The following is a 218,514-nucleotide window of genomic DNA, read 5'->3' as shown; positions in this document are numbered from 1 at the left end:
TGTCCTTACATGTATGGGTCGGATGACAATGATGATGACTCTGAAATAGCTGCAGCCGAATGGGTAAGGAGTAAAAAGGTTATACCGTGCCAATGGGTAAAGAATTCTGAAAAAGAGGAGAGGTATGATTTTGATATTACCAAAGCTGACAAGATTTTTGATCTGTTACTTCGAGAGAAGCAAATTTAGCTCCCCGTAGGTCATACAATTCCATCGGCTGAGGAATTAGGCAAAAAGAGGTATTGCAAATGGCATAATTCTGGATCTCATTCTACTAAAGATTGCAAAGTTTTCAGACAGCAGATTCAGGTGGCCATTGAGGGAGGTAAGATCAAATTTGATGATTCCAAGCGGCCGATGAAGGTTGATGGTAATCCTTTTCCAGTTAACATGGTGTACACAGCTGGCCGAACAGCCGATACAGGATGTATGAGAGGTTTTCAGGTGAATTTGGCTAAAGTTATAAATAAATATCAGAGGAAATATGACAAGCAACAGGAGAGGCGTTATGAAGAAGATAATGGTGGTTTCGATCCTCATTGGGGTTGTGAGTTCTTTAGGTTCTGCTGGAATGAAGGTATGAGGTTACCATCTATCGAGGAATGTCCTGGGTGTGGTGAATTCGGCTAAAGTTATAAATAAATATCAGAGGAAATATGACAAGCAACAAGATAGGCTTTATGAAGAAGATAATGGTGGTTTCGATCCTCATTGGGGTTGTGAGTTCTTTAGGTTCTGCTGGAATGAAGGTATGAGGTTACCATCTATCGAGGAATGTCCTGGGTGTGGTGATATTGCAGAGATTTCCAGCCGATCGTACAATGGAGGCAATCGGCCAAAGCAAGCAAGAGTTCCTGTTCATCAAAGATTGGGCCCGGTGAATCAACATGGTTACTTGGAGGATGACGAGCATAGGAAGACTCAGTGGTGTCCTTCTGGCATTTTTACAAAGAATCAGAAAAGAAGGGTTCAAAGGTTGAGGAATGGGGAACGCTTCTAGGAGGTTGAGCAAGAAATTAGTCATCGGCTGAGGAAGGCAAAACCAAGGCGGGAGTGGCGCATTAAAAATCCAGCTCCTGAAGCCGATGATGTTGCAGTCGATGAGGCAAAGAGGTTGGCAAAAGGGAAGAGTGTTGTAACGGCATCAGTTAACATGGTTTTTACTTTGCCAGTCGAGTTTGGGATCGACCAAGCCGATGTTGATGAGGTGAAAGAGGAATCGGCTAAGTTGGATTTATCGCCAGAACATGCAGTCTTTGAAAAGCCTGAGGGGACAGAGAATCGGCACCTCAAGCCGTTATACATAAATGGCTATGTCAATGGGTAGCCGATGTCTAAGATGATGGTCGATGGTGGGGCTGCGGTAAATTTGATGCCTTATACTACGTTCAGAAAGTTGGGTAGAAATGCCGAGGATCTCATCAAGACAAACATGGTGCTCAAGGATTTTGGTGGCAATCCATCGGTAACAAAGGGTGTTCTAAATGTGGAACTGACAGTCGGTAGTAAAACTATTCCTACCACGTTTTTTGTCATCGATGGGAAAGGTTCTTACAGCTTGTTGCTTGGAAGGGATTGGATTCATGCCAATTGTTGTATTCCTTCGACCATGCATCAATGCTTGATTCAGTGGCAAGGCGACAAGATTGAGATTGTGCCAGCCGATAGGTTAGTTAATGTTGCCAGTGCCGATTTAGCTCTTTGGGAGATGGATGGCCTTGATTGTTTATCCGGGAATGTTTGGGATGGAGATTTTCTAAAAGTGTCCGATTCTGATATACAGCCAAATTGAAGATGGAGAACCCAAACTATTACTTTGAGGGCGTCGTGGAGGGTTCAAGCGTCTACACCAAGGACATAGTAGATGATCTCGATGACAAGCAAGGTCAAGGTTTCATGTCGGCTGATGATTTAGAAGAAATAGATATAGGTCCAGGTGATCGACCAAGGCCGACATTTATTAGCAAGAATTTATCTTCAGAGTTTAGAACCAAGCTGATAGAACTTTTGAAAGAATTTAGAGATTGCTTCGCTTGGGAGTATTATGAGATGCCAGGACTTAGCCGATCGATCGTTGAACATCGGCTACCTCTGAAACCAGGGATTAGACTGCACCAGCAGCCTCCGAGGAGATGCAAAGCCGATATGCTTGAACCTGTCAAGGCTGAAATCAAACGTTTGTATGATGCTGGTTTTATTTATCCTTGCCGATATGCTGAATGGGTTTCTAGTATAGTTCCTGTTATCAAGAAGAACGGCAAGGTGAGGGTATGCATTGATTTTAGAGATTTGAATAAAGCTACCCCAAAGGACGAATATCCAATGCCAGTGGCCGCTCAGTTGGTTGATGCTGCTGCAGGGCATAAGATATTAAGTTTTATGGATGGAAACACGGGATATAATCAAATCTTTATGGCCGAAGAAGATATCCATAAGACGGCTTTCAGGTGTCCTGGTGCAATTGGCTTGTTTGAATGGGTTGTAATGACTTTCGGCTTGAAGAGCGCTGGAGTATATCATGACTTAATCGGTTGGTTGGTTGAAGTCTATATTGATGATGTGGTTGTTAAATCAAAAGAAATAGAGGACCACATAGCCGATTTGAGAAAGGTTTTCGAGAAGACCAGGAAATATGGTTTGAAGATGAAGCCGACAAAATGTACTTTTGGTGTATCGGCTGGCCAGTTCTTGGGATTTCTTGTTCACGAGAGGGGGATTGAAATAACTCAGAGAAATATCAATGCGATCAAGAGAATTAAGCCTCCGGAAGATAAAACAGAGTTGCAGGAGATGATCGGCAAAATTAATTTTGTTCGAAGGTTTATTTCTAATCTGTCCGGAAAGTTAGAACCTTTTACACCATTATTGAGATTGAAGGCCGATCAGCAATTTACTTGGGGGGCAGAACAACAGAAGGCTTTGGATAATATTAAGGAATATTTGAGTTCTCCTCCAGTGTTGATTCCTCCGCAAAAAGGTATTCCTTTCTGGTTATATTTGTCGGCTGGTGATAAGTCAATCGGCTCGGTCTTGATTCAGGAGCTAGAAGGAAAAGAGAGGGTTGTGTTCTATTTAAGCCATCGGCTCTTGGATGCAGAGACTAGATAGTCTCCTGTGGAGAAATTATGCTTGTGTTTATATTTTTCATGTACAAGGTTAAGGCATTATTTACTCTCCAATGAATGCACTGTTATATGCAAAGCCGATGTTGTCAAGTATATGTTGTCGGCTCCTATTTTGAAGGGAAGGATTGGAAAGTGGATATTTTCATTGACTGAGTTTGATCTTCGGTATGAGTCGTCAAAGGCGATCAAAGGACAAGCTATAGCCGATTTTATTGTTGATCATCGTGATGATTCCATCGGCTCGGTTGAGGTTGTGCCATGGACTTTATTCTTCGATGGGTCAGTCTGTACTCATGGTTGTGGTATCGGCTTGATTATAATTTCCCCTCGGGGGGCGTGCTTTGAGTTTGCCTATACTATTAAACCTTATGCAACTAATAATCAAGCAGAATATGAGGCAGTTACTCAAGGAAGTTGAAGCCGATACTATTGAAATCGTGGGGGATTCTTTGTTAGTAATCAGTCAATTGGCAGGAGAATATGAATGCAAGAATGATACGTGATCGTTTATAATGAGAAGTGCCAAGAACTGATGAAGGAGTTTAGGTTGGTAACTTTGAAGCACGTATCTCGAGAGCAGAATATTGAAGCTAATGATTTAGCCCAAGGGGCATCGGGATATAAGCCGATGATCAAAGATGTTCAGATTGAAGTTGCTGCCATAACAGCCGATGATTGGAGATATGATGTCCATCGGTATTTACGGGATCCATCTCAGTCGGCTTCTAGGAAGTTAAGATATAAAGCGTTGAAGTATACATTGTTGGATGATAAGCTTTATTATCGGATGATTGATGGGGTATTGCTTAAGTGTTTGAGTATTGATCAAGCAAAAGTTGCAATCGGTGAGGTTCATGAAGGGATATGTGGCACTCATCAGTCCGCTCATAAAATGAAGTGGTTGCTTCGACGTGCCGGGTTTTTTTGGCCGACGATGCTGGAGGATTGTTTCAGATATTATAGAGGTTGTCAAGATTGTCAGAAGTTTGGAGCGATCCAGAGAGCGCCAGCATCGGCTATGAATCCTATTATTAAACCATGGCCTTTTAGAGGTTGGGGAATTGATATGATCGGCATGATTAATCTACCCTCGAGTAAAGGACATAAGTTTATATTGGTGGCAACTGATTATTTTACCAAGTAGGTCGAGGCGATTCCTTTAAAGAAAGTTGATTCTGGGGATTCTATACAGTTTGTTCAGAAGCATATAATCTATCGATTTGGTATCCCTCAAACCATTACGACCGACTAAGGTTCAATTTTCGTATCCGATGAGTTTGTTCAGTTTGCCGATAGCATGGGAATTAAATTGTTGAATTCTTCACCGTATTATGCACAAGCTAATGGGTAGGCCGAGGCATCTAATAAGAGCTTGATTAAATTGATTAAGAGGAAAATTTCTGATTATCCTCGGCAATGGCATACTCGGTTAGCTGAAGCATTGTGGTCTTATCGGATGGCTTGTCATGGATCGATACAGGTTCCTCCTTATAAACTTGTTTATGGTCATGAGGCTGTTTTGCCGTGAGAAGTTAGAATCGGCTCGAGAAGAACGGAGTTGCAAAATACTTTAACAGCCGATGAGTATTATAACCTTATGGCCGATGAAAGGGAGGATTTGGTTCAATCGCGGTTACGAGCCCTTGCAAAGGTTATTAAAGATAAGGAGCGAGTTGCCCGGTATTATAATAAGAAAGTAGTGCCCAAAGATTTTTCGGAAGGTGAACTTGTATGGAAGTTGGTTCTGCCAATTGGGACTCGGGATAGCAAATTCGGCAAGTGGTCGCTGAATTGGGAAGGACCGTTCCAAATTCATAAGGAGGTATCTAAGGGAGCTTACATATTGCAAGGACTTGATAGAATAGTTTATGGCAGAGCACTAAATGGCAAATACTTGAAGAAATATTACCCCAGTGTTTGGGTTAACGCATGATCGGCTAGTGTTGCCGATACATGATAGCCGATGTGTTTGCATCGCCTTAAGATGGCCGATATTGTTATATCGCCCTTAGTTGTTTTTCAATATTGTAATCGGTTGTGATTTGCCGATGTACAATGGCCGATATGGTTATATCACCCTTAGTCCAAATTATAATTTTTTTTCAATGTCTTCGTCATTACAAAATTAGGGGGGCACATATATATGTATGCATGAGATGCAGATTACAAAAATTTAGAAGCTCGATTATGTTCAGGATAAACATTGCGAGTATTTTAGCCGATTACAAAAAAATTTCTAAGGTCTATTACACGGAAAGTCATTGAGACAAATAGCGCTGGATAGCCGATATAGCTCTCTGCCTAATCTGTTCTACTTCTTCTATGGCTTGGGCATCTTGAGCATCGGTTCCAGGAATGACTTTCAAAGACTTGGTCATATCAGCAACATTCTTGATAGCTGATTTTAACCTTGCTTTTTGTTCTTTGATAGACTGTGGGAGATCGGCTAACTTCTTATGCTCTAGATCCAGCTCGGCATTGCATTCTTGAAGTTGTGCCAAGAGTTCAATCTTGCGAGCTTCAAGCCGATCAATATTGGATTTGATCGGACCTTCAGATAACCGATCATTCTTGGCTTTCTCTTCATGAACAAGCTGCCGATTGGCCTGGATTGTGGCTTCAATGTCTTTGCACTCTTGACGCTCGGCTAATCTCAACTTGGCCTTTTCTAGCTTAAATTGATGCTGCTCAAGATAAACAACTAGAGTAAGGATGTCGGCTAACTCATCTGGGATTTGAGCTTGGACCTCATGAAGCCGAGTCCTAATTGATCCACAGTCGACTACCAGGCTATCTAGTGACGATGCCTCTAGCCGATGAGAGATATCTTCAAGAGTTTTCTTCACGTCATCGGACAAAGGAGATAGAGTTTTGCTAGTGGTGTCAGCTTCTGTCTCTTTATCGAGATAATCTCTGATATCAAAAGAGAAAAGATCGGCTAAGACCTGCAGTGATGATTTAAAGAGAGTTAGAGATCAAATAGGCATAGCCGATCTGCATATGTTGGTCATAAGAAACCTACTGGGATAGCAAGAGCAGTTGGTTGAACTTCTTCTTCTATATGATGACTCCCTGCAGCCGATGGGGTCCGATCACTTGATGATTGCTGAACAGGAGGAGAAGGAGGGGAAGGAGGCTGAAAATAGACAAGTGTTATACAAAATCAGATGAGATTAACTGATGAAAGAATTAAGACTATTTTACTGGTGGAGCTGGTTTAGATGTCATTGCAGCCGATTTCTTCTTCACAGCAGTCTTCTTTTTCTGCAGTTACCAAGTATGTGAGTAATCGGCCATAAAGTGAAATGATTACAAAAGTGGTCAGAGAAAGCTGCTTACTCTTGAAAAGTGAGCTAGAGCAGAAGGAGTTGGAGGGGCCTGCTTAGGCGAAGCCGATGGTGTTCTTTCAGTATCACTCACTTCGGCTGCGGTTTGGTTGTGGACCCCCGTTTTTATAACAGGAATCAATCGTGTAAACAGTACCATTTCCCTGGATCAAGTAGTCTAGTACACACGAATTCATAGCTGAAATACCAAATGCTCATACACGAGAGTCTTGTGCGAATTATTACAACATAAGCCCGCAGGCATTGTCTTAAATCATCGGACCGAGCGGTCCGGAATACAACCAAAAGCAGAATTAGATGAGGCAGCGGATTTTAGGCAGCGGCATGCCATTGCCACAGGCAACGACCGTACTAAGACCTACTGGGCGCCTTCGTCTTCCTCACCCTCCTGGTAGTACGCGTAGGGATCCTCCGAAGCTTCATCTCCGGCCTCTGATTAAGTTTGTATATTGCAAGGGTGAGTACCAACCGTACTCACCAAGCCATCACAACAACAATGCACATGATAGAGGTATTCCAAGGATGGCTATGGTTCTTTTGCATAAAGCCAGTTTTGTAATTCTTTTCACAAGCCTAAGACCTAGCATTGACTGATCAAATTTTAGTACCATTGTTCATATTTAAACAACGACGGTTCTGTCCACCATCCATTGTGTTCCCAAGGATAGCTTCCCGCCATTGAGTCGTCATGGTTTTCTGAGGACGTCCACATTCCCCCTTCTCAGGAAGTGGCTCCCACAGCATAAAAATTCGTCATGCAACAACCCATCCCACACAAGTTAAGAATTTAGAAACTAGCCAAGTGTAATACATGTCCCGGTGCTCAATAACCGCGAGCACGGCTATTCGAATAGATTTAGTTTACTCACACTGCAGTGGATGTACACTTTACCCGCACTCCGCGACTGCTCAACACATGAGCCTCGTCCCAACACATGAGACGCATCACGGCAAAGCTTTTTGATAACCTCGCATTGGCAGTACCCGCTCCATGAACCTTATATCCTCATGCACTCTAGGCGTACACGGTTTCTAGCAGTGAGAGGAGTTCTGGCGCACCCGGGAAGAAAGGACTCACACATGCATTAAGTTATAATTATGTTTAAATTCTCACATGACAGTCCTACCGATGGCGGCACCACTGTAGACACCCGCCTCACGGTTCTACCAATGGCTGCCCCACCGTAGAGCCCCTGCCTCACACATCAAGAAACCACTATGCATGGATACTGCCTCCGCTCATCTATCTACTCCGCTAGGTCTATACCCATACGAGAAGTGCGGTTGTACGGGGGTCGTTTCATGCTTAACTTTATGGCTTGGTCCTTAATTGACCGGGGACGGTACTAGCCTTTTCCGGATACCACCCAAATCCTCCGTCCGCCCCAGTCGAAAACAGTTGTTTAATTTTATTTCTCCTTTCACAAATCATGTCATCAACATCATGGCAATGTGGCGCTCATGTCTCCACATGCCGCATCTCAATTACCTTCCCAAAGGTAATTGCCCAAGCATATAGCATTTGATAAATATGAGTATGCATGATTCTAGAGTGGCATCTCTAAGCATTTGTCATAGTTGACTAGGGACTCATACGTAATCATGGTTACAAGGGAATAAGGGTAAACAATAATCACGGTATGGCATATTCACAAATAGGATGTTCATCATTGCATGCAATTTTATTTGTAAACAAAATAATTTCGCAATTGGGATCAACATGTTCAAAGAATAGTGATGACTTGCCTTGCTCGAGGTCTTGCGGGTCTTGGCCTTCACCCGGATCCGCGGCTCCCTCGGTCTCTATAGTTACGTGCGTAAGAACAATTTGAATTCGATTAGAATTCAAACAAAATCCAAATAATGACCGAATTGAAAAACGAGCGCGGGAGGTGAATTCTATATAGGCTACTTTATTTGCGTAGTGGAATTATTCTTCTCCCTAAGATATTTTGTAATTTATAGTCATGTCCTAAGACTCATCGAATTGTTGAGTTCTTAATCACATGTAAATTATTACCGCGAAATTGATTTCTTAGGGAGATTACTAAAAACAATCTATAATCTATAGGAGTTCATCCAATTATAATTTCATTAATCCTATATTTAAATGCTAGTACTTTAGGTATTTAATTAGTAAGAATTCATCTAACTATATTTTCATTAATCCTATAATTAAATTCTAATATTTGTAAATATTTTGAATTTCCCCCTAAATTTTTCCTTTCTTTTCTTTCTCTCTCTCTTTTCTTTTCTTCTCTTCTCTCTCTTTTCTTTTCTTTTCTTTTCTTTTCTCTCTCTCTCTTTTCTTTTCTTCTCTTCTCTCTCTCTTTTCTTTTCTTTTCTTTTCTCTCTCTCTCTTTTCTTCTTCCCCCTCCCGGCTCCTCCCTTCCTCTTCCTTTCTCGGCTCTTGCTCCACCGGCGGCGACGGTAATGGACGCGAGGGGGGGGCGGCGGCTTACCGACGGCGGCGCTGGCGATGGCGGCGACGGCGACGATGGCGACGGCGGCGCAAGGCGCGGCGCGGCGCGGCGGTTTTGTGGCGGCGGCGTGGCGGCTCTAAGGTGGTGTAACACTCTGAACATTCGACCGACAAAAATCTAAAAATGCGGACCTTCAAAAACTTTTTGAATAAATTGCATCATGCCGATTTTATTCGATTATTTTATTGGATTTTGATTTCGGAGTTTATAAATCGCGAATAATGGATAATTAACTAGGAATAAACCCTAAAAATCGAATTAACTAAATAAATAAAAATAAATATAATTTAAAATGAAGATTAGGTGGATAGAGATAAACAAAATGTTATCGCGACCATATTTGTACCAATTAAACTTAAATGCGATGGGAAAAGTAATTAACTCTAATTAAAAATTCAAAATAAATTATATAAATACAATATGAGTAAATTAATCTAGGGTGGATTCATTAGTTAAAATAACACAAATATTGATTAAACTTCATATATACAAAAATTAGGAATTATGGAATCAAATTCAAATAGAAAATGGGCTAAAATCGGGAAAAATAGGAAAAATCACTATTCATCGACCGCCAGGTGTTCGATCGCGTTCCCTAGCCCTAGCCCCTCCGCTGCCTCGCACCCCGCGCGCCGCGCGCCACTCCGTCTCCCCTCTGCCGTCGCCGTCGTCATCACCGCTCGTGCCGCCGTCGCCTCGCCGCCCGCCTGTCGCCATCGCCGCCTGCCGCGTGCGCCGCGTCGCCCGCCCGTCGCTCGCGCCGCCGCCGCTGTCGCGCCATCACCGTCGCATCGTCGTCGGCCTCGCGCCTTGAGCCGCCGCGCGCCCGTCCCCTCGCGCTTGCGCCCCGCCGCGCGGCCGTCCCCTCGATGCCGCCCCGAGCCTCGTGCCGCCCGCCGTCGCGTCGCCGCTGCCGCCCGTCGCGTCATCCCGAGCCCCGTGCCGCCGCCTCACGCCCCGCGCCCGTGCCGTCGCGCGTCGCTCGCCGCCATCCCGTCGCGCCGTCCCATCGCCGCTGCTGCCGCCCGCCGTCGCGTCGCCGCTGCCGAGCCGTCGCCGTCGCTGCTCCGCGCCCCGCGCCGCGCCGCGCGCCGTTCCGTCACTGCGCGCCGTCGCCACCGCTGTCACATCACGTGTCGCCGCAGCCGTCGCGTCGCCTCGCGCCGCGCGCCCCCACCTCGCGCCCCGCGCCGCCGTCGCGTCTCCCCTCTCCCCTTATCTCTTCCCCTCCCCCTCTCCTCCTCCCCTCTCTACAAATACCCCTATCTCTCCATTTTCCCCCACCCCATCTCACCCTTCCTCCCCTCTTCCCTCTCCACCGCGCCGCCATTCCCGTGCCGCTGCGCCGCCGCTCTCGTGCCACCGCGCCGCCATTCCTGTGCTGCCGCGCCACCGTTCCCGTATCGCCGCGCTGCCGTTCCCGTGCCGCCGCTCCCGCGCCACCGTGCGCCACCGTCACCGCTGCCGCCGCCGGTGAGCCGCCCTCCTTTCCCCTCGCGTCCACCGCCGCCACCGCTCGGGTGGGAGAGAGCCGAGAGAGAGAGGGAGAGGAAAAGAGAGGCCGGCAGAGAGAAAAAGGAGAGGAAGAGAGAAAATAAAGAAAAAGAGAAAGAGAAAAAAGAAAGAAAAAGAGAAAGAGAGAAAAGAAAGAAAAAAAAACAAAAGAAAAGAAAAGAGAAAAGGGAAAAAAAGGAAAAGGAAAAAAAATAAATAGAAAATTTGGAAGAAAATTAGGGAGGTTAATAATTTAGAAAATTTAAAATAATTAGAATTTAATTATAGAATAATTATGGTCGTCTTGCAAAATTTAATTATTCTTGGTAATTTCTAAAAGAAATCAATTCGCAGTAGTGATTTAGATATAATTAACAATTAGATGAATCTTTATGGACTATTATAGATCATTTTTGGATAATCTCTATAAGTAATCGATTCACGGTAGAAATTCGGATTTAATCGCTAGGAATTTTAGACGTATATTATATTTAATCGTTTAGTCATAGACTAAATTAAAACGTATAATATTATCAGATAATTTTAGGATTCCGTCCGACATTTAGCTCGCGATAGAAATTTCTAACCTATTATATGGATATAATGCTCGGGTAGATTAAATTAAAAACTTACGATAACAAAATATTTATACCGCAAAATAGTTTAGGATATTAAAAATCGAAATTGGGTTTGCCCTAGTTTGCGAATAGTAGAGTTAATATAAAAGAATCAACTTTCGCATTCGACTTCCATTTGGATTTATTTGGATTTTTATTTGAATTCTAACCGAATTCAAATCGTTTCTTCGCACGTAATTTTAGAGCCCGAGGGAGTTGCGGATCCAAGCGAGGACCAAGACCCGCAAGACTTTGAGCAAGGCAAGTCATCACTATTCCTTGAACATGTTGATCCCAATTGCGAAATTGTTTTGTTTACAAATAAAATTGCATACAATGATGAACATCCCACTTGCGATTATGCCATGCCTTGATTATTGTTTACCCTTAAATGTTTGTAACCATGTTTACGTATGAGTCCCTAGTCAACTATGACAATTGCTTAGAAATGCTATTCTAGAATCATGCATACTCATATTTATCAAATGCTATATGCTTGGGCAATTACCTTTGGGAAGGTAATTGAGATGCGGCATGTGGAGACATGAGCGCCACATTGCCATGATGTTGATGACATGATTTGTGAAAGAAGAAATAAAATTAAACAACTGTTTTCGACTGGGGCGGACGGAGGATTTGGGTGGTATCTGGAAAAGGCTAGTACCGTCCCCGTCAATTAAGGACCGAGCCATGAAGTTAAGCATGAAACGACCCCCGTACAACCGCACTTCTCGTATGGGTATAGACCTAGCGGATTAGATAGCCGAGCGGAGGCAGTATCCCTGCATAGATGGTTCACCCCTGAGTGAGGCAGGTGCGCTACGGTGGGACAGCCGTTGAGGTAGGGCCGAGAGGCGTGCCCTACATCGGTGTCGCCATTGGTAGGACTGCCATGAGTGTGTATGAGAGAGAACTTAACTTGAACCATAATTTAATATGTGTGTGAGACTTCTCTTTCCCGGGAGCGCCAGAACTCCTCTCACTGCTAGAAACATGGACGCCTAGAGTGCATGAGGATTTAAGTTCGTGGAGCGGGTACTGCCAATGCGAGGTTATCGAAAAGCTTTGCCGTGACGCGTCTCATGTGTTGGGACGAGGCTCATGTGTTGGGCAGTCGCGGAGTGCGGGTAAAGTGTACATCCACTGCAGTGTGAGTAAACCAAATCTATTCGAATAGCCGTGCTCGCGGTTATTGAGCACCGGGACATGTATTACACTTGGCTAGACTCTAAATTCTTTAACTTGTGTGGGATGGGATATTGCATGATGATTTTTATGCTGATGGAGTCACTTCCTGAGAGGCGGGAATGTGGGCGTCCCCAAAAAACCATGACGACTCAATGGCGGGAAGCTATCCTTGGGAACACAATGGATGGTTGACAGAACCGTTGTTGTTTAAATATAAATACTGATACTAAAATTTGATCAGTCAATGCTAGGTCTTAGGCTTGTGAAAAGAATTACAAAACTTGCTTTGCGCAAAAGAACCATAGCCATTCTTTGAATTCCCCTGTCATGTGCATCATTGTTGTGGTGGCTTGCTGAGTACGGTTGGTACTCACCCTTGCAAATATAAAATTAATCAGAAGCGGGAGATGAAGCTTCGGAGGATCCCTATGCCTACTACCAGGAGGGAGATGAAGACGATGGCGCTCAGTAGGTCTTAGTTACGGTCGTTGCCTGTGGCAATGGCGTGCCGCTGCCTTAACTCCGCTGCCTTACCTACTTCTATTTTTGGAATGTATTCCGGACCGCTTGGTCCGATGATTTAAGACTGTGCCTGCGGGCTTATGATGTAATAATTCGTACTAGACTCTCGTGTATGTGCACTTGATATTTCAGCCATGAGTTCGTGTGTACCAGACTACTTGATCCAGGGAAATGGTACTGTTTACATGATTGATTCCTGTTATAAAAACGGGGGTCCACAGGTGGCGGCGCGGCAATCACGACGACGGCGGCGCGTGGGGAGAGGGAAGGGGAGGAGAGATGGGGTGGCCGGGGTGGAGAAGAGGAGGGGGGGGGGGGTGGCCGGCTTTATAGGGCGCGGGGAGGGGAAGAGAGAAGGGAAGAGGGGAGGGGTGGTGACGTGACATTGGCACGGCGGCGCGGGGCGCGAGAGGGGGGGGCGCGGCGCGAGGCACGGCAGCGGCGTGACGCGGCAGCGGCGGAGGCGACGGGCGACAGCGACGGGACGGGCGCGCGGCGCGGCGACGCGACGGGCGACAGCGATGGCGACGGCGCGGCGACGTTGGCGCGGCGCGGCAGGGGCGGCACGGGGCTCGGGGGCACGGCGCGGCAGGGGCGGCATGCGGCGCGGCGCGATGGCGACGGCCGGCAGCGGTGGCACGGGGCTCGGGGCGGTTGCGGCGCGGCAGCGGGGCAGGGTTAGGGCTAGGGGACCTCGTCGAACACTTTAGGTGCAATGAACAGTGCCGTTTTCTAATTAACCCGATTTTGGCCCATTTATTATTTAAATTTGATTCTTTAATTCCCAAATTTTGCATAAATGAAGTATACTCAATATTTGTGCCATTCCAATCCATGGATTCATTCTAGATTAATTTATTCCATGTTTTATATATTATTATTGTAATTTACTTGAATTTAATTAGAGTTAATTCTCATTCCATTGCTTTTAAATTTGATGGATATAAATATGGTCGTAATAATATTTTACTCATTTCTATCCTCACCAAATCTTATTTTAAATTGCACTTTAATTATTTACTTTGTCAATTTACTTTTTAGGGTTTATTCCTAACTAATTATCCATTATTCGCGATTTATAAACTCCGAAATCAAAATCCAATAAAATAATCGAATAAAATCGGCATGATGCAATTTATTTAAAAAGTTTTTGCAGGCCCATATTTTTGGAATTTTGATTTTTGTTGGTCGAATTTTCAGGGTGTTACATTGGTCAACGTCTTCCTCGATTTCCTCTTCATCCAGAGCTTGTTCAATGGATGGATCTAGGGCAGGCAGATCATCAGCTGGTTTAGCTTTCTTTGTCTTAGTCTTCTTCTTTGGAGCCGGGGCTAAAATATCTACAGCCGATGATCTGGTTTTCCTCTTCTTGCCGGCATCGGCTGGTTCTCTGGTGAGCCCTTGAAGGAGAGCTGAAGTCTTGGGGGCATCGTAGCCGATGACAGGGAGAGATGGCCCACCTCCATTAGGAATCAAGCCTGGGGCATACGCAATGTCTTTACCACTATTGCTTTGACGAGGAGGGGAGGATTCTGTTGTCTACAAATCAAAAAGAAGATTAGTTAAGATTAGTCGGCTAAGCAGTTATTCAAATGAAATCAAGTGAGTTGAGACTTACTTGAGGGACAACATCTGGGAAGAGGTCTGTCATGTACATTGAAGCATGTTGATGAAACAGATGCAACTTCCATTCACCCCACCATCTGTCGAAGTTTCTACTTATGAATTTTGCCAACTCTATGCTTTCAATGCTGCCCAATGGAGGTCCCTGAAGGTTGAGCAGCCGATCCATCATTAAGGTTGATGAAATCTCTCCTCGGCATTGGATCTTATCGGCAAAGAATAAGCCGATTGGGAGTTGGCCCATTCCAAGTTGTCTAGCTGAACTCATTGGGTGATAGAATTCGTAAGAGGCTTGGATGTTTCTTCCCTGATGGATGCCGACCGAAAGAATGCATGGGCTGATTACAGCTGTGAAGACTTCCCTGGATTTTTGGTATCTTCCATGATTAATATCTTCGAATCTGAAATCTGATGGGAGCTCGAGGTCTGCCGAGTCTTCATAAGGGAACCAAACTCGAGCATCTTTTTGAAAACCTTCATAAAAGCTGCAGAACCAGTCTTTGAGTAGTTCGGCTGATAATTTTGCTCCAGCATTGGCCGGTGTGGATGCGTATTCTCCATATGACATACATCGGTGATGAGTGCATTCTTCGTCATCTGCTATGATCGGCTCTAGTCTTGGGAATTCGGCTTCTATTACGGATGGCTGATTGACAACTTTCATGACTACCAGATTCAGCCAAGTCTGCAGTAGCCACCATGGTCCACCTGCTCCAACTACTGAGCGACAGCCAACTTAGCCGATGCATTGTTTAGCATTTGGTACAAGTAGCCGAGTAGGATCTTTCCTAAAGGGAATTGTTTCTTTGTCTCCAGGGCTTCGGCTATAAACTGCCAGTTGATTGTAGGGCCACAGCTTGATCCACAGAAGAGGAATTTCTCTAGCCACATTAATAAGAAAGCTACATGTTCTCGGGGGTAACCGAACCTTGGCCCATGTATGCTGCGATATAACCTGACCAACCTCCTATGCTCTTGGTCTTGAAGTCATATTGGTTCTTTATGTTCAGACTCATGGGATTAGCCGATGAAGTGACATCTAGACCCGTGATCATAATGATGTCTATGAGAGTTGGGGTCATCGGCCCTTGGTTAAATAAGAAGGCATTGATAGTGTTGGACCAGAAATAGGAGGCAGCTGCCATTAGGGGTTCATCTTTGGCTGAGTTTGCTATGGTTAGGTCAATTGCTTGGCCGATTCTGATTTCATCCCAGTGAACTCTTTTGCTAGCTGACATGCGCCTGAACCATGTAATCCAACTTTTCTCGGGTGAAGTTTTTTCTAGAGACGGCCAAGATTTGAAGGTATTCTTCTAGTGACCTAGATCTGGGTTAGTTAATCTGAAGGGAATCCTATTGGTTTCACCAATGATGAACTCGGTGGGATCAGGGTTGCCGACTGGGCCGAGAAAGTACTGATTATCATGCGACAGGCTAGGAATTGCAACTAGATTGGAGAGATGCTACAAATTCAAAGTAACCGAGAAGAGGAAAGCAATGTGAAGCGAGAGAAAACCGATCTGATGACGAAAAAGGGGATCTAGCCGATGGGAACTTACCTTAGCGTATTCGGCTGATGGTGCGGCAGATGGACTGGCGGAGGTCGACATCGTCGCAGGCGGAGATCTAGCCGGAGATGAAGTCGCCTAGGGATCGCCTTGTGCGTCGGAGGAATCACTGGAGAGAGAGAGGGAAAAGTTTTGCTTAAGTGGTGGAAACGGAAGTCACGGTATGAGATTTCTCGGGGATAACGGTTAGTATTTGAAGCGCTAGAATAACGGTCGGAAAACGGCAAAATGCGAAACTTGCTCGGAGTCGGTATTCGGCAAATCCGGAACATTATCCAATATTCCGGACTTAGGGGGCATGTGTTAACGACCAAATTTGGTAATATCGGCATCGGAGATGAAGATGGGATCGAAGCGGAATCGAAGATAAGGGTTGTTGCGGAAACAGAGCAAGAGTCGGCTGCAATCCAAATCGGCTACGGTCAGGATCGACAGAGTTTGAGTCGGACAGGGCTAGCCGATACAGCCGATTCCGACAATGCGACTCGGTGTACGTCATCGGGTTGAGTTAATGTACTTCATGGTGATTGCCGCACAAGGATAGAGTCTTGAGGAGGTAACTGTATCTATTAATTAGGATATTCTATGTAATTTCCTTAGAGATATATTTGGGCAAAAGTCTGCCGTAAAGACTTATGATATCTTAGAGTTTGTTAGAGATAATAGTCGTGTCCGGTATGGACATATCTTGTAATTCTCGGGTATAAATAGACCCCGAGCCCTATGTAAAAACAACACATGTTCAATACAATCTCGGCGCATCGCCACCCTTTTTGCTTTAGTTTTATTTCGACGAGTTCTTGCTTTCGGGTTGAGCTGCATCGATTTCGATCTTCAACAAGAGGTAAAACTTGTTATGGCGGTTTGTGTTCTCGGGATTAGTGCTTCCATCTTTATGATACTCTAATCTTGTTTATGTAATTCGTCGAGTTATCATATATCTTACATAATCTCTAGCAATACCGTTATCTAACCTGCAATCGGCTAACATCTGTCGGTAGAGGGCAGCCGATTAGGTTAGATATCGATGTTGATTTAGATTATATAGGATATCTACCACTCTAAGAAACTTCCAGCGGCTTGATTGTCTAGATATTGTTCTTCTTTTCATACTTAATGCTGCATCAGTTGAGTTTGATCTATTAAGTCGTACTTAGAATATCAATTTCTAGCCTGCCTTTTGGTTGCCGATTAGGGTAGCATCGGAGTTTCAGCCGATCTTACCTGATTTAACTACTTTTATCCCATATGCTTGATTGATATGTTAAATCCGCCCTTTATATTAAGATCTTATTGCATTTAAGTATATTAAGCTCCTGTTTGGTATATTATGCTTGATTTAATATCTTAATATAGAGTGGTATTGGAGTATTAGCCGATACACGCTAGATCTATCTGATCGGCTATGCTATGAATATATATAATCTCACTATTAATATATATTTCGATCTAAGTGATTTATACTGTCTCGGCAAGGCGACCGATCTATCCCAATCACTTGATTTAAGTATATATTGATATAAGAATTGTATATCATCAATATCTACAACCGATCGAGTAGATTTAGTTCTAATTTGCTTATTAATACTTGCTGATCGACGTACATATGACATCGGCCTAAAATAAATGATATGTCATCGGCACCTAGCCGATCGGCTATCATTTATGGATTTAACCACGGATTACAGGATCAAATCAACTGGCACGCTCACACATCCGAAGACGAGTTTTGGACCTGCACTGGAGTTAAGCAGATCTCCCAGACCTCATGTTTTCTGTCAACTTGCAACCACAGCCCGCTGTCCTCATACAGCCCCCATCTGACTACCAACAGCTAAGCAAAACTAGATTATTATGATTTTTGTGAGGTAGTGATGTAAATAAAATGCGATTAGACAAATACTCAGGCTTTCATGGCTCTTTTCTTCTTTCTTGAGAATAGCATATCTCGATCGTCTTTCTTTGACTGACTTGCCATAAAGTGGTTTCCAAAGTGACATTTCCACACCAGCTTTCTGTATTTAAACTGCAATTGGTGGATATTCGAGTTATATTATATGATGTGGGCATGCGTTTCCAACTCACCCAGCACTACACCAACCCAACTTGGTGGATACTAATGACATTTTAAGGTGACAAGGAAGCTCTACTGACTCTGAGTGAGCTGCCAGATCCAGCACCATTCTGCAACTAAATCCCAAGAAGTGTTATTTGTGTTGCTTGGGAGAGTGAGGAGGGATACTGCAGGATAGAGTCAGACGACCTGAGATCAGGTATTCAATTACCTCGGTTTTTATATCCTTCAAAACTAAATTTCTCTTGCTTTTATGTTAAGACAATGTTTTCTCCAAAATCTACTCCACCACTAATATGAATCTTTTGCAAATGGTTTGTCTTCTGTTCAGCTTTTCTCAGGGGATTGTTCTGCCTCTTCTCAGGGAGTTAGTACTCTACTACAGTGCTACTAGGTACGGATATTTACAATTCAATACAAACACAATTTATTGATGGTTCTTGTGTGCTAGAAGCTTTCATGGGCATCTATCTTCCGTTATTTACTAGTTTGCTTTCTTGTATATACATCAGAACCTGTCCTCAATATATCACATACATGTACCTCTTGGTTCATCATGATGTTATGAACAATTGAACAAAACAAGTGCATCTGCAAAGAGATCGAAGAAGCACTTCAACGAAGAGAAGGAAAAGGCCAAACACCTATTTTTCCATATCAGGTACCATTAACCGGGCGTCATCTGTTACGCTTTTATATGTCTATCTTGCTCTGCACGTGTAAAACATGGTTGAACTTAGAAAGAAAATAACAATCAGGCATACAAACATATACTAGCGTTAGTTTTCATTGCATAAAAAATAATTACGAATATTGCACCTGAATCATTTGAAATTCAGTATGTAGCATCTCATTCTGAAATTTAATATGTAGGATTTGGGCCAAAGAGAAGCTTCCAAGTTTCAAACATATGGGCATGGAAGCTGCTGTAGTATCTGGATTATTTAAGATTGTGGGAGACAAGTTAGCACCACTTGTAATAAGAGAGTATAGTTCTCTTATGGGTGTTACGAAAGATCTCCAGGAGCTTCAAGATTTAGTTGAGGAGATCAAAAGCGGGCTACAGGTAGCAGGTGATAATGCAATTGGTAATAAACCACCATCTAATTGGCTAAAAAAATTGAAAGATTTTGCTTACGATCTTGAAGATTTGGTACATGAATTTCATCTTCAGTCTGAGAAACATGACACAGATAATGATCGTGACAAGTATGCTGTGCTCAAATACATGCGCACAAAACCGAAACTAGTCATGTTTCAACTCAAAATGGTCAACAAGATAAAGACAATCAAAAAACGATTTGCTGCAATTGTCGAGCAAAGAGGCGATGTCAATACTATATTGAATGCTATGCCAATTGATCATAATGTTCACACAAACAAGATTATCAGGGAGCCATCCTTATTGGGCAATGTTGATGACTCAAAAATACATGTGAGAGATGAGCAGAAGCACAAGATCATATGTAAGTTAATAGATGACCAACAGAAAATCTCAATTGTTTCAATTATTGGACTTGGTGGAACCGGTAAAACTACTATGGCCACACACATCTGTCATGACAACAAAATAAAAGAGCATTTTGAAGGCTCAATATTTTGGGTTCACGTGTCACAAGAATTTGATAATAACAAACTCGTCGGCAAGCTGTATGAAGCCATTTTTAAGGAAACATCATATCTTCGTACTGACCAACACATGGTTGAAGCAATTTCAAACAAGTTGAATGGGAATAAGTTTCTACTTGTCTTGGATGATGCTTGGCACAAGAATCAATATGACTGGGAACGATTCATGCTATATCTTAAGCGTGGATCACCTGGAAGCCGGATTTTGCTCACAACTCGTGATCAGGAAGTTGCGGAGGCAGTGGAATCTATATGTACATATAAGTTGGCTTTCTTGTCAGATGAGGACAGCTGGAATTTGTTTCAACAAAGTTTAAGGTTAGCTGCAAAAGGTCTGCCCTCTGAATTTATAGAAGTTGGAAGAGAGATTATTAAAAAATGTGGTGGGGTGCCACTGGCAATTAAAACTCTTGCAGGTGTCCTCCGTAACAAGAAAACAATAGATGCATGGTGTGCCTTACGTGATAGTAACATGTGGAATGTTGATGATATAGAAGATAGAGTGTTTGCGTCATTAAGGCTGAGCTATTTTCATCTGCCTGATCACCTGAAGCAATGTTTTGTATATTGCTCTATATTTCCTAAAGGCTACGAGATCTACAAACACCAGTTGATCGGAGAGTGGATAGCAAATGGCTTCATCAATCCAATGAATGAGATTGAACAAGTAGAGGATGTTGCAAATGACTGCTTTGATTCTCTACTGAAAGTGCACTTTCTCCAAGATCTAGAGGTAGATGAGTATAATGAAATGGAAATATGCAAGATGCACGACCTGGTTCATGACCTTACTCGGCAAATTTTACAGGGTGAAATGGTGTCTCATTCTCAGAATGCAACTATTGGTAATTCCCAAAAATGCAGATATTTATCTTTGGCTTCGTGCAATGAGAATATTGAAGTGAAGTTATTTAGCAAGGTCCATGCTGTCTATATTTCTGGTGATAACTTCGCACCCAACAAGCCAATCAAGAAAAGGTGCCATGTTCGTTCTGTTAATTTGGAGAATATGGACGCTACTAATCTGTTGCTTTCATGGATATCAAAGTTCGAATATCTTAGCTATCTTCGGATCTCACATGTTAGGTGTCGAGCCCTTCCAGAAGAAATCTCACGTTGCTGGAACTTGCAGGCCCTTCATGTTACACATTGCAAGGCACTTACAACATTACCTGAGTCTATTGGTAAGCTTAGGAAGCTGAGAACCCTAGAGTTATCACATGTTTGGGATCTTGAAAGTTTGCCTCAGTCCATTGGTGACTGTCATAATCTTCAAAGCTTTCTCCTGCGTTACAGTAATATCAGGGAGATACCAAACTCCATATGTAAAATTAAAAAACTAAGAGTACTTAACATTATGTATTGTCTCTGTTTGAGGCAGCAATGGTCAGAATTCTTTGGGACATTTTGCAACTTACAGTCCATCAACTTAGCACGTATTGACGGTACCCACAACTTGTTCAGTTCATTTGCTTGTCATAAACTGCGCACTTTGACACTTTGTGAAACCGAAATTACCAGACTACCGCAATGCCTCACAGTGGTGAGCACCCTGGAATACATAGACCTTCAAAACTGCCGGGGGCTGCTAGAGTTGTCTGAGGGCATAGGGAACCTAGAGAGGCTTGAAGTTTTGAACCTAAAAGGATGCTCGAAGTTGGGTGGCCTGCCAGTAGGGATTGGACAGCTAACTCATCTTCAAAGGCTGCATTTGTTTGTTATAGGCGGTAGTTGTGAGCATGCAAGAATAACAGAGCTTCGAAATCTCAACTTGTTAACCGACAATGATCTGGAAATAAAAAATATTAAATATGTAGAGGATCCAGATGATGCAGAAAAGACCTCCCTGAAGGAAAGGAGTTGTATACTCAATTTGACATTGGATTGGTCTTCAAATGGTGCAGAAGGGTGCTCGGATAGTATGGAAGACGAGCCATTATTAGATATGGAAAAGGAGCTGCGTGTGCTCAATGGTCTTGAACCACCATCACAAATTAAGAAGCTGAATATCTATAATTACAAAGGTAAGCATTTCTCACGTTGGATGATGAAGCAAAGGGAATCCTCTTGTTCAGATAGCTTGTTAGAGCAAATTGATCCACCTCATTTCACTCAACTGACTGAACTTGTATTGGAACAATTTCCTAACTTGGAGAATCTGCAAGGACTTGCACGGTTGCCTTCATTGAAGACTTTTGTATTGAAAGGAATGCCTAATTTGGTGGAGTTGTGGACAATCTCACCTGCATTAGTTAGTGGGGAGGAAGGAAAGCTCTATCGTATTGATCATGAACAAGTTGAGCATTGCTTCCCTTTCCTATCCACTCTAATCATAAGTGATTGTCCTAAGCTGAAGGTATGCCCATGTTTCCCACCATATTTGGATAGCTTGACACTGGAACGAAGCAACGAGCAGCTGCTGTCTCAAGTTAGCTTCTCTCGTCCGCTCCATCCTCTTGACAAGGAATCCTCATCCATCTGCTTCAGTGTGGATCCCCCTCACCTCAAGAAACTAAAACTAGGAGGAATGTCTGGATCATCGTCAGGTTGGGAAGTGCTGCAGAACCTCACCGGGCTTGAATCCTTGTCAATTTATTCCAGTGACGTAAGGCAATTAGGGGAGAGCATCCGGAGCCTCACCTCCCTCCAGTATCTTTGTATCTCGGGTTGCCCGGTTCTTGCCATGCTGCCAGAGTGGCTGGGGTGTCTCCGCTCTCTGCAAACTCTAGTTCTGGAAGAAATCCCACTATTGGCCAGCCTCCCCAAGTCGATCATGCTCCTTACATCCCTGGAGAAGCTGATTATTTTTGAATGCGACAATCTAAAGGAGTTGCCTGAGGTGGTACATCATCCCACCTCCCTCAAGAAATTGATCATTTCTAGTTGCAGAAATCTGAGCCAGTTGCCTGAGGGAATTCAGCATCTTACCAACCTTGAATACCTAAATATACAGTACTGTCTTGCCCTCCACAAGCTGCCAGAAGGACTGGGGATGTTAGGCTCTCTAGAGCACCTTACAATCGAGTTCTTGCCTGGCCTTACGACCCTTCCGGAGTCCATGCAGGGGCTCACCTCACTCCAGCACATCAACTTGTTGAGGTGCCCTATGCTCACCGTGCTGCCAGAGTCACTCGGACAACTCTCCGCGCTGCAATCGCTTTTTATCCAAAACTGCCCTGGTCTTCAATCCTTGCCCAGCTCCATACAACACCTTACTTCTCTTCAGCATTTGCTGATTAGTTACAACCCTACCTTGAGTAGGCATTACAAAAATAAGGTCGGGAAGGACTGGCACATCATCTCCCATATTCCTGATGTGGAGATAAAAGATTAGGGAGCATGCTGGGCACTAACGACATATAAACAAGCATGGCAAGGTGGTGACATACTACTTCTATGGCTCTGTGTGACTATGCCTTATTATTACGCCTCTCTTTTGTATCCTCGATACTTGTTACTAATTTCCTAACTCACCTTTTTTCTATAAATATTCCAGACCCCCTGCTGGTGGAGTCGTGGAGCAGAGCATGTGTTCATGAACCAGCTTTGGAAATGATCACTCTCAAGTTTTGACTCTTGACATGCAAAGAAAGATGGATAAGCTACACACTCTTTTGGGATGCAAAATAATAGATGAGGACTTACTCTAGACATTAATCATTTGCAGGGTCAGGGCATTTGAATTAGCCTGACGATCAACATAAGAAAATCTTCATGAGATGAAAAGAATGTACTCGACAAAGAACTGGGCTCTTCCTGGGAATACATCTGTTTTGTTATTTTGATATTAACACTAGCCTGGAGTTTGTACTTGTGAAGAGAAGCCAGGGAGTTGATATACGAACTTATCATTTAAAGATGCACTGTTCAATTGGTCCTTGTTTACCGAACATTCTGCAGTAAGCTTCTTTTACCAGGGACTTGATTGATTTGCTCGAGAAAATCAACCAAGAATTGCTATGCGTACAAAACCATGAATTTGATTGTTCGACAAACTCAAGTGTTTTACGAGTGCCAGGCACATCTTTGGTCGAAGAATACAACTCGGAAAATTGATTTGCAGTCGGCATATCGTTCAATTCAACATGCGTTCTCGCAGTTGGCATGCTACATTTTTGTACTTGTCATATTGACATCTTTGGTACTTGATAAATGCATTTTCAGTTGATCACTGGGCTACCATTATGTGCGCTCCCTCTATTAATTACTAATATCCAGAGTTGTTGCTCTGTGAGTTTTCTTAGTGACATTCCTATCATACAACATATGTATGCGCTTATTTGCAAGAAAGACTGCCGATCGTAACATATGCACTTCATGTCAGGCTTTGGAAGCACTGATAAGCTAGTTCTTCTTGAGCTGTCTTGATGCATCAAGCAGCACATGGAGGTCGCTAATTAATTGGTCTGTTGGGCTGCAGCTGATACTTGAGCCGTCTCAGCTGCTTCCTGCACATCTCCACTGGCGTCACTGGGCACATCCACGACCATCTTGGAGACACGGAACATGGCCAGGTGGATGTCACCTGCAATGCAAAAGAGGAACAAGCACGGTCTGAATGTCTGATCACAACGAAGAAGAACATGCAAGAGATCAGAGATGCTGCGAGTTGTATGCAGTATGAAGAGAGTGAGGTGAGGTAATTTATAGCAGTAGTAAGCGTAGTAGTACCGAAGATGAGGAGACTGCCGGGGTCGATGGGAGTGGGGAAGCCCGGGGTGAGGCGCCTCTCGTTGATGTAGGTGCCATTCGTGCTGTCCAGGTCAGTTACCAACAAGCTCCCCTCTTTCTTCTCCAGCCGTGCGTGCGTCCCAGAAACTGCATTTTTCATGCCATTCCATTCCATTTCAGTTCACTGGCAGCAACTTATATATAGTTAGCTACATCTACACATGTCTGATGGATTATGGACAGAGCAATCAAGTGAATGAATGAGCTTCTGAATATATGCTACTACCTGTTGCGACAGACAGGACGATGTCCGCCTGTTCAGGAACACGACCCACCGTCACCGCCGCCTCCTGCACACATTCATGGGATCATCCAAAGTTCCAAACAGCTCGGCTGCAGTTAGCATGGTTACATGGCAGCATGCATGGATATCCAGAGAATTTTGGTAAGGAACAAACAAAACATACTGAGGCTATCTGGAAGCCGCCAGGGCGTGCGACGCGGTATCCGATATGACGCCAATCGCCGTCTCCTGAAATTTATCAACGCCAGTTTCTGTTGTTCAGGTGGACAATAAGAAACTGAATATTGGTGTGTTCTGTGTTGCAATTTTTTGTTCAGATCAGCTTAAACTTGCTAATATGACGATGCTTCACAAGTATCGAAGCAGACTAACCTGCAGGCTCGAGAACCCATCTTTCTGAAGTAGTGGAAGAAGACGCATTATCAGTGCCACTGGAAGAGCACCTCAGGGACAAGATGCTTCTGCCACTCCCGTTGCTGTTTCTGCTGGTTAGCTGACTGACGAACTGCAGCCGCGGCTGCTGCAGCTTCGCACCATTGGAGGCGTAGCTGCTGCTGCTGCTGCTGCTGCAAGGAGGCGGCAGTGACAAGCAGGAGGAAGGCCTCCTGGGGGTTGGGCTAGAGAAGAGCAAGGAAGGAGTAGCCACTGCTGCTTCCATTTGTGTCTGCGATTTCTGCTCAGCAGTGGCAAGGGAATGCAATGGATGGCCTTGCTTTTTTGTTTCTTTGCTTCTTGATTTCTTTCTTTTCTGGATCAGTCGAGATAGAATTGAGGTTGTTTGTCCTGTGTTCAATGCTATCTCTGGACTATTGGCCAATCAGTTGCTCTTCACCCTCATCTCTTGGTGGCTGAGGTTTACTGCTGAGTCATTATCGCCTTGTCGAATTCTCCTGTTTTTCCTATGGTCCCACTCTGCTAGTCTGCTTGTGCTGTACTGTACATAAATGTTTTTCAAGAGTATTTTTTTTCTCAAACACATTTTAAGAGTAATTTTAGAGTAAACAATATCACTCCTCCAAATAAAACGAGATTTGGAGGGAGACACATCAATCCAAACATTTTTTAAGAAAAAAATTATGAACATGTTGGGGATTGAACACGAAATATGGAGGTTAACACCACACACCTTTTACCACTGCATTATCAAGGGCATCTCATATCACTCTAATCTATCTATCTATTATATTATTAAAGGAATAGAAAAAGGAGCCTCCACGTTCGCTCTCATGGCCTAGAAATTCTCACATTAATCAGAGAAAAAGAAAAGACAGAGTCCATATAGAAATATAATTTAGAAATAGCTGAAATTCGGAATTAAAAAAAAAAGAATATTAGAAGATGAGACTACAGTCCATATAGAAGTATAATTTAGAAATAGTTAAAATTCGGAATTAAAAAATAAGGAATATTAGAAGAGGAGACTAGAGTTCATATAGAAATACAATTAGGAAATAACTGAAATTCGGAATTAAAAAATAAGGAATATTAGAAGAGGAGACTAGAGTCCATATAGAAATACAATTAGGAAATAACTGAAATTCGGAATTAAAAATAAGGAATATTAGAAGTAGAGTATAGAGTCCATATAGAAATACAATTAGGAAATAACTTAAATTCGGAATTAAAAATAAGTAATATTAGAAGTAGAGTATACAGTCCATATAGAAATACAATTAAGAAACAAATAGAAATTTGGAATTAAAAAATAAGAAATATTAGAAGTAGAGTATAGAGTCCGTATAGGAATTTAAAACTAATTAAAATTTGGAATAAGCATAATAAAATTTAAAGTAGAGTTTAGAGTCCGTATAAAAATACAATTTACAAATAACTAAAATTCGAAATTAAGAAAAACATAGGGAGAAGAGTTTAAGGTCAATATAGGAATACAATTTAGAAGTAACTGAAATTCGTAAGTAAAAATTAAAGAATATTGAAAGATGAGTTTAGAGTCCACATAGAAATACAATTAGAAATAATAAAAATTCAGAAATAAAAAAATAATATTGGAAGAAGAGCATAGAGTTTATATAGAAATACAATTTACAGAAAATTTGGAATTAATAAAAATATTAAAAGACGAGTCTACAGTCCATATAGGAATATATATAATTTACAAATAACTAAAATTTCATATTAAAAATAATTAATAACTAACACGTATACAAGATATAATATGAAAATTCAGAAATAAAAATAAATAATATTAGAAGAAGAGCATAGAGTCTATATAGAAATATATTCTATATAATTTACAGAAAATTCAGAATTAAAAAAAAGAAATATTAAAAGACGAGCCTAGAGTCATATAGGAATATATATAATTTACAAATAACTAAAATTTGATATTAAAAATAATTAATAACTAACATGTATATAAAATATAATATGAATATTAAACATTAGTAGTTTTGTAAAGTTATTGCAAAATTTAAAATTATGTTGTCATTTTAATATATTTGAATAATATAATGAGAAAACATATATGCTATTATATGAGAGAAAATATAATGATGCTAGCCGCGCAATCTGCGCGGGCCACCATGCTAGTTATATCTATAAAGTAATAGAAAAGGAGCCTCCACGTTCGCTCTCATAGCCTAGAAATTCTCACATTAATCCAAAAAATAAGAAAAAAGAAAAATAGAACCAGATTAAGATTAGTTAAAATCTGAAAAAAGGAAAAAAAAAGGGGGGCATATTAAGAAAGTTGAAACGGACAATATATTGAAATGAGATTAGGATCAGTGAAACGGACAAGGCAAACGGATAAGGATATATTAATCGGATAAAAACAGGATAAGAAAAAAAAAAGCAAACGGACATGGATGCATGAAATTGTCAAACGTTAATGAGAAAGGTACTCTCTGGTCATAGTGTATTCCTGTGGAAACGGACAAGAGTTTAGACTCCAAGTCAAAATAATACAATTTAAAATACATGAAATTCAAAATAAAAACTAAAAATTAGAAGAGGAGTCAAGGTAGAAATACAATTTAGATTATTCTGAATTTTTTATTGAAAAAAATAAAAAATACTAATATTGAGACAAGAGTTATATGGAATTTACTTAAAAAGAGTTCATATAGAAATACTACAATTTAGGAGAAAAACATATGAATTTTGAAGTGAAATTAAAAATAGTTAATATTGAGAGAAGAGCACATGTAAAAATAAAATTTAGAAACATCTAAGATTTGGATTAAAGATAAATATTATGGAGAAAGAGTTCAAGTAGGAGAAAAATGTAGAAATATTTTAAATTCATATTACAAACACATAGTATGAATAGAAAAAATTCAAGTAGAAATATAATTTCAAATATCTTAAATTCAGTTTAAAAGCAAATATTATGAGAAAAGAGTTCACGTACGAGTAAAATTAAGAAAAAATATGGTCTATTTAAAAATAAATTTTAAAATATCTATAATTAGGGGAAAATAAAGAAAATTAAAAAGGAGATTCCATGTAAGAAATACAATTAACAAAATTCAGAATTTAGGATTAACAATTACAAAAAAAATAATATTTTTGTTAGGAGTCCATGTAGAAATACAATTTAGAAACATCCAAAAGTTCAGATTGAAAATAATAAAACTAACATAAAGATTCCACATAGGAAAATCGGATTGAAGATAAATATTATAGCGAAAAGAGTTTTGGGAAGAGTGCAGTTTAGAAATATTTTAAAATCGTATTAAAAATAAATAATATTGAGGGAAAGAATCCAAATAGAAATAAAATTTACAAATATCTTAAATTCAGTTTGAAAATAAATATTAGTCTGAAAATATTTTATGTAGAAGTTGATTTAGAACTATTTTAAATGTGAATTAAAATAAATAATATTGATAGAAGAGTCCACATTTTACAATTGAAGGCTAGCTCTTCTATTAGCTCTATATTAATACTATCAGATAAAAATTAGCTAAAAATCTCACGTAAATTAGCTAAAAAACTACCTGATGAGGTTGGATCTTAACCCTATATCTATGTGACAGGAGTTCGTATAGTCCAAACTGTGAGCAACATTAACAAAAGAAAATATAAAAATATCCAGCAACATAGTAATGTTGACAACGATAGACCATTTCTAATTTAAGGTTATAAATTATTATGAATATACAATACAATATGCCATCTTTAGTAGGTGGAAGAATGTCATTCGAGGTAGTGGAAAGATGCAACTATAGATACAGATGTAGGGAAATAAGACAAACAAATATACATAGGATTTATGTATCTTTGATTTGGTGTATTGCTATGAGAGTACTAAAAATTCCATCGTGTTTGTTCTATGGACATGGGAATTACTATATTAATCATTTGTCATTTTAAATACTTTTTCACAATAGTTTGGTCAAGTTAGGTCAAAGCTCAAAATCATTTGTCATTTTAAATATTTTTTCATAATAGGATGTGAAGTATATATGTTGTTGTACGTGAATATTTTATAGCGATGCTAGCCGCGCAATCTGCGCGAGCCACTTTGCTAGTTTTTACATAAAAAAAAGATTACTGCAGTGTTAATCCCTAGATTACTACTTTTTTTAATCCTAATTTTACATTAAAAAAGTAGCATTTCAGGGATTAACAATGCAGTAATCTTTTAGCAGTGCATAAATAGGAAAAATACATAATTAATATCATAGCTTGTTCGAGTCTCAAGAGAAGTAAAAACACATGATGAATATTGTATCTGGTTGAGGATCTCAAGACTCTAGAGAAATTTAGCTCCATTAGTCTTTCTCCAAAGAGGGTTTGTTTGGATGACTCACCTGCATAGAGAACAACTTGAGAATAAAGGTTAGTTAATCAGTGAGAGAGCGAAGGTGTATTCGAACTCTTCAAGCAAAATATACACCCATTGGCTTGATGTGATGTAATGTAAGCTTCATCCATAGTATCAGTATATTCTTTTAGCGGTTTTACACTTTTTTCTTACAATATTTGTTTGTTTCTCTAAACGTGCAATGTAACACAGTATACAGCATACAAGCGTTAGTATATTTCCATATTATTACTCCAGTAGAAAAATATTCAATACAACCCACATCTGATTAAACAGTTAAGCAACCTATAAATTTCAAAAACAAAAATAAATATCCTCTAAATTTCAATTTCAAAAAGAAAAATTAAACATCCTACATCAGGCCAGGTCAGCAAAAAGCCCAACACGCTTGGGGCCTAATGCTGTCTGGGCTTGGGCCGGCCCACTCAGGTCCACTTCCGGACCCACACGCCAGACTCTCTCGCGAAAAAAAAAAGGTAATCGTGGTTAGCAACTTGCCCTTCTTCCACAACGACGAACAACATCTCGCCACGAAGAGGAGGGCGAGAGCCTCTGCACGAGTCCGAAATCCCCAATCCGGGATCCCTGCTTCTCTTCGCGCCAAGGTAAGATCTCTCACGGATCTCTGTGCTTGGCAGCGCGGATCGAATTTTTGTCATTACTTGTCCTAATTTGTGTTCCGGGGTGTCTAATTTGGGCCCGATCCGATCAGATGGCAGCTGCCTGGGCGGCGGTGGTGGCTGTGATGCTCCTCCTTGCGCAGGTGTCAGCCGCGGCTCCGGTGACGGGGCCTGCCTTCCTTTGGGCGCCCAAGAACTACGGGTAACTTGTTGCCGCGCTTCTCTTTTTCATCGTTTCAAGCCTTAGATCCCTTTTGTTAGATACGTATGTATGAATGTATTATTAATGTTAACGATTTTTAGTGAACTCTGCTGCTTCACTTAGAAAAGCGAGTATTGACATAACACATAACTCTTCATGAGGTGCATGCGATTTACTGCTCTTCTTTTCTTGAACGAATAATGCATATGCAGTTCGTTCCTCATGAAACAGGAGGCTTCATGATCGGATAATTAGTTTCCTTTGTATCTAAGGTCACACCCTTGACTCTATCCCTGTGTGTCGTAGATGATAGAATCTTCTTGGGCATTCCCAGGAGTGATCCTCGCGTTGTCTCATGGGGTCCAGATCAACCACATTCCTTTGAAACTGCATCCTCATCCATCATTCAGTACAAACAATCAATATGGAGGTTTTAAATCTAGAACAACCATAGATTCCATAGTTGGAGGATTTTGGAGTTCTCAACTTATACTGATCAAGCAGTTACTTTGCACAGTTGCACATTTCCTGCTACTACTTCGCATCACGCTCCATTTTGCTGCAGAGAGTAAATGTATAATTTCTTTCGTCAAATTCCAATTCATATGGTGGAGGGTGGAGTAGGGTGGTTGAGAGAAATCTCAGTTGGAAGTGGGATACTGGAAGGTTGATGACAGGAAAGGATGAAACCCATACCCATTTAGCACCCTTTCATTTTTGGTCATATGATCTGGTATATACATAACAAAACCTTCTAGTTAGAACGAAGAACAGAGATTGTCTTGCTGCTTAGGTTTTGTGTTACAGATTTGTTCAGCTTTTGTAACATGCTCACTCCTATTTGTGTTGATATTAGGAAAGTAAAGTAGGGTATCAGTTAAGACAGGCCTCCATTTTGTATTTGATTTTGCACAATGCACACTGGAATATCATGGCTTGCTTCAAAAAACATTACCTGCTTAGATTTTTTCAGCTCAGCTAGGAGCATTTTTATGTTCTTTTTTCCATGGGGCTTGTAGTAATGCTGCACACTTATGTCTTAAGCATGCTTTCCTTAGTACACAGAGGTGCATCCGTGCATGTGGCCGTTAGATATGCTGTCTTTCTTGCATGGAAACTTGCAATCCAATTGAAATCCTGCTAAAAATTAGTAATAGAGCTCCATGGGGCTGGCTCTAAAAAAATGATTTTGTGTTTGCTTCAACTCTTATTTTATATGGACAATCTTTGGCCTCTAATTGAAAAAGATCTTGAAACTATGAGTTCCATTAAATAGGCTATGGCGAGTTCCTGAGCAATATGTTATCCTTATCTGAGATAATAAGAACATTAAAGCAATGGAGTAATGCAACTTCATCACTAATTCTTGCCTAGAGCATATGTTGCACCTGGTCTGTACGGTAGATGACAATGTCATGCATATGAGGGTCACCCATTTTTGTTGGTGCCTCACATTTTCAGTTACTTGCTGGCTAGATTGAAATTACCAGTTCATATAGAAAATATTTGTTGACCTTCTTGTGGTTATTTTAATCAAAGTTTAGTTGTTTAAATTACATTTTATTTATTTACCTTGCTCTCCAGATTCTCTTCTGATGAGGCTAAAGAAATGGTCCACTATCAGACAGTATCCCCAAAGAGCTTAGTGAAATCTGTTCTTGAGGAAGGTGGTTGGTCAAACTTGGTGGTGAGTTGAGTTCCCCCCACGTCCTAGTTGATGCACCTCAATTCACAAACAACTGACCAATTTCAATTGCAGTATCTGCTCTTATTGTGCACAAACTCAAACAATTCATAACATTGTGATTTTATTTTAGTGTTCAAGGGAGGATCATGCAAAGAGTGTTGATGTTGCAGTTCTTTTTCTTGGCTCGAAGGTACTTACTGTGAACTAGTGTTTAGGTCTTCACTGGTTGCAATGTTTACATAATTATTGATTCAGTCCACATTGATCAAAAAATTGGAATACATTTTCTTCATACTGTTTCTGATAGATGATAATAATCAATACTAAGAGGCCATAACAATGCCAAATTCTCTTGTTTGAATCTGTATGTTAAAATTATTGCTAGATCAAGTAATTTATATTATGATGCTGTTTCAATTTTTCAATGCTTCAGTTGAAACTGACTGATAACTTATTGTTCCTGTAGCTACAATCATCAGACATTTCTAAAGATAAGCAAGCTGATTCAACTTTAGTAGACATGCTGAAGGTATTCATAATCACTCTTCTTTTGCCCATCCCCCTTATTTGTATTTCCCCTAGTTGTTATATAACTGAAAAATTAAAGATTTTTATGCTCTTTACTAGAACTCCTTTGCAAGCTCCGAGTTTTCCATGGCATTCCCCTATGTTGCCATGTCAGATGATGACAAATTGGAGAAGTCATTGCTATCTGGATTTGCTGAGAATTGCAACAATTGTCTCGGAAATAATCATATCACCTACACAGACACCTGTTCTGTAAGTGAAGATCTGAAGAAACATCATGACATGGATTCCATTCATGTAAGTTTTTATAGTTCTTTTGGTACTTCTTGCAATTTCTCTTTTCCATTTATTGACCACATGTACATTCCAGGGATTGGTGGCATCACAAACTAAAAAGAACCCAAGTGGACAGACTGATCTGGTTGTCTTCTGTGATGGTGGTTTCAAGGATAACACAAAATCAGAAGGTTAGGTCAAAGATACTAGGTTGGTCCTTTCACCTCAAATATACAACTGTACCTTAATGTTATGCTGTTTTTTCTGTAGGGGAGTTACTTTCTGAGCTGGTTACTCTGCTGAAGAAGTCTGGAGCTAAATATACAATTCTTTATGCTTCTCAGCCCTATGGTTTGCTAGAGAGCCCTTCAAACCTGCTGTTAGGCAGGTACCTCGCAGAGAAGTCTAATACTACTAAACCCGGCCGTGGAAAATGTGATGGGGAGTGCTTAGTAAAATCAACTCTGCTGGAAGGAAGCTTTGTTGTAAGTTGTCCCATGGACTGTTTTTTTTATTGGTTACTTTCATTCTGTCATGTAGACTTAAGCCTATAATGTTTTCCAACAAAAACAGTATAATTTTAGAGGTAGTTGACTTCTCTTATTGACTTTACTGCAAAATTTTATTTCTATATCACTATTTGTTATCCTAGAATTATTTTCTCACAATAGTTCGTTTATGATATGCAGGGAATAGTGCTGCTAATCATCTTGATATCAGGACTAAAATGTATGATGGGAATTGATACCCCATCAAAGTTCGATGCTCCCCCGGAATCGTAAACCTATTTTAAAGCAGATGTGAATGGAAACTCAAGGCAAACACGAGGGGAAAATTGAATAGCTGATGTAGCAGGTCTGTACTGTTAATATAGTTAGTTTGCTACTTATTGCCTTATGTATTTTAATGAGCCAACTGCAATTTGCAGTCAATTTTTGGTGGGATATTACATTTCAAAACGTACACGTGCAAGGCCTGATTTGTACCATATAACACTGCCTCTAGTGTTTGCTGTGTGAATAAGCTGGAATTAAAACCTGTTTTGGAATAAGATGTCACAGTTCATCGAATAAAACCTTGCGATATATTTCATTATTTTCATATATACTGTGTTATTGCAATTGAACAAGTCCCTCAGGAATATCTTTTCTGGAATTGCATTGCATTTGATTCTCTGTAGGTTAAATACAGTCTCTTGTACTCTTTTGCCAGGTGAAGATGTTTGGTTATTAACGGTCGTCGCTTATTCTGTAGGTTATTACTATTCGATCGAGACTCTGGTGCTAGTCTAGCACCCTATCATTTATCATTGCTTGAATCAATCGCGTAATATTTCAATCATATTTCGCGATCCATTACTAGCGTGATTGGGACACTGATTAAGGTACTTTACGCCGGAGGGCTTTTCTGCCTTTCGCTGTTGATGTTACTGTCAGGGAAACCTTATTGCTCAAGTGATCACATTACTGAGATAGATACTTATTGCTATGTTAGGACAAAACAAGAAAATTGATGTACTACACGACTATGCACTCCCTTTCTCCCTCTGGGGTCTTTGTATATATCTTGGCTTAGCACTGAAGTATACCTGGAAATTGATGGCACCTACTCCGTACATAATTTGCAGGAAAGTGATCACGAAATTGCATGGCGATGTCTTCTTCATGTTGTCCCGGCCAGTATAGAAGGAAAAGAGTGAATCGCAAGATAAATATTAGCCCTATTATTTTACTTATTTGTATCACATAGCAAATAAAAAATAATTTAAGGATAATGATTTTATATATATGTGTTCTAAGTTCTAACCACGATAAAAAATCACAAAAACAATTTCAAAATTAAGTTTTAAGATTCAATTTTTCGCTTATAAGTATAATCATAAGCGAAACAATTAATAAGGTCTCTGTTTGCGGAATTGGGAGCTAGTATATAAATAGGCGGAAAATTAACTTCTAAAGCTGTTCCTTTTAACCAAATCATCTATAAAATCATGCCAATCATTGTCAAATTAACAAGTCAGTAAGATTGCAATATGCTACGGATCGTACTATAGGCATTACGTCAATAGTACCACATGCAGCACTGATGAGAATAAGATGAAGGCATGCAATCCAAAAGCAATTCTTCTTTAGTTTGCGTGCTCTGACGAAACTGTTTCCGGTTACCAACATCCTCAACATATGCTGCCACTTGTTCAGATTTTTTTAATAGAAAATGGGTAAAATCTGGCCTCTCATTCAACCGGATGTACGCAGCCAAACCACTTGTTCAGATACATTGTCGAACTACAAAATTCTAGAAACACTCTTCAGTTTGTTAAATACAAACGGCAATGAGATCTCCTTGCTACTATACTGTTCATTACAGTCTATTACTACTCTTTAGCTAGCTGAAACCGACCTTTTGCTGAAAGTAATTTTGGTCAAGCTAGCAACGCTTGAGATTTCCAATTGTCGGCAACAACGACATCATGTTGGCCCATAGATAGGTTGCCACATATATAAGTGCTTGTTTGGCTCTTGGGGACGATGACCTGCAACTCTTAGCTGCAACCTAGAAAGATACTTGATCGAGTTGCAAAGTTGCAATTAATGGACAGTTTTAGCTTTAATTTCAAATGGAACTGAAGGTTTGTAGCGAGCGCTTGGGAGTAAAGAAACTCCATCTTGTGATGTGATGCTGAAAAGATCATGCATGCATGCATGATATTTAGGATAAGAAAAAAATGATGCATAATTTATATGCATGCATTGTTCTGTGTGTTGGATGGTTCCTGCAAGGCTGCAAGTCCAAAAACTGCAATATAGCAAAGCAGAAACCTTGCTTGCACCCGATTTTTATGCATGAAAGATGCCCAGATGCAGGTTGAAACGTATCTCTTTAAATATAATTCATATATAGTTTCTAATCTTACTTTCTTTTTGCATTTTGCAGTGCATGCATGCAAGCTGGCATTCCAAACCCATGGCTGGCCTGATCAGTTATCACTTACTGCTGCTTTATTGGTTACATCTCTCAACTGGCAGATGGTAATTAACTGCATCTCAATCTTCAGGTTTATTAATTTATCGAGGCACTATTATACTAAGTGTCTAAGTTATATATATACATGAGTTCTATAATGTATACATATTGGGCACAACTTTTTCTTACTGAAGAGGGAACAGAATGTCAAAGCTGAGTAAGCAGTAATAGCTGTTTTCTAATTCATCAGAGCTGCCATTACAGATCCAAGAATTAAACATGAGTAACAATAAACTCAGAGCAGCTATATATAGCTAGATACAAAAGATTAATGTTGCGCTATACATGCTGGCATTTGCTACAAACTACAGCTGGCTTGTGTAATTTTTCTTAGCAAGTATGTACGTAGATATATACTACGTACGCGCATTTTTGTGGTTAATTTCCTTCTTTTTTCTTAAAACTTTTTTTTAGCAAAACCGTTAATTAATCCAACGCCAACTAGCTTATTAGTGTATATCACATGACAATATGACATCACCACATGGCCTTGCATGCGCCGTCCAACTAGCTTTGCATATACCGGCCTGGCTGCACGTGATTATCTGACAGTGTCAATACAATTTCTGACAGTAGTTATCTAGCTTGCACCAACCTGTAGTGCTGTGCTTGCTAGCTGTGTGTTAACCTCAAGCCCACTCCTAACTTGTGTAGCAAGCTTACATATACAAGACAAGATTAGAAAAGGAGTAATAAATTGATTGTGCTTTGCACCTGATAGAGATACTGATCTCTGATCTCATTTGTTTTCCGGCCTGCATGCAGTGCACCATTTCTTTTGATTGGCATCAGTCTAATCCAATCAATGTTGCAATTTGCTCCGTGAAATAATTAGTAAGTGACAGTACAATATATAATGATGCAAAGTGCAACATTCGCACAAAAGAAAAAAAATATGATCACAATATGTATAAAGAACTAACAGGAGAAGTCTCATAAATAAATGGCTCCCAAACATATATGTGCCACACCATATCAACAATCAGTAGTAGCTAGCACCAACAAATTAATTAACAAAACAAACACGACCTTAATTTGTATATACAAAAGACACCTATTAAGCAAACGGAATATATAGACGAATGATCTCGCTAGCTACCTAGGAAGAACTAAATAATGAAGCAATCAACAAAAATTAAATTGCACACGCACTTATATTCCTAAATCTCGATGATAATGTCCATGTTCAGTACGTAATTCAGTAGTGCAGTAGCCGAGCACAAAAAATTCTCAGAACGCAGCAGCAGCATGCAGTATATGTATATGTGATTACTCTCGTGATATGTAATGATCCCCATAATTCTCTATCTTGTACTGCGGCACGCCAAGGGGATTCTGCTGCGTAACCCCAGCCATCGCCAACCTCGATAAACCCATCAGCTTGTTGCTGCTCGGCAGTACAGTACTAAAATTCGGGACAGCGATGACATTTTCTAGGGCTTTCACCATTGCTGCCTGCTGCTGCTGCAAGTTGTAGCTGTTTCCAATTCCATGGGCTCCTCCAGGCGTATTATTCCAAGAGGAGACGTGCTGCTGCTGCAGAGGCGCACTATAGTTGCTGCTGCTGCTGCTTTTGTTGATCAAGCTGTAGTAGTTTGGCTGCTGCTGGAAGCTACCGGCAGTAGTAGTATTAGTCGTCGTCGTACTTGCAGAAACGGAATAAACCGCGTTGTTGTTGGGCGGCGCCGAAAAAATGTTGGAAGAGTTGGTGAAGTAGATGCTGGGGTCAATGATGTCGTCTAGCTGAAAGAAGTCATCGCCGCCGCCGACATCGTCGTCGCCGGCTTGAACGACGGAGCTGCTGCTGTTGGGTGTTCCGGCAGAGTACTGATCAACGGCAGGCTGTGGCTGCTGCTGCTGGTTGTTGATGGCTTCGTCTCCCTGCTTCTTGTGGAACACCTTGCACACAACCCATTCGTCCTTGGGATTCAGACGAAGGTTTGGGTGGTGGTTGTGGAGGTTGCCGTGGAGACGGAACTCGTGCATCACCCAGTTGGTCTTGGTGCCCTTGGGAGCTCTCCCCATGTAGAACACCAGCGTCTTCTTCATCCCAACCAGCTGCTTATTATTCTTGCTGCTAATTCCTTCGCAGATGGCAAGCTGCTTGAAGATCTCCCTGTCCTTGCCGGTGGCCTTCCAATATCCCTCCTTGGTGGCCCGGTTGGTTCGCATGCCAGTTGGGTATTTCATGTCCTTGTGGCAGAAGAAGTACCATTCTTTTTCCCCCATCTTCGCCTTGCCTTCATCAAATTAATATGAAAAACAAGCATATTAACATCAAGATCTAATTAATACTTGTGCATCTAAATATAAGCTTTTGGATCGAAGAAGAAAAGAAAAACAAATTTGACTTACTTGGAAGATCCCATGGCTCGCACTTGTTGAGGTCGACCTCGCCGATGGGCAAGGAGGTGAAGCTAGGGTTGAGCAACTTCTGCAGGAGGTAGCTTAAGATTACCTCAGCATCCGTCGGGTGAAACCTGAAGCCTGGAGGCAAGAACAAGCCTCCATCTTGCTCTAATTTCACAAGGGATGTAGTAGACTCCACCATGCTAGCTAGCTAGCTTGCTCCCTAGCTTGAATTGAAGCTAGACTGAAGATGGAGGAAGCACTAGCTCTAGCTAGAGGAGAAGGAGAGGAGGAGATAGCTTGGTGGCACAAGCAAGAAAGGTGGAGACGACGCGCGATGAATGGGAAATGGAACAGAAATGAAGGGGACAAAGCCAGCAAGTTTTATAATGCTTTGAGACCTTTTCCATGGTTTTGAGGGGAAGGCCACAAAAATCTTGGTTAGCAAGGAAGACAAGTCCTCACTCGGTTTCATTATGATAAAGAATTAATATATGTACTATATATAAAGTGTGGCTCTTGCCAAACTAAGTATTTTGTGGCCGTCAAATTAATCAGATTTATATATACTACATGTTGTGCTTAATTAGATCCCCATCTATCTATATTATTATTATATTCTTCTTCTATAATCTTATAATCCGTTTTGCCAGCTAATGCTGGTGACAGCTACGGCTAGGAACCGACCTAAAAGAAACTAACTGTCCGGCTGGAAGGCTTGTGTGGTACGATTGAGGACTACTTAATTAATTTCCATGTATAGTGCTCAGAAAGATACAAATCACTGTTCTCATCTGCTCATGGTATAATAGCATGCCGAAATTTGTTACAGATGTTCAAATTAAATTTATGGCCTTGTTTAGTTACAAACTTTTTCTTCAAACTTCTAGCTTTTTCATCACATCAAAACTTTCCTACACATATAGGCTGTGTTTAGTTCACACAAAAATTAGAAGTTTGGTTGAAATTGGAACGATGTGACGAAAAAGTTGGAAGTTTATGTGTGAAGAAAAGTTTTGATGTGATGGAAAAGTTGGAAGTTTGAAGAATTATTTTGGACTAAACACGGTCATAAACTTCCAACTTTTCCATTACATCGTTCCAATTTTAGCGTGAACTAAACACATCCTATCTAATTTGCCGGTGAACATCGTAAAACTATTACAACGATAGAACTTCCTAAAGCTGGTTATTTGTTTTTATAGGAAATAGTGAGGGAGGTCCACAGTAATTTTTTCTTTATTTAAGATTGAAATTCGCTTCCTGGAAAATTCAACCTATATATAGGACCTAGAGAGGTGCTACTTGAGCATTGTAACCGTTAGGACAACCCCTTTCACAAGCTGGTTATTTTTTTGAGCACCTTAACCATTATTTTATTATTTATGATCTAATTGGAAAGAGAAACTACGTTGAAATAACGGTTTTGACTCTCGAACCCGCACATATTACTTGGCTTAAGGCCGAGTTTAGTTTCCAATTTTTTCTTCAAACTTATAACTTTTCCATCACATCAAAACTTTTCTACACACACAAATTTCCAACTTTTCCGTCACATCGTTTCAATTTTAACCAAACATCCAATTTTGCCGTGAACTAAACACACCCTTAGTTTGCTCGAATGAGGCATCTCTTCTCCCATTCCCTCCAAATGTACTCATGTCCATGAGTACATTTTTGTCTTCCAAAATTTTCATTCTCCCCCGCCCCACAATTTTCAAACTCTTAACATGTCATCAGTCAAGTACATTGATACCATATGTCATATCCTTTTTCACTCCAGCATCGGTTTAGAAACTTGTCTGTCTATCATTCTTTTTTTTAAAAAAATATTCTCTCTAATTGAGCCAAAAATAATATAATAATAGTTATAGACTTGTGGTGTCCTCTCATAAATTATCAGTTTTTAAAGATGTTCTACAGGCTATAGATATGATACATTTTTTTAATGTTCATTAGTAAATACTCCCTCCTTCCAAAAGTCTAAGTCATATTTCTTTTTACACCAAGATGAAGGTGTAGTTAATTCATTCATCATGTGACAAAATCAATAAACATGCAACCCATAAGCACTAAAATGACTTTTTGGGTTCTGATCAAGAATTTAATATAGCACATAGTGACTACAAATAGAACTTAGACTTTTGGAAAAAACCAAAGAATTAAATAGGACTTATACTTTTACACTTTTGGAAGGAGGGAGTAGATAAATTTTAAGTGTCTTATAGCAAAATTTGACTAATATAATTGTTTTTGTCTTTTTCTTTTTCAGAAAGAGTTTGTGCAGGTCTAGTAAGTTGCAAGAAGTTTTTAGATGATTAGCTAGTAAGTCGCAATTGCCATCAGCTCCAATGCACAGGTTAGCTGGCCTTTCCGGACGGGTGGTGTACTGTCTTTCTTCTTGTGTGTGTGTGTGTAATTTCCATGCATTTATATCTTGATCTCTTTTTGACATTAATTAATTGCTAGTATTAGAGCGCCGAGTCAGATCCTACTATGTTTTATACGTAGAGTATGTACAGCTAGCGTCGAGGAAGGGTCGTCGTCATGGGGGAGTCAATAATCACATGCATGCATGCATGGTCAAAGAAAGAATCTGCATGCAATCAAATGAATGACGGCTGTTCATACTTGATACCTGCACTGCAGCCTGCAGGCCATATATAAGCTAGCAGCTGTAGTATCCAAGTTGGTCAGCTCTTAGATCATGAGAGAGTTTCACTTCTAGGTTCCTCTAAGTGGTTTGTGCTTATGCAGTTAGCACGTAGTTCTTTTTTTTTTAAAGAATTACACAGTACAACGCAAACACTCACAACACACGCGTACTCACCCATATGAACATACGCACGTAAACCCTATCCCTATGAGTATCTTCGAAAACTGGACCGGCAAATTCTGGAGAGATTGATGAAGTCACCACAGACGCCTCACTGTCGACGGGTACGTCACCTACCACTGAAAGCACAACGCCAATTTGGTGCACTTCCAATAACGTCGACAGCTTCTGTTGATATTTTCTTATACTTCCTCCGTTTCACAATGTAAGTCATTCTAACATTTTCCATATTCATATTGATGTTAATGAATCTAGATAGATATATGTGTCTAGATTCATTAACAACAATATAAATTTAGAAAATGCTAGAATGACTTACATTGTGAAACGGATGGAGTAACTTTTATTTCTTCTTAATATATTTTGATGGCCTCGATTTCCAAGGAAAAAATAAGTTTCACTTCTCATAAGCTGCAAGCCCTACAGTTAATTATACGGACGGCTAGCGGCCTAGCGCGCACGTGCTAATATATGAAATGCACGTGCAAATGCCCTCGATCATTTTCAGAGCACACAAATGTGCGGTCCATTTTATCTGTTAGGCGCGCAAGTTGCATTTTGGAGGCTGGATGATCAAGTCGAAACCTGACATATATAATTTCTTGACCGCTGACTTATATAATTAGGTAAACAACTCATATGCTCCAACTTAACGTGCGTACGGTTCGTCCAAAAGATAGTACAATACCCCTAGATTATTTGACAAAAATGTTTATTACTAATTGGTTTATCCAAATATTAGTAAGTTTCTTGTTTACTGATATTTCAGTAATGCAACTTAGTTGACCAGTTGTTAACCTCTGTCTTAAGGAGCTACTTCCTCTATTTCATATTATAAAATTTTCTAGCATTGCCCACATTCATATATATGCTAATAAATCTAGACAAATATACATATATAATATATATGAATGTGGGCAATACTAGAAAGTCTTATAATATGAAACAGAGAGTACCTATTTTTATTTATACTAAAAATATACTAAAAGTGATTCTTTTCATGATGTATATGTTAATTCTGAAATTCATAATTAATAAATAACAAGTTGTACTCAATTTGTAATCTTAGTTTTGTATCTTTTCCATATACATTTTTTAGTAAGTTCGAAATTTTAGAATCTATACAAACATAAAGATAGGTTTTTAACATGGCACACAATGTTAATATATAATAGTAATAATGGGGATGTTCAGATTGTAACCAAAATAAACCTTACCAATGCCAAAATTTGGTAAATTGGTAATATTACCAAAATTTTGGCAGGATTATTTCTTATGCATTTACCAAAATTTGGCAAGAAACTAAATGTATACACATTTTTGGAAACTTAAAAAAAAACTATGATTTAAAATGGCATCAATCGGAACAACTCCAATATGATCATCTAATCAACAACTAGATCTTCTTATTAATGTGAAGCTATAGAGTGCCCAACAAAATAGATTCTTAATACTCAACGGATAATTGAAACACGGAGTATATACGATGTATTTGACATAGTAATCCGTATGTGAACCGGACAGCTGGCTCATGCGAGATCTAACACGTCATCAGCTGCTAGATGTATGACCTTTGGATAGATGCAAGAAAAGTATTCCATGCCTAGCTAGCTGTACCACACTAGTTAATGAAGAACCCCATGCATGCATTTATCTTCTTTTCTTTAGAATCAGATCTAAACAAAAAGAATCTGCTCGTCTCGTCTCAAGAAAGCTAAATACTATAATTTATGCTACATGATTCTAGTATCTGCTAATACTAGCAAACAGCTAAACTGCTAAAGAATACTAGAAAGAAGGGGTCTCCGAAATGTGGTTAATTAGTTAATTTCTGGCCCAGCCCAGGAAGCCAGGAGTACGTACAAACTGTCCAGAAGCCAAGAAAATCTGGGACCTTGGGCATTACGGCCCATGTAATTTCTGGCCCAGTTCGCTAAAAAAGGCCAGTACTCTAGATCAGAGTATTGGGAGTTCACAATGGTTATTAACTACACTAGCCACTAGGCAACAAATTATTAATGTCTAGCTAGTGGATTAATTACTGTTAGTTACTTCCAGAAACAGAATCAACCGTACGTCAATGTCACGGATAAACTTGTGACGTGGTGCCACACGAAGATCCTAATAAGCTCAAGCCCCATACATATTTCAATTAGCTTTTCGTAAGCATGCATGCTTATAGATAATCTATCATATGCGTAAGGCATGATGACTTTTGAAAACCTGATTTTGGACGCACATACCCTTCCTTCTTATCTACTCTGATCTGATCGTCAGCACCTTTTAGGCACTACTGCATGAATTGTTATCCTATCCTAATCCTTCACCTAAACTAGTGCACAAGCACCAATTATAAGCAGCCTCTCTAACATGCATGTGTGAGCGTGACTTAATCATCATGCTTTAGCTAGCTGTTTCTTGGTGATTGCTTACTAATTAATCCAATCTGTGGGAGAGATTAGAGGTTGTTGCTAGCTAGCTAGAGCCGTAGAGGTAGACCAGGACACACGATGAATTGAAAGGGTCAGAAGCATAAACAAATCGCTGTCTCCAATAGGGAGACGTGGTTAAAGCAAGTGGAGAGAATCAACTTAGTTTAATTTGGGCTTATCTAGGGGGAAGATGTCATGCTATTTGCACGCTTGATCAACCACTCCGTTGAGCAACGTGCTCTGCCGCCGTCTTTCCGTTGTCCTTGAACGACATAAACAATGCTGTTTTGATTGTTTAATTAGGTCGCTGATGACGCGTGTTAATTAAGTAGGCGCCATTGCGTTTTCGGATATTGGTCTAGCAATCTGAAGCACAGTTCTTCCTCAGTACTGAACTGTGGACAAGACGACCATTAATTTGTCATTTTGGTTGGAGTCGTAGAGATTAGTTGATGAAGCAGCTGGTTTGTCCTGAAGTATTTGACAAATTGAGCAAGAATTTAGTCAGTATTGTTGTTTGAAAGTACAATTGATCAGCGTACTATATGTACAAGTGGTGTTATGCAAGCTACTCCTAGCTGCAGGGCACTCGTTTGGCGCCGATGATCAGAGCCATCTCAATCGGGGATGATTCTAATAGCTCGAGTGGACGTCCACCCGTTTATTGCATGTCAACTAAATGGCTACAAAAAATTTTCAAAAAAATTGGCAAGATAGATCAATATGTAATATATCACTCCACAAACATGCAAGTTAAAATTCAACTTCTACAAGTTGTAACAAAAATAACAAATTTAACTGTAAATATACATATAGTAATTTGAGTTTTGTTTGTTATTTTTGTTACAGTCTGTAGAAGTTGAATTTTAACTTGCATGTTTGTGGATTGATACATTACATATTGATTTATCTTATTCATATATTTTTAATTTTTTTCATAACCATTTAGATGACATGCAATAAACGGGTGGACATCCACTCGAGCTGTTAAAATAGTTTCCCCATCTCAATCTACTCGAAAGGAATCTTGAGCAGGCAAAGGTATATTCCGACCTCAACTGTAAAGTTTATCTAATCCTTTCAAAATGGATAAGGATTGAAACTTTGAAGATGCAAATGCTAGCTAGCCCACCAACTAGTCCTTTGCATAGTACAAGACCAATTATATATCAGCACATTCAGACAAGAACAAATTGTTTAATTTGTAAGGTCCAATGAATCAACGACAAAGTAGCATGTTTCTTTCGTGTGCTTGATACCAGAATAATTAAGAAACATGCATAAAGATTATCATATAAATTGGCTTGAGTACTAGCTTGCACGATATTACCATTTATAATTTACATTCTTGTACATGAAAATGAAAACAAAAAAAAACTCATAAATTAATGCCATAGGAAGAAATCTGAATCTTTCCTTGCATGGGTTACATCAAGAATTCCGTCTGTTTGTCTATCTGTCATGCAACTCCTCAAAATAAATCCAAATGGAACAATCAGTATCTTCCTCTCTGAATCTGTAATTTCATTCGTTGAAATTAATTCACCTCTCTTCAGATCGATCGGTAAACGGATCTAGACGCCTACTAGCTACTGCATCTGCAGATGATTGTTCAGCAGTAGCTGCTGGTTCAGAGGAAATGGATGGCTCAACATATTGCCGTTCTGAAACTGAAAACCAGTCGCAGTCTCTGAAAGCTGCTGGTTGCAGTACCCTCCTCCAAAACCACTGCCCCTTGAATCACTTGGCAGCAGCAGCGGTTTCTTGGCAACATGCAAAAAGTCACTGCTGCTGCTGCTGCCATCATCAAAAGAAGTTGCACTACACGCCATCATTCTCTTCCTCCTCAGGCCATTAACATTATAATTGTTAACGTAACCATCGTGATGATCTAGGCGTGACTCGAAGGCGTGTGGCATGTTGTTGTTGATGTTATAGTTTAGTGTTTGGTTTGGATATATTAGAGGGCTGGGAGGAGCAGGAAGCTCAGCGATGGCGTCGGATGAGCCGTCGAGGAGAAACTGCGAGAGCGCGGCGCAGTCGAGGTTGTTGAGGAGATCGGTGAGGGAGCATGACTTGCTCATGCTCATCGCCGTCATGGGCTGGAAATCTGACTGTTGGTTGTTCATGTCAGGTGGAGCAGGAGGTTGTTGAGAGGAAGAGTTGTTGTCATGGATGTCTTCAAGCTGTTCATCGACGGTTGATCCCTCGGGTTCTTGGTCGTGTTGGTCAGAGGAATTGAAGTCGTTGCTCTTCTTGTGGATTCTGCACAGCACCCAGTCGTCCAGCTGATGAACAATATCACAAATGCAGTAAACAATAATTAGAAGTGTGCAAACTTGCTTTATTTATTTTTAAAATAAAGAATAAAACACAAGCTCAATCAACATCAACAAATTTGACTTTGTAGAGTGAGTTAACTAAGAGCAACATGCACGTTTGCTTCCTTCAATATGCCAATTCAAACAACGACGTAGCTTTCAAAGAAGACGTACGACGAAGAGAAAAACAAATTAATAATGAACTAAAATTAAGTAATTAAATGAATCTCACCCTCATGGTCATGGATGATGCTCTACGCTGCTTTGTGGTGGTGGTGTTGTTAGCTGATGTGCCTGTGAGGCGATACTCGTGCATGATCCAGTCGGTCTTGACGCCCTTGGGGGGCTTGCCCTTGTAGAAGACGAGGGCCTTCTTGACGCCGATGTTGTCGCTCGTCGGAGTTGACAAGATGGACTTGTCGGTGCCGGTGGCCTTCCAGTACCCCGAGCCGGCGGCGCGGTTGGGGCGTGCGCCGTTGGGGTACTTGCGGTCCCTCGGGCTGAAGAAGTACCATTCGTTCTCGCCGAACAGCGCCTTACCTGCAACATCCCATATCCATTTTCAAAGCACAAAACTAAATTTGGTCAGTTTGAAGGCATTAATTTGATCGAGTTTAATTGATACATGGATAGTTTATATATGTATGGTGATTAGTTAGTTAGTTACCAGGAAGGTCCCATGGGTTGCACTTGTAGATGTTGACCTCGGCGATGATTGGCACGGGGCACTTGACGGAGGCGGCCTGGTTCATGAGGTAGTGAACGATGAGCTCCTCGTCGGTGGGGTGGAAGCGGAAGCCTGGTGGAAGGGCAGGCATGGCGCCGCCGCTGCTCGGCATGCTCAGCTCCTTCAATCGGCTCGCCTAGCTAGATTTTTTTTTCTTTTTTTTAAAAAAACAAACAAACAGAATAACAGATGGTGTTTGGTCAGCGTGAGCTGAAGGAAGAAGATGACGACCTGGCTAGATAGCTTAGATTAGGTAGGAAAATTGGCACTAGTTAGGAAGGAAGCTAATAAGCTAAGGAAGAGGAAGGATTGAAATTTTTGAGATGGAGGGGGTAGGGCTCTCTTTTATAGACGCCATGGGCATGGCTCATCTTGATCTTGCTGTTCGGGAGAAAGAGAGGTGGGTGCGTGGTGGGTGCATGGATGGATTACTACAAAGCAATTGATTAATGAGAGCTAATTAACTAGGGGCACAATAGACAATTAACTAGTTATTAGTAGGTGGCGTGGATGTGAGTACCAAAGACTGGACCACATTTGACACTTAACCATGCATGTCAGATTAAATAACTTGAAATTTCAGCGTCCAAGCGATTTAGTCGTAAGTTCAGTTTGACATAGGGTTGTACTACTTGCTACCTCCTTTGATCGTTGCATTTTTTGTCACCGGATTACTATTTATTTGCAAAAGTTTCACTATTTATCTTTTTTCAAAAAAGAATGACATTGTTCTTAGTACTCTCTATGGCTTCATATGTTATTGAAGTTAGTAGCAAATAATTCAAAAAGTCAAATCTAACTCTTGTAAAATTAATTAGTGGCAAATGAAGGTAATACAATGAGAGAGCCATACAAATATATATTTCAATCGTCTTCTATCTTCATTCCAAAATAAATTTATTTTATAATATGAATATAGATACATTCAAAATAAATTTATTATAAGGCGAAGATAAGATACCATGAGAAGAGGATATCGTCAAACCATTAACCATGGCATGATATACTAAAACAAATATTACTCCGCGTACGTAGTAGTACCACCCAAGGACAATTGGTAATGCAAGAAGCTAATGACCTGTCCTTGGCGCATGCATATATAGACAGTAATTATAATTGTACGTACGTGGCTCCACGTCAGCTAGCTACCAGTGGGCAGGGGGGACGAACAACGTACGTGTGGTGTGGATAAACTCATGCATATGGAAGCAAAACAAATGGATCGATCGGCTTTAATTTGTTCTTCACAACTAAAGATGATGACGACACATGCATCTAGTAGTACATGGATTTATGTTGAGCCGTCCAGGTGTCAACTACGCATTGCCGCCAATGATATGTGCACCGATATGATGGTTCCGTCTTGGCAGCTTGTGCGCGTGGCACGCTTTCGACTCTTTCTTCTTTTGTTAGGCCGACCGGTGGGCCCCACCTACCTCGTGGAAACCACCTGCATCGTCCCTCCATTGGCTCTACCCTCGCTTACACTAGACGACAATTTGGTTGACGATTAATTAAAGGGTTAATTGGATCCATGCTACTTTAATTTTGTCCATTCATTAGATCTATGCTATTGTCATCATGTTTGATATTATCATATAGACCAAAATATCTCTAGACGTGAGATCCACATGTCAGTCATATCTTCTTTCTCCATCCTCCTATTTTTTCTCTTATCTGCCGGACGACACAACGCCTCTCTCTGCATCTCGTCCTCCTCCTCTCGATCTCCCCACGCACCATCCGCTAGAGACCAAGGCCTCGCCCTCTCTCTCCATCTCATGTCCTCCTCCTCCCGATCTCATCGTGCTCCGCTCACTTGCTAGAGACCAAGGCCTCGGCCTCGGCCTCAACCTTCAGGACCTCGGATCTAGAGGATGAAAGGCGGAAGCATGCTGGCCGTCAAAGCTCTGGTGCCCCTTGTAACAAGCATCAGGATGACGACGTTGATCAGGGAGCCGCGAGCAAGGAGAAGGGCGGAGCTCCGGTGCCTCTTCAGACGAGTAGCAGGATGGCCGGCTAGGGAGCGATGAGCAAGGAGAAGTGCACCGGGGAGGGGGGATAGTAGTGGTGGTGGATTGTCATGGCCAAAGCTCCTCCATGCGGTTTGCGGCACCTGGCGCACCAAAGAATTTACTATTTGCCATCTTTTCAAAATGTACATGCCCAACTCTCCCAAATGTTCACTTGATTTGCCATCCGGTCCCATATGTCAGCCTCCTTCCACGTTTGGACAAATGAGATGTGGGATCGGGTGATGAAGGAGGCTGACATGTGAGACCGGGTGGAAAATGTGAATGAAAATTATGGAGAGTGGCATTTGGGCTTATGCATTTTGGGAGGATGGCAAATAGTAAATTCTCCCCCTGACGCGCCGATGCCAAGCGACAGGACGGCGGTGTCACCCAGGGAGCACACACGCCTAATCCGAGTGCTAGGAGCACGAATATTTCCATGCGACACATCGTCTTGGCCTAAAAGGAACATCGTCTTGGCGACGAGTGCGATGACGGCTTCCGTAACGAATGTTACCGCCGGCTGCATCCATGCCAGCATGCTCGTGTCCTCTACTCACTGTTGCGCTCTCTTGCCGGTTGAGGAATGGGGATGGGACAGTGTGGTAGAGAAGATGAGAGAAATTATGGAGTGACATGGTTCAAATTTTATAAAATTCCAGTGACACTCAACCAATATCTCGAATTGTAATAGCACTTTTTTGAATTAGCAAAATTGTAATGGCATAGATCAAATTAACCATTAATTAAAGCGCATGCATGTATCATATCATGATGTGTAGTACTCCATCCGGCCCATTAACTTAATCTAGGATAGAATGTGATATATCCTGGAATAACAAATTTGGACAAGTGTTATCGAGATTCGTTATCCTTAAATATGTCGTATTTTATCCAAGATTGAGTTATTTTTTTTTGGATGTAGGGTGTACTCTCTTCATAAGGTACCCTGCACTAAAGCCAAAACAAACAGATGAAGTATGCCTTGACTTTGGTGTGTTTAGTTCACGCTAAAATTAGAAATTTGGTTGAAATTGGAACGATGTGATGGAAAACTTGAAAGTTTGTATGTGTAGAAAAGCTTTGTTGTGATGGAAAAGTTAAAAGTTTAAAGAAAAATTTTGGGGCTAAACTCGGCCTAAGACGACGACGAATGCTCCAAATTGACAAGATCATGATCGATCGACCGATATGGATGATCCTGCTGTGCACATGCATGCAGCAAATTAATGCGGCATGTGCCATGGATATATAGAGTATAGACCAGCCGCCTGAAAAATGCACGTGAGTAACGTTGATAAAGTATCTCCCACGCGGCCGGAGCTAACTAACTAGATGAGGTACACGTACGCGCGATGGACAACTTCAATACCAATACTGGTACTTTGCAATTTTTTATATATATGAAAATAAATTTATTTTTCATTCACCTAATACATACTCCCTCCTTCCCAGTATAGTGGACGTTTTTGACTTTGTACTTTCAACGTTTGACTATTCGTTTTATTTGAAAAATTAGTGTAAATATAAAAAAAGATAAGTCATATGTAAAGTACTTTTGATAATAAAGCAATTGACAAACAAAATAAATAATAATTCTAAAATTTTTTGAATAAGACGAATGATAAAAAATAATAAACAAAAACTCAAAAAGACAAGTAATATGGGACGGAGGTAATATGAGACGGAGGTAGTACCAATATATTTTTGAAAAAACTCAAGTTTAAAACATATCGATCAATTAGGAGGAGACAGAAAGTACAGCGTGTGGCTGCTCAAATGGACCGGTCATAAATCTAAATCTAACAGCTAGAAAGGAGTCAAAGAATTCGGCCCACGTGTGAGTGTGTACATTGCTGGCTGACGGCCCAAGTGACGAAATGTGTGAAAGGGACGTAGTCCTACATACATACGTCGTAGTACCAAATTAATTAATAACGCATCTAATAATTTTACCGAGTGAATACTACTCCTACGTACCAGTATAATTCTTCCTTGTTTCATATTCACCACTGATGGCTATGTTCTACCAGTACAATTGACATTCTACCACTGGTGGCTGCCGATATATATAAAAACAGGCTAGCGAGTTGGGATGAAAAAGGTTCGAAAATTTTTCTACTCTAGATGTTCACATTTGTACTTAGTATTGAGGTGGTTAGTTAAATGAACGTTTTTTTTTTCAGTCAAGTGTTTTAGATCATTTTTCTTTTGCCTAATCGCTATTTTTTTGTTTTGGTACTACTTATAGTTACCAATTAAATAATTGTTGATTATTGTAGTTCTATCGAAGAGTAAAGTATACAATTATTTGTATTATTACCAATTGATGACAATCGATGAAAAGGTTCTATATGCAGATTGGAATATTTGGAAGCATCGAAATGGTTATATTAATTTTTGATAATGTTGCACCCTCGGTTTTCTCTTGAATGACATTCTTTAAGAATGACTTATCCCATCTTGTTTTTTTTTTAAGTTTAGATTAAATATCAGCGTCTATCTCCTGGATAAGTCAGTTGTAGTACCTTTTATTTTAACCTCCTTTTTATAATATATTTACTATGGGGGCTTCCTCATAGTGCTTTCATAAAAAAAAAGATGATAGATTTATTATTTTTAAAAATAATAAGCTACATCTCTTTGTTGATTTGAGAAGGCCAGTTAGAATTGTTTTTATATTCCGATAAACATTGTTACTGTATTCGCTCCGATCTATATTCACTCTATTTTAGTATTCAATAATATTCGATTCCGTTTTTATAACCGTGGTTTTCAATTCTGAGAAGAAGTGGAAATGAAAATGGTAGAGCTAGTTTTCTAGCTGTTTTCATTCCTACCAGTGATTATATATATATAATCTTAATTAATTTACTTACAAAATAATTACTAGTCGCAGGCACATCGGGGGACGTATGACGTGCAAGGGCTCTAGGCGTCAAAGGGCTGGTACCTTTCTTCCTTGCCCGTGCGGATGGAACGGATTATCTACTACCGGAGTACTTAACTAAAACAAACATCAGATCCATATAGCTTTATAGTTGGCCTTATTACACGTCACGATCTTGACACCCAGTTCAACAATCCTCTACTCATTTCTACCAAGAAATTCTAGCTTGTGATAAGTACCTATACCAATCCAGTTTGCATGCGTCCATATTAGACTCTCCTGCAGTCAAAAGATGTTCGTTCATATAGATCGATAGCTATGTCAACTGTATATTATATACTAGTATATCATTAGCAAAAGTCGTACACAAAGCAAGTAAAGTCATACTGTAGGGCTTTTTTTGTCAGGCGCTATACAAATTAATTGAAATTAATGTTGAAGGGTCTTAAAATGCAACTGTACCGTTTTCAGATATGCGCGTATATCCGTTCATGCAAATATATCTATGTTGACGTCTTAAAATCACACGTATAATAAGTTATTTATGATATCCATCCACGTACGGCCCGCCGTGACGCCGCCGCCGCATGCCGCAGCAACGCACGCCGCCGCCCGCGCAACCGGCTGTCTCCAAACAAATTTAGGGTTAGTGTCTTAGGGAATTGGGGATTTTTGGAGGAGGGGATTTTTGTTTGGAAATGGGCTCAGTTGCGGCCCAAGTGGAATGCGGGCCGAGTGGAAAGGGGGAGGGGAGTGGAAAATTTAGGCCCAATACAACAGAAATGGTAAAACAAGGCCCAAATAAGTAGCTTCTTTATCTTTTTGCATACATATATGAATTATAGAGTATATATACCTATTTTTTGTCCAAAAATCTTGGGTATACATCTGAATACCCTTGAATTATAGCTGGGCCTGCCCCTGCACGTACCTATTAATCATGTGACTCATTTTTGCACAAAAGTACTACGATTCAAAAGTACTACATGGGTGCAAAGCGGTCGGTTTAATAAGAAACCTCTTTCTCGTTAAAAAAGAAAAACCTCTTTCTTAACCTACTATACCAACTTAAATTTCTAGGCCTACTAAGCCTACTTAGATTCGTTGTGCTATCAACTTATTGGGCCATTCTTTTCAGGATACCTATTTAGTTATTGGGCCTTAACGTTGAGCCTACCTTTTGTCATTGGCATTACACAACATTGGGCTGCCGGCCTCTTCTCTTTGTCGCTCCCAAGGTCGTGCCGTGTTTTGTCTTGTTCGATGTATCAATCATCCATATAGTATCCATGCAATGCAAAGCTCTCCCATCGATATATCATGCATGCCTCTCTTTAGATGTTAGGATCTTGACGTGTTTATGCGCATAAATATGTACGTATATACTTACGATCGATGTATGGGACGGCTTATATATATAGTGGATTAATAGTTACTTCATTTTAACTAGTTGATATGGATTCTTTCATTTGATCATTTCTCACGATTGGCAAACAATATCGTCATACATATATATATATATGGCCACTGGCCTCCATGTAAATTAATATAAGCTACCTCCATTATATTATTACTTAGCAACGGATATGCATGCATGTGTAAAATAAAATAAATCGGCACAACACATGCATCACACAACATAATATTAGTACATCATATCCTAGCTATCTCAATGGAAACTCATGTCTCTTGGTGCTTCTTTTTAGGTGAGACAGTCTCAATGGCAGTGCCCAATGGCCACGCAGCTTCGATGTAGGACTCTCCATGCTTCACCTTCACCAACGTCATCTCCTTCGTTGCCTCCAAACCTGAATATGTCATATATTTGGTCAACTCATATAATTTCTCCATCAAATATTCAAATATGAATATATACATTATTTATAGATATGAGTTCAATTTGTTTAATTATATATACATACCAAAGCCATCAACAAGCAAGGTGTATTGGTAAACGAGGTCCATGCATAGATATGCATGGTCCCGAGCTCTGGGGTATGCTGCTTTCGCTTCTTCAACACTCAGCCTGCAAACCTTTTTTGCAGCAATCTTGTATGCTGCTAGTGTGGACTTAGCACTAGGAGCCTCGCTATTGATGAACCCAATCTTTTTCCCCATCAACATATACATTGGACAAAACAATATCATCAGGTCGTAATATTCATATATAGAATTTAAATACAGCCAATATCTGCTGTAATCGACCCTGCTCATGCTGTTATGCAGATAAATTAATTAGCTGCTTAATTAATCACTTACATCCGAGGCCATGTAGTAGAAACTGGTCGCAACGTAGAGCTCGTCCTGCCCAGCGCCACCGCCGCCGTTCCAAACTCCGTTGAAGCTGCAGTTGTTGGTTTCGCAGGGCGCGTCCAGGTTGAGTGCCTTCACCACGTCATCTCTGCACTTGTGGTAGTTTGCTCCTTGTGGCGCGGCCGTTGCATCATACTGCTCCCCGTTATAAATGTACTTACCTTTAATATTCCAAGGATTGGCACAATTAAACCACTTGATTAATTATAATTAGGAATGTAGTAAACAATGGATTAATTACATACTCCCTCTATTTATTATAAATCACTTTGATTTTTTTAGTCAAATTTTTTAAAAGTTCGATCAAATTTATATACAAATACAATAATATTTATAGCACCAAATCAATTTTATTAAATCTAAAATTGAATATATTTTGATAGTTTACTTATTTTATGTTAAAAATATTATTATATTTTTTTATAAATTTAGTAAAAACTAAAGAAATTTGACTTAGAAAAAAATAAAACGACTTATAATATAAAAGAGATGTATTTCGTAAAACGGAGGTATTATATATGATGCATCTTGAAGAAAAAGATGTGTAAACAAATCTCAAGGAACAAGCTAGTACCGCTAAATGCGCGCAGCATGCAGTTGCTAAATGTCCCATTCTTCCTTTTTAGGATCTCCACGCGAGAAGCCCGAGCACCATAGTGCAGGTAACTGCAGATTGATGATTATTGATCTTAGCTAGTAACTACAGTGATAAAAAGTATGCATAATTCCTTCCCATAGCTTCAGTTATATATTCACTAGAGAACTGTTCAACAACGTAGCAGACTGAGGATTGATCTTAGTTAACTGAACGTTACACTCTTGAAAACCTTATTATTCAGCTGCTGGTAGTAGAGATTGAGATGTAAAATGAGATCGATCTGATAAAAAAAAATAAAAACTAATTAAGTTACTGATCTGTGCACATAAACATTGTAATCTCTTTCTTTGAGATACTCCTTTGTAATGTAAGGATCCTGCCCATCGGGCACTTCTGGAGCATTAGCAGCTGTGCCTGATGAGATGGCATAGGCCATTTGCACGGATCCGCCTCTGAGATCAATCACACCCACAGTTTTGGAGTAGTCACCTCCTAATCTATCCAACAAATAGTTAAGTGCAACCCACATGTAAGATCCTTCTTGAGATCCACTAAGAACATTAATCCAGTTTGGATTGTATTGGAACTTGGTCTTGGTGTGGACAACATCTCTAACCTGTATTATGAGTCAAATTGCTGCTAGTGATATGAAGGTGTTTAATTTGTATGGTACGATTATTCTGAAAGTATACTTACCGCTTCAAGAATCTGGTTTGCCTCGTCATCTCCAATAAGTCTGAGTCCAGCAGTTGCCTACATATTCGATTGGCAAGTTAAAAGGTTTTTTTGTGAGTAATATTTGTTTCAATTTTTCTATTTTAATTTGTTCAAGGAGGAAACATATTTTTACAACGTTACGGTAGGAAAATGGTTTCAACTCGAGTGATACTCCCTCCGTTCGCTCTTACAAGGCATATTCTAACTCTACAAATGACTTTAAGACTAAATTTGACCATTAATTTCTGATAATATATATTCATGATAAGCATGAAACCAATATTATAGTAGTATATGAAAAGCTCTTTGAAATCCAGATCTAGTCTTATAAAACTGAACGGTGGAAGTATTCTAACTTATGGGTAAAGGATATAAGCAGGTTCATAATCCTAATAAATCAAATCTGCTCACGAGCGACATCATCGGATTTCATGTAATCCGTAAAAAAACTGATAGAAACCAATGAAATCTGGATAAATTTTATCAACAAAATAAAATTCAATTTAAACTTTTTAAAAAATTGATCAAAAAATCAAGTGGTTTGTGTTTATGACCTGGTCAAAAAGTTCGGATTTCGCGAGATCTAAACCAGATTTAATTGAAATTGGGAACCCTGGATACAAGAGACTACTTCGTCACATGGTCCAATATTTTTTTCTTGTCTGTATTGATGTTGTTCTCAAGTAGTTGCACCAATCTCAAAACCAGGGGCCAACTTAAATATTTGATTAAAGTCATAAACGTCTACTATATCTATCGTTTTAGAAAAGCAAATTAGATGAAAAGCAAATTAAATTTTGTTAAGTACGGTACCCCCAAGTTCAAGGGGAGTTTTGTTCATAAGCCAGATAGGGATAGCGTGGTTGGCCTTGTCAAGCAGAGGCATTATGGATTTTGCTGCCTCTTGCGGCCGCCCAGCGTACGAGCTCAGCCCAGGATCCACCTGCAACCAACACAAAAATTATGTTTTTATATCTTTATTAGTAGTAGTAGTAATTAAGTAGTAGGAGGATAATAATTATCTTTAGCAGTTAATAAGTACTCTCACCAATTGATAATACTTGTTATTTTGAACAAACATGATGTCAAACTTTAAAATCTTTAATTACGAATAATTTTTAAACACTGGTGGAGAAACCATCTTTCGTCGGTCGGCCGAATTCCACAATAGTCCCGGATGCAATACAAACCGGGGCTAAAGATGATCTTTAGTCCCGGTTAAAAAGGGTAACGGGCATATTTGATCTTTAGCCCCGGTTGGTAACACACCAAATCTTTAGTCCCGGTTCAAATGCTGTCAGGGCCTGTCAGCCCCCCGGGATAACACCAACCGGGGCTAAAGATCGTAACTTTAGTCCCGATTGGTACGGGACTAAAGATCTCGGGGATCTTTAGCCCCGGTTGGTAACACCAATTGGGACTAAAGTCCCACCCCTATATATATGTTTTCTTCCTCCTCCAGCTGCCCAAGCAAGCTTCAAAATTTCTTCAAGAAAGAGGGGAGGTCATGCCAAAATTTCTAGTGAATTTATTTTGGTGATTACATACAAATCGGAGGTGCTTAAAAGGTTTGCAACTTCATCCTCCATCCTCCAAGGATTAATTTCAAGGGTATCTACGAACTATACCAGTTGGACACCCTCGACGTCTCTATTATGAGTTGTTGGATTTTGTAAGTATCGTTCAGTTAGATTTCTTATTACGTTTCCTTTAATTAATTAGGTCCTTGTATATAAGTAGACTATATATAATATATACTCCCTTTTATCGTTGTAGAATGGAGATTCAAAGGGCCCGACGGCGGGGGGTTTTCGATACTGGATTCATCGACTCTCGGAAAGTAAACATTGCAATGCTCGACCAGTATCCGCAAGCCATAGAGGACAATCTCGTCCATCTCCTGAAGGCGCAACATTACAAGACGTTCATACTGTTGCCGTACAACACAGAGTTAGTTTAATTTTACTGTCTTCCTATACCAAATTTCATTCCCGTACGAACATACTAAGTGTTTCATATGTAATGCATCCCATGCACATTGCAGATTCCACTGGGTGCTTTTACTCTTCGACCTGGAGGCCTGCACCGTCAACGTATATGACTCAATGGATAAAAAAGAGTCTACGTTTGACAAGGTTTTCGAACTTATAGACAGGTACTGTCATAAGTTTCTATGTTAATTAAGAATCTTGTTATAGTTAATTGCTACTACGAATTATAGCTTTAAACTCCATGTAGGGCTTGGTATTGGTTCCGTCATTTGGTCCGCGGCAAATGGAGAGAAAGACTTAGGCGGAAGTTCAATTTTCCAATGAGTACACATGCTCTACATTTATATTTCTCCGATTCAAATACATACAAGTGTATATTAATTAGATCTCTCGTCGTTTGTCATTTATTTATAGTGCGCAAAGCAAAAGCAGGGAACTAACTTGTGCGGCTACTACGTGTGTGAGTATTGCCATTGCCTTGCAGACCAAATCATCACCACAAGAGAGCTCAATGTACGTACAAATAAATTCAAAATTTCATTACGTATCGATTTGTTGTTTAATTACTAATTAATTTCATACATTCATATAGTTTATTCGCATGAGGGATAACCTGATCACACACAAGAAATTTATCGCGGCGGTTCAAGAACAACTCATGGGATTCATCAACGAACAAATCCTTGATCCCAAGGGTGAATTCTACTACGACGGAAATAAAATTCATAGGTCTTTAGCTTCTGAGATAGCGACTACTACTACGTCGAAATCGTAGCTAGCTAGGACATATAATGGATTGTAATTAATACATGTCTATGTTTCTATATGCATGTGTACACATTTTCTATAATTTAAATATATATTTTGGTCATATATATATACATATGCATTTGCATAACATATATATGTATAAATACATATATATTATGCATGTACATATGTATTGAAACATATATAAATATAATATAATATATATATATATATATTATATGTATATATATATATGTATTGAAACATATATATGCATGGTTTTTATATATATATATATATATATAAACCATGCAGCAACAGGGCAATGAAAAAAAAAAAAGTCAGCTCGATCTTTAGATCGATCTTTAGTCCCAGTTATTTCACCTGAAACTAAAGATAGCGATCTTTAGTCCCGGATTGGTAGTCCCGGTTTGAAAACCGGGACTAAAGGGGGTTACGAACCGGGACTACAAATGCTTTCTCCACCAGTGAAAATATTTATCTTATAAATATGAAAACCATATATATAGATTACTTTAAAACAATGATTAAAGTTGTTTTTTAAGATATGTGTTCTTGTTCAAAATAATAATTATTATCAACTCGAATGGACTAAATTAACCATGATTAGAGTATAGTAGATTAGAGTGTGATTATTACCTTGGCAAAGACCTCGATGTCGTCGCCGATCTTGAGGAGTTCTATCTTCTTGTCGAACCTGAAGACGTGCACTTGTGTGCCCGTGCTTCCGGCGTCCAATATCACGGCGTACCTCCCCGGCCCCGTCGCCTCTCCTTCTACGGCATCGTCGTCAGTCGTGGCGCTGCCCTTCCGGCCGAGCACCGCCCTGTCGGCGACGGCCGGCGACGACGCCATCGGGAAAAGCATGGCTGCTAATACAATGCCCATGACGTGATGAAACGCCATTGCTAGCAATAATTCTTACCTAGCTTACCTAGCTAGCTGCCTAAGTGCAAAGTGCAAGGAGCCCGATCAAGAGAGGATGGGTTTTAAAGGGGCGGATCAATTAATGGCCGGGTTTATCAAATGACACCTGACAAAGAGTTTACTATGCAATTTAGTCCCTGTAATAGTTAATGGATCGAGTGGACCCTAATATTATTTATTTGTGTCTGTCATGGAGTGGGAGTTCCTATCAATGTGAAACTGCTGTCACATAAAATACTCCATAAATGGTCATATCATATAATTTCATTTCATAGTCAGTATTACATTTTTTTCTAAAATCAGTATGAACACAGACATTGATAACACGTGTATATTCACTCTTATAAAAACAAACATAAACACCTTACTCTTAATATATACATGACTACCTTGAAAAAATTATTAGTCGTACATACGAGTATTCTTGTCAAGACTAGAACTTGAACCATGTGGGTTGGTTTTATCACAAGAAATTTAATTAAACGGTTAATCTATGCTCACTTCACTTAGCAGGACATTTTTTTTCACGCTTTAATTATATATCGTTCGATTAGCAAATTGATTCTTTAGTGAAAAAATTGGGTGCCAAGCGTGAAACGCGCGCGATGTAGACGTTTAGCTTATAATAATATTGCAATTAATTTGGACTGACTGACTGCGTCTTTAATTAGTAATTAATTAGTCTCTTACCATGGATGATTAGAGTGGAACAATCGTACGTGTTTATAATGCTGCAGCCCAAATGCCGAATCCTTTTGATGTGGTCGCCTGACGTATGCGATCAGCAAGCATTTTCACTCTTCCATGACCGGAGAGGGACAGTGTAGAAACTGCAAACCTAGCGGACGTTTTCTTTTCCTTTTAATAATGGAAGAAATGCACTGATTTATAAGCTAAAAAATATACACGTTCCATGTAAACTGTTAAATTCAATTAATTAATTATGTTCATTTTTCGCTTTATTCAGTGTCTGAACTCTAATTAAAAACCTAGCTACTAATTAGAACTTTGACTAACAATAAATTTTAAAATATTTAGTTTGAGGACATTATAACACAAATGTATAAATTAGTATTAAAGAGTACTCTATTCGTTCTAAAATATAGCAACATACTATTGGATTGGATTAGACACAATCTAAACACCTAATACCGGATTAGACACAACCTAGCTACTAGGTTATGTCTAATCAAATACTAGGTTGTTATATTTTGTGGCAAAGAAAATGTTTCAACAGAATTAAATATTTTCTTTTTTTTGATATATTAAATATAAAATAATAATCAAATATATGTTTCGGAGACCATGAGTCATTGTCTAAAACGTCGCGAATTATGAAACCGGTGTGAGAAACCACTTTCACTGATTGTTGATCAAGTTCACAAAGTAACCCTCAAAAGAGCAAAATTAAAGATAGAACAGTTGTGCACATAGATACTCTAGAAAGGGATATATCATATCATATTTTCTTTCACGTGATGTATGCTTTATGGATCGATAGCCAATTGATTCTTTGGTGCAAGTTTTGATGCCAAGCGTGAAACGTGATGATTCGCTTTATGTCAACACGTTTAGCTTGTAGTAATTAATAGGGGTGTATGTCAACGAGTCTTTTACTTTTACATACAAGAGATGCGTGCTCATGAGTCATGACACAGGATCAAAACTGATGACATCTGAGATAGTAAGAGCGATTATATATATACCAAGCTGCTATATATTCAAACGTACACAACTTGGAATATATCTTGGACAAAGAGCATGGCCGCCTCGATGTATTCTGCTAGCTAGCTCCACTATTAACATCGTGTATGTTACTCTGTTACTATAATAACCATCACATAAACATCGATCATACAACGTTAGATATCCTAACTTTCTAAGTAAGTACTATACCCATCCTAAAATATAGAAATCTGAGATCTACTAACATCAGATCAGATGATATGTATTTTAGTACTATGAATTTAGATAAAAGATCTGTTTAGATTCGTTGTACTATAATGTGTTCCATTTAGTATTCGATTACCATATTATCGGACAAAGGGAGTAGTAGATCTTAAAATCGTTCATATAAATCTATTGAAGCCCTTTTTTGGGTGATACAGCTTCAATAGCTGTACCCAATGGCCAAGCCGCGTCAATGTAGTACTCCCCATGCTTTACCTTGTTTACCAGCATTATCTTCTTATTTGGATCCAGACCTGATCGCCAAAAATATATATTAGTGCACTCATGTCAATTATATTATCGGACATTTATGTCCTATATAAACATTTTTATGTTCTCAAGCCATCAACGAGCAAAGAGTATTCATAGATGAGATCCATGCAAAAGTAGGCATGACCACTAACTTTAGGGTATATTGCTTTTGCTTCTTGGATGCTCTGTCACACCCTAAAAATCCTAAATATGTAAATTGTTGTTTAATTGGAATTATTAGAATTGATTTTAAAAGCCTTGAAAAGAAGATCTAATTTTAAATAATAAATTCCAATATAAAATGGGGCCAGATAAAATTTCATTAAATACTTTGCTTGATTCTATAATTCCTAGATTTTTCTGGGATTTATTTGAGCCAAGGAAGTATTTTTAATAAATGGAATTGCATTTCATGAATAATTTAAATGGAAAAAGGTTTTTAAAAGTCTCTTTTGGCTTTGGGCCGAAAGTCGGCCCAATCCATCTCTCTCTCTCCCTCGGCCCAAGCCGGCCCGCAGCTGCCGCTCGCGCGTGCGTCCGCCCGCTGACAGGTGGGGCCCGCCTGTCAGGGTCGTCGTCTTCCTCCTGACGAAACCCTAGCCGCGCTGTGCCGCCGCCGCCATTCCAAATCCGGCCGTCCCTTTCCGTTCCGGTGAAATTGATTGAGAGGAAAGGATCCCCGTGATCCACTCTACCTTTTCCCTTTTGGAATCATCGTCTAAATCGCTTTGGAAATTCGCGGATTCGATCTCGAATCGGATTCGTCTCTCTCTCGAACCCTAATCTTTCCTTCGCGTCGCCGGTCGCCGTGGGCCTTCGCCGCCATGCCTTAGCCCCTATATAAGCACCCCAGGTCCTCCGCTACCCGTCGCCACCCTCGCCTCCGTCTCTCGTCGCCCGTAGAGCCCTAGCACTGTGAGCCCTCGCGCCGCCGTCGTCGCCGCCGCTCCAGCCGTTCGACGCCCTCGCTCCAGTCGTTGTCGTTGCTCGGGGAGGTCACCGTCGTGGTCGCCGTCTCGTCGCCGTCCTCGTCCGCCCCTCCGCCGTCGCTGTCGACCGCCGGAACTCCGTCGCCGTCGTCAAGCCGAAGTTCGCCGCTGCTTCTTCTTCGACGCCGTCGCCGTCCGTTGCTCCTCCGCTGCTACTTTGGTCACCGGTGAGTTCGTCGTGCCGTCCGCTACCCGTAGGTGCCCTCCGTTCACGTCGTCGCGCCATCGTTCGCCGGCGAGCTTGCACGCCCGAGCCGCCGCCGGTGGTGACGTCATCGCCGACGTCATCGTTGCCGTCCGCCATAGACCGGTCGTGGACCATTGGATCTTGGCCGTCCGTTTTAAATGGATCGATCTCGGCCGTTCGTTTCCGTGAGCCACCGCCGTGCGCCCGGTCCACCGCGAACCCTAGCCGCTGACGCAATAATTCCCTTTTTCCTTTTAAAAATAATTCATTATTGCGTCATAATTCAATTAAAATCCATATAAGTGTTTTAATCCGATTTAATCTTTAAAAATTCATAACTAATTCATCTTAGCTCAGATTTAGTTGGTTCAAGTCTCTAAATTTTTCTAAAATTGAGATCTACATGTTAAAAATATCCACATGTACTGTTCATGCATGTTTATATGCTGTTTTGGTGTTTTTGCTCTTTTCTGTTTAGATTCCGACGTTTTCGGAGAGTTCGTTTTCGCAGGAGAAGAATTTGAAGAGTTCCAAGGCCAGCAAGGCAAGTCACACAGATCCCAAACAACCCTTTGAGTATGTTGATCCCGTTTAAAGCTATTGTTTCTATTCAACTATTGCATTTATTTTCGAATGTCATTGGGTGGAATTAACCTATTGTTTGTTATAGCCATTTTGTTCTTGATTACTTTATTCCTTGATACCTTGGGTTATTATAACTTGACTAGTTGGGCTATATATATTGGTTCAACTAGATATTAGATATGATTGCTTAGCCATGCTTAGAAACATTAGCACACTATTGGGATAACTTATGATTCACTATTATTTAATGATGGCTTAATGATAGCTCATGATGGTTAATCATGATTGGTTAATTAATTAATTTGCCAACTAAAACTTGATAATGGTGGGTTGTGAGCACATGGTTTTGATGGTCGTGCTCATGACAATTAAGGACCGGTTCACGATTTTCGGTTGTGAAACATTAACCGTGCCAACCACAAGCCAGCGTGGGCAACGGCTTTACCTTTTGTATAACATGGTTCATTGCGGGGCACCAGACTGAGAAGTGGCGGAGATAAGCCCACGGGGGTCGCTGGGGAGTCCATGCCTTGTTTATAAGGGGGTGATTATGATCTAGGAACAGTGCGCTGTGGTGGATTGTGTTCTGCGAGGGGTACTGTCACAGCTCCTTTCCGAGGTACCGTGGTGGTATCGAGGCACATGGTGACATGTCGTGGGGCTGTGTCTTGTTTGTACAGTGGTACACCTCTGGCCAGAGTAAAACTATTCGAATAGCCGTGCCCGCGGTTAAGGGTGGGTCTAACAATGTCTTTCGTGATTAGTTTCACACTTCTCACCATAATCAAAGATGCTATAATTGGTAATAATTTGATTAGCTCCTGGTTTGGAATGGTATATTCCTGGTTTGGAGATAGAACTGTGCAGCCGGGATGGTTGTTCAGAATGGTTAGGCCTATGCAACAGGGTATGTTGTATAGAGTTGGATTAATATTGTTTAATTATTACTTAACTGTTTTATTAAATTCTGAAATGTTTATTAAATGCTGTTTATGCAAATGAAACCCTACTATGCCATCCTTTGTTATCCTATGCATTTGCATATTTGCTGCTTGGCTTGCTGAGTATGTCATATACTCACCTTGCAATCATTCATCAGAGGAGGAGTTCTACAGTGATGCTGATGGTGTGGAGGATTAGGTGTAGCCCTGGTCAAGCTGCCTGTGGAGTGGAGTCGTCTGCGCCGTTTATCTTATTTTCCGCTGCTTAGATCTTTATTGATTGAGAGGAACTATCTACCTCTGTAATGACATTTTATTCGCTTATTAATTAGAGTAATAATTGTACTCTATTATCAATTTGTTATTGTGTGCCTCGGCTGATTCCTGGACAAGGGTTCACACATATGTAAGCGTTTGGAATTTTGGATAGAAATTCCGGGCGTGACATGCTCATTCTGCAAACCTTTTCTGCAACAACCTTAAACGTTGCAGGGGTCGACTTCGCACTGGGAGACTCGCTATCTATGAACCCAACCTTTTTCCCGTTCCCACCAAAAATATATGCATTGGAGAGAAAATTATCAAGTAATTAAATGTACATATTTAGGAGTATTTACATAACTGTTCAGCTAAGCTGTTGCGTTGTACTGCTTCTCGTCGTAGGTGAAGTTACCTTTTCTTTTGCCAAATGAGCAAACACAAATTAAATCACTTGGTTCATTAAGCACAAAACGTTAATTGATTATATGAATCCTGAAGGATTAATGGATCGATGCATAGTAAACATAACAAGTAATAAGCATACCATTGAATCCACGCAGCATGCAATTGCTAAATGGTCCATTCTTTCTCTTCAGGATCTGCATGCGAGATGCAAAACCGCCATAGTGCATATAGCTGCAAATTGCTGATTGATCTTAATAAACTACGGTTCAAAAAGATTATATATGCATTCTTTCCCATATTTTCTACAGTAAGTTCAGATATTAACAGGCTACAACCTACATGCTTCAATAGTTCAGTTTATTCAGTATTCACCAGTACTTTGTGTGCAACGAATGAATTAATGTTGCACTTTCTAAGTAGTATATTATTCACTAGCTTGTAGTGGACTGAGATGTAAAACATGATCAAATTATACTTAACAAGAGGGTGAACTTATTAATTGACATGTGCACATAAATGTTGTAATCTTTTCCCTTGAGATACTCCTTCACAACATAGGGATCTTTTCCTTTGGGCACCTTTGGAGCCTTAGCAGTGGTGTTTGATGAGATGGCGTATGCCATTTGTACGGATCCACCTCCAATATCAACCACCCCTACAGTTTTAGAGTAGTCTCCTCCCAATTTATCCAGCAGATAACTCAGAGCAGCCCACATGTATGATCCTTGCTGGGATCCCTCAAGAACATTGATCCAGTTCGGGTTATGCTGATACTTGCTCTTGGTGTGGACTACATCCCTAACCTGTATTAAGACCCAGAGTACTAAAGGGATTATTAAGAATAAAGATTTATTAGAATCGAAGCAAGAAATGGTTTTGAGTTAAAATTTTGTATGATATGATGTATATCATTCTGGAATTATACGTACTGCTTCTAGAATCTGGTTTGCCTTTTCATCTCTGTCACACCCTAAAAATCCCAAATGTATAAATTGTTGTTTAATTGGAATTATTAGAAATGATTTTAAAAGTCTAGAAGAAAAGATCTAATTTTTAAATAATAAATTCCAATATAAAAGTGGGCTAGATAAAATTTTATTAAATACTTCACTTGATTCTATAGTTCCTAAATTTTTCTGGGATTTATTTGAGTCAAGGAAGTATTTTTAATAAATGGAATTGCATTTCATGAATAATTTAAAATGAAAAAGGTTTTAAAAGTCCTCTTTTGGCTTTGGGCCGAAAGTCGGCCCAAAACCCCTCTCTCTCTCCTCGGCCTGCTGCGCCCCGGCCCAGTCAGCCCGCCGAGCCTAGCCGCCGCTCTCCCTCTCTCTCTCCCGCTGACAGGTGGGGCCCACCTGTCAGGGTCGTCGTCCTCCTCGCGCCAGCCGCGCCCTAGCCCCGCCGCGCGCAAGCCGCCGCCGCCTTCTTCCAAATTCGGCCGCGTCGTTCCCGATCCGATCAAATTGGTAGAGGGGAAATGATCCCCTTGATCTCCTCTATCTTTTCTCCTATAGAAACTTCATCTAGTTTCGTTTGGAAATCGTGGGATTCGAGCTCGATTCGGATTCGTTTTTCCTCCCGAACCCTAAACTTTCCATCGCCGTAGCCGGTCGCCGTGGGCCTCCGTCGCCGCTCCTAGCCCCTATATAAGGACCCCCGGGACCTCCTCTATCTGCCGCCACCCTCGCTTTAGCTCGCCGTCGCTCGTAGCGCCCTAGCTACTAGAGCCCGTGCTCTGCCGCCGCCGAAGGGAGTCCAGCCGTGCGCCGCCGCCGCTTCGGTCGTCGTCGTCGCTCGGGAAGGCCGCCATCAGGATCACCAAGTCGCCGCCGTCCTCGTCCCGTCCTCCGTTTCCGCCGAAGACCGCTGGAGCACCGCCGTCATCGTCGACCCGAACGCCGCCGCCGCTTCGACCTCGCCGCCATCGCCGTTCGTTGCCTTTCGCCGTCGTCTAAGCCCTCGGTGAGTTCACTGCGTCGCCCGCTACCCGTTGGTGCCCTCCGTTTGCGCCGCCGCGCCGTCGTTCGCCAGCGAGCACGTGGTCCCGAGCCGCCGCCGGTGATGACGTCATCGTTGATGTCAGCGCCGCGTCACCCGTAGGACCACGGTAGACCGATTAGATCTCGGCCGTTCGTTTTGGATTAGATTAGAACTCGGCCGTCCGTTCCGTAGACCGTCCCCGTGCACCCGGTCCACTGTAAACCTGAGCCCGCTGACGCAATAAATCCTTTTTCCTTTTTAAAAATAATTCTTTATTGCGTCATAATTCAATTAAAATCTATATAAATGATTTAATCCGATTTAATCTTTAAAAATTCATAACTAATTCATCTTAGCTCGGATTTAGTTGGTTCAAGTCTCAAAATTTTTCTAAAATTGAGATCTACATGTTAAAAATATCCACATGTACTGTTCATGATTGTTTATATGCTGTTTTGGTGATTTTTCTCTTTTCTGCTTAGATTCCGAAGTTGCCGGAGAGTCCGAATTTGCAGGAGAAGACTTTGAAGAGTTCCAAGGCCAGCAAGGCAAGTCAGACAGATCCCAAACAATCTTTTGAGCATGTTGATCCCGTTTAAAGCTATTGTTTCTATTCAACTATTGTATTTATTTTTGAATGTCATTGAGTTGGAATAACCTATTGCCTTTGTTATAGCCCTTTGTTATTGCTTACCTATACTTTGTCACCTGGTTAATAATTGGATTAGCTAGAACATTATATGGTTTTAGCTAAAGTAATTAGGATGCTTAGCGTTGCCTAGAGACATTAGCTCATATAAATGGGATAATTTATGATTCACTATTATTAAATGATGACTTAATGATAGCACACGATGGTTAATCGTGACTGGTTAATTAATTTGACAACTAAAACTTGATAATGGTGGGTTGTGAGCACATGGTTTTGATGGTCGTGCTCATGACAATTAAGGACCGGTTCACGATTTTCGGTTGTGAAACATTAACTGTGCCAACCACAAGCCAGCGTGGGCAACGGCTTTACTTTCTGTATAGTATGGTTCATTGTAGAGCGCCAGACTGTGAAGTGGTGGAGATAAGCCTACGGGGGTCGCTGGGGAGTCCATGCCTTGTTTTTAAGGGGGTGATTATGATCCAGGAACGGTGCACTGCTTTGAATTGTGTTATGCAGAGGGTATTGTCACAATCTCTATTCGAGTACTTGTTAAGTATCGTGACGCATGGTTGACATGATGTTGAGGTTGTGTCTTGTGGGTACAGTGGTACACCTCTGGCCAGAGTAAAATTATTCGAATAGCCGTGCCCGCGGTTATAGGCGGGTCTAACAATGTCTTTCGTGATTAGTTTCACACTTCTCACCGTAATAAATGATGCTGTAATTGGTAATAACTTGTTTAGCTCCTGGTTTGGAATGGTATATTCCTGGTTTGGAGATAGAACTGTGCAGCTGGGATTGGTTGTTCAGGATGGTTGGGCCTATGCAATGGGTATGTTGTATAGCGATGGATTAATATTGATTAATTAAATACTTTACTGTTTTATTAAATTCTGAAGTATTTATTAAATGCCATTTATGCAAATGAGACTATATTATGCCATCCTTTGTTATCTCTTGTACCTGCATATTTGCCGCGTGGCTTGCTAAGTATATCATATACTCACCTTGCAATCATTCATCAGAGGAGGAGTTCTACAGTGATGCTGAAGGTGTGGAGGATTAGGCGTAGTCTTGGTCAAGCTGCTTGTGGAATGGTGTCGCCTGCGCCGTTTATCTTATTTTCCGCTGCTTAGAACTTTATTATTTGAGAGGAACTATCTACCTCTGTAATGACTTTATATTCGCGTATTAATTAGAGTAATAATTGTACTCTATTATCAATTTGTTATTATGTGCATCGGCTGATTCCTGGACGAGGGTTTACACACATGTAAGCGTTTGGAATTTTGGATAGAAATTCCGGGCGTGACAATCTCCAATAAGTCTGGGTCCAGTATTTGCCTACGTATTTGATTGAATTAACAAAGAACAAAATTATTTATAGAGTGCAAGAAGTCAGGCCATATTGTTCGAGAGGAAACATTATCATCATTAACATGAAAATAGTATTTTAAGAAACTATTTCGTCAGATAAAACATCATACAGAAACATCAGTACGTATCAATAATTTTTGGATTAAGTTCTTGATGCAGGTTTTGTTTGATAATTAGATGAAGAGTAAATCAATTTAGTGGTATACGTACCCCATGTTTAAGGGGAGTTTTGTTCATAAGCTTAGCAGGGACAATGGTGTTGGCCTTGTCAAGCAGAGGCAGTATGGAATTTGCTGCAGCCTGGGGACGTCTAGCATAATCATGTGTGTCTCATTTTTGCACAAAATGATATTAATACTACTACCTCCATTTCAAAATGTAGCAATCTAATAAGTAGTAGACAAGATACAAACTAGAATTTGTAGTACTAAAATATGTCTTATCCTGTATGTACTAGATTATTATATTTTGAGATAAAGGTAATTGATACTAGTCTAGAACCGTAGATTCAAATCAGCAAAATGCAGAGGCATACATATGCATATATCTCTCGAACGTCGAACGTTCACGGAGGGGATCAAATTGGGGCTACAGCTTCGAGCCATCAATTTAATAAGGATTGCTAGCTGCAGCGGCGGAGGACGAGGTTGAACAACAAGGTTCTTTCTCAGCATACTAGGCCTACTTGGCCCACTTAGATTCGTATCTGACCAATTTATTGGGCCATTTTTCTGTGGGGAACAATTTTTCTTTGGGGCCTTGACCTTGGACCTACTTTTGTCATTGCATAATATAATATTATTGGGTTGCCCGCCTCTGCTCTCCATCACCCGTCGTCTTGTTCGATCGATCAATCATCCGTTCAAGGAATGTAAATTAAGCTAAGCTCCATTATTACTTAGCAACAAATATACATGCAAGTTATAATAAATTGGAAACACACGCAACACACAACAATAGTACATTAATTCATATCCTAGCTACTCTGGCCAGGCTCTTGATGCTTCTTTTTGGGCGAGACAACCTCAATGGCTGTGCCCAATGGCCACGCTGCTTCTATGTAGTACTCTCCATGCTTCACCTTCTCTACCAGAGTAATCTCCTTCGTTACTTCCAAACCTGCATATATCATGCATTGCATATATTCATGTCATTTCTCAAGAATATATACATCTATATATACACATGGCACATAGTACAAGTTCTTCAGTGATAGTTTAATTTGTCCATATGTACATACCGAAGCCATCGACAAGCAAGGTGTATTGATAGATGAGATCCATGCATAAGTAGGCGTGATCACGAGCTATTGGGTATGCTGCTTTCGCTTCTTCGACGCTCAGTATACAAACCTTCTCTGATGCAGCATTATATGCTGCTGGTGTAGACTTTGCACTGGGCGCCTCACTGTTGATGAACCCAATCTATTTTTCCCATTATTGGAGAGAACAATATATCATTATGTTGATCACAATATTCATAATTTACACAGAATTAAATCTGAATAGGAGTTATTATATATATGCTCATGTACTCATGTAAATAGCCAACTTTATACGCTGCCTGATAAATTGATTACTCCACTATAAACCGGTTAGTTAATGAGACGTACATCGGAGGCTATGTAGTAGAAGCTGGATGTGACGTAGATCTCGTCCTGCCCAACACCGCCGCCGCCATTCCACACCCCGTTGAAGCTGCAGTTTTTGGTTTCGCAGGGCGAGTCTAGGTTCAGTGCCTTCACCACATCTTGTCTGCATTTGTGGTAGTCCGCACCTTGTGGTGCTGCTGTTGCTTCGTACTGCTCCCCGTAGTAGGTGAATTTGCCTTTTATTTGTCCCATGATAAAATAAACATCACTTGATTAATTATTAAGCATTGGCCAAACATTTGATTTGTCTATATTTGCATCTTGAACTAAATAAGGAAAACTAGCTTGACACGTTTGAATCCACGCAACATGCAGTTGCTAAATGGCCCATTCTTTCTCTTCAGTATCTCTACACGAGAAGCCTGAGCGCCATAATGCAAGTAACTGCAGGTTATTGCTGATTGATCTTAGTAAAAGAGTAAATGCTTAAGGAGATACCATATTTTCTAGTGTAAAATTTGGTAGCTCTAGATACAGGTACTTCGAGGTACTAAAATTTTCAGTGAAAAATCTTGATATCTCTAGGTACTTTCTCAAAAATCGTAAAATTTCTCTAATAAAAACTATGAATCAAATTAAGTAAATGGTCTGAAGGCGTTTCATTTATGTAGTATATTTTTTCTGAAAGTATACGCACCGCTTCAAGAATCTGGTTTGACTTTTCATCTCCAATAAGTCTGAGTCCAGCAGTTGCCTGCAGGTTTAAATATTTGATTAGCAAGTTAGAAACATTTTACAATATTTTAGTAGGAAAATGGTTTGAGCTTGAATGATCGATACTCCCTCCGTTCAGTTCTATAAGGTGTATTTCGAATAAAAAAGCTCTTCGGGACTAAACTTTGACCATCAATTTCTCATAATATATATTCTTAATGGGCATGAAACCAATATTATATATGTGAAAGCTCTTTGAAATACAAATCTATAGGCATAACTTTTATAAACTAAATTTATTTGTACACTTACTAATCTTTGGTCAAAATCTTCAAAGTTTGACTTTTTAAAAAATCAAATATGCCTTATAAATTGAACGGATGGAGTATTCAACTTTTGGGTAAAGGATCCAAGAAAACTACTTCATCACAGAGCCCAAAATATCATTGCTTTTTCTTGTGTATATATTATATTGTTGTTGTTTTCAACTAGTTGCACAGATCTCAGAACGAGGGGCCAAATCAAATATTTAATTGAATCCTGTTCTTTTAGAAAACTTAAATTTTGTTATAATAATTGTATGGTAGTGGTGCATGTTTTGTTAAATTAGATGAAGAGCAATATTAAAATTTGTTAGTTAACTAGTACCCTGAGTTCAATGGGAGTTTTCTTCATAAGCCAGGTAGGGACAGCGTGATTGGCCTTGTCAAGCAGAGGCTGTATGGAGTAGGCTGCCTCCCGCGGCCGTCCAGCGTACGAGCTCAGCCCAGGATCCACCTGCAACAATAAAAAAAACTTTTTTATTTATCTTTACAAGTACTCTCTCTATAAAAAAAATAAAAATATATATGACTTATTTTAGTTGGTTAGGACGAAACTTCCACCGACAGCCGTTACTATACTACACATAAATGTGTAATTAAAATTAAGTATTTTCGAATATACTCACATTAATTTTTACCACAAAATAATATCCTAATAGAATACAGTATTTGTTTATTAGTGTCTTATTCTAACGAAATAAAATTAATACGTTTTATATTTTTCTACGAAGAGATTATGTTTTTTTTCTTAAAAAAAATTCACCCAGGGAGTAATCAATAGAGAGGTAGATTAATTATAGTAGTAGTAGATTAGTTAATTACCTTGGCGAAGACCTCGATGTTGTCGCCGATCTTGAGAAGATCCATCTTCTTGTCGAACCTGAAGACGTGCACCCTCGTCCCCGTGCTGCCGGCGTCCAATATCACGGCGTACTTCCCCGGCCCTGTCGCCGCCTGCTCTCCCACAACATTGTCGTCAGTCATGGCGCCGCCCTTCCGGCCGAGCACCGCCGTGCCGGCGACGGCCGGCGACGATGCCATCAGGAGAAGCATGGCTACTGCTGCTGCGGCGATACTTATGACATGATGAGCCGCCATTGCAAGCTATTATTGCGCAATTCCTGAGTGCAAAGACTGATGAAAGAGGGTGGATTTTAAAGAGATGGATGGAGTGGAACTTTCACATGCATGGCACTTGACAAAAGAGTTTACTCTGTAATTTTGCCTATAATTAATAAAGTAGCTTAACAAACAGTCCAAAGCCAACTATTGTGTTTGTCATGGAGTGGGAGTGCTATCAATGTGAAGCTAGCTAGCTGCATGTTGTCACATAAATACTTTGTTTTTGACGGAAAAAGGTAGGATCAGTCTACGTAAAAAAAGAAGAGAAAAGGTAGAGCAAGCAACATATATATATATATATATATATATATATATATATATATATATATATATTGTCATATAAATACTTCTTTTTGACAAAAAAAGATAGAGCCAGTCTACGAAAAAGACATGGATTGGTTGGGCCAAAATTTTCAAAAGCCATAAAAGATATACAATGAAAGAGAGAAAAGTGAGTTTGTGTATCTTGTGGATCATAGTTAACCTTGAAAACTCTATGGAGCAATCAAATAACATATTGGTAAAGAATCATTCGAAGAACTTACGAAGCACTCTACAATATGCATCGACACACCGTGCAGTATAGCTAAATCCAATGTATAAATTGAACTCTAAGAAGCTAGCATTCATAGAGAATTATCTGTAAGGAGTTTTTACAAACTATGATGATGTTCTCTAAATCCACTGACATGAGAAACCGAATGTATGGACATGAATGAATTTGTGTCAAGAAAAAGAGAAGTCCACTATGCTCACCAGATTCATCAATGCATACACAATCATAATTAGGAAACTATGTACAAACATACCTTATTTCCTTTTGCTAGCTCTAACTCCTCAAATTTTATAGCAGCATAAACTGATCTGTAAACCCGTGCACCCTAGAAACTTGATAAATTCTCAGTCAAGCACCTGTAGCAAGCCTCATTTGCCCTGATAACCACTCAATTTATATTAGCCCACTGCTCACTGAAGCACTGAATGTACGTACATTGTCTCATCTTTCTACCAGAAATTAGTGCCGATCAAAATAATTAGTTACTCTCTCCGTTTCTAAATATTTGACACCGTTAACTTTTTAGCACATGTTTGACCGTTCGTCTTATTGAAAAACTTTTGTGAAATATGTAAAACTATATGTATACATATAAGTATATTTAACAATGAATCAAATGATAGGAAAAGAATTAATAATTACTTAAATTTTTTGAATAAGACGAACGGTCAAACATATTTTAAAAAGTCAACGGCGTCAAATATTTAGAAACAGAGGGAGTATATTGTTAACGACCAAATTTCGTAAATTCTATCATTATTGGCATCGGAGATGAAGATCAGATCGAAGTGGAATCCAAGATGAAGATCGTTGTGGAAACAGAGTAAGAATCGGCTGCAGTCCAAATTGGCTAAGGTCAGGTCGACAGAGTTCGAGTCGGACGAGGCTAGCCGATACAGCCGATTCCGATAATATGACTCGGTGTACGTCATCGGGTTCAAGTTGATGTGTTTCAAGATGATTGCCACGCATGGATAGAGTCCTGGGAAGGCAATTGTATCTATTAATTAGGGTATTCTATGTAATTTCTTTAGAGATATGTTTGGGCAAAAGTCTGCCGTAAAGACTTATGGTATCTTAGAGTTTGTTAGAGATAATAGTCGTGTCTGTTATAGACGTATCTTGTAATTCTCGGGTATAAATAGACCCGAGCCCTATGTAAAAAAGAACAACACATCCAATACAATCTCGGCGCATCGCCACCCTTTATGCTTTACTTTTATTTCGACGAGTTCGTGCTCTCGGGTTGAGCTGCATCGGTTTCGATCTTCAACAAGAGGTAAAACTTGTCATGACGACTTATGTTCTCAAGATTAGTGCTTCCATCTTTATGACACTCTAATCTTGTCTATATAATTCGTCGAGTTATCATATATTTCACATAATCTTTGATAATATCTTCATCTAACCTATAATCGGCTAACATCTGTTAATGGAAGGCAGCCGATTAGGTTAGATAATGATGTTAACTTAGACTATGTGATATATCTACCACTCTATGAAACTTTCAGCGGCTTGATTGTCTAGATATTGTTTTTCTTTTCATACTTAATGCTGCATCAGTTGAGTTTGATCTATTAAGTCGTGCTTAGAATTGCAATCTCTAGCCTGCTTTCTGATTGCTGATTAGGGTAGTATCGGAGTTTCAGCCGATCTTATCTGATTTAACTACTTTTATTCTATATGCTTGATTGACATGTTAAATCTGCCCTTTATGTTAAGATCTTGCCGCATCTAAGTATATTAAGCTTATGTTTAGTATATTCTACTTGCTTTAAAATCTTAGTATAGAGTAGTATCGGAGTATTAGCCGATATATGCTAGATCTACCTGATCGGCTATGCTATGAATGTATATAATCCTACTATTAATATATATTTCGATCTAAGTGATTTATACTGTCTCGGCAAGGCGACCGATCTATCTCAATCATTTGATTTAAGTATATATTGATATAAGGATTATATATCATTAACATCTACAGCCGATCGAGTAGATTTAGTTCTGGTTAGCTTATCGATATTTGTTGGTCGATGTACACATGACACCGGCTTGAAATAAATGATATGTCATCGGCACCTAGCCGATCGGCTATCATTTATAGGATTAATTGCGGTTTCTTTGTTCTATTTCTTGTTGATTGCAGGATCAAATCAACTGGCACGCTCATACATCCGAAGGCGAGCTTTGGACCTGCACTGGAGTTAAGCAGATCTCCCAGGCCTCGTGTTTTCTGTCAACATATATTTACTGAGCATAGTGATTGCAGAAGCATTATATTGAAGTCGCTAAATTTTGCACGTACTTAACAGTCTTATGCCACACATATATATCATTTGGTTACTGCTAGCTTGCTGCCTGTCATATGGGCAACACTGTGTTTCATTTTTAAGGGAAAATTGCAAAAGCCACCCTCAAATATCACTCTGGGTTTGAGATGTCCCCTCATAAGAAGATTTGTTGCAAATCCCCACCTCCTAATTCACCTTGGTTTGATTTAGGCACCTTTTCTCTATACATGCGTGTTTCCTAGAGAATCTCATGGTGAAATCAATCGAGTCCCACTCGGCAGGAACAAGAGGTTATGTTATTTGTTCTGTATAAGACGATCTTTGTGCAGTACCAAGAAATCAACAACACCCTAAAACAAAATTTCCATTGATTACATTGCCAAAACCAAAAAAATAACCACTTGCTACCATGAATTTCTACCCTAACGAGGATGTAATCTGATAGTGCTACATATGAAAAACCAACTCTCTGTAAATTGTAATGCCAACGAAATCTCAAATTTTACCAACACCCAAGAACTTACTGTATGTCCGTTCCGCGATCGTCGAAGTGGAACCCTTTCTAGTCGCTTGGACAAGAGAAAGCATCACAATCGGCGGCGATCTTCGCAGCTGTTCCGCCCGCTACCGCCGCCTCAATCTCCACTCCCGACTCAAACTGACTCGGAGGGAACGGTGTGATTAACTAGGTCTCGGCGTCTCTCGCTCCCATCAAGCGGGACTTGGCTAATTTCGCCACGAGATGCTCCAGGAAAAATGCATGTGTAGAGAGAAGGTGTCCAAATCAAACCAAGGTGAATTAGGAGGTGGGGATTTGCAACAAATCTTCTTATAGGGGGGCATCTCAAACTTAGAGTGATATTTGGAGTGGTTTTTGCAACTTTCCCTATTTTTAAGGAAGTCGGCTGCAGTGCCCAATTTTTCATTAATATCGCATACGGCCATCGCTCCCATAAGCTAACAAGACCTATTTTTTCAGACCAATCAGTTCAATGAATCAGAGAATGATGAACTCCCCAACATGGTCATATCTCTGAATGCAGTGCACCCTCTTTTCAGCATGCTCATATGTGAAACATGCTCATATGTGAAACCACCTAACTGTATTATTAATGGCCCTGTTATATCATACACTAGCAATATGTATGACACCTTCAAAGAGCAAGCTATAAAAATGAGTGCAAAAAATTTTATGGCTGGAGGTACGTAGACAGACTACATAATCATGAAATTAAATTGCATCTAGCAATTGTTAATTGCATCCTCACCAGTAAGAGTGAACAATCGAAATCGTAATATGGTGATTTATGATTTTTTTTTTTGGATGAAATACTGCCTGACATTTGCCGAGCAGTGTTGTATGGTGATTTATGACTGAAGCAGTCTAATTCCACAGTTAATAAATTTAAATGTACTGATAATGCAATAGAAATGTAAAACCAAATAACCATAAACAACATCCAGTCATTCAGTATTCATCAGCACTGCTGTGCTTAACATTACGTTAAATTGTCTATGCAGAAACTGTATACATTTCTTTGTGTCAATATGCTTTTTATCGCGTCCAATTTGATGCATAGTACACTTTAGTTTTGACTGTGCTAATCCAGGTCATTGAGTAATTAGTCCCTAATCTATCCATCTCCTACTTATTCTTCCTGTGATCATTGCCACCCCAAACTCTGAGGTCCTCATCGATGAAAATGAGGAATGAGCACAGGAAGGATAAGGGGAGCCGGGAACGAGATAGATTTAGAGTTGATAAAATGTACAAGGACCATCAATAAATTAGGGAACATAGATAGATTCAGAGTTTGGGGTGATTCATGCAGATGCAGAGATGACAAAAGGTACAACATAGATAGATGCAGAGATGACAAAATGTACAAGGACCATCAATAATTTCGCTACTGACATCCCGTCAAGCCAAAAGGTACAACATAGATAGATGCAGAGGTGACAAAATGTACAACGACCATCAATAATTTCACTACTGACATCCCGTCGAGTTGCTTAACAGAAGATAGAGTAGAGGGGATAATATGGTCACCTGGTGGAGTTCATGGTTGGTGTCTTTAATGAGGATGTGGCAGCGAAGCAGGAATCCAAGCCCAGTTTCAGTAGGCCAACATGCAGCTGGAGCAAGACTGCAAGAGGCGGCATCCCGGTCGGGTGGCCTGAGATGGATCAGATGGCGTCGCATAGGCACTGTACTGCCGATGATGGCGCCGGCGGGCTAGGGCACATGGTGGTGGCAACGAATTGCATTCGGCGGAGCGATGGTTGCTGGGAGAAGTCAGGGAGAGGAGAAGCGCTATTTCGGGGGGGGCGCAGCGTGGGAGGTTGGTAACGATCGCTATTTTTGTTTTTAATCGGTGGTTACGTGTTGCAGAGCAGGAGATTGCTAATTGTAGGGACGGATTTAACTCGCCACATAAGCCATTGGATGAAAATATCTAATGGTTAAAAGAGAATTATGTACAATTTGTGGATAAAACTGTTACATTTTATATCAGTATATCTCTACTATATTATAAGAATTGAAGATGTTTCCGCTGAAATTTTGATACGTCATTCATGTTGGTTTTTCAGTTTGTTGTACATCGTCTATACACAATTCTATGTAAGTATAGAATAGCTATTATACACTCTCCTCCTATCTCAACCACTCCTCCTCCCAGCCCATCCCAACTGGCCCACACCATCCTATCAGCCCATCCTGCGTGCCTCCACTCAGAGCCGCAGGTGCAACTCCCCATATCAGTGTCTTTTTTCTCTTGATCATCCTGATCCTCTCCCTATCCTTTCAATCTCCTCTCTTTTCTCTCCATGTTCTCTTCTTTCCTCTTAGTTTTCTCTTTCAAATTTCTGTTATCATAAATATTTTTGTTTTGATATTATGAATATTTAAGGTATATGTGGCAAGTTTGTTACTTTAGAAATGTTTTTCATCTATATTAAAAAAAACTTTCACTGATTGAATAATCAAAATTTCAAACTTTGGTCAATGAGGTATAGAGAAATACGCATGTGTCAACTTATGGAATAGCCACCCAACGATTTGTGAGGCTATGGAAATGTGTACAAAAGAGATTCTTTGTGTGATGCATGAAGCGAGCGCAACTAGGTTCAATGCTATATATGATTCCTGATTTTGTTTTGTTTGTCTTATTTCGGTTTGTCGTTTAAATTAGTGGAGTTTTTATCAATCATGAAAATTATCTTCACCTGTTGCAGTATTTTTTGCTAGTATACATATAGATATAAAACTGATTCTTTGGTGCAAGGTTTTGTGCCAAGCGTGAAACGCTATGATTCGCTTTGTCTCTTAACTCTGAACGCGCAATACATTTAGCTTGTAGTAATATATGCTTCTTTTATTCTACTTTCTACACTATCTGAACTCTTAGAAAAAAATGATTATGATACGATTGTGTCAGGTCGAATACTCAAATGTGCACCAGATGTTCAGTCTTTTACATACAAGATATGCGTGCTCATGACACACGAACACAACCGATGATTTCTGTGATAGTACGTAATTATATATAGAAAGCTGCTATATATTCAAACATACACAACTTGGAGTCTAGGACAAAGAGCATGGCTGCCTCGATCTATTGATAGCTCGACCCGTTATTAACATACTACTTTTATATCATGATACTCAGTTATACTGTAATAACCAGCACACAGACATCGATCATACAACAATCGATATCCTAACTTCCAAAGTAGCTAGTACATCGATCTCAAGATCATTTGTATATTTCTCGAAGCCGTTTTTTGGGTGACACAGCTTCAATAGCTGTACCCAATGGCCAAGCCGCGTCAATGTAGTACTCCCCATGCTTCACCTTGTCTACCAGCGTTATCTCCTTACTTGGATGTAGACCTGACATCCAATTATATATATATTAATTAGTAAACTGCATGTTAGATAAATTGTTCAACAATTTACACACCTATATATGAGTTCTTTTTCTTTAGAGTTAATTTCTTATCCATGGATATATATTGTATCTCCATTATTAGAAGCTAGTGTACGTACCGAAGCCGTCAACGAGCAAGGAGTATTCGTAGATAAGATCCATGCATAAGTAGGCATGATCACGAACGTTGGGGTATTCTACTTTTGCTTCTTTGACACTCAGTTTACAAACCTTTTCTGCAACAGCCTTAAACGTTGCAGGGGTTGACTTCGCACTGGGTGCATCGCTGTCGATGAACCCAACCTTTATCCCGGTCCGATCAAAATGTATGCATTGGAGATAAAATTATCAGGTAAAAGTATTAATTTGTATATGTAACATAATTACACAAACAATTAAATGCACATATTTAGGGGTATATATTTACATAACTAGTTAGCTAGTAGCCAGTCTGAAGCATGCCTGAGAAGTTAAATAATTTAGTTGGCTAATTAATTAAGTAATCACGACGTACATGGGAGGCTATGTAGTAGAAGGCGGACGCAACGTAGAGGTCATCCTGCCCTGCTCCGCCACCACCGTTCCAGACGCCGTTGAAGCTGCAGTTCTTGGTTTCGCAGGGCGCATTCACCTTCAGTAACTTCACTACTTCTTCTCTGCACTTGTGGTAGTCTGCACCTTGTGGTGCGGCCGTTGCATCGTACTGCTTGCCGTTGTAGGTGAAGTTACCTTGTTTTTGCCAAATCAACAAAACAAATTAAATCTCACTTGGTTCATTAAGCACTAAACGTTAATTGATTATATGAATCTTAAAGGATTAAAGGGTCGATGCGTATAGTAAACAGAACAAGTAATAAGCTAGTATCTAGGTACCACTGAATCCGCGCAGCATGCAGTTGCTAAATGGTCCATCCTTTCTCTCTAGGATGTGCGCGCGAGAAGCAAAACCGCCATAGTGCAAATAGCTGCAAATTGTTGATTGATCTTAGTAAACTACGGTTCAAAAGACTATATATGCATTATTTTTCATATTTTCTACAGTAAGTTCAGATATTAACAGGCTAAAGCCTACAGGCTTCAATAGTTCAGTTTATTCAGTATTCACTGGTACAGTGTGTGCAACAAATGAATTAATGTTGCACTTTCTAAGTAGTATATTATTCACCAGCTTGCAGTGGATCCAGATATAAAATTAAACAAAGATCAAATTGTACTTAACAAGAGCGTGAACTTATTAATTGACCTGTGCACATAAATGTTATAATCTTTTCCCTTGAGATACTCCTTCACAACGTAGGGATCTTTTCCTTCGGGCACCTTTGGAGCGTTAGCAGCGGTGTTTGATGAGATGGCGTATGCCATTTGTACGGATCCACCTCCAAGATCAACCACCCCTACGGTTTTAGAGTAGTCTCCTCCCAATTTATCCAGGAGATAATTCAGAGCAACCCATATGTATGACCCTTCCTGGGATCCCTCAAGAACGTTGATCCAGTTCGGGTTATACTGATATTTGCTCTTGGTGTGGACTACATCCCTAACCTGTATTAAGACCCAGAGTACTAATTAAAGGGATTATTAAGAATAAAAAGTTATTAAGAATCAAAGCAAGAAATGGTTTTGAGTTAAAAATTTTGTATGATATGATGTATATCATTGTGGAATTGCACGTACCGCTTCAAGAATCTGGTTCGCCTTTTCATCTCCAATAAGTCTGAGTCCGGCAGTTGCCTAGTACATGTTTGATTGAATTAACAAAGAACAAAATTATAGAGTACAAGAAGTCAGGCCATTTTGTTTCAGAGGAAACATATCATCATTAACATTTTATCAGTAGTTTTAAGAAACTATTTCGTCAGATAAACCATCATACGGAAACATCCGTACGTATTAGTAATTTTAAATTAAGTTCCCGATACAGGTTTCATTTAATAATTAGATAAAGAGCAAATCAATTTAGTTGTGTACGTACCCCAAGTTTAAGGGGAGTTTTGTTCATAAGTCTGGCAGGAACAACAGTGTTGGCCTTGTCAAGCAGAGGCAATATGGAGTTTGCGGCATCCTGAGGACGTCCAGCGTAGGAGCTCAGCCCAGGATCCACCTACAACAACACACAAATTAATTAGTCAGTCAGTAGTAGGATTAAAATAGCTCAATTAAGTGGGTAGTAACGAATCATCATATTAATAAGTACTTCCTCCGTTTCATATTATAAAACTTTCTAGCATTGCCCACATTCATATATATGTTAATGAATCTAGACTTATATGTGTGCCTAGATTCATTAACATCTATATGAATGTGGACAATGCTAGAAAGTCTTATAACCTGAAACGGAGGTAGTAGATTAGATTAATGTGGTTACCTTAGCAAAGAGCTCGATGTCGTCGCCGACCTTGAGGAGGTCCAGCTTGTTGTCGAACCTGAAGACGTGCACCCGTGTGCCGGTGCTGCCGGCGTCCAATATCACGGCGTACCTCCCTGGCCCCGCCGCCTGCCCTTCCACGACGCCGCCTTTCCGGCCGAGCACCGCCGTGTCGTCAGCAACGGCCGGCGGCGACAAAGCCAGCAGGAGAAGCATGGCCACGACAAGGTGATCAGCCGCCATTGCTAACTAGACAAGGTGAGGCGCAGGTGCTCATCAACAGAATGCAAGGGGCAGGTTTTAAAGGGAGAGGGGAATTAATGGATTACTAACGTAGAGTTTACTCTGCATAATTCAGTCCCTAATCACAGTGTCCACCCATTAGCACAGTACAATACTCAATCCGTATTAATTGTATTTACTGTAATAAACAGCTTTTAGACGGGGCCGTGTTGCAAAGGTTTCACTGTGGATTCACGTGTGTAATCCTAGTGCGCTAGCTTTATTGATTTTGATTGATCAGAAGAACTGATTCTTGGTGCCCAGCGTGAAACACGATGATTCTATCTGTCTCCAACTCTCCTTACATAACAAGTTTAAATCATAAGTATTTTCTTGGAAAGAAAATCAGTTGATTGTAAAAGAAAGAAAATCAGTTAATTGTAAAATATAGGATTCCATTTCCGTCACCGTCAGATTAGACCCCTAACATCTTAGCTTCCTCTCACACGGTTGGGTCCATCCGTCCATGACATCAAGGGGGCCCTTTTGATGCAGGCGCTGCACTTGTGGGATCGGCTTGAGGCAATTCAGCTACAACCGGATTCCCGGGACAGCTTTGTGTGGAAGCTTTCGGCCGACGGAAACTACTACTCCTCAGCTTACTCCATGTTTTTCATGGGGAAAACAAAGGTGGTATGGGTGGAGTTAGTCTGGGGGGTTAAGGTCACTCCTCACTGTAAAATGTTCATGTACCTGACGGCTCGGGGCAGCTGCTTGACCTCCGACAACTTGGACAAACGCAGGTGGCCTTCCTGCCCTCTCTGTTCGTCTGGGCCAGAAACCGGGAACCACCTGTTTGTCAATTGCCCTTTCTCCAAACAGGTTTGGGCGCAACTGCGACTCCGCCTCCGCCTTCAGCCGCAAACACCAAATATCCCCCGGTATGGTTTCCTGGTGGCTGCATGAACACGAGCTTCATAACAAACAAGGGAAGAAGGTGTTTGACGCTAGACTCTTCCTCTTCTATTGGCTGATTTGGAAAGAAAGAAATGGGAGGGTCTTCGAAGGCGTTTCCAACTTCCAAGACAGCAACCGAGGTGGCAGAAGCCATGACAGAGGAGTGGTGGACTTGGAGAGATGCTGGTTTAGGTGCTAGGATCGAGTCTGTATAGTCCTCCTGTGGTATTAGACTTGGCAGTGGCATGTGTATAGCTATGTTGTGGGTCTTCTTCCCTGTGGTGCTTAGCTCAGTCTCCGCTCTGGGCTTGGCGATGGCCCGACTCTCTGCTCCCTAGGGGAGCGTTAGTCTTCTCCGTCAAGAACCGTTATTGTTGTAACTGATAATCTTTTCTCTCATTTTAATACAATTTGGTCGGCTTCCGCTGGCCCAGCGAAAAATCTTGCTTCCTCTCCAGAAGTTCACTTTATCTTAGTAATGGTTGCCCCTTGTTCTCTAATTGATCAGACAAACCAACAAAAAGTTAACTATCCTAACTCTCTTCCTTTCAAATATATTCCATTATACTTGAACGCATGTATTGGCGCTCAAATCTTTTACATGTTCGCTTGGATCAAATATCAATCATAAAGGGTTAGAAATAACTAGTTGTTGTTAGTGCTATCTATATTCAAATTTTAATTGTTTGTCAAATATGTTGATTATTTTCCAAATTATAGCAACATAGATTAAAAGAAGAGTCTATCCACATTAGTATTTCTTGAATTGTTACGACTTGTACCTAACAAAACAGTCCATATCAGTTACAATGTGCTACTCCCTCCGTTTCACAATGTAAATCATTTTAGCATTTCCCACATTTATATAGGTATTAATGAATCTAGATATATATATATATATATATGTTTAGATTCATTAACATCTATATGAATGTGGGAAATGCTAGAATGACTTACATTGTGGAACGGAGGGAGTAATTATTAATTTTCAAGTTTGGAACTAAATGAATACGATATAAAATTGAGGGTCCAGAACACATTCAACTTCGTATTATTAATTTTAAATTTCCAATTTCTGTGAAAACTATAGCTAAAAACATCCATGGTATTTTCAATGGCATGTTTTATTTAATATAAATTCTTATTAAGATCTTCAATCATGATAATATGACCCATCTAATTATTAATGGCAAAATCTTTCTAGCATACAGGATCATATATATGAGGAGACAAAGATAAATGCATGTTATATCAGCATGAGTTTGTCTATGATGCATGTTCATCCATTTTAGCTTTTATGAGTGCTCCAAGAATATTAGGTCTTTTGACCACTCCAACTAAAAGGAAGCCATAGGCAGGACACCAGCACTCCAATGCAATAGACGTAGACATATAGTGATGACTATATTATTCTGCAAAGGTTTTCACTCTTTCATCAAATTGGATGGATATGAAGAATTAAGAAAAGGAAAAAGTACGAATTACCCCCCCTGAACTATCGTGGTCGAACGAATTACCGCCATAAACTCAAATACCAGATATTTTACACCCTCAATTATTCATACCGGACGAATTTACCCCCTAACACTGTTTTAAGCTGTTTTGACCAGGAGTTTGCACATGTGGCATCAACGTGTCAATCCAGTCCGCAAAAATAATAACAAAAAAAATTGTAGGGCCCACCTGTCATCTATTTCTTCTCTCCCTCAATCTCTCCTCTCCCCATCTGTTTCCCACTCTATTCAGCTCGGATGGGCGGCGGCCGGACGGAGGAAGCGGGAGAGGTGGGGCTCAGGATGGGGGCGGTGGCCAGTGGCGGAGGCAAAGAGGCGGCACTCGGGATCGGGGCGGCGATCGATGGCGGAGGCAGAGCTCGGGATGAGGGTGGCGGCTAGTGGCAGAGGCGGGCGGAGGCAGCTAGAGGTGGGACTCGGGATGGGGGTGGAGGCGGTAGGAGGTGGGATGGGGGCGGGCGGTGGGGCTCGTGTCCCTCTCTTTCCTCTCGGTTCAACCCCCTCTCTTCGGCGGTTGGAAAAGGGGCGACGGCCGGTGGTGGAGGCGGGTATCGGGATGAGAGCGGCGGCTGGGGTGAGGCTAGGAACGGGGTGGCTTCGAACTCGCTATGGAGGCGGCGAGGTCAACGGCGAGCTCCATGACCTAAGCTCCGCCGCCCCTACTGTCCCCGCCTTGCCGAGCCGAGCAACGCGAGGCGCGAGTAAGAAGAGGAGCGAGAGGGAGATTGAAGAAGAAGAGGTGCGAGGACCTCCGCCGCCGGCTACCCAAGCGAGCTCCGTCTGCCTCTGTCTGAGCTTCTCGCGAAAGGCCAAAGGGGAGAAGAAGGCATCAGCGACCGGATTTGAGGGAAGCGGCTCGCTCCGCCTCCGCCTCCACCGCCAGCCACCCGAGCTCCTCTCTCCTGCTCTCTCATCCTTCTCTCCTCAAGGTATGAAGACGCCCTCCCATCATCGACAACAGTGGAGCAGCGCCCTCCCAGCGACTCCGCCGCCTCCAGCGTCATTCTCGGTGCACTCCTCCGCCAACCGCAGACACCGCCGCCAGTCGGCCGCCCGAGCTCTTTCCTCCTCCGCTTCCACCGTCGGCCGCCCGAGTTCTCTCCCGTCTCCACCGCCAGCTGCCCAAGCAAGCTCTACCTTTGCTGTCGGCCGCTCAAGCGAGAGAGAGAGAGAGAGAGAGAGAGAGAGAGCAGGGGGATTGGGGAGGGATTTGGTTGAGGGAGAGGGATGGCAGGTGGGTCTAGGGAGTTTTTTTATTTTCTTTGCTGACTGGATTGCCACGTTGGCGCCACGTGTGCAAGCTCAAGTTAAAAACCACTTAAAACAGTGCTAGGGGGGTTATTTGTTCGGTTTGCATAATTGGGGGTGAAGGATGTCTGGTTTTATAGTTCAGGGGGGTAATTCGATCGACCACGATAGTCCGGGGGGGGGGGAGGGGTAATTCATACCTTTTCCTTAATGTGTTCACGTGTTTTTTCCTTGATGACAAGATCTATTCATTTAGAAGCCAACAACTACATCGACTCTAGATTGTTACTTTGAATTTCATTGTTTGTTTACTTTCTACGTTGTCTAAACCTAACAAGGATCAGTTCATTATAACATATGCTTGCATAACATTAGATAAGTCAGATGGACCATTGGATCTTTTCATCTTAACCTTGTTGTTCGCTTGCAATGATCAGTCAGGTTTCCTACAATGTTAAAACAAAATAGTTCAACACTTGTTCTTGCTATGTTCAAAATTATGAGGTAGAGTCTACTGATCACAGATATAAACATTACTTTGCGTCAATTTCAGTCTATTACTCAAGATGCACAAGCATGTCTAAACAAACTCTCTTTGTACCATAATTTTCAAAATCAACTGGAACAAAAAGCGAGAGGTGAGAGCATGCATAGCTTAGGAGAGAGGGTGGTAAAGGTTGAAGATCTCATCCATGCACGTCCATCCATTTTACCTTTGGTGGCCGCTCCAAGAAACTTCGGGCAGCATGCAACACACCATGCTTACCATCTCTATGCAATAGGTGTAGGTAGTAGTCAACACAACTTAATTTGGCAGATACTATATCTACGATACGGTTCATCTACCTTGTTCTCACCTGAATATGATTGATGACATATTTTTTTTTTTTGCCAAGCTTTTGAAAGTCTAGTGACACACTACACGCGTGACTTGGTCGATACTAATAATAACTGAGGTACGCAATCATGCATATATATATATATATATATATATATATATATATATATATATATTTCTTGGTTTGGAACTAAAAACAAGTGGAGTACTAGAGACAAGCCTTTAGTGGCCTCATCATCTATCGTTTAGTGATTGAAGTGGTCTCTTTATCACTGTACATAATGGCAGCAAGCTTAAGCATATATATACTCTCGTAACCATGGTGCCCATGAAAGAAAATGGCTTAAAGAAAGAATGGAAGAAAAATGGCTCCTAGATGGCTAGCCATTTCAAGCGAACAATTGAACATACACAAAGCCAACACAACAAGCTTTTTAAATTTCAAGTTTTGAATGCATGACTTCCATATTGTGTTGGACTTATGAGTGATCAGTGCAACCTGCTCGTGTGGAAGCATCTTTATTGAATGTTGATCCTTAATGAAGTTTAGGTTCAAATTAGAACGAAAAACACTTACGAGTTGTGTATTCTTAGGTTCATTATGGGACTCTATGCAGATAAGTATTTAGGGAGTAGACACATACTCACATCACAAAATAGTAAGCACGTTACTAGATGCATACACACCATCATACTCTAGTTATGTGAAGCAAGCAATCAAACGTTCATAAACCAAAGTAATCAAGGCTCGAATTTAGATGTCATATGTGCCATTGGGTTGTATTCTTTTCTTAAGGGTTCAAATTTGGAAACACGTATGTTCAATGCATATGCGTTGTTTCGATTTTAGTTCAAATTGCAGGGAAACAAAATGTGTGCCAACTGTCTTCTTGGTTGATTATGTTATGCCACTCTTTTCTTGGTTGTGCATGGACAACTAAGCAATTACTTAAATCAAACTATATGTGTCATACTTTTGTTGTTATGTAATTAATGAGCAAATATATTATTTTAATTATTCAATTCCAAGCATCACACCTATAAATGTCCATTCTTAATTCAAAATCCAGACTCATAAATAATGATGGAAGACACTAATACTTTAACGAGTAGAATGCACTGCTCTATGTGGAAACCTTAGGTGTAATCAATAAATCACTAAACAATACTAACGCATTGTTTTTTTACACACAACTAAACTCCCAATTCATGTTGAATAGTCCACTAACTTTGTGTAGAAAAGTCTAAAAATATAGGGAAATAACAAAAGTCAAATCCCACATGAAAGTAACGCACAGAGCAATAAAACTAAAACTTGGGTCAAGCATTGAAGAGGGAGCCAAAAAAAGGGGAAACCGTCCACTTTCCCTCTTCCCAAAGCCAAGCGAACCATGCTATTTAATCCACTACACTATTTGTGAGCCTTTTACAACTGTGCTCCCACTCCGCTCCACTCCACTGGTTTTTTCCATTCCCTTTGTCCCCTTTTCAGATCTCCCTTTCCCTCTCCAAGAAAAGAAACCATCAAAGAAGACACAACGAGATAGGGGGGAGTGGCTACTATCAATCTCCATGGGCGCCTATGAGGCCACCAAGGTGGTTTTTGCCCGGTTGCAAGCGCTTGAGCCCAGTCTTGCTCCAAACATCATTGGCATGCTCCTCACCAAGGATAACAATGAGATGGACATGATTCGTCTCGCATGTGGCCCTGACAACCTCCTCCAATCTATCATTGCCAAGGTGCGCACCGACCTCACAAACAAGCCTTCCCCTCCTATGGCCTCCTGGGGCTTCCCGTCCGATATAGGTGAGGAAGCATCTTTCTCCGTTGACAAGGTGGGGTGTGATGGAGGTGAAGAGTTCTCCTCTAAGGAGTATGATTGGAGGTTACCCATCGGTGGCAATCACCATCGGAGCTTTTTGTCAAGCACCGTCGACACCCCTGGGTGGAAGCCATGTCTATACTCCCAAAGGTTCCATCTTCAACCCTATAATATCACATTTCTTAGATCCACACACTAATCTCTATTGTACCAGCGGAGTGACCACCCATCTTGGTAGCGACGACATGCAAGAGTACTCTTCTCGACCACCTCAGATAGACCAAAGTGACCTAACCAACAACTGCAGTGCACGACAGATCTACTTGACCTTCCCGCCTGATTCCATTTTTAGCAAAGAGGACGTCTGCAACTACTTTAGGTATCACATGTTCCACCATAGTGCCCCTATTGATGTGTCTTGTTTCAATATTGGAGCATTTCATAATTTAATGAATGCAATCTGTTTTGGCTTGTTTGTGTCATGTGGGGACAACCAGCATGTATGGGATGGTGCAAGATGTGCGTATCCCATACCAGGAGAAGTGCATGTTTGGTTTCGTCACCTTCGTCTACCAAAAGACAGTGAAGCTAATTCTTGCCAAGGGCAACCCACATTACATCTGTGATGCACGTGTTCTTGTCAAGCCATACAAGGAGAAGGACAAGGTCCCCAACAAGTTCAGGCATGTTAATCATTGCCTAATTCCACTTTGTATTTTTGCACATATATTACCTTTTGTGAGTACTTCTATTGATTTTCTTAAAAATTGCATAAAGTCTATTGATTTTATTAAAATTGCAGAAAGTTTCAGCAAAGTGACTCTTCTAGCTACATGAATCACAATAGATTGCTTTATTCTAGGGGGGCCTTTGACCTGCGACGACACCAAATAGGTGAACAGTGATATCTATGTGGTGCTTGTGTTTTGATCTCTTTTTTTTAACAATTTACAAGGAGTGTTACATTGTGTTAGGGCCGAGAATTTTGTATAGGGACATTGCTAGTCATGAGGCATCTTTTAGGATGAAGCAAGATGAACAACAACATGCGACCGAGCTGCAACGCTGTTGCTTAATGAGGCTTCCGCTTCTCAATCTTCAGGATTGGGGCCATCATCTCAGCTCTCCCATGGGTTCACATGTGCTTCTAGGACAAGTTGATAACAAATATAATATTAATGAGAATGACAATCCCACTCATTTGGAGGATGTCACATTTCGAGGTCTAGTTCTTGGTCGTTGTAATGTCTTGTCTATTAATTATGTTTTTTCGGAAAGTTTATTAATTATGTTGTACTAAGGTTGTGACTTCTTGTTTTATTTATAGACAATAAGCTGAAGAATGAGTTTGCTATGAGGGAAATTGCCTCTACTGCAATCTCCACAGCAGCCAAGCGCACGGTCATCTCTACGGAAGAGGGGAAGAGAGAATATGGTCCCAAGGCAGCAACACCTAATGATGCTTGTGGATTCCTAGAAAGGTAAGATGATGATAGAAAAAGGTTTGCTAGATGGACACTAAAACGTAGGATATTTATTTTGGAAAAAGGACAGAATATACCATTAAACTTGTTACCTCTTTTATTTGCTATGTTTTTCCTTTTTTTTCACATGTATGTTATATAATTCTCTCTGACTTAAACAATTCTTGCTTTAGAAGCAAATACAAAAGAAGATAAGGAGTAGACAATTAATAATGTTGATCAAATGTTTTTCTTGATTAGAAGGAACCAATGGGAAAAGAAATGCAAAGGCGAGGATAGGATAAAGCAGTTAAGAAACTAATTAGCACAATAAATGCCTATTATTAAGTAGTTTTTGTGCAAGTCATGCTAGTTGCCGAAGGACTTTCTGGTATTGATATGTTTGTTGATGTTTGTTTTTCTGGTATTGACATGTTTGTTGATCTTTGTTTTGTAGTGGAATGGAGTACAATTTGCCTCATAGCCCCTTCTCATCTCCCACCAAGGCTTCCAATGTTGCAGCAACAGCTCACACTAGTAACATCAGCAGCAGTAGTAGCCCTCATAAGGTGGCCTCATCTCTATTCCCCCCAACATGCACCCTTGAGCTGCCCCCTACAACTCATGCTTCCTTCAAGCGCCAAGGTAAAATCCCAAACCAAATCTCTTCCCTAAATCACTGTACATTTGCAATTCCATGTTAGCATGTAATTCCATGTTGCATTTGCAATTACTGCAGTTATATAAGATAGACTATTTTGTTGTATGTCTTCAGATTCTCCCCTTGCTGAGGAGTAGTTGGTCTATGAGACTACACATAGTAAAGGAGAGGGGGCTTCATCTTTACTGAGTAAGTATCAGTAATTCCAACCTTTTTGGAGTGAAACAGGAATCAACTAGTCAATATTATGTACTATATATAATCTGCCTCCTGTCAAGTCTTGATGATCGTGTTATTGGTTTCTTTGTGTTGTGTACAGGGAAAGCATTAACAGATCATACATAACGAGAGGAATGCCGACAAAGAAAGGAAATAAATTTAGCTTGTTTTAGCTCTAGTTCTTGGGTATATGGTATTACTATAGTACCAGTCTTTTAGCTCAGTGTCAAGACAAAGTATCAACTTGTATGCTCTTTTAAAGTATGAGTCAATATAATAAAAATATATCGTAGCTCATGTAGTAGTAACAAATACTAGCAGTCTAGCAGTGTGAAGTGGAACTGCTACATATACAAACATTGAAGAGAGCAGTATATCAGCATCTGCTACTAACCAACTGCTTCTATTTAGATAAAAATGCTTCGCGAATTGCTTGATACCTGGGCCGTAGCTTGTCCAGAGGCAGCAGATGTTCCTTCACGAGTGGCAAGCCCAGAAAACCCTCCATCCATGCAGACAGCCAAGGGAACTTGTCGCTGGTGATCAGCCTGACACCGGTGATGTCCTCATATATCGGAATCACATACGACAGGGAGCCCAGAGACAAGTCGACGAACCCGATCCTCTCTCCACCAAAGAATTTCTTCTCATCGAGCACCTTTTCCAGAACCAGCAGCTGCTCCATGGCAGCTTCGTATGCATCCTCCTGCTCCTTGCCTTGTGTGGTGAACCACTTCCAAATTGGAGGTGACAGCTGCAATTGTGGATAAATGATTACTTAAAAGTTTAGACTTGAGAAAATAAACAAAAAAAATTGCTGACCTTGTCCAGCCCAAATTTGGACCAGAAACGTGCCATGGCACATTCATAGGGATCTTCAGGCAAGATACGGTATCTCAAATCCTTCAAGACATCATCGATGAACTCCAGTATGACGTCTGATTCAGCAATCGGCTTGCCTTGATAGATCAGCACGGGGACCTTCTTATGCACAGGGTTGCACTCCAGAAGCAAGTTGCTCTTGCTCCTCAGATCCTCCTCGATGTAGTCATACTCCACGCCTTTGATCCTTAGTGCCCACATCACTTTGATACCTTAAGGGCTTGACCATATGCCTAACAGCTTCACCTTCTCAGCTCCATCTTCTAGTTCTTGGTGATCCATGGTTGGGACTGCAGAGCAATGTTGTGAGGGAGGGTTTCAGTTTGAACAATTTGGTACTAGATACCTTCAGTGGTAGTTTGGTACTAGTGGTTTTCTTGTGGAGGAGATCTGATTAGTTTCAGAGTGTAGCAATCAGTCAACTTTGGTGGCTTGACTTACTCTGTCTGCATCCTGTTTAGTTCCATTCCATCAAAACCTGAATAAGACAATAGGTGTAAATTCCATCACAACCTTGAGATATTTATTTAGAAATCTAGAATGAATAAACTTCAGTTCTTTACAGGGAGCAGTGATATAGTGCACTTCGAAGTGGATGTTCAGTTCAGTTCGTTGCTTTCCCCACATGAATATGATGTCGTCAATCCAACCATCTAGTTGAGATTTCCAACCTTTCAATCGATCAAAGCTCCACTCAATTACTAGTACATCTCAACAAATTGGATTTATGGACCAAGAACATTACATAAAAAGTCATATACATGAATGCTCCAGCGAAATGCTAAATTCCCATGTGCACAGTAATAATGCCTAATAAAATTACACACTACACCGAACAAGAGGTTACTACTCGTGTGCGCTGATGCGAGGCAGATTAGCTGCAAGTAAGCACAGGCACAGCTGCGAAATTAATTTATGCAAGCTAATCGATTGGTTTGGTTTTCTACTAATTACCTCGAGCGAGCTCGAGGTGGAAGATGTCGTCGTCGCGCGCGCGCGTGCTTGCCCACGCTGGCGGCCTAGCTCCCTGGACTCCTTCGGTTGAGCGCAGCGTCGCCTCCCTTCCCCCAGTCGTGCGCCGCCGCCGCCGTCTCCGCAACCACCACCAGGCGCCGGCGCCGATGCCGATGGATATCTTGGGCCAATCAATCCCGACCATCGCCTCCCTCTTTGGGCTTACTTTACATGGGCTTTGTGATGGGCCTGGCCCACAAAATTACCCCCATCACTATCAGTCTCTCCTTCCCCTTCCTCACACGAATCGAATCGGACTCGGGAGCCCTTCCGCCGCCGCCGCCGCGCCGATGTTGGGACACCTCCGGCGATCCTCCCAACGACTGCCCGTAGCCAACCTCGCCGTATACTCGTAAGAGCTATCCTTTGCCCAAACCACTTTCTCTTTTTTATACCCCCTCTTTCTCCTTCCAACTCAAGTCACCCTTGCTACTACTGGACTGCTGCTTGATTGCTTGTGTTCTTGCGCCATTTACCAACCCAGATAATGTCAGGATGCAGCCTTGTTTTGACTGTAGGCACACCCCAAGTCGGCTCAACATTCTATTCGTTTTAGTGTTGTGCACTAGCAGTGAGCAATATTTAGCCTTTTGTTTTTAATTTTGTCTTTCCATGTAATTCTTGAAGCTGTGTGAAGACTTTAAGCAACCAACCTACTGATTGGAGATTGCTAGCACTAGTTTAAAAGTGTATGATAGATAACAAAACTTGTTATTGATCCAACATGCATTCTTAAATCAGGAGCTTTTAGCGTTGTTGTTCTTGTTACCGAGAGTAGTTTTTAACGAGGTTGCTTCTTGCTAGTCAAAAGTGACTAATGTTACTTATGTTACTGTTCTCTACATTGTGCAGGATCCAGAGTTCACATATTGAGGTACTCTCCTTTGTCCTTTCCTTCACCACAACATTTTACACCCCTTTTACAAATTCACCGTTCCATTCATGCCCCTGCTTTTAGTTCATAGCCGGCTGGTGTAGAAACCATTCTACCAGGAATTTCTCTGTAGATACAAGTAATAAAGTTTCCAACGATCGGGGGTATCAATCAAGGGAGTTGAAACCAAGCCTTGTGAAGGTACGTACACAAAGCTTAAACTGTATACTTATCTTTGTGTCTTTCATTTTTCAAGCCACAAGGTTTGAACCTTAAAGTTGTTCCCTTAGTATCTTAGACTAGTGTGCCAAATTAGTGTAGTTACCTATTCCAGTCATACTTATAGGAGGATTATCTATTTCTTCACAGTTAATCTATATCCCTGTTACCATGGCACTGTCCCTTGTTTATGTTTCCGGTTACTCCCCGAAGGCTTAAGATTCAACCCATTTCATTTTTCTAATCCAACCAGTTTCACTAAATTTTCTGTTGTAGGATGGTTTTGTTTTTGCCTGTGTTGTGACTCTTATCTTTTGAGACTGCTGGATGTTTACCTTCACAGTCCTAGAGTTATAGAAGATTGGTGATTGATTATTAAAGAAATTGGCTTTGCATTGCAGGATGATGTTGCAATCATCAAACACATACAAAACAGTACAAAGGAATTGAAACAAGGGCCAGTTGGGAAAAATCTATCATCGGCAGAGAAAAGGAAATTTCTTGTCAACACTGTATGCACAGCTAGTTTTCGTATTGTCTAGTTTACTATTTGACAGCATGAAATCTCTATGATAATTAGGTTTTGTTTATAATCGGCAGAGAAAAGGAAATATCTTGTCAACACTGTATGCACAGCTAGTTTTCGTATTGTCTAGTTTACTATTTGACAGCATGAAGTCTCTATGATAATTAGGTTTTGTTTATAATTGCTTCCTGGTAGAGACCAATCAATAATTTTTATAACTTGTAGCTGCTTGACCTGGAAGATTCAAAAGAAGGTGTTTACAGCACTCTGGATGCTTGGGTTGCCTTTGAACAGGAGTTTCCTGTGGCCTCGTTAAAGCAAGCACTTGTAGCTCTTGAAAAGGAGGAACAGTGGCATAGAATCGTCCAGGTTTTGGATATTATAATTTACTTGATTTTAATTGTGTTTTATCGTTTGTAAACCCAAAATTAAATAATTGGCTAACTACATGGTTAGGTGATAAAATGGATGCTGAGTAAAGGACAAGGGAAGACTATCAGAACATATGAGCAATTAGTGTGTGCGCTTGAGAAGGACAACAGAGCGGATGAAGCTTGCAGAATCTGGGAGTTGAAGATAGCCCATGATCTACAATCAGTTCCATGGCGGTTTTGCCATCTTATGTTGGGTATTTACTACAGAAATAATAGGCTAGATACGCTTGTCAAGGTATGGATCTTAAGTCTTTGTCCATCAAGTACTGTTTTTCTTATATTTTAAGCTAATGATCCTCAGTAGAAGTTGATGGGTCTTGAGTGATCAGTGATGCCGCTTAGTCTCTTACAGATTCTATATTATGATAAAACCCACTTATGTGTATTTCATTTCCCTGTTTTTGCTTATGATTTCAGCTCTTCAAGAATCTTGAAGCATGTGGTCGTAAACCTCCAAGCAAAGATATTGTACGGAAAGTTGAAGACACATATGAAATGCTTGGTCTAGTAGAGGAGAAAAAGGAATTGCTTGAGAAATACAAGGAATTGTTTGACAAGCCATCAAGTAATGATAGAAAGAAAGGGCGGCAGTTCAAAAAGGCTGAGAAGAACACGAAAACCGGCTAGACATGTAGTGATGCCTGCACCTCTAAAATCTACAGCATCGAGCTTCCAGGATGGCATAAGCTTAGAGCTTCACAGTGCAGGTTGGAAACATCTGAATATCTGCCAGTCTCTTGCCCTTGAGTTTCACAATGCAAGTATGTATCCCCCGGAAAAAAAAATAGAGTATGTACGGTAGTACAGTTGTTGGAATATAAAGCTGTGATCATTGTTTCCTACAACTGTCGCTTCAAGCATTGTTGTCATTCCTTTTGCCTCCGTCCAGATTTGTTTCTGACAGTGTATCCATACTCAGATCAGAGCCTGATGTGATGCAGCAAGCAATGGTATTTGCTATGCCCTCTGAATGTTAATACATCCCGTATTTTTTAACTGATGCTTCCAACAAAACACTGCTCTGAATGTTAATACATCCCGTGTTTTTTAACTGATGCTTCCAACAAAACACTGCTCGTGTTCAATCCTTGGCACATTTGTTATTCCGTCTTCCTCTGTCCAGATGTGTTACTGAGCGAGCATCCAGAATTACATGAGAACCTGATGTGATGAAGCGAGCAAATTGTTGGTATTTGGCGTGCCGTCTGAACATGTTCTCTTGTTATTTGATGCAACCATTGGCACATCGGTTAATGGGCCAACCCAAAAAAAATATATACTACTCTCTCCGTTTCAAAATGTTTAACACTGTTGACTTTATAGCACGTGTTTGACCATTCATCTTATTCATATCGTTTGATTCATTGTTAAATATACTTTGATGTACACATATAGTTTTACATATTTCACAATTTTTTTTAATAAGACGAACAGTCAAATATGTGCTAAAAAGTCAATGGTGTCAAACATTTTGAAACGGAGAGAGTAGCTCGCTGAGCCAGCCGATTGATCTGTCAATCTCTATGACAGGATTAATTGAGATGGAATCGTATTCGCTGTTGTCTCCTATTTCCTTTGTGTACAAGTTGTGCAATCTACGGTGTATATAATCCGATTCAGGAGGTGTGCGGCTAATATAATCCGATACGATTTCGAATTCACGACCCAAGAGTTTGTATATAATCGGATCGAGGTGTGTACATCTGATTTGTGTTGAAGATCCAAGAGTGGCTAGCAACCTGATCCAGAGGAAGACGAAGAACATGGCGATGACGGAGGAGGAGATGCCGGCGGCGAAGAAGATGAAGATGACAAAGGAGGAGGTGTTGCTGGCGTATCTGTCGCGCGAGGAGGAGGATGGGAAGAAGGTGGTGAGGAGGCTGGGGAAGGAGGAGGTGGAGAGGCTGCTGTCGGTGACGGTGACCGTGCCGACCCTCAGCGAGGAGGCGATGGAGGAGGACGATGAGGACGACGAGGAGGATGTGCGGGAGAGGGAGATGCTGCTCCGAGCCGACCGGACGCTGAGGGAGGCCGTCATGAGCATGCGCAAGGACCAGGAACTCATCCGCTCCCTGTTCGAGGCCAAGGGCTACGTCGACGTCCTGGACGAGGTCTCCGACGACGACGACGACATGGAGATGGAGCCGTTGTAACATAACTTCACCTGTAATCTGAAATATACCGGAATAAAACACATACCAGCTATTTCTTTTGATTACAGATTTAATTTTTAAGTAGTTAATATGATATTGATTTACTAGACCGTCATATCAGTGTCACGTAGGACGACGGAGCCATCATGTAAACTGCTAAGGGATTCGATTTACACTAGTTTTAATAGTCGATGGATACTCTTCTATGGTTGAGGGATGAAAATGAAAGTTAAGTTTTTCCTAACGCAAACAGCGCCGATTTTTTTTATGTAAGCACATGCATGCAACCTAGTAATCCTATCTTTCTATAAACTTAAGGCCCTCTACATCCTAAAGCTCAACATGCAAAGATGCTACGTCATCCGCTAACATTTACTACATCTCAAGTCTCATGCAAGCATGCTAATTTATTAAGTTTTAGAGCTTTAAAATGCAAGCATGTTAATTAAATTATCATCCCACATAATTCACATAATATTTCAATATATCTCTCCATCACTTTTTATAATATCCTATATGCCTATATAGTTCATCTCACTTAAATTTTAGAGCTTTAAAAAATTCAAGCATGTTAAATCATCATTCCACATAATTCTCAAAATATTTCAATCTCTCTCCAAGTCTCCATTTTGTATAATATCTATGTACCTATGCAATTCATTCTCACTTAGTTAGTGTTATTTCTCTCTTCTGTCATTAAGCTATATCATCTCAATTGTTTTTAGCCCTCAAATGATTAATCTATGGTTGGAATTATCTCTCTTATTTTCTTCTCTCATAAAACCACATCATATTACTTTTAAAATTAGGTCATTATTCTATATACCATTTAAATTATGATAAACCACATCAACTTATGCAAGTTTCTATCATCTAACTATATTACACATTATTTATATTTCTTAACATCATACCAAACTCCCACAACAGCGCGCGGGGTTTCACCTAGTTACAAAAATGAGCATGCAACAACCACATATATAGGCAAGACGCTCAATGAAGCACGGTGCATCCATTGATCCAGTTGATCAACAAACTATTGGCCCGCTGAAAGCGTTAGCGCAACGAACCGCGTCCAATTGGTTAATTAGATGCATCATTACGCGAGCAAACATGTTTAAGCATGGTTTGATTGTGTTGTTTTCGTTTTACAACTTATTGTAGCATATGTATTTCTTACATTATTTTCTAAAACAGAAAACATTATTTCTTAATGTAAACGAAAACATTATTTCTTAATGTAATCCGAGTATTGCTATTGGCTGAAAGAGAAAAGGAGAATTAATACTATCAGGCTGCTCGCACTTTAAAAACCACAAAACACCCCGCAAAAAAACCGCAAAACAAATAGCTCATGAACTTTTGTTAGAACCGGATATTGACAGTGGTCACGTGGGTAGGTTGGTTAGAATTAGAATTCCAAACAATACGTGCTGTAATTACTGGGCTGCGCGCATGTGTCAGCGAGACACGGACCGGTTTGCAGGAGGACCCAGGCCGAGTCCGAGTCCGATCCATTCGTGGTGGGCTGGACCGAGTCGGAGGCCGGGATGCGAAAGGCATTAAAGGCGGAGGGTGTCGAACTCGAACCCAAGGCCCAAGATACAAAGAAGAAGAAGAAGAGAGCGAGAGGAGAAGTAAACCCAATATGTAGCTCCAAGGATGGCGTGTAGGATCGAATCACAAGAACTAAACCAACCAGATGGGGGTGAATGGTTGGTATACCCAAAAAACGAAAACTTTTAGCGGAAATAAAAGTTACCCTCGAAATCGACGGAAGTCGGTCTGACCGCTCGTATGTCGCTGGTCTGACCGCCGGTAGATCGCCGGTCTGACCGCCGGTAGATCGCCGGTCTGACCGCCGAAACCCGGTAAACACAAATCGAAGAACTTTTAAAGTGGATGACGACTTTATTGATTCTCTCTGTGTTTACAAAGTGCACCAACAGCACTCCTTACAAAAATTTCGACTAAACTCGAAACCCTAACTCAAAACTCAACTCAATTGCTCTCAAAAACGATACCGGGAAGCCTCACGCTCCCCCTCTATTTATACATAAGAGGCCTAAACAACTTAGGAAACCCTCTAGTACAAGAAAGAAACTTTACATAACCAATCGTACCAAATTTGAACTCCTTCCAAATTCGACTCCGCATCCCATACGCACACAATAACTCCATCGTATGCCATATGAAATCTCCATCAACCACGTGCATCAACTCTAGCCTAAGTATCCCGCATGATCTCTGACCACCACGGACGTCGTCTTATCCCCAAGCCGACTCCCTGTCAATCACCGCAAATACTCTCCCAAGGCATCGAGTCACCTACGCATGAAATAAATAAAGAAACCATATTCCGAGACCAAGCTATCTCCAACTTGACTCATTAGTAGCAAACAACAGTATTACATACGTATAGTATTCATCTAGAAGTCATAATCATGAAATAATCACAGATATCCAAACAAACAACCCGAAACCGAAACCGACACAGTGTCGGCCGGTCAGACCGCGGGCTGGCCGGTCCGACCGCTCGATCACCGCCGGTCTGACCAGCATACACAGCCCGGTCTGACCGGTCACATGAAATAATAAAATCCTGCGATTACCTGTGAATCCAATCATCTCCAAAACCACTTCGTGAATAAATTCCAAATAACAAAACCAATAATCTCCAATGCCCAATTGTTCATCACAGAATAATAATAAAAAATACCTTTGATTTTATATGGCGATGATGAGGGGGTGCGCCGATGGGGAGAAGCGGCGGCCCCATTTCGAGCTGGTGTCGGCGGCGAAGAAGAAGAAGACGACGACGACAGAGGATGATCATGAGGAGGTGTTGCTGGCGTATCGGCCACGCGAGAAGGAGGACGGGAAGAAGAGGAAGAAGGTGGTGAGGAGGCTGGGGAAGGAGGAGGTGGAGAGGCTGCTGTCGTTGAAGCTGGCCGTGCCGACCCTCAGCGAGGAGGTGGTGAAGCCTATGCCTGACGACGACGAGGATGATGTGTGGCAGAAGGAGGTGCTGCTCCGAGCCAACCGGTTGCTGAGGGAGAGCGCAATCAGGATGCGCAAGAACCAGGAGCTTATCCGCTCCCTCTTCGAGGCCAAGGGCTATGTCGACGTAGAGGATGAGGTCTCCGACGACGAGATGGACATGGACATGCAGCTTGTCTAACATAACTTCACTTCACCTGTAATAATCTGAAATATATATATACTGCAATCTGGAATACATACGGGAAAGTTCTCTTAATTGTTGTGTTGGGCCCTCTAGTGCAATAAGAATCATGATGTGGTCGACTTTTGTACCCATGAAGGCTCTTGAAGATGCAAGTTTCTGCTTTCGAAACCCCGAAAGATGACGATCAAACACTATATGTACCGTGCATGTCTGCCCGGGACCGGGAGGCTAAAGTGTGTAAACTACTCCTAGCTAGCTAGCTAGACGCGTTTAACTGGAGTTCCTTGAAATATCATCTCTGATTTAATTTGTTCGTACAGAGAATTGCCAAATTCTTAACCAAGTGATCTGCTCATTTCTCACTGCCAATTGATCTGCTTTGCAAGTTTGAGTTTTCTTAGGTGTGATGTGTGAAGAGGATCTGCTTACTGTATACAGTTTTTTTTCTCTTTTTCACGGAGAGTTAATAGGTCCCTTAAAGGCGGAAGAGGATCCTCTCATTTACTTCCCTATGACTTTTAAGTGACACAAGTTAGTGGAAAGTAAGTTAGAGAATCTCAATCCCTTAACAGCCATGACCTCGAAAGAGACCATTAATTAATTGAGTCCCACTACAATACTCTCTACTAGTATTACGGTACTCTCTACTGGTATTACGAAGCAATCTAAACCGTTTGTCCCATTTGATTAAAGGGTTCAGATTTATTTATACTATCACCTTAGGTAATGGTAAACCAGTAGTAGAAACGTGAAGAAGCATTATTGAAAAAAAAAACGGAGAGATGCAATCGTCATTTTAGCAGTGACTAAATCTTTTTTTTCTTCTTTAGCTTTTTTGATGAATATGGGCAATGCCAATGTAATGGATGGCCACATATTAATCTAGACGGGAAAAAACATACGACAAAGCTATCCCTAATTATTATATTAATAATTATTGATTTACCCTTAATAATAAGGCAAAATTGATTATATGCCTAATAATATTGATAGTATTATACCACTAGGAGAGAGTATAGGAGCGCTCTAATTAATTATCATGTTCCATGTAGTACGTCAATACAATTAGCTAGACTGGTAGAGAATTACTACAGTTGTTTCAATTCAGTAACACGTACTTGAGGACAGCACAAATTAATTAATTTCGATCGCTGCAGTTCACTGTTGAAAAGTTAAGAATGTACTGACCATGGCCATGAGCAGAACAAATAATAGTCTCTTTGGCCTAACAATTACTACCAATCTCTAATCTCTCTTTTAGTACTACTAGTAGCACAGTCTACACAGAGGAAGTGAGATTCAGAAGAGCAGGAGTAAATGTACTAAGTATTTACTCCATCCATCCATCCGTCCCAAAATATAAGACTTATAATTAATTTTCTTATATAGTCTTATATAATATACTTTAACCATTAATACATTTCATGTTAGGTTTCTGACAAATATGAAATTAGCCTCGTATGAAAAATCTTCAAAATATAAATATAGTGATATAACGTACATATATAATACTTAACATAAATAAATATAGCCTAATTTTATTTTTTTTAAGAAAAGGGAGCGCTCTGTAATTTGAGAGGAGTATTTATTTAGACAAAGGAGGAAGTAGTACATCACATCAATTAAGCAATAGAGCAGGGAGATAAAATAGTTAGTATGTTTGATTAACAATGGGGAATAAATTTATTTGAGGTCCCTTAATTTTACACTTAATCCGATTTTCATCCTTGAACTTCAAAACCAGATTTAAAAACCAGATATAACCAGTCCTTGAACTTTCAAAACCAGTGCAAACGAGATCCCTCGGTGGTTTTAGCTTACGTGGCTGGTTTGACTAGGTCTTCGTTCCACGTGGTATTGATGTAGTGCTTGCGTGCCAATTCCATCCTAGAAAAGTAATAAAAACCGTGGTCCCACATATCAATTAAACACAAAAATTAATAAAAAAATGGTGGAGCCCACGTGGATCCTACATGTCATTCCCTCTCCCTCTTCTTCCTCATCCTCACTCCTCTTTTCTTCCCAGCCATGGAACTAGCTCACCTTCCTCCCCATTCTCGCGTGCCCGCGGCGGGCGGCCCGACAACATGAAGGTTGTGGCCGTCTTCGGGTGCTTCTCCTCGCGCCGTGGCACCGCCTCACGGTCGTCGCCGCTGCCGTTGTCGTCGTCCCCCTAGTCCCCGCCGCCACTGAGGACGACGACGACGCCACCACTGACAACGACGCGGGGTCATCTGGGATGACGCAGCCACATGGACCAGCACGAAGTTAACGAGGTCTCCATCTCCTCCCTTTGGACGCATGGCAACAAGAGGAGAGGGGAGAGGGGAGAAGGAGGCGTCGTCGTCCTTGGGCTGGCCACCGATTGCTCAGCGTCGTCCGCGCCGCCAACGTTGTTGTCGTTGTCCTCAGCCGCCTTGCCTCTCGCCTGTGCTCTGCCTGCCGCCCGCCCTAGCCTTTGCCTGCTCCGGCCCTCTTCTTGCAGGAGAGAGAAAGGGGATAGGGAGAGAACACCGCGGCGCGGGCCTGGGCGCTGGAGGTGCACGCGCTGTGGAAAGGACCTGACGTGACGCTGTGGGTGGCGCCGGCCGTTGCGGCCGCCCCGCCTCCTCCCTCCCTTCCCTAACCCCACACACTGTCCTCCTCGCCTCATCCCTCTCCGGCCGCCGCTCGCCCTACCTTGCCCGATCCGCCCCGCCCATAGCCCGCTCTAGCCACCGCTCGCCCATGCTCTGCCAGCCGGCCACAAGCAGGGGGAGAAAGAGGATAGAGAGATACTAAGAGAGAGACGAGGGGAGAGGGAAGAAGGGAGTTTTGAGGCTGACATGTGGGTCCACGGTTTTTATTATTTTTCCAGGATCGAATGCCATGTAAGCGCCACGTCAATGTCACGTGGGACAAAGACCTAGTTAAAGGAGCCACATATGCGCCACGTTAGCCCAAACTGCCTGGGGATCTCGTTTGCACCGGTTTTGACAGTTCAGGGACCTGGTTGTATCTGATTTTTGGGTTGAAGAACGAAAAATCGGATTCGGTGTAAAGTTAAGGGACCTCAAATGAACTTATTTCCAACAAATGGTGAGGGTGTGGGATTGCAGAAGTAGAAGTAGGAAGATCCATCCGGGTATGGTCTAGTGGGCTGGACTTGTCCGAGTTAGAGGATTCCAAAAATTAAGCCCAACCCAGAGGTGGTGATAGAGTCAAGTCGAACCAACCAAAAGAAAGAAGAAGAAGCAAAGCCCCAAAATCGCTAGCAATGGAGATGGAGTTAGATGGGGAGAGTACATGCGCTGCTCCATGCGAGAAGAAGCGGCTGATTAATTCCAAGCTATTTCGAGTGGGGTACGGTCTCAGCGACGAAGAAGATGAAGACGGATGAGGTGTTGCTGCCTTGCTGGCCTATACATCGCTCGGCGAAGGGAAGAAGAAGAAGAAGAAGAAGAAGAAGAAGAAGAAGAAGAAGAAGAAGGTGGTGAAGAGGCTGGGGAAGGAGGAGGTGGAGAGGCTGCTTTCGTACACGGTGGTCGTGCCGACCGTGAGCAATAAGGTACTGGGCAGCGAGACGGTGCCTGCACGACACAAGGAGATCCTGCTCCAAGCCGTCGACTCCATCAAGAACTCTGCTGTCACCATACTAGGGATGGACAAAAAGCTCAGGCTCATGAGCTCGGCTCGGGCTTGGCTCGAGCTCGTGAAGCTCGACTCGGCTCGAAGACTAAACGAACCGAGCCCGAGCTTCCTCCACAGCTCGTTTGCAAATCGAGCCAAGCCTGAGCTAGCTCGCAAGCCGCTCGGTAGGCTCGTCAAGTCTGTGGAAAACATGAGTACATGACCTGACCTGGCCCATTAACAAGTTGTATCAGTCTGGCTCATGAGAAACAGAGAACCCTACCCTACCCTAACCGCTCGCCGACCCTCCCCATTCTCCATCCCACGCAGGTGCAGGCACGCCGCCGCTCGCGCGCACGACTGGCATCTGGTGGCGACTAGCGAGAGGAGTTGCCGGCCACCGCCTCCGGCTCCCTCCCCTGCGCCACCGACCCGCTGTCTCCCTCCCCAGTCCCTAGTCGTCCCTCGGTGCCGCCGGCCCGCCGCCTCCCTCCCCTGCGCCACCGGCCCGCCGCATCCCTCCCCTGTGTGGCTGCGCTGGCTCCGGCCTCCCTCCCCAGCGACGCTTGATGATCGACGGCTCGACGCTCTGTGCCGCCGCGGTGCCGCCTCCCTCCCCTGCGCTGCCTCCGGCCTCCCTCCCCGGTGCCGCTCGAGCTCGACGCCCCCTGCGCCGCCAACCCTACTTGCTGCTTACATCACAAGCCGGCTCGAGCTTTTATACGAGCCAAGCCGAGCTGCACCTTTTGCTCGTTCCATTTATCAAGCCGAGCCGAGCCAAAGCCTGTTTTTGACCAAGCTTTCTCGCTTGGCTCATTTCCACCCCTACACCTAGGGATGGGCAAAAAAAGACCGAACTGAAAAACCGAACCGAACTAACCGAGACCGAAAAATTCGGTCACAAATTCGGTCATCAGTTGTAACTAACCGAATTTTACACGGTCTTTTCGGTCATCTCGTTCAGTTAACCGAATTGACCGAATCACTATGAAAGCCCAATACAGCCCAATAGCCCATTAGCTACAGAAAACCTTAACATTCCATCCCGTCCCCACCTCCTTCCCACTCTGCCCGGTCCTCCCACAACCCCACTTGCGCGTTGCGCCGCCTCTTCCTCGCGTTTCTCCTCCTCCTCTCCGCCTCTTCGATCTCCGCTTTCTCCTCCTCGCACCACGCCTCTCCGCGTTCCCCACCCACCGCGCCGCCTTCACCGCGCCTCCGCCTTCTCCTCGCGCCACGCCTCTCCGCCTTCTCTTCGCGCCGCGCAGCACCGCCGCCTTCTCCCCACGCGTCTGCGCGCCCGCTCCTTCTGCTCTTCCGCCACTTCCTTCGAGGCTGATGGGAGACGTGAGATGGATGGGATCTAGACTTTCTGGTGGAGTGGTTAAGATCGACGGGATCCATGGCCGGATTGATTTGCTTGATTTGATTTTTTTTCCATGAATCATGCTCTACTTGCTACTTGTTGGTGGCATCATCATATTTTACTCATTCATCCCAGTTGCTTTCTCATCGATCTTGTACAGAGGACTCAAAAAAATTTTTGCAATTAATTTTTGTGCTAAGTTTGGTCTATGACTGAGACCGAACCGAACTAGCCGAAGACCAAAATGCTCGGTCTTGAGTTTTCTTGAAGACCGATCGGTTTTGTGATCCTAAAGACCAAATTTTTTAAACACCAAATAACCGAACCGAATTTTTGGGTTAGACTGAATGACCACCCGTACCACCATACGCCAGAGGCATGATGTCATCCGCGCCCAATTCGAGGCCAAGGGCTACGTCGACGTCCTGGCCGAGGCCTCCGACGACTCTGACACTGACCAGGAGATGCATCCGCTGTAATTACTATAGACGCTGACAAACTTCACTTTACCTGAGCAAGTTTAATAGTATAGCCAACTACTAGCTCTAAATCATATATAGCCAATTTATACAATAGTTGCTTACTATATTATTAATACCTGACCCTGTCTATCATACACACATTATGTCTTGGAGTTCGTGCTGCAGCTGGCTATAGATCTGTAGCCCGTTGCTTTTCTCTCTTTTCCTTTATTTTTTTAAAATATATTTATAGCTGGCTTATAGTCTTATTGTACCTGTTCAAATTCACTAGTATATTACTATAGACGCTCTTGACGATGCTGGTTACATAATGTCTCGTTGATCTGCATGTACATTTGACTGGATTACTGAATCAACTTGTTAAGTGGAATTAAAAAAGTTACGAGGCCTGGTTTAGGTAGCAATTGAAAGGTGACGAGCTAAAGCAGCGGCATACTATTATATGTGCTTTCATGATGCTCTTCTCTTCTTTTCTTCCTTTCTTTCTTTTTTCCCCATCCATGACAAAGTGCGGCCATCTCAAATCCTGGAATAAAACATATCCTGGAAATCATGGAAACAAGGCTTTTAAGTTGTTGTGTTGGGCCCTGCAGGGCAACAAGAACCATATGGATATGTTGGTCGACTAGTTGATTTTGTACCCAGGAAGGCTCTTGAAGCTGCAAATTTCTGCTTTTGAAACCCTGCAGAAAGATGATGATCAGACACTGTTTGCAAAGCCGCAATATAGGAACCTTAATTTAACACCTTTTGCACTGTGGCCGCTCGGGAGGCTAAAGAGTGAGGTCCTAGCTGCCTAAACTAGGAACATTCCATATCTGCATAATTGAAGCTTGGTGATTTTCCTTCCTAGCCAAAAGTGATTCCCTCTCAGCCTGTCGAGTTCGTGGGCATCGCATCGCATCGATCTCCCTCTGGATCTGGGACGTGTTTGTTTCGACTGCCTCCAGATCATATCTCTTGTTTGTTCGTACAGAGAATATATTTTGCCTGATTCTTACACCAACTAGGCACTAGTTTCCCTTTGGTAGTTTAAGCTGAATGTTTTTGCAAATTTGACGCTGCTCAAGTGTGAAAGAGGCCCCTGGTTGCTGTAAGCAGGTCAATTTTTAACTGCTATATATCGCCATGAAAGAGGCGAGGTAGTGCAGCAATAGGTAGCTAGCAAATTACGACTAAATCAATAAAGTAGATTAGCACATGATTAATTAAAAATCAGCTGCTTGTTTGCTTCAGACTAAAAAATAGATTTTTTAAAATATATATATATATATATAGTTTTCATTAAAAAACCACAGTTTAATGATTTGGAAAGCTTGTAAATGAAAAATGAGAAAGTAACTTTTTCTATAAGCTGAAAAAACGGTGCCCTGAGCCGATATTGGTTTCAGTCCTGTAATATGCAGTGCAAAACAGATTAATTAAGAATTTAAGATCTATCACTGCAGTGCATTTTTTTTAAACGCAAGGAATATGTCATGGCCATGATCAAAACAAATTCTAGTCTCTTTGATCTCTCTATTGGTACCAAAGCGCAATGAGATCCAGAAGAGCAGGAGTAAAGGAGAGGTTAGCTGGTCTGGTCTGGTCCAAATGAGACTGTCCTAGTAGAGACATGATCGCGCATTTCTTTCTTTATGTGATTCCTGTGCGTCCCAAGGGCCAACATTAATTCTGATCGTTCATTTTGCACCCGACAATAATCTAGTACTACCAGCATAGAGTACTTAATTAGTTGCAGCAGCAAAAAAGTTCACTATATTACTACCTCTAATCCCAAAATAAGTTAACTTAGTATGAAATGTGAGTTAACCTAATACGAGATTATAGATTCTTAGTAATTTTAAGATGGAAGGAGTATATCATTCACAAGTTCATGGAGGTGCTCCCTCCGGTTCCATATTAATTGATGTTTTAGACAAGGTTGAGATTAAACTTTTATAACTTTGACCATCAATAACTTTAAAAATATTTAGTTTAAAGAAACTAGAACAATATATATAGATTTGTCTTTCAAAGCACTATAATAAAAGTAAACATGCATTTATTTATTATATATATTATAATAAAAAAATAAGGTCAAAAATATATTTTGTAGACCGTGTCGTTGTCCAAAACGTCAATTAAAATGAAACTGGAGGGAGTAGTCTTTAGTGAAGAGAAGAGAGAGCACATGTAGGGCCATGTTTAGTTCACCCCCAACTACCCCAAACTTCCAACTTTCCATCACATCACATCACATCAAAAACTTTTCTACACACATAAACTTTCAACTTTTTTTTTCAAACTCCCAACTTTTCCCAAACTTCCAACTTTTTTTTTAAACTCCCAACTCTCCCCAAACTTCTAACTTTTTTCAGGAACTAAACACACTCTAGATTGTTTTTGAGGTTGGAGTTGTATTTTGTTTGAATTAACATGATGATTATATACATTTGCGATCGTGTGAGTAATCCAACACAGTCCAAGCCAACCCAGCCAGAGGGAGTATTGAAGTATTTTATACAAGTGAACACGTGTGTGTACCGCAGATCTACGGACAGTATATTTGTTGGATTATCTATGTACTGTAGCATGCAATAGAAAAGCGCCTTTGTTATTTAAATGGTGATGAAATCATGGCACGAATCACGCAAAGTGGTTTGATTGACAATTGGAGTAGTAGGTTAAGAGGAAGTTCAGTAGTATAGCCAACTACTGGCTCTAATTTATCTATAGTTAATCTAATAGCTCATTTATATAATAGTTATATACCACACTATTAATATCTCTGGTTCCACCTGTTATTCACACACTGTGTCTTGGAGTCCGTGCTACAGCTGGCTATAAATCTGTAGCCCGTTATCCTTCTCTCTTTATTTATCTTCTATGTTTGCAGCTGGCTTATAGCCTACTATTGTACCTGTTCTAATGCCAACAGGTAGCTGCTACCGACCGACTGACTGAGAGCTGACTCAAATTAACCTTGAACCAAGCAAAGTAAATCAACCAGGGGTTAATTTAGTTTAGTTTATTACTATAGATTGCTGACGAATCTATCTGGAATAGTACAAAGTTTTTGGATGTGCGTGCGCAAGCCCATAGTTGTTTGGTCGATGATGAGAAGAAGAAAGCATGTGCACATGAGGATCAGCATGTTGATGCTGTGGGCGTGCAACGCATGGCAGCGAGTAAAATGACCGAGATTGAAATTGCCGTGAAATATACTAGGATTTATTGGTTTCACCAGGAGTAGTAGGAAAACCGATAAATCCTTCCTTGGGTTGATGGATGGGCAACGAGCTGGCACATGGAGGGAGGAGGGCCTACGTTCGTACGGTGGGGACTAGTCCTTTGGGCGCCTGCAGTTTCACGAGACGAGTCCCGGGGCTCCCGACTCCATTTTCCCAGCTGATGGTCGAACTGTTAAAAGCAAGCACCGGTACATAATATAAGCATTTTTAGTATTAGACACGGTTATTAAAAAAATAGATAGAATTAAATAGAGAAGGATTGTGATTGGATGAGAAGTGGAGATAGGTGGAAAATTTGAATGGTGAAGGGTTATGATTAGTTGAAAAAAAGAAAATATTAGTGTAAAAGTTATTATATTTTGGGATGGAGGGAGTAGTAGTTTAATATTATAACCCACTACTAGCTCCAATACATCTATAGCTAATTTAATAGCTAATTCATATAATAATTGCTTACTATATTATTAATATATTGTCCCACATGTCATACACACAATTGCGTCTTGGAATCCGCGCTGCAACTGGCTACATTATCTGTAGCCCGCTGCTCTTCTCTCTCATCTTTTATCTCATTAAAATATGTTTATAGCTGGCTAATAGTCTACTATTGTACCTACTCTTAATCCCTCTATCTGTTAGTAGATACTCCATCCATCCCATAAAAGACCAACCTAGTATCACATCCAGTACTAGATTGGTCTTTTATGGGGACGGAGGGAGTAGAGTTAAATAACTTTTACTCCTTATAAACGATCCAGGTATAATGTTGGTTTTGGAGTATTTAAGATGTGCTGCTGCAAATGGTGAATGGTGTGTATTACTAAGGGCACCCACAATAGTTATCTATAGGCTCTATACAAGAGATTCATGTCAGCATATTTTCCTATTTGGAAGAGATTAAATGAAGAGAGAGAGCAAAGCTATCTACTAACCTGGAGATAGTCTATAGAGAAAAACGAGGCAATGAATTAGAGAGCTATAGATACCCATATAGACATACTATTGAGTTGGTTTACTATTAATCTAGTTTATTGCTGAGATATACATATTTTATAGAGAGCATCTTATTTTATTATTGTGGGTGCTCTAATAGCTTGCTTAGCTTAGCTTAAGTAGACAAGCCACTTTAGAGGAACAATGAAGATCAGTGAGACAACGAAGGAGAGGGGAGTCAGGGGACACGAGATTTCGATTTCATTGGAGAGAAAGAGACATACAACGTCCAAAGCAAAGCAAAAAGCAGAAACAAACAAAAGCAAAAAAGAAGAAACTAGAGAGAAAGAGAGAGAGAGAGAGTTGTGGAATCCAACCAACCAATATGCGCCGCTCCTCTTCACTCTCCAAGCAGAGCACAAGAACGCGCTTTGCTCAATAACACACTCCCCTAGCTCCCCGAGGATGCCTGCCCCCGCCTAGCTTAATGTGGAACTAACTAGGAGTATTAATTAATTCCTTCCACTAATCACCCATCAGCGCCAACCGGCGGCCACGGCCACCGTCCGCTCCGACGACGACGACAAGTTGCCACTGCTCACTGCTCACTGCTCACTGCTCTGGAAGGTGGTGAAGTAGGTGTCGCTCGGCTTCACTATGAAGGGCCACCACCACCACCATTCCTTGCCGCCGTCGCCGCCGCCCAAGCGCCGGTGTACCGCCCTGGCCGCGGCCGTCCCGGCGCTCGTCGTCTGCTCCATCCTCCTGCCCCTCGTCTTCCTCCTGGGTCTCCACCGCCCCGGTAAGCGCGCCTGCCTCCTCGCCTCGGATCTGTTCTGTACCTTACCTACATGCTGCTCACCTCGCCTCCTGCTTGTCTTTTTTTTCTTAACTGTCAGCAGGGCATGGATCGGAGGAGCGCGCCGCGGTTGTCATCAGCACTGTACGATTTCATCAACACATTTTTTCCCCCTCCTTCTGAATTTCATACATGCTACATTTCGAAATTACTTATTTTTTTCTCATTCTTCTGACGCGCGTGTGTCCTTTTAATTAGGAAATGGGGTTTAGCAAGCACAAGCATCTGGATGGGAGGATGAAGCACAAGCTACTCAAGGTAATGCTGCTTGCTGATTCTGCCCATTGGCTGACTCATAACTCTTAGTCGCCCAGCTTTACTGAAAGCATAAGAGTGCATACGAAGTTTGAAAAGAAACAAAAAAAAACTTGCTGGGGATTCCAGCGAACTGGGAAGAATTTTCCCATTTGATATTCTGTCCTGCCAATTGGAAGATTTGTGTGACTCTGGAGTAAGAACTGACCTTCTGAACATAAATTCCCAAATTTTCAGGCGGGTTTTATGGGTAGGTTTCTGTAGTATAAGGAAAAAAAAAACAAGACGGCATCGGTTCATGCACTCTGCACGTGTGTGCAGTGTGCTTGCTGACTCTTTACTGCCTTCTGCCTTGCTTTGCAGGGGTATTCACTCTACACTGTAAGCCAGGGCTTTGTTGCTATTCTGGTATTACCACCCCAAAATTGTTCTTTGCCAATGTCACTGACAAATGGACTTGGACTGTTGCTGCTGTGAGCAACATTTCTGATGAACTGCACATCTTTCCATTTTAACTGGTCTTATTTCTTTTATGTTTTTCTTTTGGGCCTTACATTGTTGCCTTGCTTTCCTCCTAACTGCTGTTGTCACACCTAATTTTCAATTAACATGCTGTTGTGAAAAATATATCTACTAATTTACCCTGCGGTACTTGCATGTAAATGTATATGTCCTGTGACTCATGTAACTAAAAACTGCTCTACAGCACTGCAGCAGACTCCCAAGTGGGGCTTCGGTCGAATACTATCGCAGTATGCCACTACGGCTATAGTATATTTGCTATTCGTGCCTGGTATCGTCATGTTGGGGGTGTAACATATGGATTAGCAGTTTTGTACTAAATGTATTGTATTACAAATTAATACCAAGTAGATGAATCAGCTCGTATGCGATATGGTTTACACTGCTGCCTAAACTTATTTTGAATGTGCACTGCTATTGAAATGAATCACCCATGCCATTTTGATATTTGCTTGGTTACAATAATCTTTAAGAGCTTGCTCCACTGACCTCTCAAATGATTCCTATTATTTTGGCTAATCTCCTTTTTGTGGAACCAGGATATTTCTAGAAAGAAAATTCCTGGATCTGATGGGATTTTGGGTGAGAAATCTGGTAGTAGATCAAAGTCCAAGAATGTTTCTACCAAATCAAAAGAAAAGCTCAAGGGTGTTTTCTCTTTAGTTCAGCTAAAAAATGAGACCAGAAAAAACAAAGGTAAGAAATGTCAGATCAGATTTTGCAGTGTGTTACTGCATTTACTTTGTAAAACAAGAACTGCAAGATACCACCAGCATCCATTTTATAGTATCCAATGTTATTTCAGAACTTCATACACAAAGAAGATACCAGTTAAAGGACTTATCCTGGAGATCAAAGGTAAGAAATAGTTTCTATATTTATTTGCAATCTTGAGGATTTTAATATATGTGCATTTCATCGGTTTGGAGTAACCAACGGATTATTCTTGTCTGTGAGCACAGTTAGTTATAATGTTTGTACTTCTTGCTATGATAAGTTGATTAGTAATGGTATTTTACAGTCAACAGGATCTTCAGGAAGACAGATAGTGAATGTGAAATATTTGAGTAGGAACATTTTTTTGATTTCCAGTGTGGCATCAGTAATAATGTACACATTTGTGTTGATTAAAAGTACAATAATTTTGTACTATACAGTTGACTTGTCCTTTTGGCCATATTTCACACCTTAAAAATTGCTTCTTAGATATCTCACTGTTGACAGTACTTTCAATCAGTTAAGAATGCACATACTTGACATAGTTTGCAGCACAGTATAGAACTGAATTTTCCTCTGAAACTTAGTTGGTTGCCCCTTTTTTTTCTGCTGTTACTAAGTTTATTATATGGCTCAGAACCACTGAGTAATTTTATATTACTCTGCAAATCTTGTACACATGTGTTTGGTGCGTCTGTTTGTTAATGCTTTCGCAAATCACAACTGCATTATGGACATAATGATACATTAGAAAAGGCTTTTTCAAAGTTCATATTTTTTCCTTGATATAAATGAATTTAAAGACAATAGTAGCACAATAACCTGATAGGTGTTTGTGTAGGATGGATGCCCTTTCCTTTTCTGCCACAAGACTCTGAATCTGTTCTGTGACAGGATACTACTATTGATAAGAAAGAGAACCAAGAAGTCGAGCATGAGGAGAACCCCAAATCCTGTGAACTTGAATATGGTAGCTACTGTCTCTGGTCTGTTGAATATAAGGAAGTGATGAAAGATTTTATTGTGAAGAGGCTTAAGGATCAACTTTTTATGGCAAGAGCTCACTATCCTAGTATTGCAAAGCTGAAGAACCAGGAAACATTCACACGTGAACTGAAACAAAACATCCAAGAGCATGAACGCATGCTCAGTGACACCATTGCAGATGCTGATCTTCCACCATTGTGAGTCCAATCTTAGTAATCAAATCTATATCTTCTGCTTTGTTTGTAAAAAAAAAAACTTATACAATTAAACTTCATAACAAATTATATGAGAATTAGCAATGTCAGGACTGCTTCTTTTGTTATAATATTTGACCTTATTTACATTCTTTTTATACTTTTTCAGTTTTGCAAAGAAGCTAGAGAAAATGGAGCACACAATTGAAAGAGCCAAGTCTTGTGAAGTCGGCTGCACAAGTGTTGAACGGAAACTTAGGCAGCTACTTGATATAACTGAAGATGAAGCTTATTTCCATACAAGGCAGAGTGCATTTCTCTATCATCTTGGGGTACAAACTATGCCAAAAACTCACCATTGCTTGAACATGAGATTGACTGTAGAATATTTCAAATCAACGTCTATTCATACGGTCCAGTCAAACAAGCAGAAACTTGAAGACCCCACCTTCCATCACTATGTGATATTCTCCAAGAATGTGCTTGCAGTTTCGACTACAATTAATTCAACAGTTATGAACTCCAAGGTATTTCCAACTGATTGAAAACATTATGACCAATGAGTAATCCATCTCAGTTCTAACTTGCATCCTCTTGACACATTTCAGGATTCGGGTAGCATTGTTTTCCATTTGTTCACCGATTCACAAAATTTTTATGCGATGAAGCATTGGTTTGACAGAAATATGTATTTGGAAGCAACTGTACATGTAACTGACATTGAGGATCACCAGAAGCTCTCTAAGGATGTTGATTTTCATGATATGAAACTGTTACGACCTGCTGAGGAATTCCGTGTCACGTTTCGTAATCATTCTCAATCTTTCCAGAAGCAAATGAAAACTGAGTACATTTCTACTTTTGGCCATTCACATTTCCTCCTGCCTGACCTTCTTCCTAGCTTGAATAGAATTGTAGTTCTAGATGATGATTTGATTGTCCAGAAAGACTTGTCATCTCTGTGGAACCTCAATATGGGTGGTAAAGTGGTGGGAGCTATTCAGTTCTGTGAAGTTAAATTAGGACAATTGAAGGCTTACACCGAGGAACGTAATTTTGACAACAATTCATGTGTGTGGTTATCTGGTCTGAATGTTGTTGAACTGAAAAAATGGAGGGATCTCCACATTACCAGTCGGTATGAACAATTGCTTCAAAAGGTTAGTACTCCTATCCCTAAGATCTTACATTCGATTGTAACTTTTATCATAGAGAATATCTGAATTCCTTTCTAGTAGCCCTAGTTATCCTTCCATAACTTCATTTATTAATTGTGTCCCAATGAGAGCAGTATTCTCATGCACTGCCTTTGTCTTTGTAGTTGCAAAAGGACAGTGTGACATCATTTCCACTTAAAGTACTTCCCATAAGCTTACTTGTCTTTCAAGATTTGATATATCCTTTGGAAGATTCATGGGTCCAATCAGGTCTTGGACATGATTATGGAGTTAGTCAAACCGATATAAAAAGGTCTGTTACTCTACACTACAATGGTGTCATGAAACCTTGGCTTGATTTGGGCATACATGATTATAAGGGCTACTGGAGGAAGTATATGACCAACGGGGAAAGGTTTATGACAGAATGCAATATACATTAATAACAGTAACATGAGATTCACCACATTCTACATTTCTGGGATTTTGGAGCAACAGAACTTTCGGGAACAAAGAGGGTTAGAGTGAGATAAAATCTGATGCAGCATTATAATGAATTGAGTATAGTAAGGGTGGCATGGTGGCACTACATTAATTCCAAAATGGAGATAGGATGAAATGTTTTTGTGCCAGATTTTAAGCAATACTTCATAGTAGCTAAAGATGGTAGCAGGCCACCAGCATGATACCTTTGAAGTAGATTCCTGGTTAACAATGGTGTATGTTGATTCCTTCACCTTTTACACGATTTGGATGGATCTTCTTCACATTTACCACTTTAGGATTGCAAAAGTGCAGTTCCCTGGTGGTCATTTTTTTCGTATAAATTCTTTCATGTGTATCTTTGCTCGTTGTATAAGAGCTATACTGTATAACTTGGGTGTTGACTGGCATGGCATGTACAGATGTAGAATGCCTTAACCCGAAAGCATTGGGTGATTCTTTCTTTCTTCTTCAAGGCTGAGATGTACCATGTCACACCAATGTCTAAGTTTCGAGATCTTTGCATTTTGTACATCGGAAGGATTCTTGTATCATCAGTTTGATAAAAGATACATAGAGCTAAAGCAGACGTCGAAACATTGCAAAACCAGAATAGCGTGATTGCATACTGCAGGTTCATTACCTTTACATTTTGTCTTCAGCCCTGTGTTCATTGCCATGGTTTCCTAACTCATCTCCCTCGTTTTCCATGTGCATGCTTTTCAAACTAATAAACGGTATACGTTTTGTAAAAAATTAATATAGGGAAGTTGCTTAAAAAAATCATATTAGTCCATTTTTCCAGTTTTTATAGATAATATTTAATTAATCATGTGTTAATCTATCGTTCTGTTTTCCGTACGGAGGGGAGAGGTTCCCAACCTCTCCAAAAAGAACACAGCAGGACGTCCTGTAAAGGTCACTCATTCACATTTATCAACTTGATCTGTTGGGTCATCATTGATTAGCAAAATATAACATTAGTAAGGTTTTATTCAGTCTGACAACCAAAGCAATAGCATGAAAGAATTTTGGTTTTGATGCCAAAATAATGTGCCCTACCAAATTTTTAGCAATTTGAATTGTACTTTGGCTAGTTTTTGGTTTGCTAAAAAAATACTAATAATAACACACATATAGATTGACAAAAAAAAAATTGGCACTACCAAAATTTTTCTAGGTTTTGGTATTTTCCATATTAATTTTGGCATGGTAGCAACGGAAAAAACTGAAAAAAAAAGAAGACCACAGCTCACACTACAAGATTCATCCCGGCCTCCCGCCATATAGTAGGTGAGGTGAAATATATGTAGTATAATACAGATACATCGATGGTTGAGGAGATCGTCAATAGCTAATGACACTCGATGGTTCAGATCGTTAATAATTAATGACAGTTTGCAGCATCATACTCCCTCCGTTCCAAAATAAGTGTAGTTTTACACTATTCACGTTCAACGTTTGACCGTTCGTCTTATTTGAAATTTTTTTATGATTAGTATTTTTATTGCTATTAGATGATAAAACATAAATAGTACTTTATGTGTGACTAAATATTTTTAAATTTTTCACAAAATTTTCAAATAAGACGGACGGTCAAATGTTGGGCACGAATATCCACGGCTGCAGTTATTTTAGGACGAAGGTAGTACTACTAAGGAGTACATCAGTTTCAACTAGAGGTTGTTGGAGTCAACGTAGCCCTTGGTCCGTAGCTGGTCGAGAGTGTTGGCCTGCATCTGGCGGATGAGTTGAGAGCTGGTGTTGAGAGCCTGCACGACGTTGGCGAGGGTTTGGTCGATCTCCTTCAGCTCCGGGGAATCGTCACGGATCACCGGAAGAGGAACCGGTGCCCTCGGCACCATCGACAGCAGGTGCTGCACCCGTTCCATCGGCATCCTCTTCTTCTTCACAGCCTCCTCCTTCTTCATCCTCTTGGCCTCCTTCTCCTCCGACGGCGTGGAGCACCTCTTCAGCTCATTTGTCATCGCCACACGATTTCTGTCGCCACCCATCAATCTTCTTCTCTTTCCTTTAATTCCTCTCGATCGAGCACGCAGATATCAATCGATTTGATTAATTTCCTTACGATTTTTGGGATCGATTTCCTCGTTGCGGCGGCTCTAGGTATCTTGCTGCCCTTCTCAATCGAGCGGATATAAACCCTACCACCGGGCCACCGGCCTGTTAGCAACCAAATCACCAAACAACAAGAATTTCACCACGAACAACTATTCAGTCAATAGTGCTGTTTTTGGAGGTGGAAGATGGGGAAATACAGGGGGCTAGAAGGTTCTGGAAGCTAGGGAATGGGAGGTGGAGGAGGGAATAGATACTCGACGAGGATCCAGCCTGGACCCAAGCCGCCACCGCCGCCGATCGCCAAGCCGCCCAGGTTGGTCGTCGTCCTGCCTTTTCTGTTCGTCCTTGAATGAGCAGCAGTTATTGCTTTATGTATTGCTCTTCCTGGGTTTGCTTGAGCTGGGATTTGCGTAGTGGACCAGCTATGGTGCAGCCCAACAAGGTGTCTAACAATCCTCTCTCCTTGAATTCGGCTTGTCCCCAAGCTGATGAATTAAAACCTCCCAGATCCCATGGTTGCTCCAAATATTTGGTGTTAGACAATGGAACATCATTGAAGAAGAATAGAGCAGGTAGCTTTAGCCTCAATAACTTCTTACTCCATGCGAAGTCCTCCTGTGTGATGCGTGACAATGGCACTGTTATGAATTGCTTGCCAAGAGTGATTCCCAACAATTTGATATGCTGCAAACAATGACAACCTCGTTAGATCAACTGTAGAGTCCACCCATGTTCATGATTATGTCCATTTATTGGCATGCCAATTTCATCAGTCGAGCATATGCATTGCTCAATAGATTCTAGTGTATTTACCACCTTTGTAGAAACTAGCTCAAAAGTATATTTCTCATCACAAATTGAATTAGCATCTTCTTCCATGTCTTTCACCCTTTTGCAGCCTTTTTCATCAGCAATCAAATATAACAAATCTCTTTCAGCATTCAAACCAATGTAATTTGATTCCAAACATGACTCAGATTCTGATATCACCATGCAAATTATTCTCATATTCCATTTCTCCACTCTAGTTTGGTAGTAGTTGAGCAACATCCCCCTGAGATCAACAGATGATAACCAAACATATAATGATTTAGGATCACAAATAACTAGATTGCTTTCCTTGCTAGCAAGTGTTGTCAAACTGACCTGGAAAGTCAGATCCCAAAACTTCTGCATTTTCTGCTCAAAGCAAGTGCAAGTTTCAGTAGTCATCATTTTCTTTTGCTCATTCCAAGGAATTATACTTGCAGCAGAATCAGTAGTGCAACATTTCCCTTCTCTAGCTTCTAGCAAACCAACTAATGGCAGCCAAGGTGGCATGCCAAATAGTCTCAGCTTGTCACATGTTTTCCTTTGAAGGAAATGATCATAGAACCAAATTGCCCAGTACTGCTCAGCTCCACAACCATCACTCTTGCAAGAAGTAAGTGACTCCAACTTAAGTAGCAGTTGTCCTTTCTTTCCATTTCAACAAAAGATAGCCCCAAAAGTAAATATTCAAGTTCACCAACAGCATACATACCTTCCTTGCTAGTGGCTGCTATAAGGTTGATCAAAAAGGACAACTCACTTTTCACTCCAACATTGAGTCTCAGCTCATTGCTCCACAAAATATACTTCCAATGAAAATAATATTGTGGGAACCAATCATCCATCCATATTAATATTTTGTGAAGGTGGACCTTTCCATCACCTGGATCCCACACTAGTGGCCCCAACATGACATGTATAATGTTCAGCGGGTTTACCAATGAAAATTGCTTGCCCACAAAGAGTTGAAACCATTTCGCTTCGGTTGGAGGGGGCCAAGGTGGCAATATATGTACTTCAGAACAGCTGCAGTTGAATGCCAGCCATGACATTAACTGTGACTCCCATATGATGAACTCTTGATCCCTTGATGTTATGGGTGGCCATGGATCAACTTCAAAGTGTTGCAACAGCAGTTGCCATGGAACTAACAAATGTCCTCCAACTGATTCCACTAACATTGGGGTGCTTAAGAAGAACAAATAAGACACAACCTGAGAGTTGTTAGACCCAGAACATTTCGCCGAATACCTAGTGGGCATCAATGTGTACCGCTTGATGTCGGTGATCATCCTTGGTGAGAAGGCACTCAATGATGCAATGGATGCTGGAACGGTCTCAAGTACAACCGACTTAGTCAGGAACACGATGTCGTCTTTGTTGGCGTCCCACTTGACATCGAAGCCCAACATCGAACACTTGCCGTGCGTCTCCTTGGAATAGTCAGTGGTGGCAATTTTGGTGGTGCTGGTTGCACCATCATCAGCTACCAACTTCATGGAGGCCATGGGAGTGGTGGCACATTTGTCCACCGCAACCACGGTGAGATTGGCTCGATGTCGGGACTAGAGCATTTCGTCGAGCATGTGGTGGGCGTCACCTTTGACTGCTCTTTCTTAACTGACGCTGGCAAGTCTTTTGCCTCCTTCCCAACTTCCGGTGTGCATGCTTCAACCACATCTATGAGAGACCGTATATCAGCTCTAGTTCTCCGATCAGCCTCCTCTCGCCTTAGCTCGTACTCCTCCATCCGCCTCAACAGCAAGTCCAATTTGTCTTCTATTGCCATGGCACCCTACTTGAAGAGAACTTTCTCAACTAGACCAAGAGCTAGATGGGGGGAACCAGGCTGGCTCTGATACCAAATTGTTTTTTTTTTACTAACTCACCGGGGGGGGGGGAGAGATTCCCCACCTGAATTGTCATTGCATAATAGATTGAAAGGTTTCGTTACAACAGATTCAGAGTTTGAAGTGCGGAAGAGAAAAGATGTTTCCAGACATCTATTACATGTCGATCTTGCACAGCTAGTGTTTCTGCCCAAAGGGTTGCTTCACTTATCGCTCGGTGTAAACAAGCAGCTAAAGATGGTTGCTGCCCTCTGAAGACCACATCATGCCTATGGTTCCAAAGCGCCCAAAAGCATAAGATGTAGAAGACATAGAGGTGTTTCGACGGCAGTAACGGTGAATTGCTCAGCCGATGAAAGAGTTGCACATCTTGGATAGCTGGCTGAATTCGCACCTTTGACCAGAAGTTTATCGCAAACGGGCAAGTCAGGAATAAGTGGTTTGCTGTTTCGTCCCCGCTACTACAGATTGCACATGAAGCTGATTGAACAATCTTCTTTTTTGATAGATTCATCCTTGTCGACAGTCTGTTTCAGACCAATAGCCAAGCGAACAATTTTACCTTCAAAGGCGCCCGACAATTCCAGATTATCTTCCAATTTGGCGATGGCATTTGTACAGGGAATCTTGCATCATAGATTCCTTTGGTTGTGAGAGAGGTCGATCGGTTGTTTTGCCGGACATCATTGTCATTGGTCAGAGTAAGGTCTGCCACCATTGCCTGAAGGCTGTGAAGTTCCGCATTTACAGCCTCTGAAAGTCTTGGGACAAACATTGTCATTAAGCCTCTTGAAAGAACATCTTCACAGTAGCATGACAATCTGTTGTGTGAGAATAAAGAGCCGGGAAGAGATTTGCTAACTGAAGAATCCCAAGCCAACAGTCATGCCAGAATGAAGTTCTAGAGCCATTTCCAATCTTTACCGTCATCAGCTTTTGAAGCTCCGGCAAGAATTTCTGTAACGAAGTCCAGTGTTGTCCTAAAGGAAGGGATTTCAGTAGAGATTGCCCATCAAATTCTTTCCAAATCTAGTTCGCCCAGGAAGATTCTGAGGAGAAGAGGCTGAATAACCGCTTCAGGAGAAGAGCCTCATTTTGAACTTTTAAGTTTTTTACTTCAATTCCACCCAGTTCCTTTGGAGAGCAAACCACATCCCAGGCAACCAAGCAACGCGCTCTAGAACAAACATCCTCCCCCGTACAGAGGAATGCCCGCCTTCGCTTATCAATTTCCTCAATCACCGAAGGTGGCAGCTTGAAAGCAGACATTGCATAGACAGGAAGGCTATTGAGGACCGCATTGATTGAAACGAGACGCTCTGCCTGGCAGAGGAGCGAAGCTTCCCGACCTGCTAAGAACCCATCCACCTTGTTTAGAAGAGGCTGAGATCACCCGTAGACAACTTGTGCACAGTTAGCGAGAGACCTAGGTAAGACATTGGCCAGTTTTCACGCTTGCACTGTAGCAGTTCCGACAAAGTCGCTTCTTTCAGCAGATCAACATGAAGAGAGATCATAGTACTTTTCGCAAAGTTGATATGCAAACCAGTTGCTTTGGAGAAACTGAGGATGGAAGATTTTAGGGCTCGGACATCATCTTCTTCTGCTCTACAAATAATCAGCATGTCGTCTGCATATTGAATAGTTGCGTAGGGGCGATCATGGTATATTGGATGTCTTAAGCTTGCATTTCTTTCAAGCACTTGCTGGAGCACATCTGCTACCAAGATAAAAAGGTATGGAGAAAGAGGGTCTCCTTGATGAAGGCCCCTTCGACAATTAATCCAACTCCCTGGGATTCCATTAATTAGAACCGAAGATTTTGAGGAGGTGAGCAACTTGTTAATCCACCCGATCCAATTGTCCGGGAAACCTCTGACCGCCAGTATTTTTAGCAGGCTTTCCCAATTTACTGAATCGAAAGCCTTTGCAAAGTCGAGCTTGATGATTAAAGTTTGGCATCCTCGCTTGTGGCAAGCTTGAATCAGTTCTGTCGCAAAGATTAGATTTTCAGAAATGCACCGACCTTTTAGAAAGCCAGTTTGATCCATGTGAATCATTTTTGTCAAAGCAATTTGTAACCTAAAAGCCAGCACCTTTGATAGAATTTTGACAGAGCAATTCTGTAAAGAGATCGGCCTGTACCCATCCACTGTGTTTTCTTTACCTGGATTTTGGATAAGAACAATGAATGCTCTGTTAATTCTTTCCAGTTGAATAGCGCCCTGGGAGAAGCCTGATGCTAGATTTAGGATAGCCTCCCTGATGTCGTTCCAAGCCACCTGATATATAGAAGCTAGGACCAAAACCGTCTGGTCCAGGGGCACTGCAAGAATTCATGCCCTTGATAGCTAGCAGCACCTCCTCTTGTGTAATCGGCAAACCTTGAGTAGCCAGCATGTTAGAGTCGCATTCCTCCGACAAGTAGAGCGCTGAAAGATCAACATCCCACACCGGCTGAGACTCACCCCCAAAAAGATTTTGGTAGTAGGAGTGCATTAGGCGCGCTTTGCCATTGTGATCCGCCACCTCTGTACCGTTGTGCTTGATTGATTTAATCCTTGATTTCCTGAAATTTTTTGACGCATGAGCCTTAAAGAAGGCAGATTTATCCAGACCCAACTTTATTCTTCTGACTTTCCCCCTCTGCTTCCAATATGAGAGTCTTCTCTGAACCAACTGAGCCAGTTTATTCTGCACTAGATTTCTTAAACATTGCTCACCTTGAGATAAAGGCCTGAATTCTTCGAGAATGTCCAGTAGATCAATTGTGAATTTACAATTTTCATCGAGATAACCGTGTTTCCGGTGATCCTTCATCCATTGTTTGATTTGTGACCTGGTGTGTTTGAGGTTTGATACCAAATTGTTAGCAACCAAATCACCAAACAACAAGAATTTCACCATGAACAACTATTCAGTCAACAGTGCTGTTTTTGGAGGTGGAAGATGGGGAAATACAGGGGGCTAGAAGGTTCTGGAAGCTAGGGAATGGGAGGTGGAGGAGGGAATAGATACTCGATGAGGATCCAGCCTGGACCCAAGCCGCCACTGCCGCCGATCGCCAAGCCGCCTAGGTTGGTCACTGTCCTGCCTTTTCTGTTCGTCCTTGAATGAGCAGCAGCTATTGCTTTATGTATTGCTCTTCCTGGGTTTGCTTGCGCTGGGATTTGCACAGTGGACCAGCTGTGGTGCAGCCCAACAAGGTGTCTAACACGGCCTTCCAGGTCGAGTCCGACTACGCCGTTGCATCACTATACACGGGCAATACAAGTCCGAGGCAGAGTCTAATTGCATCGACCAATTTCAGGTTCGGAGAATTAAACACCGCCCGATATCCGTATAATCTAGCCGTTCCAGCGAGGTTGGGAAATTCGATTCTGAATCCCTGATATTTTTCATAGGATGTCGGAGAAAGAAATAAACTCCGAACCCCCTTGGCCTTGGGTGAGCTCAAACTCCTCCAGTACAGCGTTAGCGTCGCTTCTCTACAACCACTACACCCCAAGTGGATGCAGCTGCCTGAAAGGGTCCTACTAATGCCTTACCTCTGCTTCTTTGACAGTCCAAGAGAAATGCAACATGAAAAATCCAAACTTGCGCAGGAAAATATAATGAACAAACACTGTCTAGCTGTAACTGGTCTGATCTGAACTGGCATGTAGCAAATTAATTTGCAATGCATCTCTTGCCACAAAGCACCAGCAACACTCAAAATCACTCAATCAGGGAGGGTAAAAAGGACAACTCTTGGCCAAAACTATCAAACTATAGGAACACCAGCAAGCAGTTGCCATTGTATTTCAGGGGTTCGGAGAGTTCAACTCCAAACCCCCACCTCCCGATTCCAGTATTTGAGGGATTCAGAGAATTAAACCCCGACCACTACGTACCGCTCCAGCATGGTGGGAAAATTCGACTACGAACCGCCTGATAATTTTAAGGGGGTCGGAAAATTGAACTCTGAACCTCCTCGATCGGCATCGCCGTCCTAGCTCAGCACACTAGAACGGATACCCTCATCTCAATCGGGCGGTAAGCCCCATCTCAATCGGGTATGGCGTCTGTCACAGGCTAGAAGTCACTGATGTGAAGAGCTATCTCAATCGGGCAAACGGCCGTCACAGATGATTCTATCTCAATCGGGCCCTAAGTAAAGCCCGTCACCGATAGTTTTGACCCAGACGACCAGTCAAACTATAACCCGTCACAGATGACCTATCTCAATCGGGCCACAACTAGCACCCGTCACAGATGACCCTTATCTGTGACGGGCATTAACTGTAGCCCGTCACAAATGAGTCATCTGTGACGGGCATTAACTTATGTAGCCCGTCACAAATGAGTCATCTGTGACGGGCATTAACTTATGCTAGTGTTAATGCCCGTCACAGATGAGTATATTCCAAAAATAAATAAATTTTATTTTTTGGCTAGCCCTCACTCGTGTGCACCCACACGATCGGTCACCCATCCCAAAATTGCTCCAGACCAAGCACACTTAACGTCAAAGTTCTTTAGAGATTGGCTTCCGGAAAAGTAATTATAACATGTTGGTATAAGTATTCTATTAATCCTATTATGCCCTAGGCCAGGATATCAAATTGGGGTTATTAAATGATTTCAAATGGAAAAGTCACCAAAACCAAAGTTGTAGAACTCATCGAGGTGCAAAATTTTTATTTTGGTCATTTCTCCATCTGACTCTATTTAAACAATTTGAAATTTGAAATTCAAAGTTTGAAAAGTTCAAATAGAATTTTAGATCAGTGAACGACTTCAACTGAAAAAGTCATCAACAACAAAGTTGTATAACTCATCAAAATCTATAACTTTTATTTTGGTCATTTTTCTATATAACATTTTTTGAACCGTTTGAATTTGAATTTGAAAATATGACAACTTCAAACAACATTTCAAATCCTAAATGATATCAACTGAAAAAGTCATCAACAACAAAGTTGAATAACTCATCAAGATATAAAACTTTTATTTTGGTTATTTCTTCATACGACAAAGTGATAGTAACATTGTTCACAAAATTGACATATCTCTTATCTGGTTTTTTTATAAACTATAACACATATATGTAAAATTTGTGAATAATATTACTAACATTTCGTCAGATGAAGAAATAACAAAAATAAAAGTTTTAGATCTTGATGAGTTATTCAACTTTGTTGTTGATGACTTTTTCAATTGAAATCATTTAGTATTTGAAAATGTTGTTTGAAGTTGTCATATTTTTAAATTCAAATTCAAACTGTTCAAAAAAAATGTTATATTGAAAAATGACCAAACTAAAAGTTGTAAATATTGATAAGTTATACAACTTTGTTGTTGACATTTTTTCCATTAGAAATCATTTACTATCCGTAAAATTATTTTGCTATAGTCAACTTATAAATATAAACATTTCATATAAAAAATGGAAAAATAGTCATTGGTGACGGGCTTTAGTTAATGTCCGATAGAGATTAAGTATATAGCCCGTCACTGATGAGTCATCTGTGACGGGCCTCAAGTTGTTGCACGTCACAGATGATGGTCACCTGTGACGGGCCACAACTTTAGGCCCGTTTGAGATATGGAATGTTATCTCAATCGGGCCTAAAGTTGTGGCCCGTCACTGATAGGTGTCATCCGTGACGGGTTTAAGTTTTATACCCATCTAACATGTCTGTGCGACCATATCTCAATCGGACACTTTTCAGCCCGATTGAGATGACTTCCTTGTGACGGCCCGCTATTTCTAAGCATATTAGAGCCCGTCATAGATAGAAGGATCTGTACTAGTGGCACACCAGATGCTGACAAAAAAAATACAGTGGTGTAAATTAACTGACACGGATCGGACGAGAAGACGCCGACGCTGCCCCTCGCCCAAATTCAAGCAGGTGTTGCGCAAATGAAACCTTACAGAAGGCAAAGTATACTATAAGCTATGTGTACATGTGCTGTTAATTTAGGTGGTAACGAGAAATTCGATCATATGATTTCCGGATTACATCATTATATTGGTGTGAATATATATTATCGTTTCTCTGTATATTTTGACAGACGTAGGAGGATTTGTAGGCACCAGCAAGAAATCAAACGATCAAACAAGACTCAAGCAATCTAGTATGTTAAATGATGGAAATCATGCTCCAACGACAATTGGAATTTCCAGGAATCTAATCTAATCTAGTGAAACAAGACTCATGCAAAGAATCTAGTAAACAGGCTGCTGCAACTAGTTACGATCACATGATAGTAGGAGAGAACAAACTAAGGTAAAAAAAAAAATTAAAGCATTCATTAATTTGAAATAAAATAGCCTTGCTTAGATAGTTAGGTTGATACTAGCTAGTTGAAATTGGGGAAATTAATCGGCGACCAAGGCGTGGACGTAGCCCTTGGTCCGGAGGTCCTCGCGGGCGTTGGCCTGCATCTGGCGGATGACTTGGGAATTGGTGTTGACACGGTTAATGGCCCTGATGAGGAGTCGGTCCATCCTGTTGCGCAACGAGTTGGGATTGCCGTCAGAGTCTGCAGAGACCACCGGAAGAGGAATCGGCTCCATGGTCACGAACGATAGCAGATGCTCCACCTGTTCCTCCGGCACCATCGTCTGAGTCTCCTTCATCCTCTTAGCCTCCTTCTCCTCCGACGGCGTCGCCTTGCAGCACCTCTTTAGCTCATGGCTCCCCTTTGAGCAACCCGTCATCATCGTAAAAAAAACGCTGGAAAGGGCTTTCATATCGATATGTATTAAGAGAGGAGTGAGTGTGTTCGCTGGGAATCGAACTCAGGCCGTAGGGCGCACCACCGCAGACCCTAGCGCAGTTCTCTACCCGTCATCATCATCGGACGATGATTTCCTGTATATATGATTTCGAGCTGGTTGGGTATTGGAATCGATTTGTGAATTGCTGGACACGAGCTGAGCTAGCGATGCTGGTCTGCATTTATATATGCATCACTTTACCTGGGCGAGGCAAAACAAGTAGGATTCGATCGAGTCCAATTGCATCACCCGGCCGGATCGGCGTTCGGTCTCTTAATCGGATCGGACGCACCGCAAATTAAGCCTTCCTATATATGGGCTATGGCAAGTGTAATACTAGTACGTATTTTTGGTCGTCGTCGTCGTAATAAAATCTGTTTACAGATATAATACAGATGCTACTAATCAGTAATAAAATCTGTTTCCACACCACCGAATTAAGAAGCAAATATCATCGTAATGTCATGCTCATCTACATTATATTAATACAGTTAGGAGAGATGCTGATGCTTGAATTGAGGCACGCAGAGCAGGGCCTAGCTAGGCTGTTGAGGCCAGCATGTCGTCGTCGTCGGCGGCGTATTTGGTGACCCAGCGGTCGACGGAGCCCTTGGTGCGGAGCTCCTCGCGGGCCCTGGCCTGGTCCTGGAGAACGATTTGGGTGTTGGAGTTGAGGAGCAGCACGGTGTTGGCGAGTATATATGTCCTCGAACTGGTTGATCTCGGGGTCATCGGATCGTGGCTTTCGATCTCGAGGAGGAAACGTCCTCGGCACGAACGACAGCAGCCGCTCCACCTCTTCCGTCGTCATCCTCTCCTTCACCTTCACCATCACCGTCCTCTTCTTCATCTTCTTGGCCGCCTCCTCCTCCGTGTTCAAGCACCTCTTCAGCCCCAGCCTCGCCCCCTCAAATCACTAAATTCTCACTAGAACGGATACCATCATCTCAATCGGGCGGCAACCCCCATCTCAATCGGGCACGGTGTCCGTCACAGGTTAGAAGTCACTGATGTGAAAAGTTATCTCAATCGGGCAAACGGCCGTCACGGATGAACCTATCTTAATCGGGCCCTAATTAAAGTCCGTCACTGATAGCTTTAACCCAGACGACATGTCAAACTATAGCCTGTCACGGATGACCTATCTCAATCGGGCCTAAACTATAGCCCATCACAGATGACCCTTATTTGTGACGGGCATTAACTATAGCCCTGTCACAGATGAGTCATTTCAATAGGGCCTAAGTTAATGCCCGTCACTGATGAGTATAATCCTAAAAAAAATAAATTTTATTTTTGGCTAGCCTTACCATGCTGTCACGCCCCTCTCATGCCAATCCCTTTTTTTTTTGTCCTTACTCATGTGCACGAACTTAATATTAAAGTTCTTTGGAGATCGGCTTCTGGAAGAGTAGTTGTAGCTTTTTGGTACGAGTGTTCTATTAATCCTATTAAGCCCTAGGCCGGGATATCTCACACCCTAACATCCCCCATTCATATACATTCATTCACATACACAACCATCAAAAATCATAAACAACAAAATTGTATAACTCATCGAGATCTACCACTGCATCGGTCCTTGTACAAATAAGTTTATTTGAACAATTCAAATTTTGAATTTTCAAAATTTGACAACTTCGAAGAAAAATTAGGGTTAATAAATGATTTTAAATGGAAAAGTCACCGAAACCAAAGTTGTAGAGCTCATCAAGGTGCAAAATTTTTATTTTGGTCATTTCTCCATCTGACTCTATTTAAACAATTTGAAATTTGAAATTCAAAATTTGAGAAATTCAAATAGAATTTTTTGTTAGTGAACGACTTCAACTGAAAAAGTCATCAACAACAAAGTTGAATAACTCATCAAGATCTATAACTTTTATTTTGGTCATTTTTCTATATAACATTTTTTTAACTGTTTGAATTTGAATTTGAAAATATAACAACTTCAAACAACATTTTCAAATACTAAATGATTTCAACTGAAAAAGTTATCAACAACAAAGTTGAATAACTCATCAAGATCTATAACTTTTATTTTGGTCATTTATTCATCTGATAAAGTGATAGTAACATTGTTCACAAAATTGACATATCTTTTATTTGGTTTTATAAACTATACACATATATGTAAAATTTATGAACAATGTTACTAACATTTTATCAGATGAAGAAATGACCAAAATAAGAGTTATAGATCTTGATGAGTTATTCAACTTTGTTGTTGATAATTTTTTCAGTTAAAATCATTTAGTATTTGAAAATATTGTTTGAAGTTATCATATTTTTAAATTCAAATTCAAACGGTTCAAAAAAATGTTATATAGAAAAATGACCAAAATAAAAATTATAGATCTTGATGAGTTATTCAACTTTGTTGTTGATAACTTTTTCAGTTGAAATCATTTAGTATTTGAAAATGTTGTTTAAAGTTGTCATATTTTTAAATTCAAATTCAAACTGTTCAAAAAATGTTATATAGAAAAATGACCAAAATAAAAGTTATAGATCTTGATGAGTTATACAACTTTATTGTTGATGACTTTTCCATTTGATATTATTTACTACCCGTAAAATTATTTTGACTCGTAAAAATACTGCAAGTTAATCATTTTGCTATAGTTCAACTTACAAATATAAACATTTCATATGAAAAATGGAAAAATACTCGTCGTTGACGGGCTTTAATTAATACCCGATAGAGATTAAGTGATTAATTCATGTCAACTGGGGATTAGTATATAGCCCGTCACTGATGAGTCATCTGTGACGGGTCTTAAGTTGGTGCACGTCACTAATGATGGTCATCTGTGATGGGCCCCAACTTCAAGCCCGTTTAAGATATGGAATGTTATCTCAATCGGGTCTAAACTACGGCCCGTCACTGATAGGTGTCATCCGTGACGGGCTTAAGTTTGATGTCCATCTAATATGTCTGTGCGATCATATCTCAATCGGACACTTTTTTAGCCCGATTGAGATAACTTTCTTGTGACGGCCCGCTATTTCCAGATATGTTAGAGCCCATCACAGATAGAAAACGGCCCACTATTTCCAGATATGTTAGAGCCCGTCACAGATAGAAGGATTGTCTCCAGCTATATCGCTCGACACCTCGATCTCAATTTGATTTGCGGAGGGGTGGTTCTAGCTAGGGATTACCTTGTGTGCCAGCTTGTCGATCTCTTCCTTCTTCTCCTGGAGCTTCTTCAGCTCTTCTTTTCTTGAATCGTTCTCCGGTGAGAGTGCAAGCGGAACAGCTCTTCTAACAAGCTCAACCACCTAAAAATTGTCAAAAAAGAAAAAAAAAGGCTTCAGTTTAATAGCACAAGTGTCACCGAGTTCTAAAAATTGATCAGGCAACTAGGCAGAATTATCACTTCTCTACAGTGAAAAGGAAAAACTCCCCATGCCCCCCTCCAGAAATGAACAAAAGAGAAAAAGGAATCATCGAGAGAAATGATCACAAAATGATGACGTAAATTGCATTAAGATAAGCTTTAAGCTTTGGTGGATGTAGTGTCCATAACTCAAGGAATGAAGTTACAAATTTTGTCAAGGTTGAATGCTGATATGGTACAAGTGGCATAAAAGACAACTACAAAACAATTCAGGAGTATTTTACTTTTCCTTGCTTGCTTGTAGTGTTGTATGGTCTTTCCTATGACCAGGGTAGGTGAAGAAGATATCGTTGGAAACTGGAAACATCTTGGTTTTACCACATTGTGAATGTTCATACCCCAATCTCATTTCTACTGTTTCTGATAAAATCCTGTCTACACCTTGATCCAATGCTTCATGCACCGCACGAATAGCAGTAACTTGGAACAAAACTTCATTTGTTGTTATTGTGTTGGTATCCAATTCGATCAACTTGAATTGCGCATGTCCATTTCGATTATCCATTTCAGGAACACTACTAACATTGCAGGTCAGGAAAAAAATGGGGGCTAATATAGGAACATTTGAATCTCCAATGGGCTAAAAACAATTGCACTAGTGGTCATTACAGGAGTAAAATTCTCTTGAGGCAGTCACTCATTTGGGGGCAAAGCGAAACATCCGAATCGGAATCCAGATCGCCATGAAGGCAACATCATGTAGATTCTAAAGGGAGTTGCAAATCAAGAACTGAAGCATGCAAGTACAGGGAGAATGGGGATAATTTGGGAGAAATGTCACCTTCTCGGGGTGGAGGTAGGCCTTGTCGCGGAACAGCAGCACGACGCCGGCCTCATCCATGGCCCGGGCGAGCGCCTCCGCGTCACGCCGCGTGCGCGCCGCGCCGGCCTCGACGCAGGCGTCCAGGAGCTCCCCGTACCCGACCACCTCCTCCCGCCCGTCCCTCAGCCGCCGCTTGAGCGCCTCCACGCCCACCAGCCGCACCAGCCTCCGCGCCTCCGCCGCCGTCACCTCCGCCTCGGCCTCCGCGGGCCGCGACGACGGCGGATGCGGAGGCGGGGAGAAGAGGCGCACGTGGCGGAGCGCGCAGGCCGCCCCTGTGGCGGTTGCCGGAGAGGGAGGAGGATGCGCGGCGCGGCGGCGGAGGAGGTGGGAGGCGGCCGCGCGCCACATGGTTGGTTGCCGAATGAGGCCGGCCGCCGGCGACGGCGTGGTAGTAGACTTGTATACTAGTAAATGGGCCGGAAGTGGACTGGACTGGACAGAGACCCTTCCTCTCGTTTTCCTTTCCTTTTCAGTTTTTATTTCCTTTTTCTACGTGCTAGTAAAATCTTGACCTTTTCTTTTCTTTTTTTCCTTTTTTTTTTGGAGGATGTCGCCATCGCCAACGTGCTGTGATCTTTACTTCGGAAAGTGATGACTTGGGATCATGGACAAGAATCAACAAAAGGATGTGCCGTTACTTGTGTGCTGTTGTGATGTTGTCCATTCTTGCGAGGTTGCACAGAGAATTCCAATTTGCAAATACATCACCAACTGAATTTATGGGGATGCAAAAGATTTTTCTTTGATGAAAGCATGCACCTTGTGCTGACAACCAAGTCGGTCATCCTTTTGCATCCTCATGCCTTATGCAGTTGTGCTCTTACTCAGTGTATTTATGGCATGTTTAGAAGGGCTTTCACTCCTAAATATAACTATTGAAAGTGGAGTTTGGAGTAGAACTATGGAGCATCTACACCGCCTCACTAGTTATTTTTTTACGATCACTCTAGTGGTCTAGCCCCTTTTTCTTTTAGACTTTAGCCTTAGAAAAAAAGTGAAGCTAGAATCTGATCAAAACACAACCTTATCCTTGTCAAACTTAATTCGTGTCTTTAGAAAAAGTAAAGCAGGAGCTTAAGCCCAATCAAATAAATCCTTGGTCTTGTCAAACATTATTTGTTGCAGTTATGCAGTATTGTTAGCGAATTCCACAGACACTGTACGTATTTTTCCTGCTACCGCTGATCAGCTAACAGTTGTATCCAATGTAACTTCCATTTTTACGCTTTCATAGTTAGGCCTGTTTAGTTCCCACGTAAAAATTTTACACCATGTCAAATCGAATGTTTAAACACATGTATGAAGTATTAAATATAAGCTAAAAAATAACTAATTGCACAGATTGAGACTAATTTGCGAGACGAATCTTTTAAGCCTAATTACGTCATGATTTGACAATGTATTGCTATAGGACGGATTAATTAGTCTTAATAAATCCGTCTCGCAGTTTACAGGCAGAATCTATAATTTGTTATGTTATTAATTCTACGTTTAATACTTCAAATGTGTGTCCATATATCTGATATGACACGCCAAAAATTTATACCCTGGATTAAACACCCCCTTAGGGTGTGTTAGTTCACGCCAAAATTGAAAGTTTGGTTTGAATTGGAACGATATGACGGAAAAGTTGGAAATTTATGTGTGTAGAAAAATTTTGATGTGATGAAAAAGTTGAAAATTTGAAGAAAAAGTTTGGAACTAAACTACCGTGAAATTCTAGCATGAATGTATGTCAGGTTACCAGATCAGCGGATAACAGAGTACGGGAAGGCATGGCAGGAGAGACTGCAGTGTACAGTAAGCAGTACTCCGTACTGGTCTCCGGCGAGTGAGGCAGGGGTAGGCAAGGTTTACTACCAAAATGAATACCTTCACCCAACTCCTCTTAATTCTGCTCATCATTTCCTCCAATTAATATTGCTACCAAGTCACAGACAGACAGACAGAAACAAGAAAGCCGAGTTCCATCCTCCACTCATCCCCGTCTGCTAATAGGATTAAACTTGATCAGGCAATGTAATTGTAACCCCTTCCAGCATTCAGGCCAGCAGTTCAAGGACCAATGTCATTAAAAATCAGACCATGAGCTTTGTTGACTGAAAACTGTAAAAAATGAGGCGAGTTTCAGTCTGCAGTTGGTGCTGTCCCTGCAACTGATTGTAGAGCTCGTTTGTTAAGCCCGTCCGTCAAATAGACAGCTTCAGATCAAAGTATGCAGACCAATTTCTGAGGCATTTGGTCTTGTCATCGCGGAGTGGTAGCAACAAACAGGTCGTCCGGCGGGGCCATCGTTCACTTCAGTCAGAAATGCTGAATTGATTTTATCTGACGCTGAAGCTTAGGAGACGATCTTTACCAGTGCTAGCACATTAACAGCGATCCGAAAAATCAGGATCACAATCATCATTAATGGCGATCCAAACAAGATAAGCTAGGGGGGCTTTCTGAAAAATGTTGTCGATTGCGGCCTCGTAGCCATTGGATGCTTTCTCTGTGGCCACCGTCTCCTCTACCAATCCAAACCCTCGAGAGAGACCTCGCCGCCGCTGTGGTGGTCGTCGTCCATGGCAGTCGCGAGCCCACCGCCACATCCCATCTTGTGCCACTGCCGCCCAGGCGCCCATCCCATCCGGATGCAATGGCGAATTGGCGATGGCTGAACAGGCGACGCCCGATGGCCATGAGATGCGATGTGTGCGTGTCAGCTTCTTCTTGCTCTTGTGCATGTAAACCCAGCCCAGGAAGGGATCGTCAGCTCAGCAATGGCGAAACTGTAAGTCTGCAGTAGCTCTTCTTGTTTCTTTTTTTTTCGGGAGAATAGCTACTTTAGTCCCTAAAGTTTGTCTGTAGGATCAGTTTAGTCTCTAACCTTTTAAATGGTCCAAAGAAATCCTTAACCTTTGTCATAAAGTCTAGAATAGTCATTGGGTCCACCAAAATCATCATATGGATATGCCATGTCATCATTCATACAAAATCTAAGAGGAACTGTCCAATTTACCCTTACATATATCATAGAAAATAAATATAATGGTGAATTAGACATAACCATAGGAAAAAAATAATTCTTTTTTCACCCTTTTGAGGTATATTTTTGCTCTTACATATACCATATATTTTTTAAAAATTTTCCTTTTGTTTTTTATTTTCCTATGCGTAAGGGTAAATTGGATAAATCATATAAATTTTGCATAGGAAGGTGACATGGCGTATCCATGTGGTGATTTTGGTGAGACCAAGGACTATGGGCTGGTTTGGTTTCAGGCCTAAATTAGACTTACCAATATTTGGTAATTTCAATAGTGTTTAGTGTCTATTTGGTTTGAAGCCAAATTTTGGCATGCCTAAGAAAAATAGGCCATTTCAATAGTGAACTTAGACTATTTTGGATTCAATCCAAACACAACTTTACCTTACCAAAATTAGTCATGCCAAAACTTGCCAAAATTTGGCATTGACAAAATTTGGTAAGGCCTATTTAGGTCACAAACCAAACCAACCCTATATTAGCCCACATGATAAATTTAAAGGACTTGTTTGAACAATATGAAAGATTAAGAACTAAAATGACCCATGAGCGAAACTTTAGGGACCATATTAGCTATTCTCCCTTTTTTTTTTCCCAATTTTCTCTTCTCTTTCCAGCTTCTGCTTGTTGATCGAGTCATCAACTGAACCCAAGACAGAGCAGACTGTTGTAAGCATGGCATTGGCACTGGCACGAGAGAGACGTGCACTGCAGTGCTTGTGCAACACTGGGCATTGCAGGCAGAGAGCACAGCACAGTAGTAACTCCCTACTGTACACTGCAATTTACCAGGGCCAATTTACAAACCAAAATGAATGCATTCACCCACTCCTCTGAGTCCTGCTCATCCTCTCCTTACCGTATTACTAATGCTACCAACAAACAAACAATCAATCAGACGACATGAAGAAGAAGAAGAAAGCCCACACAGTTCCATTCCACAATTTTTTTCACCATCTGATATTATGATATCATATGACAGACACTTCATCAAGGCAATGCAGTCCTCCCAACACCCCAGGTCCACAATGTGATAAGCCAGGAGCAACGTGTTGTAGGTATGTTTGCTTGGCTGTTTGCTCTCTTTCCCAGTCTCACACACATCACAAACAGTGTGCAATTTGATTTGGTTTGTTGCTCCATGATTGGGGAATATTCAGGACCATGGCACTGCATGTTCCTTTGCCCCACTCATGCAATCACCATCCCCCATTTAATTCATTCATTCTAAGTAACTCTATCAGCAACTAGTTTCAGAAGAAATGCTCAACTAATAATCACTGTACTCTCTTCTGGCAAGAGTCCTTGCAAATTACCCTTTATAACTAAAAGCATCAGGGAGTAGAGGGAAGTTAACCATCACATCAGGTGGTGAAGAACACCAAACACAAAGAAAGAGCCCTTCTCTTTCCTGCGATGGATTGAAGATGTTCAACAACCACTTCCTGACTATCATCATCATTCCCCAAACTATAGCTAGCAAAACCCTTTTCTGCAACTCCAAGGCTGAATTGCACTGCACTGCACTGCACAAGCCAAAGGGGGTAGAGAGGTCAGTGTCTTTCCAAGCTGACCTCGTGCCAGTAGCTCCCCACACTAGCACAAGAGAACAAGAGACAACAGGTCCCTCTGCTGATAGAAAAGGACTAGTCCTTCTCCTTGGGGGCAATGGCAATGCTGGGCCCTGGGGACAAGAAAAGATTGGGCCCTTTGCTTGCTCGCTTGGACCCTTGAAGCCTTGGAGGAGAGAGAACATGAGAAAGAGGGAAGCTTTTGTAGTAGTAGCAGTAGAAGAAAGAAGCCAATGCCATGCATCACCCCATCATGGCAAGCAGGCAAAGGTGGTCTAAAGGCATTGTTGGGAAACAAATTTAAGCCTGCCTTCTCTCCCCACTCTGCCTGACCCCAATCCCAACCCCTCTCTCACTCCACAACACCATAATGAGTGTAAAGTAGTGTAAGTATAAAGAAGCAAGTGATTCATTTGAGGGTAATTGCATCATCAGGTGGATCTATGTTCCAACCCTTGAATGAAAGTGATGTTCAAGATTGCCACATTGGCACATAACCAACTTTGGAAATGTGACTAGGAAGCTAAATCAGTTACTACTACTTTTAATAGTGAAATATGGCATTGGTTGGTTGGAAATGCAGGTGCCCAGTGCCAAAAACTGCCACTCTTTAGCAAAGCAAACAAAGTATCAATGTGTAGTAATCTGGCAGTGAATAAACAACAATCATTCAGACATACTACTATTTTGCATAAAGCTGGTAGGCCAATAAGATGCAAACAAATGGTAGACAACGCCAGCATTAGAAGGAAGGGAAAAAAAAACATGTGAAACTAGGAATGTTACCAACTCAAGGCAAATCCCAACCAAAACATTCGTGATGATATTGTAATGAAGAATATGCAAGACAACGACATCCAGGTAAACAATGCCCAAGAAGCCTGTTTGGCTTAGGTTAGCCAGGAACAAAAAATAAATAGCAAAACTAGTGGAGTGGGATTTCTTGATGGGGATAGTCAAATAAGAAAATCACCAGAATCTCAATCGTGTAACGTAACCTTTGTGATAAAGAAACATGGAACCAAGCTGATCATACAAAAAGGTTATACTGGCCGAAGTGTCCAGGAAGCAAGACTTTTAACAAGCTAAATAACCATCACGGACGGAAAGGTGAAAATGATGTTAAAAAGTAAAACCATGTATATCCAGTAGATGCCGGATACAGGAATAAGTGAATTCCATAATAAGATTATTGTAATGCAAAAATGTTAGAAAAGTGATACACCAATGTCTAAATGAGCAGTGTAGGTCAGTGGTTTCAAATATTTCAGAAGAAAAGAATTAGCAGGATTTAGATGGAATGAACTAAAACCACTAACATCCTGACTTTCTAGTACACAACTACTGTGCTACCCATCATTAGTTCATTGCTGATGATTTGGCATTCAGAAGGAGCACCCATCAATGATCACCGAATAATAAGAACTCCTGTGCTACCCAACAATCTAATTGAACTCACTAACCACCAGATATGATCATTTTGTGATCATATGAATTTCATGTCAGTAAGGATCCTTTTGCCTGTTCCCCCAAAACAATGTCAGCAAGGATTAAGCACTACAAAATTGCAAAATAAACTAAATTGGACAGAATGGTTAACTGGAGCATGAACAGAATAAAAGCTAAAGCTAAGTTGCACATTAGTAACTACCACTGTGGAGATCTGAAAATTAGTGATCAGAATTTTTTTTTATTTTTCTTTTCTCAGAATTGACCAAATTGAGCAGCTAAAAGAAGCAAAAGGACTAGGTAATTGCACCTAAGTAAGATCAAGTGATACTTCAGCTCTATAAATTCCCCCTCAATACTAACGTCCCGAAGCCTGAATTGGGCGCCAAGCAGAGGCAGTGAGAAGGCACAGATCCTTCCATCCGAGCTTCAGAGCGCCATTCTCCTCAATAAGCGTGTATCCATCGGAAGGGAACATCCCAAGCAGCAGTGCGGCCTGAGCAGCAGCGCTTCCAGCAAGCGACGACACACGGAAGCCCGACTGCGCAAGCTTTTCGCGCCAGCTCCCAAACTTAACATCGCCGGTGCGTGCTGGACCGCCCACGGCTAGCACATTGCGGATCTCACGCGACAAGAGTTGTTGCTCCACGACATGCCGCTCCGGGCTATCCTCGCTGTAACTCGCATCAAGCGAGTCGAACAGTGCCGAATAGTAGTGGATGGCCTCCACAAAACGTGCCAGGAAGGAGCCTGAGTGGCTCAGATCCTGCTCCACCATTGTTACAACCTTTGGCGCCAACCTGATTTGTGTGGTCCACAGAGTCAAGATCAGTACACAAATTAATTATGATTCTGTTCGACAAGAATGACTCAACTAGCAACATTTAGAACTATAAATGATAACAATAAGTTCTCAAGGACACCTAAATTGGTTGCCTTGCCTTCATGGTTTTTGCAAGTACAGTGGGACATATCTATTGCAGTCCACTACTATGTGATCTCTAGTATGAACTGTGTATAGATTGCAGCCATTTCAATTTAATAATCAACATTGGTGGCACTTAGAACTAGAAAGCTGAGACCTTTTGGCATGAAAAGTTGGTCATGATGATAAGAACTTTTAGCTCGTTCATAGTGATCCACAAACCAAATGGAGGAGAAATCTTTCCCACTTCTCGGATCACCAAAGACCATGGAGAAGCTTGATACCACAGAACCACTAGAAAGTTGCAACCTTTCTAAGCCTAAAAAGTTGGCCATAATGACATACTTTTAGGGCACCAAAACGCAAATCTTTTTTTACTCCTCCTTAATCATCCTATGGTGATCTAGGGCTAGTACTACTAACCACTGATATGATGATGCATAGATAGAGTATACTACTAGGTCACAATGTCAATGAGAAGTATAGGGTGTAAAGTAGCCATGATTCCGGGGGGTCCCGAGTTGACAAGGGAAGAAAGAAGTAGTGTAGTACCTCTGGATGAGCCAGAGCGTGTTGGAGTCGGAGCCGGTGACATCGTAGAGGGAGTGGCGCAGCCAGTGGACGGCGACGGCCTCGCGGCGCGTGACGCCCAGCTTCTCCGGGTCCAGATTCCCGGCCTTGTCAGCCACCGGGCAGAACTCGAACGGCAATCCCAGCGTGTCCGCGAAGTCCGACAGCCTCTTCCCCGTCGCCTCCAGCGCCTCCATGGACGCCCCCAGCCCGGTCAGCCTCACCCTCGGCGGCCCCCCCGGCCTCGACGCCAGGATGTGGAACAGCCCCGGCCATTGGAGCCCCTGCATGATGTCCAGGTCGATGATGTGCACCCTCTCCTCCCTCTCGAACGCCTCCTGGATCGCCTGGTTCGCCGTGAAGTGCGAGAACTTCACGAACGGGCTGATCCCGTTGAACACCTGGAACGCCGCCGCCACGCGCCCGTGGACCCGCGCGCCCGCCGGGGACGGGCTCGGGAGCGGCGCGTACAGCCCCAGGCACGAGCTCACCAGCCGCGCCGACATGGCCTCCGCGAAGTAGGCCGCCACGCGCTGCGTCGAGGTGCCGAACGGCGTGGCGAGCTCCGCGATCTCCAGCAGCGCGCGGTGCGCCTCGTCCAGGTTGTCCGCGTTCACCGACTCCGCGCACTGGAGCAGCAGCGTCAGCAAGTGGAGGCCCTCCTCGTCGCGCTGCTTCCGCCGCTGCTCCTCCTTACGCTCCTTGGCGGCCGCGGCAGCCGCCGCTGCGGCGGCCGCGGCGGCGGCGGCGGTTTCCTCCGCGGTGGGGGGCTTCGGCGACTGCGGCTGGTTGGGCTCCTGCTCCTGACACTGAGGCTCGCGACGCCGCTTGTCGGGCTGCGCTGGCGGAGGGGGAGGGAGCGCGGCGACCGACGTGGGTGGTGGCGGTGGCGCCGTGGCGTCGGGAGGGAGGAGAGCAGGATGCGACGGCGGCGGCGGCGGCGGCGGCGCGGGGTCGGAGTTGAGGAGAGAGCGGAGGCGGAGCTCGAGGATGGACGCGAGGTCGGGGTTACATGGCCGGATGATCTCACGCACGTTGTGGATGAGCTGCGCGACGGAGACCGCGGCGCCGCTGCTGGCGATGATGTCACGGATGATGCCATCCACCCAAGCCGTGCTGGGCGGCCCACCCTCACCCGCCGCCACCTGCTGCGGCGCCGGCGGCACGGGCGCGGCGAGGTCCATGTCCGTGTGGTGGAACGCCGGGAGCTGCGTGGGCAGCGCGGGGAGCTGCGCGCTGGCAGACAACGTCGGCGCGCCCGCCGCGGCGGCCGTGACATCGGACAGGTCGCCGGTGACATGGCGGCGCGGCGGTGGCAGGTCCATGTCGGAGGCGGGGCGCTTGCGGACCATGGCGGCGGCGAGGTGGTGTTGTTCTTGGTGGTCTAGGTAGAGGAGGAGATGGTGGTCGGAGGGGAGAGGAGGCAGCAAGGAGGTGATGGCATGAGAGGAGGAATAAGAGGAGTGGGTGGCGGAGGGGGAGGAAGAGGAGGAGGGAGGAGGAGCCCATCTACAAACGCCAAGGGGAAGAGGCCGTGGGCATGGCGAGCGGACGGGCGTGCGCGGGAGGCCTAACGCTTGTGTTGGCTGGAATTTTTATGGAATTTGGCGCGGCGCAAGCGAGGCGATGGCGCGAAGGGGGAGTAAAGAGGAAGAGGCCGAGAGGAGGAGACCAAGAAGGAGAGGTTAGCAGGAGCATATCACGAGCATTGAGGGGGTAATTTATGGGGGAAGAGAGGCAACGCAACGGCATGCTGTCTACTGGACTGGACTGCTACCAGCGTGTCATTGAACCCTTGGGCTCCGTGTATCCTTTCTTTTTCGTTTTCTTTTTCACCTTTCCCATGGTAGATTACTCGTACCGATGTTTGTCCCTGTTGTAATGTTCACACTTAGCATGTAATAATGCCTTTGTCAATATCATGTGTACTGTCTACAAGTTTCACACTACAGTTAAAAACTGAAAACAGACCTCCAAAAATCAATTGTGGATCATAAGTAGGATGGAGTATAAGGGACCTCTCAATTAAGCGCCCCTTTAATCATAGGAATAGAAAAACGGAGAAATAGAAAAAACATAGGATTCTGATAAGAATGTAGTTGTAAAACAGAGGAGTGGAAAATCCAGAAAAAACAAAGGAATGACTGTTTGATTGGACCATAGGAAAAACGCAGAAATCGGATGAGAGAGATAGACTCAAAGGAATTTTTCCAAGAGGTTGGACCTCTTGCTAACTTTCCTCCAAAATATCTATAGGATTAGCCATTCCATAGGAATTTTAAAGGATAGTATAGGATTCAATCCTTTGTTTCAAAGATTTTCATAGGAATTTTTTCCATAGGATTGAAATACTTCAAATTTCCTATACTTTTCCTACGAATCAAAGGGGGCCTAAAGGATTTACATAGGAATTTCATATGATTTAAATTCTAGAAAATTTTCCTATTTTGCCATTTGATCTAAAGAACTGAAGCTTTCTAAATCATATGGAATGACTTGTTATATGTCGATTTCAAAGGAAACTTAGCGAGATCTTAAACCTCTTGGAAAATTCCCTTTGACTATATCTCTTTTATCCGATTCATGCGTTTTTTCATGCGGTCCAATTAAACGATTATTTCTGTGTTTTGCATTTTTCTGTTTTACACTCGTATTTCTGTCAGAATTATATGTTTTTCATATTACTCTGTTTTTCAACCCTATGATTTAAAGGGCCTAAACATTTCACATTTTTCTCCTCAAACATTTGGGGGACTGCTAGGAACATAGAATTAAAATATCATGACACCTTAAATCCAAAATAAATAGAAATATATAGAAAACTGTGGAATAGTTTGGATGAAGCACATGAAAACACACGTGATTTAAAAGAGAGAGGTAGGTTCCGACAAAAACAAACATACGATCCATATGAACTTCAAAGGAATCCAGAGACCCAATCATTCGTTCCAAAGAGCCTTATAAGAATTTTTCTAATGAGATTTAGGGTTAGTTTGGTTTGTGATCTAAATAGACCTTACCAAATTTTGTCAATGTCAAATTTTGGCAAGTTTTGATATGACTAATTTTGGTAAGGTAAAGTTGTGTTTGGATTGAAGCCAAAATAGTCTAAGTTCACTATTGAAATGGCCTATTTTTCTTAGGCATGCCAAAATTTGGCTTCAAACCAAATAGACACTAAACACTATTGAAATTACTAAATATTGGTAAGTCTAATTTAGGCCTGAAACCAAACCAGCCCTTATATCCTTTGAAATTTCACTATTTTTCATGTGTTCAAATGGAGCTCTGATAGAAAAAGAAAAGAAATGGATTGATTCTGGTGAAATTTTAGTAAACTCCTCGGTCCAAAGGAGTATTAAACAATGTCCAGAGTCGTAGTTTGTCATGCGATGCATTGGAATTAAGTGAGGATTGGTTCTTTCACATTTCCAATTCTCACCAGAGTCTTGAGGCAAAAATTTCAAATACTAAAATACGGAAAATGAAGAAGAATATTACTGCTGAAAAGTGTGTGGGCATTATTGTGACGCTACATCGATCTATCGTGTAGAAACTAGTAGAAAGGTAGCGACTCCTTTGGTTACGCCTGCGGCCTGCCTGTTGACCGACTAGCTTGCAGAGAACAAAGTTTGGGTACGCACGCATGCATATTTGGCACACGCCGCGACATTTCTTCTTCTTGGCCCGATAAAAAGGGTCTTTGAAACGTTCTTGTCAACGAGTCCTTTTGATCGATCCATCCATGGATCATTCGATATGTACGTTGTTGGGGTCGGCAGGCCCGAAAGATGGCCATCTCCATCAGACCAGGTTAGATAATTCATCTTTTTCACTAAAACCAAGAGAAAAGGCTATCTAGCTCATGTTCATGTAGTAGAGCTACTACCTTGGTACTCCCACTGTCCAACCGATACAAACATTTCTGGCATATAAAATTTATCCAAATTCTGTTATGATATCTTACATTTACTTTTTTTTATCGGTAGCACGATCTTTGTGGGTCCAAAAAAACTTTCAAGGATACCAAAGTAGTTTCACCTTGAACTTAATCTCTGCTACAAGCTCAGAGAAATGATTATATTTTTGTGAACAAAGAGAGTAATCAAATCAAATCATTTTAAAACATTATTTTTTTTAAAATATGACAGTCGAATTAACAAGTGGTAAAAAAACCAAATCGAACTACCTTGCGGATGAAGGACCGAACTAACCGCACACAAGAACAAAAATGAAGGAGGTGCGGAGAATGCCAACAAAGCGAGATGGGGACAGTGCCTACGAATGGAGGCCATTGCAAATGTCACTTGCGGAGGATGCGATGGACGACGCCAGGGTAGAGACCGGCATAGCTAGTGATGCAGGTTGCTATGGACGAAACCCGTGATGAAGGATGACACGGAGGGAGCTAGCCGTGAAAGGATGGGGAATAAGACATGCTATGAAGGTGTTGATGAAAAACACGAGACCTGGGAGATCTGCTTAAATCCAATGCAGGTCCAAAACTCGCCTTCGGGTATGCAAGCGTGCCAGTTGTTTTGATCCTGCAATCAACAAGAACAAAGACAAAAAAAACCGCGGTTAAACTCATAAACGATAGCCGATCGGCTAAGTGCCGATGACATATCATTTATCTTTGAGCCGATGTCATATATGCATCGATCGGCAATCGTTAAGAAATAACTAAATCTACTCGATCGGCTGTAGATATTAACGATATATAATCCTTATGTCGATATATACTTAAATCAAGTGATTGGGATAGATCGGTCGCCATGCCGAGACAGTATAAATCACTTAGATCGAAATATATACTAACAATGAGACTATATATGTTCATAGCATAGCCGATCAGATAGATCTAGCATGTATCGGCTAATACTCCGATACCACTCTATATTAAGATATCAAATCAAATAGGATATACCAAACAAAGAACCTAATATACTTAAATGCGGCAAGATCTTAACATAAGGGCAGATTTAACATGTCAATAAAGCATATAGGATAAAAGTAGTTAAACTAGGTAAGATCGGCTAAAACCCCAATACTACCCTAATCGGCAACCAAGAAGCAGGCTAGAGATTGAGATTCTAATCACGACTCATAAGATCAAACAACTGATACAGCTATAAGTATGAAAAGAAAGACAATATCTAGACAATCAAGCCATTGGAAGTTTCATAGAGAGATAGGTACCTTAGGTAATCTAAGTCAACATCGATATCTAACCTAATCGGTTGTCCTCTACAGACAGATGTTAGCCGATTGTAGGTTAAATAGCAATATTGCCAAAGATTATGTAAGATATATGATAACTCGGCGAATTACATAAACAAGATTAGAGTATCATAAAGATGGAAGCACTAATCCCGAGAACACAAGCCGCCATAACAAGTTTTACCTCTTGTTGAAGATCGAAACCGATGCAGCTCAACCCAAAAGCAAAAACTCGTCGAAATAAAACGAAAGCAAAAAGGGTGGCGATGTGCCGAGATTGTATTGAACGTGTGTTAATTTGATTACATGGGGCTCGAGGTCTATTTATACCCGAGAATTACACAACATGTCCATAACGGACAAAACTCTTATCTCTAACAAACTCTAAGATACCATAAATCTTTGCGGTAGACTTTTGCCCAAACATATCTCTAAGGAAATTACATAAAATATCCTAATTAATAGATACAATTGCCTTCTCAGGACTCTATCCATGCACGACAATCATCTTTAAGCATATCAACTCAACCCGATGACGTACACCAAGTCGTATTGTTGGAATCGGCTACATCGTCTAACCCAGTCTGACTCGGACTTAGCCGATCCCGATCGTAGCCGATTTGGACTCCAGCCGATTCCCACTCTGTTTTCGGGACGATCTCCATCTCGAATTCTACTTTGATTCTATCCCCATCTCCGATACTTAGATTACCATATTTGGTCGTTAACAGAAGGTCACAGGGGCCAGAGAGGGGAGCAAGACTAAAGACGTAGTGGCAGAAGATGAATTCGATGGATTGCCGAGGCTGGTAGGTGTGGGGTACCTATGCCGTGCCTTGTGAGTGTTGAAGGGTTGTGATGCTAGCGTTGGATGTCTTAGGGATTTAGGGTTATACTTTCATGGGCCTTAGTTGATGGTAAGGGTGAAAACAGTCATGGAATTTTCCAATCGACCGAGCGTCGTTTTCGTATAAGGGGTACCATTTCCGAACGTACCCTTTTTATCTATTTATAATTTTTGTTTTTTCTAATTTATTTGTATATCATATTAATATCAACACTGAATAGTTTAAATGATAAATATGGTCAATTACCGGCCGATTGAGCATCATTTCCATACGGACTTGGTTCGGCATCAGCTTGGTTCGGTACGGACTTTGGTTAATTTGTGTTCACCCTTAATCGAATGTGACTTTCCTTCTTTGTCGGCATTTCAGCAGCTGGCCCGAGATGTACACACGCGGCTTCCCATCACGGCACGTACCCCAAGGGTTAGGTTTCTCTCCACTACTTCCATTAGCATTACACCATCTTAAAAATTAGTATTTCAGGCTTGATTAATTAAAAAACCGTCTTTGAGCTGACCATTTCAAAAACATACTCCTCCCGTCAAAAAAAAAATATCTAGAGAGAAGCCTCCCTCGATTCGTGTTACTAGATTATGTCTCATCCCAATCCTAGGTTGGGTTTTTTTTCTATTAAGACATATATATGAAATAAAGGCATATTGTTTTGTTCTTTTGAAAATATTTATGAGATGAAAATAGTAGTATAAGAAAACACCCTTCATCGACACTCAGGCTTGACAACACTGGTAGTTCCACCAGGTCATCCCCGAAAGGATAGAAAAACCACCTCATGTTTAATGCCTAGAATATGTTCATTTCAATACCATTGCTCATTGTTCATTTGACGCAGGATTTGAGAGATTTTGAGGCTACGTAATCTGGTACGCATAACAAAAGAAGGGAAGGGTCAAGGGGGCGATATGGGGGAAAGATGGCAGTAGGTAGAGAGGGTGCTTTGTGCATTGGACCCCGGAAGGCAGGTAGGCAGGCTTTCTGGCACTGTCTTCTTCACTCGTCGATCCACTCCACGCGAGGATCGATCGTCGATGTATGTATGCATCGATCCTGTTTTCGGGGTGGAAAGTGTCTCTCCTTTTGTTGGTCCCTCCCTGTCCAATTCTTTCGTCACTTGCTCTTGTTCCTTCTCATTTTGCAGCCTCATCTCATCACCTGCTGCTTGCCTCGTGCCGTCTCGATCTTCTTCACGTCCATCCAACGCAGCTCACTCCAATTATACTCTCTTACCAATGTAGTTGGAGTACTACACATGTGTTCAAGCTGGCTTCAGGTAAACCCCCAACCATAAACACCATGCATATATGCATGCAGAGTTGCAGACATGCATCAGTTGCTCTTCCTCTTGCTAAGTTGCTATCTCCATTGATTAGGAGTTTAGAGGAGTAGTCAGCTGAGCTCCCGTGTCGATCGATGACAACGGTAGGATCGATACGTAGTTGCCCTTTTACTGCACTTGCTATAGCTGCTGCACAATAACATTGGCAGTGTTGCATCGAGCCAATATTGGCTGCACTGGGTAGCTAGCTGCACGCTGCTTCTTCCTGCGCTCTTCTGTATATATGAGACAAACAAGCGGCGGTGCTGCCTGTAACTGACTCAGGTCACGCGCTAATCCTGCGGCTGCCAATCCTGCTCAATTCCTTTGTAATCTTGTCCATAATACTACTCTGTATGTCTGTATCGCTCACCGCCACCGATCGATCACCTGGCCGAGGCTGCAATGAATATCTTCACGATTCGCATACCAGGAGTCCAGGACTGGCTCTGCTCATCAGTCATCAACTACAAATGCACCAAGTACACATACTGATACTGTGTGTTCATTCATTGAGCAATACTGCTCGTGATTGTACAGTCTGCATCACCTACAAATGCCATCACTGGCACAGCAAGCACGAGTAAATATGGTGCTTGCTCTCTGCTTCTGTTCAGGCCTTTAAAATACTGGTATGGTACTCCAGCCTTTTTATTTAAGAAGGTTGCAGGCTTTTTTTAGATAACGGAATGTAACATTCCGGCCTTTATTCAAAGAGTTACAGCCAATTATTACAGAACTCACATAGAAAGTTCACGATAGCAGAAACAAAGCTAAGCAAACTAATAAACACCAACAAAGAAAAAGATCCCCTAACTACTGAATTCTAATAGAGAACCACCACCCGAAGTTGGCAAATAGATGCATAATTGTCGTCTCAAGTTTACGACATTCATCATTTATTAGCTTGATATCTTCATCATGCCTTTGCAACTGAGCCCAACCCCGAAGCTAATACGTTGCCCTGAAAAGCACTTGCAAATAGGATTTTGACGGTGTTTTATCAAAAACCATATCATTTCTACTAAGCCAAAGAACCCAACATATAGCGAAAGCTCCAACAAGAATAAGTTTTTTGATTTTTTTACTAACACCCACAAGCCAATTCCCAAACATATATGAGATATACTATGTGGAGGATAAAGTCCAAAAGAGAATTGTATAGCTCTCCAAAGAAATTTAGAAAAATGGCATTCAAAGAAGGTTGCAGGCTTAACAGTGTACTACAGTATAGCAGCCCGTTTAATTGGCTAGACAAGCTAGTAATAAGGTATGATCAATTCGCATTTCAGTAGCCATTGCCTGTATCAAGATTAGCAACAATGCACACACTGATCATTGACGCATGCAATGCATTGTACCTTCATTCAATTGCAATTGCCTGAGATGATGTAGGATGATTAGGACATGTTCCTGCTGCCTACTGTTTAGTGGAGTAATTAGTACTACAACAGTGTACTAATTAAAGTAGCAGCAGTATGTATATTCAGGGGATCATTGCAAGTAGTAGGTCAACCATGACACTGATCAGTCGTAGCAGTAACCATCACTCCACAGATTGGAAAGTCTAGTGATCAGCTTTTAACTAATTCCTAGCCATCTCGAGAACAAAACAGACGAAATCATGGAAATATTCGAAATATTATACTGTAAAGTGGTGGGTCGATCAAATTTACGTTACGTGCAACCGTTTTCTATGACCACTACTTACGCCTAGCAAGCTAGCCATCACAGACATAAATTGCTTAACTGCATCTATAAATTAAGATCACATAATTAAGTTTTGGCAAATGGCAAAAGTGTATCACTGACGTCAATTTACAGTGTAATATTCTCTACGTATTAGGCTATCTTTTCTTTGGATAAACATTGAACTTGGTTGTATTAACTGGAACACAAACACTGGAAGGGTCTGAAGAAATATTAGGCTCTTTTAGGCTTCAATCTGTTCAAGACATTACTTAATTGCCTAGTTTTTTTTTAGAACAGTTAATTGCTTAGCTAGGTCACTGTTTTTTTTTTTTTTTTTGAAAACCGCTAGGTCACTGCTACGATGGCGTCCCCAATTTACAGCCGTTAGGGTTAGTACCCTTTTTTGTGTATATAAAAGAAAAAAAAGAGGAAGTAGTCAGTAGCCTTTTAGGTGAAGACTTGACTCGATCTAGAAAGCTTCGGATATACTAGAGTATACTCCTTTACTATAGTAACAAAAATCCTTTTTGTATTATTTTTTTACTTGTCACGAACAAGTAGTAACATAGGAGTATGCATCAAGATAACCTTTAATATTTACCATAGCTAATTTTATTTATAGAATTTTTTACGTTGGAAGGGGTGCGAGTTTTCACGTCAGTCGTTAGGCGGAGAGTAAGGAAGAAGATGGAACATGTGCATGGGGCTAGCGACAGAATCAGTTTAAGGTGAGAGGTTTTTTCATACTAGGAGGGGATCTAGAGTGGGAGAGGGCGCGCTTATGACTTAATGTGAGAGTAGGAGTAGCACGTAGGGTGTTGTTTAGTATTACCGTGAATTACTATAGCTGAGTCGTACTAACTTTTTTGGTTATTTTTTAACGTAGTAGTACGATCTAAAACCAGCGTGAACATTTTGCACATAGTGAAATTAAGACATATCTTCGTCACATAAATAAAATTGATCGAGAAGCTAGCTTTGGCTTATTTCATTATATTATTGATAGAGAAGTAAACACGCCACCAACCTAACAACGGGTAAACACCAGCAGAAAAGGTATAGCAATCAAATACAAAGCTTAAGTAAAAAACATGAGAGAGAGAGAGAGAGAGAGTGTATGTATATAGAGGAGTAGTAACTAGTTTTTGGGGAGCAGTAACCAGAGTCGATAAAAATGCATAATACTTTCTCTATCCTAAATATTTGACGCTGTTGATTTTTTTAAACATGTTTGACCTTTCGTCTTATTCAAAAACTTTTATGAAATATGTAAAACTATATGTACACATAAAAATATATTTAACAATGAATCAAATGATAGGAAAAGAATTAATAATTACTTAAATTTTTTAATAAGATAAACAGTCAAACATGTTTAGAAAAATCAACGGCGTCAAATATTTAAAAACAAAATGAGTATTAAAGCCAGGCGAGCGATTGGTGGTGTGGAATTGTGGATAGGAAACGATCAAGGGGTGGATAATTTATCTTGGGTAGGGATGGAAACAGCCAGGCTGGGGTACAGTACATGGAAAAAGCTTAAAGGGGCAAATGGGATCCAGCAATCAGCATACATGTACGACCATATATATCAGAGCAAACATACAAACTAGCTACGAAACAAACGACTTGATCACGAGTGTATCCATATATATATGCATGCTTGACAAGCAACAATATATAATGCATCAAGAATTCAAGATTCCATGCGAAATTTCTGATACGAATGCGACGCTTGCATACATCAACAAATAATGCTGCTAGCACATGCAGATGTAGCAGACGTACACCAGATCGATCGATGTGCGGTGCGGATATATATTTAATATTTAATTTTGATCAATCAGCGAATAGCTAATATGCAGCAACTGGCGGGCCACGGACCTTCACCTCATCTCCTGCATGACATGTGATTAATTGCTTCAACTAATATTATCCCCAATGTATTTTAATTTGTTTTTCTCTCGTACGTTTTGTTGCATGCAATGCAAGCAGCTACTTCACTAGGCGCATGGATGAAGTTCAGAAAGTTCCCGGTTTCGGACATGTTTTGAAAAAAGAGAGGAAAATATCGGTCGGAATCTTTTCGAAAAATTTTGGAAACAGAAATAGATTCGAAATGTTTTCTCATAATATAAACGAATACGGTAAGCTACTATCTATCGAAAATCAAAATCGGTTGGAAGCTGTTGGATTCTTTTTCTTGGAATCGGAAACGAATTACTTTTCATATACCGCTAATTATCTCCAACCTTCTCTAGTCTAGATGCTCAGATTTGTATTGAGCTTTGAGGCGGTTGGTTGAATGAAGATATTTTTTTCCGTGCTTTAGATATGTTTTTCTTCCATTAGGCTATGTCATACTACTTACAATAATAGATGAATATAGTTCTTGTTTTTTTATAGTTCTCTTGGAAAGTGAGAGGTGCACAACTAGTTGTATTACTACTCCCTCCGATTTCTGCGAGAAAATATTTTCGAACGGTAAAAGGTGCACAACTAGTTGTATTACTACTCCCTCCGTTCTAGCAGAAATCCTAAAAAGTGAAAGTGAGAGGTGCACAACAAGAAAATATTTGTACACCTCTCACCAGAACTACTCCGTTCGAACGGTTTTCATTCTAGTCACATCCGGTGGTCACGTGCATGTAGCATGTGCAAGTGCAACAAGTCCAAGTGTACAGGACAGAATGGCATATATGCAGGCACGAGAGTATGCGAAATTGTGATATCACAGCAGGCGATGCAGATGGCTAGAGATATACTGCATGCAGCAGTGCATGTGTGTAGGCTTATGCATATCTGGATGGATCAGCAACCAGCGAAAAATGCTTACTTGTCCTTGAGCAGTTCACGTGACTTGTTGCTGTGCTCGATCGCTGTATATATGTGTCGGAGTAACAGTGCTGCTGTAATGCTGTACTAGTACTATAAAGCTAGCTAGTGTAGAAAGAAGGGAACAATAGTCCATATAAATGGCAGTGGTCCGCCGGCCTCTCCTTCCGTTCAAATAGAAAGCAACCTAGACATTGTCTAAATTCGTTATCCTAGTTATATCTTATCCATATCTAAGTTATTCTTTTCGAATGTAGAGAGTATTTGGTCTCGGCCATTAATTCACTTGCTTGCTGCGTAGTAATATAATTCATTTTCAGATAATCAATGGAATAATTAAGCATTCCAAACGTTGTAGTATTGGCATATATATAAATATATGCCGTTTCGTATTACTACAAAATTTCCACATATCATTCATTCTCGATCGATATCTATCTAGCTATCTACTGCTTAGGACAATGGCTAATTAATTGATCGATTGATGAGGCAAATATGTGTACTGCTACATACTATACTGGATTGAATATGTATATGATCGACAGTGAAATTTAATTATAGCTGAATCGATAAGAGGCCGTGGATCAACGGACGTTACTGGCTAGCTCTAGCTAGGTCGTGAGAAAATGACATGAATATAGGCCGAGTTTAGTTATAAACTTTTTCTTCAAAATTTCAACTTTTTTATTACATCAAAACTTTTCTACACACATAAACTTCTAACTTTTCCGTCATATCATTTCAATTTCAACCAAACTTCTAATTTTGACGTGAAATAAACACACCCATAATGTCGATCTGAATATGGGGGCGCAGGTTGTCGACAGAATGCCGATTATTTCGGGCGACAAGCAGTAAAAGTTCAAACTATATATATGTATACTACAACTTAATTATCACATGCGTGTAGCTATCATTTCGATGGATGGATCGATCAAATGAAGGAAATTAACATTATATCGGGAGTGCAGAGTGCTGTTGCTATAGTGTAACATCTGGCGTTTCATGCATGTCCCGTGATACACCAGTAATACCATAACAACACCACTCTTTGGCACGAACTGTACCTTCACCTAGCTAGCTTTAATTGCTAGCAATTGGCTTGTGAGTAATATATTGAAGCTAATTAACAGCTCAGTCACTCTACTGTGTAGTGTATACTGTTCCGGCAGACGTGCATAAATCCTGACTGATCGAAACTAATGCAGGTACTGGTGGATAGGCATGTTGGAGTTCATAATCATAAGCCTTTTTTTTACGGAATTGCTAAAGCTCTGTCGACAGAAAATCCAACCTCAATTCTTGTAAATTTTGGATCACTGGATGCATGTACTTCATGATTCGTGCTCTTCTTCTCTAACTCCGGCGACCACCTCTTCTTCTCCGGCGCCGGCGAATCCAAACTCCGGTAGAGGGCCGACGAATTAGGATCCCGGGGTGGGGTGGGGGTGGGAGGGGGGAGGGGAGGGAAGAGGGGGGAGTTCGCCAGCTTTAGAGGGATGGCCGTGGGAGGCGGCAGCCCGGCGGTGGACAGCGGATCGAGCGGGCGGCGAGGCGGCGGCTGCGCCACCGAAGCCGCGGGGCTGGAGGGCGGCGGCGGGGGCAAAGCGGAAAGTGTGGTAGGAGGAGGCGGCCGGTAGTGGCGCCCCGCCGCCGGCGACGGGGAAGACGACGGACAGCTCGCCGCCGCCAGCTTGAGGCAAAGAAGAGGAGAGAGAGGGGGAGGGGGCCGGCCGGGGGGGCCTCGCCGGCGCCGTTGACACCTTTCGGCCAGCCAGCGAGGCCGGGCGGCGGCAGCTGTGGCGGAGGCTTGGGGAAGCGTTGAGGAGCAGCGGCGTAAGATATCGGGAGAGGAGAGAGGATTTTTAGGGTTTGGATGCCTGCACGAATCTTAAAACAATCGGGTGGTCTAAAATTTGCAAGATTTGTAAGGGGGTTTTCTGTCAAATGATCTATAGACAGTACCTTTTTTTTATAATGAAAATCATTCTGACCTTTACTTTAAAAATATAATCAATTATTACATAGTTCACGTGGATAAATAAATGTGAATTACTACAAAATTATACTCTACCTCCATTCTAAAATGTTGTAATTTAGGATGGGATGCAACGAATAAGGACATACCTAAAATATTTTAGCATGGAGGTTGTAACAAATTAGGTACGCATATGGATATAGCTAGCTAGGCTTATGGACGTGGCAAAATTCTTTCCGATGGCCATCTACACTTGTACAGTGACGTCCATGCATGTGCCTAGCTTCTTACTGTCATCGATCAGTTATCGACTAGTACGTACGTGCATACTGTAGACTGGCCGTCGTGCAATGACCAATGCATAAGTATGCATCCAATCGATCAACCGGCCGGTCATCAGTACGTACGTGTGCCCAAGTCCATCCAGAGCAAGAGCAAGAGCATCAGAGCGTGGCAGTCGCGCGACACTGCTACGTACTGTGAAAGCTGTGACACACGCATACTCCCTCCCAGGGTCGGTCCTGAGGTTTTGGAGGCCCGGGACAAAATTAAAAACAGGGGTCCCTGATATAAACATCTAAATAATAATCAATAAATGTACCAAATATATAAATACTTTATTCCAAAATCAATATCCATATTGAAAACTTCATATATATCAGCTTAAAATTTGTTTGAACATTTCTAAATGCATAGTTACTAAAGATGGTATGAATGTCAATCACATCTAAATCATTTACTCAATGTATAAAATGGGCAAACCATTTAAACTTTCTAGAAGGTGTGATAAAAGAACAAACTGATGATTGAGAAATTTAATATACTAATGGCTAAACTCATATAAATTACAAAGCTAGAAAAGCAACATATTAATTGAAACAAATCTAGATCTTACTAATTAGTGGCCAGTGCTAACATCAATGTACATTTGCCATAGGAGACAGACAGGAGTAGTGCAGTACACATGAGCAAAGCACCCGAGCAGCGGCGGATGGCGGTATCAGTCAATCAACTGAATGCGGCCATAGAGGAATCAAATAGACAGAAACGGAGGAGAGTTCCTGCGTGAGAGTATTATGGCATAATACCCCCACAATCCTAAAGATGAGATAGTATTGCATTCGTATCATGAATTCATGGTATGCTTAAAAATGTTGCGAACCTGAAAATTTCTGTACGTACAGATGTGATATGGATTGGAGACGGAGGCGGTGACTTGGTGAGGCGGAGAGAGGGCCTGCAGGTCCTGGGCCTGCGGCGCCGCGGAGGTTGCTGCCTCGCGCCGTTGAGCAATCGCATGAGAACCTGCTGGTAGCTGCAGACATCGGCGAGGTGCGCTGCTGCTACTCGTTGTATTCTGGCGCCGTCTCGAAGGATTCAGTGGCCTCGTCCGATTTTCGTGTTCTAGGAATCGCAAACGCTGCCAATCGCGCTCGTCATGCGCCGGCCATCACGCTTGTGCTGCTCTATCGGCCGCAGGGGGGGTGAGGGTCGGGGGTAGGTGGGGCCCCATGGTTTTGGGGGCCCAGTGCGGCTGCACTGATCGACCCCCCTCAGGGCCGGGCCTGCTCCCTCCGTCCTAAAAAAAGACAAACCCTGATTTCCGTGTCCAACGTTTGACCGTCCGTCTTATTTGAAAAAATTATGAAAAAAGTTAAAAAGATAAGTCACGCATAAAGTACTAATCATGTTTTATCATCTAACAACAATAAAAATACTAATTATAAAAAAATTTCATATAAGACGGACAGTCAAACGTTGACATAAAAATTTAGGGTTTGCCTTTTTTTAACGGAGGGAGTATGTATATACATACTATAAGTGTATCGACCATTCACGCCCCCAACAGATTGTCACCTCAACCTGGCCTATAGTACTAGTACTCCAGTCGTCCTAGCCCCTGACTCCAGAATTTGTCGGCAGATACGTCCATTGATCATTGCCACCATCATCATCATATTATTTATTTTGAATAATCGTTATTGCAAAACTGTCATAAAAAATTTTAAAATAATACTGCTAGAACTATCGTTCAAGTTACATCGTTACAAAATTAAAAATACCAGTGATAAATTTGCAAATGTCCCTATTTATTTTAATCCATCTGCACCTCCTCTGTTTTTTTTTAAAAAAAAAATCTCTATCTCCCTTTATTGAAAAAGGGCACAGTCGCTGCCAGGGGTTGAGGTCGGTTAAGGACGGCCTTCGTAAAAAATCTACCGCGGAAATAGATTTATTAATTTCAAGTTCTCCATCATTTATATATATCAAGATCGCCCTATACAGTGGATTAAAAAAATCTATAGAGCTTAAGAGAAACATACTAGGGTCCTGTTTGAGAAGTTTTATTCTAACTCTGTGTTCTTAAAGTACCTAAAAAAAATCTAGGAATAACCTAGTAACCAGAAACTGATTAACCCCAGCTTCTCTATGTTTTCTCCAACTTCTTTTCATAATTTTCAGCTCCCTCTAAGTAGGATTAAGCTCAAAAAGAGAGAGTGGTGCCACGTGCTTGCCCTTATGCCACATATCGATGAGCGTGAGCTTGGGAGACTACCCAGGATAGCCGAGAGCTAGATATGGTGCCCCCTATATTATTAACTACTCCCTCTGTCTCATATTAGGAGGGATTTTGAGTTTTTACTTGAATTGTTTGACCACTCGTCTTATTTAAAAAATTTTAGAATTATTATTTATTTTTTTTAACTTACTTGGTTATCCAAAGTATTTTAAGCACAACTTTTCGTTTTTATATTTGTACAAATTTTTTGAATAGGACGAGTGGTCAAACAATACAAGCAGAAACTCAAAATCCCTTATAATATATAGGACGGAGGGAGTAGATGATATCCCCCCGCAAAAAAAAAACTAGGTGATATCCCACGCTTTGCTGCGGGATTTACGGATGAGTATAAGTTAAATATTGTCGAAATAATAAAAGTTGAAATGTTGAGAAAATAATGTGTGGAAGATGATTTGACACATACTTGTTGATCTCTGTAATATAATATTGTAGATGATATGTCATGTTTGCATGGGATTTAAAATAGGCTAGAATAGTAATTGCAAGTGAGTGAAAATGTGACATGTTTGCATGGGATTTTAAATGGGCTAGAATAGTAATTGCTAGTGGGTGATGATGTGGTATGCTTGCATGTTGAGCTTTAGTTTTAGTGGGTATCAACTATATAGAAATTAAGTATAGATTGTATTTGTTTTTCTTGTACAAACAATTAAACATACAATTCATGCGGTATTAAATGTGTTTGAGATCTCATAAACTTATGGGTACTTTTACCATCCTTGAGAAGGTATCGGGAGGTACCATATTTTATAGTGTAAAATTTTGGTACCTCTAGCTACGTACTAAGTACCTTGAGTACCAAAATTTGTAATGTAAAATCTTGGTACATCTAGATACTTTCTCAATAACTATAAAATTTCTCTAAATTTATTAGGTTTTGTAAACCTATTCTAAATATAAAATGGTAACCGAGATTATACTTCAAAGACTTTTAAAAGTCAAACAACAAAGTATTAAACGTTACAAATTAAATGCATACATGTGTGTATGTTAATGGAATGAGATTTGCTCAGTATAGTAAAAAGTAACTCGAGGTACCGGTATCTGACGCTACTAAATTATTTTCGATCGTTGGATCTAACTTGATAGGCCGATGGGCATTGTTAGATCTAACGATCGGAAACGATTTGTTATTATGAGATATCAATACCTCGAGTTACTATTTATTGGATCCAAGCAAATTAGTTAATGGAATTACTATAATATGATATGCCCACGAGAGGTTGATTATATATGTTGTTGCTGGTTAGGCAGGCAGCAGTAGATGGCTAGTTAATTCGCCACTGATCTGATGTGAGTCGCATGCCAGCGACGCTTGGCGTATATGCATCGTGTTCCCTTTGTCCGTTGCTAGTCCACACCACCTTGATACGAGCTCTCCTCTGCTGCTTTCCCCTTGTATACTTGCTTTGCCCACTGGAATAATATCAATCGTCTTGCGCTCTGTGTAACATAGTACTTGTACCTGCCTGCCACCATGTGACACTGCGTGCTTCATGTCTCCACCCGTGTAAACTCTTCCTGCCAAGATCGATCTAGATAGCCACTACCTCCGTTCCATGTACTTGTTCTTTTATATTACTTGTCTTTTTAAGCTTTTGTTTATCAATGTTTAATCATTCATCATATTCAAAAAAAATTTAAAATTATTATTTATTTTTTTGTCAATTGCTTTATTATCAAAATTACTTTACATATGACTTATTTTTTTTTAATATTTACACTAATTTTTCAAATAAAACGAATGGTCAAACGTTACAAATAAAAAGTCAAAAACGTCACCTATTATGGGACGGAGGGAGTAGTAGCTACTCTTGTGCATCATATATTAATTGATCAGTTGGGGATTGGACAATTAATTAGTCTTAAATATGACTTTTAGGACAACTACCTTTCCAATGTATAAATATTATAATATTTAGGAATTTCTCGTACTAATTGTTACTAGTAGCTAGCAATAGCTATATACTAGGTGAAACCCCGCGCATTGCTGCGGGAATTTAGTATGATAACAATAAAAAAAATAACGAAAATAACGTGTAAGATAGCTAGATAATATCAGATTAAGTAAATTAATGTGGTTTACGATAATTTAAATTTAAATAGTATGTAGAATGGTGATTCAAACATAAAAAGTAAAGTGGTATAACTTTATGGAAGAAGAAAAGTAGGGATATAGTTTGGACCGTAGATCAATCATCTAAAGGCTAAAAACAATTGATGTGATATGACTTAATTAGAGGAGAAAAGGAGAAAGATAATTTGTACAATAGATTAATTATTTAAGCACTAAGTAAGGATGAACTATATAAGTATATAATATCTAAAACATAATAAAGATATACATTGAAACATTATGTGAATTATGTTGGATGGTAATTTAACATATTTGTATTTGAAAATCTCTTAAATTATAAAAACTATAAAGATATAGTATGTTTGCATGATGTTTAAATGTGATGATGGTTAGTGGATGATGATGTGGTATCTTTACATGTTAAGCTTAAGGAGTTAGTGGGGGATAACTTTATATTAAGATAGGATATGTATCATCCATGGTATTGTAAATAATGTTAGTGTCTGTTTGGGTTAGTGCCCTCGTAAAATTTTAGTAGTGCAAAATCTTAGATATGTTCTGGCACTACTAAAATTATTATTGACTTGGGCAAAAGTTGACCTCAATCCAAATATGTACCGTGCTATATTAAAGTTATCAAATGATTCGTAGGACTAAATTTGGTATCCAACCAAGCTATCTCGCAGTACATACCAACTATCAAGTTAATTAGCACCAGCTACTATGAGAGGCTTGTAAACAACCCGTCTATTTAAAAAATATATAATGCATAGTAAAATGTTCTTAATAAGTCTATATATGCGTGTGTATATTAATTAATCATAACCATTAGATTAAGCTCTGGGGCCTAGAATCCAGCAACAAATATATATGTACCAACCCATGCAATTAAGCTAACCATATAATTAACCTTGTAAGCCACCTGCTATATAAGGTTCAGAAATTTGTTGTGATATTTTTTGGGTACCAGTGATTTATACTCCCCATAAAATCGTTTTTTCTTTTAAAAAACGGAACACATGCATTTGCTGCTTCTTCTTTTCGATCTGGAACCTGCCGTCGATCGATCGATGAAGCATCATATCTCATGATATCCAGTCACGAATATAAAGGTTGCCACACCTGACTGGTTCCTTTCATTCGCGTGTATAGCAAAGTACAAGCTGGTGATGATGCTGGTCTGATTAGTGGACCGACCGACCTGGAATGAATATATACGACCTCTCAGATTTTCCTTCAAAAAGACAAACGTGTCGCTCTAGTACTTAGAGATGATATTCTTGAGATGCATGCTCCTCTCACTGTCTGATTGTTAGCTTATTTCGAAACTCCTTAATTTTCAAGCTTATATTTTTTTGGGGTGGCCAAACAACTATTTCTACCAGTTATGTTTTCGAAACCTCGGGAGCGGTGTCGGACGGTGGGGACGGTGGTGGGGAGCTGTGGGTGGTTGCCACCGGTTGGGTGGGAGCAGCATGTCGAGGACAGAGGAAGGGCAGCGGTGGGCAAGCGGAGACGGTTGCGAGCGGCGGAGAGCGGACGTGGCAGGGAGCGAAGACGGCAGCATTCGGCGGTGGCCGACATGGACTGGGTAAGGTGGGAGGACCTCCCTGACAACGTCCTCCTCGGTGTCACCGCCCGCATCCCCTACTGTGCTAATTGTGTCTGCATCGGGCGGAGTCGCGCCCCCACCGCCCTCCTTCTACAGCTGGATCAGCGATTGTCGCCGCCATGACGTGCAGGCCGACCGTGTGCTCCCCCTCTGCCCTCGCGCCGTTACGCCGCCGCCTCCTCCCCTCAGCTGCGTGCACAGCGCCGCTCGCTTTGCCTCCGCTCCATCCCTGCGCGCTCCCCCCTCGTGGCATGTCGCGGCCACGGTGCTGCCCATGTTGTCTGCATGGCGGCCGCAGAGGCAAGCTCTCTCTTCCCCCACCCGCGGCCACTGCCGTCCCCACCACCATTGCCGCCACTCCTCACCGCCATCGCCGCTCTGGCCAGGTGAAGAGAAAGGCCGGGGAGAGAAAAAGAGATAAGAGAGAAGGGGGAGGAGGAGGAAGAAGGGAAGGAGAGAGGATGAAATGTGGGCCCTACATATCAGCGGTTACCACAATATTCTTTTTGTGAATGATAAATAAGTCTTGCACGTATGTTTTTGATTTTAATGCCACATAAGCGTCACATCAACGCCACGTGGAATGAAGACCTGGTCAATACCGCTAAGTAGGTGCCACGTCAGTGAAACCGCCTTCTAAAACCACTAAGGGAGTTAAAATGCACCAGTTTTAATAGTTGGGGGTCGAGATATCCGGTATATACGAATCAGATTCAGCCATTACTGAAGGGAGTAAAAGTAAACTTATTCCCAGTTAAGCCCAGTGCGTATCTGCCACTGTTCCTTTTTGTTTTATTGGGTCTGAAATTAGTAGGCCTACGATATGCTGTATGCAAACCATTATTATACGCGCGAAATGTCATTTTCGTCATAGTACTTTGAAAATATTTTTGAAAATGAAACTGTTCCTGAGTTTCTTCTGATATGTCCAAACCTCCCTGCATTTGTTCTCATCCTCAGGCCCTCTAAATAACAAAATGTTGCATCACAACGATGACTGCTTGATTAACAACATGCTAGTGTATGGTTATTTAGCTTTATTTTTCCAAGAACTATGTTTAAGCTTTGCACTATGTATAAATTTTATACCATAATATGCAATTATCCACACCATATTATCAGCTATTCCTACATCTATCTCAACGGTCACCAATTCTAGAAAGAAAAATTCTCCGATGATCGATGATCATACACCCGGTCGTGCCCATGGCCTACGCCCACTGGCTGTCCTCTCCGCCATCGCCACGCTGTCGCCGCCAAAATCCACCGACATGGCTCCCGCTCCCGCTCCCACCACTGCCGCCGGCCTCCCGTACGCCTGCAGCACCAGCACCGACGCCGTCGTCTGGAAGTCCTTGGACGCCAGCAGGTCGCCGATGGGCCCCAGCTCCGGTGACTCGCTCCACTCCGCCATGCCCGCCGTCAGCCCTGACCCCCCGGGCACCTTCCCGACGACGAACAGGTCCTTGTTCCCCATGGCCTCCACGCTCTGTATCTCCCCCACCATCTCGCTCGCGTTGAACACGCCGCGCTCCCTGTACTCCACCGTCGCGCCGCCGCCCTCGTTCGCCCTCTCCAGGAAGTCGCGCAGGCACCCCTCGTCGGCCTTCCGCTCTTTCAGCGCGTCGAACTCGCTCGCCGTGAAGCTTCCTCCCTTCTGGACGAACCGGAGCAATGTCAGGTCGATGGTCGGGTTCCTCACCATCCGCGTCGCCAGCGCCGCCACCTCCCGGTCGTCGCTCCCGCCGAAGAAGAGCGCCACCACGCGGTACCCGCCACCCGGCACCGCCGCGAGGCCACGGTCCACGAGGATGCCCACCGTGCACGGCGAGAAGCTCTGCACGCTGCAGTTGAGCGGCTGTATCGCCGGGTGGGACACCTCCAGGCCGCCGTCCACCGACCGGTACTTGTGGAACGGGAGCAGGATGAGCGCCGAGTGCTGGTTCTCCGCGGCGGAGGTGATGTCCTCGTGCATGGAGGCGTACGGCGAGACGGCGGCCATGGTGCGCGCCGACACGCCCACCGACTGCTCCTCGTACGCCATGAAGGCGTGGGAGATGTGCTTGAACTGCATCTCCGTGTGGCTGCGCCCGTGGACGGAGGCGTCGTAGGAGGACGACGATGGCGCCGAGGCGTTGATGAGGAGGAGCGCGGAGGAGCGGCCCACGAACTCGATGAGGTGGAGGGCGAGGACGCCCACGGGCGACCGGCTCGACGGCGTCACCACGTCGAGGAGCGTCAGTAGCGCGGGCACGTCGCGCGGCACGTGGACGCAGGCCAGCACGCGGAGCTCCGATTCCGGGTGAGCCCACGCCACCGTGCGCCGCTTGTAGAACACGAGCCGCCGCGCCGGCTTCACCACCATGCCCAGGAAAGGGCTCACCATCGCCGTGATCAGCGCTGACACGAACACCAGCACCGTGAACGACTGGTCACTCATAATCTACACAACACAAGAAGCTACCTACCCTTAATTAATCACGACATGCAATGCACTACATGGCGATCGATTAATTAAAATGGATTACCCCTTTGTTCCTTGCAATGTTGAGGATGACGAGCTCGATGATCCCCTTGGTGTTGAGCAACAGCCCGATGGACGTGCCGTCACCGAGCGGCATGCCGAACACACCGGCGACGCCGATTGCGGCGACGACCTTCAAGACCGCAGCGACCATGGCAGCGACCATGAGCAACACGGCAGAATGCATGTTGGTGATCTTGGCGGTGTCGGTGCGGAGGCCGCTGAGGGCGAAGAAGAGCGGGAGCAGAGCGCCCACCACGAAGTCCTCCACCTTCTCCACCAGCGCCACCCCGACCGGCCCGTTGGGCACCGCGAGCCCGAACACGAAGGCGCCGAATATGGCGTGCGTGCCCCCCGCGTCCGCCACCAGCGCCGCCACCATGACGCCGATCAGAATCCAGCACTCGCGGTCCTCGCCGACCGCCTCCCCCTCGGCGGCGCGCCTCGCCAGCCGCAGGAGCATGGGGCGGAGCAGGAGGTAGCTGGCGCCGAAGATGACGACGCCCGACGTGAGCGTCCACGTGGTCTGCGTTATGGTGCAGCGCGAGTGGCCGAGCACCGTGGCGACGGTGAGGCCGGTCCAGGCGAAGGTGTCGTTGATGAGTGACGCAGAGAGCGTGAGCTGGCCGACGTCGGTGCCGGCAAGCTTCAGCTCGGCGATGTTGCGGGCGAGGACGGCGAAGGCGGTGGAGGAGAAGGTGGAGCCGAGGAAGATGGGGAAGGAGAGCTTGTTGAGGAACGTGTCACCCTTGTGTTTGTCGTCAGTGCTGAGCGCGACGTAGCCGGTGAGAGCGCCGACGAGGAAGGGCGGGAGCGTGCAGCCAATGGCGAAGCCGAAGCTACGGATGCCGGCGCGGGTGATGGCGGAGACCTCGATCTCGACGCCGACGATGAAGGTGTAGTAGACAAGGCCGAGAAGGGCCATGGACTCAAGGACGAAGAGGCTACGGACGGGGAAGACGAGGTTGGAGAAGTGAGGGAGGTGGCCAAGGACGGAGGGGCCAAGGAGGAAGCCGGCGAGGATCTGGGAGATGTAGGTGGGGAGACGGAGAGGAGAGAGGAGGAGGGTGGCGGCGCGGGTGGTGGAGGTGATGAGGAGGATCTGGAAGAGGAGGAGAGGTATGGAGAAGTCGAGCGGGTTGTCGCCCGTCCAGACGCCACCCATGGTGATCTTGCTCGGGTAGAAGCACATCAGGTGCGTCTTGTCCATCGACATCGTGTGGTTCCATAGCTCCTCCAGTGGGTCCGTCACTGTATGCGCTGCCATTGATGAATTCCTTGTTTGGTATCAACTCCGGCAATGGGTGGCGTTCTTAGGTAAGGTGAGGTGAGGGGAGGAGGAGTGATAAGATACATCGTCGATCTCTCATTCGATGGGAGGGAAGGGAAAGAGGAGTGTGCTATTTTTGGATTTTTGCATGCAGAGGCTTAGATGGGTTGCATGCCTATCAAAGGACAACAATGGGAGGTAAAAGGCACCACTAAAAATCAAAGTGTTTATGTGGTTGCCTTAAAAAAAATAATCTTAACGAAAGATAACCTTACATAGAGAAAATGGAGGGGAATCTTTTACTCCAATATTTTTTTTTTACTACCACGTTGCATATTTTGCTTGGCGATGTGTCTTCTTTGCCTTCAATATCCCCCTCCTCACAATGCAAAATATATTTTGGTGATTGGCTGGGGAGTGCCTAGGCCCCCCAAAAAAGACTTTATTTGGAGCTAGTGTGCTATATTGGTCAATTTGGTGTTTCCGTAATGATATAGTTTTTAACCATAAGAAATTGTTTAACATTATGCATGTTATCTTTATGTGTTTTAATTGGTTCCACACTTGGTGTATGATGTTTTCACATGAACAATAGAATACTATGTACATTGGTGCTATACACTTGGAATTGGTAGCCAATGAGTTTTTATTCTAGTTTGGATGGCGTAGTACCTAATTTTGTGCTAGAATCTATGTGATTTTGAAAAACGTTATTTCATTTGCGTCGACGAGGAAGGGCGGGAGCGTGCAGCTGATAGTGAAGCCGAAGTTGAAGCTGCGGATGCCGACGTGGATGATGGTGGGGACCTCGATCTTGAAGCCGACGATGAAGGTGTAGTACACGAGGTCGAGAAAGGCCATGACTCGAGGATGAAGAGGTTGCGGATGGGAAAGACGAGGTTGGACAAGTGAGGGAGGTGGCCGAGGACTGAGTCGGCAAGGATCTGGAAGATGTAGGTGGGGAGGCGAAGAGGGGAGAAGAGGAGGGTGGTGGTGCGGGTGGTGGAGGTGATGAGGAGGATTTGGAAGAGGAGGAGAAAGGAATGGAAAAGTCGAGTGGATTTCTACTGTGCAGGGGTCCTTTTGCAGGTGGCCCCTTGCACAGAAAAAAATCGCTGTCCCAAAGGGCGACGAAGGGGCCGCCTGCAAATTTCCCTTCCCCGGTGGCCGGCCGTTACAGGAGGGCTAATGGCTATCTGCCACTTCGGCAAAATCGCCCTCCCAGAGGGCAATGGACGACGAGTTTTTGTAAATTTTCCGAATAGAAAATAATTTTTAAATATTTTAATAAAAAAATTCTGAGATGAGAGGAAGAGCGCGGGCTGTGGAACGTGCAATCGTGGGCTATAAATGGGCTATTTATTCGAGAGGGAAGGTGGGCAGGCTGGGCCCAGATAATAGAAAGTCCATTTCCCTTTCCCTTTCCGATGAGAATGAGATGACCATGGCCGGCTCAGGCCACCGCAGAGACAAGAGGAGTCGGAGCCGCAGCCAGCCAGTGCACTAGGGTCTAGGGCGACTCGCCGAGGTTGTTAACAGCGCATCCGGACCGGACTTGTTCTTCTTCCGCGGGCGGCGCAGCGGAGGCCTCAGGCTTGTGCGCTGTACGGCTCCGTCACTCAATGCGGTGCTAGCCAGCCAGTAGCCAAGGTCAAGGTTGGTATGCTTCTTTTCCCCCCTCTATTCCTCGCGTTAATATACTGCCTAGGTCTGGGAATACCATGTGGATGTTTCAGATTTGCATTTCCATCTTGCATGCCTATTCTTGAGCTACCTCCCTTTTGATTTTGGTTTTTTTTTTTACATTCGTCAGTGTTTGCTGTTCTCTTCTTATGGTGGGACCTGGGAGTTGGGAGAGCCGTCCCTCAGCTAATTTTGCAGCCAAACAGATGAACAGGGGGAGTAGCTGGGGCATCTAGAAGTTGTAAAAAAAAACTTGCTTGCAGAAGTTAGATCCTTCAGTTTTTTTTTAAAAAAATGGATTAATAATACAGCTTTATGTTGCTTTTAGTTTTATGGCAAATTTAGGAAGCTGCAGTTCACCCACATTAGTAAAATGGCAAAAAGTTCAATTAACAAGTTTTAATCATCACTGCATGCAATGGAAAAACAGCAGGTCAACCATTTATAAAGTATTGTGTAGGATGCAGACCACAGAAAATCACAACTGTTGTCAAGATTACCTATGTAAAGTACGAACAACTAACCACTTGAATCGTGAACGCAACATCATGCCAAAATATCTAGGCTGCAAGGCAAACCTAATCCAACATACCTAATACACACTTTCTGATAAGCTCAAAGTGTTGGTTGTCTTCTAAATAAAACCGTTGTACTTTACTACTTACAGCAGAATTGTCTCAGTCCTTTTACTATTACTTCCTCTATTTCATATTATACGTCGTTGACTTTTTTCTTAGTCAAATTTCTTTAAGTTTGACTATATTTATAGAAAAATATACTAACATTTTCAATACAAAACAAATATATTATCAAAATATATTCAATGCTAAATTTAATGAAACTAGTTTGGTGCTATAAATGTTGCTAATTTTTCCTATAAAGTTGGTCAAACCTAAAGAAATTGTACTACGAAAAAGTCAAACTACTTATAATATGAACTGGAGGAAGCAATTCTTTTTTTTTTTGGGAAGGGCCTTGCTGAAGGTCTTGACATGAACTTTATTCAGTTCTTCTTTTACTATGCATAAAATCTCCACTAGTTGTAAATTCGAGGTTTTACAGTGTTGAGCACTATAATTATGTTGTTTTACGCTTGTACGAACAAAACTTCATTTTCTTTGTCTCTGAAGATATATTTATTTCTAAAAATAAGTTGTCATAAACAAAAAGTCAAGCATGTATCTCAAAATAGTGACCTCACCATATTGTCATCCTTTCTTTTTCATAAGTAGACAACCAGACATGCCCTTCTCTATCTTCCTTGGCTATCTCTGCCTTTTCCTTCCTACTTTTCTCAAGGAATCTGCTTCCAACCACCTTTCCCTTTGCTTCCCCTTCCCCTCTCTTAATCTTCAATCCTACTGGAGAGGCTATATACATTCATCATTCACCTCTTTATTCCCACACAGGCTATCGTCACCCGAGATTGAAGATCAAGTGAGTGTTACAAGAAGATGCTGAAGAAACTGCTATCAAAGCCCAAGAGCAAGAAGAAGAAGGAGGCTGCCTCCTCTGCCCTCCCCACTTTGGATAGGCTTCATGAGGTTGTTTATCCCTTTTCCTTTTGCTTATTATTGCTAGTTTTCATTGCTGCTTTCTTTACTTAAGTTTCCTCAGAAGAAATCTATCTGCTATAGGGGTATCGTGTTAAGCAACTGTCAACAAGATAGGAAGCACAATTTGGAGATATCTCTAATTAGTTTTTGTTAATAAAAAGGTGTAGACTCTAGAATTAGGAATTAACCACTTGGAAGTAATGCAGATCCTCATTACTATGCATCACCCAAGTAAATATGGAAACAATCTTATGAAGCAACCTTGTTCATCTTATATTGAATGCAGAAATGTGAATGTTTCGTGTTCCCAATGGGCTTCTAGAAGAAAGTGTGAAATAAAAATACTGTTAAGTTATTTTTTGACATGGACAAAACTAGACATCTGTTTATCTTGACCATTTCCTACCATCGGTCTAGAAGATTTTACTTAGTTGAATTTGAGGTTTGGTCAGCCGAATTGCCTAGTCAATTTTTTGACAGAACCTTATGTTTTAAGGACATAATAAAAGAAAGTATTTGATCCTGACACTTCTGATGGCATTGATATAAAGTATGTTTTGGCACACAAAAAAATGACCGGAGTGGTAATCATATATCGAAAAGGAAAAATAAACTTCAAATTAGGTCGATGTATTGTCTGAGCTGCAGCCTCTGTGACTTATATTACTGTATTCTGTCTCATACTTAATGTCAGAAAGCAACATTTCTCATAATAAACGTTCTGTATTGTTGAAGAAAGTTGTCATTTCTCATAATAAACTTAACTGAAATAAAGTTGACATTTCTCTTATATGTTGACGAACTGATACTAGGTAATTAACTGGATAAATTTAAGTTGCTCTGAGTTATGAATATTGCCGAAGATGTTTATTTTGCTATCTTATTTTTACCATTTGCAGTTGTTTATTTTTAATACGATATAAATGTGTAGACTCTAGAAATGCTGGAGAAGAAAGAGTGTTTCCTTCAGAAAAAGGCTTCTGCAGAAGTCGAAAGAGCTAAGGACTATACAAAAGCTAAGAACAAAAGCGGTAGGCATTTCGTCGAAGAAACTTATTTGTTTGTCAAGAAACATACTGCGCATGTCTTACAATTTTGTGATAATTTTGCTGTACCTAAGGTTGTTTTTGTTTTTTGGATTATGCATTAACACTTGAAGAATTTCACAACTTTTCTCAAATATGTTTGGTTGTGCAATATGTGACCATTGTGTTTTGGTCAAATACCAACCTCCCATGTTCATGTCTTGCACATAATCCATACCTCACGTATAAGATGGGAGAAAAATTGTGGGTTAGTATGCTTGCATATGTGGATATACCATTCCCTGAATATATGGTTATGAACTTATGGTTCCTTAATGTTGAAAAAAATGTTTCTCAAGCTTGTGATGACTTTGTTAATTAAGGTTTAAAGAGTTGAGGGATGAATAATGTCCAGTTTTGAAGTTTAGGGACGAATTTTAGGCTTTGATAGAGTTCAGGGACTTAAAATAATAAAATGTACTTTTCTCTTAGTTAAATGACAAACAACTTCCTGTTTGTTGCAGCTGCAATTCAATGTCTAAAGAAAAAGAAGTTGTATGAAACACAGATTGAGCAACTAGCAAACTTCCAATTACGGGTTCATGATCAGGTGATGAAAGATATGTGCGCATATTAATCTTGAATTTTGAAGCATTTCGATATTCTTGAAGGTTGAAATGAATTGACAGGAAGTAGTCTGTTTTGGTATGCTAGATAATAATGCTTGAGAGTGCAAAGGCAACCACAGATACTGTTGATGCTTTGCACTCTGGATCATCTGCTGTCAAAGCTATTCACCAGTCAGTGTAAGTCTGTGTTTGCTCTCTTCTTTCCAATCATGGTTTCTGAAATTGAGTAATATGACGCGAAATGTGAACTTAAATATGGTTTCAAACTTACAGCATGCATAGTTAAATTCAGCAAGAATGTCCATTTATGAATACATAATATATCTTTCTAGCTTAGATGTAGCCAATGTGTTGAAACTTAATTTAAAATAACATGTACTTAGATAAACTGGTAAGTAACGACGATTGTTCCACAGGAGTATCGATGACATTGAAAATGCCATTGAAGAGGCAAATGAACACACAGAGAATATGAGGCAGATACAGGAGGCCCTTGCAACACCAATTGGCGCTTCTGCTGATTTTGACGAGGTACTGCTCATATTTCCTTTTCCCCTTTGGTGTCAGTTAACAAGTGGTGCAAGATCAAGTTATGTAATTCAAAATAGCCATTCCACGGAGATGTAAATACATGTATGCATTTAAACAGGCACGGTGTCAATTTTCATAAGATGCTTGACTTGGTTTTTGTTTATTTATTTATTCTGATGAAGGATGAGCTAGAAGCAGAGCTGGAAGATCTAGAGGAGGAAGAGCTCGAGAATGATCTGCCTGAACCACCTCAGAGGACAAGTATGGAACCTTCAGCGAGAGTTACGACTACTCAACCAGCCAATGATTTGGCTGAACTGACCAAACTTCAAGCAGAGATGGCGCTTTGACCGCAGTTTGGACGGAATTGTCTGTATTTTGCTGACATCCTGTTTGTGTAGTGTACTCGTTTTTTAACATGTTGTAAATTCAGTTTGCTGTAGAAAAAGCCCTTCCTTTTATGCTAATCACTGTGTTTCTTCTTTGCTGTTACCCTGTTGCCTGCACGCATGATATTTTGCTGGTGTTTCGTGTTTGTAGCATGGCATACAAGCGCGACGCCATAAATGAGTAGAAAACAAAACGCTATGCCTGTGAATGAGGGAGGAAGAAGAAGAAGCTGGGTTTTAGTAACAACCACACAAAATTCCCAGATTGGACCGGCTTCCAAAGAAATTGATTTCGTAGTTAGTTTGCCGTATGGTGATGTGGTCTCTGACCATTGGGTTGGCATTAATCTCACTCATACTTGTCTCAGGGAGAGAGAACTTTTTTAGCCACTATGCTGAATTATACTTGTATTCTTTGGTTATCAAGTTCAATTTTCCTTTTGCAAAGAAATAGTAGTATTCTATAAGTAGCATGTTTGAGGTAGAAAACAGAACCAAAGACGTACAAAAGGTGTCATTTTCAGGTTTTGAGATCCTCCACTTGAGATATCTTTGCATATGGAATGGGGGATCGCATCGCATCTAAGGGTATGTACAAAGGTAGAGACATGTATGAGCTCTACGCTATATAGAATCTAACGTCATACAACAGTTAGAGACAATATGGTCTCTACCATTAATGTATCAAAATATTTTTTTTACTCTTGTTTCCTTTTTTTAACCACCATGCAACAAAATTTGCTCTAATAAATGCTAAGAGTCGACTCTCAACCGTTGTCATGCATAACAATCATATTTCTCTTTCCTCCTTTCTCTTTCTTCCATGTCATTAAATTTGCTTGCATAGTAATAGAAAAAGACCACTAATAAAAACCGTTGTACATGCTCTAATGTGGGCTCCTGGCTGCAACTGAAGCAGCATATATGGAGCATATTCAACGTCATAATCAATCAAGTATATTTAGCTACACATATCGTTGTCCATCGGTTGAATTTCTTGACGTTCATTCTTTAACACGGTTAGCTGAACCAATCCATAAACCCTCATCCTCATGCTAATGTCGTATTTATTTTCGACGCCTTACGTGGATTAGTACAGAGTACATAAAAACAGCTCCCTCCCCGACGCGTGGGCCAAACCTGGCAACTTCTTCTGCTATGCCACGTCACACCGCCATGTGGGCCCCGCTAATTGACTCGTCGGTCCCACGTGGCAGCGAATCCCCTCATCTCTCATCTCTCTCGCGGAGCTCGGAGAGACAAGAGAGAACCAGAGGCGGCTTCTCCCCTCCCGCATCTCCCTGATCTCCTCGCGTCGCGCCCTCCCCTCGAATGGCGATACCTCCTCCACCCTCGCGCCCCAATCCCTAACCCTAGATCCCTCCTCTCACGCTCTCTCGCGCACGACCAATCTCCCTCTTCCTTCCTGTCTCTCTCTCTCTCGCACTGCTCAATCTCCCAATTCATTATGGAGGCGGGGGCGGGGAGCAGCAGCGCCAAGCTGGTGGCGGCATGCGTCATCGGCGGGATCGTGCTGGGGGCGTCCGTGGTCGCGCTCCACCTCGCCGGGCCCGTCGCCATTCCCGCCCTGCCGCCCGTCGACGCGCTCCGCCGCAGGTTCCGCCGCGGACGCCGACGTCCCGTGCGCGTCTACATGGATGGCTGCTTCGACATGATGCACTACGGCCACTGCAACGCGCTGCGCCAGGCGCACGCCCTCGGGGACGAGCTCATCGTCGGCGTTGTCAGCGACGACGAGATCACCGCCAACAAGGGCCCGCCCGTCACGCCGCTCCACGAGAGGTTCACTCCATACCCTTCGTCATTTTTTTTTAAAAAAAATCTTGAATGATGCACGATGTAATCCTACCAAACTGTTGCCTGATACTGGTTGTGCACTTTAATAATGATTCAGGCAAAATGGCAAATTAGCCTTATAGGTAGTGAATTCTCCTCTACATATGTACCCGTCAGTTTCAATTTGTGCACTAGTTCTGCAGTTTTCTGTGGACATTTCAAGTTCTTGGGGGTAACTGTTGTGGGTTGTTCGATCTTTTGCTGGTTTAATGGGTTAGCTGAGAAGCTGTTGCATCAAACTTCCTATCTTCTGTTTCAATTTCAGCTGCACACTGATTCTGTCCTAATCATGGGGAATATGTTACTGCTTTTACTATTTCATAACTTAATTTGTATCGCACGCTGATTTGTTTCAGTTTCGACTCTTTAGTTGCGTTCAATGTACTGTTGCACAATACAAGTTACTAGTGGAGCGCTTTTATAGGGATATCCTCAGATTAGTTTTTGAAGATGCAACGTTTTCCCCCCACACATCATATATGTGTCCGTCGGTCTTAATTTGAGCACTAGTCCAGTAATTCTATCTGGAAACTTTGAAATTGCTAAGGGAAATGTTGTGACATGTGGGTTGTAGTTAGTCGTCGGACCAAGTTTCTGATAACTTTGGTGGTGGATGAGCTGCATATGTTTCTCTAATTGATTTGAGAGTATGGATTCAATATCTGTGCAGTAACCAAAAAGATTATCTCTATTTCTTTTGGGTGCCTGAAGGAGAAACACAGAAAAAAAAAAGGTTTGCTCTGCTGAAAAGTACTAAACAGTGACTTTTTGGTCTGTACATTCAAACAAATCCAAAAAACTTATTAACTCCTAACGATAAACCATACTAGACTTGCAGGTTTGGTTCTGCTTAGTTTGCCTTAAGTACCTGCTAAGTGATTCCTTGCTTTCCTTTGTCTTGTTGATAATCACAAGCTGCTCACATATGACATGGTATGTGTGGCATTTTAGATGTTAGGTGCTGCAACCTTTTTTTCCTCATTTAATCATCATCATGGTAGTTTAGCAACACTATAAATTTGTTATTTTTGCTGGTTTTCTTTTGTTGTTTACTGACTTTCATTGTGTCTGGTTTTCCAGTTTAGGAGTTACTGCACATATTGGTTTTTTTTTCTTTCTATTTTTAGTTGTGTTACCAATCTTACGTGTGACCCTAGGCCGTATGGAATTTTGGGCATTTTTGTCCTTTTAGACTTGCAGTTTTGTTTCTTTGAATGTATTATGTATTATCATATACTCATATTTTCTACTTAAAAAAACCATTTTATTTGGAATGATTTTTTTATGTTTCTTTTTCTGATATATAGGTTGATAATGGTCCGTGCTGTAAAATGGGTGCACGATGTCATTCCAGATGCACCTTACGCCATAACTGAAGATTTCATGAATAAATTATTCAATGAGTATAATATAGATTATATCATTCATGGCGATGATCCTTGTCTGCTCCCAGATGGTACTGATGCATATGCTCTTGCCAAAAAGGTTGGTCGATATAAGCAGATTAAAAGAACCGAAGGAGTGTCAACGACAGACATTGTTGGTATTGATTCTGTTCTTTTCTGTTTTAATCATTAAAGTTTTTACTCATAGTGAAATTTAACCTAAAACTTCCATCGCAAGGGAATATATGGTTTTTGTTATGTACTACAACTTTACAAGTTATTTCTTTGGCTCAATACCATAGCAATTTCCAACATTACAATTATTTCTAGGTCAACCAAATAATTGTTTGTAGACAAGATCAATGCCCACCTGATTTGTCCTGAAGTGGTACTTTAGGAAAACATTCAAACTATTGCTTTATTATCATATGATGAACTGATAAGCTATTAAGCTCTCCAGACAATTAACTACATAATTCCCTTCTGTATCAATAAATTGCTTATGGTCATGAATAGGTTTTATTTTCATGCTAACTGCCCAGCTCATCTTTCTAGTAAATAAACTACAGGAAGAATGCTTCTTTGTGTTAGAGAGAGATCAGCTTCTGATAGTCACAGCCACTCTTCACTACAAAGGCAGTTCAGTCACGGGCATGGCCAGAAAATTGATGATAGTGGATCTGGAAGTGGAACTAGGATATCTCATTTTCTTCCTACATCTCGGAGAATAGTTCAGTTCTCAAATAGCAGGGTACAATTCTTTACATTCTTTCACGGAGGATCATTTTCTGAACTGCTCATGTAAAACTTTGAATGTCATTTTTTTTTGAGATATCATATTTTTTGAAGGCATGAATTAAACATTGACAGCATAAAAATGCCTCATAGATGTTTTTTTTTTTTTTTTTTGCCTTTAAACAGTAGAGCACGAGTTATTTGGCTTTCAGGATCCTGTTACCATTTTACTATTACTTTTGCCATTTGAAAGACATTTGTTGTTTGGTTGCATTCTTTATCTAGTAAACATTGAGTTGAATGACCTGACGACAAATGGATTATTTCACAACTTAGATTTGTTCTGAGGTTATATTAATAAAGAATATAAGTTATATCCTTGAACTTCCAACAACAACTAACATGCTGCTAAGCTCAACTATTAATTAATCATTGCATTCGTCGTTTATCATTTATTTCAAGCTGTTTACATTTGATACTATTCACTAGATAAAACTACTTGCTGAGTACGGCCACTTATTCTTTCTGTTGACTGTCAGCTTTACCCATGCAGGGTCCAGGTCCAGATTCTCGGATAGTGTACATAGATGGTGCATTTGATCTATTCCATGCTGGACATGTTGAGGTAAACGCAATGTCAAATGTCTGTCTCAGCATGTAGAGCAACTTGGCTATGCATTTGTTGGTTGTATGGTTTTACCTGTGGTTTTCCTTTTCCTTTTCTTTTTCTTATTGCAAGGGTGCAAACTGAAATGATCTTTCTAAGACATAGTGATTTGGACTTCCTGTGTATTTATAGTTTCTTCTACTTAGATATTGCGCCTCGCTCGAGAGCTTGGAGATTTCCTGCTTGTGGGTATTCACACAGACCAGACTATAAGGTAATAATGATGGTTTTTTTTTTTCACTGTCTCAATTTTTCCAAGTTACAATGCTTGTACTGTTTTTCAGTTTTGCATCTTAGTTTATAGTCAGGTTGTATTTGTATTGAAGCATAGCATCTCTACTCAATTCCGTCGTCATAACATTCTGTTTTTGGGGGCACTTGGTGTTTACTGTATTTGCCAGTTCAACAAGAGGACCACATCGCCCAATCATGAACCTCCATGAGAGAAGTTTGAGTGTTTTGGCTTGCCGTTATGTTGATGAAGTGATCATTGGTGCTCCATGGGATGTTTCGAAAGATATGGTTAGTTTTCTGTTCTACTTTATCATGATGCTCTCTTACTGTAGTAGGAATTGCTTGATGCAACTGCTAGTAATAGTTCATTGAACATGGCACAGCTATGCATGCACAGTTCAAAGATTGAACATGATATTTATGCTACGCCAGCAAAAGCCTTGCTCACAGCTATTATTGATTTTAGATACAGATTAACAGATATGGTCTGATTTGTGCTTATCCATGATTTTTTGCAGATGCACGATTTGCACGTAGCGTTAATTTTATGTCAGTCAAATAAACTAAAACTTTAGGAGCTGGCTTGGTTCCAAAAGTTTAATTTGATGTAGTCTAAGTTTCCGTTAGATATGTTAAGAACCATATTATGTATTTGTATGCAATATTATCATTGAAATTGACTATCTGAAATTCATACCCTTAACTGTTACTTATGATTATCAGGGTATGTGTCTTTGCAGTGTGGCTGGAGGTAGCTAATTTCCTTTTTCTATGCAGATTACCACATTTAATATTTCGTTGGTTGTTCATGGGACAATTGCTGAGAATATGGACTTTATGAAGGTTACTTACTCAATACATTTTCTTAGAATATAAAGATGTATAGCATTGATCATTAACAACTGTTACTTGTGCACCTATCAGGATGATTTAAATCCATATGCTGTTCCAAGGGCTATGGGCATCTACCGTAGGCTGGAGAGCCCTTTAGACATCACTACTAGTACTATCATAAGGAGGATAGTTGCTAACCATGAAGCCTACCAGGTATGTAACATGGTATATTGGTGCTACGTCAAATTGGCTGGTGGAGTCTGGTTTTTCTGTTTGGTGCATGCAGCATGTAGTAAAGTACATAATCCCAGTCAAATAAATGCGATTTGCCTGTTGTCTACTTCATATTAATGATGTGTGTACATGATTTATTATAAACCGATGTTTGTGATAATGTGTTAGTGTTTTCTTGAAGCCCTTTGCATATGCGCTTTAAATATTTATCTGTTTCTCTGGGACCAATTTTTTCATGCTATAACTACGCTCAGCAACATGTTGTTTGGTGTGGGGACTTGGTGTAGTTTGCATTTATTTATTCTGGTCCATTGATGTGCTGTGGTTTTGTTCATTTTTAGTCTGTGGCATTGCTTTTGCAGAAACGGAACGAGAAGAAAGAAGCCAGTGAGAAGAAGTACTACGACAGTAAAAGCTTTGTCAATGGAGAGTAACTTAGGAACAGGTCTTGCATTAATGCTATTGCCCAGAAGTTTAGTTCACAACCTTCTGGCACAAATGCAGCGGTTAGATGATCCACAATTTTACAGTCTTGTGGTAACTATTCTCATGTTGCTGATATAGCTCAGGAAACTTCAGATGCAACCCTGATGATGGTGCTGACTTGGGTGATGCTGGAGACCCTATTTTCCTGTATATGGGGCTTTGTGGCTGCCAATACCAGCTGTGTTATTTTGAGATGGATAGTTTTTTTTTTTTTGTTCAGGATTGTTGTAGAGTATGAATGTTAAGCTTGATTAACTATTCCTGATGCTTTATTTCGGAGTTGCCAAGTATATGTGGCATCATCTTATGAGAGTCCTTTTCTCATATATTTTGGTACACTTATGTTATGATCTGGAACTGAGCAACTGATATTTGTGTGGGTCGGTGACAGCAACTGTGTCTGGAATCTGGATGTTTTTTCAAGGCTGGGTTGGTGACACGTTGGGATCTTTATTATGATACACATTGATGTGTGAATCACTGGACCTTGACAAAATGGTTGCAAGGAGCGGCTGGCTGCCAAATGGTCGCAGTTTGCTGGTTCAGTGTGGTACACGCTAATCGCCATGGAAAGGTATGTGCTACCTGTGATCTCTAAACAGTAGCACACTGATGAGCAGCCGGGGCACGAGGCTCTGGGGCAGCCTGTGCCTGCTCTCCTGTAAGCAACTTACACTGTTTCTGGCCGCTGATTACTTGATTTGCCTGCCAATATATATTGGCCTGGTTTGGCTTGGCTTTGATTTTGGACTGTGACACCTGTCTAGTAGCTTTTGTGTGTTTATCACTCTATCTTGCTCACATGTGAATGGACCTGCAGAGCTATGGTAAATAGAACAGTACTACGTGTTATGAACACGCGTGACTTGATGGACTCGAGTGTCTGTTCTGTTTGGTACACCATTTCATTTTTTTTCTTGGAGGAGACATGCACTTTCTAGTCCCAGTTGTACAGAGTTTAGGTTTTATCCTTTGCAGTTACTGCTAAAGATGAGATCCAGTCTGTTTTCATATGTTCCAAGCTGTGTAGCTGAGAATGTAGCTTGGCCCTGTGATGAATTGGAATTTTGGAATACTGAACTGTATATGGAGTGGAGTTGAAACTTGAACTTGAAGGCAGAGCGTGACATGAAAAGAAAAAAATGAAGAAGTGTGCAAGTGTTTTGATGGTGTCGCCATGCGAATGCGATCCTGTGGGGCAAGGTGAAGAGATCGAGCTGCTGCATAATCCAACGACCGCATCTGACGACTGTCGCAGAGCCCATGGTCACTTATTATTATTATCAGAAATGCCATCTCGTCTCATCTCACACCTGGAATCCTGTACTACTGTTTGGTTTGGTTTCATTTCATGGGGCCGGACCTGGACTGGAATGCAAATGGAATCCTCAATCACTCTCTCTTTGCTGTTTTTCCCCTTCCGGTCCCATGCTTAATTAGCATGTAGAAATAGACAGGATGATGCTGCTGGAGCCAAGTTGTCAGTGAGGAAACCGTTGAGAATCAGGTTGGCATGGCAGCAGCCTCATCCGTGGATCATTGTCTGTCTAGTGTGTAGGTTAAATGGGGGCCTTTACCACATCAGAAATGATCATACAATGTGAGATCAATTCATGGACCAGCTTCACACCCGTGATCTCCTGAATGGGTATGGTCACATTCGCTATGTTCTGGAAGAAGATTGATTTTTCTAATGTTACCACTCCCTGTAAAATTTGTAAGATTAAATCTAGTTGATTTGATTTTTTTTTAAAGTACAAGAACATCAGTGCTGAAAAGAGTTGAAACACTATCTCAGCTAGCATTTATCTTTTCGCATCTTGGAATTTTATTTTTATTTTTTCAGATGTAGAACATATAATCCCTATGAGTTGATTTTTAGAATGTTCAGAAAACCCTGTAATTTTTTACCACTGCACTGTCAGGCTCCACTAGTGTACCAACTCATGGAATCTATCTCTGTCATTTCTATATTACTAACCATGTTTATAAACAATTTTACAGTTGATCAGGCCATCAAAGGATCCCTCTTTGCATGCATGCACAACTGAACTGAACTGAACAAAAATAAAATAAAATGCAAGTCAGCTTTAGTTTGTCCTGTGGCTAAGCATTCACCTCATAACTCACAAAATTGGAGGGCCTAAAAGCCTCCAGCGAAGAGCTTTTTGGCGTGGATCGATCAGACTAGTTAATTATGATATCACATCAGTTAATTACTTCACTAATTAACATATCCCAAGAACTCTCAAAACTTGCAACCATGTGCAGACACGCACTTGCAGGCCTAATTAATTCCTTAATCGTGTACTTGTCGCTACTAATCCATCACAAGGAGGTACACGTAGCCGCTACCGTCCAATCGCTTCACACGTATCATGACCCTTCTCATTACATGTTGACATGTAGCTATGCATGCATCTAGGGATGATTTATCTACAATAATCGCTGACAATCTGTCTGATCGGCTTGAGAGATGGATTCCCACATGTTTAATCATGAGGTAACTACTGGTTCCTTTTTTATATAGGAGTAGATAACTTAAAATCAGTACCTTCAATCACAAGTGACGCTTTTACATTGATACGGTTTCTAAATTGCAACTTGATTTGCATACAATTGAATTGTAGAAAAGTTTATGAAAAAATAGCATATCTGAATGTTAAAGAGGATATATGTATTTCTTATAGATAGTGACAACTAAAATATGCTATGCTAGTTCGGCTGATAGTAGTAAATTTTTATTTGTTTGAATGATGGGTTTTTTTTCCAGGATGACCAAAGGAGATCAACCATATATGTTATTAAGATAGAAAGAAAAAAAAAGGAATGATGTGTTTTAACCAAATGACGAGCCAACTCCCGATCAGATCGGGCTATAACTTGAGCTCAGCCACTTACGGTTGCACTGCCGAGTGCCACCTATGGTATGTGTATTGTAAAAAGTCGCTAATCATCTAAAAATGCTATTAGTTATACGTCTATATCCAACAATATCATTGGCTCCATTAATAGGTTTAACAACGATACTGATGAATCTTGCCTTTGGCGTTCCTTGTTCAATCAACTCCCCTGCAATTCCAAGCACGTATAACTACTGAGAAAAATGGATCACTATCCTAGGGAAAGAAAAAATGATATCTATCATACGAAAGTAAAATATGGATGATGTGTAAGCAAATGATCATGGCTCGGAGCCCTCGCACGTTCTCCTCAACTGTCACTGCTGTACTCCAGCCATTTCTTTACTCGGCCATCTTTTTTATTTCTTTTGTCTCGCATGGCCAGCTTAACCTTTTGCTCTGGATTACTACTGTATTTTAAGCCTGACAGTTATATATAGGCCATCAGCTAAAACATAGTGACAGTTTTGGTGCTAAAGTTTATTCATGGTGTGATCTTGTGCCATGACTAAATGCTGAGCAAAAATGAAACATAAATTGGAACCCAGTTAGTACATAAGGAAATCCACTTCATAAGAGTTTAACCTGTAAAACGCAAGAATTTGCTGGATTCCTTCGAAATTTGTTTAAGATTCCTGTGTGCAATTAAAGAATCTCTAGTTTCAGACAGACCCTGGCCCTGATGATCTGATCTACACGAGTGCCATTTACAACCTTAACTACCTTAAAGGCACATGACAGCAATGTTAACTACCTTAAGTTGATTTGTTCAATTCATCGGAGAGGGAGGGTCCCTGCAATTGCATATGCAGTAGCAGCTTTATTAACTTGTGATAAGAATGCGGGTGGTGGTGGGTAGCTTTTGCTAATTCCAAGGTAGAAGATCTCCTCGCTCAGCTGCGATGATACAATCTCCTTTCTTTCTCACATGCATCCATGCACTCTCTGCTGCATATGCTGCACTTCATGCTCATCTTGTTGCCTTTGCTCCTCTCCCTCTTGTGGTTGTGGAATGCAGTTGATGGCCAAAAGAAAGAGAAGAAAATGAAGATGATATACTGTATATTGCAGCCTGCAGCCACTTGGCTTAGCTTGATCAGTCCCCAGTTGCTGTTGCTTGCTGATGGTGTTTGGTGGTAGGCTCGGCCTGCAGCTACACACCCGTGTGATATGGTTGTGTGCACATGCTGCTGGACATGCATTGCATATTTGCATGGGCAGATATTAGCCGATGCCCACCATCTTATCTTTTTCTGTCTGTGGTCCTTCCTCTTATAATGCTCCTTCTACAAGCTAGCATGAAGCACATTTCCTCAATCTCCCATTTTCATGCCAACTTGTTCTTTTTTTTTATTGTTATTTTGATAAGATTTTTGTGTGTGTAAAGATAGGCAGGATGCTCTTCAGTTTTAGGGCTCATTCAGAACATAGGATTCTCAAAACATGGAGTAGAAAAAAAATGCAAGAGTAGAATGCCTTAGCACTTCACATCTTATGAATGATAAGACGTAGAAAGTTACATATAAATAGTCATTTCGATGGAGCACAAGAGAGGGATAGAGATAGACAAAGAAAGATTTTGATGAGGTTGAACCTCATTTTACTAATCCTGATTTTGGCTATTTCTAAGGCATTTCATAGTATCTGTGGGAACTAATTCCTTTTGTTCCAAAAGACCATGTTGGCAAATTTTTCATAGGATTCATTTCCTACAAAATTCCTTCAAAAATATTTTGATCCAAGGAGCCTTATTTTATATCTCTGATTTGTGTAAGATTAGACAATGTACTTTGTTGGTAGTAGAAGCAGATGAGTTTGCAGTTTTGTTCAAGCGATAAATGAGAACAAGGAAAGCTTGTTGATATATAGTTCCTCTTAGTTTAAATGGATTTACTACAATTGTCTCTTCTCTATCTTAGAAAGCTAGTATCACATTTTAATAAGATTTCATTTTGAGCTTACCATATTTCCTATTTCTGCTGAGACACGAAATAAGTTGCTGTACTATCATGCATGTATGGCTTATATCATGGCCCAACAGCATTGTATCACTAAAAGGGGAGACATGGAAAAGAAACATCCTCCCAAGTCATGATCCGATTTTGTTGTACCAAAAAGAATTGAAAAAGATTGTGATGGTGATGACAATAAAGCTTTTGGTGTTCATCGCTACAGAGCTTGCATATCAAGAAATGTGACAATAACAACAGTGTAACTAATCTTCTAGAACAATAAAAGTTTCCACAGGCAAAAAAAAAAAAAAACAGAGCTAGCACCAATGATTCTCTCTCTCTTTTTTTTTTTGCAGAAAAATAAACACAATTTCCCTTTAATTTGGTTTCAGCAAATCCATAAGTTATGTTACTTCACTTGTGAATGGAAATTATCCCAACAAGAGGAATCTTTAGGAGGTGGTGGATCCCATTGCTCATGGTTCGTACTTTTGTAGTACATATAGTACTGGTTTCCAAATAAATCCATCAGCTCAATTATTACGTACTTAGGTTGTTCTATGATTTATGCTACATGGAGTGAGACTTATCTAGGAACAGAGGAAATTTACATAAATCAAAGTTGGAGTAAAAATATGAGGGGATATGGGAAGTTGGGAATAATGTATTTTTCATTTTGCAAAACACAAATATTACCATGAGAGTGTTTATCAGGGCGGATACAATAAGATGACATAAGCGAGCTCTACATATTGCTACATCATATTTATACTTACGTAGAGGAGAGAGAAAAAACGGGCTACAAATTTATAGCCAGCTGCACCACGGGCTCCAATAACCTATGTGAGATAAAAATGTGGGGGTATGTATTAGTGGTGTAATATGTATCTACAGGTAAATATATTGTATGAGTGAACTACTAAGTATACTATAGATGATATGGGTTAATTTTTTAAACTAATACTCTATCCGTCTCAAAATATAAGGGATTTTTAGATGAATGTGTAGATATATCACATCCATCTAAAATCCCTTATATTTTAGGACGGAGGGATTAGATGATTATGATATTAAACTTGCTCTGAAATATGGTTAGTATTAAAAACCAAGAGAGTTGCACAGTTAAAAAGTGATTAACCAACCAACCAATCCATGGTGAAGTGAAATGGCAATGCTTTTAAAGGAGACCCACACCAAACAGCAGCAGAGAGCAGAGTCTCTTGCTCCCATCATCTATCTCTGTCTCTGTCTGTCAATCTCGCGCACACCAGCACACAGCCTTTTCTTCTCCTCTTCCTCCTCCTCCAGTTAACGGTTAAGGCGTTGGTGTTGGTGCATCCTCTCCACCACCGTCCATCCCACTCCCACGCGCACACAGCAAAGCAAACCAAAGCAAAGCTTCGTTTCCGCTGCCCCCCACAGGCCACTGGACGAGGAAGAGCACGCAGCTTCGCCTCTACCGGCGGCGCATGGCATAGGCATCCCCAAGAATGAGAGCTTGGGCCTCCACTACAAGAGAGAGAGGCAGACCCACCACCATCAACAACATCAGGAGGAGGAGTAGATAGATGGGCAACTGCGGGACGCGAGAGGAGAATGCCGTCGTCGCGGCGCACGCCCAAGGTATTCTTCGCTTCCTCGGATTGATTTCTTGGGGGATTTCCCGGTGATTGTTTTCTTAAGGATGCTGGTTGTTGGGATGGGATCTCGGGTTGGATGATCTGAATTTCATCAAAAAAATTTGATCTTGGTGGTTATTTCTAGGTTTCCCCTGATCTCTTGGTTGGTGGGTTCAGTGGGGAATTGACAAAAGCACTGTCTTTCCTTTTTGCTATATATGATGGCCTATGGCTTATTGGGACCTTTGGATGGGTGTTTTGGTTGCAAATGTTGATTCTTGTTAGGTCTATTCCAAATCGGCATTTTGGTACTCTCGGTTTAGGTTTGATTAAAATCTAATATCAACATTTGCTCCAAATGTTCAACATTGTCTTTCTGTTCGTTGCATATGGGGATTCTGGGATTTTGGTTTACAGTCTACATTTGCTCAACATCATCTTTCTTTCTTTCTTTTTCTCTTTTTTTTTTTTTTTGGGGGGGGGGGGGGGGGGGGGGGGGGAGCCTTATCTCCTTAAGCTTTCTGGTGTGATTGCTCTATGATTTCTTTTCTGCTGCATATCCCGGCCAAGTTACGATCTTACTGTCTTTCCTTATCTTCTTGGTTGCTGTATCAGAAATTCTGCTTCATTGTGTTCATCGGGACAATTTACAGGCACTTCCCCCAATAGTGCTGCAATTTCTGTGCTCTCTGCTTCACTGAGGCACTGTTGACTTTCAGTTTAACAGAAATAGAGTTATGATCCTGCAAGTTGGAAAAACATAATCACTTCTTGCAGTTTGCTGCATTCTTTAAGCAATTTGGAGCCCTTTTTTTATTGCATGCAACTCTGCAGTAGATCTGGTCTCCTGATCCTGTTTACCTCTTGCTGTAATCAACTTGACCATGTATGTACTTTTTTACAGTATTTTTAGGTAGAATACCATTTTATAATTGCTAGGAATCGCCAACGCTCGTTTCCAGTAGTTATCTTGTTAGTTTGTGATTATAGCTTCCCTAAATGTATTTCAGCAGGATTAGCTCTCTTTCATCCAACCATCTCTGTGAATGCTGAAAATTCGATATGAAAAAAAAAGCTTTATTTTTATCTTATATGTATGAGAATTTATGGTAACCTTAATTCGTTTTTACCTTGACTATTTTTTCTTTCTTGTTGTTGAAATGTCATCTTCTCAGTTCAGCAGCTCCATTTGTTACAACATCCTGTCAAGAATGCTGTTGCAGAGAGGAAGCATACCCGCATCTCATCAGATATGAGTGATCCTTCAACACCTAGGAAAATTGAAGATGCCAAGAACATCTCCATATACAACGATGTGATTGATTTCACATTGTTTGAACTCGAGACCATCACAAAGAGCTTCCGTGCTGACTACGTTCTTGGTGAAGGAGGGTTTGGGACTGTTTACAAGGGCTACATAGATGAGAATGTCAGGGTTGGTCTGAAGTCACTACCTGTTGCAGTCAAGGTGCTCAACAAAGATGGACATCAAGGACACAGAGAATGGCTTGTGAGTTGCCACCTTGTTCAATATTCACTATGGTTGCTGATGTCCGTTATGTACATGGATACACGGAACGTTAACAATTACTCGTACAAGAACATGATATATCTTAATTATGTAAATTATGGAAAAATATTTGTTGATGCTAACTATGTATTTCACATCAATGGCACATGCAGCATTTAGTTGTACTCATGTTAACAAGTACGCTAGCAAATAAATACACCATTTCATCTTTCTTAGTCTGTTCCCTTTTTGGAATAGAAAATTTCTCAAGAAGCTACAATACATGGTTAGAATGATTCATTGGGCTTGTATCATGAAAAATGTGCAAACTTGATAGGTTGATGAAGGCTAAAGTATTAATTTCATTGGCCGAATGCATGTAGACTGAGTCATACTGTTAGATAGCATATTTCTTGAAAGTTTACAAACAGAACAGTGTATCTACTACACATGCTCAGAATAGGTGAAATTCTATTTATTTCTAAAAAGAGTAAGCAACATTGTCCATAAAAGAAACATGATGCATTTAATTTGACGTAAGCAATTTCGGCAATTTTCGGGCATATTATTAACTTGGAAATCATTACCTTTTCATTCTTGTCGTTATGTTAGAAGAATTATCAGGAAGTAACTCATCTTTTGTTTCTTTGTCAGACTGAGGTTAGGTTCCTTGGGCAGCTAAGACATCCAAATTTAGTCAAGTTGATTGGGTATTGCTGCGAAGATGACCACAGGCTGCTTGTGTACGAGTTCATGTTTCGAGGAAGTCTAGAAAACCACTTATTCCGAAGTAAGAATCCAACTCCTTTTCATCACTTCATGATGATATCATGGCGGAATAGTTTCTGTGATCACACTTTTTAAATATATATTTTTCTCTCTATAATACAATCAAGCACCATAGCTGAAGTTGACCATATTGTGGATAATAGTGTGGATAATAGAGTCGCAACATTGTTCTATTAAATATCGTTGATATGAGCAAATTGATCAGCGTTCTAAAACCTGGTCTGGTAGGATTTCATTTCAACTTGCTGTTCATATGGGGATTCCAAATTGTCCAGAGCTTTTTGACAGAACAACCGATTTAACTGTTCACTGCTAGACCCTCAGTAAGTTTAGGCCCTCTTCATATTTATCATTCTTGGAAAACTTTATTGACATGTTTTTAACAAGATCGTCCAAAGTGTCCAGTTAACCATCTGAACTATTTGTCTTGCCATAGCTAAATGCCATGATTTTCTTTGTTTGTATACTTAATAGAATCATTCGTGATAGTTCACTACCATGCATAGAGTATGCAAGCTACCCATACTTATCTGCTAAATATCTTCTGTATTTTTTCTTCCAAAATAAATGAATACTATTGAATACTGGCATGTATGATTTGAAATGTCGGCACAGTATTTCATCGATTCATTTGTAGGTGAAGTAAATTATATGCCAATACTGAATTAATGGCTGACTAAAGATTGTGCTCAACTATATTTTGTTCTTGTACATTGTGGTGAACTTGTATTCGAGATTAGGAAATATTCTGACATTGTCTGTGCTTTTCCTTTTTCTTCTCAGGGACAGCTACTCCACTATCCTGGGCTACTAGGATGTCGATTGCATTAGGGGCTGCCAAAGGGTTAGCTTGCCTCCACAATGCTGAAAGGCCAATTATCTACAGGGATTTCAAGACATCAAATATTCTGCTGGACTCAGTTGAGTAGCATTTCTTGTCAATGTCTTGTTTTTTTTCCCTTTCTCTTCTATGCTGTTGGGAATATGTAAATATTTTTCATAATAACATTTATCTTTTATTTACACTTACACAGGATTATACTGCTAAACTCTCTGACTTTGGTCTGGCAAAAGCTGGCCCAGAAGGCGATCAAACCCATGTATCAACACGGGTGATGGGAACATATGGTTATGCTGCCCCTGAATACGTGATGACTGGTACTGTCCTCGTTTTATCTTTTTTAAATTTTCTACATTTTTTTCTGAGTAGCGTTGTTACCCTTCATCAAAATGTGACCAGGTTATTTGTCAAAAAGAAAAGTTTACTAAGTAATATGCAAGTATGCAGTTTCTGTTTTGCCCTTGCAGTTTCATCTGATGTATATATACCTATTGGGCAGGTCACTTGACTGCTAGAAGTGATGTCTACAGCTTTGGTGTTGTCCTTCTTGAACTCTTGACTGGGCGTAAGTCCATCGACAAGTCACGGCCCAGCAGGGAGCACAGCTTGGTTGACTGGGCCCTCCCGAAACTGAACGACAAGAGGAGGCTTCTCCAAATCATTGACCCAAAACTGGAGGGACAGTATTCAGTTAGAGCTGCCCACAAAGCCTGCAGCCTAGCATACTACTGCTTGAGCCAAAACCCAAAGGCGAGGCCTCTTATGAGCGACGTCGTTGAGACTCTTGAACCATTGCAGGGCAGTGGTGGAAGTGATGGAGCTGTTCAATCTGTTCTTGGCAGTGGCCTTCCGAGCTACAGAGTAAACCGCAGACTAACGACGAACAGCGTCCACTGTAGGGCGATTCCGAACCCCAAGTGCTCCCCTGCTGTCCCAGCATGCAGGGTGAGATGAGAGTGTGCTGTTTCAGTTGCTCCTGGAATAGGTTCAGTTGTACATTGCAAGTCTAAACCGTGGATGGTGCGTGAGTGTGCACACCTGCGCTGTGTGCTTTTGGGTTTTTTCTTTTTTTTTTTGGCTTTCTCCCCAGTTTTCAACCTGTAAATTTGCTCTGCATGGTGGTGCTTGTAAGGCCCTCTAATTTTCACAGTGGTCTTATGTGTTGTTGACTGTGTTTGCCCTGCCAAAACCGGCAAGGTTTAACCCCAGAAATGAAAGGCTGAACTAAGAGTGGTTGGATGGTTGCTATGCTACTGAAACGTTGTCTATCATCTGTATCTTGTTCCATGAATTGCCTACTTTCTTTGTGCATTTTTTGTTGAGCTTTACTTTCTGATATTAAATTGCTGGTGTTATGTTTTCCTGACGTAGTGGTCATCTGTATTGCTGCTGTGAATCATTGTATAATTTGTTCCTATATACCTGTTTTATCATGATGCTATCAGTGTTTCTCGTATTCAAGGCTGCGTCAGTTTTGCACTCCAGGTGTTTAAGATATGGAAATCACTCATTGTCTTTCTGTTATTTTATTGTATACAGAAACCAGTCATTATCTGTTCGCTCTCTTGCTTTTGTAATTAACAAGGAGCCCTCATTGTCTTGTCATCTGTCATCCACCATGTTACTCCATTCCTAATTCTAAAGATGCCGACTCTGATGCAGCACTATGATAAATGTTTGGTCTCATCAGTCGGGACACTGATAACAAACAGCACTTTAGAGTGCTAAAATACAGTAACCATAGATTCCCCTTAATCTTTCAACTGAAAACTTCAGTCTGACTAACCATAATTTAAACCAAATTAATTAGCGGTTATTTTTCTGACTCTATAACCATGCATATACTGTCTGAAGTAGATTCAGAGATGGTTTTAGAATTAAGGCAAAAGATTGTTAAGCGTATGGCCACCTGTCTGTTAGTATAATGCTGCAGTAAAGAGTAGTAATAAGCATATATAGACAACAGTGGTAGTTATTTTCAGTCACTAAAATACATACACTCTTATTGTACTGTAATTCATGGTTCCCTTGAGCCATGGTCATCGTCACCATCATCACTCGCACTTGCGTCGAAGGAGTGATTAGGAGATGGTTATCGTGTGTGACGTGGATCAAGCCAGATAAGCATTTCAATGTTTTTATTTTTGAGAGAGAGCAGGGATAAGCATTTCAATTAGCAAATGAAAGGTGTCTGCTATAGCTTTTTCTGCAAGGACAATAATTAATGAATCTGAAAGTGTGTCGTCCTTGGAAGGAAGATGGAAAGGAAGAACCACTCATTAATCAAACAAGTGTCACAAATTGGATCCCTGACTGCCTGACTGGACAGGAATGTTGGTGCATTATCATGTTATAACTAAAAGATGCGTGAAAATCAGTGAGCAATCATTTTCAAGAAAAATCATCAAGTGCACTGTTCCATTGTTGACAAGAAAGGTTTTTCCTCACAAAATAATTAAAACCGTATCCTTCCAAGTTCCAACATACAGGACAATCTCTGTAGGATGTGACTTGGTTAATTATCCAGTTACATCTATCCAGTTACATCTAGAGAGTTAGCGAAAATCGGCTGTGCATGACAAGATCACAAATTAATTTGGAGAACAAAGAATGAATTAAACTAAGTTCATAAAAAGAAAAATAATCGTGCATATCAAAATATTCAGAAGAGCGAAACATACAAGGATCAGATGCGAAAAGGGCCAAGGTTGCATTGCAAACCATATCAGTTTGCTGGTGTCCTGGTGATATATGCAACTTTAGAGAGCCAGCAAATGACGTATCTCTACCTAAATAAAGATATTCCCCTTTGGTATTGACACAAAGGAACATCAATCGCTCTCATTTAACTGGCACGCACAACGGTTGCTTCATCTTCAACTGCTAATTAACTTTCTGAAACGCTGATGCTTTTTAATCCTCTTCTTCCCCGGCCCATGCATATTCTCTCTGCTTTAATGGTGTGAAATTTCAGAACAAGAATCTAGTTTCCGCATACAGAGTTCCAGAAATTTCCGACTGTTCATCTCATCGATCATCCGCGATTCTTTTTTTAGTTTTTGATGGTGATCAGCCACACCGCTAGCTAGTTGACACATGTATGCAGTAGCAATATTTGTTAGCTGAAAAGGAAGCAAGGAGGAAAGCAGCAAATCAGCTTTGTTGCCAAGCTGCTTGGCAGGTCACATTTTTCATTTCCGAGTTGATTAATTTGCAACCATCATGCATCAATACAATTACTATTTAAGCATATTAGTAAAATTGTGTGAAGTTTTTTTTTTTTCAATTAAGCCATGTCATGTGTGGGTGCGTTACCTTGCAGACTATATAAATATGAGTGAAATTGACTTGAGGCGTCGAGTTGCCTTATTGCCAAACAATAGTACTATTCATTAGTAGTATATCTGACCCAAAACCCAACCATTTTTCCCCCTTTGCGTTGCATCTCAGTGTTCTTCCATTCTTTCCAGAGAGACAAAGTAATTGACCATGGCAAAAGATCCTCATGTCTCCATCTCTCTCACCGGCCTCGCCATGGTCGTCCTCCTCATCTTCAGCTCCTCCTTCCTCCAGGCCGCCCAAGGTACGTACACACCTTCATCTTCGCCTGCTTCATCATGCATCTTGGTGATCCTTCAAGTCGGTTCTGACTTCTGATCGATTCCATCAATTGATATTCATGCATGCAGGATCAGACAAGAAGATGGCAATGAAGTACGACGTGCCGGTGAAGAGGCTGGTGTACCGGCCGTCGGCGATGCAGGCGGCGGTGATCGGCACGGAGGCGGCGGCGTACGAGCCGTTCGAGCTGTGCATGGGCTGCCGGTGCTGCGCGTCGTCGAACGCGAGCAGCTGCGTGGACACGAGATGCTGCTACGCCATCGACTGCAACATCCCCGGCAAGCCCTTCGGCGTCTGCGCCTTCTCTCCCCACTCCTGCGACTGTGGCGCCACCAACTGCACCAGCCAACAGCAGCCATGACCACACACCTCTTGCTGCTGCTAATTCAATTAGATCTCTTCCATGATCAATATACTTATGCGCCTGAATCATTCAACTGTTTTCTGATGCGATTGCAAACGTATTAAGTTTTTTCAGAGATTCTTGGGACTTAGATATCCTGACATGAGCATGTTGATCTGAAAGTTTAACTGCATATAGAATCTTCAGAAAGGGATTAATTCTTGATCTACCAGTTCCACAAACAATTTATTCGTGCTTTAAATCTGGATTTGCATTCTCTCTTATCAGAGAGTAATTAATTTGAGGGTGTGATCTGATTAATTGCGGTAGAACCCACTTTGATGTATGGATATGGCTGTGCTGCCTGTGCAGACTACTAGCTAGACTGTAGAGAAAAGGCGGCTGTTTTGTTTGACTATTGCAGGACTAGCACCTAACACTGTTGTTGTTTGTATCCTGTTCTTCCTTTTCAAAGCCTACGTGCCAAATACATGATCAGCATTCAGCAAGGTGGATGGTCTAGAAATCAAGTTGGGCAGTCATAGGCCGGCACACGCTTGATTTGACAATCACTTGTTAGGTGGAAAGGCAAATGAATTGTAGGTACAAACCCACAATGTTAGTAGCTTAATTAGCTCATCAGCTAAACGCCTAAACCTACTCTGAATTAACTTGAAGTCTGAAACGTACGTGATCGAGGGTACTCATTTCAGCACGATTAAGCACACAGCAATCAAGGTGCTTATATATAAGATGAAGATACTCTGTCTGCCTGTCTGTAAGTGTCAGACATGCAACTCGATCATCGCCCTAGAAAACACATCTCTGTCAGGCCTGAGCAACCACTGTTGTTTTGCAAATAAAAATTTCAGATTCTCCTTTCTCCGATGATGCAGCATTGGTTTCACTGATCTGAAACTAGCTACGAGGAATGGTTAGCTTTGTCTAACAACTTCCTTCTGTTTGAGCTTTGGGTTTGCAGACAATCATGTATTCTATGGTCGCCGGGATCGCCACGGATCAACCGGTGCAGTGCTCTACGTACAGCACACTATATATATTGCAAAATGGATACGGCGTTTGTTGGAAAAATATTTTGTAGAAAACACATATATAGTGAAAATCTGGAAACTACCGTTAAAACTAAAACTGAACACCTGAGATTTATACACATCATCGAGAGTAAAATTTTACTCCCAGACAATTTTTTTGCTCATGGTTGAATTACTAGTAAAATGTTTACTCTCGATAACGCGGACAAATATTAGGCGCCTATTTCATAATTCAACGGTAGCTTATAGGTTTTCACTATATTTCTAGTTTGTATTACATATTTTCACCCCGAGGGTGAGTTGTTTCAAGCTGCTCCTCTGCTTTTTACTACTCCCTGTCAATAGGTTAATTAAGAGAGACATAACTCAATGTCAAAACAAGCTTACCTACCTCAATAACAACTAGGAAAAAGTACACCAAAGTTCCCTCAACTTGTCATCGAGTTACAGAATCATCACCTAACCAGATATATGATATCTCTAACTTAGAAAACTGTTCGCTTTAGGTTCTTCGATGGTTTTGACTCCGGTTTTATCCGACGTGGCGGCTAAGTTAGCGTGGACCTTATGTGGACCCCACATGTCAGGGTGTCCACGTCACCTTTCTTTCCCTTCTTCTCTTCCTTCTTTCTTCCGTCTCTCTTGCTCTTCTCACTCGCGCCGAACACGTTGTGGGAGGCGCGGCCGGGGGCGACGCCGAAAGAGGACTCCGCAGAGGCGAGGGTGGACTCGACATCATCGACGTGGCCAGCGCCGAAGAGCGCGGAGAGGAGCACCGAGAGGGAGACGTTGGAGCGGGCAACGAGCGCGGAGTCAGAGAACACGCGGAGGGCGTTGTTGGGGCCTGAGAAGAGGGAGATGGCGCGGGTGAGAAGACCAGGGGACGCCAGGGCGGAGTCGAGGAGGGCGCAGAGGAGCGAGACGGCGAGGTCTAGGCGGCGGAGGCGCGGGAGACAGGACACGGCGAGGGAAAAGAGCGGGCGGGAGCCGTGGAGGCATGGGTAATCGTCGGGGCGGGAGAGCGTGGTGGCGACGAGGGAGTGGATGCGGGCCAGATCGGCCTCGCCGCGGACGGCGAGCTGGAGGTCGAGGATGGAGGAGCACGTGGAGGCGGGGGTGGGGGTCGAGGTGGGCAGCGGCAAGTGATCGACATCGGGGAGCGCGGAGAAGCGACGGAGGAGGTGGGCGGGGACGCTAGTGGCGAGGAGCGGGTTGGGATGGCGGCGAAGGAGGGAGACCATGGTTGAGACTTGAGAGGAATGGGGGTTTGGGAATTGGGATCTCCCCTCTTTTTTCTCCCTTCTCTAGGGGAACTCGTCAAGGAGGGCGAGGCCATGGTGGCAGTCACCTCCTCCCCTTCTCCTGCGTCGCCGCCGCTGCCGCCAGGTCACCTGTCGTTGGCCGCCGACGCCCTCCTCCGCAACTGCCGTCTCCCCTTCTCCCGCGTCGCCGTCACCGCCGGTCGCCCGTCGTCGGCCGTCGACACCCTCCTGCTCTCCTGCCTCACCCCGCGGCCTCCTCTCCACTTGCCGTCCGGCCTGCAGAATCCCAGATGAGAAGAGTGAGAGAGAGGAGGAAGGGAGAGAAGAGGAGAAAGAGGGAGGGTGATGACGTGGACACCCTGACTTGTGGGGCCCACATGGGTCCACGCTGACTCAACCGTCACGTTGGACAAAACTGGGGTCAAAACCACCAAAGAATCTAAAATAAATGGTTTTGTAGTTGAGGGGTATCGTATATCTAGTTTTGTGGTTAGAGGATGATTTTGCAACTCGATGACAAGTTAAGGGACATTCGGTGTACTTTTTCCTAACTGCTATAGTAGGGAGCTTTTAGCCCATCTGCATATAGTGGCCTGGCCCACGTTAGGCCTGTCCATTAGTATGGGCCTTAGCCTTTCCTCTTTACCGAAAGCTTCACCTTTTGAATTGAGCCCATATGAACAACAAGACACTATCCATGTTATTTCCTTAAAGATAATAGAATTCATTTTAGTCTTTACTTTTTTAAAAGAAACTATAACCAATTATATAGAGGTTACAGAACGAACGATCATGAATTACGAAATTATAGCTTGATTTAAAAGAATAATTAAAATCGCACCATTGATGTCTATACATTTCAATCTTTAATTTCTCGGCACAGTCGCATGCACTCGCGTTGCCTCCCAAAAAGCTCAAAACAGTTTTTGATTTCGACATGCATAGATACAAGTTGTGGACAACTTATTCAGGTACAGTGCTTACGTAGTTCAAGATTTCTTTATGACCTGCTTTTTTTCTTGTTAATTATGGCCTTAATTTGATACTAGTATATGTCAAGTGGTTCGCAACGCAAGCAAACGAAAGTTGCAATCACGCGGGAAAAGCAGCAATGCTGAAATAGCTAGCTAGTTAGCTTTCACAATTCTGAAACTATTTTCTCCTCTTCTTCTGTTCATAATGTACGGACACTACTGTGAGTGTCAGAGTGTCGGCACAACAATTTGATTAATGATGCATAGGAGAATGTTTTATGTTGAGAATGTAAATTGTTGAATACTTCCAGTCGGAGAATGTTTGATGTTGAGCATGTAAATTGTTGAATACTTCCACATTAATATGCACGTAGTATGGGATTAAAAGCAACACAATGGAAAACAAATTTCGGTATGGTATATCCTTCCCCATATGTCTTGAGAATATGAGATAAGTTTAGTTAATTAATTAATTTGGTTTTACAGATGGAATAAAATGAAAATATACGTTAAGATTTGCATGCATGGGTTATATTTGAATTATAACCTGTGAAACAGAAAAATAACTTTTTTTAAGTACATGATAATAGGATCTACTATGGGTTTAATGGATTCGTGCCGGCCGGTTTGCGCAAACCGGCCCAGTTGCCCCCGGGTAGCCTACGCGTTGTAGGCTTGCAACTTTTTGCGAGTTGGACTAAAAAATTGGCTTACAGCTTTTACCCCACCTGGCCCATATCCAGCACACATACCTTTAAAAATTTCTATATATAAAGTTTTTATATAGAAACTAAGTTTCTACTAAAACGTCATAGCTAAATCAGAATTGGATGTGCCCGCGTACGTGCATTTTGAAAATGTTTCTCAAGGAAAACTTTGTGTATAATAAAGTTTCTATGTGAAAAAATGTTTTTGTGTATAATAAGAAATGTAAATACGTGCTCCTGATAGATTCACTTAAGTGACATGCACACGCATTAGACTTTTACTAATAGAGTGCGTATGACACGATAGTCATTAAGTCTTTTTTAAAAATTCTTTTATTCAGTTTTATCTACAACTAAAATCAACATCGGATTTAAATTTTCCTGACTTTCCTCGGAAAACAATCGAGACTTTTCAGTTTTGCTGTTCTGGAGTTGTACGCTTCCTCTACAAACGAAATGGAGCCAATTCTTCTGCCTGTTTTCTTTTTCGCGAACGCTGCCTGTTTTTTTACTAGCCCCTAAAATGGATGATCAATCGTACCAACAAAATAATACTTCCCCCGTTTCAGAATATAAGTCATTTTAGCATTTTCTACATACATATTGATGTTAATAAATCTAAACATATATTTCTATTTAGATTCACTAACATCAATATGAATGTGAATAATGCTAGAATGACTTACATTGTGTAACGGAGGGAGTAAACCCTAAGGCACGTTATTGCATCATCGACAATTAATCATTATTATATTATGTCCGACTCGTTACATACGACAGATGATGTGATTAATTAAAACTGCAATTTGCAAAATAACAATTACCACATCTTTAACGTATTCCTCCATTTAAGTAGCTTAGTTCACTAATTGTAATTAAGCGCTAACTAACCATTTGGCCAGTGTACTGGTAATTACTAAATTAAGGAGATTATGATCAAGTTGTAAAAGGATCCAATAAAACGATTACTTATTAGAACTCTAATTAACCTGTTCAACCTAACCTTGTCATTATTTTGGTTTGGAGTTTGTGTTGTCTAGCGTGATTAATCACGCGTGTAATGTGCGAGAGCTGCAACTTAACGAATCTTGTCTCGTTGCCATTGGCCAGAGTCAGAATTAAACACAGACGTGCATTTGGGTTTTTGCTGTGTTAATTTGTCATAAGATTCACCAAATGGTTCAATTCTCACTTTTGCTCTGTTCACGAGTCTGTCTCTTCCATAGCTCATGAATGCCAGGGCGGCAGGGCATCTTCATCTCATTCATCAACTGACGAAAGTAGTACGTATGATCAGTCGACCAAATTGTTTGCAAATCTTAATTTGGGGGTAATGTAGTTCATGCCTATACCTATATTCGCTTTTCACTAGATATTTCAAAAAGAGAGTGTTGAAACTACATACTCCTTACCACTGCACTGCCAATTGCATCTCATTAGATATTTCTGTTATTCAGAGATGGAATACAGAATTGTGTCACTAGTATCATTTGCATATCAAATTATCAATGCCAAGTTGCAGTGCCAACTTTTGTATGTGCAAGCAACAGATCTTGGCATAAATCATCACGAGGAAGATAATATTCCAAGTTTCGCATTCTGAAACCTAGATATATAAATGTCTGTAACTTACTAGCTTAGGCCGGTGGTTGTCGAATAAATTAATTCTTTGTTGAGCATCGCAAGGGAGTGTGTGGGGTATGATGAAATCAAATTCATGGCTAGGAATATATAGGACTTAGGAGGATCCTTCCATGGCCAAATTGTGCATTGTCAGGACATGCTTTTCATAGCTGTAGATGGAGCTTTCATCCATGTTTTTCAAAGAGCAATTAGCAAGCAAGACAGGATCCAAGACCACAGAATTGGATTAAGCTACGGCCACTAGCGAATTGGCCATGCATTCATATGCGAAAAGCCAGCGTTTTGTTGACTGCTGTTGAGATATTGTGAGCAATTAACCAGATCGATGTTGCGCATGCGTGACTGTGACCTTGCTAGTAGGAACTCCACTTCACCCACCCACTAAAGCAAAATTACTTCTTTTTTTGGTTTAGCAGAATCTTGGGCTTTAACAATTGCACGAGTAATTATTCCAAGCGGTTACTGATTACTGGGCAAGGAGATATCAGCAGCGTGCTTGGGGAAATAATGAGATGTATGCTAAGATGGACACAGAAATGGAGAGTAGCCTAGTGCAAATGAGTGACATTGGACTATTTATATAAAACAAATGTTCTTGTAGGAAGATGAAATGGATGGTAGGAATCGCAAGAAATTAAACTTACGACATCTGGAAAGATTAATTGGAAGTTTCCGACACTCAATTGCACCCTACATAACAGTTAGTGTAGAATGGAATGGGGAGAACACCACACACCCAATGGGAGGAGTGGCCATGTATTAATATAGGAAGCACATGTACAGGATCCTCAATTAGAGGAGAATACAAGGAAAGAAACAATACAATACAATCTGTACATATATGGCAAAGTATTCCTAATACCCGCCCGCAGTCGCAGCGGGAGGATCACGGATGCAAAGGCTGGATCGAAAATCTGTAAATAACTGCACAGGCAAGCCCTTGGTCATGATATCGGCGAACTGATGCGTAGACGGAACATGGAGCACACGGACCTGTCCCAGAGCCACCTTTTCCCGAACAAAGTGGATGTCGATCTCAATGTGCTTGGTGCGGCGGTGGCGAACCGGGTTGGCGGTCATGTAGATAGCATTGACGTTGTTGCAAAAGACAACGGTCGTGGTGGAGATGGGAGCATGCAACTCCTGGATTAGCTGGCGGAGCCAACAGCACTCGGCAATCGCGTGAGCAACGGCACGATACTCCGCTTCGGCACTGGAGCGGGAGACCGTCGTCTGTCGCTTGGAGGACCAAGACACCAGGTTATCGCCGAGGAAGATGCAGTAGCCTGAGGTGGAGCGACGAGAGTCGGGGCAGCCGGCCCAGTCTGCATCGGAGTAGGCGGTCAGAGACCCGACCGGACCGGTGCCGATGTGGAGGCCGGCAGAGAGTGAGACCTTGATGTAGCGCAGGATGCGTTTAACCAAGGCGAGTTGAGGCTCGCGAGGGTCATGCATAAAAAGACACACCTGTTGAACGGCATAGGCGATCTCAGGACGGGTGAGGGTGAGATACTGGAGGGCACCGGCGAGGCTCTTGTACTCAGTAGGATCGGCGACGGGGGCACCCTCCGAGGCGGAGAGCTTGGCGCGAGCATCGACCGGGGTGGCGGTGGGGTGGCATTCAGACATGCCGGCTCGCTGCAGGAGATCGACGGCGTACTGTAGCTGGGACAGGAAGAGGCCGTCGGGTGTGCGACAGACGGAGATGCCGAGGAAGAAGTGGAGGTCACCAAGATCCGTCATGGCGAACTCGGTGTGCAACCGAGCCGTGATGTGGCGAAGAAGCTCAGCGGAGGAGGCCGTGAGGATGATGTCGTCGACGTAGAGCAGCAGGTAGGCGAGGCAATCACCGTCCCGGAGGATGAAGAGCGATGTGTCGGAGGCCGATGGCGTGAAACCCAGCTGACGAATGTATGTAGCGAACCGTTGGTACCAAGCCCGAGGCGCTTGCTTGAGGCCGTAGAGGGAGCGCTGGAGGCACACAGCATCGGGAGCAGCGGGGTCGATGAAGCCGGACGGCTGCTAGCAATACACCGTCTCGTCGAGGGTGCCGTGGAGGAAAGCGTTCTTCACATCAAGTTGATGAATCGGCCAGGAGCGGGAGGTGGCGATGCTGAGGACGACACGAATGGTAGAGGGCTTGACGACGGGGCTGAAGGTCTCGTCGTAGTCGATGCCATGTTGTTGGGAGTAGCCACGAACAACCCAACGTGCCTTGTGACGGGCGAGCGAGCCATCAGAGTGGAACTTGTGCTTGAAGATCCACTTGCCGATAATGACGTTTGCACCAGGTGGGCGAGGGACGAGCCGCCACGTGCCGTTATTGATCAAAGCCTTGAACTCTTTGGCCATGGCTGCACGCCAGTTGGGGTCGGCGAGGGCAGAGCGGTAGTTGGCCGGCAGTGGAGAAATGGCGCTGTGGGATGCCGAGAGCACAACTCGATCCACTGGCTTGAGAGAACTGGTCTTGGAGCGTGTCACCATGGTGTGGACCTGTGGGGGAGGTGTGGGTGCAGCCGGAGCGACGACTTGGGGCGGAGGAGTCGGCGCCGGTCGTCGTTGGTAGTGGTACGGGAATGGCGCCACTGTGCCGGCTGGTCGTGAAGAAGACGTGGACGGCCGGATAGCTGGTGACGACGGTGCCCTGCTTGAGGAAGATGGAGACATGGCAGCCGGCTGTGTGGAACTTGCCGTCATCCCGCCCGTAGTGTGATGCGGCTGCACGTAGTAGGGCAGGTGTTCGTCCTCAGCCAAGGGAGCACCCGTGGGCAGCCACTGCTCGATGTTCACAGGGAACGGAGCGTGCGGCAGGTGCGGCTGCTCAACACTAGCTAGTGGTGGAGCAACCACAGAGGGAGCAGGAGCATCCTGCAGTAGAAAATCCAAAGAGGAAGCATCGACGAGATCTCCCGAAAATGGAAACTGTGTCTCATCAAAAATGACATGGCGCGAAATAATGATGCGGCGGGTGGATATGTTGAGGCAGCGATAACCTTTGTGCGAGGAGGGGTAGCCCAAAAAGACGCAAGCAGCGGAGTGGGGTGCAAGTTTGTGGGCAGCGGTGGCACTAAGGTTAGGATAGCATAAACACCCAAACACTCGTAACATGGAATAATTGGGAATCTTGCGATGAAGAAGCTGGAATGGGATTGAGTTGTTTACCGAGGACGAGGGTCGACGGTTCAGGAGGTATGTGGCGGTGGCTAGACCTTCGGCCCAATAGGAGGGTGGCATGGAGGCTTGTAGGAGGAGGGTACGGACGGAGTTGTTGAGGGTGCGAATCATGCGTTCGGCCTTGCCGTTCTGCGGGGAAGTATATGGACAGGAGAGCCGTAACAGGGAACCTCTACCAGCGAGAAAGGAGGTGGTGTTGTGATTAACAAACTCGGTACCGTTGTCGGCTTGGAGACACTTGAGGCGGTGGCCGAACTGTGTGTGGGCATACTCAACGAACTCAACAATATGGCGATGAACATCGGATTTGTGGCAAAGAGGAAACGTCTAGCAAAAATGAGTAAAATCATCAACCAACACTAAATAAAATTTGAAGCCTGAAATGCTCATAACGGGAGAAGTCCATACATCACAGTGCACAAGTTCAAAAGGAGAAGAGGTACTGGAGGTGGACTTATTAAAAGGAAGACGAGTGTGTTTCCCTAACTGACAAGCATGGCAAAGGGAATTATTTGTCTTGGAGCGAGGTATGGCGGATAAATGTTGGAGAGTGGTGACGGCGGTTGGACCCGGATGATCGAGGCGGCGATGCCATAACGTGGAGGAGGTGGCGAGGTTGCAGTGCGCGGCAATGGAAGGTGCAGCGGTCGGGAGGGTGTAGAGCTCGCCATGGCTATTGCAACGAAGAATCACGCGCCGGGTCCGAGGGTCCTTAATAGAAAAACCAAACTCGTCAAACTCAATGGAACATTTATTGTCACGGGTAAATTGGCAAACAGAGAGTAAATTGCGAACCAAAGAGGGAGCAACAAGAACATGACGAAGGTCAAATCTAGTGGTGCCAATAGGGAGAAAGGAAGTGCCACGGCAAACAACCGGAGTGGAGTGACCATTACTAACGGTAATATAAGTTTGTGAGTTGGGGAGGCGAGTAACGAGTATACCGTCGGTGGAGGACATGTGCGAAGTGGCACCCGTGTCGAGAACCCACGAGTTGGGGTTGTGAAGCGTTATTCCATTGAGAGCGGCGACAAGGCCAGCTTGGTCCCAAGCCGGCTGGACAAACCCTGCAGGTGGTGGCGAGGAGTATGGCCCGGCGAAGGCAGTGTGAGCCTGAGGATATGGCCCAAGTATCCCGGCGCTGGGAGCACGCCAGGGTTGCTGCTGTCCTGCCCAGGGCGAGAAGCACACCCATGGTGCAGCTTGGCATGGAGCAGGGGCGGAGAAAGTGCTGGTGCCGAAGCTGTTGCTGCCGTTGTTCTGTCCACCAGGGCGTCCGCCGAATCCACCGCCGCCGTTGCCGTCGGAGTTGCGGTTGTTGTTGTGGCCGCCGTTCTTGCCCTTGTTCTTGCCGCCGTTGCCGCCATTGTCGCCGCCGGCGCAGTTCTGCTGCTGCCTACTGCTGCCAGAGGAGTGGCAAGTGCCCCCGGTGCAGTTGGAGTGGGCGCTGTTGGCTGCGACGAGGGCAGTCTCGGACTGGACTTGTACCGAGTTGGCGTTGCGAAGCTCCTTGAGAACCAGCGTGTTCCTCGCAGAGGCGAAGGACGGCAAGACAGGGGCGCTCGTGATGTTGTCGGCCGTGCTGGTGAAGCGCGAGTTACGCCGCGGAGGAGGTTGAGGACGAGCTGGGACTCGGTGACGGGGTGGCCGACGTCGCGGAGGGCATCAGCCGCCGTCTTCATGCGCTGACAATAGTCGGCGACGGAGAGATTGCCTTGGGTCATGGAGTGGAACTCGTGATGCAGATAGATCGCACGAGGCTCCTTGTTGGCTTGAAAGAGGTTGTCGATGGCGATCCACAAGTCCTGGGCCGATTGATTAGGCTCCATGGCGAGGTCGAGGACGTCGTCGGCGACGGAGCCGAAGAGCCAGCTGCAGAGGCAGCAATCATCCTGTTCCTAAGCGGCGTCGGGGTTGGCGGGAGGAGCAGCGTCAAGATGATCGAGGAGACCGAATTTCCCACACATCGAGCGGAAGAAGGCCTTCCACTTGTTGTAGTTGGGGTTACGAAGCTCGAGGGAGATCGGAACATGGGACTTGACGGCGACGGTCGCATACGGGTTGACGAAAACCGGGGCGACGGTAGAGGTGGAAGACGACACCGTAGCGGAGTCGGTGGCAGCGGAAGTAGCCGAGGAAGTGGATATGGTGAGGGAAGTGGGGTGCGGCAGCCAGGGAAGCGGCGATGCTCGGTGGACGCAGCGACCAGAGAGGAAGCAGCACTAGAGCAGCGGAAGAGGAGAAGAAAACTTGGAATCTGATACCATGTAGAATGGAATGGGGAGAACACCACACATCCAATGGGAGGGGTGGCCATGTATTATTATAGGAAGGACATGTACATGATCCTCAATTAGAGGAGAATACAAGGAAAGAAACAATACAATACAATCTGTACATATATGGCAAAGTATTCCTAATAGTTAGTACTGACCAAATCAAGTCAGTGTGGTCATATGCATGCAGGCATGTTGTAGTAAAAAAGAAATTAATTGTCAGTATAACAGCGTGTGCATTGACTGAGTAGTTGCAATTTACCCAAGTATTGTCACATTGTGACAATCACAAGTAGTAATGACTAATTAACAGTGGACCAAATTAAACCGTGTTCCGCGGCTCATTCCTTAATCTGAAGCTAGCTAGGTAAGGTTGTTCTTCCTTTGCAGGCAGGCAGAGGAATATATGGCACATTCAGAAAGGTGAGATCGATGCCACGCATTCATGCAGACACATATCAATAGATAGATAGATAGATGTACACGCACGATCGACTCACACACACGGTTAAAAGAGGCACATCCATTCATCAGTCGAAGTCTGAAAAGGAATCATCAGTCGTTGCTGCATCATATCATATCATCGGTTATTCAGAGACCGGAGGAGTATATATAAGCAGGTGAGGCCGGCAATGACGAGGTCAGCACAGACGAGTCGAGCACTACATCTCTCGTCCAACGCCAAACTCTCTCTCTCTCTCTCTCTCTCTCTCTCTCTCTCTCTTAGATCCGATCGCGGCGAGGAAGAAGATCGATGAGTCGGATACACCCTTCGTATCAACGCCAAGATGCCGCCGCCGCCGCCGCCTCAACGGCAGCGCCGCGAGCGGCGGTGTACACGGTGTGGAAGAGGTCCAGCATGGGGTTCCAGGGCACCGACGGCTTCTCCGTCTACGACGACGCCGGCAGCCTCGCCTTCCGTGTTGACAACTACTCGCGCCGCCGCAAGCTCTTCTCCGGCGACCTGCTGCTGATGGATGGACATGGCTCGCCTCTCCTCGCCCTCACCCCACAGGTACACTTGTCTCTGATCTTCTAGTCATTCATGATTCATCCACTGCAAAAATCTTGCATTTGCATCTCAGATTAATTAATTAATTAATTAATTACCTCCTATAGGCTATATTCATGCATCTTTGTCTTTGTGATTGTATACTAGTATTACCTAACACCTGACAATCAGTATAATATTTACGTACGGTTTCGGTCGATATATTGAGTTAGCTATTAGCATTCATGAACGATCGTCGATCGATCATCAATTCTTCATACATTCAACCAACAATCGTTTATATTCTGCTCGTCAATCATCCTCATCCGAATGTAGACTTCATTTTACATATCTTCTCTCAAGATATAGAACGATCACCAAGTTTGCTTCCAAAACTTCACTGAAGACTTTTAAATACTGCAAATCCTGCTTTGCCGAGAGCCCCGAGACTAGTGTTTCGTCCATCTACCCGATCTTTCATCTTCTCGATTTTTTTAAAAAAATGTATCTCCAGGCTTTCACTGTTTCCTCAAAATATTCACCAAATCACAAGTATATATGTTTGTCTTGTCTATTTGTCTCACAAATACTAAAAGATACCATAGCTCACCAAAAAGATTTAAGGCAAATTATCATGCATGCCGACGGTTTTTAGGCAAATGCTATCAACTACCTCCACTAATACATCTAGCTAGGAAAATAATTAGTCTAAACACTTGCAGACAAAATCAGCTGACCAAAGATTAAAATGCATTGCTTTCATCGTTCCAGCCTCGGTTATTTTGATGCTGTTCTGCTTTAATTTGCCCAAAATCCCATAGAGTTAAAAACAAAACTTAAAAAATGGAGAAGTTACATACAGAGTTTGATTTATCCGCTAGTTCATTCTACTTTCCGACTGAAGTTCTTTTACCTCTTGTTACAAGTGCAGCAGATGGGCCAAAAGAACAGAAACCATTAATAGAACCCATGGGGAGTAAGTAAGAACTAAGATTTTTATTTTCCTTTCTGCTGTTGCAACAGATTATCAGCATGCATGACCAATGGAATTGTTACAGAGCGTCAGAAGAAGGCCAAGGCAAGAGGACAAGATCACAACAACTCTTCTCAATGAGAAAATGCTCAGTTATGCAAAGCAGTCATGAAGCAGAAGTGCACATGTCAGGATGTACCCATGCGTCGTCAGATCGTACTGGCCATGTTCCCGCCTTCTCAATCGAGGGCAGTTTCAAGAGAAGAAGCTGCAAGATCCGCAACAGCGGCGGTGAGGAGGTCGCAAGGATAACGAGGAAGAAAGCTGGAGCAGCGTCATTGTCACTGACTCTTGCTGAAGATGTTTTCAGTCTTGAGGTCCAACCGAATGTAGATTGTGCGATGATCATGGCTTTCGTCATTGTTCTGGATCGGATCTGCTGGAAGCCATACACACCTATGATCTGTTCTTCATAGTTCAAGGTGATGAGCTCTATTTGACATGTAGGAAAATAGATGTTTCAATTCAAGTGAAATCGACGAATTAACTCAAGAAGCTAGTATGAGACTGTAGTCACTAATTGTACTGTCGATTGACTGGGACTAACATAACATGTAACTTGTTCTAAATTTGACTACTTATGAAAGGAAGATCGAATTAGCAGATTGAATCAAAATCTCTTGCTTCCTCCTACTGCAACTTGAAATGTATGTTTATTTTCCCATGTGGTTCTTTCAATCCACTTGTTACCAACTGTGAGCTGTTACCAACTGTTTGGGCAGTATCATTTTAATGCTATCCACCTAGAGGCACCATAAGAACAAAGCACTATTCATGCCCAGGACAATGCAAAGGACAAAAGTGACCAAAGTTTGTTGAATCCTAAAAGAGAAATGCTCAAAATAATAGAATCAAGATATAAGCAATGACTTCAGCTACCTTTAGCAGTATAAAGCAAGTTGGGTATACTCACACTGAAGAAGAGGCAAAACTAGTGTCCTCCACGAAGAGAGAGCCGGAGAAGGAGATGGTGGGTATCCATGCTTACGTGTTACTCAATTTCTTCAAACCAGCACTTCGTGTTTCATTTGCATTGTACTTGTGCTTAAGATTTGCAGTCCCTCTCAGAAAGATTCGAAAGATATTGACAATATACTGCAATAAGACAGCGTTAGTTTACTAAGAAAGTTTTGTTTATACCAAATATTAGAACAATAAATAGTATGGACAAATCCCAAGGAATATTACAAACAACTTATTTGTCTTATACTCACCAGTCTTTATTTATTTAAGCCACTTTTGATTTGTTTGCTAGATGCATAAACAAACAAAGCATGAAAGCAATACGGTAATAACACATATATATGGTTATTAATACGGAGTTGACAGAAGGAATAAAATGGTTTCTCATCAGCAAGGAACAACTTAACAGCTAAGTATACAAATTGAAATTAATAGTTTGAACAAGGTGGAACAAATTTTAGCAACTCTGCAGAAATCATTGTTTGACTTTTGCAAAATCTAAGTCTTCTATCTAACTTCTGATCACTAAAGACGGAACCGAGACAAAAAAGTTAAGGATGAACGGAAGGCCCATTGGTATATTCACAAGTTCACATAATGCATTCTGGAAGCGACATGCACAGGATACAGCCTAAGTAGAATGAAAGAGGAACCCAGTAGATATATTGCTGAATACGGGGAGACTGAAACTAGTGCAGTACACCGATACATCCGAATATTGTAGAATTATGTCAAAATTCTAGTGTAATTCCTTATATTTGTGGGCAGTGTCACAGGTGGGCTGCCAACATGTATGAATTACAAAAGAGTTATTCTATACTTAAGGACTCTGTTTCTTAATTTACATATAAAGTAGAATGAAATGTCACCATTTAGAGAAAATCCCCTGTGTACCCTTGAAAGTTCACCTAATCCCTTCTGTACCCCTGAATTTTGCTCAATCCCTTACATACCCCTGAATTTTAGGGCCCCTTTGATTCAAAGGATTGGCAAAGGATTTTCATAGGATTCAAATTCCTATGGATTTTTTCCTACATATCCCTTTGATTCATAGGAAAGAAAGGAAACTTTCCATAGGATTGTATTCCTATGCTTCACATTTCATAGGAAAAATAGCAAGAGGTGTGACCTCTTTGTGAACTTTCCTTTGTTTTTCCCATGGCACTATCAAAGGACTCCTATTGTCTTTCCTGTGTTTGCTAATTCCTGTAGTATTTGAGAAACCTACTACTTCAATTCCTGTGTTTTTCCTATCCCTGTGTTTTTCCTATCCTGTGAATCAAAGAGGCCCTTAGTTTGGATCACTTCCATGCCCTTTCCGCTAGTTGACCGTTAGTTGACCGTTAAATTCTTATGAAAAAGTCCATTTTGCCCTTTGGTATAAAGAAGCATATAAATTAATAGAGTATATTGTTGGAGCATAGAAATTTGTTATATGAGACTATTATGTTTATGAGATAGTTATGCACCATATTATTTGCGATAAATATACTTTTAGATATGACATAAAAAATTAATACTTATTTATTAGTTATTGAAAGATTTTTTTAGCATATGTGTTCTGAAGTAATAAACAAATCTGTTGTATTACTATGAAAACACATATGCTACATAAAAGAACTTTTAATAACTAATAATAAATAAGTATCAACTTTTTATATCATATGTAAAAGTAAATTTGTCACAAATAATATGGTGCATCACATACTCATAAATATAATAGTCCCATCCAATAAATTTTTACATTCCAACAATATACTTCATTAATTTATTATGTTTCTTCATAGCAAAGGGCAAAATGGACTTTTTCAAAAGAATTTAACGGTCAACTAACGGTCAACTAGCGGAAAGGGCATGGAAGGGATCCAAACTAAAATTCAGGGGTATGTAAGGGATTGAGCAAAATTCAGGGGTATAGAAGGGATTAGGTGAACTTTCATGGGTACATAGGGGATTTTCTCCACCATTTAAGGGTTCCTTTGGAAGACAGAAACTATTCAGGAACTTTACATGAAGCAATTCATTTCCCGCATGGATCAGGAAATAAAGTCCCATGTTGCAGTGGTCATCTCAACAAAAAAAAATCCATAATACCTCGTATTATACCCCCCAAAGCTACATAAACAGTACTGACACAGCTTTTACTCATATGCATTATATTCTGACATGATATATTTCAGATTTCAAAAGAATGCCCTTCGAATAGGGCTGGTGTGATCCGTACTACTTGGTTTATCATTTACAGAAGAAGTGTTCTTTGTACCTAATACATTGAGCATCTACAAAGGAATAAACATATTATCTGGCAGTAAAATATGTACACAATGCAAAATAAATGAGATGAAAATAAGGAGTTCAATATTACTAAGTAACGGCTACACATATATTACAACAGAATATCAGGTAGTATGCACAATACGATTAGTATGATCATCTGATATAAAAACACAACAAATCAGTGTAATATGTAAAATGCAGCTGTGAAGCTAGCTGAATGCTAGAGGAATAGTGAAATCCACACAAAGTTAAGTAGTATACATAGACATTTTCTAGGAGAAAAGAGCACGATATTCTTTGGCTTCTTGGGCCATTTCTTCCATCGTTCTATCTTTTCTTTCAATATCCAGGTCTAATGTCTCGTTTTTTGCATTCATCTGTTATGAACAGAGAGATTATTCAGATTTATTTGATGGAGTATCAGATGAAGTGAGAGTTGTTCCAAGCAGCATCACTAACCATGCCATTATTGTTATCATTGTTCTCAAAATCTTCCTTCCTTCGGGGAACGATGTGAACGTGAACATGTGGAACTGTTTGGCCAGAGTGAGGTCCGTCCTGATAAGTAGCAATATTTATTCAACTTCATATCATACACAATAGAAGATAAAGTTAGTTTTCATTAGCTTTTACAACTTTTCATTAAAAAATGTTACGAACATACTAAATTGTGATCTGAAACCACAAATTTTGTGAGCAACATCATACTTGTCATGCTCACACGAATTTTAGCTATAATATTTCTTAAATTCAAAGTGAAAGACCTCACAGGTACAAGATAAATCGAACCTGAATTGTGAATGTGAGCGAAGATGCCCTCTGGTACTGCTCAACACGTACACCAATATCCTTTGCCATGATCCACAAATCACGAGTCTCATCAGGGCTAAGATCAGCAAATCGTTTCACAAGACTCTTTGGGCATATAAGAACATGTATAATTTAAGTTAAGGAAGGGGGTGGGGGGGGGGAGTTAAAAGTCTTAGGCTGTCAAAAATGCAGTGCCACATACAATCCATCATAGGACAAAGGCAACAAGAGCTGAGTTGCCAGTTGTCACCAGGGATTAACTGAAGTAATTAGCACGACCAGAAATTAACAAGGTAAAGCAGGTAGTATTAATTGTCTTGAAATAGAAAGCACAATAACCCTTCTGAAGGCAAAAACAAGTGAGCACTGTGATGTACACCACTACCATTTTTCAATGAACCGATATCGTACATTACTTATGTAGTTCAGTGCAGAGTCTTTCTTTCTTTCCTTTTTTTTTCTTTTTGAAACAGAGGCACATTTCATTGATGAATAGCAAGAGAAGTTTTTCTCTCTTTTTTTGCAAATAATAATAATAATAATAATAATAATAATAATAATAATAAAGTATGAGAAGTTGAGAGCAGATAATACCGCAATGTGAAGTAGATACTAGAAGGCACTAAATTAGAGAGAGGAGTAGAGCAGCTGTGCATACACATAATTGGCAGAAATAAAGGATATGACCTGCAGGGACAAGATTGGAATAGAATGATGAACAAACAAAGGAGAGAGCAATCAGGAATGATAGATTTGTTCTGAGGAGAGGAGAGGAGAGGAGAGGAAATAGCTATGTACCAGGGCGGGTGGGTCGGAGGTTGACGATGGCGAAGGAGAGGGGCGAGGTGCGGAACACCTGCCGCTCGGCTATCTCGTGCGGACCAAACCTGTACCTGCTTCCCGCGACCGGATCCATCTCCTTCTCCCCTCTTCTTGGACGGCGACGGCGATGGAGAGGGAGAAGAGGAAGCAGCAGAGAAGCAGTTGAGTTGCGTTGGGTCTAATTAATTGTCAATGGTTGTGGAACTGAGGGGCCGGGTCAAGTCAAGTCAATGATCTTGATGGGCTCCCCTCCCACGGTAGAAGCCAGGCAAGCCCATCAGAAATACTACGTACTATTCAAATCAGGCCCATTAATTGTTGTCACTTTCTCTATCTGAATTGGTCAGCCTGCTTGTGCTTTGAATAAGAAGTAGGGCGATGCATGCATGCCAGCTCCCTCACGCTAAGCCAAATCCCAATCCAACGTGCCCTGCACTATTTGTCCACACCTTCACTCCCATTCGTTCCTACTTGCAAAATTAAGCTGCATGTCCTTTTTTTTCGCCGGCCCATTTCAGCTGCTCTCACTCTCACGCATTAATAATTAACCCAATCTGCAGACTGCAGTGCAGGCAAAGCTAGGCAGCCACGTACGTCCATACGTTGCGTTGCTCATCGATTGATCGATCGATTAGCCATCTAATTGGCCAAACCAAATCTTGATTATTTGCTAGCTTCCCCTAGCTAACATAAGCTATAGCCTATAGCTTCCTCCCTCCCTCTCAAACTAGCTTAGTTACTTCCACCAGCCTCATCAAGCTATAGCTAGCATGAGAAGGATACAGATACACCCCTCACATGGCGGCGGCGGCGGCACCGGCGGCCGTGCACGTCGTCAGGCGGCAGATCAGCCGGTGGTGTACACGGTGTGGAAGAGGTCCAGCATAGGCTTTCAGGGCACCGACGGCTTCTCCGTCTACGACTCCACCGGCAAGCTCGCCTTCCGTGTCGACAACTACTCCCGCCGCCGCAAAGCTTTCGCCGGCGACCTGCTGCTCATGGATGGGCACGGCACGCCTCTTCTCTCTCTCAGGCCACAGGTCGATCACCTTCTCATTCACTTCATTACTTCTTCTCTAGCTCTACTCGTATACGTATATTATATCGCTTTAGCAGCGACCTGTTTACTGATCGATCAGTTTAGTTTGCTAGTTTGGAATCATGTATATATCTTAAGATAGGTTGGGACTTGGGACTAGCGCGTCTTTAATTCTCTTTCATTCATTTCTCACTTTAAGTCTTTCCTACCATAATCTATAGACGATGGCCGTGTGCTTACTGCTTCTGCTTTGCTTTCAGTCCAAAAATTTAGGGTACTTAGATAAAGAAATTTCAGGGTATACTTATTAGCTGCAAGATTTATATAATCTATCAAACTAACGAGATCCCTATTATCTACATGCGCATCAAGTTTAAATTCTCAACTTAAAAGATTCAGTCTTATTATTTGTTGCTTTGATCAAAGCTTTGCTGTTATATTAATCATGCAGCCAAACATGCATTACCTATTCGAGGCTGGAATCCAACCGTTGGATTTACTTTTGCTTAATCTCCTATGTATAAAATTATCGCTTTTCTTCCTTGTTTCCGTTCTCTGATGATTTGATTAAAAAAATCCAGTTGTTTGAGTACTCCAAGTCTCAAACGACAAATTCTACTGTACTCATAATCGTCCTAATTAACTCTTAAAAATCTTTTGTGATAGATATTGACCAGTCAAAACAAAGGAAAAAAAATCTATACTAGTATGTTCCATGCGTCATTCTCTATAATAATTGAAAGATATTGTACTACTGATAAAAATATTTAATTAATTTTAGTCTATTGAGTAGGCCGACATGTCCAAGCAAAATGTAACCAAATCCAAAAACAAGCAAACAAAATGCTTGTATCATAATAACATGTTATATCTTGTTTTTCAACCTTTATGTGCTTCACATTAGATCTCTCCATTTGCAACTTGCAATTTTCAGTTAAGTGACAAAGAAGTAATAAAAGAAACATGATCTGCATGATTCGTTGTCAACTTTTCTTCAGCCGCTATTTTTGAACTAAGCAATGTAAAAAACAGATAATCAGCGTAAATTAAAAACTAATCTTCATTGCTCTAATGTGACAGATTCTCAGCCTGCACAATCGATGGAACTGTTACAGAGCACAAGAGGAAGAAGGCTTGGACAGCACAAGTTCTCCTTCAGTGTCACAGCAGCAAGTCTTCTCCATGAGGAAGAGCTCAGCTCTGCAGAGCAACGATGAAGCAGAAGTTTTCATGTCAACAAGAACAAGTGGTGACAGCCAACCTGATGCTTCTCCCAGCCCCAGCTTCAGAATCGACGGCTGCTACTCCATGAGGAGCTGCAAGATCCGCGGCAGCAACGGCGAGGAGGCGGCGCGGATCACGAGGAAGAACGCCGGCGTGATGTCCAGACCGGTCAGTCTCGGCGACGACGTGTTCACCCTCGTCGTCAGGCCAGGCGTCGATGTTGCGGTCGTCATGGCTACGGTTGTTGTCATGGACCGTATCTGCCGGAGGCCCTACACACCAATGGCGTGTTCATCATCTGGAAATTCAGTAGTTCATAGTGGAGAAATCATCAAATCCAAGGAAAAATACCATCTAAACCGCAGTAGTAGTAGTTTGCTGTAAATTTTATATATTGCAGCCGAGATGTAACTAAGGTTGTGCTAAATTTTGTGTATTTGCAACTATTTCACATGAAGAAAATTTGCGAAAAGTTCAGGCTTTATAAAGAGTACATAATGTGAGTATGTGACCTCAGAGTGCACATTTCTAGCAAGAGAACGACAAGCACTTGCTATTCTGAGTGGATACCTGAGGCACTATATTTTTTGCCGAAAGAACTACTTTTGCATTTGCAGATGAGAATCTCCTGCTGATGGAGATGAAGCATGCATACTACCTATATATTCCAGCGAATATTTTCAACAACGTACTCAACACAACAATAGCCTATAAGCAGCAGAGACAACCAGTGGTTGGTATGCAAGCCAAGCAAACCAGGTCACACGACTACGACAGAAGCTTACTTGGTGTTGATTACCTAGTACACCGGCAACAATCCCAGCCAACAAGTGAGGGGCTCCAGATAGCTTACCGTTACCAAATCCTCAGGTCTGGTGCAACAGTCACATCCCACTTCAGAACACAACCAGCCAAATTGCCAATCAAATTGTTCTTTACCACTTGTCAAAGGTAGCTACAGGCGTATCAAAATTGCAACTTATGGCATATATGCATAATCAATTATTCTGTTCAGTGCATCTTATCATCTCAATGGCCCTCTTGATAGCAAGCATGATGCAAAGATGAAAATGACCAAAAGTGCTCAAGTCCCAGAAAAAAAATCAGCAAAAAGAGATTAAGGTCTAACCAGTTACTTGAGCTATCTTCCAGAATGTATATGCGTAAAGCAAGCACAAGAGTTAACACTGGAGACTAATCAAAATCAGAGCCTCTTATGTTCTAATAACATTAGATTAAATGGGATTGATGGAACAGTCCCTTAACCAAAGAAAAGTTCACAGGAGGCAAAAACAAGCAGCAAAAAGGGTAAAAACCATGGTTCATGTTTTTCAGAAACATAAAGACTACACTACACAATGATACAAAATTAAAGTAGTATTTTCATGGTTCAATCAGATCATTAAAGTTTTCATGATCTTATCAGAAAAGTGCGCCAGAATGATATAAAGTTTAGCCAGGATTACAGCCATTGGCCACAAATTGCCAGAATTATTGTATTAATGAGTCAGGTTAACTTTTCGAATGTTGGCTAGATGCATAGACTAACAGTAATGGTAGATTTCATGGACAGTCGGCAGAAGGAATAAAAACTTCATGGACAGTCGGCAGAAGGAATAAAAACTTTGAGTCGGCACAAAGAGCTAGATAGAAAGTTGAGTCATGATCCATCCTGTCTAACAAACTTTCAGCTACTATGCCTTGTCGAATTTCTGGCTTTTCTCACAACAAAACATGCCAAAAACAGAATTTATCGCGGCAATCTGCATAAGCATAAGAGAACAAACTTTCTAACTAGCATGATCAAAGGAACAAAATACTGTGTCTGAATAACTAAAGAGCAGCGGAAATCTCAAGAAAAGTCAATTTTTCAGCTGAAACTAAATGCAATGGGTTGATAGCATGGATTGCAACTTTGTTTGATCCAAAAGACCAAAAGAATGATCCTTCTTTCTTTTAAGCAGGCTTTCAAATAGGTACTGAAAGGTTATACGATGGGTTTTGTTACTATTTGTAGATTGTGAAACCATAGTATGACCCAACCAGCTACTGATAATATATGGCTGTGTAATTTCATGTGGTACAGGGACATCTGTCATAAAAATATAAATTTTCCAACAAACAACTACTGCCACACGGTGGCATAACTAGTTCCAAAGATAAAGATTTATAAGTAAGAACACATTTTACAACAAACAAGTATCACACCAAATTAGATAATTTCATAATATTATTCGAAGACTTGAATTCCCATGATGGATGACAAACAGTTACAAAAATAATTTCTGGAGAAGAGAGTGCAATTTAGAGACAGTTTACAAGAAAGTTATCGCAAAAATACATCTAAGAGAAGAGAGCACGGTACTCATTGGCCTCATGAGCCATTTCTTCCATGGTTCTATCTTTACTCTCTATGTCCAGATCAAGTTTCTCCTTCAATTCCCTCTCTTTGACATCAATCTATTAGAAAGCAAACAAGTAAGAATTTTGTGGTAAATATTGGGTTGAAGTATTGGATAAAAGGAGGTCGATTGAGAAAAATGCCACAAACCGCATCATATATCTCATCATTTTTCTCAAAATCTCCTTTCTTTCTAGGGATGACATGGATGTGGACATGTGAAACAGTTTGACCAGCTTCTGGACCATCCTGTAAGCACTGGAACTAATGAGTAAATAGCTTAATATTATTATATAAGAAAATAATTCAAGACAGACATGCAAAGTTATATCTAGGGTAAATGATAAAAAGGAAGTTAAGAATACTTGTATGGGGAAACGAATTCTTTTTTATTCTACACACAATAAGATCATCATATTTAGGACGCAATAAGCAAAACCCATATGGTACTCCTCTTGATGGTATGATTAAACATTGAAATAATTAAAATACAAACTCCTGCTAATCGCAGTGGCATAAATACATAGACCTTACCTGAATAGCAAATGTAAGTGAAGACGCTTTGTGGTACTGCTCAAGCCGTACACCAACTTCCTTTGCGGTAACCCATAAGTCACTAGTCTCATTAGAACTTAGATCAGCAAATCGTTTCACTTCACGCTTGGGGCACACTAGAACATTTATATATTGTTAAGGGAAAACAACATATAAGATATATCATATTCTCAATATACCACAGTAGAAATCAAAAGAAGATGGTTAACCAATAAATTTATGGAAGATTTGCTCGACACGGCAGTACAATTGACAGTTACTCCATATCAATCACAACCAAGTAGCAGATAAATACTACATATGGACATCATCTCATGGTAAAGATGACATCCTCTAAGATGATCAATCAAGTAAGATGACATGTGGCAAAATAAACACCTACATCACCTCTTCAGCCAATCCACAAAATTGTCCTTAAGCCAGACTTGATATTTGTCAAGTATAGAAGAAGGGTAAACCAACACAATCCTTTCATGAATAAATAAATTCCACAGGTCCATTTATTTACTATTAATTTGAATGCATTGATGAAACTTTACCCAAACACAAGCCAGCAAAAGCAAGCTCATTTTATCGACGACCCCAACAGAACTAGCTAGCAGTGCATGCACGTGAAAGAAATCAACTGTGATTCTGTAAATATCTCCAAAACAGCGTTTTGCAGAAAAAGTAGCAGTCTCTTTTGGTGCAATTGAAGGATATGACCTGCACAATAAGGAACGGTATGGTTAAGAAAGAATAGCAGAATATGAACCAACCAATATATAGCAATAGGAATTAAATGCATGCAGCAACAGCAAGGTCAAAGTTGACGGAATCGCATATGGTATAGTGGTGAAATGGTACTGTATTAAGGTGAATCTGTTAGGTAGAAGAAGAGATCAATTGCAGAAAAACACTACTATATGTGAACAGACTACTCCCTCCGTTTCACAATGTAAGTCATTTTAGCATTTCTTACATTCATATTGATGTTAATGAATTTAGACATATATACCTATCTAGATTTATTAACATCAATATGAATGTGGGAAATACTTACATTGTGAAACGGAGGAAGTAGCTAGTATCTGCGTGTACATTGTGCTTGTTAAGCGTGTTCAAGAAAACAAAAACGTGCTTGTTAGCATTTGGCAGGTACCATATGATTCGCGAACTGGTCACCAAACAAATTAGCAATGGCAAGCTACAAAACCCGTCTCTGTAATTTCCGCTACAAATTTTGGGACTGTACTATGGTACTACTCCTACTGAGCAAGGGGAACGGAGGCGGCTGGAGGGAATAAAGCGATCAAGTGGTAAAACTGGGCAAGGGGAAGTGAGGAGGTTATTACCAGGGAGGAGTGGGCGGAGGTTGACCATGGCGTAGGAGAGCGGGGTGGAGTGGAACACCTCCCTCGCGTCGATCTTGTACGGCCCGAACTTGTAAGCCGCCTCCATCTCCTGGACCGGCGGCGGCGAGGAAGAGGAGGAGATGGCTCGCGGCAGAAGCAGTGGACGGCGGCGAAGAAGGGTAGGAGGCGGAGGCGGAGGCGGAGCGAGAGGGAGAGGGAGAGGGAGAAGGGAGAAGGGAGTGGGCGCGCGGCGGAGGACGGCGGAGAGCGCCGGAAGCATCAGCTGCCGTCTCGTCGGCGAACGAATCGACGGAGGAGAGGAAAGCAATGTAGAGTTGTTCTGGGCCTAAAATTAAGTGGGCCTGCATTTTTACGGCCCATCTGAGCCCATGTTGTTGTCTGGACCGGTCCAAAGCTGAGTGGTGCTAATACTCCTACTTCAGCCCTCTTTGTTTAGGCTTAGACTTATTGGCTTAGACTTTTAAGTCAGCTTATTAGCTTATATAATTTATAAGCCGGTGGATTTAATGTCCTAAGTTTAGTGGTAGAGTCATACATCAACCTCACATAAGCCAAAAAAGCTTCTCCAACCTAGCTTTTGGCTTAATAGTGTTAGAGTGACTTATGGCTTCAAAAAAGCCAAACAAATAAGCTGTTTGTTTGTTTAGGCTTAGACCTTTTGGCTTATAAGTTGGCTTATAAGCCTAAACAAATAGGGCCTTCAAATAGGCTCACCCAACAAAAAAAATGCACCGTGATGAAAATGTAATCATGTCAGGTTGACTTGCTGAAAAAAGTGAAGTGGATAGAGTGATGAGAGTGGATGAACTAAATAATCATTTTGACTTTTGCTCTGACCAAAATCATTAAACTAAGAGTATACATATATGGAGCTAGCCAGCATCCACTGCCTGAACGAATAGGAGTTGTCATGCAAATCCACTGCAAATTTAAGTGAAGTGATGATCGATCATGTGCGTACTTTCTAAAGTAGTTTGTGTCATGGATATGAATATGATGCATGCACCTGTGACCGAAAAGCTACCTTCACTTTGCAGGCATATATTGGCATTGTTTGGTGACTTGACATTAAACAAGTTGCTGCATGCTCATCAGCTTTGAAGGAGTAAGAGATAAGTCAATCTACAAAGGTGTTTATACATATATTTTTGTTTATCTTCAATTGTTCATGGTAGTGCTTGCTGCGTAGGTTTTGCAATGATCGCCTGATTATTATTAATCTATCTATGTACTCTCTCTCTCTCTCACTACCTACTTGCACGGATCAATCGCTGTTTGACTTCATTTGATGAGATAATACTAATGAACTAGTGCAAGATAGTGTTCAGTCAACAGCAATGGAGATAATACTATTTTTATGACCTTGTTCAAAGGTTTGTAATTTTCCATTAAGCTAGTGTTTGACCTGTATGTCGTTAATTTGCTTACAAAGCAAACCACTATATATGTGCACTTGTTACTTAGAGCAATCTAGCTAGCTAGTGTTATCATATCATATTCCAAAATCCTTAAATCAGGTTAGATACAGCAGAAACAAAAACAAATTCAGAAAGTTGCCAGCACAACAACCACAATTATTTTTTACTAGCTACGATCAGTTGTGTTATCCAAACCAAAGTACTAGTATAACATTTCAGGCTTTCAGCATATATATGCTTGCTACACCTGTATCCCCATTTTTGCCCTGAAACAAACAGGAAGTACTAAACATGATAGTATGGCTTCTAGCCTAATTGCACTGTAATCGGAATGATAGGGGTGAACTGTGCAAGCACATGTACGTAGCATGTAGTAGCAATATAACCTGAAAGTTGTGGAAAAGCTATATATTGGGACATTGCAGCTTCACTGCCACTACTGATCGATCATCACAACCGAAAAAGAAAAGATTTTGCTGGATATTTAACTATATACACTCAGCTAAGCTGGAGTGACCACATGGGCCAGTTTGGATGGTGTGCTTTTGATGGCGTTATTTGTTCCCTCCCAAACCTGCAAGCTGCATGCATGCCTATTCTGTGTCTTAAGCACCTTGGACAAGCAACTAATTGAGCAGCTAGCTCATGAGCAATGAGCAATGAGCAATTGCAACATTCCAAATAAATATCAACCATGAATCAAAGTTGTCCATATGCATGCATGACCTAGAAAATGCCAAGATCTCTGCAGGAGACAGCCCCCGTGCAGTCCAAAATCAATCTAGCTTTAAGCTACAGTTAGAGTTTGGGTTAATTTGTTTGGTAGCGAAATATCATTCGACCATGACATGCATGTGGCGAACCATGCATATGCAGTTTGCAAAAAAGATAGCTACATAGCGTGGATGGAATACTTCAAAAGCATATCAAAACGATACGATATGCATGGTGTTTCAGTACTACAATCTTTCAAGAGGAAAAACAAAAATTTCATGTGGGGGCAGGGAGCTGCAGATGCGTGCCTCTTCACTTCCAGAGAAAGCTAATGGTATGTCAGTTTTAGGAGCTAATACACACTGCCATTACATGTGTTATGATAAGGATTTTAAGCCGTTTGCGAAGACAATTTAGGTACTGCTCCCTCTAGGTTAATACTAATACTTATTGTTTTGAGAGAAAAACACGGTCTAAAACACAACTTCAGTCACTGTTTTATATTATAATCTATATAGAAAAATTATTAAATATATGATTTTATATATGATGTTATTATAATATACCTAGTCTTCATATTTATAAGATAAATATTTCAAAAATTATTTATAGTTAAAAAATTTATAATTTGATACCAAACTCATTCAAAACAATAAATATCACTCTCTCCGTCCTAAAATATAAGAATCTAGTATCAGATATAATATTTTCTAGTATTACGAATCTATATTAGAAAATATCCCATCTAGTTTTATGTTTTTTTATATTTTGAGATAAAGGAAGTATCAACGAGAGATGTATGCTTAGCAAAGCACATGACTTGAGTGATCAGACACACATGAACGAAATTGTTAGGTAACTGTCTCCATCTTTGCCTTTAACACAGGCATGCAGCCAGTGTATAGAAGGAGAAGAACCCTGCTTTTGCCCCCCTTGCAGAGGAACAAGCTATCCAGGATATACTATTGTCGAACTCCATTCCAATGTCTACCCACTAGTATATGTTAACTGGATCATATCGAGAAGGCAATTAGTTAACATACTGCCAAGAGTTGCACATGCATACTTCATATATACACCTTCTGGTTACTTCATGTGTCTGAGTTCTCTGAATTTGCTTAACCCATACATATCATTGGACTCCGGTTAATTACCTCGAACTCTGTAGCCACCCCACCCCTTGCATCGATCCGCATCTGGTATTTATAAGATTTAGGGCTTATTCGGATTAGAGTAATTTCACAGGATTTTTAGAGGAATACTGTATATAGGAATTTTTTCCTTTTCTGTCATTCGGATCATGAAAACTGGTTGTAAGAAATCCAAAGTAAAGTTTCCTTTGATGCTGATTTCACAGGAAAAGTACCGGAAAAATCCATCCACCTTGAGCTCATTTTTTGCTTCCTGCATGCAAATCCTAGGCAATCAATTTCCTGTGATCCGAATGCTATCAACTTTTGTATTCCTTTGTTATTCATTCCTCTGTTTTACACTTAGGGCCTCTTTGAATCGCAGAATTGAGAAAACGTAGGAATAGGAAAAACGTAGGATTTTGATAGGAATGTAAGCGTAAAACAGAGGATTGCAAAACATGGGAAAAACACAGGAATTACCGTTTGATTGAACCACAGGAAAAACACAGGAATTGGATGAGAGATATAGACTAAAAGGAAAATTAGCAAGAGGTTGAAGCTCTTGTTAAATTTCCTCCAAAATCTCTATAGGATTGTCCATTTTATAGGAATTTCAAAGGATTAGATAGGATTCAATCCTTTGATTCAAAGGGCTTCATAGGAAATTTTCCTATAGGATTGAAATCCTCTAAAATTCGTATGTTTTTCCTCCAAATCAAAGGGGCCCTTAGATTCCTTTCATATTCCTATACTTTTCCTATCTATGTTTTTCCTATCCTATAATCCGAACAAGCCCTTAATGTCTATACATACAAAATGAGTATATATGTTGCACCGATCAAGCATGTAAGGCATATATTGTAAAATCAAAGGTGTTTTTGATTATTATTCTGTGATGAACAATTGGCATTGGAGATTATCAGTTTAGATATTTAGAATTTATTTGCGAAGTGGTTTTGGAGATGATTGGATTTCATAGGTGATATACAGGTACTGTGCTGGATTGGGTCCGGTCACACCGGGCACGGGTTGCCGGTCACACCGGCGTGTATCTCGCGGTCAGACCGGCGCAGCCCGCGGTCTGACCGGCCGACTCTGTGTCAGTTTCGGTTTCGGGTTGTTTGTTTGGATATCCATGATTGTTTCATGATTATGACTTCTAGATGGATACTATGCGTATGTAATATTGTCGTTTGCTACTAATGAGTTAAGTTGGGGATAGCTTGGTCTCGGAATATGGTTTCTTTGTTTGTTCTATGTGTAGGTGACTCGAGATGTCGGGAGAGTATTTGCGGTGATGGACCGGGAGTCGGCTTGGGGATAAGACGACGTCCGTAGTGGTTAGAGATCATGCGGGATACTAAGGCTAGAGTTCAATACACGTAGTTGGTGAAGATTCCATATGGCATACGATGGAGGTATTGTGTGTGAATGGGATGCGGAGTCGAATTTGGAAGGAGTCCAAATTTGGTATGATTGGTTATGTAAAGTTTGTTTCTTGTACTAGAGGGTTTCCTAGGGTGATTAGGATTTCTAGTATGAGTTTGGTTCGTGGCTTTAGGCTGCCTACCTCAGGTATAAATAGAGGGGGAGTGTGAGGCTTCCCAGTATCGCTTTTGAGAGCAATTGAGTTGATAGTTGAGTTAGGGTTTCGAGTTTAGTCGAAATTTTTATAAGGAGTGTTGTTGGTGCACTTTGTAAACCCAGAGAGAATTGATAAAGTCGTCATCCACTTTAAGAGTTCTTCGATTTGTGTTTCACCGGGTTTCGGCGGTCTAACCGGCGGCGCACCGGCGGTCAGACCGGCGGCATTGCGCCGGTCAGACCGGCGGGTGACTTGCGGTCAGACCGGCGGGTGACTTGCGGTCAGACCGGCGTCTACGACAGGCGACAGGAGCTGATCTCGGTGGTCAGACCGGAGATACAATCTCGGTCAGACTGACGGCAACCAGGCGATCAGACCGGCACATCTACTTCGGTCATATCGCGATCCGTCGAATTTGAGGGTAACTTTTATTTCCGAGTTTCGGTTTTTGGGTATACCAACCATTCACCACTCTCTGGTTGGCTTAATTGTTCTGATTCGATCCTACATATATATATATATATATATATATATATATATATATATATATATATATATATATATATATATGCTCATAGCAACAGCGACAGATGCTAGTGACCATAGTATATCTCACACGAACAAATTAGTAAGGTATATACGGGCAAACATACTCAACCGATTAACGCTAGTGGAAATATAGGCATCAGCAGTTTATAAAGAAGAATAAATAATTGTACGCGTTATTTTACTATCTATATTCTCAGGAATAGATGAATAGTATATGATAGAATAGTTCTCATTTGCCCACCAGTACTGCAAGTGACTCTGACTACACAATATGTCAATTGTCAATATTCTTCCAAATGCATGTAATAGTCTTTAGAGGTTTTCTTTCGTCCTTGAGAGGTATATACCTCTCATTGTCTGAGAGCTAAAAAAATTAAACCATTAAAAAACCAAGTTTATGATTGGCAATACCAATAATTTTCTTTTATCGTCACCTTATAGTATATTTGTTCATAGGTCAGAGGTATATAAGAGGTATATAAGCAATTTTACGGTCCTTGAAAAGATACCTAGATAGAGTCATAGAGGATATAGTGAAAAGCAAGTAGGCTATGTTCGATTTAGATGTTAGAGCAATTATAGCCCTATGGCTTACCGGAGAAGACACTCCATTACTGCATAATTAATATATATAGACATTTAAAATATATTGTTTTTACAAAAAAAATAAAGAATAAAAAGTTTTTTAAAAGAAAATCGTACTCCCTTCATCTCATTTTAAGTGCAGTCATAATTTTCCGTGCACAATTTTACCCGTCCGTCTTATTTGAATTTTTTTAAAAAAATAAGATTCATGTTTTATCATCTCATAACAGTAAAAATACTAATTATAAAAAAATTAAATAAGACGAATAATTAAAGTTAAACACGAAATTTATGATTGCACTTGAAATAGGATGGAGAGAGTACTATTTAGCTTTTAAAAACGTGCATGTCTACGATAATATGGTAGTTCAGAAGCGAAAAGAACATATATGGCTGGTTGGCTGGCTGGCTAGCTTATTAACCATACGTACGTGTTTCGTGGACAATATCCATAAGGCTCACATGGTTATTTTAGATGTAGAATATTCTGATCTAGTAGCTACTTGTGTGAACTATTCAATTGTTCCAAAGTATAGGATGTCCCCGGCATATCTCCCTGAATCATTTCATCTGAATCAAAGTGAATTATTTTGCCAGCATAAGCCGGACCAGCTGCTAGCTGACCATGAAGCATTTGTTCTAGCTAGCTCCACCGTGCATCTTCCAAGATTTATTTTGTGCGCATCTTAGCCAAAGAATTAGGATGAATGTCGTTTG

General features: G+C 41.5%; 23 protein-coding genes, 1 long non-coding RNA gene and 1 pseudogene across 39 annotated transcripts; 12 read left to right on the top strand and 13 right to left on the bottom strand.

Annotated features, from left to right (window-relative positions):
• The first annotated feature begins 18,133 nt into the window (after nucleotides 1–18,133).
• On the top strand, nucleotides 18,134–23,666 carry LOC127757939 (putative disease resistance protein RGA4). Of its 2 annotated transcripts, XM_052283530.1 has the most exons (6): nucleotides 18,134–18,240; nucleotides 18,373–18,435; nucleotides 18,554–18,702; nucleotides 18,915–20,648; nucleotides 20,757–23,047; nucleotides 23,167–23,666. In XM_052283530.1, the coding sequence occupies exons 4-5, from the start codon at nucleotides 18,952–18,954 to the stop codon at nucleotides 23,002–23,004; spliced, it is 3,945 nt and encodes a 1,314-aa protein (XP_052139490.1). In that variant the 5' UTR covers nucleotides 18,134–18,240; nucleotides 18,373–18,435; nucleotides 18,554–18,702; nucleotides 18,915–18,951; the 3' UTR covers nucleotides 23,005–23,047; nucleotides 23,167–23,666. The 2 variants fall into 2 exon arrangements, with proteins under 2 accessions (XP_052139490.1, XP_052139489.1); XM_052283529.1 differs by having other exon boundaries at nucleotides 18,915–23,047.
• A 168-nt stretch (nucleotides 23,667–23,834) lies between these two features.
• LOC127757940 (uncharacterized) lies at nucleotides 23,835–25,429 on the bottom strand. The gene is made up of 5 exons (XM_052283531.1): nucleotides 25,018–25,429; nucleotides 24,809–24,873; nucleotides 24,628–24,691; nucleotides 24,342–24,488; nucleotides 23,835–24,195 (listed from the first exon to the last, which is right to left on the bottom strand). The coding sequence occupies exons 1-5, from the start codon at nucleotides 25,301–25,303 to the stop codon at nucleotides 24,068–24,070; spliced, it is 690 nt and encodes a 229-aa protein (XP_052139491.1). The 5' UTR covers nucleotides 25,304–25,429; the 3' UTR covers nucleotides 23,835–24,067.
• A 4,500-nt stretch (nucleotides 25,430–29,929) lies between these two features.
• On the top strand, nucleotides 29,930–34,394 carry LOC127758175 (uncharacterized). 3 transcript variants are annotated; one of them, XR_008013642.1, is made up of 11 exons: nucleotides 29,930–30,042; nucleotides 30,150–30,259; nucleotides 31,844–31,946; nucleotides 32,077–32,136; nucleotides 32,413–32,475; nucleotides 32,574–32,771; nucleotides 32,845–32,941; nucleotides 33,021–33,235; nucleotides 33,440–33,605; nucleotides 34,005–34,134; nucleotides 34,378–34,394. XR_008013642.1 is itself a non-coding variant. In XM_052283794.1 (9 exons), the coding sequence occupies exons 2-9, from the start codon at nucleotides 30,150–30,152 to the stop codon at nucleotides 33,530–33,532; spliced, it is 939 nt and encodes a 312-aa protein (XP_052139754.1). In that variant the 5' UTR covers nucleotides 29,930–30,042; the 3' UTR covers nucleotides 33,533–33,851. The 3 variants fall into 3 exon arrangements, 1 of the variants encoding a protein (XP_052139754.1); XR_008013641.1 differs by lacking the exon at nucleotides 34,378–34,394 and having other exon boundaries at nucleotides 34,005–34,349; XM_052283794.1 differs by lacking the exons at nucleotides 34,005–34,134; nucleotides 34,378–34,394 and having other exon boundaries at nucleotides 33,440–33,851.
• A 2,287-nt stretch (nucleotides 34,395–36,681) lies between these two features.
• Nucleotides 36,682–38,486, bottom strand: LOC127758015 (NAC domain-containing protein 77-like). The gene is made up of 2 exons (XM_052283614.1): nucleotides 38,130–38,486; nucleotides 36,682–38,014 (listed from the first exon to the last, which is right to left on the bottom strand). Exons 1-2 carry the CDS (start codon nucleotides 38,323–38,325, stop codon nucleotides 37,044–37,046), a joined length of 1,167 nt encoding a protein of 388 aa, XP_052139574.1. The 5' UTR covers nucleotides 38,326–38,486; the 3' UTR covers nucleotides 36,682–37,043.
• Nucleotides 38,487–44,686: 6,200 nt separating this feature from the next.
• On the bottom strand, nucleotides 44,687–46,758 carry LOC127758014 (NAC transcription factor 29-like). The gene is made up of 3 exons (XM_052283612.1): nucleotides 46,380–46,758; nucleotides 45,945–46,252; nucleotides 44,687–45,679 (listed from the first exon to the last, which is right to left on the bottom strand). The coding sequence occupies exons 1-3, from the start codon at nucleotides 46,549–46,551 to the stop codon at nucleotides 44,981–44,983; spliced, it is 1,179 nt and encodes a 392-aa protein (XP_052139572.1). The 5' UTR covers nucleotides 46,552–46,758; the 3' UTR covers nucleotides 44,687–44,980.
• A 6,079-nt stretch (nucleotides 46,759–52,837) lies between these two features.
• Nucleotides 52,838–58,677, bottom strand: LOC127756526 (probable apyrase 3). The gene is made up of 8 exons (XM_052281871.1): nucleotides 58,374–58,677; nucleotides 55,781–55,915; nucleotides 54,952–55,008; nucleotides 54,576–54,871; nucleotides 54,232–54,326; nucleotides 53,604–53,818; nucleotides 53,267–53,450; nucleotides 52,838–53,152 (listed from the first exon to the last, which is right to left on the bottom strand). Exons 1-8 carry the CDS (start codon nucleotides 58,638–58,640, stop codon nucleotides 53,025–53,027), a joined length of 1,377 nt encoding a protein of 458 aa, XP_052137831.1. The 5' UTR covers nucleotides 58,641–58,677; the 3' UTR covers nucleotides 52,838–53,024.
• Nucleotides 58,678–60,740: 2,063 nt separating this feature from the next.
• Nucleotides 60,741–69,073, bottom strand: LOC127757327 (probable apyrase 3; annotated as a pseudogene).
• A 4-nt stretch (nucleotides 69,074–69,077) lies between these two features.
• On the bottom strand, nucleotides 69,078–76,984 carry LOC127757325 (probable apyrase 3). Its single transcript, XM_052282836.1, has 9 exons — nucleotides 76,894–76,984; nucleotides 72,806–72,929; nucleotides 71,697–72,008; nucleotides 71,200–71,328; nucleotides 70,535–70,591; nucleotides 70,190–70,259; nucleotides 69,859–70,073; nucleotides 69,487–69,670; nucleotides 69,078–69,365 (listed from the first exon to the last, which is right to left on the bottom strand). Exons 3-9 carry the CDS (start codon nucleotides 71,970–71,972, stop codon nucleotides 69,223–69,225), a joined length of 1,074 nt encoding a protein of 357 aa, XP_052138796.1. The 5' UTR covers nucleotides 71,973–72,008; nucleotides 72,806–72,929; nucleotides 76,894–76,984; the 3' UTR covers nucleotides 69,078–69,222.
• A 1,379-nt stretch (nucleotides 76,985–78,363) lies between these two features.
• Nucleotides 78,364–81,434, bottom strand: LOC127756522 (probable apyrase 3). 2 transcript variants are annotated; one of them, XM_052281865.1, is made up of 8 exons: nucleotides 81,141–81,433; nucleotides 80,748–80,876; nucleotides 80,450–80,506; nucleotides 80,019–80,317; nucleotides 79,649–79,740; nucleotides 79,290–79,504; nucleotides 78,895–79,078; nucleotides 78,364–78,738 (listed from the first exon to the last, which is right to left on the bottom strand). In XM_052281865.1, the coding sequence occupies exons 1-8, from the start codon at nucleotides 81,381–81,383 to the stop codon at nucleotides 78,602–78,604; spliced, it is 1,356 nt and encodes a 451-aa protein (XP_052137825.1). In that variant the 5' UTR covers nucleotides 81,384–81,433; the 3' UTR covers nucleotides 78,364–78,601. The 2 variants fall into 2 exon arrangements, with proteins under 2 accessions (XP_052137825.1, XP_052137826.1); XM_052281866.1 differs by lacking the exon at nucleotides 78,895–79,078 and having other exon boundaries at nucleotides 81,141–81,434.
• A 6,042-nt stretch (nucleotides 81,435–87,476) lies between these two features.
• On the top strand, nucleotides 87,477–88,579 carry LOC127756524 (zinc finger CCCH domain-containing protein 22-like). The gene is made up of 3 exons (XM_052281868.1): nucleotides 87,477–87,892; nucleotides 87,957–88,121; nucleotides 88,240–88,579. Exons 1-3 carry the CDS (start codon nucleotides 87,492–87,494, stop codon nucleotides 88,577–88,579), a joined length of 906 nt encoding a protein of 301 aa, XP_052137828.1. The 5' UTR covers nucleotides 87,477–87,491.
• Nucleotides 88,580–90,246: 1,667 nt separating this feature from the next.
• LOC127756525 (glutathione transferase GST 23-like) lies at nucleotides 90,247–92,050 on the bottom strand. Of its 2 annotated transcripts, XM_052281870.1 has the most exons (4): nucleotides 91,922–92,050; nucleotides 91,409–91,445; nucleotides 90,908–91,257; nucleotides 90,247–90,839 (listed from the first exon to the last, which is right to left on the bottom strand). In XM_052281870.1, exons 3-4 carry the CDS (start codon nucleotides 91,166–91,168, stop codon nucleotides 90,489–90,491), a joined length of 612 nt encoding a protein of 203 aa, XP_052137830.1. In that variant the 5' UTR covers nucleotides 91,169–91,257; nucleotides 91,409–91,445; nucleotides 91,922–92,050; the 3' UTR covers nucleotides 90,247–90,488. The 2 variants fall into 2 exon arrangements, with proteins under 2 accessions (XP_052137830.1, XP_052137829.1); XM_052281869.1 differs by having other exon boundaries at nucleotides 90,908–91,445.
• LOC127756523 (uncharacterized) lies at nucleotides 91,945–95,030 on the top strand. The gene is made up of 7 exons (XM_052281867.1): nucleotides 91,945–92,333; nucleotides 92,834–92,855; nucleotides 92,940–93,056; nucleotides 93,476–93,586; nucleotides 93,826–93,969; nucleotides 94,057–94,269; nucleotides 94,452–95,030. The coding sequence occupies exons 1-7, from the start codon at nucleotides 91,945–91,947 to the stop codon at nucleotides 94,659–94,661; spliced, it is 1,206 nt and encodes a 401-aa protein (XP_052137827.1). The 3' UTR covers nucleotides 94,662–95,030.
• Nucleotides 95,031–107,865: 12,835 nt separating this feature from the next.
• LOC127756998 (calcium uniporter protein 6, mitochondrial-like) lies at nucleotides 107,866–130,476 on the bottom strand. 6 transcript variants are annotated; one of them, XM_052282388.1, is made up of 3 exons: nucleotides 129,868–130,470; nucleotides 128,848–128,967; nucleotides 107,866–108,233 (listed from the first exon to the last, which is right to left on the bottom strand). In XM_052282388.1, exons 1-3 carry the CDS (start codon nucleotides 130,258–130,260, stop codon nucleotides 108,054–108,056), a joined length of 693 nt encoding a protein of 230 aa, XP_052138348.1. In that variant the 5' UTR covers nucleotides 130,261–130,470; the 3' UTR covers nucleotides 107,866–108,053. The 6 variants fall into 6 exon arrangements, with proteins under 6 accessions (XP_052138348.1, XP_052138347.1, XP_052138350.1 ...); XM_052282387.1 differs by lacking the exon at nucleotides 107,866–108,233 and adding an exon at nucleotides 116,613–116,937 and having other exon boundaries at nucleotides 129,868–130,476; XM_052282390.1 differs by lacking the exon at nucleotides 107,866–108,233 and adding an exon at nucleotides 124,519–124,828 and having other exon boundaries at nucleotides 129,868–130,459.
• LOC127756996 (probable galacturonosyltransferase 7) lies at nucleotides 109,404–114,785 on the top strand. 4 transcript variants are annotated; one of them, XM_052282383.1, is made up of 9 exons: nucleotides 109,404–109,799; nucleotides 109,897–109,940; nucleotides 110,055–110,114; nucleotides 111,173–111,329; nucleotides 111,421–111,491; nucleotides 112,245–112,534; nucleotides 112,701–113,058; nucleotides 113,140–113,691; nucleotides 113,853–114,785. In XM_052282383.1, the coding sequence occupies exons 1-9, from the start codon at nucleotides 109,655–109,657 to the stop codon at nucleotides 114,129–114,131; spliced, it is 1,956 nt and encodes a 651-aa protein (XP_052138343.1). In that variant the 5' UTR covers nucleotides 109,404–109,654; the 3' UTR covers nucleotides 114,132–114,785. The 4 variants fall into 4 exon arrangements, with proteins under 4 accessions (XP_052138343.1, XP_052138344.1, XP_052138345.1 ...); XM_052282384.1 differs by having other exon boundaries at nucleotides 109,405–109,799; nucleotides 109,900–109,940; nucleotides 113,853–114,784; XM_052282385.1 differs by having other exon boundaries at nucleotides 109,405–109,799; nucleotides 111,439–111,491; nucleotides 113,853–114,783.
• Nucleotides 130,477–132,161: 1,685 nt separating the features above from the next.
• On the top strand, nucleotides 132,162–143,949 carry LOC127757585 (uncharacterized). The gene is made up of 3 exons (XR_008013493.1): nucleotides 132,162–132,688; nucleotides 133,926–134,001; nucleotides 143,896–143,949. It is a non-coding gene; the product is annotated as an uncharacterized LOC127757585 (long non-coding RNA).
• Nucleotides 136,010–139,167, bottom strand: LOC127757584 (protein SCARECROW 2-like). The gene is given in 3 exon segments (XM_052283126.1): nucleotides 136,010–136,763; nucleotides 137,441–138,940; nucleotides 138,942–139,167. Coding segments are annotated over 3 exon segments (1,968 nt in total). The 5' UTR covers nucleotides 138,968–139,167; the 3' UTR covers nucleotides 136,010–136,321.
• Nucleotides 143,950–158,571: 14,622 nt separating the features above from the next.
• On the bottom strand, nucleotides 158,572–161,465 carry LOC127757752 (cation/H(+) antiporter 15-like). The gene is made up of 2 exons (XM_052283324.1): nucleotides 160,166–161,465; nucleotides 158,572–160,080 (listed from the first exon to the last, which is right to left on the bottom strand). The coding sequence occupies exons 1-2, from the start codon at nucleotides 161,426–161,428 to the stop codon at nucleotides 158,824–158,826; spliced, it is 2,520 nt and encodes an 839-aa protein (XP_052139284.1). The 5' UTR covers nucleotides 161,429–161,465; the 3' UTR covers nucleotides 158,572–158,823.
• A 1,411-nt stretch (nucleotides 161,466–162,876) lies between these two features.
• Nucleotides 162,877–167,322, top strand: LOC127756200 (vacuolar protein sorting-associated protein 32 homolog 2-like). Of its 2 annotated transcripts, none has more exons than XM_052281594.1 (7): nucleotides 162,877–163,091; nucleotides 164,524–164,658; nucleotides 165,602–165,701; nucleotides 166,220–166,305; nucleotides 166,410–166,501; nucleotides 166,741–166,855; nucleotides 167,038–167,322. In XM_052281594.1, the coding sequence occupies exons 2-7, from the start codon at nucleotides 164,569–164,571 to the stop codon at nucleotides 167,203–167,205; spliced, it is 651 nt and encodes a 216-aa protein (XP_052137554.1). In that variant the 5' UTR covers nucleotides 162,877–163,091; nucleotides 164,524–164,568; the 3' UTR covers nucleotides 167,206–167,322. The 2 variants fall into 2 exon arrangements, with proteins under 2 accessions (XP_052137554.1, XP_052137553.1); XM_052281593.1 differs by having other exon boundaries at nucleotides 162,878–163,087.
• Nucleotides 167,323–168,494: 1,172 nt separating this feature from the next.
• Nucleotides 168,495–174,023, top strand: LOC127757862 (ethanolamine-phosphate cytidylyltransferase-like). The gene is made up of 9 exons (XM_052283443.1): nucleotides 168,495–169,047; nucleotides 170,409–170,644; nucleotides 171,056–171,237; nucleotides 171,775–171,846; nucleotides 172,035–172,102; nucleotides 172,290–172,410; nucleotides 172,900–172,965; nucleotides 173,047–173,169; nucleotides 173,553–174,023. Exons 1-9 carry the CDS (start codon nucleotides 168,713–168,715, stop codon nucleotides 173,622–173,624), a joined length of 1,275 nt encoding a protein of 424 aa, XP_052139403.1. The 5' UTR covers nucleotides 168,495–168,712; the 3' UTR covers nucleotides 173,625–174,023.
• A 5,716-nt stretch (nucleotides 174,024–179,739) lies between these two features.
• Nucleotides 179,740–184,543, top strand: LOC127757242 (probable serine/threonine-protein kinase PBL8). The gene is made up of 6 exons (XM_052282722.1): nucleotides 179,740–180,154; nucleotides 181,326–181,660; nucleotides 182,315–182,450; nucleotides 183,233–183,369; nucleotides 183,484–183,607; nucleotides 183,790–184,543. The coding sequence occupies exons 1-6, from the start codon at nucleotides 180,100–180,102 to the stop codon at nucleotides 184,242–184,244; spliced, it is 1,242 nt and encodes a 413-aa protein (XP_052138682.1). The 5' UTR covers nucleotides 179,740–180,099; the 3' UTR covers nucleotides 184,245–184,543.
• Nucleotides 184,544–186,266: 1,723 nt separating this feature from the next.
• Nucleotides 186,267–187,479, top strand: LOC127757648 (uncharacterized). Its single transcript, XM_052283214.1, has 3 exons — nucleotides 186,267–186,471; nucleotides 186,761–186,873; nucleotides 186,980–187,479. The coding sequence occupies exons 2-3, from the start codon at nucleotides 186,780–186,782 to the stop codon at nucleotides 187,270–187,272; spliced, it is 387 nt and encodes a 128-aa protein (XP_052139174.1). The 5' UTR covers nucleotides 186,267–186,471; nucleotides 186,761–186,779; the 3' UTR covers nucleotides 187,273–187,479.
• Nucleotides 187,480–198,994: 11,515 nt separating this feature from the next.
• Nucleotides 198,995–201,271, top strand: LOC127757853 (protein LURP-one-related 5-like). Of its 2 annotated transcripts, XM_052283433.1 has the most exons (3): nucleotides 198,995–199,358; nucleotides 200,261–200,310; nucleotides 200,393–201,271. In XM_052283433.1, exons 1-3 carry the CDS (start codon nucleotides 199,098–199,100, stop codon nucleotides 200,781–200,783), a joined length of 702 nt encoding a protein of 233 aa, XP_052139393.1. In that variant the 5' UTR covers nucleotides 198,995–199,097; the 3' UTR covers nucleotides 200,784–201,271. The 2 variants fall into 2 exon arrangements, with proteins under 2 accessions (XP_052139393.1, XP_052139394.1); XM_052283434.1 differs by lacking the exon at nucleotides 200,261–200,310 and having other exon boundaries at nucleotides 200,358–201,271.
• A 2,391-nt stretch (nucleotides 201,272–203,662) lies between these two features.
• On the bottom strand, nucleotides 203,663–205,420 carry LOC127757854 (bifunctional bis(5'-adenosyl)-triphosphatase/adenylylsulfatase FHIT-like). The gene is made up of 4 exons (XM_052283435.1): nucleotides 205,214–205,420; nucleotides 204,397–204,543; nucleotides 204,067–204,165; nucleotides 203,663–203,984 (listed from the first exon to the last, which is right to left on the bottom strand). Exons 1-4 carry the CDS (start codon nucleotides 205,331–205,333, stop codon nucleotides 203,880–203,882), a joined length of 471 nt encoding a protein of 156 aa, XP_052139395.1. The 5' UTR covers nucleotides 205,334–205,420; the 3' UTR covers nucleotides 203,663–203,879.
• A 426-nt stretch (nucleotides 205,421–205,846) lies between these two features.
• On the top strand, nucleotides 205,847–207,976 carry LOC127756212 (protein LURP-one-related 8-like). The gene is made up of 2 exons (XM_052281606.1): nucleotides 205,847–206,279; nucleotides 207,359–207,976. The coding sequence occupies exons 1-2, from the start codon at nucleotides 206,010–206,012 to the stop codon at nucleotides 207,884–207,886; spliced, it is 798 nt and encodes a 265-aa protein (XP_052137566.1). The 5' UTR covers nucleotides 205,847–206,009; the 3' UTR covers nucleotides 207,887–207,976.
• Nucleotides 207,977–209,706: 1,730 nt separating this feature from the next.
• LOC127756213 (bifunctional bis(5'-adenosyl)-triphosphatase/adenylylsulfatase FHIT-like) lies at nucleotides 209,707–212,102 on the bottom strand. Its single transcript, XM_052281607.1, has 4 exons — nucleotides 211,792–212,102; nucleotides 210,438–210,585; nucleotides 210,054–210,152; nucleotides 209,707–209,962 (listed from the first exon to the last, which is right to left on the bottom strand). The coding sequence occupies exons 1-4, from the start codon at nucleotides 212,070–212,072 to the stop codon at nucleotides 209,846–209,848; spliced, it is 645 nt and encodes a 214-aa protein (XP_052137567.1). The 5' UTR covers nucleotides 212,073–212,102; the 3' UTR covers nucleotides 209,707–209,845.
• Between the last annotated feature and the right edge of the window lie 6,412 nt (nucleotides 212,103–218,514).

Source organism: Oryza glaberrima, chromosome 12 (assembly GCF_000147395.1).
Source record: "Oryza glaberrima chromosome 12, OglaRS2, whole genome shotgun sequence".
NCBI lineage: Eukaryota > Viridiplantae > Streptophyta > Magnoliopsida > Poales > Poaceae > Oryza > Oryza glaberrima.
The sequence above is the reverse complement of the archived record's forward strand: the minus strand, read 5'-3'. Positions and strand labels throughout refer to the sequence as shown.

Excerpts from the sequence above, each read along its gene's own strand:
- LOC127757939 (XM_052283529.1), top strand. The coding sequence starts at position 18,952 with ATGGGCATGGAAGCTGCTGTAGTATCTGGATTATTTAAGATTGTGGGA.
- LOC127757940 (XM_052283531.1), bottom strand. The coding sequence starts at position 25,303 with ATGGAAGCAGCAGTGGCTACTCCTTCCTTGCTCTTCTCTAGCCCAACC. Across the intron at positions 24,692-24,808 it reads GCGGCTTCCAGATAGCCTCA|GAGGCGGCGGTGACGGTGGG; the intron begins GTATGTTTTGTT and ends GAATGTGTGCAG. Across the intron at positions 24,489-24,627 it reads CGTCCTGTCTGTCGCAACAG|TTTCTGGGACGCACGCACGG; the intron begins GTAGTAGCATAT and ends TGAAAAATGCAG.
- LOC127758175 (XM_052283794.1), top strand. The coding sequence starts at position 30,150 with ATGGCAGCTGCCTGGGCGGCGGTGGTGGCTGTGATGCTCCTCCTTGCG. Across the intron at positions 32,476-32,573 it reads CTTTAGTAGACATGCTGAAG|AACTCCTTTGCAAGCTCCGA; the intron begins GTATTCATAATC and ends GCTCTTTACTAG. Across the intron at positions 32,772-32,844 it reads ATGACATGGATTCCATTCAT|GGATTGGTGGCATCACAAAC; the intron begins GTAAGTTTTTAT and ends TGTACATTCCAG.
- LOC127758015 (XM_052283614.1), bottom strand. The coding sequence starts at position 38,325 with ATGGTGGAGTCTACTACATCCCTTGTGAAATTAGAGCAAGATGGAGGC. Across the intron at positions 38,015-38,129 it reads CGAGCCATGGGATCTTCCAA|GCAAGGCGAAGATGGGGGAA; the intron begins GTAAGTCAAATT and ends AATTTGATGAAG.
- LOC127758014 (XM_052283612.1), bottom strand. The coding sequence starts at position 46,551 with ATGCCGAGCAGCGGCGGCGCCATGCCTGCCCTTCCACCAGGCTTCCGC. Across the intron at positions 46,253-46,379 it reads CAACCCATGGGACCTTCCTG|GTAAGGCGCTGTTCGGCGAG; the intron begins GTAACTAACTAA and ends GGGATGTTGCAG. Across the intron at positions 45,680-45,944 it reads CATCATCCATGACCATGAGG|CTGGACGACTGGGTGCTGTG; the intron begins GTGAGATTCATT and ends ATTGTTCATCAG.
- LOC127756526 (XM_052281871.1), bottom strand. The coding sequence starts at position 58,640 with ATGGCGTTTCATCACGTCATGGGCATTGTATTAGCAGCCATGCTTTTC. Across the intron at positions 55,916-58,373 it reads ACATCGAGGTCTTTGCCAAG|GTGGATCCTGGGCTGAGCTC; the intron begins GTAATAATCACA and ends TGTTGGTTGCAG. Across the intron at positions 54,872-54,951 it reads CAAACCAGATTCTTGAAGCG|GTTAGAGATGTTGTCCACAC; the intron begins GTAAGTATACTT and ends CTCATAATACAG.
- LOC127757325 (XM_052282836.1), bottom strand. The coding sequence starts at position 71,972 with ATGGCGGCTCATCATGTCATAAGTATCGCCGCAGCAGCAGTAGCCATG. Across the intron at positions 69,671-69,858 it reads TCTACTACATAGCCTCCGAT|ATTGGGTTCATCAACAGTGA; the intron begins GTACGTCTCATT and ends TGGGAAAAATAG. Across the intron at positions 69,366-69,486 it reads CTTGCTTGTCGATGGCTTCG|GTTTGGAAGTAACGAAGGAG; the intron begins GTATGTACATAT and ends TGATATATGCAG.
- LOC127756522 (XM_052281865.1), bottom strand. The coding sequence starts at position 81,383 with ATGGCGGCTGATCACCTTGTCGTGGCCATGCTTCTCCTGCTGGCTTTG. Across the intron at positions 80,877-81,140 it reads ACATCGAGCTCTTTGCTAAG|GTGGATCCTGGGCTGAGCTC; the intron begins GTAACCACATTA and ends GTGTTGTTGTAG. Across the intron at positions 79,079-79,289 it reads TCTACTACATAGCCTCCCAT|GTTGGGTTCATCGACAGCGA; the intron begins GTACGTCGTGAT and ends ACCGGGATAAAG.
- LOC127756524 (XM_052281868.1), top strand. The coding sequence starts at position 87,492 with ATGGGCGCCTATGAGGCCACCAAGGTGGTTTTTGCCCGGTTGCAAGCG. Across the intron at positions 87,893-87,956 it reads CCATGTCTATACTCCCAAAG|CGGAGTGACCACCCATCTTG; the intron begins GTTCCATCTTCA and ends CTATTGTACCAG. Across the intron at positions 88,122-88,239 it reads GACGTCTGCAACTACTTTAG|CATGTATGGGATGGTGCAAG; the intron begins GTATCACATGTT and ends GGGGACAACCAG.
- LOC127756525 (XM_052281869.1), bottom strand. The coding sequence starts at position 91,168 with ATGTGGGCACTAAGGATCAAAGGCGTGGAGTATGACTACATCGAGGAG. Across the intron at positions 90,840-90,907 it reads CCAAATTTGGGCTGGACAAG|CTGTCACCTCCAATTTGGAA; the intron begins GTCAGCAATTTT and ends CCACAATTGCAG.
- LOC127756523 (XM_052281867.1), top strand. The coding sequence starts at position 91,945 with ATGTCGTCGTCGCGCGCGCGCGTGCTTGCCCACGCTGGCGGCCTAGCT. Across the intron at positions 92,334-92,833 it reads GCCAACCTCGCCGTATACTC|GATCCAGAGTTCACATATTG; the intron begins GTAAGAGCTATC and ends TACATTGTGCAG. Across the intron at positions 92,856-92,939 it reads TCCAGAGTTCACATATTGAG|TTCATAGCCGGCTGGTGTAG; the intron begins GTACTCTCCTTT and ends CCCTGCTTTTAG.
- LOC127756996 (XM_052282383.1), top strand. The coding sequence starts at position 109,655 with ATGAAGGGCCACCACCACCACCATTCCTTGCCGCCGTCGCCGCCGCCC. Across the intron at positions 109,800-109,896 it reads CCTGGGTCTCCACCGCCCCG|CAGGGCATGGATCGGAGGAG; the intron begins GTAAGCGCGCCT and ends CTTAACTGTCAG. Across the intron at positions 113,059-113,139 it reads CAACAGTTATGAACTCCAAG|GATTCGGGTAGCATTGTTTT; the intron begins GTATTTCCAACT and ends GACACATTTCAG.
- LOC127756998 (XM_052282387.1), bottom strand. The coding sequence starts at position 130,260 with ATGTGGCGCGCGGCCGCCTCCCACCTCCTCCGCCGCCGCGCCGCGCAT. Across the intron at positions 128,968-129,867 it reads CCTACCTCCACCCCGAGAAG|GTGGTTGAGCTTGTTAGAAG; the intron begins GTGACATTTCTC and ends GACAATTTTTAG. Across the intron at positions 116,938-128,847 it reads TCGACAAGCTGGCACACAAG|CATATCAAATTGTTGGGAAT; the intron begins GTAATCCCTAGC and ends CATTGTTTGCAG.
- LOC127757752 (XM_052283324.1), bottom strand. The coding sequence starts at position 161,428 with ATGGCAGCGCATACAGTGACGGACCCACTGGAGGAGCTATGGAACCAC. Across the intron at positions 160,081-160,165 it reads ACATTGCAAGGAACAAAGGG|ATTATGAGTGACCAGTCGTT; the intron begins GTAATCCATTTT and ends TGTGTTGTGTAG.
- LOC127756200 (XM_052281594.1), top strand. The coding sequence starts at position 164,569 with ATGCTGAAGAAACTGCTATCAAAGCCCAAGAGCAAGAAGAAGAAGGAG. Across the intron at positions 164,659-165,601 it reads CTTTGGATAGGCTTCATGAG|ACTCTAGAAATGCTGGAGAA; the intron begins GTTGTTTATCCC and ends ATAAATGTGTAG. Across the intron at positions 166,306-166,409 it reads AATTACGGGTTCATGATCAG|ATAATAATGCTTGAGAGTGC; the intron begins GTGATGAAAGAT and ends TTGGTATGCTAG.
- LOC127757862 (XM_052283443.1), top strand. The coding sequence starts at position 168,713 with ATGGAGGCGGGGGCGGGGAGCAGCAGCGCCAAGCTGGTGGCGGCATGC. Across the intron at positions 171,238-171,774 it reads TTCAGTTCTCAAATAGCAGG|GGTCCAGGTCCAGATTCTCG; the intron begins GTACAATTCTTT and ends TTACCCATGCAG. Across the intron at positions 172,103-172,289 it reads CACACAGACCAGACTATAAG|TTCAACAAGAGGACCACATC; the intron begins GTAATAATGATG and ends TGTATTTGCCAG.
- LOC127757242 (XM_052282722.1), top strand. The coding sequence starts at position 180,100 with ATGGGCAACTGCGGGACGCGAGAGGAGAATGCCGTCGTCGCGGCGCAC. Across the intron at positions 180,155-181,325 it reads CGTCGCGGCGCACGCCCAAG|TTCAGCAGCTCCATTTGTTA; the intron begins GTATTCTTCGCT and ends TCATCTTCTCAG. Across the intron at positions 183,608-183,789 it reads CCCTGAATACGTGATGACTG|GTCACTTGACTGCTAGAAGT; the intron begins GTACTGTCCTCG and ends CCTATTGGGCAG.
- LOC127757648 (XM_052283214.1), top strand. The coding sequence starts at position 186,780 with ATGGCAAAAGATCCTCATGTCTCCATCTCTCTCACCGGCCTCGCCATG. Across the intron at positions 186,874-186,979 it reads CTTCCTCCAGGCCGCCCAAG|GATCAGACAAGAAGATGGCA; the intron begins GTACGTACACAC and ends TCATGCATGCAG.
- LOC127757853 (XM_052283433.1), top strand. The coding sequence starts at position 199,098 with ATGAGTCGGATACACCCTTCGTATCAACGCCAAGATGCCGCCGCCGCC. Across the intron at positions 199,359-200,260 it reads TCCTCGCCCTCACCCCACAG|TGCAGCAGATGGGCCAAAAG; the intron begins GTACACTTGTCT and ends TCTTGTTACAAG. Across the intron at positions 200,311-200,392 it reads ATTAATAGAACCCATGGGGA|AGCGTCAGAAGAAGGCCAAG; the intron begins GTAAGTAAGAAC and ends GAATTGTTACAG.
- LOC127757854 (XM_052283435.1), bottom strand. The coding sequence starts at position 205,333 with ATGGATCCGGTCGCGGGAAGCAGGTACAGGTTTGGTCCGCACGAGATA. Across the intron at positions 204,544-205,213 it reads TCCGACCCACCCGCCCTGGT|CATGTTCTTATATGCCCAAA; the intron begins ACATAGCTATTT and ends ACTTAAATTATA. Across the intron at positions 203,985-204,066 it reads ATGATAACAATAATGGCATG|ATGAATGCAAAAAACGAGAC; the intron begins GTTAGTGATGCT and ends TGTTCATAACAG.
- LOC127756212 (XM_052281606.1), top strand. The coding sequence starts at position 206,010 with ATGAGAAGGATACAGATACACCCCTCACATGGCGGCGGCGGCGGCACC. Across the intron at positions 206,280-207,358 it reads TTCTCTCTCTCAGGCCACAG|ATTCTCAGCCTGCACAATCG; the intron begins GTCGATCACCTT and ends CTAATGTGACAG.
- LOC127756213 (XM_052281607.1), bottom strand. The coding sequence starts at position 212,072 with ATGCTTCCGGCGCTCTCCGCCGTCCTCCGCCGCGCGCCCACTCCCTTC. Across the intron at positions 210,153-210,437 it reads CACTTACATTTGCTATTCAG|GATGGTCCAGAAGCTGGTCA; the intron begins GTAAGGTCTATG and ends CAGTGCTTACAG. Across the intron at positions 209,963-210,053 it reads ATGATGAGATATATGATGCG|ATTGATGTCAAAGAGAGGGA; the intron begins GTTTGTGGCATT and ends GCTTTCTAATAG.